The sequence below is a fragment of the Dendronephthya gigantea genome, unplaced genomic scaffold (genome assembly GCF_004324835.1).
Source record: "Dendronephthya gigantea isolate DGI-Jeju-01 unplaced genomic scaffold, DenGig_1.0 000133F, whole genome shotgun sequence".
Classification (NCBI taxonomy): Eukaryota; Metazoa; Cnidaria; class Anthozoa; order Malacalcyonacea; family Nephtheidae; genus Dendronephthya; species Dendronephthya gigantea.
The window spans coordinates 387,085-622,401 of NW_021163143.1; the positions used below are offsets into that span (position 1 = coordinate 387,085).

Consider the following 235,317-nt stretch of genomic DNA (forward strand, 5'->3'; position numbering starts at 1 on the left):
CATTTGAACACATAAAATCATACTTTGATAAATTTCAAAATTTCAGCCAAATTGGCAACGGGGGAGCAAAGGAAAAATCCTAACTTTCGTCAAATATTTGAATTTCCCAAATTCGGTTAAAAATACGTCGAACTGTTTCAGAATTTCATTCTTTCATAAAAACAATACATTTGAACACATAAAATCATACTTTGATAAAACACAAAATTTCAACAAAATCGGTAACGGGGGACCAAAGGAAAAATCCTAACTTTCGTGAATTTTTTGAAATTTCAAAATTGGGGTGAAAATACTTCGAGATGCTTCAGAATTGATTAGAATTGCATTCTTTCATGAACACAATACATTTGAACACAAAAATCATACTTTGATAAATTTCAAAATTTCAACCAAATTGGCAACGGGGGACCAAAGGAAAAATCTAACTTTCGTCAAATATTTGAAATTCTAAAATTCGGTTGAAAATACGTGGAACTGTTGAGAATTTCATTCTTTCATAAAAACAAATCATTTGAACACATAAAATCATACTTTGATAAATTTTAAAATTTCAGCCAAATTGGCAACGGGGGAGCAAAGGAAAAATCCTATCTTTCGTCAAATATTTGAATTTCCCAAATTCGGTTAAAAATACGTCGAACTGTTTCAGAATTTCATTCTTTCATAAAAACAATACATTTGAACACATAAAATCATACTTTGATAAAATACAAAATTTCAACCAAATTGGCAACGGGGGACCAAAGGAAAAATCTAACTTTCGTCAAATATTTGAAATTCTAAAATTCGGTTGAAAATACGTGGAACTGTTTGAGAATTTCATTCTTTCATAAAAACAAATCATTTGAACACATAAAATCATACTTTGATAAATTTTAAAATTTCAGCCAAATTGGCAACGGGGGAGCAAAGGAAAAATCCTATCTTTCGTCAAATATTTGAATTTCCCAAATTCGGTTAAAAATACGTCGAACTGTTTCAGAATTTCATTCTTTCATAAAAACAATACATTTGAACACATAAAATCATATTTTGATAAAATGCAAAATTTCAACCAAATTGGCAACGGGGGACCAAAGGAAAAATCCTAACTTTCGTCAAATATTTGAGATTCCAAAATTTAGTTAAAAATACGTCAAAATGATTCAGAATTTCATTCTTTCATCAAAACAATACATCTGAACACATAAAATCATACTTTGATAGAATACAAAATTTCAACAAAACTGGCAACGGGGGAGCAAAGGAAAAATTGTAATTTTCGTCAATTTTTTGAAGGTTCAAAATTCAGTTGAAAATACTTCGAAATGCTTCAGAATTTCATTCTTTCATCAAAACAGTACATTTCAACACATAAAATCATACTTTGATGAAATACAAAATTTCAACCAAATTGGCAACGGGGGACCAAAGGAAAAATCCTCACTTTCGTCAATTTTTTGAAGGTTCAAAATTCAGTTGAAAATACTTCGAAATTCTTCAGAATTGATTAGAATTGCATTCTTTCATGAACACAATACATTTGAACACATAAAATCATACTTTGATGAAATACAAAATTTCAGCCAAATTGGCAACGGGGGACCAAAGGAAAAATCCTCACTTTCGTCAATTTTTTGAAGGTTCAAAATTGAATTGAAAATACTTCGAAATGCTTCAGAATTGATTAGAATTGCATTCTTTCTTGAACACAATACATTTGAACACATAAAATCATACTTTGATAAATTTCAAAATTTCATCCAAATTGGCAACGGGGGAGCAAAGGAAAAATCCTAAGTTTCGTCAAATATTTGAATTTCCGAAATTCGGTTAAAAATACGTCGAACTGCTTCAGAATTTCATTCTTTCATGAAAACAATACATTTGAACACATAAAATCATACTTTGATAAAATACAAATTTGCAGCCAAATTGGCAACGGGGGACCAAAGGAAAAATTTTAATTTTCGTGAAATTTTTGAAATTTCAAAATTGGGTTGAAAATGCTTTGAAATGCTTCAAAAATAAGTATTGATTATTAATTGCATTCTTTCATAAACACAATACATTTGAACACATAAAATAGTACTTTGATAAATTTTAATATTTTAGGCAAATCGTCAACGGGAGGACAAGGAAAAATCCTAATTTTTGTCAATTTTTTTAAATCTCGTTGGTTCATAGGGCGATTTATTTTTCAACGATATAAAAAAAGACAAAAAATATTTCACATGAAAAATATTTTGACACAAGAAAAGAAATTGGACAGGAAAAAAAATTGGACACAAGAATATATATTCTTCAGCTTCCCCACTCTCTCAAGCTTTCGCGTGACGTTGTGCAGTCGTCTGAATCTTGTTTTCTGGCAGAGGCATACAGTCACTTTTCCAAGGCAACTCTGTCTCGTAGAATCCATCATCATTCTGTTGAAGTTGCTTCTTAAATTCTTCGTGCTGGAACGAGGTCACCTTGTCCATGTCAGCAACGCCAAAACATCATCTCTGCATCATCTTGAATTTCAATAGCGGTATCACGTCTTTAATTTTCATCAACTAACACTATTCACTTCGTGAATTGCTTCGCCCCCTTCTTTTTCTTCCAAGTTTCGAATCGACGAAAAATATGCATTTCAATTTGTTCAGAGAAAGCAGTGTACCGGGAATTTAACCCAGTAACCGTGTGTACAGTCAGGTTCCATTAACTTGTATGTTTTGCAATTTAAGGCATTTATCATACGAGAAATTGTACAACACTTAACTATACATTCAGTATATTATAGGGCAAACGTCTGATTTTTTAAAGAGACGGATTCAAAGATATGTTTAAAATGATATTAGGCTTCCATAAAGAAAGGAATTGTCATTTGTCATTAATGGAAAACCAACCATAAACGCGGTCCCGAACACACGGACACTGTTTTTGATTACGAGGGAAACCAGAGATCCTGGAGGAAAACCCTCACCGAACGCCGGAAATAAATACGATACACAGGTTTTTTAGTATTTTATTAACATAATATCATGTATTACAAAGCGTGTGTTTTACATGTTTTACAAAGTGTGTTTGTTTTTATAGCTATTGAAATCAAGACACAAGGAAACAAATAATTTTTCTCCTTTTATTACAACTTTATCGTTCAATCATGTGTTACAAAGCTTGTTTGTTTTTATCTATTGAAATCAAGAGACAGGGAAACGGTTAATTTTTCTCCTACTTTTATTACTACTTCATCGTTCATGTGCTACAAAACGTGTTTGTTCTCTTTACAGTAATACAAATAGATTCAGAATATGTCTACGTCTTACATAATGCTTGGTTTTTTATAATATGTAGCTTGCATGTGTATGTATTTTATTATTAGATCTATTTGAATGCATTTATATTGCACCATTGTCGTGTATATATTTTATTCTATTGTATTGTATTTGTCTTGTATTTGAATGCATGTACTGTATGAAAATGATCGTTCATTCTGTTCTATATGTATGCAAGTGTAGAGTTCACTCTTCTCTATTCTTTTCATTTATATATGTATTTTATTCAATTCATATTCTATTTGCATGCATCTATACGTAAGGGGCACATGCTCGTGTAGATTTTGTTCTATTGTATCGATATCTGGGTGAATTTTGAAAGCCCTATTCGTTCATAAACCAAAATTATTCCGTTGACAAATCATGGGCAGTGTTCCTAAGAGTTTTTTTAATAATTGTTAGTTCATGAAATTTACAACTTCGGTGCATAGACTTAATTTTAAAGCCGAAAGCAAGCTGCCCTTACAGAAACAGCACAAAGTAAAAATTTTTTCCTGTGAAAAATTTGACTGAACACTTTCAGAGCCAAGGCGTATAGCCTAAGCAAGCTCCCCCTTTTAGAAATGGCACCGAGTTGCTACTTTTTTTCTGTGGAAAATGGACTTAGCATGCACTTCCAGAGCAAAGGCGTATAGCCAAAGCAAGCAGCCCTTACAGAAGAGCATCGAGCACAATTTCTTTTTGTGAAAAATTTACTGAACTTTTTCAGAGCCAAGGCATAAAGCCAAAGCAAGCTGTCCTTACAGAAACAGCAATGAAAAAAACACTGCAAGGTTATTAGATATCCCAAGATACCTGCTAACACTTCGAACCAATCAGCAAGGTCAAACAGCACAGACAAAAAGTGGCGCCTTTCTTTTCATAAGCACTGATCGACGATGCTAAATGATTGGAAGTCTCACAGAGACCTTAGAAAAATAATAAAATTGCAATGCCACTGCCCATGTTCGTCTCTTGATTTGTTTTTAATTAATGTAGGAATAATGTATATATCGCTACGAGATAACATGACAACCCCCATGCACAGCCTTCCCCTATTTCCCAAGTAAATTTAAATTCACTGAGAGCATGTTTTATTTTTCATGTATATACGTTTTTTATGAAGTGTGCGTTAATTATATTGTTATATATAGGTTGATGTATTTATGATTTGTAGTAAGGTAGTGTATGTAACAAGAGACAAGAGAAATAGAACCTAGAAGCCTTATTAATTGGATTATGTTTGCCATTATAAAGGCCATATGGTTTTCATGATTTAATTTGTATTAGTGTTTTGCTCATGTGTTTCAAATTATTATGTAATCAGCTATATATATACATTAGTATTAAATTATTCCATTATTACAAAATATAGTAAACCATGCAAGATAATAGTATATTTACAATTCATAATTTTATACAATCTATATATATTTCCGAAAGCCGCATGTGGCCTGGTAAAGACTATTTCAACAGGACAAGACAAGAGAGAGGGAGAAATGGGAACAAGAAAGAACCTACGGGATTATGTTTGCCTTATATGAGGCTATAGTGTGCATGTGTATATGTACAAAACAGTGTTTGTTTTATATTATTACAACCTACATTCGGAGCCGCAAATTTCTTAAGAATAACAGTTCCGAGAGATGGAACAGAGTAAGAACCTATGGGATTATGTTTGCCATATGAGGCTATAGTGTGTGTATATGTACAAAACAGTGTTTGTTTTATATTATTACAACCTACATTCGGAGCCGCAAATTTCTTAAGAATAACAGTTCCGAGAGATGGAACAGAGTAAGAACCTATGGGATTATGTTTGCCATTTGAGGCGGTGATTTATGCTCGTGTGCATGGCTTTTTAAACCATTTCGTGTATGAAAATTCATGTTTTCGACATATGTAACCGGCCCTAGTTTGAACATGCAACTTATCAACCTAAACCTTAGCGCGTAGCCCTAAGCGCAGCAAGCAGCCCTTAAGCGCAAAACCGGATCCTATAACCGAATTTTTCAAAAATTTACTCCCATTCAAATTTATTTACACATGCATCATGCATTAGCTATGTTCCTGGTGGCCAGGACCTAGGTAACTGACAAGCGTTATAGTTTAAAGAACATCGCGCCACTTAAGACGAACAATGAACTTCTGTTTTGCAGAAGGATTGTTCGTAGAACATTTTTCGTGCGAAATAACATTTTAACCCTAGCATGCACATTTTTTGACCACCAGGCTACTCTAACCTTTAACGATGTCGGGGGAACATCGCTGATATACGCTGCTGTTCGACGTTGTATCGTTTTGGCGTCGTTTTGGCGCCGTTTTAGCGTCGTTTTGGCGTCGTTTTGGCGTAGTTTGGGTCTTTAAAATTTGGCGTCGTTTTCCGTGTTGGTTATAGTTTAACCCAGCCGTGATTTATTATAATCAACCTGAAATAAGATTTAGGATAAAAAATAAGCATATAGTAGAAGAGTTTAAGTTTTGTATAATTTTTCCGTTCAATATAACGCATTATGCATGCAGGAAGCTGAATTTTTCTCTAACTTGGGACCGTATAATTTGGGGAGCCCAGCGTGACGATAAGAATAATTAATCGTATTAATACAGTAATTTTGTTAACTTTTGGAATACGTTAGAAAACGTTGTATACTTTACTATTACTCGATTATTACTTTCTTTATTCTTAAAGCAGACTTTGTAAATAAAATCATTACATCGCTTTGTTGTTGTGTATGGAATATAAACGACGTCAATAAAATGCCTGTAGGATTTCAATTATTTCTACTCTCGCCTATTATGAATTTTCTACTATTGTATATTCAGCCGTCATGGTTCCCGTCCTAAATCAGCTTAAGCTCCCCATTGTTCGCTCTATCAAAAATATTTAATCGCTTGACACTTACATTTTATTATGAACAGGTTTATCTTCGTTTCATATGGTTTTAACTCGCTAAATCTCCACCTGAAATAAAACAAAGGTAATGCTTGTTATAGACGGTGATTCAAAGAAGTTCGCTTCAATAAAACGAGCTCAAAATATTAGAGGAAAACTTTCGTTTAAGTGCACGATCGAATCAGGTGAAAGAGGACACAAAGCACGAAGCCTGCGGATCAAGCGTTTCAATTTCTCATCCTCTTGTGAATCTACGAGACACAAAATAGATATACACTTATAGTTTACCTGTTCATTTCAGCAGCAAGCTGAGAAAGAGCAGCTTTGGACTTGCTGTCTCCTTAAACGCGAGTAGAATTCAGTTCTTAGGAAATTCAGTCAACCGTAATTTTCTCAGGTGCCGTATTTGTACAGTACATTTCGTCTTTAGTTTAGCTTTAGCTCTAAAACTCTACCTGAAAAGGATAGAAGGGAACGTTAGTTTTTAAGGGCTTTAGAACTCCATCCAAAGGGATTTGAAATTAAAGCGCGAGATGGTTAGCTGCTAGGGTGCAGCTGATTGCTTGATCTAAACCCTGCATGATTAATTCGCATACGATTTACTTTATACCTTTGTCATTTCACCAATAAGCTCCGAGAAATAGCTAGTCGTGCTCTCTCTTCAAAGGCGAGTTATCTTGAGCAGTTTCGGCCACAATTTATCCGTCTCTTGTTCACGAGCTTGATCGTCAAACTTGGCCTTAAGTCATCAGAGCTCTGTGAGCTGTGAATAAAAAACAACGTTAGTGTTATAAGCGACGAGTCAAACACGTGTCTTTCAGGGCAATTATATTCAACCAGGATCTCACTCAAGATCCCTCGATTGAGCAAGCAGATAATCGTAAAGGGATATTACCTGTTCTTACAACAACGACAGAGCAGCAAAGATACTAAAATTTTCTTCTGCAAACGAGAACAGGATCTTAGTCAAGGACATTTGTCTCAGTAGAAATGTTAGTCGAAATTTTAAGCCGTAAATATAACTCATCTTTATGCTTCGAAGTTTAGGGCCAAAATGACGCCTCAAATTTTGAAGACTACATGAAATATTTCATTTTCCCGGCTCCTCGTGTTGGAAAATAAAGCTATGCTATTGGCTGAACACACCCGACCTGACAGTCCAACAATTATCCTGATTGGTTAATCTTATATTTTAAATAATATGATTAATAGGCCTTTCTCATTGTAAAAAAAGTTTTTTTATTATTTCTCTGAGCCGGGAAAGAATATCGTTCTAGTTACGCCCTTGAACAAAAATTTAGCGATGATATGAAAATCAACCAATATTCATACTCGACTCACAATGCTTTATTGGTTATGCAGGGGGCGGACCTCGCCATGTCTTACTGACATAGGTTTTGGCAACCCTGCAACTGACAAGCTGAGAAGAAAGGCGGCCTCTAGACCATTTTTTATATTATATTGTCTGTGCAAATATTTAATGCTAAACTAAATAATTAAATATTGTAAATTAAATATTGTAAAATCGAGATCCAATCATCCAAAATATGCGTGCAAGACGAAGTATCGCTCAAAGTGAAAATAAAGTCCAAACTCCAAAAGGGCAACTATTCAGATCTGTGTCGGTACGAAAAGCTACGAAAATCATGGTTTTATTTTTCAAACGAATAATGGCTTTTACCTTCATGTATTCTATCGGAATATTTTATGGTTGTATGGTGTTTTGTCGTTTGATATGGAGCATTATTCGAGAGGGTACCGTAGTTGTTAAGTCGGTACCGATAGAGCAGGGTAATAACGTCGTCTCAATTTTTGTTGTCACTAGTTAGGCAATATCAGTGAAATTACTGAAATATTGACTATATTTATCCATAAATTACCTAAGCACGTATCCGCAAATATCATACAGTAACCGCAAATACTCCTCGTTTTAGCCCCAAATGTACAGCCAATACTTATTAACTGAACTACAACAACTGAAATCATATATGAGAGCCTCCATATTTTTGTATAGCTGCACTAGATATGCAGCAGTTGTTTCGATTTTTAGGCAAGATATACATAAAACCGAAATTTTAACTGTATATCAACCAGAAGCTATTTAGCAACCTTTTTTACAACTGGTAGAAATTTCAAGACCTTAGCTAAAACTAAAAGGGAAATATTTATATAATAAAGTAAAAACTACCTTTTGTGCAATTGAGCAAATATTTACAGCTAGACTATTGCTATCAGTTTTTTAGTAATTAAATATTTTCCTGTTGGCTAAAGCATTGATGATTCCATATTAAATAGAGTCTTTGGTTGATATCTCTTCATGTATAGCACAAGGTTCATTCTTACTTATTTCTGCCTAAATTCCCCCAAACCTGACAGCCATTGTCACCAATTTCTCCTTTTTATTTTTTTGGTAAGTATCCTGCCTGTGGAAGACAGTAAGGAGTGTATATCAGTACTACCTGGGTGAATTTCCATCTTAAGCTTGAATTTCCAATGAAGCTTCTGTATATATAGATTATATGCATATATGGATAATTGATCTTGCATATTACTGATCATGTGTGATGAAGGATATCATGTGATGATTACATGAGTCATAAGACATTGGATTAAAAACTGTCATCCGCCTCTCTGATTATCATATAGTGACAACATTATTTTGAAATTACATTGCTATATATGTGTAAATCTAGTCAAATGTATAAAGATGACAGTATAAGGTGATAGTACTTGAAATGTGACTGCCACTCCACTGCCACTCTATTTGACAAATAAAAGAAAAAGGTGCAAAGGATTGAAAACATCTAAAAGCCTAAACTTGCCTACCAATAGACCTTTTGCAATACTAGACTAATTTTTTATTTGGGCAAGAAAAACTACAAAATTTGCTTGCAGAATGTTGAAAACTAAGAAAAATGTAGCCTTGCAAAATTTGCAAATTTCTATACTTTAATTAACCACCAGGTACAAAAACGCGATCAGATCGCGATTTTAGAAGAACTCAGTTCTGGGCCCCCTGTGGAATAATTCGTTGATACGAATTTTTCGTAATCTTGTAATCTGAAGGTTGTCTAGGAAAGGACTAGCTTTTCATTTCCCAATCCAAATTCGTCTAGATTTGGATAATTTGTCCCCACTGTGTCTGTGAGCAAATCACATAAGAAATGGACTGAAATACTGTTGAAATATTCTCACTGTTGTTAACTAAAAATACTTAATTTAGCACCAACCTGTCTTGAAGACAAAAACCTTGGTATTCACAACTATGTTACAACAAAATCCAAAATCACATTTCACTACGTTGCTAATGGCGATGTTGGTCAACCGTTGATGTTGTTTCTTCATGGATTTCCTGAGGTGAAATTCTCAGTTTAATACATACCGGAATTTTGAATGTACTTCCATAGCCATAAGTATTTCTTGAGTCAGTTAAATTTGTAGAAATAATTCAACAATTACAAATAGTAACTCGTAACAATGTTTTCGAATCAAATTGTAAATTATAATTGTTCGTAATTATTTACAACAAAAGTCAAAATACCGAGAAATATACTTTTATAATTAAAGATTGAATTTTCTAGTTTTGGTATTCGTGGCGCTATCAGTTGAAAGAATTTTGTAAAGATTATCGTGCTGTTGCGGTTGACTTGAGGTAAATCTGAAATTGCCTTACTCCAAACACGTCTTCATCCCACTGTACGATTTCACTTTCATCATTATTTTCCTTATAATTTTTCGATAGGAAATTCTCGCAGCATTGCCAAATAGCGTTTGTTAATTGAAGCCGTTTTAATTGTTGTATTCGTATGTAATTAACTTAATGAGTTATGAACTTCATTAGATAAAATTCTTGTTGTTACCCGCACTTGCAGGGGATATGGATTCAGCGACAAACCAGAAAAAACATCTCTTTATAAAATAAACTATCTCGCCGAGGACGTAAAAGAAATAGTGAGTGGCCATGGACTATAATAAGTGCATGGGCGGTAACACCCAGATAATCTTCAAAACCGCGTATGAACTAGCCTTTATATATATCATAACCAATTGCCATATTGTTCATTAGCTTTAAAGCAAGAATATATGGATATGTTCCCCTCCTTTCAAGTGTCGTGCATCAACGCCACTGGCACTGGCTGAGTGATGCATGCACACTGCACAGGGGCACAATGTAACGCTTACTCTATATAATTATATAGGTTGAAGCACTTGGTTATACTTCATGTACTCTTGTTGGACATGATTGGGGCGGATTAATATCCTGGTACCGTGAACATATATATGCTGCCATTTTCACCTTAAAAGCAAAACATGACTTTTGATTTCGTGTTCTGTCTGTGAAAACTAAATCTTGTTAAGAGTCGTTGTGTAAAATTTTGTCACTTAGGTCTGTGGCCCATCGTTTTCCAGAAATTGTGGATAAACTTGTGATTCTCAATTGCCCCCATCCAAAGTAATTTGTGACACTTCAGATCGAGATATTGTCTGTTTTTTTTTAAATTTAATCATTCAATTCAATTATAAACAATTTTGTGCGGTTAATGTTTCTGTATTTTTTCCCCAGAATATTTATGAACTTCCTCTTGTCAAGCTGGAAACAATTTTTGATGTGCTGGGTATATTCTTAACCATTGAATTAACTAGTTATCGGATATATTACTTGCCAACTTGGTAGAACTGTTTTGAATTTACTGAAGACTATGATATAATCCTAATTTACAACATGATAAAAAATTATTTCGACTTTTTCTAGTTTAAATATGAATTATATAGACTGCTTAATTAATTTATATTCATTTGTGGTAAACATTAAGCTTGTTGTAATTCTTGATGTTTTATTTTTTGTTTAGTACATTTTCCTGTATCAACTTCCATATTTACCGGAATTATTTATATCCTTAAAAAAATTCAGAATCATAAGGGCGGTATTTCGTGGAAAGTACGCCGTAAGTCATTAAAAAATATCCTAAATAAATAAAAAAACTCTGCATGCATGTAACAGTGAACATATATTTAGCTATGCTGTCATAAAATACTTGAAATAAGTTTCAATGCAGACAGAGCAGTCTTACAAACACCTTTGCCTTTGGTGATGTCAACTTTACAAAAGAATTTTAATCTCGTGATAGCAACGTGAAACACGTCGCGAAAATGGCGGATAAATTGCGTTTTTATTCGCAGTTTATTCGTCATTTTCACGTTGTCTGTGACGTTGCTGTGTTCTCATTTTAAGTCTGTCTAAATTCCATACTTTACAGGGTGTGCGAAATACGACCAACATAAGCGACCTGGACATTGAAGCTTTCAAATTTGCAATATCGCAGCCTGGCGCGCTCACTGCTGCTTTAAATTACTACAGAAATGTTGTTACAATGTATATTGATAATGATTGGCTAAAAGATGGCCAACCACGTGTTACGGCGCCAACACTAATTGTATGGGTAAGGTATACTAAGTATAGCCACAAATGCAATGTTGGTCGTGATCACTAACCATAGTTTTAAGTCATTCCATATACTGATATAACTGTTATTTAGGTCTCTTCTTTGGGTAAAGTAGTTGACTTGGCTTTTTTAGGGGGATCAAGATGCATTTCTCTTAAAGAAATCTTTAGACTTCATCCCAGAATGTGTTGAGAATTCCACAATCAGGTGTGAAATTGTTTTTATAACGTTTTAACTCGATGTTTAGACGTGCATGGCGTTACGTAGCGTATATTGGAAACTTATGTGGCAGTCTGCTTACAGAGATTTCATGCGGTATGGTCGAGATGAACTGATATTGCTTGATCTTGTGCATGATCATTACTAGGATGCAGTGCAAGACATTCTTTATATTCTTATAACGTATTTCTCCTGATTACTCCTGCATGGATTTGAAAGTTTCCCTGTCAAAATCAGGAGGCAAAAATGCGGTGTGTAATTCACAAATGTTCGCTGTTTAGGTTTGTTGGTGGCGCAAGTCATTGGGTTCAGCAGGATGAACCTCAGATTGTCAATGATTTCATCCGAGAATTTCTGGAATCATCGTGAAGTATGAAATAAGACAATAAATATACAAGGGGATAATCGCATTCTGAACTGGCAAAAGATGTGTGATCAATGACAATTTTACAATAAAAACAAATTAGCGATCTAATTAAATTATATGCGATTCGAATATTGACGTTTGTGGTTTCGTTATGACAAATCCCCCTCCGGATCACAGTGCTTCATAAAAATCATGTTCAGTGACACTTCTTCGATTTATGAACCCAGGAGTCAGGACTGGGTATTAGCATCAAACAAGCAAATATAATTCGCAATTTTTATTGAACTTATACACTACCCGTGCTGCAATATTTCACGATTGGTGCAATATATAATAATTATCAACTAGACACTCGTTTCCCGTGCATGACAATCTGCTAACGTGCGTGCCTCATATACCAGTCCCTCAATCTTCATCATCATCATCATCAGCGGCATTCTTCACAATATTACAAATATATGTGAGTTCTTGAACCAAGGTTTCATAACGATATGCAACTCTTGTGTCCGGAACATTACTTTTGGCTATGTCATTACCAGCCAAGCCGTCTTTATCGTAATCTTTCCCAAGCCAGTGGCGTTTGTGCTAGAAAGGTTTATTATATATTCAAAACTCGTTAGCGCAAAAACTGTCTCTCTGTATTAAACTATGGAAACTATATCTTACTCATATTTTGACAAGGAGAAAAACCGCATCTGGTCTTTGGGCAAATCAAAGTATAACTACCTCATCCTCAAAACCACACATCAAGACACTGTTCTTGGCTACTTCAGATATATCTGTTCCGGTTAGTTTGAAAACTTGTGCTGCAATACTGTATTCCTCAATCAGCGGTTGCTGTAAGAAAAATAATCGAGCATGGCATTCAATATTATGCCAGTCTTAAAATTTAACTGCATAACTCACCCACCTGGGTATAGTGAAATATCAATGGGTCATCAGTAGACAATGTGACATTCAATCCTTTTGCAAAAAATTCTGGGAATGGATTTTGATTGTAGTTAAGGAACAAGGCATTGTTGCTAGTGGCGACATGGCAACAGCAATTTGAGTCAGATAGTACAAGTACTGCAGTGCTGGCGACTACAAGAAATAATATAAGATGAGTTTGCGTTAGCATGATTTCTTCATGGTTCCTCTTGAGGGGGAGGGGGGTATACGGGCTTGTTATAGATGTGGACATAGGTGGATAGCGGTGGATAGCATTCATGATCAATGGACTCGTTGGGAAGATGGACTTATTGAGAGGAATTATTGGTGAGGGGGTGACACTGACTGAGAGGGTTACATTCGTTTTTTTCAGTTCTTTACTTCTCATCCATGTAATCACCAACCTTGCGCAACATGAGCCCATGAGAAATATTCTGAGTCAACATAAATCCTGCAACCAAATGTTTGGGTGAACCTGCCTCACCACAATGAGGACGTAAAACAAATGTATTCATTCCACGCTCTCTGTTGGAAAAAAACTTAATATTATAACATGGTAAATTTCTGCACGCGACAACAGTTGTGGAATGGCATATTGAACTAAATAATATTTAAAAACAAAACTTAAAACCGATTAAAACAATTAAACAATTGAAAGCAACATTTAAATTGTTGCTTTCCAAATTCTGTAATTCCATACCTTCTCAAATGGTTAAGAGTCATGATGTTACAATACATGTAATAAATGTAATAAGCATATGTTGGTCTTTCCTCTTGAGTCCAGTTTGATGGTGTTTCACTGTCTTCATTGAATGGAGTCAATTCCGGAATACTCTCATCATCGACTGAGTCAAAGCCAATCACCTTGGTGAATGTAAGAGAGAGAAAGGGAGAGAAAAATATTCTCAATATTCGTCGAGGAATTGATAAATTGTCCAGTACTGATTCTCTATTACCTGGGTCATAAACTTGGCCATCTCAGGATGAGATTTCGGATTAATAGTTGCTTCAAACATTGGTCCAAAAAGAAACTGCAACATTTCTGCAAAGCTCTTGTAGTTGCCTTTTTTACGATAGATGTCACTATATTCGCGACACAAAAGGATTTAGATAAAAAACTAAAAAGAGAAGTAGCATACTAGACCTGACACCGACCTAAAAGTTCCGACTCATATGTGGTAGCTAATTCATCGGAGACGTCTTGTATAAGGATAGAAATATTTTGTCTGTGGGGATAGGTACGCGAAACCTCGCAAGTGATTACGCCCAACTTTTGTTAGTGATATACATGTAAATAAAACTATGCTTTAATTGGAGATTGAAAGATCTGCCTAACAAAGGACAAATAACTACTGGCAAAGACTTACAAAAGCCTTGGAACTTGAATCATCCAACGAACATTGGGCGACTGAATGTTGTATTGCAAGGCCCAATGTGCTAGTCGTTGCCACTCGTCTGGATATTTTCCATGAACAGAAATTCTCAATTCACTGTTGACATATTTATTTTTTTCATGAAGATCCATGACACCTTTTATCTGTTCAGCCAAATATTGACCTTCCATGTAATTACTTTTCTTCAAGAAAAGTTTTCGAAGAGCGCCTTGACCTGAAAAATTCGAGTGAAGACCCGTCCATGAATGCTACAATACCTTCCTTTCTTTTGTTTCAACTCTATATGCTGTTTATATTCAAGCATTATTAATCTTAAGAAGAGAACCATGTGCAATGTCCAGTAATATATTACAATCACGGTGTGGGAGGATTAATAGAAACAATGGTGGTTAGGTAGAAGTATAATTAAATTCGATTGTTTTTTTTTATTATAATTATACATTTGTTGTTTTTTTTTTATTACATACCAGCTGGATTGTACTTTTTGTTGAAATTGTCAAAACGATTGAACGTTTCTTCGCCCTGAATAAACACAACAAATATTTATCCAGCTATGATAAAACTTTTATGTCTGACCATCAGTACTAGGGGTTGTAATTTGAATGGTTTTTTTACATACCGCATGGACATCCAAACTATCCACGCTCAATTGTTGAGGATTGAGGCCGAGACTGTCAAAAAACTAAAAGCAAACAAGTATATATAACTTCACTTTAATTACGTACGGTTCACATTAAGTCCTTCGTAAATAGGATTGTTAAAAGATTGTAATGCCAAGATACGTTCAACAAGTGGATATTTCGTGCACTATAATAAGGCTATTCTTTACAAAGAAATTTGTGTTTATGAAGATAATATCACTTTAACTTAATAAGTCTTTATATCATCAAACCTCAAGTAAAGTCAACTTCTTTCCATCTTTCTCAGCTACTATATCATCAGGATTTGTTTTGGCCTTGCGTCTCATGAACTTCAGCAGCGAGAATTGGCTCATGCAGGCAGTTGCATGGATATGCGTGTCAACCTAAAAATATTAGATATATCAGTACACATTTAACCTCGGATTTGAAGAGTGAGTCTGTTACAAGCACGGAATAATATTTCATCAGCTGTTTCAAATGATGTGTGTGTGAGTTACAGAACATGCATGCCTCGTTATCATTATGCATCGGTTGAAGCATAACTGAGAAGAAAAATTGTGGTTGAAAAAAGTATTTACGTCAAAAAACATGCCTTCCGAACGTTGTAGTAATCTCGTTTTGGCACTGCTTTGATTTCGGCCAATTCTTTCTTACTGTTCATGAGACAATGAAGATTGAATTTTCCTTCCAAATATTCTAACTGACGTGTGGCAAACGATCGACTAAAAAGAAAGTTGTCAGAGGGTATATCGTTACAGTGCACAAAAGTCCTCACTATATACAATTAACGCAATATGCTCGTCCTAATATTAGGACATACAGTAAAGGAGCTACCTTTAACGGAAAGATAACTCAACGAGTGATTACTTACACAGGCCCATTTGCACATGTTGCAAGTAGAAGATAATAATCACTGAGAAACTCGTCCCGTGATGGTGCAATCTGTCCTTTAGGTGTACCATCTTTCTTAAAGAAAACACTGTCAGGTTTTAACGGTGTACCAGCAGTGATACAGAATACACCATCTTGGTTTTCAAACTTGTAGTCAATGGCATCTGGCAGCTCAATTTGATCGTAAAAATTTTCCACTTTTTTCTGCTTGCGCATTTCACCTATTATAGAATTATTATTCATTAACAATCCAATTATTAGTGGCCACGTATATTACGATCAACCCTACATGTTTTAAAGACAGGTTCCCATTTAATCGTTACGATTGCCTCGGTCATTAAGATCGCTGAAAAGACTTTACGAGGGACCCTAGCGATTAAATTGCAATACCGAATTAGTTGGAGATCGCAGCGACGGTGGATGTAAGAGAAGAATTGCTACCTCAGCAATCGTAACTTCCCCAGCGCTGTGCGACTTGATTTGTAATCGGGAACACTATACACATACGGTATATTTTTTGCCACAAACCTTTATGACGATCAGCTTTGACTCCGCGATCCTTTAGGATTATATCAACATTAAACTCTTCGTCAATTTCATTCAATGCTTTCAAAGTTGTTTGACAGGCTTCTTGCAGGCTCATCGTCATATACTTCTCACGAACAAACATTGCTTCAGCTAACAACCTCGCTGCTTCCTTCATTTCATCTGGTATTGCATCCTAAACATTATTCGTTATAGACGTTGTTAGCTAAAACAAAGTTTTCCTTTGTCCAAGTGTTTGGTCCCAAGATTTCAAAACGTTTCCATATAAATTATTGACCGTCATAATAATAGCATTCCTAAATCCCTTCCTTATTTTCCTCCGTATAAATGGCGTGTAGGTATGTGTAGTTGGCACTTTTACACGAGTAAAAATATTACATCTTGTAACAGGTCTGCAAGCAAGGTGTTGACAAGTTGAAAACAACTTGTTAACAAGTTATAACAAACTTGTCGAATAAACAGCCAGGTCAAACATGTTTTAACAATATTGCTACAATCTTGTGTTGTAGTAGTAACAGCTGTATCAATCTTGTCAAATCAATCTTCTAACATCATGTCTGATAATACCATCGGACGTGCATATAACAACTTTTTTGGAGACTGGTTACAAAGTTTTCGCTGCCTAATTATATATAGTATATATACAGGTCACTGAGTGGGGTACGTTATATGATAGACACTGCTTCAAGTGTACTTGTAACAGACAGTATAATATAATATGGCCTCAAGCAATTCTTCAAGCAGTCCTAATAGGGGAGTCAGGAAATTGGCGAGAAATTGATCCTTTTTCACACATATTCATACATAATTAAGAAGTATCAGGCTATCCGAATGTTCCCTCTATAATTTTCAAATCCAAATTAGCATTAGTTGGCTAAACAGCCAACCCACATGCATGCATGCAGTTGCGTTTCTTTCCGATTCATTCAATTAAATCTTTCAACACACTTCGTATACAATATACAAACTTCAGCATGGAATAATGATAGATAATCTGGACTTTTGACTTTTGAGGGACACCCTGACCTAGTGAATAGAAATTACTTTTCTTGCCATTTCAACCCACTTGCGAGATAAAAAAAGCCAGCAGACTGTAATTTGCTTATCACTACTGCATTCAAGATGAATTTCTGGTCGAAACAAAAGACTGACGGAATTTATCATGCGGCAGTTAAAATTTAGAATACTCTAAAAGATAAGTTTCGAATAAAATGTATGCTTTGATCGGCTTACTGATCATCATAATACCAACAACAATATTCCTATATATACATGTGGCTGCATGATATTACTAGTAGCAAAGTCTGTTTGTTTGTGAGCATACATGCTTAAGTAAAAAAAGAAGAAGCACAAAGCAAACATGTCATATGAAATATATTAGATCAGGAATAACGGTTTTTAACACCGTAACGGGACGCAAATTTTCAGTTCTTCAGATACAGATAAGACGTTTCTCTCGCGGTAGCCACTGCCTGCTTGCATAACAAAATGCCAAAGGTGAACCTCATTATCAGGCTGAGGTAAAAGTTCTGTCATTTATAAAAGGTAAACTTGAGCTTTATAGCCTTTATTTATCGGCAAAATTTGAGGCTGGAGGACCTGTTAACGCGATATAATTCGGGTACAGAAATTTTATGTCTTTATAGCTACGTTGTGAGATAGTTAGGAAACCATGGTGGCATAATTTTATACGTTTTTTTTTAATAAAAACAATATCGCGCATGGAGTGATGGGTCTAATACTGAAGCAAAATTAGAAACCGTGACAAGTGATGTGATTTGCATTTTGCAAATTTTCTGATATGGAATCATGATATGGAAATTCTAAGAGGGAAAAAATTTTCCTTTTATTGTTTTACAGTTGCTCATCTAGGCAAATTGCCGTGTGAACTGCATGTAAACGCAAATTAGAACTCAAACTTCGTTTTAACGCCTTTGAGTTACAAAGTTTGAGGACAAAAGGCTGATTATTTAAGCAGTCATTTATTTTTAATCTCACATAAATTACCTCATATGGCTATGCAAAAATGTATGCAGCATTGTAACATGATAATTGAAATATGGTTTTAACTATTTATGGCCGGACTTACATTCGCTGCTTCCCCGCCTTTTACCACCACTCGTCTGTACTTTGGTAACTCTTCCTCGATCGGGAAAATCGGTTCCCAGTCTAATGCACGTTTTGCAGCCAGTTTGGTCTCCTGTTTAACTTGATTATGTTCGGCTGAAATCTCAGCTTTCTTTTGATCGTTGCTAGCTATGGGTTTACCCGACTGTCGCAACTGAGATTTCTTGTCATTAAAAGCTTGGAGAGCTTTACCATTTGCCTTTTGCATAGCAAGGAACTTTGCTCTCAGTCGTCTTTTCCTTGCTAGCATCGCTTGCGGATCCTTAGCTAACCTTGGCATCGTCAGACCTGAATTCGGCTAAACAAATTAAGCTTTGTTGTAATATTTATTTGTACATCTGTACATGAACGCTGAACCAAATCATGTTTTGCAAAGTTAAAGGCAAAAGCCGAAGACATCACCTGCTACCTAATTTAAGTAACAGCGTGCACTGCATTAAGACTTTGGTTTACAACTGTCTTCTCTTCGTCAACCCGGGCGAGAATGAGGTTAAAATATCTTAATTAAGCTCACAATAAACAAACCAAGTTATGACTGACAAATAACTCATACTACTATATCTTCAGTGGTGCAGGCAGGGTAGTACTATAACGTAGATATAGCTTACCGGTTAAAGTAAAAAAAAATTCCTCTGTCGGCGTTCTTTATGACAGCGTGACCGATTCAAAATGCCTGCACTGGTTTTACCGGTTGAGTTTAGATACCGCACTTGACCGCACTTGTAATGACCAACATATGCAAATGAGGTCAAAGAAACGAGTCATGTTACTATCAATAACAATTCCGGTCAGAGACAATTAACCAATGAAATCACAAAGTTGAACAAGGGAAATAACGGAAATTTCAATCGTGATAAAAGAGCCACGCGGTCTTTTGGTTTTAACAATCATCATTCATTTTCGTCATCATCATCATGCAGTGTTCATGCAGTGTTTATGAGAGCTCACTGTGCCATTATATCTAACCAAACCACCGCTCTTTTCCTCACTTTACCTCACTGTGTGTGTCATATCTAATCCACGCTCTTTTGCTATACATCTAACCAAAAATCTTCCACTAACAGTCTGTTTCATACGTATAACGTATAGAAATCATCAGCCGGCCGGTATTCGTAAACAAATAAGATATGACTGAAGAAAAATTATTGACAGAAGCACATACATCTGAGTCACAGTGAAATCAAACAGCATCAGAATGCAAGAATTTTTACAGATATGCACTTCGAGACATAATATCTATACTGCTTGGGTTGACATGCATGAACGGTATAAAGAACAGAATAAATATTTTGAGCATACCATGCAGGCATAATATCACCCCAACTAAAATTAAAAAAGTATCTTTAATTACAATTTCAATGCGATGCATGGATAATACGAAGATTATCTCAACTTTACCCATCATTGCTATACAGAAAAAAGCATTTGATATAATTTTAATATAATATTTATGTTGGTATACGATCCTTAAGGTACTCCAGCAAAGCAACGGTTCCCTTGTTCAAAACTGCTGGTCTTGGATTTCTGAAAATGTTTCCTTCCAACTGCAAAGACCTAACAACAAGAAACAATTCCGATAAATTACAATAATTAAAGTGATGAGATTCTTTAGCAATCATTTAAATTAAGCCAATTTGCAACTATGGCTGGTTGTCTTTTCCGGTGATCTTGCGAAAAAAGTTTTGCATTCTTACAATAAAACTATATGTCAATGTCCCTGGTGCTTAGTTTTGATAACTTATCAAATCTGTTTGGGCAGTCACATTTACTTCAAGATTTTCTGCATAGTATTTTACTAAAAGGAACATCATATTGTTAAGAAAGGAACGTCATAATAAAGAAAGCACGACCTTAGAGAACTGGCATTTCCTAACTCAGGAGGAACGCTGGAGATGCTATTGTTCGACAAATCTAAACTTGACAATAACTTCAGTTTCAAGAGACCACCAACGTCAATTGTAGTAATCTAGTAGAAAGTATTAAGAATATCATAATGTTAAAATACTTTATAAAGCCACTTTTAGAAATGCAATTTTTACTGGAATTATAAATTAGTTTTAGATTTATTTCACATCCTTGCTTACAAGTGCTTGACCCGTCATCTTCAATAGCTATTTAAATGTTAGAACGTTTCTTGTGTTTTCATCGACAACATCCTTTACCTGGTTATTTGAAGCAAGAATGACTTCAAGTTTCGGCAAAGAATACAAGACATCTGGAACGCTTGTAAACCTAATTATTAAAGAAGGAAACTATACATTGATTGTAGAAATCAACACAAAATCATACAATCCACTATCCTACTTCAGTTTTGAACAGGTACTGTAAAAGACTGGATGTCGAAAGTTCGTAAATTAGATCAAGTTAATCCAGAGAATGTCAATAAACTTCAAACTTCTACCTGTTGTGAGATATAATAATTTCTCTCAATCCAGTTAATAATTTGAATTCATCAGGAAGCGATGAGATCATATTATTTCTTTAAAATGAAAATAAATATTTATTTATAGTATTTGCTTGTCGAGATAGGCTATGTGTTTTGAGGAAATTTTCTTGTCGAATTTGAACTTTAGTTACCGAATATCGAGGTCAGTTAAACGCGACAGAAGACAAAACTCTGGAGGAATTTTGGTAAGGCGGTTTGATCCAAGGTTGACGCTTGTCAAGGTTTCTTCAAACGTGCACAGTCTGTAAGAAAGAACGATATTCCTTAACACAGTTTTCTCAACTGCATATAAATTTCAATTTTACATGATAACGAAAAATATACAATTTCATGATCCCTGACATCTTCCGAGACATCATCAATTTGCGCATGGGCAAGCCGGCGAGGTACCGACGGGAATCAACGAACGTCATCGTAATGCCGTGCATATTACGACGTGCATCTTATTTTTATGCATGATAATGATAGACCACACAATGACACATTCTACTTACTTCAGTGGTATTTCTTCCAGCAAATTTTTACTAAAGTCAACATTTGTTACACCAGACTCGTTTGCAACTTCCCATATTTCATCGGGAATAGAAACAGCTTTCTTTTGACTGAAAATGAAACAAAAGTTTCATGTCAACAAAATAACATGTTTCATACTCTATAAGGGAAAAGTCTCTTGATGGAATAGAAATAAATTTCACTCGCTTGCTCCACATGTAATACAGTATATAAAAACGTTATTATCACTGCTATCCCCAATATCAATACCAGTAATTTTAAGGCACGTTTCATCTGCAGTACCTGTATCCAAGTTTTTTGTGCGTAGTGAGCAGATGGGTGGTAGCAGCAGCAGGAGTGGCTTGCTCCGAAGATCCATTCTGTGTATGTTCTTGCTGATTCTCATCCGCTAAAAATTTTACACGTATTTTAAAGAAGTGCAAAAGCGATAGATAATATTCATCCAATATTAGTTGAAATATCAATTATATTTAATTTGGAAAGTGACAGTGTCTAACTCGCCTGGTATTTTATTCTTCAAGTGTTTTAACAATGCCGCAGTTCCTTTCTATATTGGGAGAATGAGAGAAAGAAATATACATAATCCCGGAGTATATTGAACTTGAAGTACGTTTTATTGATTTTCTCAACCCAAAAGAATGAACAACCCTAGACTTAAAACTAATAAATTAAACTGACACTCTTACCATTATAATATCTCGTCGGATACTTCGTAAAGGATTTCCTTCCAGTATAACTGATTTCAATTTCTCCATGTTACCCATACGATATGGAAGTCTTTGTCACGACATAAGATCAACAATGAAAATTTAGTTTTTTGAAAATCGAGTTAAAAGGGATGTAAATATACTCACTCAGAAAGATTATTGTTAGATAAGTCAAGTCTTTCGAGAACTACCATAGTTGTGATATCATTTGGTAAACTTGAAAAGAAAGTGGCAAGAGTATAACGTATCAAAAAACGCCCAAATCAATTGCAATGCAAATGCCTTACATCATGCGCGGTTAGTTCACTTAAGTTACTTAAATAAAAAGTCTGAAAGAGTGTGAAAAACATAGTTTTATTAATGCACATCTATAGGCATAGAGAAGGAAAGACTACCATTAATATATTCTTATTTCAATGGGTGTCAACTATTATTTCATACTAACCGACTTATCTGATTATCTCGAAGATCCAAAATCATCACAGATGATAAACATGAAATTTCGTCAGAATTTATGTTAGAAATATGGTTGTAACCAACATACAGTTCCTATATTAATCACAAGAAGATTGTAAATCTTGAAGCGAAATATAAATAAGGGGTAATTTTTAACGTATATTATTCCCCTCCTGACCTAGCTGCCAGATACTAGCTGTACCTCAACTGGCTCAAGTGATACAATTACAGGAAGCTATAAATATGACAGCTAGCCAGGGAAGAAAGGACAGCTTTAATTCTTTGAAATAGACTATTTCAAATTTTTGTAGGGGAGAGCTTTGAGCAAATACATGTATGCGGTGTCTTTCAAATCGACATTTACGTCAGCTGTGCACAATCTAAGTTTAAATTCACCTTAATTCCAGTGCAGGATCTCAAAGTAGGAACGCTGGTTAAATGATTGTAACGACAATCAAGTCTTTCTAATTTGCTCAGTTCACCAATATCTGAGATAAATATGTACACTTATCAGTTCAAAATTAGCCAACATTGTTAACAGGGATTTAATGTTCAAGAAACGTACAATAAAACATGCTGCACATGGGACTAAATGTGGATAGCAAAGCAGTGGTGCATGTATAGTGTATGCTGAGCACTGCATGTACTACTCTACAATACTACTGTTCGACTGCAGGTTTATTTCACAATGTCATCAATTAATTACCTCCTGGTAAAACTTCTAACTTATTGTTTGAAAAATTCAAATCACATAGAGCTAAAAAATAAATTAAGGATTGAATTAAGCCACATTTTTTCACATGAAATCTTCATACAAGCTGGAAGACGAATTTTACAATTAAATATAAAAGCAGGTAGTCAATAAAAAGCAGGTAGTTATGCATATTTGAACAATATTCCACTTAAGCTAAACTGTGGAATCATGATCATGCAATTCCGAAATATTATAATATATTGGTTTGTTATTACACCTGACATTCCTGCAAATCCTGCTGAAAATTTTCGTAACGAGTTTTGAGATGCATTCAGTTTTCGTAAACTTGTCAGATATCCCAATGATGATGGCAAAGTTTCCAGTGAATTGTTTGAAACATCCTATTTGAAATAAAGAAAATAAAGAATGACATGAGTTTTCTATGTGCTAGTGTCTTGCATGAAAGACATGAAAATACTAGAACTGTTGGTTAAATGCTATATTTATGAGTTGATCAACATAGATATATTTTGTTGCAGGGATGTAATTATATTTAACATAATATAATGCCACTGTATTTGAAAAAAATTACCAGCTCTTCCAGCTTATCCATTTGTCCAATGTTGTCCACAAGTTCCTTGAGTTGATTGTGTTGTATTAAAAGTGACACCAGTGCATTGAGATTACAAATTTCACATGGAAGACATTCAAGTTTGTTGTAACTGGAAAACAAAAATGCATTACACTGAATTGAATTGTGAAAAGCTTTAAAAAAATCTTTATTATACAAATAACATGCAATATATTTAGTACCTCAAGTTGAGTTTTTTCAGGTTTTTTAGCTCTCCAATTGCTTCTGGTAAACTTGATATCTCATTATCATGAAGCTTTAATTAAATATTAAAAAAATCTTATTGCCATTTACAGTTAATGCTGCAGCAAATATTTTATGTCAAGATTGCTTCCTAGCTGGTTTATTACAGCCATGCATAGTCATTGCAGATAGTTACATACTTGAATCAAATACAAAATATGCAGGCAATATTTGGGGTCTTGGGGATAACTACAATGTGCTGTACCACAAAAAGCTACATCAACTGGCTTAAACAGAATAAATATGGTAAATATTGTTTATCCCACATTTACACAGGTGTAAGATAATATTGAAAAGCATCACAACTTCTAGCTGACTCAAATGTAGGAAATACTGTATATCAACTCACATCAAGTACAACCAAAGCAGGCAAGAGTTGAATGTCAGGAGAAATGATGGTGATTTGATTCGAAGCAAGAATCAATTTATTTAGCTCTGTTTGATCCCACCATTTCTCGTCAGAATCCAGTGATGCATTTCTTTCTTCTTCAGGAATCTCTTGGTTGATTTTCCATACCTTATCTGGAACTGTTTTCAATTCTCGGTTCGATAGATTTAGTTGTCCAGATTTTCGAGCCTGTTTGAGAATTGCATCAGGAACAACCCCTTTGGCTTTGGCGCTGTTTTCATTTTGCCCAAATGTCTTTGCAGCAAATTTTTTTCGCCCGTACATCTTTAATTTCAATACTTGACGTAGAACTTCATGGCAGGCTACGACTATGCAAAAAACAAAAGCCAATACACGATGAGATCCAGAAAGAAAAACAAATAAAAGAATTGTCTGGATATTGTCATAAATTATGCATTTCAAAAAATAAATTGCCAAATCAGCATATTTACTTGCAAGTAAAAGGCATACATCAAAAGGAGATTTACAAACGATTTATACAGATTTATTTATCAAATAGAATTTTAGTTTTGGAATTCGCCTGCACTTACTTTCACAAGTTATTTTTCCGAAAAAAATGATTTTTATTTTAAGGATATTATAAACCAGATTTACATCGATGTTTATTTTAGTCAATTTGAGTTATGTGATTTACTAAAATTGTATGACACAACAAAAAATATGGCGGGCATCAAAGGTAGGAAGGACGCATACAATAGCTGATATTTCACAGTTGTAAATGTTGTAAAAATGAATTCACATATATATCTTATAGAAGCTATAGTTGTTAATGAAATGTTGTTTTCTTTTGTGCATATTTTTATGGAAATGAAACGAATGCATTCCTGTGATTTATCCCATTTTTAGCGTGAGTATTGCAGCTCTATGTTAAAGTACAGAGCGACTTCCTTACTAAAACTGCCACGTAAAACGTCATTTTTCACCCCGAAACACCCACCCCTTGTTGGAAACGTCAAGTGCGTTGTTCCATACTTCATGTTTGTATAATTATTATGTAGTAGCTGTATACGTTTTATAATTTAGTGCAGATATATATATTATAGCTGTTTTTGTTCGAAAACGTACCTTATATTTTCTACAATATAAACTTTAAAATGTGACAGAATGACCAATTGCTAAAAAATCACCCACCAACTCTAAACATGTCAAAGTGATATTCTATACAGCAATTTGAGTGTGGATGTCACCAATTATTACCATGGCTCAAACCGCTCCATAATTACAGTACTTCAGTACTTGTTTATTTTATACAAGCAGACATTTAGTTTCACTCAGGTTGGCACATGATTAAAATGACAACATAATGTTTTTTAAATGCAGATATATATTCACTCAGTTTTGAAGGCCTTTAGTGTAGTCCAAGATATACTAAAATCATTTATTCTAGCATGTGGCAGAAACTAGCTGGGACAGATCCAATTGGATGAGTTGTTTGTTAAACTTTGCTGCAGAAATAGGTTTTAATTGTTCATTAATTGTTTGGTTAATAATGATATCCAAAAAAAGACCCTTGTTTTAAAGAATAATACCATTAGATGTGGTATCTAGTATCTACTGGAAGCTAAGACCCTGCATTCATTCCCATTTAAGGTCAGGTATCTCACCTTATTTAAATGAACATGCTAAATTCACCTGAAATCTCAATGGAAAATTGACATAGCTTACTATCAGCAATCATGACTTAAATTTTGCACAAATAATAAAGTTGATGTTGGAAATCACTCATGGATTAGATTTATTTATTCATTTTGATTTTTAATTTTATTTATGTAAATGGTTAGTTTAGAAATGAAAGGATTGTAGAATATTACAAATTTTGGACCAAACGTTAAAAAAATTACTCCTCCGGCAGGAATCGAACCCACATCTTAAATTTGCAAATCCAGAACATTACTCTAACCACTAACCTGTGACATATTGCTTGTAGCAGTTTACCCGCATTTTAATAATAATTTTTGCGCTAGTGTGGGTTTTTAATGTTATTATTACAATTCATTCTGACTGAATTACATACAGATGATTTGTTAGGAGGCGTGATTAGAGTTTAAGAAATCTTAATTTTTCTTTTAGCGCTACGACAAGATACAGTAACTATCATGTATATATATATATTATAACACAAATGATTATTAAGAAATATATGCGCTGTATGTTCTTGTTATATCCATGAGCACTTTACTTCTCGCTTTTCCTCATAAGTTTTTGCGGGGTTTCTGACCGATTTTGATAATCGAAAGACGAAACCGAGCTTCAAGACAATCTAGCACTATTCCTTGTTCCTATGCAAGTGGCGACTAGCTTCGGTTAAAAATCCTCACAATTTAAACGAGAACAAAATAATTTTGTTCAATCCGTGCAAACATACATTACTGCCTCGCGGAATACCAGCTTCATGCACACAGAAACAGAGCACTTTATCATCTAATCAAAGCCCTCCTGACCATCTGTCCGCCCCCTCCTGACATTATCCCTAATTACTTTGCGTGCTCTGTTATCAATCATTTATGTTAGCATCGCATTTTCTTCATTTTAATTTACTCTTTGTTAATTTTAGGATAATATTGCTTTCATTTACTGGGACAATTGGTATTTTGCTGGTTGTTCTTGGCTGTGCGTTGCCACAGTATGGGTAAGAAACTTCATTATCTAAAAATTGTACATCCTGATATAAAACCGCTGTTTGATCGTAGTTTTTATTTTGCAGAATATGGTGGCCATTTTTTGTTTGTAAGTATTCATATGCTTGAGCCAAATTTTTATATGAACCTGTTCGTAGTTCGATCGTCACAGGTCATCAAAGTATCTTTAAATATCGTTCCTGCTACATCGTCATACGTTTATATTTAAATAGAAACGCATTTAATACATCCGGAGACAAAACACTTCGTACCTAAAATGGGGACATAACTATACATCTGGGGCCGGTTGTATGAAAGCCGGATAGCGCTATCCACCGGATAGTGATTTTTTCAACCCTTCTAAAAATGCTTGAATAGCTATAAAATTTCAGCTTTGTAGCCAACTTTTGTTAAAGAGGATCCTCAATTTAGGAAAACTAAGATTTAATCAAAGTTATACCCAACAATGGGCGATTTTAAAGCGATTGAAAAATCACTATCCGGTGGATAGCGCTATCCGGCTTTCATACAACCGGCCCCTGTATTCTATTTCATCCAGCGATTGCATATATGAAATTTTAACTCTGCGACCTTAAAAAAGTAGTAACAGCTTTTTCGCCGGTGAATAAAGATCGATTAAAAATTGTTCAATAGCTGAATGGTAGTTGCAATAATTTAACACTTATTTATTAATTATTATGTTTTCAATCTAGTGTTGTTTTATCTCCTTGCTCCGGTACCAACAATCATTGCTAACAGATTAAGTGAATCATATGGCATTTCTTCAGGGACATCAAAGTGAGCTGCATTCATTTGTTTTTGTTATTGTTGGGTTTTTTTGTTTTAAAGGTGGCTATGGCTTGGAGGTCGACGGCAAAAACCTGTTTTAGTCGTAACATCCAGAGTTAAACTTCCTGAACATTACACAACCTACTAAGATAGCTTAAGATATCATACTTTTAGTTCTCTATTTTAAAACGTTTATGCCTTGTCTTAGATTTTTAAAGGCCAACGTAGATTTTAATCGCCGATACTGTACAAAAACTTTAAGGAAAAAATGGAGTTCTATAACACACGATGCAGAGCAAAGACACTTCTCTGTTCTTCTGCATGTAATATCTTTCCTCTGTTCCTTTGTTCAAAGTAAACTTCGTTGTCTAACTACGCTTTGTACTCATAATTTTAGTTTATGCAAAGAAATTTCACTTTTTCTTACTTCCGGAATTGTTCTCTCAGCTTTTGGTAAGTTAGAGGTTTTCTTACCCAAATGTTTACGAAAATCAATGAAGATTACATATGTCGTAAAATAACCAGAAAATTCTAATATTAACTTATAGGCTTACCAGTCGTTCTTGCCAGAAGCGGAGTGGTTAGTAGCTACATCTTGTTATGTTTATACATCCCATCCAACCATCACTAAATTTGATTTCAAAAGATAAAATACTGATCGATACGTACGTAGTTCCTGGTGCGAGCCCATGGGAAGCCTGAAGCATTCATCAACCATGTGAGATATAGGCATACTATTTATTCTCGTCGTTATTTTTTAGATCGAATATGGCGCAATGGCGTTAGTATTCAGTGGCAATGTGATGATGTTTTGTTCAATACTGGCGTATTTCATTGTTTTTGAATCCGAAGATGACTTTGGATTCTAATGAAGGAGCGAGGGTTCTTCGAGAGAAAACGTTTCTTGAAAACAAGAACGATTATATTATTTTATATTGTATATAACTAAAGTTTACATAATTAAGTTTTTGAATCCTAGTGTTAACATCACGACTATATACGCGAATCCTGTCAGATACTTGATATGTCACACAATGTTGCTGCTAATCTTACATAAGAGACACTATTGGCATCCAATGAGACACTATTGAACAGTTATCTGCCAGTGCTACAAAAAATGCGTTGACGTTCCCATTTTTGTGATCCTGACGAGTGGGTTATCGTGTGCGTGAAGTATTTCTTCATGTAGTTGAATTGTCGCTGGATCAATCCATTCAAAATTTCATTTAGAAAGAATAATATAGACCGGCGTCATTATGGGGATATCATTTCGATGACTTATTTATTGAATTTTGGCAATGAACTCTACGATGAAATAACCCTTTAATTAGGTAATGCAATTTAATATCATAAATGAATCATAACATTCTATGTCAAGTCAAAATATTGGTTAACTTACTGATACTAACTATAATCTATTTCAAAATCTTATTTATAATTATTGCATTACGATGTATTAGAAATGTTGCACATTAAAAAAAGTTTGTCGTACTTAGAAAAACGAGAAATGTATAATAATATGTATCATATATGGACGGTTTAAAAAAAACGGTTTTATTTCAAGCATTTCAGGATACCAAAAAATCCACAATGCACTATATCGATACACCAAACTATTTCAGCTTTCATTTTTTCAGCACTAAAAAATACACAGTGTTAAATCTCGTGTATCTCATTTTATTTGAAAATTTGAATGAAAAAAATTTGGTATATCGACTATCAAGAACGTATTTGTAGCTAACACGTTGTTATAGCAAGACAAACTACATTGAATTTCCAACCAAAATTATCAGTTCATTACATTCTACAACTACACATACTAATTTAAAAATTCAATCAATTACTTAAGTGTTGCATAATCTATAAAACTGATTAACGTTTCTACAAAATGTGAAAAATTAACGTGAAAAATTTGCAATAACCTTTCTTTTTGGTCTTCTTCTGATGCCAAGACCAGTTTCACGAATTTCTTGATTTAATCTTGCGCTGGAGTGTTCTTTTAGTTCCTAAATATTTGCATGAACATTTTAGAAAATAGCACCTCTCTCACTTAGTTTAATAGTTTTGCCTCAACTATTAAAACTACTGAACTATCTTTAGACGTTATCTTTACCACAAAGCTCTTGATTGAAAAATAAAAAATGCCAGAATTTCATTGGATTTACCTGATCAAGATGTTTTATTATAGCGTAGATATTCTCCAGTCTCAACTCTCCAGGAATAACATCAGGACTGGGAGCTTCTTCTGGTGACCACAACGAAGGCTCCATCAAGCAGGAACGCAATGGCGTGTGCGATTCTGGAAGAAATTTTTCTGCTGAGAGATAACGGAATACGAAACGACGCAACGCTGTGAGGAATAATTTGAGTTTCAATGATCCATTTCTGTGATCCACCAAACTGTTTAGAATTGTTTTAGTATCTTCTGACAATTCCTCTCTGAACTGTTTTGGCAGTCCTTGGATTGCGCCATCAGCAAGCAGATCTTCCAATGCTTCATAGAGAGCAGCAATATGGGTCAGTTGGATGGAAGCTTTTGGTTCTGGTAGCAGATCAACTGGGAATGGACTAGGAAGTTCTGTTTTCCATAAATTTGCCAGTTCTACCAGTGTCTTCTTTTTCATATCCTTGTCAAAATCTGACCCCAAACTTAATAGAAAAATAATCGTCTCAATATGCTGAAGAAGAGTCCGGGCATCTTCTTTTCTTCGCTGCTTCAAACTATGCAGTCCTTGGTGAAACTCTTGTGGCAATGACTGGGTTTGAGGACATATTTCACGAATTTTCATAAGAACTTTGGCACTAGCATGGAAAAGTTCTTTGGAGAATATGAACGTTATCTTTGATTCCGCCAGGTGACACTTTCCAAATACAATTTTTTTCGCTAGTTCTTCTTCGATTTTTTCAAAATCATAATCGATATCTTCTCCAAAGCCATAGTTTGGATTTTGCGAATACTTGAGTAAATCATTTGACCAATCGAATTTGATGATTTCCTTGTCCTTAGCTTCTTGAAGAGGTTTGCATACAACGCCACAACAGGTTTCATTCCTTTCAAGAAAACTAAGAGCAGGATGTCGTGAAGATATTGATATAAGAATCATTTCGTCTAGAATGTAGTTCTGGATTGATTGAAGAATCTTGATTGCCGTTCGTAGATAGATATTTAAGTCACCCTCTGTCAGACAGTAGCCTATGTAGCTGTCTTCCGTTAAATATGGCATTTCTTCCTGGTCACGATCAACATTCTGATTAACAAACTCCCGCATTTTGTTCCATGAACCTTTGAAGTCGTTAAATGTTTCTCTGAGTTCAGTCCGCTCATCGTTACTTCTCGCTTCTCGCGTTATATGACCATCGATAAAATCAATGATGGATTTGGATTCAGCGTCCTTTCTACTAATGCGGTGTGTCAGCGCTGACGAGACCAATCGACTCCACCTCAGAAGCGGGAACAAGCAAGAGAGGTAAGGCAGTTCATCAAACTTCGAAAGAAAAACCGCTAGGACACCATGTTGCTCTTGAAAATCGTAGGATTCGAAGAGGTTCAGAAATATAGATCGTAATTCTTCAAATGATGGTTGTTTTGTTATGCGAAATAACCTTTTCAATTCTTCATTTTGCTGCTTAGGATTAGACGGATATTCATCGAGTTCCTCGATTTGGTTTTCTATCAAAGAAGGGTTTTTACTGTCATCTTTATATTTCATTCTGATTTCTTTAAGGAATCGCGAAGAACCGATCGCACTACGAAGCACATCTTCTGCAAAATTTCTAAATTTGTTTTCCCACATCAGACATTCTCCGCGTGTACAGAAAATACCATCACCGGGAGTCTTCCCTCGGATAAGTTCCGTACATTCCTCCACAACAAGATGCATGGCGTCAACTGCAGTGCGACTATCACAGGAAAGGATCGTCTGTAAGCATCGTAGATCGTCTTTGACACGATTGAAGCAGAAATCTGCTGAATCTTCACATGTTGCTTCTGAGGTGGATCCTTGTTCATTTGTTGGTAATAAAGGAAACACGTCTTCACTGGATGAAATTCCGGTTGCTATTCCAGCATAAAAACACGCATAAACGATCATATCCAATGCACGATACACAGAAGCACTCATATTAGCCGTGCATTCTTCCCATTCTTTCGACTTCGTCTCCAGATTGTAAATTTTGGCTGGCTCGGATGATAAAGTTGCTTCACTCAAAGTCTCTGTCCCGCAATTTGGGCAACTTTTTCCCCCTTGATGTTTTGAGAATTTCATTCTCATGTCGCAAGAACAGTTTACAGGGGAAGAGTCGTTGTGCAACACAAGTTGATGGAACACTCGGCGCATTCTACCGTTTCGATGTGCAAGAATCCAAGTATGATGACATTTCTGCGGGTTGGACAAATACTGGAAAAGTGGAGAGATCTCGTCCTCAATACGACTTGCTGCGACACATGAAACATGAAGTATCAACAGGGCTGTCTCAATTTCATTTGTGGATGATTCAAGAGAAATTTGTAAACCATGATGACTGAACTTTTTACTACCAATTATGCTCAAAAGAAGTTCCTTCATTACAGACGGAAGATCTTTCGCATTTTTCCTAAACCAATCAACCAATCGTTCTTCTTTGTCACTGAGATTACCAACAGCTTTTCTCACGAAAAACTCATTTATCAGGATTCCCAACAACGCTAAACGATGGTTTGCGGATTTCTCACATTTTTTCATGACCTTCGACATTTCATCTTCATTTTTTTGAGCTAGTTGCGAGAATGCACATTTCACTTCTTCATATTCCTCTAGTCGGTAAACTGAGACAAGTTCGACCTTGTTGACGATCTTGCATTGCTCCATTTGATTCCTAATCACAGGGAGATTAACACTTTCTAAACACAACTTGCGAAGATCAAACATCGTCATATTGTCACGGTAAAGTTGTTTGAGGAAGAATATTTGAAGAGATGATCTTCTTGCCCCACCGCTTGCTAGGAGAGAGTTCATCTCATTCATAACGTGAGAATATGGGGTTTCCCTAGTCAAGATGGAAGGATATTTTGATAACATCGAGTAAAATGCTCGAAGAAATGCGACGGATGAAAGAAGGACTAGGCCAATGTTATCATCGCCACCGGTCACAAAGTTTGTGGCAGAACGAAAACACCTTAGTAGCTTGCTGTCGGACTTGCTGTCGGAACTTGCTAACTGTTTAATGTTGAAATACTTATCAAAGTTCTGAATGAAGTGTATTAAATCGCATATCATGACTGCTGGATAAGAATCATGGTGTATTTGCCCAACTGCAAAAAGTTCCTTGAAAACTTCGTCGATATCTTTCAGGTTTGATTGGTCCTCTTCTATTCCTTGATCAAGAACAATGTCAATGAATATGCCTGGTGAAAGATATTCTTCCGAGAACAACAATCGATAGATGACTGGTGTCATAACCAATACTTCTTCGCCATGAAGTGACAAGACATGTTCCATTATTGCACGGGCCGACTCGGTTTCGGCATTTGTTTCGGGGAAACGACTGTAAAATTGAGCTAAGAATGTTTGTAATAAATCATGACTCCTCTGTTCACCTCTTAACTGGTTCTCCACAGGCTCGATTAACCTTTCCGTGATGATCTGAAGTGAATTATCAGCATCAAGATATCCTGGTTTAAGATCCTTCGCGATTTCGTTCAAAATGTAAAGATAATCCTCGCAGTCTCTGTTTGTCTTCACAACAATTTTCGCGTAGTCAATACATAAACGTAGAAAATGATATGCCGGGGTTGCATTGCTAACCTTTAAAGCTAACGGCAGCAAAGACGAAGAATTTCGTATCCATGACTCCAGTCCATCCTTCTCTTTCACTGTCTTTTCTGAAGGAAACATTTCTTCACAAGCCAAGGTCACCAACATGTCCTCAAAACAGTTTTCTTCTCCTCCATCATTACTCACCCTTTCACCGTCTTCATCATCGTCATTATCATTATCTTCAACATTTTCATTTTCAGATTTATCATCATCATCATCATCATCATCATCATCATCATCATCATCATCATCATCATCATCATCATCATCATCATCATCATCATCATCATCATCATCATCATCATCATCATCATCATCATCATCATCATCATCATCATCATCATCATCATCATCATCGTCGCTCTCGCTGGAACTAGACACACTATCACGTTCTTCATTATCACTTGAGTCATCGTCATCGAATCTTTCGTCAATAGTCGCGTTTCCTATGAAAGGTAACATATCTTTGTTTTTTAAGAAGAAGTGTTTTGTTAATTTCGCCAGGTTTTTCGATTGCACAAACCCATTAAAACAAGCCACTAGCTCAAGAAGATTATTTATTTTGTCTTTTGATGTCCAAACAAATAAATAAAGTAGGGCATAAAATTGAAGCGGATCTTTGGCCTCCATCGGTAACCACTGTTTAGTGAATGACAGAAAGGCACACACGGAGTAAGATATACATTGTTGACTACCAATTTTGCTGATGAAATCTGCTGTGGCAATTTGAAGTACATCAGCCATATATGAGCTCAAATGGCATTCTGGGATACTTTGTACACACAGATTTTTAAGGATCCGTGAAAATTCCCGCAGTTTCTCCAACCGTGCAGTCTCGCGAAGGTTACCGTCGTCATCGAAATTCATTTCGTTTTCCATTGCTCGTGTATACTCTTTTATAAGCAGACTTCGTGCAGCATCTGCACTCCGGAAAACTACTTGACTGAAAGGCACTCTGAGATCAAGGCGAATTCCGCCAAGAATAAACGCGTCAGCTTCGGCATACCCTGGAATATCGGTTATTGAGAAAATTGCACTATTCTTGAAACGAGAACACCATATATCCTCGTATTCATTTACTTCTTCTTCCGGTAAAAACATGTGAGGTGGCCAAGCGTTCTCTCTTTCCAAAAAATAAACTATCTTTGCTAGTGGTTGACGAATTAAAAAGGAAAGATATTGCACGATTGCCGAGGAAACGGTGGAGGAATTGAGAAGAAGTTCAGTATCACAAGCAACTTTAATTGGCCATATCTCTCCTTCCTCTCCAAACGCATCATCATTGATTAGACTAACATTTTTTACTACGAGGTTTTGAATAACTGATGTGACTTTCACAGATCCAAAAAGTTTTTTTGCAATTTGTAAAATGCTGTCTTCATTTCTTTGATTTTGGGTGTACTTTATGCAATTAAAGCACCACAGAATGGACTCTTCAGCAAATCCTTGAAATGACAATTCAGACGACGAGAGAAGACTGCCGATACTTTCATTTCGTATTTCGTTCACCGCAATCGACGGGACTTCAAGACCATCAAGGAAAACTTGTTTCCATTCATTGAGAAAATTAAACTGCCAACGCATCGTATTTTCCCTCACCGCCCGACGTACATGAACAATGATGCAGACGTGTTTTTTACCTCTCGTCGAATTCGACTCTTGATACTCCTTCGCATAGAATTTCCTTTTATCTTCGATGATTGAACGAGCAAGTACCATGTGTTTACCATCGAACTCTGGTTTACACTGAAGAAGCAGCATATCTTTGTCAGAAGAGAAAAAACTTTGAATCCTGTCTTCAAATTGCTTTTCCGATTTGTATGCTCCAAGTCGTTCTAACTGACACTTCATTGTTGTGTCCCTAAGGCATTTGGCAATGTCTGTATGAACAGTGGCGTATGTCATTACTATAGTTTTGGAGCCAACTTTCCCACCGGTCAGGTACGAAAACTCTTCATTTTCTACAACATGCGCAATAAATGACGCCAGTCCGTTGTGTAATGGCTTCTCAAAATATTCTTTAGTAAGCATATTCACTTCTCGCGGGTCTTCTTTTACACGTTCGCATTTCTGGGTGCGTAGCACTCCATCGGGTGTTGCAATCCACATAAGATCATCTTTACATTTCTTTACAATCTCTTCGTTTGATTCGTCTGTATCGTTGCTATGTAAGAGAACGAGTGATGGAAGTGTGTCTTCGTGAAAACCCATGAACATATCAGATTTTTTAAATTGCTCGTCTAAATCTTCAACACATGACATTTGTTCAACCCATGATTCTAACTCTTCAATAATTTCTTTTTGGTTTTCATTTAGCACGTCAGAGAAACGAAGTAACTGCTTTTCAAATCTGTTGAGGAATGGCGGATCAGAGTAATCGACTTTGTCATGGTCAACAAGAACAATGCAGCGAAATCCGTCGTTAACATAACACATTGGGTTGCTGTTGGCGCCAAGAGCCACTCGACAGTTCTTTCGTCCACCAACCACAGAATAATTCTGATTTAACATATCATACAGACTTCCATAGATACATTCAAGATCACGCAATATCAGGATACACTCGCGCTCCATACAAAGAATGATACGACTTAACATTCTGTAATTGTAGTCATCTGACATATCTTCCTCAAAACGACTTCCAAAGATCGTAATGGTCTCCTTTTCCGACTGTGAAAAGTTCTGCTTGAGTATGCTAACAGCTGAATCTCCATTTGTTATGAGCATCAAATGTCGAGCTTTTAGGTCGTCTAGATTTGCTTGAATAAGTGCAGTGACTGGGATTCTGACGTATTCCTCGCTTGTTGAAAACTTATCAATAAAGATCTCTTGTACTTTGCTGGATTCTGCTGGAATTCCCCCAAAGTTTCTTTGTAAAGCGATGGCAATTCGACTTATTTCCATATAGCTGCCAACACGAAGACTTTTAACAAGAGAATAATAGTCGCGAAGGCCATGGAAATTGGCGTGTCCTTGTTCAGATTGGTACTCATGATAGCCTTTTGCGAGAGAATTGAAGACTTCTCTGGGAATATCATCGACTTGTGATTTGGCATCAGCTTGATAAAGGGATATTGCTGTCTCTTCAAGATCCTTAACTGTGGGTTCTGGTCGTGACAAATGAATTGCTCTGTTCATTTTAGCGGCATCCAACGCCCAATTTGAAATACCAACAACTGCAACGTCTGGTAATTCGCCTTTTCCTGGTTCTAAAATACTGTGCAGAACTTTGAGAGGATTGTTTGGAGAATTCTCCGCCAAACCAACTTCATCAAGAAGAACAACCGGCAACACACTCGTGTCTTTGTTGTGATGCTTGTAATTTGATGCTTTTTCAAAAATTTGGTTTATTCCTTCGGACGTGGAAGATTCCGAGCCTTGATACGAAATGACGTAGAGATGCGGTAAGGTTTTAAAAAATTGATCTCCAGAATCTTTGCCTCGAAGACTACTTCTTATGAGTTGGATTGCCAATGATTTACTGCAACCTGGCTTTCCTACCACGAAAACTGGTATACGGTTAAGAATGGATACTAGCATGACAAAAACATTCTCTCGTAGAGCAGCGTTTCTTGCTGTTCCTGGAGGGAGTTCCATTCGATCAAGATAATCTTCTTGTTCCATGCGGATAATCGCTGAAAATTCATCTTCATTTGCAACCGATGGAAATCCTTGCGTCATTTTCTTTATGTATTCCTCACGCAGTTCTTCAGTTTGTAATCTTGATAAATAGCAATGTGCCAAAGCGAGAACAATACTTTTGATTTCAGGTTTTCCATTGTATCTTTTTGTCAGGTCTTTATATTTCTTAAGATGCACAGGAACTGACCTTGTATCATTCGGTCTTTCATTCATCACTTTTGCTCGTTCTTCAAACGTCTTCATAAACCATTCAACCAGAACAATGCATCGGCGAACATCACGCAAACTCACACAGAAAGGGTTATTTTCAGATTTGCGTATGAAATCTTGAGACTGGGCGAGAAGGTCAACTAGGACACGTTGGCAAACAGGAGGAAGCTTTTGTACCATTCTTTCGATGTATTTTTTCTCATCTTGGGGTGTCAAAGAACCATAGTCCCAAACATAATCCACCATGGCTTCTGGCAATTGATGTACTCGATAGACAAGCTCAGAATATTCGTCAGTTATTCTTGCCTTCAAGACCTGCGGTGGTTGCATTCTCTTCTGGACGCAACTTGTAAGGATTACATGCCGCTAACAGAACAAGCTTCTTAGATAATGGTTGACCTTGCAAAGTATGGTGACACATGATTTCATTTATCATTCCAAGGTGATGGCAAGTATTAATTTCGTCAAGAAAAACCCATCTTTGTCCCTTGGCTGTTCGGGCATCATTGTTTTGCTCTTCAACAAATTTCTTGATTTCATCTTCAGTACGTCCAGCGTGGATGTTATATATTTTGAACGGAATTTCACAGGTTTCTGCTAAGTATTCCACCAAACTCGTCTTTCCACATCCAGTTTCTCCCATGATTATAATAGGAACATTAGCTCTCACTCGGAGTATTATCAAGATCATCTTCAACATGTTATCTGGCGTTAGCGCGTAACCAGAGAACTGTCTTCCTGCAATTTCTTCACGTTCTTCATTTCTTCGATTAGTACGCGCAATTCTTTCCAGCCTTCCGTGCAATTCTTCATGGCTCATCTTCTGAAAGTCATCCAGCTCTTTGCTTCTACCTTTCACTATTTGGCTTTTCAGTAATTCGGAAACGCTTGGCGGTACACGATCTTTGTGTCGATAAAATGCAGCTATCGTCTGTGAATCTTCACCGTGAAACACAATTAGTAAATGATTGCTCTGTTCCCATTGTATCATCCCTTCTACTCTTTGGACCATGCATTGGGCTGACGTTTCTTTGGTTTGTGTAAATGCTTCATGTTTATTACTTAAGCTACAAGTTTTCAACGAACGGGCGGCGAAATCTTCTGACACCTCAAGCAATGCAGTCAGCAGATTTCTGCGTACACCGAAAGCTTTTTCCTCAAGCATGAGCTTCAAGTTCTCAACCTCAAAGAATGCACTTCTAGAGAACTTCCGTAACTGGTTAGCTAGTATTCCGAGAAATGTGTTTAATGCCGTGAATGTAGTATCTTCATTGGTCGAATAGTACTTGGACAATAACTCACGACATCTATTAGTTGGAAGAGGTTTCACTACTTTCCTCCCAGAGAAGCGAATATCTAGTCTTTCAAGTTGGCCTTGTTCCAAAACATGCAAATAATGGCAAACTACTTGAACATCACTGGTTATTTTTCTGCTGACTCTTAGGTCATCATAATTTTTCCAATAAAGCTCCTTGCTCGTGAAACACTTTGCGACTGCTAATGATTCGCGCAAACGATCATTTAATGAATTAGCGACTTCAATATACACATCAAAATTACGAAGACTATATCGCTGGGTTCCACACGAGACCATCCCTGTGACAATTAACTGGAACAAAAATGTGTCCAATAAAATTGGATCATCGACTTCTCCAATATCAAAATGAAGACACTGAAAATCCTTGAGATCAAGTTGTTGTAAGCGTCGGATAGTCTTGCTTTGGTCTAGCTGGCCACTAATGGGAAATGTGACAACATTCATTCCTTTCTCGAGTACTTCCTCCCGAATGAATTCTGTTTTACCAAGTCCTGGTAATGTTGATGTTACAAACTTTACATTTGGCCACGAAGATCTCAAACGTTGAGAAATTTCCGAATATGTCATACCAGAGATTGAATGCTGAAACTTTGAAAATTCCTGAACTATGTGATGGTAGTCTCCACCTCTGCAAATGATTGCGAGTTGATAGTCCAGGTCTTCAGTGTTCTGCTTCTTAATATAGTCAATCAACTCAAACTGAATTTCATTTGTAAGAAGCTCGACATTTGCCAAACAAAACAAACTTTCCCGTGGTAAATATGTGGTTTGATAAAAACATCTTTGGAGAAAAATCTGTATTTCTTCCCAAGTTGTGTGGGGACCACAAAAGATAACTTGATACGGCTCTGGATATCCATTTGTTGTATTTTCATACAAGGTCATCATGACATTAACTGTAAGAGGACTTTCTTCGTCTAGGACTGCAACATAAAGTTCACCTTTTTTTACGGATGCTTTACATTCCACTGGCTGGAAAGATGGAAATACATCGTCTAAAATATTTCGCAATACAGGACGCGTGTCTGCAAAAATTTCATTCAATCCATCGCCAACGATAGCAAAAGTCTGATCTGGAGTTTCCTGATGCGAGCTCAGAGGAGTTGCTAAACGGATATATTTATATTCGTGTAATCGTTGTTCATTAATGGTTGGATCAACAAAATGGATCAATGTGAGAACGCTCTCAAAATTGACTTGGGTTGGTGTCGAGTTTGTCAAAAAGTTATATAAAATACACAGTTGGTCGGACCAGTAATAATTAAGAAAGTAATAATTTTGGCGAGCTTCGTGTAGACTTTTTTCCCAGGCCTCCAATTCTTCATGAAGGGCATTAGCTAATTCTTGAAGATCTTTTGAATGCTTTTTAGAGCGCCACTTTCGCGTTTTCTGGTAATCGAGGCAACCTGACGTCTGCAGATCGATAATTGTTTCTTCGATATCTGACAAAAAATTAACTTGGTCAATGAATTCTGTATACTTAATATCAGACTCGGGTGTACTATCAGCGCTGAAGGTGAACTCCTGTGGAGTTTTGTCTGAACTTATAATAAGATGTGCACGACTGCGAAGATCATGAAGTTCTGACATGGACTTTTTTGTTAAGCTATTACCATCTTTCTCGTAACTCATGGTGATTTGACAAATACCATTTTCATCAAGCGAAATATCAAAAACTCCTTTATCAAGACAGTTCACGATTATCTCTTTTGTCAATTCCTCGCGATTCGCAAGGTTTTGGTACAATCGATTCAGACTATGCACGTTTCTACTGCACTGACGAATCTTTATCGACATATCTTTTTCGCCTTTGCACCCACGCACAACTTGATCTAGAATTTGCTGAGTTGAAGACCCCCTTTGACACAGTTTAATTACTGGTGCAAGATAACTGTGAACTTGAATAAGCATCGACACTAAGGACTCCTTAACAAGGTCTTCAGAGTGTTCTTCAACAGCATCGATAAGTACACGTATGTCCTCATCAACGATTTCATTCAAAAATTTCATCAACTCATTTGATTGACCTAACTCAACAATGACATCGTCAACGTTATCCTTGTACGGGGAAATCATATCATCGACAATGGCCATCGGTTCATGAAGATCTCTTAGAAATATTGCCTTGTCATACTTGAACTGTTCCGCGAAATATGTCAGAGTAAAACCAAACGTATTGCCAGGTTTTAAGATTTCAAAGGTCTTGAGTAAACGCACAAGATCGTCAACTTGCTTCCAAATACGTTGATATTTCATGTAATCTTCTATGTAAGCTTTTACCTTTGGGGGAAATGAGAACATTTCGAAATATTTTTTTAACATTTCCAACTCTTTCGCCAGATTTTCTGTTTTTCTCGCATCGTTCGGATCACCTAGCAACGCTTGCATTGTTTCAAGAGTTTGTAGGTCGGGATCTCGAAGAATCCGCTTCCATTCTGCTTCAAATCTTGGAATACCCACAGTTGAAAGAAAATTGAAAAGCAAATACAATTTAGTTTTCTCCCCTTTACCATCATTTAAAACTGCGAGATCCTTCTCGCAATTATTCTCCTTTAGGCAAACGAGGACGACGTTTCTGAAGGTAAATGATTGCATTACAAGATGAAGATCACATGACAGCTGTAACAGAGAAAGGTGAGGTTTCCAGTACTCGTCATTCAGCATGTTTACCTTGATCTTACTTAGGCTTTTTTGAGTTTTGTCCCTTACATTAAACTCATGTGTAATTTGATCGGAGTGGTAGCCGAGCTTTTTCGCAAACTCAATGGCGGATTCCAACAACAAAATATTTTTGCGTGCATTTTGCTCAGTTTCATCCAGTTTGGTTATCATATTGAAATAGTTTCCGACCTTCATTGGATTGTCGGAACCATCGAGACTGGCGAGAAGGAACGACAGTGCATTTTGGCGATTCTTCACATGAACCAAAAAACCTATTGAAACGTCTCCTTTTGTAATGCAACTTTCCAAATCTTGCCACAGTTTCTTTCCTGCTCGAAATTTAGCGTGATTCTTAATAGTATCTACATAACAAAATAGATTATTTATCAAATAATATGGTACGTATTTATACAAATTGTGCATGAGGTGACTATTCCATGATAGCGTTATAGAGTTATACACATGTTACGGATGTCTTCCTTTTTGCATGACGAGCTGATGAAAAACAATGAATAGAAATTATAGTATTTATTGTGTACGATAAAGAGCGTGCAGTGCATTTGTTGGGTGTAGTTATAACTTATAATATGTTTTATATAGATTTGAACATTTCTGCTTTGGCTACCCAAAATGTTCTAATGAAAAAAACTAATGATTTACATTTAATTTTTTGGCGAGAGATTTCTTATGAAAGGAAGAAAACTGTACAACATACATTAACCAAAAGACGCTTTGCAAGATCACCTGACCACTTTTTAGACTGTTTTTAACAATTTTTGTATTTCCTTATTACAAGCATTTTCGCCAAATTTCGTGTCGACATAACCGACTATTCCTTGCCTTCAGTATTTTGTACCGCTGACGTAGCGCGTTATTAAAACACTGTTATGAGCTTAACGTATAGTTCTCTTGAGGGTTCTGAAGGGGGAGTCCACACATTTATAAATCACAAAGAGATACGAGGTGTCGCAATTTTTTGACGACAATCCACCCATAATCTCAGATCAAATGTTATATTGTAGGAATTGAACTTGTTTAGACTTATAGCTACATTATAGCTAAATTTTGGACCACATTAAATAAGATGGATCTCACGTTTTACTCTCACAAGCCACGTGCAAAGACACAAAACATCGTTTTTCAACGCCTGCATGAAAAAAATTTTTAACTTTGACAAATAAGTGTGGAAATATAAGCCACTATTTGAGAGCTTATTTCCACACTTATTTGCCAAAATGAAAAATTCTTTTTCATGCACGTGCTGGAGAGTGAAGAAGGATGTTTTGCATCTTTGCACGTGGCTCGTAAGAGTAAAACTTGAAATCCATCTCATTTAATGTGGTTCTAGATTTAAAACGCTAATGTTGTGACGAAAGAGTGTATATAATAACATTTTGGAGTTAAAATGAGTTGTAACACTTGTAACACAATTACCTAACACGCAAATAAACGTTATAAACGCAGGCATTATAGATATTGAGTATATTCTAGTTCCTGCAGCTACTTCAAAGCATATTTATCCAGTTTAAATCCTCTGAAAAAATCCCAAATACCTTGAGCTCTCAACAACGTACTCCAAATTTCACACCATCGGAACATCCTGGAAAAAATTTCTTCGGCATCAGGCTCACTCCTTGAGTCAGGAATTGGTAAATTAGCCAACACACAAAAAAATATGCGTGGGGAATAGCTATATTGCAAGAAAGGGACAAAAAGTTTTTTTAGAAAGTCAAAAGTTGCGGTACATATCAATTAAGAAATAGAAAACATTTTCCGCGTTTCTATACAGTTTTAGTATACACCCGACTATCGTCTATTACAAATCCTACATTCTGATTGGCTACTCAACCATTGTCTATTCGTGATGGTGCACGCTTGGGAAAAATTTCGCTCGCGCGACCGTATAAAATTGAATTATTTTTCCGTGTAAATGCGGTGTATCGATTATTTTCTCGAAATTAATGTACCTAGGTACAGGGTGCATACTAAAACAATTAGACAACTCGCCTTCGTTGTCTATGAGCGAATAGTCAACTCAGGCTTCGCCTTCGTTGACTATTCGCTCATAGACAACTCGGACTCGTTGTCTAATTGTTAAATAGAAACACGCTTCTCGACCAATCAGCACGCGCGTACTATAAATGTTATATTATAAATACTGAGGTGAACTACGCACGTAGAACTATGCTATTGAGAACGCTATTTCTCAAAAAAACTTTTAACATTTTGTTAAGAAAATTAAAAGCCTCCTTTCAAAATACTAAAAATTGTCTTACCTGGAGTGAGAAAACTGACTTAGCAGCCTTTGGTCGTTAACAACGGACAAGCATTTACGAATTACATCCTCGACAAGACGAATACAGCTTTCACGAACGTCAAATTGCCGAATTTTTTCAAGGTCTTTTAATCCGTTAAATATAACCTCGGTTTGAACGCTTTCAAACAGCCATTTACGAGTAGATAGCAGCAATTTTTCACGAAGATTTTTGTTACAAAGTTTGCATGATATAAATATTCCTGTAGTCTCAAATGCCTTCATGACATCAATTTTCTTTCCGTCACTGACACATGCACTTCTTCTAATCCATGCTTCACAAACTTTTACTTTCATGGTTGTCGGCACTTGTGACCACTGCCAATTAAATTCGTCATCATTCAAAAGATTCAACAATAGTTCCTGGTGTGGCAATGACTCTGACGTGGACAATTTGTTTAAGATTGTTAGAATTTGATCTTGCTTCAATTTTGATGAAATTTGTATATTTAGAAAGTTTTGCAAGTCAACGTTGGTTGGATTCTTGACAGTTTGCAAAAATTTCAAAAGATATTCGTGAATATCACACGACATGTGAACGCGAAGGCTTTTTGGGAGATTATACAGCCGGTGGAGTATCTCACTGATGTTAACATTTTCTTCGCTACTAGTAAGGATATTGTCCTCGTAATACTTAGCACAGAACTTATATTGATTTGCCGGCTGATAAAAAAAGCGTTGAATTCCTTTACTTGCGAATACTTTAAAAAGGGTATCTTCGTCAGGACAATGCTTTAGAATTCGTGTCAGCAGCGGTTGGTAATGGGGCTTGTCTTCTTCTGGAGCCTTCTTGATGTTCAGCATCTCGTGTGATAGCAACACGTCGAACAATTGCATGTAGTCATCCTGTTGGTAATCAGGTGATGGTATATCCATATCTTTAATATCTTTTATTCCATATAATGGAAGAAGATTTGCAGCAAAACCCAACCATCCAGAGGAAGTACTGTTTTCGATCAAGACTGGGGCAATTGCCTTCAAATGATCGGTGCATTTTGGAGAAATGAATAATTTCATTCTAAGAGACGTTACGAGACACCGAAGTAGACTGTCACAGGCCCGTGTGGTGGTTTCATTCTTTGGCAATTCAAAATGCTTTACGCGGGAGGAGGTGGTGATGGCAAGATTACCTGAGACCGCAGAAAGATACAGTCCTTGTTGCTCTGTTAGAGATGTTTCGATCGATTTTTCAATAATCCATTGAATACATCGTTCAACTTGTTTCTCATTTAGTGATGAAAATCCCAATTTTTCAATTCGTGCCAGCAGCGAAGAAACATTCATGCCTTCAGATATCGAAGTCAAAGCTTCGTGTGGCTTTAGTAAAAAAATTTCCAGAGTGGGCTCCTTTGAGACATTTTCAGCCTAGTTTAATAAAAAAGGCGAGTGCTCAGTTCAATTAAACTTAATCTAAGGATTATTATCTAATTACAAACGTGATCATAAAAAATTGTGGCCATTCATCCGTGAGGCGATCTCGGATTATTAATGGAACGAGTCGTTTTATCAAAGCGTCAGGTAAAGAAATACGTAATTATAAAAAAGATGATGAATTTAAAAGCACGGAATCGGGAAAATTAGGGGGGAATACTGAAAGGCAAGCTTCTGGAGACGCTATCATGGAACGGCCGCATTGTGAAATACTAGTGTACGTGAGCTTTTAGATCAATCACGTATGACAGGCGGTGACTCCAGTTCTTATGAAATCTCTGATACACAAGTGTAGAAACTAAATCATTACTTTTTGTAATTTGTCACCACTGGATACCGGAGATGATTCTGCACCGCTACTGCTTGTTTCTTTTCCCTCCAGCTCCTTAGCATCATTTGATCTTGATTGTCCTGTTTGAGGTGATAACTGATTGCTGCTTGAAATAGAGTTCTCGAAATCTGTGGTTTTTGACTGGCTGTCAGTTCTGCTTGACTCATGCGAATCCTTTGAAAGGTCTTTTGACTTCTTAGCGTTCTCTTTCTTTAATTTCCGCTTTTCTTTCTGACTTAAAGATTTCTCACTTTTAGCTGCAGTTGAATTATCATCTTCAGCGCGAGAAGACTGGCCAACATCAACATCTTCCTTATGATCGCCCTTCTTTTCTTTCTCCTTTGCTTTCTTTTTCTTCTCAGGTTTCTTTTTCGCTTGATTTTTCTTTCCCTTTGATTTAGGTTTTCCGCCACCTTTAGGCTTGCCCATCGTAATTTGACCTAAAACATAACATGAAATATGACTCTCGAATCTGATTTGCCGAGACGAAAATGTCCCCTTTAACAAGTTTTATTATTGACTGGCACATGAGCTTCGCTGTTGAGTGACTGACGAGAGAAAACTGTGAAATTACAAGTATGGATTTTTATGGAAGGACGGGAGACTACCTTCAACGACGCACGCACAACATCTGATTCAGCAATCAAGGATACGAAATGGCCTGTTGACTTTTTGAAGTGAAACTATATCAAGCATTTATAAAGCATCTAAGCGGCTACCATTTCCATTCAGTGCAAGATGTCGCGCGATCGATTTTTAATTTTGCGATCGCTTTTAAATCGATCGCGACATCTTGCACTGATTGGAAATCCGCCTTTGGTCCGTAATTGGTCAAACAAGCAAAGGACAGACGACTTTAGCGCACACGACGCGATTTTTGTCGTACGATTTTTTGGTGATCATCGACGGTGAAAACAATGAATTTCTAAAGAAATGAATAATTATAACATAAAATTTGCATAGCATGACTAAATCGTCAGGCTTGCTACGCCACTGGGTTCATGCAGTACTGCATGCATTCCAAATTGTGGGATTCCTTTTATCTTCAAGCAAGGAAAATGGAATCCTATAGAGAAATAGACTATTTTATTGAGCGTAATCATGGCTGATGCGTGAAAACTCTTCTCCAGTCGTCGGGTGCATATTCAGGAGGTTGCATGTTTATTCCTATCTTCATGTTTACATACCGTGAAAACAATCACTTTGAAGGAGAATCTGTCGGTCTTATAGCAGCGGCTATACACGGGCAATTTTCATCGGCGATTTTGTCTTTCTAGCGTATGTTATTGTGTGAATTATATACGCAGTTGTATAAGCTGGGCGAAGTAAAGTAACATACTCTGGTAAATTTACTTAATAGCATACACCAAGAGAAGAAAATCGACGTCAAAAATCGCCCACAAAACAACACGAATCTGGACCGCCCTCCACCAAAAAGCTTGAACACTATATAATATTATGCAATTGAATTTATAATAGCTATAAGTATATATACTTTAATTGAAAAATGTATCATTTGATTAAAACGTATTTTGCCGGAGATTTTAAGCTGAAATAAAATATTCCGCGCGTTACTTGGTTGAAGGCCGAAGTTTGAGATCATTCAGGCAGGGCGACATAGTTTCGCTTTTCAAAACTACCAATTTGAAGTGGAGTACAATTAGGTTGTTCTGCTATATTTCTCAATATAGCATGAAAATTAAAACCAGCAAGTACTAACTACGCTATTAGGTTTGACTGTCGTCAGGTTGGCGTAATAATATTTATGAAATAATAATGCTCTCTTTGCTTCTTCCGGCCTAGCTCCTCCCTTCAAACTGAAACTGCGATTATCATTTCGAAACCTAAAAACTAGTGAAACGTTGGCTCTGTATACTGCAGGATCGACGTACGTACAGTGAAATATGAATAATGAAATATAAAAAAATCCCTATGACAACACCCGCATAATAAAATATAACAAAAAAGCAATCCAATATAACTCTGATACAATGCTCTGCTTGTAAACTGACGATTGTAATCAACACCAACGACAATAATACAAATCGGGTTTCGATATTCAAAAAGTGTTACCTTATTACTGTATAATGTTCCCCCAATGAAGTTTAATCACATTTTGTCCATACTTTTGTTCAACTTTGATAAAAGTATAACCGTCCCGCTGGAAAAACGTAATAAATGTTGGTTTCACAATTGGCTTCTTTATATATACCTGTATTTGCCTATAGCAACATGCGTAAACACTTCCAGGAATAACAATACACGCTTCCCAGAAATGAAGTAGTTCTAGTCTAGTTTCGTTATCAAATTACATATTCAGACGATACAGCGTATGTCTGTATCATAGATCTATTATATCTATGGTCTATATTGTGTATTTTTATCCTGTTTTTACCTTCTCATTGGAACTAGCAGTGTATCAAATCTCCATACATTTATAAACGTCATAATTAGACCAAACTGGTAAATTGTTTGTTATGCATGCAGGTCTCTACTTCCGTTGAAGTATACTTCGATTTATGCGTTTGCCCAGAGAGGGCAAGTTTAGTTGCAATAACTAAATAAATCAAATACGATTTTAGTATTCATCCTAAAGGTCGATTTAAAGACGAAATCATGAAATGTCATAGCTGCCAAGACGATAAACTTTCAAAAGAATTTCCATTTTATCCCCTGACTGAGGATTGTGATCATCCATTACTTCACTGCCTCGATGTAAGTATACAAGAATACTTTTACATTGCACGTAATATAATGTGTTGTAAACTTTACATATACAAAAATGTATAGCTGGGATTATTTTGTGTTGTACAGCCTGTTATTACTTTGCAATATAGTATTATCTAACGCAATTCTTTACTTGACTTAATTTGTTTGTCTTCATCCAAATAAATAATATGCCGATTGCCGCATATTGCATTTGTGAACATAAAATATAAAACTCAAACTTGTTTCAGTATAAAAATACACAGACACAATACGTTTACAGAGAGTTTAACTGTATGGACTATGGTAGAGTTTAAGCTTATGTATTTTGAGTTTAACATACCAGTACACGTTTGTAGTGATAAAGGCGTCTTGTAAACATTAAAGGGACCCGTTAAGCTTATTGGACGGCAACACGACGACGACGCGGCTGAAATTCTCCTTTATTAAATGCTATGGAAAAGTGGTTGTTGTATATTATTAATTGTACTGATTTAGTGAGATATAGTTCAAGGACAATTCTATAGAGCCTAATTCGAGGTAGGGCTCGGCGGCTCGCTGGGTCCTGAAAGGCAACCGTTCTAGGCAAGACATAAAAAACGACGTGTTCGCGTTATAAACAAAACGAAGACGACGTCTAAAACCATCATGGGTCTTTAATTATTCATTGCTTTTCAATTGTATTGATAGCCGTCGTCGTCGCGTTCGCGTCCTACATGCTTGCCTAAATCGAAAAAAGTCGCCGAGATTTCAACTACATGGCGAAGAGAATTGTATCGCAGTCGAAATTGCCAAGCATGTATTACGCATGTGCAGTAGGAATTGCCGTCGAAAATTTTCGTTCCGCTCGAACTTTTTCGCCTAGTGGAAAACCACCTTAAAGGTCCCTATTGTTAAAAGAGAGACAATTACAGAATCACGGATATGCCATGCATGCATTAAACTTTATTTTGTTTTTGCACCCCATGCAAGACATTTTGCCAGCTACAGTGAGCCCAAAATTGCATATGTAAGTTCGTCAGCTAGCATACATGTTGTCATGCAGTTTAGACATAGGTCATAGCTAAATGCATGCAATTATCCCCTCATATGACATATTTCAGTTAAGACTTATAAGACTTTGTTTTTGGCAAAATGGCAAATGGAATTTATGCCGGGAGTAAAGGTCTGTAAAATGAGATATAGATGATGATTTGGGTTTTGCTACACCATTTTTTCTGGCTCCAGGCATGCTTGAGCGTAAGTGCAAACGATCTTTTCTCAGCGTTTCACCGGGTCTCCAAAGTCTGTTTGACTTGTTCTATCGATACTCATATATTTATAAGCAAAATTTCAACAGTGAAGAAAATAAATCAGTTAAATTAAGCTTTTTTGACTACATGTCACCATATATACTTCACGTCCCTTATCTAACTCTCACGACATTTCAAGTGTGCCACAGAGTCTGTGAAGAAACGCAACAAATGCTCCCAGTGTGAGACTCCGGTGAGAGAAGACAATGAGATATATCAGGAGTATTTAGAAACACTGGATTTCCTCTTCCCTCCTGAAGTGGAGAGTGAGGACGATGGTTACCACCAGGCACAATGTACAGCTGCTGTGTCTGGAAATATTTACGTGACAACCATCTCTGGTGAGTCAGCAACTCTCTCGTATACTCCCCACAGAAAGATCCTGGACATTAAGAGAGAAGTGGAAAGCCAGCTGAAAACGCCTCCGGAAAAACAACGTTTACTTTACCAAAACAAAGAGTTGAAGGTACTGTTGTTGAAGAAGGTAGAAATGTTTGGGGAAAATTCTAGACACTATTTCGCAAAATTGGCACCAAAACTACGAACACTCATTAGAGGCCCATGTCTACAGTGTTTTTTTTTAGGTTAACTAAGTTTTAAAACAGAGTGTATGAAACTATGAATAAGTTTCACAAATGTGTATTTTTAGGTGAGAAACGAGGATCGTAAAATGCTTACGCTGCGAGACCACAAAGTTCCACCAGAAAGCAAATTGCACCTCATTATTGTTCTATGTGCAGTTCCAGACGATCTTGAAAATGCTGTTTTTGATTTCTTCTGGGGATTGCCTCACGGACGCAACAAGGATTACTTAGATGTCTCCGTTCTGGTTTACAGCGACTGGAGAAATCTTGGCGTCATCAATTACTTTAATCGTCATCTCGACTACTGTCCAGGCGTCGAACACTCAGGTCCTGCAAAAATGTATTATTACAAGCGGGAAGGTCGTCATCAAGTCCAGTTAAACCTCAAGTCTGTTCCACATAATGTTAATAAATTAGTGTTTACACTAAGTGCTTGGGCTTCGGCCAATGTTTCATCATATCCCTACTACAGGCTCAATTTTTATGATGTCAACTCTCCTGACCAACAATTGTGTGACGACGAGGTTGACGTCCATCTCAAAGATTATAAGACCATTATCATGTGTTGTTTGTCGAAAAATAACGGCAGATGGGAGGTAATAGACATGAAGGTGGGTTGCAGCGGGTTTACAAGAAATTATGGTCCCATAAAGCGGGAAATAGAAACATTGATAAAAGACAATTTGTTTTAATTGCTGAAAGAGACAAATTGTGATAATTAATTCATATATTCTAAATAAAAAGGAAATGTAACTAACAGCACAAAGTCAGAGATTCAACGTACAATTTCTTATTAGCTGAGAATTCTGTAATAGATTTATCAGACTGGCAACATGAGGTAAAAACGATAACGAAGTCATTAGAATATTACATATGGACTTATTGCATGTAAGGTCCTTAGAATCGTGAATTTTTCTATTGCATAATATTTTTGATACATATACGATACATACTATAGCATGCATGGTTATAGATTGATCAATTTTTAAACATCCAGAAATAATGTACCGATTTTAAATAAGTAATATCTCCATGAATTTCCTTAAAAAGCAAATCTATATATATGTAACTAATGAAAGTTGTTTCATTTCGATCACTTTACTCGATAAGAAGCTAGATAAAAAACTACATAGAAGTTCCTTTTGTGGATATGGTTAACTGATAAATCCGCGATTTATCAGCTTTTGAATGTCTTCTCGAAGTGGACAGTAAGTCTTGTGGAAAGACCTGGTGTTTCCTTCTGCACCATGCTTGAGACTTAGGACAGTCCATTTATCTCCTTTTCTTGTTAAATAACACATAACTATGGACTCATTGTGCAGCGCAGTGTCCATATTATCGCTGCATAGTTCCACGTCGGGATTGTTAACATCATAAAAACGAAGTCGGCGAAAACGATATTTCCCGATATTAGATGAACGCCAAGCGCTTAAGGTAAATACAAGTTTATCAATGTGTCGAGGAACTGATTTTAAATCGATATCAACCCTGTGATGCCCCTCTCGTTTTTCGTAGTCCATATCAGCCGGACCAGAATGTATCACGCCAGGGCATTCCGATATTGAAGTATTACTATAGTATATTGTTTCAACGAAAGATCGTCCGGTATAAACAAAAACTGCAACATCCAGATAGTCTTTCCTCGTACCACTTGGCAAACCCCAACAAAAATCAAAAACAAGCTTTTCCAGATCATCAGGAACATCACATAGTTTAATGATGAGCTGGAGAGTAGCGTTAGGTGGTATGTTGAAATCTTCTAGTGTCAATTCCTTATTATTCTCATCTTTCATCTGAAATAGTATAGAAGATGCGAATCATTTTAGAATCTAAAATTAAGCCATTCTCTACATGGAATTCGTATTGGTCAGGTTTTTGAGGTTTCTATATATAATTTAACAATTAGACTAAAAAAAACATTTTGCCGTCGTAGTACGAACAAAATAAGTCACAAGCGCAAATGACGATTTTTGTTTTGATGAGAAGTTCATAAAGAGCGTTTGGTTGTTTGGATATAGCGACTAGAGACTAAAAATACGATATATGAGTGGGTATAGAGAGAGCATTTAATTAGATCCTTAGAATTTCAAAGATAAATACCATAGCAAAAATACCTTCAACTCTTTCTCCTGATAAAGCAGGCGTTGTCTCTCTGGGGGAGTTTTCAATTCTCTCTCGACTTCTTCTTTGACAACACGAATCGTCTTTCGTCGTTGATATTTCAGAATTGCATGTTCCCCAGACAAGGTGATCACCTTTATCTCTCCTTCTGCAATATCCATTTCCACAATGGAATTATTATCTTCGTCTTCTTCTTCATTTGGAAACAAGAAATTCATCGTCTTCAGATATTGTTGATATCGTTTATTATTTTCATCCACAAAACTGTCGCACTGCGAACATTTGTTGGAGTTTTTGACGGATGAAATTGAACACTAAAACAAAATGAAAATGAGTCAATGTATACCTGGGCTTGCTTTGCTTATAAAAAGCACTGAACACCTGATAATTTTACGTTTTTTATTTGTTTGGAGAAAAATGTTAATGGGGATCCAAAATTCCGAGATGTCGATTAACTAAGTTCGAGTTCACGATTAAAAGTGCACGATTGATCTTGAGAATAAAAATTTTCTCAAATTGTCCAACTCATGAATCCGCGAGTTTGCAAGTGTTATATATAAATTTAGCCCAACTGCAAAACATAACAGACCCAAATTTCGAAGTCTCACATTGTCACATTGAGGAGGCAGGGACGTGGAAAATTTGTTTATAAGAATACTCTATATGTTGATCATTAATCTGAGTTTGAGAAATTAAAAGCGCTAGCTCTCCTTTACATGCACATGCATATATCCTGAGAAAAAGTGAAAACATTCGCGCAGTTCCGTAGGAACCCGTTTCTTATAGACTTTCAATAACAAGAAAAACTTTGTCTAATAACGAAAGAGATTTCTGCATTTATATGCGCCAAGTTTTCAATTGTGCAGTGAAAAGTAGTCCCAACTTTAATACCTTGTCCTTTATAGAGGGGTGTAGTCTAATACAATACTCGACGATTACAGCATACGCCGCTTCAGTTGTCGTCTCAACAACTCCAACAAGCAGAGCGGTCAAAAAAATTATATGAATATATAGCTTTAACATCCGATGAAGAAACTCATAAAAGAGAAATTGCCCCGAATTGTCTTGCTCTGTTTTAGTCTATACAGGAAATGCAACACATGCAGGGGTGGACCGATTAATGCAAATACCTCCATTCAAAATTTTTGGAATGAATTTATCGAGAATAAATCCGGCTGTCTTAAGAAAAATAGCTAGCAAATTTGAAGTTGACTTTGCAGCATCTATTTTATAAAACATCGCGATCTTGCTAAGCTTTCCCAGTTTCTTTCCTGTGGCAACGTCAAAATTGTTCATAATATATTTGGCATGAGAAAGCTTAGTGCATACAGCATCGACATATTAATGATAATTCCACTTTCCTGACTTTAACTAAACCTTGCTAACTAAAGGTTATAACATAACCGAATACAAAATTAAAGATACTGTAAAATATAAGTCTAGGTGGTAAGTTATTTGATAAAATTGGCCACTGAAAGTGAAATACTCACATCAAGGCAATGAAGTAATGCGTGATTACAATCATCAGTCAGACTATAAAACGGAAACTCTTTGGAAAGCTTGTCTTCTTTGCACAGATGACATTTCATGATTTTCAGCTTGTTTCAAGTCAGATTTGTCCAGAGATGTACACCAATTCACAATAAATGAAGTTAAGCTTCGGCTTCAACAATGCAACTACAGTTCATTACACAATCCAATCAATTCTAATTCTAGAAAGATCGTATAAAGTTCCAAGTAATTCAACGGAAGTGTCGTACAGACTTAGCGTCGCGAATGATGCTGTATTACGAAAAAAAGATTCCGCTTCAACTTGCCCGCAAAACGTTTGAAATAAAATTATGTACTTATGTTCGCTAACCTAAGTTTCAGTGTCGTGATTTTTTCTTCTGTTTCTTTCGCTAAAATGAATAACTTCTATTATGAAGATTGAAGCACAACAGCTTACAGATGGTGTCGGCTATATATAGGGCAGGTAATTGTATATATGCAAATATCACTATACATGCAGGGAGGGACAATTGATATGCATATAAATTATTCAGTAAGATTTTATTTCAGTGGGATTTCCTCCAAGGTTAAAATTACAACAATACATCCATGCAGCGACAATTATTTAAGGTATCACGGTAAATGACAGTGGATTGGCATGCACCGAACCTGGCAAAACGAAAGTTACTCATATAATAGTGGCCTGAGTGGGGACTTTATACCGGAATTTGGCGGCTGGTAATATGATACGTTATTCACATTGCAAACAACGCCCTACAAGTAGATAGAGTCTTCAGTTAAACTGGTAATGGTTTTGGTTGGAATGTGGCGTCATTAACAAAGAAATCAGTTGAAAAGGTATGTCTTTTCGTATGGAAACTCATGTTATGCATCATCATGTTATATATAATTATAAACTATATATATATATAATTATTGTAAACCCAGCTTATTTTCAATTTAGCCTGCTTCTTACTTTATTCCTAACAGAACATTTATGGCACGTTTTAATAAAGACAAGAGCGAGTTCGTAGCTATGTGAAACAAATCAAACAACTGTATGCTTTACTTCCATTTATTTTACCTTTTCCACGTCAAGTGTACACAACCATCTGCATGCATAGTTTCGCAATTGTCTGCCAAATTACGAAAATATCTTTGCTACTCAAATAATAGGAGACGCGCTTCGGCTATTCATAACATACTTGTTTGAGTGCTTGTTTAAGTCACTATATAAAATAACCTACACACATAATACTTTATTTAAACACGCTAGCCTCATGAGCATTGCTGTTTTTCATGAGGGTTTAGTACGTTTATCGAAATTATATACGAACTAATTAACATATATATTATATAACTGAGCATCAAATGTGGTATAACAACTGCCTAAATGTTTTGTCTATTTAGGCAGTTGTTATACTACATTTGATGCTCAGTTGTTTGAAGACACTGCCACGCTGCTCTTTGGTTATATATATAATAATATATATGTATACTTTCTAAATTAGGCTCGCTCTTTGAAGTGAATTCTAGGAAGACTAATTCCAAGTAATTTAACGGAAGTGGTTCTTGTTAGAAACCATAACGCACTCAATTTTGTGGGTAGCGTATAGGTAGCGCGGTCAAACACCGCGGTTAAGAAGTTTTAAACTATAAAACAGAACATGGATTGTGAGTTTAGAAATGTTCAAGACCATTCTAGTTATGACTACAAGATTGCTTAGCATTTTCCTGTACGTCAAGCCAAATACAAAAATGCCTGCACGCGAGAGATTGAAATAATACATCACGTCCTGAAAAGATTTTCTTTATAATGAAAAATATTTTCCTACAATTTCCATATATGTATGACCAACGGAATTAGTATTTAGTGATTCAGTATTTGCTTGCTTATATTGAGAAGTGTTTTATTTGTATATATCAACAGGGCTAAAAATCATGGGGAAAAATAAGAAAGGTAAAAAAAAGAAAAACAGAGGAAAAAATAAGCATAATGGTAAAATGTCATCCCAAAAAGAGACTCACGAAACAGACAGGGGGAGAAAACGGCTGTTATCGTTTGAAGAAGTTGCTCCAAAGCGTCAAAAATGCACAGCGGATAAACAGCAGTTTCATGAGGGAAACGTGGGTCAGGCGTCAAATACAGAAACATCTCACATGCATATTCCTCCTGAAGTGATTTTGAATGAAAAGCAGCGACCAAGTGAAAGGCAATATCCCTTCCAAGTGAAAGGAAATATCCAACAGGTACTTAAATTCAAAAATATTTTCAAAACTTGCATAAACTGCATGGAAAGGGCGGCGCAGTAAATATATGCATTCAAGGTGATGGGCCTACCATGCATGCACAATAGGGTACAGTTGTTAAATTTATTTGTGTTTGAAGCTGAATTTGATGACCACTGTGAATAATATGGACACTAAAATGTTGTGAAATCCTGTTTATATAACATTGCAGCAACCTAAGCATTTTTAAGATAAGTGTATTTTTAAGCATGTATATAATATCATATACCACAATAATACCCTATATGTTACGCTGTTGGCCTATATATTTACTAATGAAATACGTTTAACATAATATAATATATTAAATATAACTGGACCAAAAATTTGAAGATATTTATTATTAGCATAATAAAATGAATTGGTTAGTTATTTGCATATGCCAACTAAACAGCGCTGTAGAAACTAAAAAAGGCCAGAAAGGTAAACGAAAATACTGGCAAAAGTACAAAATAAGACCGGCAGGATTGTGTTTTGACAAGAATCTCTAATGCCTGCATTGACGATTATGTCTCAAGGAATCTCGAAAAAGCACTTTTTATATGCTAAATTAGTAAATAAGAAATAATAATGCGAAATGTTGCTCGTACAATTAGGACATGCAACCAAAATGATTTCAAAAATGTGCCAAACCAGGAAAATGTTGAGCGAGAGCGAAGAACAGCGAAACAAATTATAGAAATGCGTAATTTAACTTCGAGTTTGCATGTACGTTACCATCAAGCGTTTTCGTATTTGCAGGATTCCCATGCATGCGTATATTTGGAATTAGCGTTCAAGTTATACAGATTGAGTAAGGCCAATAGATACAGTATATTTCAAATAAAAAATATCGCATGCAGCCATGTTAAAACTTAATTACAGTCAACTTCACCGACAGATTCGTTCAGTCTGTCAATTAAATCCACATTTTGTCGTACCTAAAGGGCAAAGGCCATGTTACACGGTGCAATTTTTCTTGCAACTTGCAATGCAATTCTACTTTTAAGAGATGTAAATTAGTGAAGAGTCTTCAAAAGGTAAGAGTAAAAAAAGGGCATGGAGTATATAATAAAGATAAAAATTCGGTAGTTGCCAAATCTACATCTCTCAAAAGAAGAATTGCATTGCAAGTTGCAAGAAAAATTGCACCGTGTATAACCGGGCCTTAAGTCAGTGGGAGTTTTAAGATGCCCATTTTTAAATTATACTTTTCATCATCTAGTATACTACGAACGAACATGGTATTGGAGTTCATGGAATTTTCCCTTTACTGAAATTTTGGTTTTCGACCCAAAATATGAATGGAGACATCAATCATGCTCTTCGGCAAATACCAAAACTTACATTGGATGCTCAACAGTTCGACACACTTCTTCAATGGGTTATCGATTGCACGAATCTCGATCATTTACATCCTATGCAAGGATTGTATTTATGTTATGTATTAGGTCATTTAATGCCCCCTTATGGATTACAAATACCTCAATCGGAACAAGTAAAATGCGCTTTCGACAAGTTACTCGGATGCCTAGCAGAGTGTGCAAAATATAACTGTTTTAACATGTCGTTTTCGTTCTGTCAACCATTAGAACAGCTGTCTCGTATTCTTGTAGAAAACTGCAGTTACCCTGGATGGCTTACTTTGGTTGTATATTTTTACCCCTATTACCGCGATACGAAACGGCTTTTACAATTTCAAATGGCTCACTTAAACTATGAGCTGAGTCATTACAATTATTTACTCTCTTTATTACTACCTAATATTGAAAAGGTCAATTGGAAAAGTCAATTAACTCTTCGAGAATTACTAAAAATGGTGCTTCAGTCAGCTCCAGAAGGACATGATCTGTTTAGGTTGTGTGAAGATAAGAATATGAAGAAATGTTTTTTCACTGAGAAAGAAAGGCTAAAATTTTTTGCCGACTGTTACTTGGAGCGCCTGCAAAGCAATGAAAATAACTCTACAATAGGAGAAGTATTGAAGAAGCTTCTGATTATACCTGCGAAAATCCGCAATTTAAAATGGGGATCATTGTATGAATATCTTCGGAGGTTTGCGAAATCTGATGCGCACCTTACAGATGAAGATATTGCAGATTTTCAGCAATTAACATTACATCTGCCCAAGGAACAATCCCATGATATTCTTATGTTTCTGTCAAAGTCGTCCTCCCCTCGCCGTCAGAACATGGTGTTAGAGTTTCTAAAGAGCCCGAAATTTGAATCCAAGTGGAAATCTCTCCCTTTAAAGAAAGTGGCGATTGGAAAGTCATGGTTGATAAGAAAGTTGGAAACTGCAGCTGATGAAAAGAATCATGGGATAGCCGGAAATATGGTGTTAACGGCCCATTGCCTTTTTAAAGACTTTATTTCATGCCTACCTGTTCGCGAGAACAAAACTATGTTCAGCGAACTTGGAAAAACTGTTCGCAATTGGTTGCTTGAAAATGTAGATTACGCGCTTATCATTAAAGAATCAGGAGAAATCAGTAACGTCGATCTTCCGTCGGATGTTAGAAGTAATTTGTTCAAACTTGTGGACGAAGTACTGCGTCAAAATTTCAATCTGGTGAATACGAAAGAAACAATGAATAACTTTTACAATTCAAGGTAGAGTAAAAAGAAACAACGCTTAATTGTTCATAAAGCTTTAAGTTCAATCTGAAAGTACTAGAAAAAATTCACATGCAGCTATAGCTACATATGTATAGTTACTTTTCAACATCAAGCTGAATATTCCAATCATTTTTTTATATTTCCAATATACAGTACTTGATCAAAAGTTTTTACAGCCCCCAAAAAAATGTTCATATCTACTTTAAAACAAAAGCAATTTGTAAGACAATTTTACATGTTACAGAGCGAGTTTTTTCGCACTGTTCACCAGTTACTGTAATTTACTATTTTAAACCGTTACATTTTTAACCAAACAAGTGCCATTTGCCACTTTTTTTAGTTTAATTGGGAGGATATTTGTGAGAGTATCGATGTTTTAGGAAGAATAAATAGTACTGTATTTCAACAGTAGATATGATCGAAATAATAAAAAACCAATTAAATGTTAAAAAACACATTAATTTTTTTTACAGTTTTCGCAGTCAACTTTTCAAATGTGTGTTGGATTCATTGGAAATCCCCAATTATGAAAAGAAGCAGTATTCGCCGACCGAGAAAAATTTTTTGACCATGCTACAATATTGTGAAATATGGATTGCATTGTTTCGTACAGAGAGTAAGTGTCTGAGCTACACATATATGCACATATGCATGCATGTGCGCATTAGCGCATATATATTCATTTATTTTGAGTAAAGCTATTGGCCTGGTTTGTTGAAACATATGGTATAGTTAGGTAAAACTATACAGGGTGTATAAAGTGAACAATTATAAAATAGTCCTATAGTTTAAAATCAATGAGCTAAATTTAAGAACCTTTTGGTAAACATGGGTACTTTTAATACCATCTGCATGTTTATATACTCTAACACTAAATATTTTCACATCGAATCAAATCAACTGCTATAGAAGGGGGAGGGGGGTCCGGTAATAAACACTACCCTATGTGTGGCGAAGAAGCAAACTCGGGAAAGGTTTTATCAACTGATAAGGTCCCTCAAAATTTGGTATCCGTCAAGTCTTTGGTGTAAACTTTTTTACACTCTGTAATTTGTATATACAGTGGTAAATATGTATGTAGGGATCCGAATATTCAAATCAACTGTCATCTTGACACCTGATAAACTATAGATTACACAAAACAGCTTATCAGAGTATTTCAAAGCACCCTGAAAGATATTAGTCTTAGGAAGCAATTGTCTATTGTCTTTCCTTTTTTTATTTTCTTTTCTTTTTCGGTGCATTTTGAATACTCATTTTTAATACGTTTTTGTTCTAGCAGAATGAAGGGTAAGGAAGGGAATGAATGATATTTAAAATATCCATTAAAAGTTTTGCTCCTATATATTATATCTTTGTCTACATGGCAATAATTGAAAAAGAACTATAGCTGTCTGTGAAGCATAATCTTTTGTATTTGCCCTAAATGATAAGAGAAAAGCTTTTGTCTAGAAACCTTTATACTTATAATTGCTACGAGTCGCACTGTAACTTCTATAGTGAATACCTGCCACTTTTGTAGGAGACTTTGAACGGGAGTCAAAATTCCGAAATGGGAAAAGAATCTGGCAAAATCTTGCGAGTTGTTTGGAAAAAGAAGAAATATCCGTAGAATTTTTAAGCCTCGTGGCGAAGTATGAGAATGAACTATCCTTGCTTTTGGCTTACGCGGTCCAGAGAACACCTCAAGAAAATATAGATTCCAGACAACAGCATAATCTCACCATGATAAAAAATCTAGTCGAGAAGGAAAGAGTTGTCCGCGAAAAATTATCGTGCTTGGAATCGGCAATAAAATTTGCAAAAGCGATAAACTCAGTTCAATTCCCACAAATATTAAATGAAAAAAGAGAGCACCTGAAAACTAAAATACTTAAAGATTTAAACGATGACTTCTGGGGACCACTTCTACCGCTATTGGAGCTATCCTCCAAACTCGAACCTGTAATGGACAGTGTGTCATTCAGGAACATTGCTGAAGACTGTGTTAAAAACATTTCCACTTACTCCTCCGACGATGACGATACCAAGGCGTTATATTTATTATTCACGTTGCTTACAACTGAAACTATCCAACAGTTCAAAGAGAAATGGAAAAAGTTGAGCGATGATCCTGAGTCGCAAACGTTCGAAACAATGAAGATTTTAGAAGGTATACGAGATGAGGAGGACTTAAAGAAGGAACTATCAATTTTGGAAAAGAATTTAAGCCCCCAATTAATTCCGGATAATTTAAGGCAGTATATGTTGGATTATGTTAAATACGAAAGTGTTCAGAAAGATGTCTGTGTCACGTTTAAAGCATTGGATACCTTTAAACTTCGTAAGCCGAACAATAATTTGGTCGCTACGTTAACGAAATTCGAAGAAGAATTTAAACCTGATAGCTCAATTTGCTTACAACAACTACACGAGCCAATGGCTGATGTTCAGGGAATCATTGGCGAGTATCTAAACGAGAATGATTATGATGTTATTGACGTGTTAGGACAATCCAGTGAATTGATTGAATTTCTTAAAGAAATCATCCACGTGGACATCCGCATACTAATTGATGCTGTTGAGGAACATTCTGATCAATTTGTATCGGAGTCGTTGGTTTCAGAACTTATTCATGTGCACGGATTTCTGGCTCCTGTCATTGAAGTGTGCCAGAATAATGCTTCAGGTGATCAACTACCTCAACACGTTTTGCAGGAAATAAAGAATCAATGCGAAGATAACGAAAACATGGCAGTAAAAATTCACCAATGTAATGCACATGTGCATAGCCTTCAGCAGTTATATCATAGTGTAGCAAACCGCGGGGAAGTCACAAGAGAGATAATCACTCATTGTTTAACTAAAGGGTACGCCTGCATTTCTCTTGAGGAAGAAGGCGTTTGCAAGATTGAAATAAAGTACAAGAAAAAAGATGAATCAGAAGCTAGTTACATTCTGTCAGATCTACGTGATCTCCGCAGCCGTGCCCATCTTATCGTTAGCCCTGACCGTTCATGGAAACATTCATCAGAAAACGACGAAAGTATGGAACAACGTGTTAACTTTGTTGACTTCATTGACCAGGTCAATATTTTGTGTGACATCGAAGAGTTGATTCTGAAATTGCTATCGTCTGGATATATCAAGTACCAGACCATGAATAAAGTCACGCTAACAGGTGTAGAGGAGCTCCAAGAAAAGAAAAAAGAACTACAAGACGAATTGTGTGATTGGGAGAAAAGCTTAGACGATGCTCGCCGGCAACATCATTTTCTTAACTATTACTGGTCTGACCAACTGTGCGTGCTATATAACTTCTTAACAAATCGGAACCGAAGTGAAGTTGATTTTGAAAACCTCCTCACATTGATCCGTTTTGTTGATTCAAATATTGAAGAACAATATTTACGAGATTATGGAGAGAAACAGTCAGAAAATCATTCGAAAAATCAACAAAATAATTCTGAATGTAATCCAGATGAAATTATTTTGATAATTGGAAACGCATTGGATGAAATTTTTGCAAAAACTCGTCCCACAGAAAGAGCGATTTTGAAAGACCAAACATCTTGTTTTGAGCATCAGCAAAACTCAGAAGTCCAACCTGGTGAACTTTATGTTGTCGCTTTGAAGAAGAATAGTACGGCACCCACCATCAACGTCGTGCTTTCCTTGTATGAAAATACACTAAATACTTACCCTGAACTTAATCAAATTATTTTTTGTGATGCAAACAAGCAGTGGAGAGAAATCAAATTATTTTTGCGAAGATGTTTTGCTAGAAACAAACCTTTTCAGAACAAAACTCTATTTTGTCTTGCAAATGTTGAACTACTAGAAAACGAAGTTCAGTTCAATTTGATAGAATTCATTAAAGCCGAACGAAAAAATAACCCAAATTATCTTTTGGCGATTATCTGCCGGGGAGGAGATGACCATCACATCATTGAGGAGTTCTCACAGTTCTCTCATCGCATTCCTGGAATGTCAAATCCTGAAATTTCTCAACGTTTCAGATCTTCATGGCCAGATGTGAAGTTCGTGACGTCAACATTACCAGGACTTGGTAAAACAGAATTCATTCGGGAGGAAGCGCTCGAGAAAGAAATGAATGTTGTCACATTTCCCATTAGTGGCCAATTTGACCAAAGCAAGATTATTCGACGCTTAAAACAGATTCATCTCAGAAATTTCCAATGTCTTCATTTTGATATTGGAGAAGTCGATGATCCAATTTTGTTGGACACATTTTTGTTCCAGTTAATTGTCACAGGGATGGTCTCGTGTGGAACCCAGTTATACAGTCTTCGCAACACTCATGTGTATATTGAAGTCGCTAATTCATTAAATGATCGGCTCTGCGAATCCTTGGTAATCTCTCAGTCTTTTACTTGCAAGGAATTAAAATGGGATGACTATAAGAACTTGAAAGTAAGTAAAAAAACAACAAGCGACATTCAGGTAGTTTGCCAGTATCTGGATGTTTTTGACAGAAATCGACTTGAATCCACAGATGTTCGCTTCAAAGGACAACAAAGAGTTGAATCACTTCCAGCTAACAGGTGTCACGAGTTACTTCGCAAGTACTACTTGACTAGTTCTGAAACAACATTTACCGCCCTAAACACTTTTTTGGGGTTACTCGCCAATCAACTTAGAAATTTTTCAAAAAGCTCCTTTTTCATGACTCATAATATAAAGTACATGGTAGAACAGAAACAAAAGGGCGTTCGAAGAAATCTATTTGAAGCATTGCTTGAAGTGTCGAAGAACTTCGCCGCGCGTGCTTTGAATACTTGCAGCGCAAGATACCACCTGCTTGAAGCAGATACTCAGTCCAACACAATCGCCGAACATATGATCGGAAGAGTAGAGGAAATGATTCACTGGGAACAAAATAACCATCTTCTGATAGTATTTCATGGCAACAATTCTCAGGCAATAACAGCGTTTTACAGGAAAAAGGAAGATGTCCCACCAAAAGTTTCAGACCTGCTGAAAAACCAAATAGTTAAGGAAGCCAATAAAGAACTTGAAGATTTTGAATTGATGAATCAGCAACAACTGCAGGAAAAATTGGAGAAAATCGTTCGCACAGAATCGCGTGGAGCAGAAGAAGGTTCTACTCTGGAAAATGAATCTTCTGGTTACGCGCTAACGCCAGATAACATGTTGAAGATGATCTTGATAATACTCCGAATGAGAGCTAATGTTCCTATTATAATCATGGGAGAAACTGGATGTGGCAAAACGAGCTTGATAAAGTATTTGGCAAACATTTGCGAAATACCTTTCTTCGCATTTAATATTCATGCAGGACGAAGTGAGGAAGAAATTAAGGAATTCGTTAAAGAACGGGATAAAGCTGCCAATGAGAACCCTAATCAGAATTTTTGGGTGTTTCTTGATGAAATTAACACATGTGGTCATCTTGGACTAATAAATGGGATTCTGTGTCATCATTTAATGGGTGGTCAACCATTAGCTACCAATTTAGTGTTCATTGCAGCATGTAATCCGTACAAAAGACGAACTGAAGATCACATACTTACCGCAGGTTTGGAGATGAATAATATGAAGGACGAATATTCCAAACTCGTGTATCGTGTTCATCCACTGCCAGAAGCCATGGTGGATTATGTTTGGGACTATGGTTCCTTGACACCTCACGATGAAAAAGAATACATCAAAAGAATGATACAATCGCTCCCTGGTAAATATCTGGACGTTTTAGCAGAGCTTATCGCCGAATCACAAAGGTTCATCCGCGAATCTGAAGATAATCCCTACTGCGTAAGTTTACGTGATGTTCGTCGGTATGTTCTTCTAGTGGAATGGTTTATAAATATGATAGAAGACCGGGGGCGTTTTTCAAGGAGAGATGGCGATAGATATCAGGAACATCTTAGGAAGTATCGTGACGTGGCACAACAGTTTGATACCGAACCAGTTTTGAAAAGTATCATCCTTGCATTAGCTCATTGTTATCTATCACGACTCGAGACTGACGAATTAAGGAGGCGCTATCAAGAACGTGTGACTCAAGTATTTGCAACAATGGCAAACGTAAGCGTTGAGGAATTTTCAGCAATCATTCGAATGGAACAAGAAGATTACCTTGATCGAATGGAACTTCCTTCAGGAACAGCAAGAAATGCTGCTCTACGAGAGAATGTTTTTGTCATGCTAGTATCCATTCTTAACCGTATACCTGTTTTCGTGGTGGGAAAGCCCGGTTGCAGTAAATCATTGGCAATCCAACTCATAAGAAGTAGTCTTCGAGGCAAAGATTCCAGAGACCCATTCTTTAAGACCCTACCTCAGCTCTACGTCGTTTCTTATCAAGGTTCAGAATCTTCCACGTCTGAAGGAATAACGAAAATTTTTGAAAAAGCATCAAATTACAAAAAGCACAACAAAGAAGCGAATGTGTTGCCGGTTGTTCTTCTTGATGAAGTTGGTTTGGCAGAAAATTCTCCAAACAATCCTCTCAAAGTTCTGCACAGTATTTTAGAACCAGGAAAAGGCGAATTACCAGAAGTTGCAGTTGTTGGTATTTCAAATTGGGCGTTGGATGCCGCTAAAATGAACAGAGCCATACACTTGTCACGACCAGAACCCACAGTTAAGGATCTTGAAGAGACAGCAATATCCCTTTATCAAGCTCAACGAAATTCCACAGAAAAAATGAATACTTCTTCGAGCAGTGTGATGAATTGTCTCGCCAAATCTTATCATGAATACCTGTCCCAACAAGGACACGCGAATTTCCATGGCCTTCGTGACTACTACTCTCTTATCAAAAGTCTTGGTCCTAACAGCTGTGATGATATGGATAAAATTCATCTGGCCTTACACCGGAATTTCGGAGGCATCCCGGCTGAATCCAGCAAAGTGCAGCAAATATTTGTCGATAAGATAAAGTTCCACGTGCCCACAAGCAGGGAATACGTCAGAATTCCGGTCACTGCACTTATTCAAGAGAATCTTGACGACCTAAAAGCTCGCCATTTGATGCTCATAACAAACGGAGATTCAGCTATTGGCATACTCAAGCAGAATCTCTCACAGTCAGCAAAGGAAACCATCACAATTTTTGGAAGTCGTTTTGAGGAAGATGTGTCAGATGACTACAATTACAGAATGTTAAGTCGCATCATCCTTTACATGGAGCGTGATTGTATCCTGATATTGCGTGATCTTGAATGTATCTATGGAAGTCTGTATGATATGTTAAATCAGAATTATTCTGTGGTTGGGAAGAGAAAGAACTGTCGAGTGGCTCTTGGCGCCAACAGCAACCCAATGTGTTATGTTAACGACGGATTTCGCTGCATTGTTCTTGTTGATCAGGACAAAGTCGATTACTCTGATCCGCCATTCCTCAACAGATTTGAAAAGCAGTTACTTCGTTTCTCTGACGTGCTGAATGAAAACCAAAAAGAAATTATTGAAGAGTTAGAATCATGGGTTGAACAAATGTCATGTGTTGAAGATTTAGACGAGCAATTTAAAAAATCTGATATGTTCATGGGTTTTCACGAAGACACACTTCCATCACTCGTTCTGTTACATAGCAACGATACAGACGAATCAAACGAAGAGATTGTAAAGAAATGTAAAGATGATCTTATGTGGATTGCAACACCCGATGGAGTGCTACGCACCCAGAAATGCGAACATGTAAAAGAAAACCCGCGAGAAGTGAATATGCTTACTAAAGAATATTTTGAGAAGCCATTACACAACGGCCTGGCGTCATTTATTGCGCACGTTGTAGAAGATGAAGAGTTTTCGTACCTGACCGGAGAAGACGTTGGCTCCAAAACTATAGTAATGACATACGCCACTGTTCATACGGACATTGCCAATTGTCTTGACGACACAAAAATGAAGTATCAGTTGGAACGACTTGGAGCATACAGTGCACAGAAGCAACTCGAGGACCGGGTTGAAAACTTCTTCTCTTCCGATAAAGAATTGCTAGTTTTTCAATGTAAACCGGAGCTTGATGGCGAACACATGCTTCTTGCACGATCAATCATTGAAGAAAAACGAAGATCTTACGCGAAAACCTACCAAAATTCCCATCTAGCGAAACAGAAAAAACACATTTGCATTCTTGTGCATCTTCGCCGAGGAACAACAGGTTTAAGCGCCACATGGTGGCAATTTAATTATCTCTGCAGCTGGAAACAGGCTTTCCTTGATGTTATCGAACAGCCGTTAGTTGCCATGAATGAATTTCGCTCCGAATCTATCGAAAAGCTCCTTACTGAATCAAGTTGGTCCTTTAAGAAATTTTCAAGTGACTCCAAGTGTTTACTTTGGTGTTTCAATTGTATAAAGTATATAAAAGAACAGAGACCTTTGGACATAATTTTAAAAATGGCTAAGGATCTTTTCGAGTCTACACAAGTGTTCAACGCTATCCAAAGCATTGTTATAAGGTATGTTAACGAGCAAGAGAATTATGAATCGGTGGCAGTTAAGGTCGCCTGTACAAAAGAAATCTTAATCAACTCGTCCACCTTTTCATCCGCAATCGAACATTATCTCTGCCGTTTGGTTCGTAATCCACTAGCCAAGATAATCTACTTCTTGGAACGAGAGAATGCCTGGCCAACTCGCATTTCCGATGAGAAAGCTCCTGCCGAGTACAACGATGTTTGGTGCGACTTGATTTCAAGAGATACTATTTTTGACATTTTCAAAATTCCTGATCCACTAGGAACCGAGTCATATATCATCGATGGCGTCCGTCTTGAGCTTAGCGTGCCTTTTAGTCAAGTAATTGTTCGGAAAGTGAATGCTGCAAAAGAACAAGTCTTAGAAACGTATGACTTGTACACGGACGAAGACGAGGAACACAATCTGGAATCGCAAGACAAACAAATGAAACACTACATAGATATTGTGACAAATATTGCTCCAGATATTCTAGACCTTCCTGGATGGTGTCTTAATTCGTATTCAGAAGACTTTATTGATATAACCTTAGCATCCTTCAGTGACAACATGAAACGTAGGGAGAGAGTACAGATAGGTAATAAGGCATTGTCGTCTTTCGCCAGCGACTATGGTTTGTCCACAGAGAATCCTCTCTATTCTTGCATTCAATCTCATTTGCTAATGTGGAATTTTAAACATCAAATAATTGATCAAATTCGAATGATTAATTTGTGTAAGCCGTTTGTGGAAGAAACTGTCGTGGAGAATGTAATCAAGCAATTTGTAGAGAAATCTCAAAGGGAGGTGAACTCAAGGCCCATAGAGACTGGCAGCGTTTCGCCTAATTTAACGAGGGATGACGAAGCAATTTCGATAGAAAGAACCGACATGGAAACAAACGTGGAATGCGAAAGGTCGGAAAATGCCACACCAAATTTAAAACGAAAGAATGAACAATCGCAATATTCGGAACACCTCTATCAAAAAAAAATGGCAAAAAGAAGAAAGCATGGAATGGAGACGGAGTTTAAAATGATCGAAAGCGAGTCATCTATTTTAAAGAATAGCGCTGATAAACCTGATGATTCAGAGACTGACGCAAAGGGAACAGAATATCGGGAAAGCGAAAGTGAAAGCAGTGACAGTGAATCGAGTAACGAAGAAAGCAACAGTAGCACTAGTGAAAGCGAACACGATGGTAGCGAAGACGTGCATACTTCAAACGCCGATTTGGAGACAAGTTCAATGTCCGAATGTTTTGAGGATGTTCTCGTAACTAAATTTTGTGAAGAAATGTTTCCTTCTGAAGTGCTCATTAATCGCGACGGGCTGGAATCGTGGATACGAAATTCTTCCCTGTTGTTGTCTTTGGCGTTTAACGTGAGCAACCAGGCCCCGGCATTCCATTTCCTGCGCCTATGCGTTGATTACGCAAAAATGGTACAAAAAACCAGAATACCTACGGACTATCTATACAAACTGGATGAAATTGCGAAGGAGCTCAAACCCGAATATCTAGACAAAGATGGATCGCTTCAGAATTTCAAAAAAAAGTTAGTTGATCCTTTAACAAGTGAATTAGACCCTGCAGAGGAACGATATGTTTTGATGCAAAAATTCTTGGCTAAGTTTCATAACCGTTTCTTAGATACATATAAAGATGCTCAATCGGCAATACCAATCGTTGAGAATGTATTTTCCCTGGACCGGGAAGATTTGGTCTTGCTGATGAAACCGGTGATGTACAGTTTATTTTATGCTTGCCAAACGAAATCAAGTGGGATATTTTTCGATATGATCATCGATCAAAGTGTTATGGACAATTGCCCGATTCTTAACGCTATTGATAAAATCTTTAAAGAGTGTTTTTCAAAAGGTTTTATTCATCATGATTCTTATCCAGCTGTTTTGATCTGTGACGTGGTCGTTTCCATCCTAGAGTTTGACGAACGCTGTAATATACAGACACTTACAACTCCCGAATGTGAATTGCTCAAGTGTCTTCGCTGCGCTACAAATGTCCTAAATGGAGGAGAAAATTATGTCGGTTTGGTCCTTCTCACATCGGTCGCGTTTCTACGCGTTTTCTATACAAAGTTATCAAGACACATTTACGAAAGAAAGAAAGACATTTCTTTTGAGGAAGAATTTATAATAATGGAAAAACCTACAATCATGGAAGAGATTAACTCCCTTTTAGCGCTCAACAATGCCAGAAGTTCATCATTACAAATCTTTTTTCTGAAACAACTTTATAAAACCGGTATGACCCTGTTTGACCTCCACCAGTTTTTTTCTGAAAGCGAAACATTTCCTGCAGTTACCAGCCAAATTAAGCAATGCAAGGTCGTTCACAAGGCCGAACTTGTCTCAGTTCAAAGATTACAGGAATATAGAGAAGTAGAAGCGGCATACGTGCAACTTGAACAAAGAAATAAAAGCGACATGCTTAACATGTTGTTAAAATGTCGGAATTCGGCAAAAAATCGACTAGCTGTGATGGGATTCCTGATTAACACGTTTTATATCAAAAAAGCTGTTACCAACCTCAGCCACAAGGAAGAGCAATTAGCGCATTGGTTTTCCGTAGTAATCGAGGAATATCCGGTTATGAAGCAACTCCTGCTGAGAATAATTGGTCGAGAAAAATTCAGCCATCCTGGCCTACAGATTTCTCCTGAATCATCTGCACATGACATTGAGACCGCGTTGTTAATACTTCATATCACATGTGTTGTAGCAAGTCGTGTTCATGGCGAAATGTCCCCGCTATTCCAATACTTGATCAAACCTAAAGAATGTCATAATACCTGGCTTCTCGTGGACAAAAAAAGAAAGCAACGAGTGTTTGATGAATTTGCATTTTACAATGCATCAAGACCGATCACGTGTTCATGCCACATGCGCATAAAGTTTAAAGAAAATGGAATGCAAAACATTTGTCCATACTGCGGGACAGAGACCTCGACACAGGCAAATTCATCCGAGCAAGCCAAGATTTACAATCTGGAGACGAAGTCGAAAGAATGGGAAGAATGCACGGCTAATATGAGTGCTTCTGTGTATCGTGCATTGGATATGATCGTTTATGCGTGTTTTTATGCTGGAATAGCAACCGGAATTTCATCCAGTGAAGACGTGTTTCCTTTATTACCAACAAATGAACAAGGATCCACCTCAGCATCAACATGTAAAGATTCAGCAGATTTCTGCTTCAATCGTGTCAAAGACGATCTACGATGCTTACAGACGATCCTTTCCTGTGATAGTCGCACTGCAGTTGACGTCATGCATCTTGTTGTCGAGGAATGTACGGAACTTATTCGAGGGAAGACTCCCGGTGATGGTATTTTTTTAACAGAACAACAATGTGCAGTATGGGAAAAGAAATTTGCAACTACAGCTAAAGATGTTTTGTCTAACGCGCTCAGATCTTCAAGACTGAAGTTCGATGAAAGTAATGAACAGCGTGTATTGATCCAGGAACTTGATAAATATCCGTCTGACCATCAGAAACATGACAGGGAATTAAAGAGATTATTTCGCCTAACAAAAAAACCATCTTTCAACGAATTGCGATCGACATTCATTGACTCTTCCAGAGAGTTCCAAGAGCAACATAAGGTTCTGGCATTACTGTTTTCACAGTTTGACGAGCTACCATATCTTGCACACTTATTTCCACTCTTGAGGTGGAGTCGGTTAATTTCATCAATGTTAACACATCGTATTAGTCGGAAAGAAGCAGAATTAAAGACGGTCGACGATCTTATCCATGGTAGAATACCTGGTCACGAGAAGGTTGAAAACGAAGAAGCACTAAAAAAATATTTGGATGAATTTCTTATCGCTTGGGAAGGTATGCGCGATTTTGTCGACCAAGAGCTACCAAATGGCACTGACCCCATGCCATCATTAACTCAACACAGTTGTTTCCTAGGCTATTGCCTGACAGAAGGTGACTTTAGTATCTATCTACAAACAGCAATCAAGATCCTTCAATCAATCCAGAACAACATTTTAGACGAAATGATTCTCATATCAACGCGTACTCGACATCCTGCTCTGCATTTTCTTGAATTGGACGAAAATTGTTGCGCAATTATGTCCGTCGCTCTGCAAGAAGTAAAGAAGAAAGATATCATCAACTTCAATTGGCCTGACGAATTCCTTATCTTTACACATAAACTAGAGTATGGACAAGGTGAAAAAATCGATTATGACTTTGAACGAATAGAATTAGAATTGGCGAATGAAATTGCATTCGGAAAGAGCTACCTCACAGAATCTCCAAACACATTCATATTTTCAAAGGAACTTTTCCACTCTAGTGCCAAAATGCTAACAAAAATTCGAGAATTGTGCCCCAAAACAGAGCCGTTGCCAGAAGAGATTTGCCTGGGGCTACACAGTTTAAAAGAACGCAGAATACAAGATGCTCAAAATCTTCTTCAGCATATAGAAGGTGTCATATTTGTACTAAATACCCAGTCAATTTTAATACAAGATATGAAACTGATTGAATTTGCCGATAAATGGAAATCAAAGCTTCCTAGTGAATTCCCCGTTCATCTGCTGCCGGACCCCATCATAAAACTGGCCCATATTCCTGCCCTTTATGAGGCTTTGGAAGATATACTTGTTGACGGAACAATCAAAGGACTGCCAAGAAAATTCCGCGCAGAACTTACAGAGGAAACCAAGAAAAGTCTAAATAGTTTAGTGGATCACAGAAATGGATCATTGAAACTCAAATTATTCCTCACAGCGTTGCGTCGTTTCGTATTCCGTTATCTCTCAGCAGAAAAATTCCTTCCAGAATCGCACACGCCATTGCGTTCCTGCTTGATGGAGCCTTCGTTGTGGTCACCAGAAGAAGCTCCCAGTCCTGATGTTATTCCAGAAAAGATGGCATTGGGGGATATTTATGCTATAATAACACATCTTGAACCGGTATGTTCTCATTTGCACGATCAAAAACGACATTTTCAAAGCCAAAACCAACACCAATATTATACATTTCTATCCAATTAAGATCATGAATAGAAAAGCTTTTCATATTACATGAAGTATTCGGTCCAACATTGTAAATGGTCCGCGTAAAAGCGCAAATAATGCAAATTTAGAGTTGAAAATATGTTTTGTGGTAAACTAATAAGAGGTATATAACAAACGAATGATAAAATAAATAAATAGTTTATCCACTGACAAAAACAATCCAAATGTTTTCGTTTTCAGAAATCCAAAAATTATTCAAGTGTCTCCGCTGGTCGCAGTAGATTTTCGAAGAAACAGAAACGACCTGGTCGTATTGTATCTCGTTCTTAGCAACGTGGGAAATGATTTAATAACAGCGGATCAGAGTAATAAAATACAATAATACAGTTTTTGTTATAGGAGGATATCATACATAATCAATCATATATAGTTTATATCCCAATTACAGTAGTCTAGCTGTGGTTGAGCTAGATGCGGCATTTCAAATTTTCAATACAGTATACTTTCTTGTTACGAGATTGTGTAGTAAAATAGACTAATTGTACAAAAGCTGGATAAGCCCGGATAACGTTATCCACCGGATAAGTTTTTCAATTAATCGCTTCGAAATTGCGATTGTCCGTTGATCGGTATAAGTGCATGCATGTTCCTAAATGAAGGATTCTCTTTAGAGATTGTTATCTCGAAATTTGTAGTCTTACCGCTTTAAGGCATTTCTACATCTGAAACATAACTATCCGGTGTATACCGTATCCATGCAGCCTTTGTACAACCAGTCCCAGTAAGGCAGTATTGTTTAAGATTCAGCAATTTTAAACAATAGTTTGTTATATTATTCAGCAATTAATAGGTAGTTTTTAAATGCGATTCAGTAATTCAATACAATAATTCTTTGTTATTAATTGCATGAGATTCCACATTGAATATACAGTTCCTTGACTTTGCGACGAGTTAAGTAGTTAAATATACTAGTTCCTTAATTGTTATAATATTCAGCATAATCACAATATAGTTTTCAGTTTAAATACAGTAATTATTTGCCTGTTATAAAATGTGATATCCAATAATTTAATACAATATATAGTTAAAACTACCCATATAATGTGTGATGTACCTGTAATGGCTAATGCAAAACCCAAATGATATGTAAAAAGGCGAGTGCAGGGATTGGCGTTATGAAACGCATAAGACCCTTTGTTCGTCCTAGACATACCCTAGAATCTGTTTATAAAGGTTTTGTGCAGCCTTACTTCGATTACTGCTCCCCTCTGTGGGATACTTGTGGTAAGCTGCTCAGAGCCGAGTTGCAAAGATTTCAGTTTCGTGCAGCGAGGGTCTTAACAGATGTAAATTATGATACTTCATCAATCGATCTTCTTAGCAATTTCTTGGGACACACTTATAACTAGACGGTCTAGTGCCAAGTCAGTATTGATGTAAAATATACTTAATGACCACACTGCGCCGGGCTCTTCGGGAGTCTTTCGTGAGACGAGAAATATGTAGATCAAACTAATTATCACTTCCGAAACTATGCAATAGACCAAAGTCTCTGTAGGCCGAATCGAGAATACCTTAAAAAATGTTTCAAATATAGCGGCGCTATGCTTTGGAATCGGCTTCCAAACGAAGCAAAATCAGCTGAGTCGCTTCGTTTGTTTAAATCAATTGTTGTTGGACACTGAAACACATTCTACTTATATCCATATAATCTATCTTTGTGTGAAACTGTCTGTGTGTAATTGTAAAGTTTTACCTACCTACCTCGTGTACTTATAAAACCCCTTATTCGAAGCCCAGGGGAAATAGTTCAGTATGGAGAAATAAATATTTCAATGGGGAAATAAATATGAAATCTAAGCCTCACTATAAGACACTAACAGTAAGAGATGAGGTCTGTCAATTTTCGGTTATTGCGATTAACGATAACATTTCACAACGAAAAGAGAACTTAACAATTAAACAGGGGAAATAAAGGCCAAACTTGTATATTGATTTGTATATTGGTTTTTAAAATCATATTTAAAGACTTTTTCATTGTCAATGACGTAAATGTAATTAGCAACATACTAATAGCTGCTAGTTTGAAAAGTAGGTACAACAAGACATAGTCAGGTCACCAAGCCGCACTTCATTAGAATCACATGCAGAGCTAGTAGTCTGCAGCGCAAACTCTGTATACTAGAGAGTATACATACAGTAGGGGGCAAAAGTTTGAGTCCAGTCGTTGTGGAATTCCAGTGTTAAAGACATGCGTGCTAGTGTTTCAGTACTGTAAACCATATTAATTTCACATGTGTTGTGCAGCATGTATTTTTCAGTTTACCTATTTACTTTTTTCTAGTTCACTTATCGGTAAGGTTTTCTGTAGAAAATTAATATATGCTGCTAAAACAATGAAATACAGTCACTGCATCCCTTCGTATACCCTCTATGCCCTTTGTAAATGCGCTGGATGCTAAAGAGTTATAGGTGTAAGTTCGATTCATGCAGTCTTTAGTAAAGGCTTTTCAAAAATATCTTATATAACTAATATATTTTTGAATCAGAATAAATATGGTCAGGATGAAGCATGTTCGCATGCATATTCAATTAAAGAGGCTTCTTAGATTGCATATATCTGCATGGTTCGAACATTTTGTGTTGACACTAAGTGAAGCGACTTTCAAGCAAATGTTTACGGTTTGGTATTCCAGCAATGTAGGATGTAGTTAACTTTCTTGGAGAATGACGTGTGTAGGTTTTCGATTGACTAATGGCTTACGTAGGGAACTTCTGACAAATTACTGGCCGTATTGAAAACATAATAAGTTTATTTTAGGTTCCCATTGCAGGTTTTCTCCTTCGACAAAATTTCATCTGTTTCGCCATCTTTTTGGGAATAAAATACTTTTTCCCATAAAACACAAACCTCCAACCAAATCTCCAACCAAAATATTCAGTTCATTACATTCTACAACTACACATACTAATTTAAAAATTCAATCAATTACTTAAGTGTTGCATAATCTATAAAATGATTAACGTTTCTATAAAATGATCAACGTGAAAACTTTGCAATAACCCTTCTTTTTGGTCTTCTTCTGATGCCAAGACCAGTTTCACGACTTTCTTGATTTAGTCTTGCGCTGGAGTGTTCTTTTAGTTCCTAAATATTTGCATGAACATTTTAGAAAATAGCACCTCTCTCACTTGTAAAATGGTTTTGCCTCAACTATTAAAACTAGTGAACTATTTTGAGACGTTATCTTTACCACAAAGCTCTTGATTGAAAAATAAAAAGTGTGAGAATTTCATTGGACTTACCTGATCAAGATGTTTCATTATAGCGTAGATATTCTCCAGTCTCAACTCTCCAGGAATAACATCAGCACTGGGAGCTTCTTCTGGTGACCACAACGAAGGCTCCATCAAGCAGGAACGCAATGGCGTGTGCGATTCTGGAAGAAATTTTTCTGCTGAAAGATAACGGAATACGAAACGACGCAACGCTTTGAGGAATAATTTGAGTTTTAAAGATTTGTTTCTGTTATCAACCAAACTATTCAGAATCTTTTCAGTATCCTTGGTCAATTTCACGTTGTATTGCCTGGGTAGACCTTCGATTGCGCCATCAGCGAGCAGATCTTCCAATGCTTCATAGAGAGCAGCAATATGGGTCAGTTGGATGGAAGCTTTTGGTTCCGGTAGCAAATCAATTGGGAATGGACTAGGAAGCTTTGTCTCCCACATTTCGACAAATTTCACCAGTGTTATCTTTTTGATATCATCAGCAGGAATTGATTCAATATTTAGTAGATAAATGACAATCTCGATATGTTGAAGAAGAGTCCGTGCATCTTGCTTTCTGCTTTCTTTCAGGCTATTCAATCCTTGGCAAATTTCTTCTGGTAGTGACTGACTTTGCGGACAAAATTCACGAATTTTCGTTAAAACTTTAGCACTGGAATGGAAAAGTTCCTTGGCGAATATAAAAGTGTTCACAGATTCTGTAAGATGGCATTTTCCTGCCACAATCTCAATCACTAGTTCCTCTTCAATTTTATCAAAATCATAATCAGTATCTTCACCTAAGCCATAGTTCGGATCTTGTACATACTTGAGGAATTCATCTGACCAATTAAACTTGATGATATCTTTTTCTTTTGCTTCTTGAAGAGAGACGGACGTAATTGCGTTACGGTTTTTGTTCTTTTTGAGCAAACGAAGCCGAGCAGCATGTCTAGTACGTGCTGATGCAAGAGTTATCTCATCTAAAATGTTGTTCTGGATTGATTGAAGGATCTTGATTGCTGTTTGTAGATAGATACTAAAGTCACCTTCTGTCAGGCAGTAGCCTATGTAGCTTTCCTCCGTTAAATATGGCATCTCTTCCTGGTCAGGATCAATATTCTGATTAACAAATTCTCGCACTTTGTTCCAAGCCACTTTGAAGTCGTTGAATATTTCTCTAAGTTCAGTTCCCTCATCGTTACTTTCCTCCTGCCGCAAGAGACGACCATCGATAAAATCATATATGACTTTAGATTGCGCTTCCTTTCTGCTGATTCGGTTCGTCAGTTTTGAAGAGACCAAACGACTCCATCTTATGAGTGGATATAAACAAGCAAGATATGGCAGCTCGTGAAACTTCGAAAGCAATACTGCCAAGACTCTGTGCTCTTGGAAATCGTTGAAACGGTTAAGATATATAGATCGCAATTCCGTAAATGATGGTTGTTTGGTTACACGAAATAACCTTTTCAATTCTTCATTTTGTTGCTCGTGATCAGACGGATATTCATCGAGTTCCATGATTTGTTTTTCTATCAAAGAACGTTTTTCCCCTTCGAAATCCATTCTAGTTTCTTTAAGTTGTCTTGCAGATCCAAGGGCTTTTGGCAGAATTTCTTCAGCTACATTTGTAAATCTGTTTTCCCACTCTATGCATTCTCTACGCGTGCCAAAATTACCATCACTGGAAGTCTTCCCTCGAATAAGCTCCGTACATTCCTCGACAACAAGATGCATGACGTCAACTGCAGTGCGACTATCACAGGAAAGGATCGTCTGTAAGCATCGCAGATCGTCTTTGACACGATTGAAGCAGAAATCTGCTGAATCTTTACATGTCGCTCTTGAGGGGGATCCTTGTTTATTTGCTGGTAATAAAGGAAGCACGTCTTCACTGGATGAAATTCCGGTTGCTATTCCAGCATAAAAACACGCATAAACGATCATATCCAATGCACGATACACAGAAGCACTCATATTAACCGTGCATTCTTCCCATTCTTTCGACTCTGTGGATTCGTTGCATAACGTAAATTGTTGGAACACACGACGTTTTCTATCTTCACCTTGCGCGAGAACATGACAATTCTTTGGGTTGGAAAAATATTGGACCAGTGGAGAATTCTCACCCTCGTCATGACTCGCTACAACACATGAAACATGAAGTATTAACAACGCTATATCAATTTCATAAGTCGAAGATTCAAGCGAAATCTGTAAGCCCTGGTGTCTGAAACTTTTGTGACCAACTATTCTGACAAGAAGTTCCTTCATTACAGACGGAAGATCTTTGGAATTTTTCCTAAACCAATTTGCCAAGTGTTCTTCTTTGTCACTGAGATTACCAACAGCTTTTTTGACGAAAAACTCATTTATCAGGATTCCCAATAACGCTAAGCGATGGTTTGCGGATTTCTCACATTTTTTCATGACATTGGACATTTCTTCTTCGTTTTTCTGAGTTAGTAGAGAAAATGCAGCTTTCACTTCTTCATATTCGTCTAGTCGGAAAACTGAGACAAGTTCGACCTTGTTGACGATCTTGCATTGCTCCATTTGATTCCTAATCACAGGGAGATTAACACTTTCAAAACACAACTTGCGAAGATCAAACATCGTCATATTGTCACGGTAAAGTTGTTTGAGGAAGAATATTTGAAGAGATGATCTTCTTGCCCCACCGCCTGCTAGGAGAGAGTTTATCTCATTCATAACGTGAGAATATGGAGTTTCCCCTGTCAAGATGGATCGATTTTTTGATAACATCGAGTAAAATGCTCGAAGAAATGCGACGGATGAAAGAAGGACTAGGCCAATGTTATCATCACTACCGGTCACAAAGTTTGTGGCAGAACGAAAACACCTTAGTAGCTTGCTGTCGGAACTTGCTAACTGTTTAATGTTGAAATACTTATCAAAGTTCTGAATGAAGTGTATTAAATCGCATATCATGACTGCTGGATAAGAATCATGGTGAATTTGCCCAACTGCAAAGCGTTCCTTGAAAACCTCGTCGATATCTTTTAGATTTGATTGCTTCTCTCCTACCTTCTGATCAAGAATGATATCAATAAAAATACCCGATGAACGGTCTTCCTCAGCGAACAACAATCGATAGATAACTGATGTCATAATCAATACTTCTTCGCCACGCAGTGACAAGACATGTTCAATTATTGCACGGGCTGACTTTGTTTCTGCATTTGCTTCTGGAAAACGATTGTAAAACTGAGCTAGGAATATTTGTAATATAGCATGATTTTCTTCTTCGCCCATCAAATAATTCTCAACAGGATCAATAACCTTTTCCTTTATTTTCTGGAATGAACTTTCATCGTCAAGATATTCTGGTTCAAGTTCCCTGCCTATTGTGTTTAGAACGTATAGATAATCCTCGCACTTTCCACTTTCCTGAACAACCATCTCGGCGTAGTCAACACATAAACGTAGAAAATGGTATGCCGGAGGAGTTTCGTTGCTGACTTTTGATGCCAACGAAAGTAAATGCGAAGAATTTTCTATCCATAAATCCAGTCCACCGTTCTTTTCCACCGTCCTTTTTGAAGGGAACAGTTTTTCACAAATTTCGGTCACCAAAATATCTTCAAAGCAGTCTTCTTCCTCTTCATCATCATCATCTTCTTCATCTTCGCTATCATCACTATCACTGGAGTCGCTATCATCGCTATCACTGGAGTCACTGTCACTGGAGTCATAATCGTTGCTTTCTCTGTCTTTATATTCTCTTCCTGAAGACTTGGTCTTAGTTCTTAAGACATCAAACCTTTCATCAATTGGGTCTGTCTCAGAAAAGGGTAAAACATGATGGTTTTCTAAAAAGAATTCTCTTGTCATTTTCTCTAAGTATTTAGGTTGCATGAGTTCTTGGCAGCATGAGTCTACTAGTTCGAGAAGACAGTTTATTTCATCACTTGAGGTCCATGCAAACAAGTGGAGTAAAGCATAAAATTGATGTGGATCGTTGTCTTCAATTGGTAACCACTGTTTAGCGAATGATAAAAAGGCACACATGCAGAATGATATGCATTGTTGACTATTAATCTTGCTGTAGAAATCTGCAGATAATAATTCAAATACGTCAGCCATGTACGAGCTCATACAATTTTTTGAAACCACGTGTATGCATGGTGCCAACTTTCTAAGAATCTTGGAATATTGACGAAGATGTTCCAACCGCGCATCTGCTTTCAATCTATCACTGTCGTCGAAATTTGATTCATTTCTCATTGCTTTGGCATATTCTTTCATAATCGGACCTCTGGCGGAGTCGGCATCGTGGAAGATCACTTGACTGAATGGTACTCTCAGATTTAGATGTACTCCATCAACAAAATATGTTTCGGCCCCGTGCGATTCTGGGATTTCGACGATGTTAAGAATTGTGCTATTTAGTAATAAATCACACCAGATGTCTTCGTAGTCGATGGTGTCTTCATGAGTTGAGAGGACGTGAGGTGGCCAAGCATTTTCTCTTTCCAGGAAGTAAACTATCTTAGCTAGTGGTTGACGAATTAAAAAGGAAAGATATTGTTCCATTGCCGAGGAAACGGTGGAGGAATTGAGAAGAAGTTCAATATCGCAAGCAACTTTTACCTGCCATGTCTCCTCAAACGTATCATCATCAATCGAGTCGACATTTCGCAGAACAAGCTTCTGAATAGCTGTGGTGACTTTCTCAGACGCAAAGAGGTTCTTTGCAATTTTCAGGATAGTTTCACGTCGCCTCTCGCTTTGGGAGTACTTTATGCAGTTAAAACACCACAGGATGCACTTTGCAGCAAATCCCTGAAATGACCAAACTGACGAGGAGAAGAGATTTTCGATACTTTCATTTCGCATTTCGCTCACTCCAATCGATGGGACGTCAAGAGCATCAAGAAAGACTTGCTTCCAGCCGCTGAGAAAATTGAATTGCCAGCCTGTTGTTTCTTCTCTCACTACCCGACGTACATGAACAATGATACAAACATGTTTCCTTCGTTTCATTGAATTCGATTCTTGATACTCCTCCACGTAAGATTTTCTTTTATCTTCGATAATTGATCGAGCAAGTAGCATGTGTTTATCATCCAACTCCGGTTTACATTGAAAAACAAGCAAATCTTTATCTGAGGAGAAGAAATTATGAATTCTATCTTCCAACTGCTTCTCTGACTTATAAGAACCAAGTCTTTCAAGCTGATACGTTGCAATGGTAGGATCAAGATATTTAGATATGTCGGAATGAACAGTGGCGTACGTCATTACAACAGTTTTTGATCCAAATTCACTTTCTCTAGTATATGTTAACTGTTGGTCGCGCACAACACACTCAATAAACGATGACAGTCCATGATGAATTGGCTTCTCAAAGTAATCTTCAACCAGCATTTTTAATTCTTGTGGATTTTCCTGCATGAATTCGCATTTTTGTGCCCTTAGAACTCCATCAGTCGTTGCAATCCACATCAAATCATCTTTGCACTTCTTTAAAATCACTCCACAGTCATCTGTATCTTTGCTATGTAACAGAACGAGTGATGGAAGTGTGTCTTCGTGAAAACCCATGAACATATCAGATTTTTTAAATTGCTCGTCTAAATCTTCAACACATGACATTTGTTCAACCCATGATTCTAACTCTTCAATAATTTCTTGTTGGTCTTCATTTAGCACGTCAGAGAAACGAAGTAACTGCTTTTCAAATCTGTTGAGGAATGGCGGATCAGAAAAATCGACTTTGTCATGGTCAACAAGAACAATGCAGCGAAATCCGTCGTTAACATAACACATTGGGTTGCTGTTGGCGCCAAGAGCCACTCGACAGTTCTTTCTCTTCCCAACCACAGAGTAATTCTGATTTAACATATCATACAGACTTCCATAGATACATTCAAGATCACGCAATATCAGGATACACTCGCGCTCCATACAAAGAATAATGCGACTTAACATTCTGTAATTGTAGTCATCTGACATATCTTCCTCAAAACGACTGCCGAAGATCGTGATGGTTTCCTTTTCCGACTGTGAAAAGTTCTGCTTGAGTATGCCAATAGCTGAATCTCCATTTGTTATGAGCATCAAATGGCGAGCTTTTAGGTCGTCAAGATTCTCTTGAATAAGTGTAGCGACTGGAATTCTAACATATTTCTCACCTACAAGAAATTTATCCATGAAGATCTCTTGAATTTTGCTTGATTCGACTGGAATGCCTCCAAAATTTCGTTGTAAAGCTATGTTAATTTTATAATCATCAAAAGTGCCATTGCGAAGGCTTTTAACAAGAGAATAATAATCACGAAGACCATGGAAATTGCGGTGTCCTTGTTCAGACTGGTACTCATGATAAGCATCAGCGATGTTAGCTAACACGTTTCTGGTGGTTGCATCCACTTGTCGTTCACCGTCCGCATGATAAAGAGAGATTGCTGTCTCTTCAAGATCCTTAACTGTGGGTTCTGGTCGTGACAAATGAATTGCTCTGTTCATTTTAGCGGCATCCAACGCCCAATTTGAAATACCAACAACTGCAACTTGTGGTAATTCGCCTTTCCCTGGTTCTAAAATACTGTGCAGAACTTTGAGAGGATTGTTTGAAGAATTCTCTGCCAAGCCAACTTCATCGAGAAGAACAACCGGCAACACATTCGCGTCTTGATTTTTGTAATTTGATGCTTTTTCAAAAATTTCTTCTATTCCTTCGGATGTGGAAGATTCAGAACCTTGATAAGAAACAACGTAGAGATGCGGAAGCGTTTTGAAAAATGGATCTATCGAATCCTCACCGCGAAGATTGCTTTTGATTAGTTGAATTGCCAATGATTTACTGCAACCTGGCTTTCCCACCACGAAAACAGGTATACGGTTAAGAATGGATACTAGCATGACAAAAACATTCTCCCGTAGAGCAGCGTTTCTTGCTGTTCCTGGAGGGAGTTCCATTCGATCAAGGTAATCTTCTTGTTCCATGCGGATAATCGCTGAAAATTCATCTTCATTTGCAACTAATGGAAATTGTTGCGCCATTTTCTTTATGTATTCCTCACGCAGTTCTTCAGTTTGTAATCTTGATAAATAGCAATGTGCCAAAGCGAGAACAATGCTTTTGAATTCAGGTTTTCCATTGTATCTTTTTGTGTCAGGTCTTTATATTTCTTAAGATGCACAGGAACTGACCTTGTTTCATTCGGTCTCCCATTCATCACTTTTGCTCGTTTTCCAATCGTCTTCATAAACCATTCAACCAGAACAATGCATCGGCGAACATCACGCAAACTCACACAAAAATGGTTCCTCTCAGCTTCGCGAATGAAAGCTTGAGACTCGGCGAGAAGGTCGACTAAAACACGTTGGCAATCAGAAGGAAGCTTTTGTACCATTCTTTCGATGTATTTTTTCTCATCTTGGGGTGTCAAAGAACCATAGTCCCAAACATAATCCACCATGGCTTCTGGTAATTGATGTACTCGATAGACAAGCTCAGAATATTCGTCAGTTACATTCTTGCCTTCAAGACCTGCGGTGGTTGCATTCTCTTCTGGACGCAACTTGTAAGGATTACATGCCGCTAACAGAACAAGCTTCTTAGATAATGGTTGACCTTGCAAGGTATGGTGACACATGATTTCATTTATCATTCCAAGGTGATGGCAAGTATTAATTTCGTCAAGAAAAACCCATCTTTGTCCCTTGGCTTTTCGGGCTTCATTGTTTTGCTCTTCAACAAAATTCTTGATTTCATCTTCAGAACGTCCAGCGTGGATGTTATATATTTTGAACGGAATTTCACAGGTTTCTGCTAAGTATTCCACCAAACTCGTCTTTCCACATCCAGTTTCTCCCATGATTATAATAGGAACATTAGCTCTCACTCGGAGTATTATCAAGATCATCTTCAACATGTTATCTGGCGTTAGCGCGTAACCAGAGAACTGTCTTCCTGTGGTTTCTTCACGTTCTTCATTTCTTGGATTAGTGCGTGCAATTCTTTCCAGCCTTCCGTGCATTCTTCATGGCTCATTTTCTGAAAGTCATCCAGCTCTTTGCTTCTACCTTTCACTATTTGGCTTTTCAGTAATTCGGAAACGCTTAGCGGCACACGATTTTTGTCTCGATAAAATGCAGCTATCGTCTGTGAATCTTCACCGTGAAACACAATTAGTAAATGATTGCTCTCTTCCCAACGTATCATTCCTTCTACTCTTTGGACCATGCGCTGGGCTGATGTTTCCATGGTTTGTGTAAGTGCTTCGTATTGATGACTTGAGCTACAAGTTTTCAACGAACGAGTTGCGAAATCTTTCGAGACCTCAAGCAATGCAGTCAGCAAATTTCTCCGTACATCGAAAGCTTTTTCCTCAAGCATGAGCTTCAAGTTCTCAACCTCAAAGAATGCACTTCTAGAGAACTTTCGTAACTGGTTAGCCAGTAGTCCCAGGAAGGTATTTAGGGCAGTAAATGTAGTATCTGCATTTGTCGAATAATATTTTCGTAGTAAATCACGGCATCTGTTGCCTGAAAGCGGTTGAAGTTTTTTCTCACCTGTAGCGGTGAAATGGATATCTTCATTTTCAAGCTGGCCTCGCTCCAAAGCATTCAGATACTGGCAAACTACCTGAATGTCACTGTTTATTTTACTGCTGACTTCCAAGTCATCGTAGTTTCGCCACTCTACTTCAAAGTTGGTAAAACACTTTGCTACAACTAAGGAGTTACGTAGTCGATCATTTAATGAGTTAGCGACTTCAATATAAACATGTGTGTTTTGAAGACTATATCGCTGGGTTCCAAACGAAGCCATTCCTGTGACAATTAACTGGAACAAAAATGTGTCCAACAAAATTGGATCATCGACTTCTCCAATATCAAAATGAAGACACTGGAAATCCTTGAGATCAAGTTGTTGTAAGCGTCCGATAATCTTGCTTTGGTCTAGCTGGCCACTAATGGGAAATGTGACAACATTCATTCTTTTCTCAAGCCCTTCCTCCCGAATGAATTCGGTTTTACCAAGTCCTGGTAATGTTGATGTTACAAACTTTATATCTGGCCACGAAGATCTGAAACGTTGAGAAATTTCCGAATACGTCATACCAGAGATTGAATGCTGAAACTTTGAAAATTCCTGAACTATGGGATGGTAGTCTCCACCTCTGCAAATGATCGCGAGTTGATAGTCCAGGTCTTCAGTGTTCTGCTTCTTAATATAGTCAATCAACTCAAACTGAATTTCATTTGTAAGAAGCTCGACATTTGCCAAACAAAACAAACTTTCCCGTGGTAAATATGTGGTTTGATAAAAGCATCTTTGGAGGAAAATCTGTATTTCTTCCCAAGTGGTGTGAGGACCACAAAAGATAACTTGATACGGCTCTGGATATCCATTTGTTGTATTTTCATACAAGGTCATCATGACATTGACAGTAAGAGGACTTTCTTCGTCTAAGACTGCGACATAAAGTTCACCTTTTGTAACGGATGCTTTAAATTTCACTGGCTGGAAAGTAGGAAATACATCGTCTAAAATATTTCGCAATACAGGACGCGTGTCTGCAAAAATTTCATTCAATCCATCGCCAACGATAGCAAAAATCTGATCTGGAGTTTTCTGATGCGAGCTTGGAGGAGGTGCTAAATGGACATTTTTATATTCGCGTAATCGTTGTTCATTAACGGTCGGATCAACAAAATGGATCAATGTGAGAACGCTCTCAAAATTGATTTTGGTTGGTGTCGAATTTATCAAAAAGTTATATAAAATACACAGTTGGTCAGACCAGTAATAATTAAGAAAGTAATACTTCTTGCGAGCCTCGCGTAGACTTTTTTCCCAGGCCTCCAACTCTTCATGAAGGGCATTAGCTAATTCTTGAAGGTCTTCCGTCTCTTTTATTTCTTCCCAATCCTGGGCATATTGATACACGATGCTTCCGGATATACGCAAATTAAGAATCGTTTGCTCAATCTCTGACAGAATATTAACTTGTTCAATAAAATCTGCGTAATTGATCTCTTGTTTGGGTTCTTCGCCATTGTGTGTTGCTGTTTCAGGTTTTTTGACAGCACTTAAAATTAGATGTGCACGACTTCGAAGATCATGGAGTTCTGACATGGATTTCTCAGTTAAATTATTTCTATCTTTCTCGTATTTCATGGTGATTTGACAAATACCATTTTCATCAAGCGAAATATCAAAAACTCCCTTGCTGAGACAATTCATGATTATCTCTTTCGTCATTTCTTCACGATTGGCAACGTTCTTGTATAAGCTTTTCAAGCTGTGCACGTATACACTACACTGACGTATCTTTACAGACAACATTGGCTGTTTTTCTAGTTCGTTGACTAGAGTCATTAATACCCCATGGTCCGAGGCAGTATCACATATTTTTAAAACAGGAGCAAGGGAGCTGTGTATTTGGATAAGATCTGAAACCAACGAAGCGGAGACTGACTGATCGGAATGTTCCTCAACGGCGTCAATGAGAATGCGAATGTCTTCATCCACGATTTCATTTAAAAACTTAATCAATTCATGAGACTGAATCAACTGCACAACGACTTCATCGTTCTTTTTTAAATCATAGCGAGAAATGAGATTTTCTACCACGGACAATGGGTCATGCAAATCACTTACGACAATTTTCTCATCAGTTGGAAAATCGTCCATAAACGATGTTAAGATTGGCACCAGAACATTCTGTGCAGAATCAATAATTCCAAATGATTCAAGTAGAGCAATAATGTGTTCGACTTCAGCCATGATTCGCGAAAATTTCAGAGAATCTTCTATGTAATTCTTCACTTGTTGTGGAAGTTGCTGGCCAAAGTATTTTTCCAAGTGCGAAAATTCATCGATCATCGTATTGCTGTCAATATCGCCTAATAGAACTTTTAGTCCTCTGACAGTTTGCATATCTGGGTTGTGTAAGACCTGGTACCACTCAGCTTCAAATTGACTAATCCCATCAGTAGCAAGAGCTTCAAACAGAATAATAAGTTGGTCTATGTCAATTTTCGTGACTTCAAATGTGACACACTCCAGAGGATCATTTTCTTGTACGTAGATCTTAGAAATATTTATAAATGAAGCTGACTGCATCAAAAGATAAAGGGAAGCTAGTCGTTTTAACAAAGGCATGTGTGGTCCCCAAAACTCCTCATTCAGTTCTTTCATTTTCATGGTACGAAGGTCATTTTTTCTCTTGATAATTTCAGTTGGTATTACACCACATCCAGACAATACTTTGCCAGCAAACTTGAAAGCAGCTTCTAAAAGATCCAACTTGTTACGGACATCTTCCTCAATGCTAACAAGTTCGTTTATTTTGGAAATACATCTGTGTCGCAAATTTTCGTGATCCTCTCCTTTTGGACTGTGTAGCCCGGCAAAAATGTGTGATATTTCATTCTGATACTTTTTAATCTCGGGTAAAAGAGTGACTGAGACTTCTTCTTTCATTATAAAAATCTCCATATCCTTCCAAATTCCTGCTCCGGTTTTAAATGTGTTATGCTCGGCAATGCTTTCTAAAATGTGATGCAATAAAGTAAACTTGTAAAATGTAAAATAATATTTCGATGAAGACTGGTTATCATTCCGATTTTTCACAAGCACTATTGTAACAGCTGTAAGAAGTACAGTTACGGAATGAAAGTTTTAATATTTATTAAGAAAAAATGAATATTAAAACTTTGTCCTCTTGTATTTGTGATTTCACTATACTGCACTCATGACTGCACTTCTAAAAACACGACAGAAACTCACGCATGCATGTACGTAGATGTACAGGGCGCTACTACGCAGCCTACCATAGAAATCGTGTAACTTATAAAAAATCACTTACCGGCTTCGGCGTCTACTAACATCATCCAAACATCACAGAATTTCAGCATTTCTGTGAAAACTTTCTCCTTGTTGTGTTCTTGTTTCGGAATTTTTAATTCATTTAAAACACAATTCATCAAATGGGTTTGGCATCTAAAGTGTATGAAATATATTTAGCGAGTACGATAAACGGATAAACCACAAAAAATTCAAACAAATCATGACTGCAAAAGATTGTTTCTGTAAATATCAGTCGAGCTTCCACAATCTTGGAAATTCATTACAATTTTTTTCCAAGCAGTTTTCTTAAATGTTTTCCCAAGCGAATTTCTATGCATCGTATTTTAAGATCCGTAAATGTACGTCCATGATTCAAGGTTTTAAATCATTCTTTTCAACTAACGATTGATTAACGATAAATTCTCCTCCTTATATATCCTAATATATGGAACTACCAAACCACCAGAGCCTATATAAAGACATCAGTTTCCTGCTCGATCGGAATTGACTCAAAGTTCACAATATAATTTCACGAATTCACCGCGAATCTACCTAATTTTTGACATAAACAAACTTACGATGGATGAAATATGCCACCCTCCCTGTGCACTAAACTCAAGTCACTTCAAATTACGAATATGACATAATTGATATAACAATAGTATCAATTTTAACAAAATTATATTAACTAATGTATCTTAGAAATACAGGAAAAGAACGGTTGTAAGACATATCGTTACAATATAACCTATATAGCTGCTATACCGGTTGGGAAGGTTAATATTAAAAGCTCACCTTGAAGTACCAAACTGATTTAGCACTTTTTTATCCCCCAGAAGACTTGGATTTGCTTGCAACTTTCCTTCTAGAAGCAAAAGTAAACATTCCTGAACTTGGTGCGAATGATTTTCAAATTCTTCGAATTCCTCAATAATAGGACTGACGTCTTCACTTCGTCGTTGGAGCAAATGTAAAACATTTTTGCACAATTCTTGGATAAGCCTAGGATTTGAAGAAACGGAGGTGCAGGATATTAATATGTCAACTGCCTCAAACGTTGTTTTGATTCCTCCACAGTTTTTCCCACTGAAGTTCGAATTCTCCACCCAAGAGGTGCAAATCTTGACTTTTTCATTTAACGATATCTTCTCCCATTTTTTTTCAAATTTTTTGTCGCTTAATAGTTGAAAAATCATATTATGACGAGTCTCTGATCGCGATTTCAATAAATTTCGAAGAAGGTATAAAACGTTTTCATCTGTAAAGTTGTGTGAAACTAGACGACAAATAACTTCCATATCATCTGATGATAGTTCAGGAACAGTGTTAATAAACTGTTGTACATTCCCGTATATCACTCCTGACATCTTGTTACGAACGTCTTCGGGTATTTTAATTAAACTTTGAAGTTTATCACCCAAGTCTCCAGTCGAACTACCCAGATTATCAAGGTAAAACGTAATAAAAAAATTTTCCCGTTCATACCGTGATGGAAAGAAACGGTACAAATCTGTATTCTGGAACATTTGAAATAGGACGTCATCGCTGGGTGCACACTGCAATATACGTCTTAGGAATGGCTGGAATAACTCCTTCAGGTCGTGAGGGTACACTTTTTTGACACTAGGCACACCAAACACAGTCAAAGAAAGAAACTTATAAAAGTCTACATCGGTATATTCGCCTGGTTGCATATTAACATATAAAATATTCTTCATTCCAAAGTAAAAATGAAAATATGCGGCGAGCGTAAGCCACCCAGGCTTACTAGAACTTTGGACCAATGTAAAAGCGCATCTCCACAGCCAATGCAAGCAGTTGTCAGGGATCACAAAACCTTTTTTAGCGCAAGTTGCAAGATTGTCGAGCAATTTATCACATGCTTGTTTCGTCTTTATATTTTGTGGTAAAAGTGAAAAGTTAGTTTGCTGTTGTGAAATAATGTAGCCTAAAACAGCACACAGGAATAGTAGCTGTCCTTTTTCCACAGAAAAAGTTTGCTCTATGACCCACTGAAAGCTCTTCTCGATTGCTGTTGGACTCAAGGATTTAACATTAACCCTGGACTGCAATTCGGAAACAACAATACCAATCGTTCCGTGTTTGGCTCTTTTCAGTAAAATACTTAAGTGAGACAAAAGAAGCTCTAAATCTTTGTCATTCTCGTTGAAATTTTCCTTGGAATTAGTCTAGTGAGAAAAAATAGATAAAATTTTAGGAACATATCCATTTCAAACAAATATAAATTTACAGAGGTAAATAGAAGTATAAATATATCTGATAAAGGATAATAACATCAGATACATTGTAGACTGGAAAATAGTAGCTCGTTCCACTCCATATTCAATTATTGGAAAAAGTGTAATTTATGGATAACGGAAAATAATTCATTATTTACCAACCGGAAACTTGTACCGAAACAAAAAAACGAACTTGCTAGATCATGCAGGCATGCTAATTGGTTTTTAATTAAATCTTGTGCGGTCATGGATACCGAACGGTATATAGGACTTTAATCTGATCATACACCTAAAGAGAAAGGACGTGCGAAAGACCTCTCAAAACAGAACTGTAGTGTTTTCAAGATCTGTAATGAACAATCTTATGTTTTAACCTCCTATCCATTTATATTTATATATATTATATGCCGTTTGGTTTACGAAATACTAGAGAGTAATCAATTAATTTAGATCCTATACGGACGAAACAGGCTGTAATGGTGTAAATGTTATGTTTCATCCGTGAAGAAATTCTATACGGATGAAATAAACCATATCACATATGAATATACTTCTCACAATAATTGTTACAAAAAATTTGCCTATTCTTTGTACGTATAGCTATCTAAAGTACTCATTGCGCATAATTCACCTTTTCATGATCTTTAGTCTGGGCCTGCAAGCTATTTGCCGATTGGTTGAGACCAAATTGCTCTTCACTAGATACAGCAACAGCACCTTCTATCGTTTGATTTTCTTGGTGATTGCTTGTTTGCAGACTGGAAGTGGTTGAATGGTCTTGTCCGATAGTTTCAGTTTCAGTACGTTCGGACGTCCCTGGATATTTTTCATTTTTTTGCAGTTCATCATCCCAATCTTCCTTCTTTGCTTGCTCGCTTGTCTCATTCTCTTTCCTTTCCTCGTTTTCATTATAAGCACTCCCTGCATTGTCGTGCTTTTTCTTCCTATTCTTCTTCTTACCTTTTTTACCCATCATACACCGTACCTAAAAAAATCATGAATACCAATCATGAAACATGGGTTTCACGATATTCTCTATTTGGAGAATGTTTTTGTTCAACAAAACCAGTTATCAATGGATAGCAAAGATAATTACTGTTCAACAAAACTAGAGGTGACTCGGTTAAATTTCATTCAAAATTAGTTTAATTAATCGAATCAAAGATAATATTTTTTTGCATGAAGTTGAACTCCGACAATCATAATCATAACGACGGTCAGTCCGTTGTCAGATTCTGTAAAACGAGTTAAACGCATCAGTCTTCGTTGAGAAAGAAAGTATGAGACATGATCACGAGTCATTTTAACACCGAACAAAGAGCATTCTCAATCAGGTGCGTAGACAAAGGGAAGCAGGAGTCGGCGTGCAGTTGCCCTCAAAATTTGTATCTTTTATAGCATATTAACTATAAATGTTATTGGCACTCAATGTCTGCCTGCCCCTCTGGCAAAAAAATCGCCCTAAGGCCACGAAAACGTTTTATTATAAAACAAATAGTTTGCTTCTGGCGAGCGTTTAACAGAGAGCCAGAAACAACAGGCAATATTTGTGTCTTCCCAACGCGATGGAATAGTGTGATCTCTACAGGCAATTCTCATTTTAAAGTAGATTTGGCCATTTCTCATTGTTCCGATTTTTCAATAAATCACTTCAAGTGCTCAGTCGAATTTACGATGTACGACATGCAGCATGTCATTGCCAATTTGTTTCTTTTGAGATGCTTTTGAGTCACCAATGCATTCATGACGTCATATAGAAAGAAGACTATCAATCAACCATGGTAATTTACTTCCTTTAAAATACTCGGAAATCGCATCTCTTCACTCTCCTCCGCAGAGGCTTTTTGGGTAATCTAACAATAATTGAGAATTATATAATACAATTGAGAATTATATGATATAATTCGTAGTAGCGGGCGGACGGGAGGGAGCTAATAATAGTAGCGGTGAGTGGCGGGCGGACGGGAGGGAGTCGGGCGGTTGCGGGTTGAAAAATGAAATTTGAGAAGCCTCTGCCATATAATGTTTCCAATATGGCGTCAAATTACATATCATATTATAATTACGTATCATCTCATGAATATTTTTCAAAATAAATATGGATGAGACTATAAATCAAACAAAGAATGTTTTGTCGTTGACTACCAGACCATTTCAAGAAGCGAATGTTTCCGGTAAAGTAATCTGTTCTAAATGTTATGAAAATACGAAAGAAATAAAATTTTATTTAGAAGATGCAGGTTTAATTCAACATTTTCGGGTGAAACATCGACATATGGCCCTTGACGAAAGACTTGTTAAAGAATGTAGGTTGCTATTTCAAGACTTGCATGGGCAGGAAACTTTCAGTGTATTGCAAAAACTAGCCAAGATTCGCGGCGAAGCAGTAAGTTAATGTTTATCTCTTTATACTTTTGTAATTTTGTCAATTTTAATTTTTATGAGCAGTAAAAGCACAAAACCACAACTGCACAAACTGATCTTTGCGCACACAATAGGCAAAATATAAATATCTATTAAAATATTTATATTCAGAATGTGAACTGTTGCAGTTTGCAAAAGTACGAGGAGTTTTCGGTGGAACACATTACTGAAAATTTGGCTAACAAGATGACTACTCTTAAAGTTATGGCAAGCACGAGACGGGAGGCAGCAAAATATGGCTTATATTTGAAACACAGTGGCATTCTAAAACATCTTAGCGGGAATCCTTGTCATGTTCGAGTTAAAATATCTTCTAGTGTAACTGATCACCTTGGCCAATGTTTTAAACTTTGGGATGCATGTGCAAAAATTTATGCTGAATGTTTTGTTTCCCCTAAGAGGGTAAGTTACCGTTTTTAAAATTTGCAACATACATTAATACTTGCCAGGGTTCCTGTAGCATGTGGATATTTAAGTTTAGTCTTTTTAATTGAATACTCGTTGGCGTTGCTTTAAATTGTGCAGGCATTTAAAATTTCAAATAATTTAAAAAATTGTATAAAGTAGTATTTCTTGTTTGTATCTATTGCAGTTTATGTTATTGCCAAGACATCAAACACCTGTGCCAGACAAGTGCTTGCAAATGCAAATTTCTCGAGAATGTAAGACACCTTTGCAGTTTCTCCAAACAGTTTTTGGACATCAAGAATTCAGACCAGGCCAAGGTGAAGCTATTGAGTTTATATTGTCTGGAGAAGATACAGTTGTAATTATTCCAACAGGTGGTGGTAAAACAGTTATATATACTCTTCCTTGTCTAATGACACCTGGCTTGGCATTTGTAGTATCACCTCTTATTATGTTAATGAGTGACCAAGTTGCAAGACTACAACAATGTGGAATCAACACATGCTATTACAACACAATGCTAACTGATAATGAAAGACAGAATATATTACATAATCTGAAACAGCCAGATTGTCAATATCAGTTTTTGTTCATTAGCCCAGAAGCTATTGTAACTGAACAATTGAAACATTGCTTGAGTCAGATTAGTCATGAGAACAGATTGAGTTTTTTCATCATAGATGAAGCACATTGTATTAGCACATGGGGTAAGGAATTTCGCCCAGCCTACCAGCAGACTGTCAAATTACCTAAAAAAAAGCAAGCAGTTTAAGGCAGGGTTTGCAATATACAGTACATAACAATAGAATAATTTATGAAATAATTACCAGATGTTAACAAAGGACTTCCAGATTGCATATTCATGATCTTTGAAGGTGGCTCATTTTGTCTTTTTGAATCTGGTGTCAAATCATGCTTCCCAGCTACAGGTACTAGTTGCCGTTGTTTCACCTTCTTTGGAGTACTTGTCAATACAGCACTCTGTATTGGCATGGGCAAACAGCCAAGGTCTTCATCACCAGCCTTCTCAGCAGACATAGGAAAACAAGCAAGGTCTTTACCATCATCTCTCTCAAGTGGCATTGGCAAACAACCAAGATCTTCATCATTATCTGATTTATGACAAATTTCAGGATAATCAATTATGGATAATAATTTGTAGTTTACAGATTTATACAATGAACTGCCAGTATAGTGTAAACCACTTGCATTCAGTGGTGTAAACAGAAAAACAAAACAAAATATACGATAAAATATATAAATACAGTAGCCTGTAGCTGACGACGATTTTAATATATGCAAGCCAATGCAAAATTAACATAACTACATATGTAAATACTTTCACTTCTGAAACTTGCCAAAATATCAAGGCAATCGAATGATATTAATTAATCTTGCATCAATATTAATATAAACTTGAGTAAATTATAACATTTTATGCATTTGTTAAAATTAAACTAATATATTATACTTACCATCTAGACTCATATTATGAAAAGAGCGCTCAATTTCTTCTATATCGCTATCGAACTCAGCCATTATAATATCGATTGTACCAGTAAACCGCCAAAACCAAAGAACCGCATTTCACACCAAAGAACCGCACGTTATATGGCAGAGGCTTCCCTTCTTTTTTTCCCCAACCCGCAACCGCCCGACTCCCTCCCGTCCGCCCGCCACTCACCGCTACTATTATTAGCTCCCTCCCGTCCGCCCGCTACTACGAATTATATCATATAATTCTCAATTGTATTATATAATTCTCAATTATTGTTAGATTACCCAAAAAGCCTCTGCGGAGGAGAGTGGCATCTCTTCCAAGAATCAGCCACGCCGTTCTGTTTCACATATTCCCATGCACGCCCAAATTTCATTGTTTATTTTAGATCAAATCAAGCAAGTGAAATTATGATGATACACGGTTGCTTTCCAATCTCGTTTTATTTCTACACTAATAGTAATAAACGTATTCTGGCGCACCGCATTTTCGTACTCTGATGTACTTCTTAAAAAATCATTAAAAATGTCTGAATACTGAATAAGTCTGATATTATAATCAGCCAAAGTCTGTATATACAGACTGTACTTTGCAGTATGTATAAAGCGTTATATAAATTTATAATTATTGCAAAAAATATCAAATCATTTATTGTATTAAAAAGTTGAGCGATGAATAGTGCAGAATATGAAAGGAATAACATGTAAAACAACAAGGTTACGAGGAAATCTTTACACCGACTGATTTAAGTTATAATATTCTTGTGTGTTTGCATGGTGACAGACTGACAGTCGATAAGTAATTTAGCTTGTAGGTACGCCACGTAAGTATTTAATACTGCAAAGCTTTCATCAGTGCAATTGCTGAAGGCCCGGGTTAACGGACCGAAAGCTTTGCATGCAGTATTAAATACTTACCTGGTGTAGCTACAAGCTAAATTACTTATTGATTCAAGTTAATTAGTTAAAATAAAAAATATATATTCCAATTAGCAAAACTAAAACAACACAGTGCAGTGTTGCAACCATTGTAAGCACCGTGGTACTTACATCGATCTTCAGTATTACTCTATCAATATAACAAAATCATTCATAAACACACCTCTACGGGAACGTCTCCTATTCAGTGCGGCGTTGTAGATTCTTAGATCAACGTCAATTTTTCCAAATATGCAGCATTGCTACATGTAACATATCCGAACTGATAAAATCAACAACATTCTGCTCCTAAAACGTTGATCATAAAAAAGTTGGTATAAAAGAATGTGACTAATGTCGTATTTGACAACCTTTTATAGCTACCTGACGCTATCGTATTCCAGGAAACACCCACGCTTCCAAGAATCAAGAAGCATCAACTTTCATTATTCATTTACTTTACGACGTCTACTGTGTTGAACGCTCTGCCAAAAGAACACAAAATCAAGTTCGTAGTTTCTGTAGAGATGATCTTACGAGAATTGTACGAATATTCTGTACACGCTAGCCTGTAGCTTCATGGACGCTTTTAAATTTTAATGATGAAAGAACCGGAAAAACATTGCACAGCTTGTCATGGTGATTATGCGCATAAATGTTTTTCTGCACATTTTTTATTGTTCTATTTAGCTCCACTTCCGTTGGAATACTTGGAAATTATCTGCTGTCTTCCTGGTATTTGTCTGTTGTTATAATAGCAATAGCTGAACAAGAAGCGTTTGTGTCGCGGGTATACTGTCAATCTTGCGCAAAAACGAACACCTGAATTGCTGAGAGGACGAAATCATGAAATGCCATCTCTGTAAAGAAAGTAAACTTTCAAAAGAATTTCCATTCTACCCTTTGACAAAGAATTGTGATCATCCATTACTTCACTGCCTTGATGTAAGTTCTGAAGTGTTTGTAATTGCAACTGAATTCTTCGACTAGATTATAAATATCACTGGTATATTTACGTACTCATGGATATATTCCTCGTTTAGTGATTTAAGATCTTTACTCATTTGTGTACGCTGTTATGGCTGTTGGTTTGGAAACCGCGATCGACGACCAGGGGCAGGGCTAGAAGCTTCATTGGCGGCGGAGAAAGGGGGGGAAGGGCGTGTTGAGCATATCCATATATTTGTCGACTATACGTTTTATATTTCGCTTGGATGTCATCAGAGTTTTGGTTTTGAGTTTTCAAAAAGAAGTTTATAATCGTGTTTCCATCAGACCCGAGTAATTATGGACGGTTTTATTTTTCACGTTACAGAAAATTGCAATAAGATTCCCCAACGCCAGAAACAAAATCTGTTAATTTTTTCAGCCCATTTCAATACTTATGCTTAAAATGATGTAGATTTATTGAAGTGTATATTTTTAAGTGATAACTGGATATCTTTCGGCTATAGTTTTGCCCGATGTCATTAATTCTTCACGAATAATCAATAATCAAATATGAATATTGATCGGATGTGATCTTTTATAAATCATGCTTTTACTTTTTCCGGGTTCCCTTGTCATAATGGTATATGCATAGTTTTCTAACAAACATGCATTCAATTTAAAATCTAATGCAAAGTCTCTTCTTGTTTCATGTAAGTGTGCAACAGAATCTGTGAAGAATCATCACAAATGTTCCCAGTGCGAGACTCCGGTGGGAGAAGACAATGAGATATATCAGGAGTATTTAGAAACACTGGATTTCCTCTTCCCTCCTGAAGAAGTAAAAACAGAACGCCTGCCCAACACCGCTGTTTCCGGTCAATTTTACGTGAAAACCATGTCTGGTGAGTCTGTGACCCTCTCGTACAACCCTTTCAAGAGAATTCACGACATCAAGAAGGAAGTCGAACGCCAGCTTAAAACGCCGCCTGAAAAACAACGTTTACTTTACCAGAACAAGGAGCTAAAGGTATTTTCTAATAACCACTTTATTTATATATATATATATATATATATATATATATATATATATATATATATATATTATATATATATATATATAGCAGAATTTCTAAACGTGGTAAATAATGTTAGAGCGAACTATAAACGGTAAATAACATATATTTAATATTGTAGGTAAGAAATAAAGATCGTGATTTGATGACATTAAGAGATCACAATGTTCTACCAAACAGCACAGTGCATCTTATCATTGTCCTGTATGCTGTGTCAGATGAACTGGACAAAGTTGTTTTTGATTTTTGCTGGGGATTACCAAGTTCGCGATCGTATGACTACTTGGATGTTTCAGTGTTTATCTACAGTGGTAGATCCAATCTTGGTCACATTTGGTACCGAAGAACCTCTCTATTAACCTGTCCTGGTGTTGTACACTCCGGCCCAGCAGGGATGGTTCACCTTTCCCGAGAAGGTCGACAAAAAGTCACAGTCAATTTAAAGTCTCTTCCACATCATGTTGATAAACTAGTGTTTACACTAAGTGCTTGGGCTGCACCCACAATCTCAGAATATCCCTACTACAGACTCAACTTTTATGATGTCAACTTTCCTAACAAGCAATTGTGCAGTGAACGGGTTGACGTCCATACGCAATACCACAAATCAATTATTATGTGTTGTTTGTCAAAGAAGAACGAAAAGTGGGATGTTTTAGAAGTAAAGAAAGGTTCTGATGGATTTACAAGAAACTATTACCCCTTGGAACGAAAAATTGAAACACTCATTAATGATGGATACCTTTGAACTGCATGTTGAGAAGTATTCAGGTTTTTGTAGTTAAGACTGTTTATTATACGCAGAATTACGTCATGTTAAAAAGAACCCATGGAAAGAACCTACAGATCAACTAAACAACTGTAATTGTTGCATACTGTATATGTCTTTTAATTTGTAGTACTATAGGTTTAGGTAGTCTATCTGCACCAAATAAATATTGGTTCACAATTGGCTTCTTTATATATATGTTCCAATCTAACCAGGGAGCAGCGTGGCAGCGTCTTCAAACAACTTAGCATCAAATGTGGTATAACAACTGCCTAAAATAGACAATATATATATGTATACCTGTTTTTGCCTAGCAACATGCGTAACACTTCCAGCAATAACAATACACGCTTCCCAGAAATGAAGTGGCTCTAGTTTCGTTAAAAAATTACATACAGGTGATACAGTATGCAGCGTATGTCTATATGTGATCTATTATATCTATGGTCTATATAGTGTATTTTTATCCTGTTTTTACATTCTGATTAGAACTAGCAGTGCATGTATCAAATCTCCATATCTAAACGTCATAAGTGAAACCAAACTGGCGAATTGTTTGTTCTACACAACAGGACTCTACTTCCGTTGATGTATAATACTTCGATCGGTTTATACGTTTGGGGTCTCTGGGCAACTTTAGCAGTTGCAATAACAAAATAAGTCAAATGCGATTTTAGTATTGATCCTAAAGTCCGATTTAGAGACGAAATCATGAAATGTCATGGCTGCCAAGAGGATAAACTTTCAAAAGAATTTCCATTTTATCCCCTGACTGAGGATTGTGATCATCCAATACTTCACTGCCTTGATGTAAGTATATACAAGTCTACTTTTACATTGCACGTAATGTTTTGTAAACTTTACATACATAAAAATGTATAGCTGGGATTATTCTGTGTTGTTATAGGAGCCTGGTTGTATTACTTGCAATATAGTATTCTATCAAACGCAAGTCTTTACTGACTTTGTTTGTCTTCATGCAAATAAATAATACGCCGTATATTGCATGTGTGAATCTAAAATACAAAACTCAAACTTATATCAGTGTAAAATACACAGACACAATTTCTTATATACAATAATATTAGAGAGAATTTAAATGCACGGTAGAGTTTAAGCTCATATACAGAGCGTAATATGATTGTAATATACACGTCTGTAGGAGTGTAATGGCGTCTTGTATAAATATGAATACATCAATACAATGTCAATGTCTAGAGGAGACAATTATGCATGGAATCACACGGATACTCATCATGCATATCTGATATCACCATGCATTAAACTTCCTTTCCATTGTGAGATGGAAAGGAAATTCAATGCATGGAGATATGGAGATTTTGAAGACTGCAACTATATCATCTATATACCCTTCCAGACATTTCTTTTCATAAGTGACTATAAGTTAAGAATACAGATAATGAAAATGAACGAAGTCACAAACCAATTAATCGCAGGATCCAGCACAGGTTCAACCTCACTTTTGCGCTTTCATCCTGTTTGATCGAAGGCACTAATAAATGAGTTAAATTAAGTTTTTTTTACATATATACCTCATACACGTCCCTTATCTAACGTTAACTCTCTTCCTCTCTCTCTTCAAGTGTGCCACAGAGTCTGTGAAGAAGAACAACAAATGCTCCCAGTGCGAGACTCCGGTGAGAGAAGACAATGAGATATATCAGGAGTATTTAGAAACACTGGATTTCCTCTTCCCAACTATAAAGGAGAGTGAGGACGATGGTTACCACCAGGCACAATGCACAGCTGCTGTGTCTGGAAATATTTACGTGACAACCATCTCTGGTGAGTCAGCAACTCTCTCGTATAATCCCCACAGAAAGATCCTGGACATTAAGAGAGAAGTGGAAAGTCAGCTGAAAACACCTCCGGAAAAACAACGTTTACTTTACCAAAACAAAGAGTTGAAGGTACTGATGTTGAAGAAGGTAGAAATGTTAAAGGAAAATTCAAGAGACTATTTTGCAAAATTGCACGAAAATTTGCACCAAAATAAAATTATTAACGTTGCCAATCGGCTTACCACGAACATCCATTAGAGGCCCATGACCACAGTGTCTTTCTTTGTTTTTTTGGTTTCTAGGTTTTAAAACATTGTTTCACAAATGTGTATTTTTAGGTGAGAGATGAGGATCGTAAAATGCTTACGCTGCGAGACCACAAAGTTCCACCAGAAAGCAAATTGCACCTCATTATTGTTTTATGTGCAGTTCCAGACGAGCTTGAAAATGCTGTTTTTGATTTCTTCTGGGGATTGCCTCATGGGAGCAACAAGGATTACTTAGATGTCTCAGTTCTGGTTTACAGTGGCAGAGAGAATTTGGGTGTCATCAACTATCGATATCGTTATCTCGACTCCTGCCCAGGCGTCAAACACTCAGGTCCTGCAAAAATGAATCATCACAAACGGGAAGGTCGTCAACATGTCCAGTTAAACCTCAAGTCTGTTCCACATAATGTTAATAAATTAGTGTTTACCCTAAGTGCTTGGGCTTCAGCCAATGTTTCATCATATCCCTACTACAGGCTCAATTTTTATGATGTCAACTTTCCTGACCAACAATTGTGTAACGACGAGGTTGACGTCCATCTCAAAGATTATAGGTCCATTATCATGTGTTGTTTGTCGAAAAATAACGGCAAATGGGAGGTAATAGACATGAAGGTCGGTTGCCGCGGCCGCGGGTTTACAAGAAATTATGGTCCTATAAAGCGGGAAATAGGAACATTGATAAAAGACAATTTATTTTAATTGCTGAAAGAGGCGAATTCATATATTCTAAACAAAAGAGAAAATGTAACTAGCATGCAGCACATCAAATCAGAGATAATTGTTCATTGTATATACAATAGATTCTGTGATAGATTTATCGGACGGACGACAATAATGTAAACGCCTAGGCTCTGCTGAGGTGATTCGTATAATTTAATAATTTTCCCCAAAAAATGCTGGAAATCAAATCATAGGGATTCAAAAACACAGAGAAGCCATACAACTCCCCATCTTTAAATTACCAATTTCCAATTAGTACCAATTGCATCATGTCCTGCCACTGATGTGTGTGTGCGTGTCTAAAATCAACCACTCCAGCTATGTATGCGGATGATACTCAAATCTTTTTTTCATCCTCTTTTGATGCAAATGAACTTATTATAAAGATGTAGCTGGCTTAAAAAAACAGGTTGCAGATGCATCCATCTAAATGTAAAATGGTGTTTATTGGTTCCCCATATAACATTAATAATTTGATGTGTGATGTACCCGTTATATGGCTAATGCAAAACCCAAATGATATGTAAAAAGGCGAGTGCAGGGATTGGCGTTATGAAACGCATCAGACCCTTTGTTCCTAGACATACCCTAGAATCTGTTTATAAAAGTCTTGTGCAGCCTTACTTCGATTACTGCTCCCCTCTGTGGGATACTTGTGGTAAGCTGCTCAGAGACAAGTTGCAAAGATTTCAGTTTCGTGCAGCGAGGGTCTTAACAGATGCAAATTATGATACTTCATCAATCGAACTTCTTAGCAAACTTTCTTGGGACACACTTGAAAATAGACGGTCTGGTGCCAAGTCAGTATTGATGTACAAGATACTTAATGACCACACTGCGCCGGGCTCTTCGGGGATCTTTCGTGAGACGAGAAATAGATCAAACTAATTATCACCTTCGAAACTCTGCAATAGACCAAAGTCTCCGTAGGCCAAATCGAGAATACCTTTAAAAATGTTTCAAATATAGCGGCGCTATGCTTTGGAATCGGCTCCCAAACGAAGCAAAATCAGCTGAGTCGCTTTGTTTGTTTAAATCAGTTGTTGTTGGAGACTGAAACACATCCTACTTATATCCATATAATCTATCTTTGTGTGAAACTGTCTGTGTGTAATTGTAAAGTTTAACCTCATGTACCCCTTATTCGAAGCCCGGGGAAATAGTTCAGTATGGAGAAATAAATATTTCAATGGGGAAATAAATATGAAATCTAAGCCTCACTAAGACACTAACAGTAAGAGATGAGGTCTGTCAATTTTCGGTTATTGCGATTAACGATAACATTTCACAACGAAAAGAGAACTTAACAATTAAACAGGGGAAATAAAGGCCAAACTTAAGTTAATTTGCATGTATATTGATTTGTATATTGCTTTTTAAAATCATATTTAAAGACTTTTTCATTGTCAATGACGTAAATGTAATTAGCAACATACTAATAGCTGCTAGTTAAAAAAGTAGGTACAACAAGACATACAGGTCACCAAGCCGCACTTCATTAAAATCACATGCAGAGCTAGTAGTCTGCAGCGCAAACTCTGTATATTAGAGAGTATACATACAGTAGGGGGCAAAAGTTTGAGTTCAGTCGTTGTAGAATTCCAGTATTAAATCCTGGCAGCGTATTCGAGTTAAGACATGCGTGCTAGTGTTTCAGCACTGTAAACCATATTAATTGCACACTGTTTTGGTCCTAATGATCTAAATTTAAAACAAAATAAAGTTCTCATTCCTTTATGGTGCACAAGGACAAATAGTTGCATTAAGTATTGAAGGATTCTTTCCTCGTAAGATCGCAGAAAAAGTGAGAATTTCAAAAGGTGGTATGCAACTATGCTTGGAGAGGTTCGAAGAAACTAAATCCTACTCAAGCAAACTTTTAGTTGCTTCGGTCATATTGGGTTTGGCAATGTTCAAAGATATAATAGGATCCTAATTAAAGAAAAGTATCATCTAATTCTTCAAGGACATGGAATTTCATCTGGTTATTTCAAAGATGATCGTGCATCTAACTACATGATAATCACCCTAAGCACATGCACATCTTCTATGTGCCAGAAATCTTTTAGAAGCAAACTCGTTCTGGTGATCTCGTTCTCATGGCTTTCCATCTCAAATTCCAGATCTAAAACTTATGGAACACTTGTAGGACCGTTCTAACCGGAAAAGGGCGAGGCACAGACCCACCAGCCAGGATGACTTGAGGCAAGTGGTCATGCAACGAATGCTGGCAAGGCATTGAACGTGCGACATTAAAAAACCTATGGAATCTATGCCAGCAAGAATAAAGGCAGTTTCAAGAGCAAAAAAGAGGGATACTAAGCATTGAAATGTATAACATCTCATAGTTGTTGTGCAGATGTATTTTTCAGTTAACTTAATTACCGTTTTTTCTAGTTCACTTATCGGTACGGTTTTCTGTAGAAAATCAATATATGCTATTAAAACAATGAAATACAGTCACTGGACTTAAACTTTTGCCTCCTACTGTATACGGGATGAATAAAAAAGTACCCTCTATGCCCTTTGTAAATGCGCTGGATGCTAAAGAGTTACAGGTGTAAGTTCGATTCAGTCTTTAGCAAATGCTTTTCAAAAATATCTTATATAATATTGAATATAGTCACATAAAGAACAAATTAACACGCAAGTTAATGAAACTGTTAACATGTATGCATGTTATTCCTTGCACGCTCATGAAAACTTTGCTAAATGCATCATACTTTATTTAGCACCTCAATACACTACAGCTGTGAAGCAAACCATTTTGTAGCTTTGAAGGAAAGGGAATTATAACAAACAAACATAATTTAATTTATTGAATGATAGGGAATAACTAATATATTTTTGAATCAGAATAAATATAGTCAGGATGAAGCATGTTCGCATGAGGCTTCTTAGATTGCTTATATCTGCATGGTTCGAACATTTTGTGTTGACACTAAGTGAAGCGACTTTTTACGGTTTGGTATCCCAGCAGTGTAGGATGTAGTTAACTTTCTTGGAGAATGACGTGTGTATGTTTTCGATTGACTAATGGCTTACATATAGCCTATCTGTTTCGCCCAATAAAACACAAACGTTTAATGTCAGGGGTGGATCTAGCACTAGTGCACTAATTTGCATGACAGAAGAAAACTGCTAAGAATAACCACTTTGTTTTGTAATGCAAGTTAGTGCACAAGTGCTGGATCCACCCCTGTTTAATATACCTTCAATTAATGGGGCCACAGGTTGCTCTGTGAGAAGATTGTTCACAATCTCACCCTCCCCATCAATTAAGCATCAATACTGGTTTGGGATATTAGTTTAGCCAGCTTTTCACACAGGCTTTTCAATCGCCTTTTCGCCCGGGCGTCGTACCGCCTGATTTACCCCTCTTTAGCGTTATGGCGGAAAGAAGACCTGGGGAAATAGCTTTAGTCGCGAAAAAAACAATGTTTAACAACATGAAGTACAATGGCCGGAAAGGAAGAATTATAAATATCATAAGTATAATGAGAAAATAAAATAACTTTTATATTTCCCCTGCTTGAGGGGCGGAAAGAAGACCAGGGGAAATAGCTTTAGTCACGAAAACAAACAATGTTCAACAACAGGGGAAGTACAAAGGCCGGAAAGGAGGGATTATAATTATAATAAGTAATGAGAAAATAACAGAAATCATAAATTTCCCCTGCTTGAGGCGTGATGATTAGTTGCTTATAAAAAAGCTCAGAAGATTTCTGCTTTGTCATTTCTGGTTGGCTTCAGCAAGATACAAGTCATACAACTGGCAAACTTGCAAGACACCTCAAGCTTTCTCAAGCAAAAAATTACCATTTCAGGTAGGAAGTACATCAATTTCACTTTTCCAACAGCCTTTAATGACAATCTAGACCGAAAATATTTAAAAAGCCCCATGCACCTAAAAACGAACTTTTAAATATAGCTGCACAATCTCAGCAGTTATACTTGAACAGTGCTAACACTGCGCTAGTGAATTACCTTCTACGGTAATAGCAGCAATAGCAGGATCCTAGTTATCGGACGATCGGATTGTATTTTCATAGATTGCGCGTCATATACGTCAGATTTAATCCAGGTGAGCACTATATAAACGCTCGTACAACAATTACATATAAGATATATACCAAAGCTGTACATAGAAGAAAGAAATATATATGTTCCAAAATTTAACTGGTGTGGGACTGATTCATATCACGACGATGGTGCAAGCCTGAAGTACTCAATTGCAAGTTTTGTTCAATTGAGCTAATTGCAAATGGTCCCAATTTTACGGGTAACGTTACACCTTGTTAGAGATGTCAATTAAGTGCCTGAAAAGCTATAGAATGAAATACCTGGGTCCGGTTGTTTGGCTATGTTTATATGATTTTACGAAATTGTCGCACACTTTGAGATATTGTAGTGAAAATTACCCAAAGTTTGCTAGCAGTTTGGCCAATCAAAACGTCTCTAGTGACCATTTTATTTCTGCATATTTCGTAGTACGTGAACACCACGACCACGATGAAAGTGATGCTGGCATTTTTGTTGCTACTTGTTCATGCAATGAGCATTATGGCTGGGACAAACTTTGATGGTGAATGGACAATTCAATGCCCAGCAGGTATGTAATTCACTGACGTTTTATAGCTTTTCGCTTTGTTTAATGAGAAAATTAGTAGCTTTATCCGAATACATATTTCGTCTGTTTGGAAAAAGAGCTGTGACGGCCCAGTTAACAATCAGACTATGACTTCTTATCAATATATAGGTCAATCAATTTATCACGTCAGCAGTGTCCATAGCAACCATCATGAAGATCGGTCGTGGACTTTCACCTGCAGAGCTAACTCAAAAATTACGAATAATTGCCAATGGTCAGGGTTTGTGAATTCGTATGATCACGAAATAATATACCAATGTCCAAGTGGACTCATCTCAGGTAACATATACCCAGAAGATCAATAATTGTCGTAGTTTAAATGTGGTCTAAATATACAATTCGTGCTGCAGATCGCAATAAAAAACTGGATGCAAACGACTGTGGGATAAGGTTTATACTTATAGTTCTGAAAGGATGGCCTTCGTTTAATTAGTAACTTACACCAAAAACATCCTCAATTAATCAATTATGAGGTTATATACTTTTGCCTTAGCAGTATTTTAAGGCCGGATTTTTTTATATATCAGGTGTACATTCTCGACACAGTAATCATCACGAAGACAGACAATTTAATTACAAATGTTGTCGTACAACAAGTAATGCTTTACGTCATTGTTCCTGGACTGGCTACGTCAATAACTGGGATGCCTATATGAATTATCATGCGCCATGGAACAAATTTCTTGTTGGGATGAATAGCCATCACAACAATGGAAAAGAGTAAGTTTGCAATATGTACCCTCATGTCCTCTCATAAGCCTTGATTTTCTTTTTCTATAAAGCATCTGCTGATACAGTCTCTCATAGACTTAGTGCCTACAGAATTAGCCTTTCTCACGAGTCACGATGACGAATGTGCTGCCATTTTTGGGGTACTTTTTTCTTAAATTGTGAGCGCAAGATCTTGTCAGGGCGGCTGTCTTTAATTTTAGGCGAAATTTATTGTTCAAATGGTCTATGGACTCTTAAAAAATGCTTCTTACATTGCTTTATCATTGTTTAAACGCATTTAGGAAAATTGAAAGTACCCCCAAAACGGCGGATATTAGTTATCGTGAGAAAGACTAATTGACAACACGTGCCACTCCTGATAGTGGCATGAGTGAGCGACGAATCCGTCTCTTAAACCTTTGAATGATCCCCATTGATCAAGTACCTTTTGCATTTTACTAGGGACAGAATATGGAGATTCCTCGTCTGTGGAATAGCCTAATTGATTTTTGTTACACGGGACATTGAAGACATTCCAATATTTCATGTAGTAGCTATAAACCTCGGTGTTAGATGCAATAAATAGCATTATAAAGACATAAAACTCTCTATTTCATTTCGTAGTCGTAGAATTTGCAGTCTCAGTCTCGATAACAAACCACGGCGATTAGATTACCTTCTTTATACAACGCTTCAATTATTATGCATGTTCATATATATTTATCCTGTGACGAACACTGTTGCAACGGATTTGGACGCCCTAAAAATTGACGGATTTTGACTTCCCTCGCGGAATTTACTGACCTCCCTTGCGAGTTATCATTTTATCCTGTTGTGTATTAATATTGTATCAGGGCGTTTGGGATCATCTTTAATATCATCCAATTTATTTAAAAAGCAGTTAGGAGAGCATTAGATAAAAAATCCTGTCAGTTAATTCAAGAATCCACAAAGTCTAGCTACTCATATCATCATATGATTCTCTATATATGCAATATCAATATCGCTGCTTGCTTCTATCGGAAAGTGCACATAAAACTTTCACTTGTAATTTACATGGATAACGTTTGTCTTGCCTGCCAAAATCTTTCCACGTTTACATTAACCGAAGGCTATTTGCTTCACGAGTTCTTAATAGCGCATGAGCAATATCATGTATTCACGTATTTAAGACGAAGAGATGTTATTTTGTTTGTTGTGGCATCGTAGCTTTAGCTCATAAGCATTGCCATTGGCGAAGCAATGGCTGATGAGACGACAGGGTCAAGAGTCTGCACAAATAGTATAAGTGAGCTACACAACAGAGAGCCAGAGCTAGGGAAATAACGTCAGCGTCCGAGAAAAACCCTTAACCACCGAAAAGTGTGTTGTAACACTATTGAAATGTATTGACTATTGTAACAGCCCCTGTGAGTACAATGCTCTATCTATCTTCTCATGTTTCAAATGTGTGCAATATGATAAAGATACGTGATGTTTCTTGACATTTAATGCATATGCATGCACTAGCATTGTTCAGTGAGTGCAGAGAAAAAACTTAATTGACATCCTAAACTCGAATCCACGATATAAAATAGACAAGATTAAATGTATTTCTGAACGGAATCAAGTGTAGTAATATACTAAATATAATATAACCTACCATACCTTTTTAATACATCCATTTCAACAGAGATTTTCTTGCATGGTGTGATTTACTACCAGCTCTGAAATCATGGTTCAACGATACAGCAAACCTAGATCCTAAAAAGTTGAGAGGAAAATCATGTTTAAAATTCTTAAATATAATGCAAAGAAAGTGAAACTGAACTGTAAACGCCAAATCATTGAAAAGATAGAAGAGAAAGTTATTGCTGCCAGATTTTCCACGAAAGTGAAAAGGCTGGTTTCTACTTTGAAGAGACCCCAGATTGGATCGGGCGGAATATATTAAATTTCAGATCTTTGTTCACATTATCCACATTCCACATCGACATTCTTCGCCTTAGGCATTATAGAGTCGTTATGTTTCTGTTTGTGGTAATGTCGCTTGTATATATAAAACAAAATGATTAAAAGCATGAACTTTATTAAGATTAAACGAGAAATACAACAAACGATACAAAATAGTATAGTATTCGGAATAATAAAACAACATGTCTATTATACTATACTAACAACACATTCACAACTTTGAACAAAAAATTCATCCCGCACTATATCAAAGAAAGCATTGCAAACTAAAACTACACTCTACAGTGTTATTATATATCGTTATTGTACTGTACGTACTTCTGAATAGAATGCTCATCACAGAACTGAACTCTGTTTACAAGCACAGCAACGCAACAGGTTACAGAACCACAGAAATCTACACACATGAAAATTTTATTACAGTGGACGCAAAAAAACTGTGGTGGTATTTGGCTTACGGTAGAAGATATTCCACGGATTTGAAACAAAATTGAACTGCATGAGAACATTGTGATATGGATATAATAAAGCTATGCCTATGCATGATAAACTAATGATGGCAAAATAACTATCAATTTATTAAATATGATCACATGCATGTGACTGCATGTAAATGCTTCTGTACGTAGTTCTGTAGCCCATGTGAAGTACTGTACGTAAACAGTTAACTATTAATTGTGCTTTGACCACTGACCTTTACTAAACAGCTACTAAACCTATTCTAGTACAGGTCAGTGGTTTTGACTATATACAAGACTGAAAATCTATTTTCTTCATTGAATAACTGCAGTTAGCTTACCTACAGACTACAGTTGTACGTATATACACACAACTATTTTTTACTATCAGAAAACTATTATGTATTTGCTTGCTAACCCAACTTTTTTTCTAATCCATTGTCATCATTGTCTAGCTGCCTAAACAGTGTGTTGTATCCTATCCACATTGCTAACATCCTTCATCTAAATAGAGTTCATACAATAATCATGTCATTCTAACTACATATCTCCAAGTTTACTTTATACCAACTAAAATCAGACTTGCAAATTGATTTTTAGACATCTGCCAAACGTAAGTAGCTACAAGACTCAAATATTTTTGCCAAAACATTGTCCAAATTACCTTAATGCTATTTATTAGTACATAGAATTCACATTTTATAACAGGTGCCAGTGAAACAATTTATATAAGCATGGTAATAAAAATTTAAGTGGTAACTACAAGGAAATATGAGTGGGTGCTTCATTGTGGAATTCATTAAAATTAGAAAGGGTCATACTAAGTGTATTGTGATGTTATCTCTACCTGGTATCTCGATCATAATGTAGAAAAACCTTTTACCTTTTCAATATGGTTTGTAGTTATGATTGGAACCAGCTGTACTTCCAGTTGATGTATTCCTTGTTGGACCATATCCAGATGAGGATTGGTAATTATATACCCCAAGCTGATTTTTGTTATCCCCACCAGCATTATAACCAGCTATAAAATGCTGCTGGTACATTTCCTTGATTCATACCAAACATTGCATTTGTGAGATTACCATACGCAGACATATCTCCTGTACCACTTACAGGCTGTTGCTGGTTGTAGGTTGATGAAGGTTGATGTAGGTTCTGAGTCCTAGCCTGCTGTTGATTATACATTGATGAATTCTGAGCACCATGACTTGCGCCAACAGCACTATCACCACCAGGTACGTTACCAGTATTAACAATTTCATTGGGATAATCACCAGCAGTGTTATTTGATGACAAATTACCAGTACCATGATTATTACCACTCATTCCACTCACTGGATTCATTGCCATATTTCCCATGGTACCACACATGTTTCCCATTTGATTCATTGCCATAGGACCACCCATATTACTCATATTCATACCCATATAACTTGCAAACATGTTCATCATTCCAGCAAAAGCCATTGCATTCATGTTGAATCCATCATAACCACCCACACCTAATGAGTCAGTTAAAGATGTCATTGCTTCAAACATTAGTAAATAATTACAGGTTGTCTCAAAAAGAGATTTCATGTAGTTAAATTGGCCAGCTGAGACACCCTGTTAATTGATTGTGGGCATATATGCCATGGCCTAAAATAAATCGAGATTCTTAAAATGCCAACCAGCTTGCTTCTTAAATTTGCTGAAATTTACATTTTAAACTGAACTTAACATTACATTAAATTGCTAAAGAGATAACTCATTTGACTTTTTTTTTAAATAACTATAACTATTAAGTGGCAAAATCCTAACAAAAGCAATCACCAAATAACAGCTGAAGACAGGTGTTAAAATGACATTAATTTAAATTGCGTTGATTTACCTCTGGCATTATCCCATCCATAGCTACCAGCTGACATACCTCCCTGCATTGTCATTGAATCAAAACCAGACCTAAAGTCATTACTTCTCATATCTTGTGAACCTAAAAGAATCGTAGCAATATTCTTAGATTTGTAGATATTCTTTCCGCAATTGTATGCAGATGGTTTCTTGGATTGTTTTAATAAACTCAATATCTCACTCTTACCCAGAATCAAGTTTTGCATCTTGAAAAATAACCTGGTTATGTATGTACAATCAATTTATATGTTTGTATATTTGCTGTTTCAATATATTAATATCAGGCAGTTGATCATGGGGTTCCATCAAATTTGCTCACATTATGATATTGTCATTCACATTATTGTTGAATATATGGGTTTATAGTTGGCTCACATTATGTGTTGAATAGACACCGCAGAAATTGGTGTTTAAGACGTTTCAACCCGAAAATCTAATCGCTGGTTCACAATTGTGCATTTCTGTATCGCCCTATCAAAGAGAAACCTTTTGAATATCTTAAAAAAGTTCAATTTTTCTTCTGAATACGCATTCTGCAATCTTTTGACAGCTCATCATACACATTTGACCGCTGTGAAATGGCCATTTTGAGGCCTAAAGTATACACAAGGTTATTAATTCAGACGATTCGTTTTTACCGTGAGCAAGCTTCAAATCTTTTGTGCAAGACATATTTTCTTGAATATTTATAAATCTTTTTCCTCACCAAGTTTGAAGTCTAAGTATCGAGAATTGCGGCTAAGCCTATACCAATTTCCGCGGTGTCTGTTGAATATACTGTATTCCATAGCAGCTAGTTTGGCAGCTAGCGATGGCAACCAAGAAACTTTGCACATAGTTTCAAAATAACAGAAAAATAATTCAAACATCAACCTCCAGGATAATATATCTCTTAGGCAAAGCCCTCAGGGTACACTATACCTTCCCTTAGGACTAATATGTACTTTATCAAATTCCACTTGCCCTAAGTCTATATATGTGAGAACTAGCATAACTCCAGATTTATGTCATTCATAGTCTAATAGTTAGGTCATATAAGATCTACAAAGTCAAATTATACTGGGTGTGCAAATACAATCATGGACACAGCCTCTGTGTTCTTGCTCCGTAGATGATTAATTGATACTTACAGAATTCACTGGGTTTGTTTCACCTGGATTTGCAGTTGAAAAAACACCCAGCAAAGTTGATGACTTCCCAATATTTAAATATCATCACCTGCAGTCATGCACTAGCTTACCAGCATGGTGCAAAATGTACATGCAGGGTGGTCAAAACATAACATAACTACCAACTTACCTTGATAGCCATAATTCCTACTTCTGCGGTCTGCAATTCTTCTTCTCTCCAAGTCATTTCCTTTTTCTTTTATTTCCCGCATTTTTATCCTTGACTCAGCACGACGAACCTCCACTGATTTACCATTGATTTCAAAACATTTCTCAGAACAAACTTCACTACATATGGCTTCGTTATTAAATGTGACAAAACCAAACCCTCGACATTTACCATCTTCTCTGTTTTTCATAACCTCAACATTTTGGACTTCTCCAAATCCTTTTTCGATACAGAATTTGGTGAAAAATTGTCTAACATCCTCCTCCGTTGTATTGTTCAACAATCCACCTACAAACACTCGGGGACTTTCATTACTTTTCTCATCTTCTTGTTCTAACACTTTCTCTCTTGCAACCGCCCGTTTTGGGTCAATTTTTTTTCCATCGAGGATGTGTGATTCAACACTTAATACAGTGTCAACTGATTCAATATTTTCATAGGTAACAAATCCAAAGCCTCGTGGCTTTCTACTGAATGAATGTCGCATCACAACAACATCAACCAACTTACCCCAACGAGAAAAGTACTCTTGAAGACTTTCTTCCGTAGTTTCCATGTCTAAACCACCAATAAATATTTTTCGATCTTGCTCAATAGACATATTTTTATTATTTAAAAACACATGTACTGTCCTGAAATATACTGCTTTTAAAACTTTATTATGAAATGGCGGCATAGCCCATGAAGCTTTTCGACCTTATGTCAATTTTCCCATACAAGGGGAACGGGAACGTTGACAAGGGGTAAGGGATATGAACCTACCATTGTGAACCTCTGTGGGGCTGGAGCGTATCCCCTCTCTTTGGCCTGATCACTGACCTACACTACAATATAGTATAGGTCAGTGGGCCTGACTGAAGCAAGGAAAGTGTCGTGACAAAGAAAAAAAGTTAGTCTGGAGACTGGAGGAAATCGATTGCCAGGACATGTTATATTCTCATTTCAATAGTTTAAAGTCATCTCACACATTGGTGAATCTCGCCACTCGGCAGACACTAACTGGGATCATGTAAAAAGCGCCCTTCCAAGTTCCGGAAGTCCTTCCACCAAGTCCTTCAGAGTTCAGACAAAAATTTAGTGAGCTCAGTTAAATTCACATTACTAAAAAGAAAACTTTCGTTTATCCGCACGGTTCCGCGACAGTCTCTTGTTGGTAATAAAAAAAATGTCAGAGGTTAGGTAACTTAGGTTAGGCAACTGTGGGTAAGGTTAGGTTAGGTTACTTTATTTAATGCTAGCCCAATTAACAGAAAACTCACTTTGGGAATGGGGGCGTCGTTGCATCAAAACGTAACTGTTATTTTTACTAAAAGCCCTACGGAGAGAAACCCTACGTTAGTTTGCCAACTCAGATAATTTTCTCTGGTTCGCAGACTAGAGATACTACGCTGACGACAAGTCAACTCTATTGCGACAGGCATACTTTGCGCATGTGCAGAAATGTGTTGTTTGTGCACCACAAGTATATTCGCAAGAATGAAAATATATATTGTTACTAGACGCGTGGACGTACGAATTTTCGCCCTCACACAATACTGCATAGTTATCTAGTTAGTTATTTTAGGATAGTGCAAAGTATTGTGAGTTTTTGGAAGTCCAACCAGCGCCTTTTGCATTGGTTGGACGATTCATTAAAATTTGTAAATTGTAATAATGTTTGTGTAAATATACTGTGATATAAACTATAAAGTACCAAGAATACCATACCTATTCGTTGCTACAAATAATACGTCCTTGTAATAACACACGGATACAGACGGACAGGTGTGCTGACGGACGGACGGATAATGACGTAGACGGACGGACGACTTACCTTGTTACAAAATTTGTTTGGAAAGACATATCCTAGACATATCCGCGTTTGATCCAGTCAGGCAAGACGCGAATATAGTATAAATTATATGCGCTAGCCAGTTTCTTAAGAGATTTATTTACAGGTTTATAAGTTCATATAAAAAGAGAAATGCATTCTTATCAAATAACGTTGCCTAGATGACTATTAGTATTATCAGTTCTATAGCGAGAAAAAAATTTTCCACTGTCATTTGATCAACTGCAGCCGGCCATAATTCAGGGTGTTCCAGCGAGTTAGGATGAAACCCAGATATAGAGACAGACGGATGGCGATGAACGAACAGGCGGATATTGCGATCACAATATGCATCTTGAAGTCGTATTGGTGAATCAACAGTCACCAGGGATCTGCTTCGATACTTCTCCATGAAGCACAAGTTCCTAAATAAACAAGAAAGGTATCTCATACCGTGAATGTTTAGAATTGAGAACCAGGATTTCAACAAACGTATGCATCCCATGAACAGCGTATTTTGCATATCTTTCAATAGTTTCACGATTGCTTCCTTTCCGCATAGATAAAATAACGATTGCATGTAGCAAAAACAGAGTACTTGGAAAATATCATCCAGTAAATTTGCATTGGCATCAGATAACGGTGGAAAATTGTTTACATGCATGGGTATGCAAAGAGGCTTGCTGTTTAAGCTGATAATAATCATTTATAACAGAGTCATTTGATAAGAATTCATTTCTCTTTTTATGAGGCTGTAAATAAAAATTGAATATCACGTAAGAAACTAGCACATGTATTTTATACAATATCAGCATCTCACAGGATTGGATAAAATGCGAATATGTCTTTTGAAACCTGTTTGCAAAAAAAATGAAGTCATCTGCCCGTCATTATCCGTATTGGCGTTTTGCTCTAACCTGTGCCCTTATACTTTTCCCATAGGCGCGGGATAAGAGATTAACATATTTTACATTCCAGTTTAAAATTGGCTACACATTTAGTCTGGCAGGTATAAATTTTATAGATGTTGAAATTTGATCCAGACATTTCCTATATTAGATATATTTAAAATATCCTGAAGTTTGTGTACTTAAATCATTACTGAATAAACATTTCCGAAGACGGGATTCTATGACATTTATAAATGCAAGTCAAATGAAAACAAGTTAAAAGCAGAAGCTCAATTTATCTTTTCATATCAGAAAAGGGAAAAAGGTTCCCTAACGAAACGGACGCGTGATAAATTCAGACGAACTCTTCCTTCTCTCTACAGCGGGGGAGGGCAAATATTTTAAGATTGAAGACGCTGCATTTTGTCTGATAATGTCTGTGGTCACAAATAATAAGACATGAAACAGACTATGCTTCAGGGTATTTGAAAAATCCATCCGAAGCATCGATTCAGACAAGAAAGTATATATCAACTGAGGTATCTCAACAGTCGCGTTTAATCCATCCTGCTTCCGTCTAACTCGTCCAGTATTAACTTTCATGTTTCAACAATTCAAAGGTGAGAGTGAGTTTTTGTTGTAATCTATATTTATTAGTTCCCAGTACTGCATGAAAACTGTTATCAATGTCAATGATTGCTATATATCATATTGTGTTTACCGTCACGTTTTTCCCAATAAAGGAAATAGTCCCCAAATTTGTGTTTCATTTCTTATATGTTCTACGTTAGTATTACTAATTTTACTTTGGTAGCGGGAATATATATATATATTGTTAAACCTTACATCTGATATATACTGACATAGCTCTACACTATATAAAGACATACAGAAGTGCGTGACTCGTGAGTTTTAAAAACTGTTGATCATGAAACTCAGCATGAGCTTGTTCTGTTTATATGAAATTCAATCTTCTATATATTAGAATGAACGACTGAATGTTTATATCCGTACGGAATGTTGACTTTAAAACGAAGTCGCAATTTGTAAACTGAAAAAGGAAATAACGCATACATTCCACCGAAATTATCATGCAACTCTTAATAGGCTTACGGCCTAAACATTGTCACATATTCGAGACAAATAGTGTACTTCTGATTGAAACAATTAAAGCATTATTTACTTTCTGTCAAATCGTGTATCTGATCATTAACCAGCGTCAACGAAAATACATACTAACAAGGTTTATCAATAATTCCACTAAGATAACTTACGTTGAAGTTTATCGCAGATTGAGTGCATGAATGTGAATTAACAGTTCAATCAACTATATGTCTATAATTGTTAACTATTTTTTTAAAGCCAGGTTCCATTACGGGGGTTCTATTTTGACAGTTTAATTTCTAAGTAAACTTTAGATTCTTATTTATTACCCTAGTTTAAGATCTTGTGATAAAAGTGGAATGTTTGTAGCTACGCTACGTTTGTAGCTGTGACTATCAGCAAAGTTCAGATTGAGAATTTTATGTTCCACGTTTTGCAGTTTGGAACATAGACTCCTCTTCTCAGAATGGCGCATATAATGATATTTGATATTCTACATATTGTACAACAGTTAAATACAGTTTATTTTCCTGATTTCGGTTACATTTCTATCTTTATTTATAGCTCTCTTTCGTTACCCACCAGGCATACTTTTACTTTAGTCAGTAGTCACTATATCAGTATATAATCGCGGTAACAATGAGATGAAAATGTTCGTATTCATGGTAGAAAGGTCAATCTCCTTCAAGCAGAAGTTATCGTTCTCCTTCAGATTTCGTCCTATACTATTGAAGACGGGAAAATGATAGCAAATATATTCTTGCCCGCTCAGTCGAGCAACTTTAAGTGGTTAATATTAAACAGAAAGTTCTTAATATAAGGGTGCATGCATGTCCTAGGGGCATCAGGCATGTATTAAACATTATATACCAACTGATTGAACAACGAGACAAAAAGCACAGCTGTAGTGGCAAACAGTAGACCATCAATATACCAGCTAAGTTGATGGAAATTGGAATTCAAAAAAATTCAGGAAAATTTTATACTTCATATAAGTAGATATAAGACCCGACCTCTCATAGCAAGCGGCTCTGGCGGCATTGTTTGTCTTTACTCTTCGCAACTGAATGATAATCCCATTTTCAGATTCAACAACCGACATAAGACACATAACTTTGGATTTTTTGGCTGTGTTTCAAACAGCTGAATTTCGACTAAAGTGCATTTTATTTATTTGAAAAACAATCTAGAGAGAGCTGTCTGAGGAGAAGATTCTTTACCAAACCTATAATGCTCTCGGCAAAAATGATCAGCGCCAGTGGATGAACTAATACATACAAATTAAAAACTATATAAATTATATATTTTCATAACTCACTTTATCTTTACGTGCGACATAAATCATTTTAAATATATTATCATTAATATACTTGAAGTGAATAGGGCAGTAAAAAGTAACTGGATATTGTGTTTGGCAAGTATTCGATTGTTTAAAGGAAGTGCTGCGTTTTTTATTGTATACGGAAAAAGAAAACAAATAACGCATTAAAAAGTCATCCCCCAATACAAATAATACTACAATATCCTATGCACGTCACATTCATCCACCCTATTTATTATGTGACTAAGTCCACCTGTATATGGTGCTGCCGATTATCTCAAAACGTAGCGAATGATTTGCCTTCTCTGTGAGGTATTCTTGTTGTTAAGATTAATGGATTTTACACAGAGCTTACATTAAAATGAAGTTACAGGTCAAACTTCAAAGGATATTCCACGAGAGTGAATAATTAGTACAATAATTCAAATATCAGTATATATATAATCATATACCTCCGTCTTTGGAAATAATTTGGAAAGAGTACATTGATGACCAATATACATGTATTTTTCTTTATAAAAACACCGCAGCGTTATCGGTGAAGAGGATATAATCGAAATAGAAAACAATGTTCGATATATTCTTCTACCATTCTAGGACGTTTATGATATGAAATGGCGGCAGACAGAGAAAGTTTATTATTGGAAGAAACAAAACAACAGAAGCGATCAAATCGTCTGTCCGTGCAAATTCCCGCTCCGGGTGAAAGTCGTGTATCACTCAGCAGTCCTGTCAAGACCAGACGAACAGACACCAAGACAATCAACCGAAGATCAACATGGTTTGGTAAAGCTTTCGATGCCGTTGGAAATAATGGCGTGATCGATAAACTGTTGTTTATTAAGGCAACCCATGACATTGAGGTAAAATATATACCGTGATTATTGAAGGAAATTTGAAGTGAGAACGACGTTTTTGGGTAAAGGGCCTCTACGACTTCGGAGATTAGCAGAATCATGTCCAGAAATCTTAAAAAATTCTACTCCATTACTATAATTTGCATATATTGATAGCTATAAGGTTTCTTTAGAAGTATATTATACCTATGTTTTCAATCGTAAATCTGAAAGTAAATTAGGTGGCTTGCAAGTTGTTCAAATCGCAACATATAGTGATACAAGAATCACGATGTTAACACTATTCCGGATATTTTTATATATCTGTATAAAGATATGTTTTTACTTTATTTTCCAGTATAACACTATAAAGAAAATACTGCACATCGATGATTGAAAAACAAGATAGGCGGCAGTCTATTCTAGACCAGAAGTATACACATATTACCTTGATAAATTTTGTTTTGCATCCAGCGAGTTAGGCCAGTTAAAAACGACCTACATTGTTAACAGATTTCGCGATTCCGTCATCGCTTAAACAATTAATATTTACTGTCGAGGCCATTTCTTTCAATTGATATGTAAATTAGGAAATAAAGTTAGTATAGAATGAATTAAGCCGTGATTTTTGGCCACGGGGGTCGGATGAAAAAACGTGCATGATAAAAAGTAAACCAAACAAACACTAAAGACAAAGTTTGCAAGCAATATTTCACATTATAATTTCACCCATGCAGGGCCAGTAAGAGAAACATAAAAGTAATTAGTATGGTTGTAGATAAGAATATATGTGAAAAATGGGATTTTTGCTGATGATAGACATGAACAGATAAGAATTAATGGTGCCAAGTATAGAGAATTAGGCGTAATTCCTTTCTTTTAAGGCTATCGTTGCCACTTTGAATGAATACAAAGCTCGAATTTTTATTATCTTTAAAATCGTTGCTACCAGTGTGGTAATGTCTGGCATCAGGCTGTTTTCCTTCAATGTCTGAGCTAAACGATAACGCACAACTTTCATTGGAAGTTACCAGAAGAAAGGAGATGCTAATTTAAGCTGCAAGCATTATCATCGGTGATAGATCATCCTTCAAATTACTCATCTACTTCTTCTAGTAAATTACTTCAAATCATTTCATTCAGATCTTCTGTGTATATTCAATATCCTTCAAATATCACACGGAGCATATTTATTGCTGTGAATTATAATTCATGCAGGAGATATTTGCAATACTGACATCATTACTTCTAAAAAGCGTTTTTGAGTGGGATATATTTAGAGCTTGTTTAGACCATATGTTTGAACAAATTAGGCTCTTACAATGTGACAAAAGAAACTCGCTATCTTGTGCAGCAGGAATGTTGTATTTCGCCGAATGCTGCGAACCCCACGAACCTTGTGATTCATTGCCATTGGAAAGCACGGACACAAATGTTAACCACAGTACAACAAACTCAGATGCATTCTAAGTTTGTTTACTTTTAAAGCACTGTAGTATAATTTCAAGCACCCAAATACACATAAATAACTATTCCGTGTATCTTTTCAGGATTTCGTCCAGAACTTGTTCGAACTTTTCGACACACAGAATCGTGGTTATATAAGTATCCAGGAATTAATCGGAGGCCTTCGACTGCTCATGGTGTAAGATGAATTTACTGCGCATAGAATATCTTTACTTAACTTAACTTAGATCACGTAGATCACGTATTAACCCAAGGTTTATTGACTCGTTACTCGTATTTTGTTAGCTAATTTGATCAACCAAGATAAACCATGTCAATGAAAGTCTTTCCTCACATATGTCCTGTAAAAGTATTTGCTAAACCAAACGCTCTCAGTTCACAAAATATAACACCATTTTTAACCAAATTTTACTTTCATTGTATGGAAAAAATATACCTATATAACAGCCTCCCTCCCTGATTGGACAAAATTGGTGATTTTGTTGGACAATTTGTACTCGAGAACGTCGAGAGTCGGGAAACTTTCAATTAAATATTCATAGCAATTCCTTTCGATACGTCTAGACACTTTCGTTTGAAATCGCGGCAAATCGCGATTGCAAGAGTCTGCCTGAATTTCAAAACATTTCCAGGGACGCATTACCGAAACCTCTAATAGGCTTTCATCTCATGACCAATATGTTCTAATGTTATTCGTCGAAAACAGCAGGTCTCTTCTTAAGCATTCTCCAATAATACAAATGTATATTGCATTCGTCTACTGGAAAAAACATGAAATCACTGAAATGATTTATTTTTTCAGAGAGAGCGGAAAGGCCAGCGGGGAGAAGACACTGCAGTGGTTTACGAATTACTTCAAAAAGAATTATTGTTGCGAAACATGTGAGATACGATTTAGAGATTTCAAACAAGCATTTGAGAACAAAACGGTACGATTGTGGTTCGAGATATTCTGAAACACAAAAATAATATTTATTTTAGCAACTCTTGAGGAAGTGAAAAGTGCAGTCTTGCATAAGATGTTTGCACAAACATTGATGACCCCACTGAGCGTGGCATCCAGATCAATTACTAATTGTCTAATGATTCACTTCATTCAGAAGTAACAGATGCCTTGCCCCTAAAATTATACATCCTCAAATTTACTGTCTCTTTAGTTCACAGAGAAATTATTTGGTCTTCTCGATCGTAACTCTGACGGAGTTATCGATATCAATGAATTTATTGGAAGTCTTGATAGATTAGAATGGTAAGACACCGTATAAATTTTATTTACTGCTTTGGTGGTACGAATAGTAAAGTAACATACGCTTCTGAGGGAAATGTTTTCTAGAACGGACCGTCGGAAAAGATTGCATGACGGGCCGCTAAGTTTATTGAAGTCAACAGACGGTCCTTTATCATAATGACGTCAAGCGCGAAATGTCCGATGTTACAAGAATTTTGATTGGCTCCGCATAACTAACGAACTAATTAAACTGATTTCAACTATATCTGTTTTAAGCGCAACCACCGATATCAAATGGTTTGAATGGATAGAGGAACATTTCAACGTTGCTTCTTTGAAAGGCAGGAAGATTACTTTTGAACAATTTAAAGAAACTTTGCAACTCGAACAGGTACAAGTGGCCATCATTGAACTAAAACGAATTGTGTGAATGCATGAGGAATATACCGGCAGAAATTTGATCTCCTTCAAATATATACTATATGTAGCATGGTGGGGATTTCGTATTATCAATAAACTCTAAGACAACACCCAGTTTGTATACTTGGCGTCGGACTATATCAACGTAGCTAATGTTTCAAATTCTTCTGTGTCCAGGTGTTTTTCGCTGAAAGATTTTTCACGATATTCGACAAAAATGGAGACGGGAAGATCGACATGAAAGAGTTGATTGAAGGATTGGAACTCTTAAGAAATGGAACAGTCACGGATAAACTTACCTTTCTTTTTCGTGTCTACGACATTGACGGTATAAATTATATTTACTCTGACGGGTATCTCGAATCGAAATCTAGGCGAACACAAAAATTATCTGATGTGGATAGAATTATAATCTTTCCTCTAGGAAATGGTTATTTAAATCGTGAGGAAATGAAAACCATACTTCTTTCTGGCCTTGAAGAGAGCAAACTAAGATTGAATGATCAGCAAGTGGATGAACTCATGGAAGTATTTTTTGAAGAAGTACAGTCAGAACGTGCTGGGGTTATTGATTTGGAGGAATTCAAAAACTTTCTTTCAAAATATCCAGCATTGGCTGAGAATTTATCTGTCAGGTACGTGTCATATTATAGGGTTTCAAAAAAGGTACATTCCAGTTACATTCCAGTTACATTCCAAGATGACTAGTGGGTAATATAGCAGCTTCTTCAAAGAAGTTACCACAAAATGTGATTCAACTGCCTAACATTTGGAGACAGGAAGTTTCAATCTACAGACTTTTCGGCTCAGTTTAGTAAGACAGCCGAGATAGGCGAGACAGCCAGGCAGGTATAGTAATGTTGACTGAGATCCATTTGCTATTTCATTTTAAATGTAGTGTTGGCCACTTGCTTCAACCTCCTACACCAAAGATAAAGAAGCCAATATCTCGTTTCATCCCCAAACGTCTACGTTGGAATTATATTCATCAAAACCCATCAAAAGTAACAGCTGTAGCTGTCTACTCTTTCCTGAATGTTGCATTGTTTATTTGGGTTGGTTTTCAAAGAAGAAACGAAAGTTTTTGGATAATCATTGCTCGAACATTTGGGATGTGTTTGAACTTTAATAGCGTGTTTGTTTTAGTCCTAATGTTAAAGAGCTCTCTTACGTGGCTACGTTCAACTTGGATCGGCAAATACCTTCCTATAGATCAACATATTCAGTATCATAAAGGAGTTGCTGTGATTATTTTCATTTTCTCAATTCTTCATTGTGCTGGACATCTTGGAAGATACGGTTAGTCATCAAATTGTAGAACTGGATAGGCTTACAATAATCCGGGATTTATATACTGAGCTATTCCATTCATCGCGATCATTTAATATCCAATGTTTTGTATTTTTAGTGAACATGGCTCAGAGCAGCGGCAACTCTACGCATTTCGAAGTTTGGGAATATTTATTTACGTTAAAAACTCCTGAAGGTTGGGTTGGAGGTTCAGCAGGAATGACCGGAATTTTACTTTTGATAATTCTTGGAATTATATTTGTACTGTCTCAACCATTTGTTAGAGAGCGAGGATATTTCGAGGTGCGTTAGTTGATTATGTTAAATTTTTTGTCTATTTTGAAAGTCTGCGCGGTATCGTTAGAATAAATATGAAAAAATATTATTAATATAAATGAATTGCAGCCTTGTCATGCATCACGGTTTTCTCTTTTCCATTTTAGTTGTTTTACGTTTTTCATCATTTATACATTCTCTGGTGGACTTTATTGATTCTTCATGCTCCGGACTTTTGGAAATGGTTTATTGGTCCCGCATTTATTTATTTATGCGAAAGAATATGGAGTTTAAGGATCGTTAACAGAGCTCGATACGGAAAGACGTTCATACAAGAAGGAATTACATATCCCTCGAAGGTATTATCTATTCAGTTTTTTGTCTACTCATTCTTCTACATACTATACACAATTCTTCTTCGCGGGCCTCATTCACCGGCCGACGGTATGTCAAAAATTCTGATTCGTACATTGTCACCATGAAGGTTGTAAAAGTTTAAATTGAACACAGTGGCTTTTCAAAGATCATATAAAATATGTATTGACCATGCTTTATACTACCGCTTACAAAGTTCTGCAGTTTTACGTGTTAAGGGGATATCAATAAGGTTTTGTGATTTAGGTGACCCATCTGGTGATCAAAAGACCTCCAAACTTCCACTATAAACCTGGCGACTACGTGTTGGTAAATATTCCCAAGATTGCGAAATATGAATGGCATCCGTTTACGATCAGCAGCCCCCCAGAACAGTCCAGTTATATTTGGCTGCATATTCGTGCAGTGGGAACATGGACCAAGAAATTATTTGATCATTACGAAGAAGAAGAAAAAGAAGAATGCAAGAGATTATCATTAAAACGAACAGCAATCCGAAGACAAAAGACATTCAAAGCTAGAGAAGTTGAAAGGTAAGTTGGAGAAAGGTTGGAGAGGTAGTAAGTCTAATAGTATTAAAGGCTTATGGTACAGCTAAGTGCGTACGCGTGTCACAGATCGCAATACGAAACTGGACCTTTTGTACGATCTAAAATAATATCCTCGTGCATCTTGCGAAACACTGAAACACTCAATCTATCCGTTCAATTAGTCTCTAGCGATTCCGGGTCAAAATTGTTTTAGTTTTTCCAATAACTTGTTCATGAATGCTTGCAAGGTTAACCGCGGTGACTACAACGAGCGGTTACAGCGGTTATTTCAGCAAAGAATAAAACCTAAACACTTCTTTGTTTCTATCGATCTGTGTAGAGATAATGAGCTGTCGATTCGTGAAATGAGAGCCAGAAATATTCGACGTAAAAGACTGGGGGTGATTATCGAGGATGACCCAGAGGATGGCGAATTACGTGAAGTTGTATTTGAAGCAAAAACTGGTTCATTGAGAAGGAGTGTAAGAAAGAAAATAAATAAGAAAGAAGAAGTAGAACTAGTTAACTTTTCCAAAGAAAAAAGGGATTCCGTGACGACTGAAAGCAAGTTGCTGGTGAGAGTTTAGCGACTGCGTAACAATTAGAATATTAATTACAACTTCCTAGTTAGATCAGGTCGGTTCTAATCAAAGCAAATGACAGTCTTTGAACATCGTCAATGAGATTTTTTCTTCTCTTTAGATATATCTGAATGGCCCATACGGAACTCCATCGACAGATTTCTCCGAGGCTGAGCATGCAGTTTTAATCTCATGTGGTATCGGTGTGACGCCATTTGCATCAATTCTGAAAACAATCATGCTAAGATATCAACACGCATCCCATTCTTGTCCCAAATGTTCCTACTCCTGGGTTGGAAATGTTCCGTTCTCTTTGAGGAAATTACAAAAGGTAAATTGGAATTGCTATAACTATGTTGAAGCTGATAGTATAACTGATATATTTGCTGTCTTACCATTTCAAACGGATTTTGTAGCATATTTCGATTATTGCAACTGGATATTTTATTTCATCTGTAAAAAATTTAGGTGGATTTCTTTTGGATCAACCGTGATCAATATTCCTTTGAATGGTTTCTAAGTTTGATGAGAGAGCTCGAAGTGCAACAATCCGAACATGAAGGCGTTTTTAGTGAACATTTTTTAGACATGCACATCTACATGACATCAGCTTTACGAAAACAAGATATGAAAGCGCTTGGCTTACAACTGGCACTTGATTTGCTCCATGAAAAGAAAGAAAGGGATTTAATCACTGGTTTAAGAACGAGAACTAACGCAGGAAGACCAGACTGGGAGGAGGTTTGTTATTATTCAATAAATCATGTTCTGTCACATATAAATATACTAAATTTGTAAAATTTTTCAATCTAGGTTTTCGAGGACTTGAAAGCAATGGATTATGGACACATAACAGTATTCTATTGTGGAAATGCCGCCCTGGGGAAAATACTAAAAAGTCTGTGTCAGAAATATCATTTTGGATTTAAAAAGGAAAACTTTTAAACATTGTATGCATGCATCTCAATTCATAGTTTGGATTATATTGCAAGAATATATTTTGGAGTAATATAGCTAGTTTGATACAAAAAAAAGATCGCAAGAAACTGTATTGGCATAATTTATGACCTGCAGAGTTGAGTGTTTGTATATAATGGCGTGCATCATGCATGCTCAGTCAGTCTTTCTCATTAATTTATCAGAAACGGCTTTCCCTATTGCCTTAACACACAAAATCAAAAATATATACACATATTGAGAGACTCTTCTTTTTTTGACACTTTATGGTGGGTTTAATTATCTTTGAATCAGACAAACAGGAATCTTAAAGCTTGACTCTTTGAAGTAGTTTTTTTAACTAAATTAATCGACAGAAAAACCGCATAAAGTTAAATAGGGAAACGAAAGCGTAGGAAAATCAAAAGTGCTTCAAGATCTCTAGTATTATATTGCTGCGATATTCCCTTCTAGAGAGTCAGTTATGTAAATGGAATGAAATAAAAATAGAAAGATGATTCCAGTAAGAAAACGAGATAGGTCGCGGTATACAACGCACAGTTTCAACCACCCCGCGTCCAGCAAATTGAGTGTAATGCAAGCACGGGGTTTTAATTAGATTGAAAAAATTTAGACATTCCTAGACGCTTTTTTTATGTTGGTGGTTACCAAGTATAGGATTTCTTTACCAGGTCATTTATAGTCAAGTATTTTTCTGGAATAAGATTACAGTTTGTGGGAGTTGACATCACCACCCATGTAGTCTTGGAAATCACGAGATTATCGAAATAACGATTCCTTTTATAAAACCTAATCACCTAATGATTGACGATAAGAGTTGGCTTGACGTTTTTATTATTGTCATTCCTTGCATAGCTCAAATAGAACAAAGACTTGAAGATATTTTTGTCGTTATCTCCATGTGAAGTATCTTTATTAATAAACAATTCCGGCAGACGCGCACTCTCAATGTCAGAATAGACGACGTGATGCTTGCATGTTAAAGCAAGTTGAAAGTTATAGTTTTAAGTACTATAAGATACCTTCGTTAGCGGTTGTATCTCGAAGAAAATACTTGTTTTGAAAGTCAACAAGGTAGGTTTATACGGTTTGTGAAAAAGTGAAACAACAACATCCACCTCAATTACTACATAATTTAATGTTGTTAAACGTTAATTTTGGGGTGGATGTGCGCGACCAAGGTTGCGGAAGCGAAGGATACTTGACCGTAACTACGTAATTCATAGGGGGGGGGCGAGGCTTCAGATTCTCACCCACCTCACTTTGTTGCATGACGGGTCATAAAAACAGGTGCTTTGTCGCTCTGTATTTTCAAACTCTGTGAAAATATTGATTTGCTACGCATAATTAAAAATGCTTCAGCTTATTTTGAAGAAGCATCTAGCGCATTAAGACAGCACATTTTACTACATTTTGGCTGTTAAAACAAAGACAAAGAGAAAAAAGTTGTCATGGCAACAATTGCCATTAGTAGCGAGGCTGCTTCTGAAAAAATGCGTGCACACGTAATTCTTGTGACATTTTCAATGTGCCTTTGTTTTACCTCACCCATCCTGAAAGAGAAAAAGTAAGAAATGAAAAAGTGAAAGATGCATTCACATTCAATCCCTACCCTAACGTCCGTAAATCCACACTTAACAAGTGACACAAATTTTATTTCTTTCTGATCATTGAGAAAGTCAATGCCTCAGTCAACGACAAGAGTAAAACTAAAACATTCAACATCAAAACCCTCAGCCAAGTGAAAATACTGGAATAGTTTCAAGATGACTGAGAGATCCCACTCAATGTGTTTGAGTCACAGACGCTATGGCTTTTAAATACACGAAGACGTAGTTAGGTTTACACGCTGAGTTTTAGTATCAAAAAGAAATATCAAAAGTTTGAAAGAAATAAATTACTTTTATTTCTAAGTGAATTAACGAAGATATCAAGCGGTAGGGTTCGCACCGGATTTCTGGCTGTCTTGGAAGATATTGTTGAAATTCCGGCACGTTTTATTGTGTAAAATCCTGATTACATCAAAAAACAATATCGTTTTGATATTTACACACAAGTACTTCCAAATCTTTACTCTTTGTTCAAACCCACAGAATAGTCAGAATGAAAGATAATAAAGAGCATTGGTAGTATATATAACGTAAGATTGATGTAGAACATTTCATCAAGTGCATTCGATCACTTCGTTTATTAATCAACGTGGCCACGGGTAAAATGTTGTTCAGGGGAATTTTGTGTTTTCTTTTGGTAAATTTGGTATCGTCGAATCTACAAGAAAGGTTGGTTGGAACAAATGATTTAAACCATGAAATATTCGATCAAGAAACAGGTGAAAAAAGTCCTCGATATTTCTCGTGGTACCATCATGTAAATCGACGTTATCAACGCTGTACTGGTGAGTAAAGGAAATGCAGTCAAACTTACTTACTATAGTTAGCACATGCATCCTAGCTTAAAAATTTTGGATTACCTAGGATAACCCAGAGAGAAATGTTTCAAATATGATCATGACTGCATGCTGCATGATACAAACGATTTATTAAAAATACAAGGACTTATTCTCGCTTTGGACCGTTTCTTGAGGCTTGTCATTATATAAAAAAACCTTGTGTTAAAAATGACAAGTGTTTTCTTCTATAGCTATATCTCAAATTCTGAGATTGAAAATTCTAAGTGTATTCATGATGCTGAGAGTTTAAAACTCGATGTACCGGTGCATGCATGTACTATGATACCCGATATTGTCAATACGTACTGTCGGCGTTGTCGCTGCATTACTGTCATTGTCTGTCATTCACCGTCATCCACTGTCATTGACATTGTTAAATCGCAGCATTAATTATATTTTAATCGCTCAAAACTTGTATAAAAGTCCGATTTATAGCAGTAATTTCCGTAGTATTAAATAACGACCGGCGTTTCCTGTCTGCTAAGTCACTATAAAGATTATTTGAAGTCGTTCATTTACTCGCACGCTACAATATACTAAGTTGCAATATACTCATACTGTCTATTGTCACTCCCCACTTCATTAATGCCACGGGAATGATAATTTATTCCGATACCGGCAAATACAACAGCCTGGTAGATACTAGATCTAGAAGAACCGTGGGAAAGAAAAATAATTGGTTACCATAACTTACGATAAGTACACACACATTTAAATATTTCTCTTACATATGATAATCTGAAGTTGAAAGACAAGGATATATGGGGCTAAGGCGTATTTTAAATATAGAATGCAAATTATTGCCACAATCATGCCTAAATGAATGCTCCTTCTTTGATTGTAAAAATATGCAAAATGACAGTTCACTCTAAAGAACTTTTTTGTCCATGTTTCGTCATGATTATGACATTTTCATTAACAGAGAGAACATGACTAATAATTTTTAAAATATTGATAGCACATTTCACAAAAACAAAGATCTAACATACTTCATCTGTAACGCAGCAACTTTAGAGAGTTGTTTTCATCAGCCATCTTTTGCTTTGCTCCTTTTTAAAATTCAATACTCGCTTGAAAGCGGAAACATCTGACTGGGTAACACCTCTTCCCCATGTTGGTTATAGAAAACTGGGTAGTTTACAGTCTCGTGCATGCATTATTATATGTGTTAATTATTCACAATCATTGTTTCTGTTTGGGTTTCAGATGTTGTGTTTCATCAGCATACCTATAATTTTGTTGTTGTGAATGGTAGAACATTTGGCACGATAGGCAAAGTACGAGCTAGTTCAAAATCTGGCAAACCAATCACCTACAAGCTGCTTTCATATCATCCTTATGTGAAGATTGGCAAAAATGATGGTTCGATTGAAATAAACTACAAAAATTCTCCACGATATTCTCCCAACCGAAGTCAAGTGACGACATTTCGAGTTTCTGCAAGTACAGCATTAAAAAACAAGCAATGTAGATCACCTTCCTGTAGATGTCAATCAAACACTTGGGTTCGTATTATTGCGCTGCGTCTTTATTATGGTGACAAAATTATTCAATCACTTCGGAGGAGGTTTTCCTCATTACTGAAAACTAATCGCTTATCACGAAATATCTCACCTGAAAGCCTTTATCAAGTTGTTCGTTGGATATCGCCAAAAGTGAATGCACTTTCCACGAAGATTTCCTCAGCACAAGCAAGATTAGACAATGCATGTGCTAAAGTCGCTTGGGCAATCAAGTCTCATTTCAAAAGTAAGTATTTATGCATGTAGCTAAAATTCTATACAACGTATAACAGCAATATGATGTGATACTTGACCATATTTCCTGTGGTCCTTTCAATCAATGATTCCATCTTGGTTAACAGGGCATAACAGCTTGCACTTCAAGCATAGTTAACTCTATTATTGAGTGAACGTAAGCAATGACGTAGGCAAGATTATAGAGCAAAAGCCCAAGGATGCATATTTGCATACCCAAGTTCATCCGCTCTAAAGAGTTGCACTTGCGACGTGTAAGCCCGTTTTAAAACGTACAGTTGCGAATATCCCGCATTTATTTTATTTTCAGGACGTTTTCCGTCGGTGGTGGTCAGCGCCTCAGTAAAACATTTACTCTCCCCAATGACGATACGAAAATTACTCTTTGTATCCAGATGTCCAAAAAGAAAAATTGATCATACATTTTGCAGAATACATGCAAAATATCGCTCCATAGATGGCACGTGTAACAATATCAAGAGTCCTCATTATGGGTCGTCTTCTAGTGCATTTACCCGGGTGCTTCCTGCAAAATATTACGATCCTGATGGCATGAAAGATCCTCTGGGATCCCCTGATCTACCTAATGCACCTCTTGTTCCCCATCCTCTCGAGGTTACGAAACAGTTTGTCATCATTCAAAGACACTCGTTACCTGGAAAAGAGATTCATTCACACTTTCTTATGCAGTGGGGACAATTTTTGGATCATGATTTCACCCTCGCTCCCGAAAGTGAAGGTGCTGACAAATGTCGTCGGGTAAGGTACGTACCAATGATGAACAAAAAATTTCTTAGCAGCGAAGATTTCAAAATATGTTAAGGTGCGACAAGATCTTTGGAATTATTTCCAGCAAAGTTCCAGGAATTCCTCCTGTTCACCGTGTAATCACGTGATCATATATTCTCTTCATCATGACATCAGGGCGAAGATTACTGACTTATTCATTCTTTGATATTCTCTTCTTTAGTTGCCATCAAAAATCAAAAGCATTTGAACCGCCTTGTTTCCCAATTCTTCCTCATAAGTCGTCCAATTGCCTGCACTTCACGAGGACTGCTGCTGTGTGTGACCCTTATCAGATGAAGTTGGGAAGAAGAGAACAAATGAATGCAAATACAGCTTTCATAGATGGCTCACAAATATATGGGTCAACTTTAAAATTAGCAAATAACTTGAGAGATTTTTCTCGTAAGTACTTAAAAAGTTATTTCTATCTAAGTCATCATCCAAAGTATTAAGGCAGCCGGGATTTAGTCAGACACGCTGAAGTCGGTCTTCATGCATGCATGAGTAGTGTTTTAAGACTTCGGTTCGAGCCGCTATCAAGTACTAGGATATCATTCTAGAGTTATAACGTAGATAGTGTTCGACCATCAGAAATTCGGCTAAAATAGCAGTTAGATTTACCATGACACTGTAAGAACTTGCACTATGCGTGGCCAACCTCTTGTATTAGATTGTGTGACCTTTAACAAAATCATGTTTTTACAACTGTTTTTACAGCCAACAGAGGATTACTAAAAGTACGTCATTCTTCACACGGTGACATGATGCCACTGGATACTTCAGAATTAATGTTTCCGAATGATCTGTGCCGAATGACTGGTGGTTGTTTCTTAGCTGGAGATACCAGATCAAGTGAACAAGTGGCATTGGCTTCAATTCATACATTGTTTGTTAGAGAGCACAACCGTATCGCAAAGAAATTGATTCAAATTAACCCTCATTGGACAGGAGACACTATTTACGAAGAGACAAGAAAGATTGTTGGGGGAATCTTACAAAAGATCACTTTCGAAGATTACCTGCCTGAATTATTTGGTCATAATGCTTTACCGCGATATTCTGGATACAAATACTGGATTAATCCTGGGATTATTAATTCAGTGGCGGCGGCTGCATATAGATTTGGACACAGCACCATTCGACCATCTTTCGATATTCTGGACGAAAATCATCGGAAGGTAGGGGCACCGATACCCCTCAAACACATGTTTTTCAACAACACTTATATCAACAGGCACGGAATTGATCATTTGTTGCTTGGTCTGTGCACGTTTGAAGCAGAAAAGGTCGACCGCAGTTTTTCTGCTGGAATTATGAATCACTTATTTGAGCGTGATCACTCACCGGGACTGAACTTGATTGCTTTGAATATTCAGCGAGGGAGAGATCATGGTCTGCCTGGATACAATGATTTTAGGAGATATTGTGGACTATCCGACGCCCGAACATTCAAAGATACCATAAAAGAAATCTCGCCAGAAAACAGGAAGATTTTTCAGCAACGTTATACAAAGATGATCCAACAATTGCAGATTTGTTTGTGGCAGGAATAGCTGAACGTCCTTTGCCAGGTTCGATACTTGGTCCCACGTTCACTTGTCTTATTAAGGAACAGTTTGCTCGTCTTAGAGATGGAGATCGCTTCTTTTACCGAAGAGGAAAAGTATTTACAAGATCTCAACTTCAAGAAATAAAAAAGAGTTCGTTAAGTCGTGTACTTTGTGATAACCTGAAAGGTGGTAAAAAACTGACTGTACAAAAGAATACGTTCCGTGCAATCAACAATGATGTTCAGCGATTACCTTGCAGCAGTATTCCTAAGATTGACCTCAATCACTGGAAAGGTAAGACAAAACTGATATTCATTGAAAAGCAAGTTTTTAACAATGGAGTCTTGTATAAAATATAATTATATAGATAATAGGATAACACTGCCATTTTCAATTTTTAGAAGTAACCGCCTGATGTTACTGGCCGCACTCAATACAAGATACCATGCATAAAACGACGTCCACCGTAGACAATTATATGCATGTATAGTTATATCAATATAAAATAATTTGTAATCAGTGGTACTTTCCAACAAATTTTCTTCGGTCGTTAAATCTTACCAGTCGTAGGACGGCTCCACTGCTTCGTTTAAGTGAAGTTATTCTTCCAGTATTACTATCATAAATGGAAATGTATTCCTATCAAGCTAGTGTATGGCAACTCGAGTTTCAAAAGCGTTATACTTGGACCGTAACTGAACAAAGAGAAGACACCAACGAAGTTTCGCTTTCAGATAACGAAAACACGCCAACGAAACGTTTTCCCTTTCGTGTTTCGCGAAATTAGGCTACAATACTACCGTTTATAAACACAAGATGAGCGACTACGTCAAAATTTATAAATATTGTTTGATAGCTACAAATTTACAGCCTGTAATTCATGTTATTTTAATGACAACATTAACTGTTTTCATATGTTCACCTTACTGCGTTTTTAACCCATACACCCAGAAGAGAAGTCGTACCTAAAAAAATTTGCCAGAATGAAGCTATATAAAAGTGCTAATTTACTCATTCTCATAAACTCGCGACAGATTCTAGGATCCCGCATACAAGGAATGGTCGCGGGAAGATCTACAGGAACACTTTATATATTTTGTATTATAGAAGCAGCTGTCTCGTCCTGTGTACGTGAAGTACACATGCGTCGTATACATGTAAACAGGCCATTGCTACCAAATGGAAATCTTCATTGCAGGTCTTTTCTAAAACACGCAACTTGCATTTCACAAGATTCCAATATTAAACAATTATTCCCAGTTAGCTGAGTTCAAATCCAGCACCAGATTCAATGGAATATAATAATCTTTGCCGCATTGTCTCCAGGTCAGGATATTCGGGCAACTTGAGTAAGTTCACACACGTGCTTGCTGATGGAAGTCTGTCTTCACTTCCAGCGGTGTGTATCGTGAATGGCGGATAAAGATCCTGGAACGAGCAGATATAAATATTTTAATATGGGACAAATCTTATCCATCCACACGCGTCACACGGTTTACTATAGAATGTAGAATGCATGTGAAAATTATATAGGCAATATTAGAAACATTTGTACACATTTGATGAAATCAAGACTAGACTAAGCCTATGCTGCATGAGTTTTCTTTATCAGGAAAAACAGGATTTACTGAGACAAGGATTTCTGATGAAATTGAAATGTTTTCATTGTAGGTTAAAAAATATAGTATTCTCTAAACGTTTTCGGTTTTGCTGTAATTCATGTTTCTGTTCTTTCATTGACTGTATAATCAGTAAAACTAAAATACTGTAGTTTATATAAACAAGCTTAAAAAGTCAACACATAAAAAATTATAAAAAATCAAACCTGATTTTACATAGACAACATTGCCCAAAATGTACAGCCTTTTTCAAAACAGAGCACACAATATATATTTTTCATCAAATCATCGTGGAAAGAAACGCGCCTAGCTGTGGGGATTGCAGACGGCAAAGCGCGATGCATGTAAAGTCGCGATGTTGCCGCCAATTGAAAGAAACCGACTGGAAATCCGCCATTTTATATTTTATGATTACTTTAAGCACAGTCACTATGCTTTGAGTAATTTGTTTAATAAAATTTTTAGGTCTTTCTGGCAGCCTTTGTATATTTAGTGAGATGGCAAAATTCGTAAAAACCTGTCCATCTTTGAAGCATTATTAGTTTTCTAGTCTACGTGATTCTACTAGTGCGAGTTATAGACGGAATTAATGATAAACGGATTGCATACTAGGTATCCCGCGTATGTAGATCAAGAGTAATCGAACTATGTTGGCCAAAGCTGCCTTAATACTGAAGAATTCCCAAAACAAACCTTAAAGCCAAGAAGAGGAGGTCGTGAACAACTTGTGACAAACTTCAAAAGTTGACGCATTTGATCATCGTTAAACTGTGACACAATTGACCAAAAATATTTCATACAAATGTGGTCCTCGCTAAAACCACCTACAAAGGTTATAAAAGAAGACAATATTTAAAAATTGATTTTTGTTAACGACATTTGATGAGTTGGCGGTATAAATTTGAGCGTACCTGAATATGAAGTATGGCTTTTTAGGTCTTCGATATCTATGGGAACTTGCGCACCAGAGATCAACATCTGAGATAAAAGAGAATATGGAAAGATGTGAAAAATCAGAAAGAACATACCATGAACAAAATGGAATATGAATATGAAAATTGGGGTCAAAAATAAGTTAACCCAACCTAATTTAAATTATCAATTGTAGAATGTTTGTATGACATATGTATAGACTGAAAAGGCAATTATTGTACTAAACAAACAAGTCAGACTCTGTACAGCACAATGTATAGTTTACCTGCAGTTCATTAGGATCAAACATACGAAGCCAAGAGATATCAATCACAGTTGATAGTCCTGATCGAAATGCGTTGCAATGGGGACGAATCTGTTTAAATAAAAGATTATGATGTTCAAAAATACAATTGAACCGCGGCCTGAATGCGTACGACCCGCTGTCTTTCTACACACCTGTCTATTTAATTTGTAGTCAGCCATAAGATGGATGTATTCAATTCTGTTTTGGTTGGTTACAACGATATCTCGACCTCCGGGTTTTAATTCAACCACCTTTCATCGATACATTAAGAATAGGTTACAAAAATCTAGTCAATGTGAGATTACCGCAGTAATACGATCACTAACTTGTTGTATTTTAAAAATAACACGTCAAGAACTGTTCTATACCGTGGATAAAAAATTCACTTTATTTGGGCTTCCATGCAATGCAATATATTTTTCATGCATAAATAGGCAATATATTATTTTTAGCAACTGAGAAGTCCATTACTTCGTGTATTTCTGAACGTTACGTTACCCAGGCTATGTCATTGTAGGATTGCTATTTTACGAACCCTACTATTAAACAGAAACTTAGTTGTACCTCTGAATGGCCCAGGTTGTCATTAATTACAGTAAAATTCAAATCAAGATCCTCAACATCAGGACAATCTTTCAAATACAGTAAATTCCTTAAGAAAAACATCGATGTTTTCTGAAATATCACTTTGCTTTGATGATGACAAGATGATGAATTGGTAGATACTAAAATTATTTCTAACGAACCTGTACATCTCCGGATCCAAAGATTCTAGATGATTTATATCAACATCTGCATTGGTTTGACTTAGTACCTTGCAAAGGAAGAAGCTGGCAAACGGTAATTCAACCAGCATGTTTTCATATATCGCCTGAAATAAATATAAAACAATTACACTTTAAATGCGCTTTATTTATTAATGTGAATCAGCAAAAATGATAGTGAAATGTTAGTTTGAAAAAGTCATCGCTACACATCACTAACAATTTTTAATATTTATACCTTTCCGAGCATCTTTCCAAGGAAATAATAATGCGCGAAAACATTTTGATCAACAAGATGTCCCTTCAAACAGAACAGAATAGAAATGATTTGGTATTAACACACAACTAAATGCCACATATATATTTCACATTCTTGCTAATAAACGTCATTACCTGTGGATTAGGATAAAGTAATTCATTTCTAGTAGACGAGAAAAATCCAATATTTTGATCAAACCCAGCCTTTAGACACTCATTCAAGAACTCTCTAGAATCATGAAAGCGATAAACATATATCAAATACGAACGTAGCATATTCCTTATTAAATCTAGAGTTATTAAAACATGCATTACGATTAGGGTGTGCACTCTATTTAAGCGATCTGAATTAATAATGCCCTGGTCATCTCTTACAAGCAATCCTGTGGTTGGGTTATTTGCAAGTTGTACTGCGCACAGCAGGTATGACGCACAGCTGAAAATGGTTGAAATATGGACAACTGTACCTGAAAAGACCTCCGCCATCAACACCAGCTTCTTCTAACCCTTGTAAGTTGATTAGTTTAACATGAATCCTCTGCTTGAGATCTGAATTAAAATACAAAACGCATTCCCGGTTATTTCAACAGTTGTTTTAGTTTAGAAGCGATACAAATTAAAAGTAGTTGACAAGTGAATGTTCGTACCTTGATCACCTGATAGTTCATCAAAAGCATCTCGATATAATGTCTCTCTTCTTATTCGTACTTCTGGACCCATTAAGAAACCATGCAGATTTCCAGCATGTCTGACCTTATCTTCATTTAGAATTCTTTGAAATAACTGTTTTAAAAGCAAAATAGACTGATCTAAACCAGACATTAGAGGAAACAAAACCAGTGGAAAAATCTCAGCTTTTCGAGAGAATAATCTCTCTACACTGAAAGTTTGTTAACTTGCTTTATAGACATATGTACATGGTACAGTTTTGTTAGCAATAAAAAAAATTTTTAGTTCAATTGTAAGGAAACATAAATGTGTTTTGTTCAAAACCTTTTGTTCATATACTACAATTATCAAACCAAAAATCTAGTCTGTATCAGGATAGTTCTACTCAGTGAATGTTGGAGAGTTTTGACTTTATAAACTCGTAATGACTCAATGGTACCTTGACACGATCGACAAAGGGAACAACAAAAGGAATATGCTCTAAAATGGCGACATGAAGAAAGGTTTTTCCAGGCGTTCCATGTAAGTAGTCTGACGGGTTCACAGTTCCTATACAAAACAAAATATCAATTTTTTTTTCTGATTTAAGATAAAATTTCAAAATAATTGTCCAAACCTTTTTCTTGAAAAAATATTTCCAGATCAATCTGCATATAGAGTGAAATGAAAAAATTAAATTACTGTTCTGAAATGTGGCATACTTCACGTGTGCTCTACAATAATGTTTGTACTTTTGCATCTCAGCTGCACAAAAGACTAAGAACGACTTTAAAGATTAAACGAGATGTCTGAATCTTATTACATACCAACTCAACTTGAAGATCTACTTTTGACGAGAGCCAATGATCAATAGGACAATAATGTAACCTTGTGTCACGTGAATGTAACTGTTTGATCACGCGGGTCATCGCCTTGAGATATTAGAGAAAATATTGGATTACATGCATGTGACTGCATGGAAGAGTCTACCACAAATACAGTTTCCTAGCTACATCATGCACATCTCATCATGCACATCTAATTTGTATACGCGAAACGTATGCCGTAATGCGCACAAAATGTTTTGACACGACAGAGAATGACCCACCTCTAAGACATTATTCCATTTATCTTTACTGTACATCTCATTTTCGCGAAGTGATTCACCGAGGCGAACTTTAGCAATTTTAGATCTGAGATTATAATTAGGTACAGTGGTTGTCCTGATTTCATGGTTCATTATTTCAATAACACCAAGCGTTGTATCGCACAGCATTCTACCCATTTCAGATAGTTGTTCAAAACTAAATGGAATCTTGGCTCCTACACAAGAGAGGTTTTATACAATTACATCTCGGTTTTACGTTGTGTCTCTGATAAACTCATTACTATAATATATTAAAATAGTAAGAGAAATTATAACGTTGCGAGGAATCATAATACACAACCCCATTAACAATGAAGAGAAACCCTGATTTTTGTCTCCACTAAATAGATGATCATATATTGAAAATAGTTCGTGTAATTATTTTTTTGTAGTGCGATAAGCCAACTAGCAATGAAAAAAAAACATGAGAATAATTGCAGGAAACTGACCTGAATCGTGTGAACGAAAATCAATATCGTGCAGTGAAAAGAGAAGATTTCCCAGCAGAAAACAGAAGACAGCCAGGAGTGGAGCTATGCATTCTGCTTCCCAGTTTCTTAGATTGCTACCATGGTTCACCATTTGAAGCAATGATAAACGTTTCCTAACAAAAATACCAGCACAAGAATGAGATATACTGTGAGATCCACAGTATTGAAAGAACGTAGATTATCCTTACGAGACAGAATAGACACCTTTTTTATAGATATGAGGGTACAACGACACATTTGTAAACTATGAAAGTAAGGGCTTTGATATTATTGCCATAGTAACCACACTATACAAAGGACTTTAAGAGAAATCTTAGTAATACCCTACCCAATACTCGATTGTATCGAAACATGATTTATTATGTTCCACAACTTTGTAAAGAAAGTGCGATTAGACGACAGCGTCAATAAAATTCTATACAAAAGTAGAAAGATCACGCATTTACCAACAATATACATAAATTGTAGTACCCTATGTATTCAAACATCATTGGTGTACAGTAGTTACTTGCTATCATAACTAAACCTTCATGTCAAGATCTAAGAAACTTTTGCTATAAATAAAAGAAAATACAAACCTGGATTTATGAATATGACATTTTCGTTCAAAAATCAAACTGTTAACAATAAGAGTAAGCAGCCTGATGCAATCCTCGCTAAACTTTACGTCAGCTTGTGATCTAGATGAGGAAGATTTAAGATATGACAGTGACTTCTCGAGCCTCCTGTACCTAGAGAAGCCAGTTGTTTTAGGTTGTGTTGTCGTACTCCGGCTTTCCGAGCGCCATAGACAAATATTACCTAGCCGTGCAGTGTTATCTTTCCTTTAAAACCGTGCTATTGGGATAAGAAGAACGACTTACTCACCTCGAATCAAACGTGTCTAACAATAACTTTACATGACGTTTCTCGTTCAACATTTCAAAACAATCTTCAATCACCTCATCGTCGTCTTTTTCGTCCAAATCCTGAAAAGAAGGACAATGCATTCATTAATGTTATCTGTTGGTCATCATATTATCAGTGGTTTAACGAAATAAACACCATCATGATTCTTGTCACTTAAGATCCTGATATGAACTAGAAACAAAATACTGCCAGAACCTGTTGCATTTGAGAAGAGGTTGATGCTTCATCATCCGAATCCTCAATTTCTTCTTCTTTTTCGCTTCTTTCCACTGAAACAAGGAGTCGAACAATTAGATTCCGTGACACACTGCATCATATCTTGCACTGCATCATATCTTGCACTGTACGGGAGAGGCACGACTGCACAAAACTCTACTACAGGTGACTCAAACCTAACTCATACTGCATGTTTTTTAATTTTGAAGCAGTTGAAAGGAAATAACCTGAACTTAACAAATAGGATTATTATAATCGAGAGCCGACGACGCTAATTTAAAAGTAAGAATACCTTTAGGAGGGAGTTTTCGTAACAGTTTCAAAATCGTTTCCAGATAAAGTGGAATGTCTGATGTTTCTACAGTTTCTACAACAAAATAAAGCTTTTATTAAACATCCAGTAACACGGAACTCTTTCAACTGAATACCTTTACTCTCATGCACTGTACCTATGTTTGATTGAGCTAACTTCAAAATGCAGTAGAGTAGGGAAACACTGGACGTAAATTGAGTATTTTGTAAGCATTGGAGAAGATCTTTGAATGGAAAATCTCCCTGATCCTGAAGTTTTGGTAGCAGATAATTCTTCACTTGATTTGATAGTTTTGGAACAAAGACCGCCTCCGCAAATGAAGATAAGAGCTTGAATCTAGAACGAAAAATGCACGTTTTGTTCACACAATAACAGACTTCAAGACAGTGACGTGGTTTCCACTGATGGTACATATTTCTGAAACGTCAAATAACAGTTCTTAACCTCTGGTATTCCTGGGATGAAGTACATAATTGTCGTAGTGGTTTCGTGAGGAGATCAACAAGGCTGTCAGCTAAAGGAGTAGATGAGCCATACTCTATGGATGATGGCACACGTTCCTCCAAAACGTAGCGTAAATGGCTGAAATAATCTAAGGTTAAATAAAATCAGTTTGCTTAATAGTAAAATAAATATTATAACTATGAGATGCAAGCACTAGAAACATGTATGCACTAGAAAAGAATATGATTTGTACAAGTTTTTACCATTCTCAGCCAAACACAAGAAAATTGTGGTTGCATATTCTTCATTATAGATGCCTCGGCTCATCTCAGAATACCATGCTGGTGATGTAAAAGACTCCAGAATACGTAACGGAATTGCAAAAGATCCCTTTTTTGTTTTAATCGGTTCCCTTAAAATGCTGAAAAAATCAATAAAATGTTCTTGTAACCAAGGTCATAAGGTAACTTACACTCACAACTAGTAACTGCATTCACTGAGCCTTGATTTCAAAATGATCCTCACTGGAATCTGTCAGACCTCTAGGAATTGTACTGTAACCTACAACCTGCATATGACTGCACATTGGATTACAGAACAAAATAATAAATTATAAGTACATTACCTGGAACAAAGGCATAAAAATTTCTTAATCTGAAAGGTCCAACGTCTGTGATCATTAATTTTTATCCTTTTGTTATTCTTCAGTAAAAACTGGGATGTGCTTATCTACATTAAAATATAACATTCAAATTAATTCATAAAATGGTTGATATGGACTTTCTATAGGCAATGTGCCTAAAGTATCTCTTGTAATAAAATATAAGTTGTAAATTCAATGTCAGCTACAATTCTGTCAATATTTTTAACAAATTACTGAGCTTTTATGAGGCAACATGTTTGCAGGTATTACTGCACTAGTGCACTTATTACCAGTCGTTCTGTATCTTGATGTCTGGAGTAGAAATAAAGTAAGCAGCTAAGCAGCAAATGAATATTGTCAATGTGTGGGTGTTCGCTTCCTTCAAGTTGTGCCAAAATCTCATCAAACTCTTTTCTTCGGGCATCACACTAAGGAATAAATAGTTTTATAAGAAATAGTTCTATAAGAAATAGTTTTTCATTATGATGACTATTCAAGAATAATAAACTCTTTGGACGTACATCACTCAATAAAGTTCAATATTTTTGCAAATCCTAGCTGAGAAATAGTAACAATAAAAAAATAATCAGTTGGCAAATCAATTCTCTTACCTCTTGTTTTCGAATCCAATTTCCTCGAAAAAATGCTTGAATTTTCAACGCACTATAATTCCGTCTTCTATTTTCCTAAAACGACAGATTGGGTCCCATCAGTTTGAAAAAAATATCTAGTTTGAAGCAACAAAGTTGTGTTTCACAGCTCAATTACTAAAAAAATTATATTTAGATTCTTTATTATACCTCGCGTCTTTCCCTTTCAGTTTGATTTCTATGAATCAAAGATGATCTTTTCTCCTATAAGATTAATTCCTTGGTCACTATTAATTAATGATTGAATGTTTAACAGCAGCAGGCAGATTGATAACCCAAGTATCTGGTTATATTCTGTTACGACCAGCCTATTAAAAGTGCATGTGAACATGCTAGTTTGTACAGTATATGTGAATTTTGTTGGATAATATACACTGTTCAGACTTTTGTCTCAATCTGTTTAGTTCATATTCATGTAAACTAAATTAGTTTGTATATCATCTCATGGCAACAAATTATCTGGTATCCTGCCTGATAATAATTTATAATAACATATGGCTTGATATAGGATTGTACCATTTTACAACTTGCACATTGTATACAACAAACACTGGAAAATTACCTCAGTCAGCTCAGACTTTTTTAAACAGTTTGAAATTCTAAACTATATCGCATTTCCTCTCAGAAGCAGCAACCTCAATCGCATTTTATTTTCAAATTCTTCCTCTCTCCAGAATAATTCTTCTGTACGTTTTCTATTTGACTATTTCCTACCTTTTTACTGGCTCCGCGAAGAGAAACCTTGGGTTTTGATTTATATTCCCCACCAAACATATTTTCATACTTTGTCTTAATATGCTAACCATGTGCACTAACAACTTGAAATGAAACTCGAGTGACTAAAATAAGGAACACAAACAATGTGAAACATGACTTGCAAATTTTTATTCTTAATTTTGATTTTGACAAATAAAGAAATTAAGAAAATGTTATGAAACGATCCGCAATACTTCACGTAAGGCATAGTATAATGTTCACATTGTTACAAAATATAATAAATAAGATCTCTGTTGATTTCAAAGGTAAATATTCCTAAGAACGATTTAATTAAGAACGATTTACACGCAGAAACGAAAGGCAATATTTTTATGTGAAAGTGCACATCGAGCTAGAACTAGCTGGCTTTCCTGCCCTTGTGTCTTGTGACTGCCTTACCACCTGTCTTTGTCAATCATGAAGATGCTAATTAAATGACATGCCTTTTTTGAAACAATTCGTCCATTTCGTCTTTTTTACTGGCTAATTAGTTGAAGATACACTGTCACAAAATTTCTGTTATCGTTCATTCAAAAAACCTGACTGTGTCCCTGCTATATCAGCTTTTTGTCCTTGCAACCCAGGCCATGTACTACCTTTCTTAACATCAAAATCTCAGGCGTTACAACTTAGTCGTCTTAAAACTATACAATCTCTCGCTTTCCAATATTTATTCCCCTTTCTGCCTCAAACAGCCTATTTTACCCGCTCCTAAATGAATCCTGGTAAAAAAGACAACAGATAAATGATAGATATTTTATATATTATTAAACTTCATTATACATAAATTTTTAAATAGATTGATCTGCCGTGACATAAAAGAACAAAATGTAAACATTTTTAGATTTTCATTAATTGATGAGGTGTTGTGGAATTATATACTTCAATATGACTGTAGATCATCAGAGCAATATCTTTTCGATTATGTTCCATCGCAATCGAAAAAGAAGTACTACCATCCTAAAGAGTAAAGTGAATATGTTTCATTCAGTTTTACCGAGAAAACACAACTATTATTTAAATTAAACAACACGGGTTTAGATAAATTCTGACTTACATGATCAGCAATACTTGCATCACAACCATCAACTTCTAACAATTTCTTCACAACTTTAGCATAACCGTGCTCACATGCGCACATTAGCGCTGTGGAACCATCCTTTCAAACATGTGAGATAGGTATATTTGAAATTCATCCTTATCTTAAGCTATAGTGTGTGCAGCGAAACAACGAGGATTGGGGGGGGGAGGGTTCATGTGATGACTATCAACTTTTTAGTGACTCTGAATATGACCAACAATTCAAATTTACCTGTCCCCTAAACGATAAACTATATAGGATTTTATTCCTTTCGATTTAACCTGATTAGTTGTGGACTTGAGGTCTAGCGATAAAGCGATTCTAAGGCCCAGGAATGTGGTTAACATTGAGCGAGGGGCGTGGCTATGCACTCACACTTTCCATACTCACCAAGTCTGCTGTGTTTATCGTCTTCGTTGCCCCACATTGGAGAAGGAGATCGACGGTCTCCACGTTCCCCATGCCAGCGGCTAACATCAGAGCTGTTTGACCAGTCTAATACGCGGAAGAAACAAAGAAATTTGTATCCAGCTAATTTTGTGGTTTGCTTCAGTGAATTTTATGATATGGTGCCCTTTTTCTGCAAGCTTTATCAGCCTCTTGACGTCACACGTACATGCTATACCACTGTTAAACCCATACGTTAAATATTTTGGAACTGAATAGCTAAATAATTTTCTAGGCAAAATTAGCCCAGTGGGTTAATAGAAAGATTAATTAATTAGAATCGTAACAGAGTTGATTTATTACGTACACTTTGAGCGACGCAATTAAGGTTTCCCTTTTCAAACAATCGCTTTAAGACCACCTTATCTTTGGAGTTGACAGCTTCCTTCAGTGAAGCTAGCATCACTGCAGAATAGCCGGCCTGCGGGAACAGACTGTCAGTGTAGCATTGTAGCAAAGTGCAAGTGTTTTTAGTGATTGTACGAATTTGATATTATCACAATAGAGAACAGGCTTTTTCAAGCTATACGTACCTTGTTTGTGATAATCACATTGCATTGGTTTGTCTTTAGTAACTCATTCACACAATCAAAATTTCCGTATGTTACAACGTAATGCAACGCTGTGTTTCCCTAAATCAAATATATACGTATTGGGACGTTTCTTAATGTGTACTTGTATCGTTTTCCTCGCTAATTACTTGGCTAATTTTTTAGCAAGTCAGATTCAGAAGAAAAAAGATTAATCTAAACTCTAAAGCGTATATTAGATCCGACAAATGCCTCCACGAGTGCCTCAAGGACCTGATATCACCTTTTAATACAATATCTACCAGGCCGACAAACTGAAGCCAAGAATATAAACAATCGACACACTATATACAAACACGCTACAAAACGTACATGTTCATCTTGGGAGTTTATTATACCATCCAAAAGATAAGGCAAATGCTGTTGAAAAACTCTAATAAGATCCGTCAGAGACTCGTTGTCAAGTCTTTCATCTGTCACACAAGTAAACCAATAATCTTCAATGTTCTTTATGCAAAGCAACTGTACATGGAATATGAAATAAAATCAATTTTTTGTTCACTTCAAACATGCACCTATGAATCAGTAGTAATAATATTCGATCTATTATTGAATGAATTGGAATGAAAGACTTACTAAATTCTCTTCGTCTAAGTTTTCGGTATTGCTTTGAAAATGTCTTTGAAGAAGTTTGCACGTGAAAAGAATGTCCTCCCGAGTACTAAATTAAATTAAAACTAAATTATAAATGTCTTGGCACTTGTTTCGAACTCTATAGACTGCGAGATAAATCGATTTCTGTGTATGATATAGTGATAATGATAATGTAATTATGTGAATGGTGATTAAATTCATATATAAATTAACAAATTGATAGAGAAGTGGAGAAAACATCTCCTGCATATACTTTCAAGTAAGGAATTTCAACGATGTTGAAACTGAGTATAAAGAAATTCTTGCACATAGATTTTTCAGTTCAATTGTTAAATACCTTTTTTGACCAGCTTTACACGATCTTTCGCTTGTGAAATCCAGGATGAGTTCATCAGATTCAACTCTTTCATATTCATCACTGAACATTCTTTGTATTGGAGACACATTTTCATTGAGTCCTGTCGTCAATTTCTCCTCCAAATTTGGCGTTTGTGGTGGTGAGAGCGGCTGTAACGATACATCCGTAAGAATCGATGTTTCGAGATCAGTCTGAACTGTATCTAAAACGCTGCCATTGCCAACACCAACCGTCCGTGTTTGCAGTGAAAAACACCTCTCACAATAACTATCAGTCAAGCAACATTCACCTACACCCACTGAGCTGGTCCTAGGTACAACATCTCCATCTACATCTACATCTCCAACTGCTTTGTCAGACATTTTTGGGGAACAGTTTACACCTAGAGATCGAGAAATTTTTAGGACACAATTTTGACAAGAAACATCCGTAATGCTTTGATCACCGCAGCCCACTGAACGGCTGGTTATACTTGTCTCTACAGCAACAGAAGATAAGGACTTGGATGTATGATACTCAAGAAGTAGCTGTCCTTCCACGTCGACCCAAGGTGACGTCTCTACAGCAATGCTTGAATTATTGGATTGCAGTATTTCATCTTCACATAAAGATTTCGGTGAATTACATTTGGAGCATTCACAATTTTCAGAATCATCAATCGAAGACATACCAACACCCACTGACACTAAATCAACATCCTCCTGTGCAGTTTGAATGCCAATAGAATGTTGTTTCTTGTTAGATCTATTTTCTAGAGAGCTACATTGCGTAGCAACTGAAATAACGGTCGGGCAAGCAATGACACCAATACTGTCAGTGATAATCTCCACTCCAAAGCTTTTATCGCATGTGGATACGGTATTTTGGACACTTGTATTTGTATAGCTAGGAATTTCTCTATCTTCTCCCGCACAAGAATCTTTCAAGCAATAGTTCATTTCCCAATCCAATAGATCTTGTTTCAAAAGGTGATGGACCAGAAGAAGAGTCTTTAGTCCGTCACATCAGTTTTAATCATTATGCCTGAGTTATCACGAGTGTTTATTCAGTGGAAACATCATTCGTTGACACTGTTTGCTTGCACTGAGGTGCTTTCATATTTGAAGTTTTTGTTTGAGTGCAGCGATCTGAAAAACTTTTAATATCATCATCTTGGATAGTCCTTGATTTACCACGACGTCCCTCGACAGTCCGAGGTACTTCGCTACAGTAACCAACGGCAGCACCTAAAGAATGTCCAAGCAATTTCGACTGAATTTCGTTGCATTTCTCACAGAGTATATCATGAATGGTATCGTCACCAACGCCAATATTTCTTGTTTTTCTATCCTGAGAACCACCAATCAAATCATCAATAGAAGATGATCGACTAGTATTACTACTCATTGTGCTACTTCGAGAGCGTGATTTTTCAAATTAAGTCTATTTTCCAACTGAGCCAAGTTGTCTCTTCTCCTCTTGCAGAGTAGATATTTTCACTTGCAATAAAGGGATTTGCTTGGCTTCTTCTTCAAGTTTTCTTACTTTTTCTAAACTAGATCGCATCTGATCTCGAATTTTTGAAAGCACGGCTTTAGTTTCGGGTGGAACGTTCGAGTCCCAGAATGATGACGTGGATTTAATGCTTTCTTTAGAATCATCCGCCGTAGGTCTTGCAACCAAAGAATCAAAACTTCCTCTCGGACATGTTAAACAAGAAAAATCCTGACTGGGACTTCGCGGTGACTCCATAACGCCATCTTGAGAACTGCGATCACTGCTGGTCTCAAAACCTGTATCTTCAGAGCATGTGCTTTTGTACGGACTTGCAAGTTTGGAGTTAAAACGTCTCCTGAAGTACCTGAGGAACTGCTAAGCCTCTTCTTTTCAGTTATTTGAAATGTCTCCGCATCAAAATCAAAGTATGTCTCCACGCCAGCCATTGCCAGTGTTCAACCTAAGAAACGAAATATTTCACGCATCGCTCAATATCTCTCAAAAATTCATTCAAGGAATCGACTAGAAGACGATAGACATGCAGAAAATCATATTGTAACAATATGTTGAGTTTATGACTTGGTGCATGGCGTGATTAGTTTGGTTCACTCGAAAAATATTAGGGCACTTTATCTGGTTATTGTGGAAATTATTGTAGATGGAAACTGCACAGCAGTCACCAGACTTCGTGAAAAATTTGTTTGTCAAAAACCCCATCAGGCATGTGGACAACTCATTACTTGAATAATGGGGGTGGTCGATAAGGTTTTACGGAAGTAAAGGTTGATGTTCTGTGAGTTTGGGATGTTTTTATAGGTAGGTTACTAATTTCCCAGTGACTTGGCCCCTTGAAGTTTTTTCACATGCGGTGTTAATAATATTAGAAGTTGGCAGTCCCCACGGATGTACATCAAGCATACAATAAGTGAAACCACGGAAGACAAGCGAAACCGCATGCTCGCATATTGACCATATACTATGCTGTCTAGGAAACAAATAATGGTTTTGATAATGAGATATGGTCGTATGATGTAGCTACAGCTGTAGTTTTTCTTTGCGTTGACAAATATTGACCGCAAAACAATATTCTATAAAATGCTGCACTAGTGACTAGAATAATGGCATATTCATGATACTGAAGTGCCATGGTAACAAAAATCCTGCGAATTATAATAGGATTCAGGAATAACAAAATTTGGACGAAGGTGACAGACTAAAGTGACAGATGAGGTTCATAAATAATTCCGATTGTTGATATAACCATTCGTATTAAATCAGAAAGCCCCGTTTACACTACACAAGGCGAACTCATCTTCAAAGCTTTTTATGTCCTGTTCACGTATACGTTTGGCCTTTGACTGCACATACTTGAATTGATCAGTGGTTAACTGCAATCATTATAAACGGATAACTAATTTCCTGTTTCCTTTGGCTGTCTATATATATAGCTATAAAGTATAGATAGTTTAAATCTTATAAACACGAACCTTTGTAGCTAATTTCAAATTAAACTTCGACCTAATGTGACGAATAATTGTCCGGTCCTGGTAAATCAATTTTATAACTACTGCGCAACTTCACCAAGTCAAGACATGTCTATTACCTGGTCGTGATATATCTATAAGTTGTAAAATAGATTTTATTTCCCGCGTTAAAGCATATCAGTATAGTGCAACACTGCAAGTTAATCGAATAAGAGAAGTTTACTTACTGTTAAAAGGTTTAGAAACGTATCGTGATTGTGGCTATAACAATGTACCATGTGAATGTGCATGAGTATAGTTGGTCTCATGTTTCATCTAATGCCTGGTCGGGGAAAATCGAAAAGTCTTCATCCGTCATTTCATATACCAAATATTAGACAAATAACAAACTTTCAAAATCTGAAATCTTCGTGTATAAAAACCATAACAATATGCACTTATTTTACATTCTCTATGGCGACCGTGTAGTAATTACATGAGCAAGGATTATCTTCTCTGTATGACTGTTTATCTACTTAGTACTTTAATACATTATCTCTGATATGTTCATAGCAGTTTACAGTCAATTAGTTTGAAATGATAAAACGCATGAGCGCTTTGGATTCTTTGATAAAACGTATTTCAATAATGCACATATATATACAAACGTGTTTACCTTTCTGTTTTATATACTTGAATGAAGCTCTGAAGGGTCTGAACATCATCGGCACATTAATTAAAAAGGGAGGAAAACATTCTGAATGACTACAGCACGTCGTCACGCAGATGTTTTTTACCTGAATGACCTGAATGAATAACGATATATAAACACTTGAACCTTTTTTTAAACTTAGTTTTAACAAAAGATGTCAAGCTATTTTACCAGCATCTTTTCACCTCGACTATAGTGAAGCGTGACAAATGAGTCAAAGCAGGAAACACAAGCTTACAAGATTCACAAGTTTCACAAGACGTCTGCTCATGAAATCGTTGCTAGACATGTCCTTTCATGCTTATCATGACGGCGTCAATACAAATGTGCTGATAATGTTCACCCTAGTTTTGAATACGTCAAGATCACCAAGAGGTGTTCATTCATAGCAAAAACAAGGTTCATGTAAGTATATGTGTATGTAGCGAGAAATCTCATCATTATAAACAGAGCAGCTGTAAAGCAGTAAGATAACGCAAATATATGACAATTCTACTTACAGATAGGAAAGAAACTGATAATGCATGTAGTTTGATCCACTAGAGAACTGCAAGGAACCAAGTCAGTTGTTTCATTGTTGATTGTTTCTGTGGAATCATTAGTTAACCAAGTGACATACGAGCCTGCGAACAGCTGTTAGGCTTTACAGAAGCTATTTATATCGGGTTTTATCAAGGGATTAAGGTCATATGGTTGAAATGTGGTTTCCATGAAAGAATGCATACAAAATAACTCATTAGTGTTCGAGTTTTCTCGAATCATCTAAATAACGAAGTTCTAGTTATATTGATATTCTGTCAAACTGTCATTCATTTGAAAAGTGGTTTCGATGAAAAATGCATGAAAATGGAACGCTCTGGTGTAGATTTTTGCTCGAAACGTCGAGGTTATCTTTACGATTTAATTATCATGTGGTTTATACATGTTATCAACATAACGTTTCAGGTGATGATAAATCTTACAAGACGTCATCGTTTTCAAGCTTTCTTTCATTATTAAAATTTATAATAACACCACCTCTCTATTATGACGTAAAAAGGATAAGTGTTTGTTCTTTCAAAGATTTAAACATTTCCTTTACGCACACGTATAAAAACGCTTCAGGGGCGCTTCGAATGGGAAGCGCTTAGCATCCTTAAATGTCAGTACTCATACTAGTCCGGCCTTTCGTATCCGAAAACGTAATAATATCATTCATAAAATATTTCGTCCAATAAGGTGTTTGTTAGTAAAATTAATTCTGATTCAATTTCTAATGTAGGACATGATAAACTCAGTTAACATAATGCAATAATCATTTTGATAAATTAATCATAAATTATACGAACACATGATCCTACGGTAGTCGAGTTGATCTTGATACATCTTTTGGAATACTTGATATTTTTTCTCATAAAACCTGGAATAACAGGGGCACTCCGAATAAGTTTTAAGAACTAATGATCACAAAATGTGAGATTAGCTTCCGATTATGTATATGTTTTCAGATAAATTTCATTTACCTTTTTGTACTAGAATTCGGATGAAGAACATTACCAGCCGAGCTCATGCAGGCCATTGCATCCTGAAGTAAACAACTTATGTTATAAATGGATGAAGAAATGTACACGATCAATAATATGATATTTTTATTCCATGTTACAGAAATTAGCGTACCTTCATTGTTTTAAAATCACCAGCAGCATACGCTGCCAAAATCGCAGAACCCACCAACACCGAATCTGTTTCACGTGGTAAAACGAGTGGAAGACCTTTAAGACATAACAAATCGCATATGACATATAAAATAAGCGAGTTTACTATACAGCTGACATCATTTTGATCATTAATATCCTTATTACTCGTAAAATGTGTAAGAAAAATGTAAAGTAATTAATGTTCACTGCATGTTCGTTCACCTGTGACGTCAGCATGACATTGAACAAACAAAGAATTCTTGGAAAGTCCACCACAAATAAATATTGCTTTGATATTATGCCCACATGAATTTAAACGTTCTATAATTTGCCTCGTTCCACACTGGAAAAAACGTAGTGTAAAAGTTAGCCATGATTTGACATCGTAAAGGCTCGTATCACTGATAATTACAGTTTACACAAACTGCAAACAAGAGCACACAGGTGTTTAGCGACAGTAATTTCTATCAGGCCTCTATCCACTGACTACTATCGCAAGGAAAATCTTCGTAAACGCATGAAAAGTGCTTAAAAATTAAATTTCTAAATCGAATTAAAACAAACTGAAATTTATCTTTAACAGTTGCAATGTAATACGTACAGACAAAGCTTGTATTGTAGCCAAGTATAAAACTGCTAAACTTTTGAGATCATTTGTTAAAGTTAGCCCTGTCACCTAACAAAAGAAAAAAGTTCATTTTAGCATTTATATTAGCATAGCATAGAAATCTCATAGTGCACTGTTATTCCGATAAAAACTCAAGTTCCCCGGGAACAAGCTGTGAAATTGTGGGAGTTATATATTAAGGTTCCTCTTATCAAACTACGGGATCAAATGTCTTGACTTTGAAGTTCATGTTTACCGCGTCAAACAGTCGACTCGAATCATCCTTAATGCGGTTACTACACCTCAGCCTCTGCTAATGACGCTATACATACCATTCCTTTCAATGTCGGATCTGCAATTGGTGATCTGTTACCATGAAAGTCAGGATAGACGTGATAGTCATTAGTTAACAAAGCATAATGTTCCTGGTCCTGCGCAGATTCTTCCAGAATACTATATAACTTTTCGTACATCGTACACGCGCTTGAATATTTTGAGAAAAATAGCAATTTCAATTTATTATCACAATATCGACTCGGGGATCACCTCTCCATTATGACCACGATTCTTTTCAAAATGTCTCGAAAGAATTTTTTTATGAAGCTCGGTTTACATAGAAAAACGTTCCGTGACAGGAATTTCCCAGTAAAACTGGAGAATGTGCGAGAAATGTGTCATAGAAGATCACGCAATATCATAAGATTGGACCTGGTTAATATTACTATCTGGATGATAATTTCCTAATTACTTAAAAATATCTTAGACTTATCTAGGATCAAAACAATTTGTTTACAAAAACAAAGTCAAATCAGTTTACCTTTGTTTTGCTTTTTCTACAAGTTCGGTCCACGCAGGATGTGTTTCAAGAATATGATCGATCTGCATGTAACAACTAATGATGAGGATTGGCTGCTTAGTTGGGGAATAACGTTGCTCAAATGAGTACAAATGTCCTCATATTGTGTTTTTGTTTTTATCATCGCCCTGTCAAATACTACAGAATTTCCAAATAAATGAAAATTTACACCGCCTCTCTCGAACCCCCTAACTTCACAACGAATGTTTAGCCAAATCACGCCCTGATGCTTTCAGTAAAAACTTCACAAGTACATGTATGCAGGGATATACCAGCCTTCTAGAACAGTACTTACCACTTTCCCAGTTGCACTTTGACCACCTTCGTTTAACCATAAATCTGGCACCATAGCTGAATAATATGGTCCCCATACTCCGTCTACAAACAAAGGTCGCTCGTCTATCTATAAATAGAAATAAAACCTATTCGGACGAGTTATGATGTTTAACACAACCTGGGTGCATGAGATTGTGATAAAAAAGATGAACTGCTGTGATAGAACAAATGCGTGATTTGTTAATCTGTTTTCAATATGTCAGCTAGGGACAGAGTCAAGTTTCTACCGTCGAGATGATTTCTACCTGTCGAAACAAGACTTTGTTATAAGGTTGAAACCTAACATACATACTGCCATATGACAACTAGAAGTTCCAGAAATAATTGCTAATCTTGACGTGAGTGATTCGCATGACAGTTCATCCTTGACAGCTGCACCAATTACCCCTAAAATATCAAGCACTAAATGTTAGGTATACCTACCAGAAAAAGCCACCTAGCTTGGTAATAAGCCTATAAAACATGTGGAATAATGACATTTTCTCTATATAACAACAAGGATTGCAGGCTCTGATTATGAGATTGTGAATATAATTATTATTGAAATATAATTGTACCCAGTCCACCAGCGTGAGCATCGATTAACGAAGTAGCCACAGGTAACCCAGTTGGTAGATCGAGATCTTGAGAAGCTTGTACTGATAGTCCATGAGCAAGGGGTTTACCTGGCATAGAGACAGAATTGCCACCTATAACGACAAAAATTACAAAACAAAATAAATAAAGAAGCATGAAGCATTGAAGTCTTAACTCTTTTGTTTAACCTTTTACCTAATATTTTAAAATCATCTTCAACAAATTCCGATAGGCCTATACCACTCCAAAATGAAGGGATCCAACCTGAATTACCTGAAAGGTCATGTAGATGATTAGAAATTTAGAATTGGGTGTCTATGCATGGAAATCACAAGCAAGAACAGAATTGTTTACCATTGATCTGTTGTGAAGAATGCCCCATGTAGTTAAACTTGCAGACCAAAGAGCATAAAGATCTAGAAGAGAAGCAACAAAACAAATATGCCAGTCATTCTGAGTGTAAATATTGTTTCTACAAAGTGAATTTAAATATTTTGATGCATTGTACATGACCAAAAGATTTACAACCATGACATATAAAAACCATGTTTACCATATAAATGCACTGAACATAAGCAATGATTTGGAGATGTTTGTTCAATATGTAATACTACCAATATAACAAATATTACATTTACCTAGTATAGGAACCAGTAGCTTTGAAAGACAAAAATTCTGGTAGGTCAAAGAAGACAGAAATATCCTTCCATCTTTCTTCTTCTAAGTTTTTCTTACACCATAAAATTTTTGGTGCTTGCATCTCTGGAGAAATTTTGCCTCCAACAAATTTAAGTACATCATGTCCTGTGGTATTGATAATCTCAGCTTCTTTCACAGCTCGGTGATCAAGCCATAAAATAATATTTCTATTGGTTGCCTTGTTGGGTGTAATTGACACAGGATTGCCATGTTTGTCAAGAGCCACTAATGAACATGTTGCATCAAATCCGATACCACGAATGTTGCCTTTATTAACCTTGCTGCATGCTTTCTATTTAAAAAATAATCATTTATTTCTGTTGATAATGTCCAAAAAGCGTGCATCATTGAAAAAGCTTGCTGGTTTATTGCGATCATGATTGGTTAATCTGATAGACTTATTGCATTTGATTAGTTCATGTTCTCTCAATGGTTTATATGGTCTGAAAGGTCTCTTAATATGGTTTATATTTTTACAACCTGGTTACAAGGTTAGGTTTGGTTACAATCATTGACAGTAAGAATATCAGTCACTGTTGTGGAACCAAAACATCATGGGTTGTTAATACTAATCATATGATCAATGGTTACTGTTTTATGGTACCACATTATGACAGCTACTAGTCTGTTACTAGTGATAATAGACACTTCCCGAATTTGCTTGAGTGCACACAAAACAATAGCTTGGAAACGAGGCAGGCAATGAAATCTATTGTTTATGGGCTGGTTTTCATTGCCCCAGAGCAAATTCGGGAAGTGTCTATAGTCACGCCAATTAATGTCTAATGACCATCGATGTCAATTTTAATCCGTTTGACTCGCAGTACATGTTCGTTTATTGATTTTGATGTTGCATACCCTTACTGCAGAACATAAACATTTCCAAATATTTTCAGATGATTGTTCGTACAACTCAGGCGAGGGTTGCCAAATGCTAATATCTTCTGAGGAATATTCAATAATGCGTCCTTCTCTATCAACTACCGCAGTCCGAACACTGCTTGTGCCAACGTCGACGGCAATATATAAATACGCGCCAGAATCAATGTCGGTATTATTACCCGCCATATAAATTGGTTGCATTATTGGAAATATTATTGCATTGTAATGTATTGTAACTGGATTCAATGGATTGTAAACATATTTTTAATTGCTTTTTCTTTTTGCTAATTATCCTTTATTATCCATTCTTACCAATGCTTGTTACCCTCTCTTCCCACTGAGTCTCTTCCACGTAAATTTACCTCTCTTCCAGGTAAAGTTACTCATTTCCGCGTATTGACAAATTCTGCTCATTTTAGCATTTTTCTGGTTGTAGGTCAGGTGGTAGTAGGAACAAGGTTGCAAATTATACTGAATCTAGACTATCTAGTCTGCGGGATTCATTATTTAACTGCTTATTTTTAATTTGTAACTCTTAAAATCTGCTGTCGTTTCTTTGGACGCTCATGACCATGGGGGTAAGTTTAGTTGATATAGAAAGTATCTATTCCATTATTTCCATAATATGTATAAACACGTTTTGAAACTTGTATCATTTTAACGATGAATTTTGATAGAACAGTAAGAACACCTAATGAATTTAGAAGTTTGGTGTTTGACTGTATAATGTTTCTCCATGCTGTCGTTATGAGGTTTTCATAATTCATACGCATTATTCAATAGAGGCGTCCTGAAAATGCTGAGCACTTTTATGAAAAACTTCTAACTTCCGGTAATCGACTTGGGCAACTCATGTGACTTTCTATAACCGGGTATTTATGGTTCTTATGAAAGAGATCTTTCTCGCGTGTTATAGCGCCTTCTGTAAATCTAACCAGTACTAAAAGCCCCGACTAATTGCATTGTGAAAGGTTCTTTCATTCCTTTCTGGCTTTCGTTTGGCTGATTTGAATGTTTGCTTTATTATATATATCTGACAGGAGGACAAGTAGATTTGACCACAACGCTACCTTTGAGGAAACATGCATAAACCAATCAAATGCAATAACTCAGATTAACCAATCTAGCGCAATAGAGTGGTAGTATGGGGCCTTGGGGGTGATGAGGTCAGGGTTTATTAGGGTCCTCGTGAAGATGATACTTCCTGTTAAAGGGTTTTTAGTCTACTCCAGCTTTTCCCTGCCTCCATGAAGTACATGGCGTTCACAGTGAGACATGTGACTAGGCGCTTGGTTGCACCGCTCATTTTCAAATAATACGACAACGGCCGAACACGGCAGCGCTTTGAACAGACGTGTCTTATCATTTACTTACGAACTGTGTGTGATCAAATATAACATCTCAGGATAAGCACAGTAAGAATGGCTGACAACTTTGATTATAATGTCATGGGAAAGGTACTGTATCAACATATTGTATATATCTAAAAATTGAAGTAAACTATTTGTGTGACCGTCACTAAATGAATAAACTTAATTAAATACTTTCATACTGAAATTATACTAGTACAAGCTGACGCTGTAGGAAAGACGCTTTCATCTTCCTAGAAGCCGGCAACATAAAATATATATGTTTCAGCTAGAGATGATGATGCAGAATTATCATTTAATATTACCTACCTCGGTGGGTAAATATGTCTCCGCCTCGATTATGCATTAAGAGTTCACTTCAGCTAATATATAAAGAAGTGAATGCAAGGACTTCTAAAGATTGAAAGTGTGGGTTTATTTGCCGAAACGTACATGGCATGGTATTCTGTAGTATACTGTCATATAGTATACTACACATGGTACTGACATTTCTGGGGGTTTTCGTCAAAACACAGTTCTCGGCATATCACAATAGTCAACAAGCATCAGGGTTCGCTTCAGTTACCGTATTTGCATACGTACATATCACAATGAAAGGATCTTAGTACTTAGTAAGATGTTATTAACATACGACATTTCCGCCTGTTTGACTATATTTCTATATCGTATATGCACATAGTATGCGCACAGTTAATCTTGATGTACAACACATTTTTAACGACTGTGTGCGTATATTCTTATACCTTGATGGCTCGACAAGTCGCGTATGTTAAATAATAGTCTGTACGTAGGACATGTCATAAGAGACAAGATACTGAGGCTATTCCGCATCCAGTACTGACACTGTCACTGGTCATGGTGGCAAATGCTGGTTTCGAAATCGGAGCCGTTGCCAGACTACTTAATTAATTGGTGGGGGGTAGCCTGCAGTGCAGACGCTTCGAAATACAAAGGAACACAGAAGCGTCTTCACCGCGGGCTAGGGGGGGGCTGTATTTTTATATATTTATTATGTTTATACATGCATATTGAGGTACAAAAGAAATCAGTCGGGCAAAAGACGAATGTATGAATATACATTCCCCCCCCCGACATCGAAATGAACCCATATCAAAGCGAGCATGATTGGTTTAATTAACATGATCCGCTAAATGAAAAACTTCTGAGGATAGAGATACCGTAAAACAACTTAATCGATGTCGTGTCCGTGAATTCGGTGCAAACAAGGTCGAACATTAAAAGTCTTAAAGTCTGGTTCACACGAAGAAAATTTCTCTGACATTTTTTAGACAAGTGGCAATCGCAAATGTCCTCTCAGAAATGTTTTGGTCGTCGTATTATTTGCTCTGTTGATTGTGGTGGTAATTTCCATCGCTCTAACATACGCCTTAAAATTGCAATGCGATGATGATGAAAACGAGCACACATCTCAAACAAATAACCCCTTATCGTTCCTCCTGTTCTCTGATATCCACCTTGATCCATGGTACAAAGCTATGGCTGGAGACAAGTACTGTAGGAATACGAGTATACAAAGCGCTTACAATGCTTCGTATGGAAGACCGGGTTGTGATTCACCTTTGAAGTTACTTAATGAAGTATTGAATGGCATGAAGAGTGTTCGAGCCAAAAATTTAACAAAAATGGACTTTGTTATGCTATCAGGTAGGTGTCTTAACATTCAAATGGACGTTTTCAATCCTGTTCTCCCATAATCTAGGATAGTGAAAAGTTCGAAACTATCTCATATAGGCTAATACACTAGCTTGTATGTCGCTCTAAATATAAAAGTAGGGCAATTTTTGCAAATATGTTGCTTCAGGTGACACGTGTGCTCATGGAATCACAACAAACAGGAGAGAAAACGCGCTTGGGATTATGAATATAACATCACAAGCAGTCAAATTAGCATTCCCGGACATTCCTTATTTTCCAAGTATTGGTAACAATGATCTTCCAGGACATTATGTAATGCCTACTGAAAATGATACGTGGTATTCTGATCTCCTGAAAATCTGGAAAGACGGCATATTGTGTACAAACTGTACAAGGTCGTATCCAACGACGTCTTTGGATGAACTGCAAAAGACATTTTTATATGGAGGGTATTACAAGGTGTCGATTGCAGGTTTGTAAAATACAAAACTCTGCCGTGTGCATGTTTTTTTTCTTCTATTTTGTTTATTCGTGACATATACCATAACGTCTTTCCATAATTTTTGTCATGTCGATATATTTAGATGGGAGCATGACATTACTTGTCCTGAACTCCATGTATTGGACTAAAAGTACCTGGATTTCAGCTGATTATTTCCAGGAGAGAGCAAACAAACAAATAGCATGGTTAAAAGAACAGTTGGAATTAGCGAATTCGACGGGGAAAAAAGTTATTATCACGAGCCATATACCCCCTGGGTACGTTATTAGCTTTATCATGCAGTTAAACAGTGTTTTGTCATAGAAAATAATGTAATACCAAAGAGCTTTAATGTGGAAGACGAATATTGATTATAAATTGATCGATAGTTTTCGAATTGCGTTACCCATGTTGGCGTTAAAACGACGTTTACTTAAATTAAATTTGCGAGGTAGCGAATGGCTTCAAAATGTAGCCACAAAGTCTTCATGCTTGTGCCATGAACTGCTTTGTAATCATCTGTAATTTGTCCATTAGGATTGATACCTTCGCCGAAAAGACTCTGTGGTTAAGTAATTTTACTGAATTATACATGGATCTCGTTGCAAAAAAGTTTAGTGAACTTGTGGCAGGTTCGTAATAAAGAGATATAATGTAATGAAATCCCGTTAACTTATAGTTGCCAAGTTTTTATGTGAGGTAGCATTTTTAAAGTAGCATTTTTAAAGTAGCGTAAAATTATGCGTCAAAAAGATCACGTTGTCTCATGTTAATATACTTTCATTTTTAGGTCAAATCTATGCCCATTTCCACAAAGACAGTTTCCGTTTTCTCCAAGCAGACAAGAAAAACGATTCATTGTCATCGTACATTCTGCTGATGCCGTCTGTATCTGTTGTGTATAAAAATAATCCTAATTTCCGCATCGTTCATCTGGACCCAGACCGTCAAGCAATCACTGATTACGAACAATTTTACATGAATCTTGTTATTATAACAGGTGAGATTATACTATGCTTGAGATTTGTTACAACACTTAAAAGATAACGAGCTCAACGTGCATGATTTTCCAAAAATTTACGATACCTGAAATAATGATTATATCAGATCTCGGGAGACAAGCCGCGCAAAAAAGACCCTGGGTGCGAGGTTGGACAAGCCGTAGCACAATGTTGACTTGTAGAGTCCGGGGAGCCATTCATTGAGTGATTGACGCCTATACTGACAGAACTATATATAGCGTAGCGTAGATTTCTTAAAAATTGTACAAATTCACCAGTTGTCCATGACCAGTTCAGTGTAGTATTCGTGAAGGCAATCAGAAGAGATTGAGTGTGTATATAAAACATGAAAATCCAACTGGAGAATTCTTTTTTATATACCGTTATTTTTGCAGAATTCAACAACCCGGTATGGCAACTAGACTACAAATTTTCAACACGATATCCACCAACTGGCGATGATGACAAAGTTATCAATGGCAAAAGAATAAAGCATCTTAGTGATAATCTTATCAGCCAAACAAACGATAGTTTCTTCAATGGTTTTATCAGTTCACGACAAGTTCGCTATCAACCTGATTCTTTTTCCCGATTCAAATATTATTGCGCGGTGAGATATTACAGTCAGAAAGATTATGATGCGTGCAACACGAAGTATCCAGTAAAGGGCGGATAATAGTGCCATGTTTTTTGAATTAGTTACTTTGATTTAATAAATGCACCCTAGCTCTCAACAACTCTCAACAACTGAATACATTTTGTCGCTTTCGTATTTATATCATGCGTGCATTCCTCCTAGCTAGCAACATTAGGAAGTTGATTTATTTCACAGCCAACTCGATATAGACAAGGATAAGCGATAAGCCTATCTGTTTGTATAGCTCATCTGCGATGCATGAAAAACTGAGAAATATCTCATGCGATAGAAAAGATAACTTGTGATGGATAAAGTGTACTTCGACAGGCCGGATTACCATTCTTATGACGGCCGGCATATTTACTGCATGTCGACGATATAAATAAAACTAAGAGTTGGTTGCTTATTTCAAGCTTAAATTAGGCCAGTGCGTTGAGCCAGGGTTGAGCTAGCTGCTGCGTACGTTCATATATAATGTAGTGACTTCTTCTTTATTTGTACACGATTGTTTATCTGTTTCACTTTAATATCGTACGTAGCTATAACGTATTATTATTTAACACAATAAACGATATGATTTTAAACAATGAGAGATTTATTATGTCCAACACCTCATGCAGCCCCTCATTATAAGTAAGAAATTTTAAAATAAATTGCAGTGGGAAAGATGTGACATCCCATGCGAGTGTAGGCCGAAGACCTCAGCCTCGGAGGTTGGGTGGGTTCAATTTCTCCCTGGTTTAGTCTTGAATATGGTAATTATTATACGAATCTCTGTTTTGAAGGGAAGATTTCGCCAAATTATTTTGAAGAACCTTTTAAATTACCTCAAATTTTCGACAAACGACTGTTGCATATGTTCAACAGGTGGCTGTATTTTTTTCCCATTTTATCTTTGTTTAAAACATGACGGCCCTAGGTGAAATTATATTGAATAAATCACAGGAACAGCCCTTGTGGCCGAAGAGTTACCGTAACAAAAAAGAGTAACTGTAATAAGGAGTTGAAAGGAAATGCTGCGACAATGTAATTCGTGCACTGACTAAAGTCCAGTTGCTGATTTCTTGGTATTTATACTTTGGTACGTACAATTAATTGTCGAGATGTCGATATATTTGATCATTTTACCTGAATGATCTTGCAATTATTATCCGTCGTAGTAATTTTTTTTTGAAAGTGAGATATTTTTTTCTTCTAAATTACAAGTTGTTATTTCACTAGGTTAATTAAACTTACAATCGTCTCTCGCTGTGACGAAACTTAAACTGTAACATTTGCGAATTCCGCGTTGTCGTTAGTCGAAAAATTATACCGCAGTAAAAATTTCAAATTCAAAGTAAAGAATATTTTACAATTCATATCTGGCAATTACTTTAAATATGTAGATATATCCAAATGTGAACTTTAAATTTTATTTATTTTGGCTAAATACGCAACTGAACGGGAACCTGCTCCATGCATGAACAGGTCATATATAGTAGTTGTGATTAGTTGGTGATTAGTTGTGATTAGTTGTGACTAGATGTGATTAGTTGTGACTAGCTATGATTAGTTGTGACTAGTTGTGCATGTGAACTGAGACATTGGGGCCGAAGCCCAAACTCTGCATTAATGATTGGTTTATATTTTTATGCAGATATTTGATAAATGATTTTCAACGCTGGACTCCTAATTATCTTAACTCTATCAGAGTATGGAAAGAGTTTGAAAAGTTACGAACAAGACACCAGTAAAGTACATTTCACTTCAAATGCAAACAAGTCTGAAACATTCCTATTGTTCACTGATGTTCACTTAGATTTAATGTATAAGAAGACTGGAGATAAAAGTCAATTCTGTAGAAATAAAAACACTAAAAGTTCTAACAAGGCAGATTATGGTAGCCTTGGCAAGATTGGATGTGATGCGCCATTGAATTTGCTTCGAAGTGTACTGTCCGCTATGAAACAAAAAACAAAAAGTCCAGAGTTCATTTTGATGCCAGGTAAAAGATTTTACATGAAGCTAGGAAGAAGAATATATATTAAATATTTAGAAGACTAGGTAAGAAAAGGAATAACTGCCAGGCACTGTGCTTTCTTCTAAGAATACAATTTCTATGCAGGCGATGCTACTCCTCATCATTTGGGAAGAAAGGACAGAAGAAAGCAGGTTTTGAAAATCATAAAGAAGTTATCGAGTGAAGTGAACTCAGTATTTCCCGATATTCCTTATTTTCCAGTCATTGGTAATAATGATATACCAGGTGACTATATAATGCCTGGCGAGAAGGATACATGGTATTCTGATGTACTGAATATCTGGAAAGACGGCATATTGTGTACAAACTGTAACATGAAATATCAGACGACATCTTTGGATCAACTACGAAAGACATTCTCTTATGGAGGGTATTACAAGGTGTCCACATCAGGTTTGTCGTTTCGTATATGCAGTTTTAGCAAGAACAGGTGAAATTTTCCCATTTCATTTATAGCCATAAAAGTTTTCGCTATATCTATTCTATATATACTTCTCAACACTACAGGTTTCTACTATAGGAGAAAATTTTGCATCAATCTTCATTGATTTTTTTTTTGGCATTTTTGACAGATGGAAAGATGAACTTGCTGGTTCTAAACACAATGTACTGGACAAAAAGTGCTTGGAAACCAAAGAATTACTTTGTAAACAGGGCAAATACACAGATGAAGTGGTTAGAAGGGCAGTTAAATATTGCTAGGAAAACAAAAAAGAAAGTTATTATAAGCAGCCATATTTCTCTCGGGTATGTGAAGTTTAAAGATATCCTTGTCTAACGTGTTTGAAAAACAGAATTTATGATAAGTTTTAGTCTGCTAGCTTATTCAAAATAACGCTTAAAATTTATAAATTGTGCATACGTGTTTTCAAGAACGATTAACATAATAGCAATTCTTAGCATAATCGCTGTCAAAGGTACCCGCATGTACGCGCTACGTGCCTATTTTTATAATTTAGGATGGATATCTATGTTCATATATCCACTTGGATGAGCAATTTCACTGATCTATATATCAACCTGGTTGTGAATGAATTTAACGACGTTGTTGCAGGTGAGGGAATCAATCAAGAATATAAGCTGGCTATATTTCCTCCTGGATTCGTATAAAATAGGTTCGCCTGCACAATATTTAGAAATTTGTTTCTTTTTCAGGGCAAATCTTCTCTCACTTTCACCGCGATAGTTTCCGTCTGCTCAGCGATAAGAAGAAAGATTCTTCGCATCGGAAATTCTCTTATGTTCTACTAATGCCATCTGTTTCACCTTCATACAGAAATTACCCGGCATTTCGTGTTGTTAATCTTGACCCGTCTCTCCAGGCAATTACGGATTACGAACAATACTACTTGAATATAGGTACAGGTTCTGACACTATCCCATTGCCATGTCAAATGACATTTCCCATTTTTCACGTCGAATACAATGTTCCATTCCATGCGCTGCCCATGTATTTTTCTACCAAAGACATACTTCGATATTAACTTAATTCTTCTTAATTCCCTCTTTAGACATTAAAAATCCAGTATGGCAACTAGACTACAAATTTTCAACACGATATCCACCAACTGGCGATGATGACAAAGTCATCAATGGCAAAAGAATAAAGCACCTTAGTGATAATCTTATCAGCGAAAGAGACTATAGTTTCTTCAATAGTTTTATCAGTTCACGACAAGTTCGTCATAAACCTGATTCTTATTCTCGATCTCTTTTTTATTGTGCAATTACTTGCATAAGAAAAAAAGAATTTGACGCATGCCGGAAAAAATATCCAGAAGATAACTTTGATAAATAAAAAAATAGTGAAAACCTTTTGAAATGGTTCGATAAGATCCAATCATGCATACAGTAAGATCTCTCAAAATCGTCAATTTAATTGGAGAAAGAGAACAATTAAGTCTTTAGGATATAATTTCTATTTCTGTAACGTGACCAATAGCGATATTAGTGAAATGAGGGCTGGAGCCATTTAATTTTAATTTTAATTTTATAAGCTTTGTCACAATATAAATTTACAAGTAAAACACTATTAATTTATAACATTATTAGAGCTATCCTTGCAGACTTCAATTTTACAGTCAAAAAACTATTAAACATATTAGAATAGACATGGATCTGTGAAAGTCCTCACTGCAAGATAGCTCCAATTATACTATTTCTAATAATACAACATTGAACAATTTACAACAATTGTGACAGGGTATTCACAACAGCTTTTGGCCAATTACTGTGATCCCATTATACTACAATAATTTATATATTATATTATAATAATAACATTATTTCTTTTAAAACATCTTTATTAAAAACAGCATGCAAGAGGTTTAGTGAGATCGCGAGTCTGATTGCACTTTAAACAAATTGTTTTCCATGAACGAGGATCATTTATGTTATAGTTACATTCTAGAGCAGAGAAGTAGTAATCAAGTAGATATTTTTTAAAGGTATATAACGAGTTCAGATTATTGGTTATGTGTTTTGGTAGACTATTCCAGATCCTTGTTGATCTGATAGAATATGATCGTTGATATGTTGCTGTATAGCATTTCTTGATATGGAATTGGGTGGAGTTTTGTTGAACGGATCTTGTTGTTCTCAATTTCATAGGTTGTGTAGGAAGGACTGCGCTCGAGAGATTTATTAGACCACAATTTACTTTAAATAATAACATCATATCTAAATACTCGTGCCAATAACTGATAGGAAGAAATTTCAATTGCTTCAGACGTTGTTCGTAGCTGGCTTCACAAAGAAATGGCAGACGAAGGATATATTTTGATGCACGTCTCTGTATTCGTTCTAATCGGGATATGAGCTCGACAGACTGTGGTGACCAAATTTGCGTTGCATAACCGATTTGTGATCTAACGAGAGTTAAGTACAGAGTACGACGCGCTGATTGATTGCTAATATTCCGTGTAGATCGTTTCAAAAATCCAAGTGATTTATTTGCCTTTGAACATTGTTCCAAGACTTGTTTTCGCCAAGTCAAGTTGTTGGAAATCCATACACCTAAATCAAGTTCATGTTCTGAGTTTTCTAGGGTTTTGTTTTTTAGAGTGTAGGAATGATTGACTATCTTGCGCTTCCTGGTAATACGTAGAGTCTTACACTTTGATGTGTTTAGTTTAAGACCAGAATTCGAGGAACTAGTTTCAAAGTTTGACAGATCATCCTGCAACGCTGTAGCATCATCAAGGCAGTTGATTTCTTTAAATATCTTGGTGTCATCAGCATAAGTTGCGATAGAAGAACTCACGATACTGTTAGGTAGATCATTTTCATACAATAGGAAGAGTAGTGGACCGAGTATTGAGCCCTGAGGTACTCCTGATGTTACTGGTGTAGGAGATGATGTTGCACCAAGAATGGTCGTTTGTTGTCTGCGATCTTGTAAGTATGAGCCAAACCATCTGAGGATGTTACCATTGAACCCGAAATCACGAAGACAAAGGAGAAGACGTTTGTGGCTCACCTTATCGAAGGCTTTTGACATGTCCAGGTATAAGACATCAATTTGTTTACCACGATCCAACAAGTTACCAATTTTGTCAAATACTTCGATTAACTGGGTGGCGCAATTTCTTCCTGGCATGAAGCCATGTTGACAATGATTAATCTGGCTAAACACATGTTCTTTGATGCAGTCAAACAAACAGCGTTCCAATACTTTAGATATTAACGAAAGTAGAGATATTGGTCTGTAATTTTCAACATATTCCTTATCTCCCTTCTTAAAAACAGGAACGACATTGGCCAGTTTCCAATCTCGCGGTACTACTCCAGTGCGCAGTGACTTGTTGAATAGATCACAAAGCGACGGCGCTATTTGGTACGCTGTTTCTGTAAGTAAACGTGCAGGAATACCATCTGGTCCATGCGCTTTATTGTTGTCAAGAGTTTTTAAGACTGAAGCAATATGAACTGGTGTTAACGTGATGTTCTCCAACAAGGTGTTGTTCGTCGAGTTGTCACGAACTGCTTCGATTGAACAGGAATCGTTGACTGTGTTTGGTTGATCACTGGTGAAGATTGAGGTGAAGTAGGAATTAAAGGCAGATGCGATGGCCTCTGGGGATTCTGCGGATGATCTTGTAACTTCACTTTCAGCTATTGACACCTTCTCGGGTACATTGCTAACGTTTGATTTTAGTTTGAAGAGAGACCAGAAGCGCTTCGGATTATTCATGCGGTCTGAGCAGATAGAATTTATGTACCTTGAGCGGCTATCACGCAACATTTTCTTTATGGTAGTTCTAAGTTCCTTGATTTTTGCTTTTAGGGCTTCTTTAGTGGTTTTAGATTTTGCCAGCTTACGTCGTAGAGAACTTTTCTTTTTAATGTTATGAAGTATCGCGCTGCTCATCCACGGCACATAATTCCGGCCACGTATCTTTGCAGATGGGATGTAGTGTGATACCGTGGTAAGAAAAGTATTTAGGTGATATTATTGTCCTCATAATTATATTTAACTAGGATACCCACATCACCTATAAAGTGTTTTTCAGTGGGGTCCTGCATGATACAATCATATTACTAATATAATGATTTAAACGTAACTTCTATCATATACATGTTTTACGTTTTCTAATAATCATATATAGACAGACATACACATGCATTGAAAAGGACAACGACATAGACAAACAACAACATATTTAGACATGTAATTAACAATAGCATATATCATTATCATGCCCCATAAGGTGACTTTCACACTAGATTTAACAAAATATTAAAACGTCTGCTAGTATATATGACGTATACGAGTCTTCAATCGCTCGTATCGTCGTAATATCAATTTTTCAATTTCCTATAGCAATTCCTTTCCGGTTACAGTTAGCAGTTCCGGTTACAGTTATTGTCCAATAGCCTTAGAAGCTTCACCTACAATAGCCTTAAAAGCTGCACCTGCAATAACTCCGCCAGAACCCGCCAGTATACTTACCCCTTTATCTACAATGAAGATTGAAACATTTTTGAAAACGTCCCAGGACTTGTTTACAGCACTTTGAAACCACATCCGCCAACTTTCCTCAGTTACACTGAGTTTTATCGACCCTGCAACCACCTGAACAACGATTTTGTTTTTCCGAGCACCAGACCAGAATTTCAAAGAGAAATGTTCGGCATAAACTGTTATTTCCATGTTCTTACGAGACCCTTCATTTGCTTCTGTGACAGTATGACGCGTCATTTGCATGGCATGTCTGCAATCCTTGCAACGATCCTCGCAATGATCGACGTAGCCATTTACCAGCTGCCAGCTGGTGTGTTAGGGCTGGTTTACCCTCGATTTCAAGTGTCTAGAAACATAAAATAACGACAGACCTATGAAATGCGAAAATTAGTTGATATATAGCAAGATATATAGAATCGGCAAAGCGTTTGATTAATCTTGTGTTGCTTGCATGGGATCTTTATTGCCTTTCAAGTAGCGGTGGATAGCGCTATCCAGCCTTCGTACAACCGGCCCCAGTTTCCTAATGTAATATATAAGCTATGAAGTTGCCAACAAAAACATTTCATAAATTACCTGTGGCTTACTAGCCATTTGAGAGCATAAAAATTGGATCAAACACGCAAGTTGACGAAGAGACGTATGTCGATATAAAACAATACATGTCACAGAAGGGAAAGTACCTAAAGCGCTCAGCAGGGGATAACTGCGTTAGTTTTGTTTTTATTTCTATTTTTATCATAGCGTAACAGTAATACTTTCTCATCATACATTTTAAAGCTTTATTTTAAAGATTTTCCACTATTTAATTTTATTTTTCTAAGAGATCAAAAATATAGCTATCAGTTGGGAATTGCCGGCAGATGGGAAATTTCCACAATCTACATGACAATGAATGTAGATTCACTAGACTACAGGGTGAGTCAAAAAAAAACTGACACCTTTGAAATTCAAATTAGCCGCATAGCGGCTGTAATGTGACAGAAGTTGCCTAAAATATTTCATGGGTATACGAAGCATATCATATTAATCAACCTTAAACATAAAGTTTGTTCCCATTGGGAGTTAAAATGCATTCTAAGCTCTGTAAATACAAAAGAACAGTTTTATCAAATCGTTTTTGTTGATTGTACATGGGAATTGTCATATTCCAGCCATAAGTTCGCAGCTAATTTGAATTTCAAAGGTGTCAGTTTTTTTTTACTCACCCTGTAGATGATGCAAATGAGTCGCCAAAGACAAAGGCATAAGAAGACGAAAGTTTGCAAATTTAGTAGTAATTATTTACAAAATTTGTCCGCGGTTAGGAATACAGCATTGTATTGTCAAAATGTTTAACAAGGGTGCTCTTTGATTTACATCCTTGCAGACCGAAAGTGCCTTTTAAACTGGCTTACGAATAGTCATAAAAAGGTGCAGTGAAACCAGTATATATAATTGCTGACATGCAGGTAAAATCAGCCACCGCAGCTCCGCATAGTCAGAGAATTTTAACAAGGGGCCTGATGTATATACTCTAGGTTGATAATACATTTTAGCATCTTGAAAACGAAGCAAAAAATGTTTGTCGTATAAGTTAATTTACCCAGTATTAATTCAAAAATTTAGCGTCAAATGTGGTATAACAACTGCTCAAAATGGACAAAACACTTCTCGACGTTCCGACCTGCATGAGGGCCTTCGTATTCACAATTAGCATTGGTATGACCTGTGGTATGAGTAGTTTGTCAGTCTGTGGCACCGCTGACCAGCCACTTGAAAGGCTGGGTATATCGCTTGCCTTGCTGGCCCTTGCTGCTGTAATATGATATTCTGAAGAATTAAATAGTTTATCATTGATGTGGGATAAATATCTACAGTATATATTTCTGAAACCTTTATAGTTACAATAAAATTACAGTATTTATAATACACGCCACCGCTGTTTTCAGTATTTTATGCCAATACCGTTTATGCCGTAGTTTTAAAAATATTATTCTAAATAAATACTTGAATGATATTACTGCATTATAGCTAATAGTAATAAACTAGAATATTATAGGCTTGGTTATATCGACCAGGAGACGGTTGTATAAAAAGGTAGTTAACGTTTAACTATTCTAGTTAGTGGCAGAATTGGCCAATCAGAATCGTGTATTTTCTAGTTAACTACGATATAAGTAAAGAGTTTTATACAACCGCCCCAGGTTCAAAAATCTGATCCCAATTATACCCAGAAAGGTGCATCTCATTTTTTGAATGGCAATTCGGAGTTCCGGCATGAATTTTAAATGGCAGTCTGCTGTTCACAACAAGTCATGATTGGGAATAATTTCAAAGCGATTTTCTTGTTTTTGATCTCAGGCTTAACTATAGCTTCACATAGTCGTAGCAAAATGAATGATTGAGAGAGATGAACAATGTGACTTGCATATTTTACACGTTATTCATCAGCTGCCATTTCATCCAGGCAGCCATAGGAACAGCTATGATTTAGACGTGAATTAGCCAGTCTAAAGTTGGCCTTTTGAGGAAAAAAGCCACAAAAATATGCAGGATGTAGCAAATTAGGAAACAGAGACACCTGACTGGATGATAGCATATACTTTAGCTATGTACTTTTCATACGTTTTATAAGTTATTTGTAGGTTTTGTATCATGCACCAAGCATCTCAACCAATACGTTTAAATTGATTCATTTGTATAACAACATAATAAATGCTAATACATCCAGTTATTCAGTGGCGGTCAAAACTGCTTAAATGGCGTTATAAATCTTGGCTTCTAGGATTCTGAAATGTAGTAATAATCACAACTATAAGCAGTTGTTTTTGACCGACATTGTAAATGTTTTAACTCAATGGGAAAGCCTTATTATAATGCAATTGTGTGCAAAGAATTAACGCTCGATCTCGTAACACTCGGAGTTTGCATGATAGTGAGGCAGTTCTCAACTTGAGAACATCAACGATGTTTTTCAAAATGGATAACATCTCCTTTGGATGATATTAATATCAACGCATTATGTGTACAGACTTCTTGATGTAGATTTCTAAACTTGTGCTGGACCGGGGACTATAAAAATAAGTCACATAGTGAAGCCTATATATAGGCAACTGCATAAATATATTCTACTGCATGCTTTCCTTATATTTTATAATAAATTTTGGGATGACGTGATCTAAACTTTTACTTACATTTCTGCCCTGATGTGGGCGATAATTCTGTACCGTTTGCGTCAGTCACTTTTACGACGTATTTGCTGTTTACATATGTCGTACTTTTTGGTTTGGAAAAATCTACAAAAGTTTGATTTTTTAAAGGAAAACTGTATCTTCATAATAGAAAGTGTGCTAGTTTTAAAATTGTACGCCTAAATTTAGCCGTTAGAGTCTATAGTGACGAACTAAATATAAAAGAATAGGGGCTATAGTATTCTGATAAAACATTATTATTATTATTATTATTATTATAGGAATAAAGGCATATTGCTTTTGTTCATTCAAATGGCTTCGGTGCTGTTCTGTAGAGCTCGACGACACAATAGGGGACACTGAAGTTCATTAGAACTTCATTGCAGTTCATACGCACCTGATAACACAATACGTGGTGTAATTGTGGTATTAGATATACATTGTTCAGATTCTTCAACCTTTATTTCCTTTTCCTCAGGTTCCTCGTGATTTTCTTCGACCATGTTTGCTTCTTCATTTAAATATTCATGCTCAGATGTGACTGAACTACGCGAGTTTTTTGACGTTTTTAAACCCTGTTCATGTAAGCTGTTCGCTTTTATTGATTTATCTCGTTGTTCTGACCATTCTTTGATCTCATAAAGACAATCTTCACATGTATCTTCAGAAATCTCAAAAAATTCTTCACTGTTTTCACGCGATAAATTTGGCAAACAATATTCTTCAAAAACACCTCCTGTTGTGTCCTGGAAACATACAGACGAGCATCATCATTAATCAAAGTTTTACCCTTTGTCCTAGCTGACAGTTGGACCCTCGTGTTTATTTCAGGTTGGCTAGTACGCATCTGTAACGAATTATTTGAGGACAAGTACCTCATCCTGGTAATCCAGTCTTCCACTGTTATTTTTTGAGCCATGTTTCACCGTAAGAATATTATCAGGAATGTTGTCCTGATAAAAAAAGTACAGTTATCGAAATATGGTTATCTTTGCTTCTACAATATAAAACCTGAATATTTTGTTCAAGTTCTAGAACCTGAACAGCAGTGGTGGGTAAAAAGTAAAATGCAGACGGAGATATTTATGCAATTCGCTCGTGTGCGACGAAAAATTCCTGAGAGAGGAAAAGGCACGCTTTTTCCTCGATGAGAGTGGTGTGCTCCTATAGGATTAAATGTTCAACATTACTCCCTTTCGAATTATGCGTCGCTAAATAAGCAGTTGAGATGTAAAAAGTCTGTCTCAAAAATGAACTCCCTTCTTCTACCACCAGGACCTGATGTTGGATCGTTATACCATCGTCATCTGACGCCAAACCTTTTTGCCCGCAACCATGCAACGCCCTCTTAAAAGGCCGGCGAAGGAGGTAATATCTGACAGATTCGCAAATATGAGTTAACAGAATAACTCACCATATTTTCATCACTATCATGATAAATAGAACTCATTCCACGTGGTCTCACACTAGTGCCATGGCCATCGCGTTTGATTTCCATCAACCGTCGGTCAATACATGGTGTCAATGAATGCGTTGAACTATTCATTCGTTTTAGCGTGTTTTCTGCAACTATAATAGATTGAATTGTTCAGTTCATTTTAATTGCAATGGATTGCATCTTACTATAAAGGTCATAAATGGAATACCGCCATCAGTCGCCTCACCTGTTGGACAACTTTCAGATTTGCTGTCTTGAAGTTTCATTGGGGCAACGGACCAAAGCTGAAAAGTGAACGTCATCATATAGCTACGTACATTCATATATTTGTTTATGTTTTTGCATTACTAGTTAGTTGAATCATGACGTGTTCTGAATGTCCCTCTATAACCTATGGATGTAACATAGAAACCAAAGATTGACGTGAAGTCAGGCAAAGATAACGTACCCAACTATTGAATGTGCTTGGTCGTTGTCCTCTATTACCATTGCCAGTGGAATGACTTGGAGATCTCGATTCAATGTTAGTTACTGCACAAAATACTTGATAATATTGTTGTCGAATCTGTAACAGGTTATGATATACATCAGGTCAACTATTCAGGCATGGTTATTAATATTTTCAACCCTGAAATAGCTGAAGAATCATCTCATTTCGATAGATAAAAACCATGCACGTATTTATTTTTTAAACAGAAAATTCAATCTAAAAAAATTGATCAACTTATTTGTGAACAAACACTTGTCACGCCTAGTCATACATTGTTTACTTTACCTTTTCATCCAGGAGACAATGAAAAACGAATATAAATAACCCCTAAATTAAAAGTGAATGTTAAAACGACGAAAAACTAAATATACCAGTTATGAAATTACTAGCTACATTACTAGCTGAAATTACTAGCTACGCTCTGTACAGAATTGTAAAACAATCGAACTCACCTGAAGAACGTTACAAATGTTAAATATATATGCAATAACTACAGATTCGTTATTCAGATAAAACACTCCAAACACCCACGTGATACCAAGTAAACAGGTAACTATAGCGGCCCCTTTGGCCCAGTATCTGCAAACAAGGAATTTATATTTTAAGAAATAAGTATGGCAAGTTGTTTGGCACGTCATTATGTGATGGAGAAACAAAATATCTATTTTAAGGGTAACTGTATGTAAAAAGAAAATATACAACCAACCTAATTTTCCCCATCATATTTTTCTCTGTTTTATTGCAACTCTGTCGTCGTCCCATGACGCGGAATGTGCAGCAAAGAAAGAAAATATTCACCTGGAACGAATTATCACTTGTAAATAATATTTCTTTCACCCATTAGCAGGCTGATCGCCCAAAGCTCGGCTCAAAAAAACCAACATCATCACTCAACAACATTTTATTACCTACGCGCATTTACTTGAAGTTATCTCATGATTTATAGAAATAAAAATTTACAACTAATGTATCTATAAAATCTATTTTGATAAAACCTACCAGTATAATGCCCAGAGCAGGACCGACAAAACCCCATATCATATGATGACTCATTGACAACCAACAACTGTAAAAAATAATTCTATTATCTTCTATATTGGGATCCTGGCACAGATTACGACTCAGTTGTATGAAAAAGCAGGAAGCTGTGCTAAGTTTTGAAGCATGGCTGAATTTTATGGCACATTCAATGTTATTTTTATTCTACCCAGAACGTCCTGCCTTAAAAATAGAAGTATCAATGTTTTTAGAACTTTTTTCAAAATATATCTAGTCAGGTGCAGGGAGAAAATAAACACGACTAAAGCATGTCCTACCATTTGTCATGAAGGTAATACTCATGTCCCACAACCAAGGCAATGCAAACAATAGCAGCTGGTGTACCTAAAGTAATACGTTTAAATTTTCAGTCTTCCAAAAAAATCAAACTATCAAATCTATAGGTCTTACGACTGTGTAGTCTACAGTCTATAATACATATGCATGATCTGGGGCGTAGGAAGCAGGTATGGGGGACTGGAGGTCTAGAATACTTGCCTGGTGAAAAGGACGTTGTTGACTCGAATTACTGTACATAGTGTTCAAATAATTTATGTCTTTGATGCTAAAGACACATAGGAACCAGGATCATAGCTCTAGATCATTAAAATCCCCCCCCCCCGTTTTCTACGCCCCTGCGCAAGATGGAATTGTTCGATAAAGAAAAATTAGAATTACCCCAACATATGATCATGAACATCCTTTTATCTTTATTGGCGCTCTTTCGTTGAAACACTTTAACCAAGACAAGATACAATATAACACCTTCTGCTGCCATCCAATGAAATGCAACAAGAAGCAGATAATGTAACGCCACTGCTACAGCGTAACACGTCCTCTGCAAAAACAAACAAACAAACATTATTTCATCTAATTGTTCAGTCTTAAATAATACTATTCGACAAGGGAAGCTAAAACATTACCGTTGGATAAAGATTTGCTAGATTTACTAAACATGCATTTGTACACATATTCACCTCATGATTCGTCTTTTCAATTCCCCATAAAAACAACGCTTCTCCAAGAGCCAAAGATAATATTAAATTTGCATGAATACTTGTTCGAACTTTTTTCAAATATCTAAGAATGTGTGATATTGTATAAGCAGATGATTTATGATGTCTATTCTTGGAGAATATTTCTCGGAATTAATTACGTATTGGGTCATGCACATCCAACGTTTTAAAATTTTTGGGAAAGTCATTTTCTTCTGATATACTACAACGATAGTTCTTTTTTCAGTTCATTGCTACAGCGAGCGGCAAGAAATATATTCAAATTGGAGATCTCTGCATAAGATTTTCTAAATAAATGATCGATTATCGATTCTAATTGTTTTCTGATTATATTCTGTGATATAGCTACAATACTTACGTTGGTCTGTACCCTTGATCGCACAATTTAAAACACTGCGAACCAGATTTATAACCACAAGGTCGCCTAAACAAATTGATAAAAACAGATTCTCCAAATCCTGAACACAGGTTTGCTGTAAAAAAGCCTACTTGGAATGAAGTCTTTTATGCAAGCAACGTAATGACCTATATTATTTTAAAAGTATTTCTGCAGGGATTTTTCGAAAGCTTATAACATTAATGATTTACTCACGGCAGAAAAACAAATGTGATAAATGCCAGGCCAAGAGCCACAAGGGAAATACACAAACCAACACGAGTGATCCAACTTAATATTAACTCCTCTGAATCCTGAAATAGAATGATATAAACAAGTTTTACGGGAGACTAAGTACAGATTTTACCGACTTCCACAGTCCACACTAATCAAAAATGAGATCTCTTTGGAGGTCGACTAACTAACATATATAGCTTTTGCTTGGTAAGGTTTTCACACGCACGGTCAAAAAATAGCGAGTTATGAAAACGTGCTTTCTTTCATCAAAGCTGGCGTCCCTATAGAGCGATGGTGATTAATAAACTTGACTTACCGACATTTCTACAGGTTGTATTTGCATGAGAACTGAGAAGCTCGTCATGTGATAGCAATGACACACAGTAAAGTTTCCAGTTACATTAAACACTTGGCAACCAGTCGTTGACCAAGAACCAGGATTCCTCAAAAACAAAACAAATAAAAATCACCAAAAATTGCTCAAGAGAATTGAAGTAGCTAGCACGCACAATCATTGTCACATTCTTGCACGAATACAACTATCAACATACAAGTATATCAGTACACAAGTATATAAATTTTAGGACTGCATGAGTAATTAAAATAATGACTAAAATAATGATCGAGGGTCAACGAATAAGAATCAATGAATAAACGTTAAATTAACAATCTACAATCCACATGAAACTATATACTGGGCGCCACATACTGTCAATATTACAGAACTAACTCGACATATGCATACCTGGAAGTATTGAAGAATACACATTTGTGCTTGTCAAATTGTCCATCCTTAAAGAAAGTAAAAAAAAGAATTACATAAACATCATTACCAAATTCATCAAAAAACCTGTAAAAATAAACGTTCACCAACCTTTTCGTTTTTTAATATAAACTCCAAAGGCTTTCGAAATGGTGTGGATACAGGCGGACTTGTAGAGATGGAAAGAACTGCGGTATTGACAAAATCCTTATCACTATAGAAAGTTATTAAAAAGGATTAACTAGTATTCCTGTCTTTTCTTTAACAAGTCAAAAAACACGATAAAAATCTCACTGTAATTGCTGATTTCCAGCCGACAGAACGTCTTCAATTGTGTTGTACAAGATGACTGCTGCAGTTTGGTCTATTGTTAACGAAAATGTAGGAATAAATGGCTGCATTTATAAACGTATGAGCAGATTTCTGTCACAGAGGTAAATCAATAAAAGAACACTGATCCAGGGATGATCCAGGGATGAACCAGAGATGATCCAAATGTTAAACCATCCCATGCAGGAAGAATGTACCTTCAATATCCATCCCTTCCTCTTGCTCTGGGAATTTAATACTATCCATTTCACTCATGTGTTTATCGGAAGACGTCGTATTGGTGTTCCGTTTAAAATGTGATATTTTTCCATACCGAATACCTGAAGTTGAAACGAAGAAATACGATGATAAGCGTGCAGTTCAAACATTTTGTTAACCTTCATTTATGCTTTCTTCCATCTTGTTTATAATTTTAATTGAATAGAACCCTGAATTTCTCCAGTTCCTACAAATCTTTTTTTACTGTCTCCTTCGCTACTGCGGTGCAAGATGTGAAGATTAACAAATTCAGCCAGAAAATGGATTTTTTTTCGAAATAAACATCGGACGTATTTTGATCGCTACTCTCGTTTTGATTCAGTCGAGTCCCCGGTTGAACAGCGCTCACGTATCTGAGTGTTGTTAATCATTCAAAATACTTACCGATATGTTCACTTTGAATAGAAGAAAAATTTACAATCTTGGCCGATTTCAAAACAGCGTTATCTAGACCATCAATTATTCTGACACTATATTCACTTCTTTGCTCCTGCAAAAAGATATAAAGTTTCGATTGTAAACAATAAAAGATCTTGTGCAAGATTTTATCATCTTGTTGGTGAGGGAAATCTGAACTCGAAGTTCTTAGTAACATTAATATATTAAATCAAGTCGAACTGCAGGTTACATATATGACAGAAAAATACTTCTTAAAACTAACCTTGGGTATGTCATCCCAAACTTTCAATGATTTTGGTGAAATAATTTTTTCTGTGATATTCACTAGGTTCTAAATAGAAGATATAGGAATAGGAGTAACCAGAGGAATGAGAGCTGTGACATAATTTTAGTTTAGCATATTATATAACACCATGAATCTTACCGTTAGCAAACTCTCGGTAATTTCTTGATTAGTCAATTCTTCATTCAGTTCATTTTGCTGACTCTTATTATACAACTGATCAATGACGTTTACAGTCTTTATAATATCTCCTCCATATAAACCTCTAGCACCATTCTTGTCGAGAAGATTCAGGAAAAAATCCCCAACCACTGTTGAGTTCAGTGTTTGGTCGGCGAGCTATATCAAAAGAAAAATTGATTGCACGTGTGGTTTCAAAACTTGAAAAGTCTCAAAAAAACACTTCAGTAAACAGAGAGGAACAACGAATAAAGTTTAATTAAAGCCATGCAATCGAAATATGGCTCAATAAAACGGCAGACAGCTATACTCAGGAGTGAGCTACGATTCCATTTCACGCAGCATCAAGTACCCAATTCTTATAATCATAACGTAAATTTCCTTCATGACATCCTGGATCTCGTTATTACAAATGCATTCAACGTAAAAAATAAATTTCATATCGTACTTTGTCATCTACTGCGGACATCCAAGAAGAAACACAATTACTCAAGTTGGGATCTGACCAGTATGGCGTGCTAGCATTTCCTTTTAGGCATTCTCGTGTCGTGATGCCTGAAATTACAACATACATGTTAAATCAGGAAAGGTTTATTGATATTTTATACTATCAGATCGATATACTATTGCTGCACGTATATAGGATTCAATGGGTTTTATAGAGCTATTCCAGGCTTATATGTGCGTTGCTCTAGTCGCGAGCAAACACTACACATGCATGCGACTGAGTTTTCGTTGCCACTGAAAGTAGGATGAACCATTCATTCTAGAAAACCAACATTACTGTTAATATATTTTATACCTATTGTTCCATTAGGGCAAAGATTTTTGTCTGTTTGTCCACGATAAGTTCGTTTCCATGTGACATTTCTTGTTTTCTCCTCAGGACAAAAATCTGTTTCTGTCACTTCTGATGGCAGCGCTGATATGCAAATAATATAAATATTTTCATACGAGAATTAACCCTGCCTAATATGCTTGCTGCGTGCGTGATCGTGACGTCAAATAAGAAAAAGTTAAGCATGGTTTACGACATACATGAACACTGTTTTTATACCTTTACAGCGAATCCCGTCCCCAGCGAAACCGGGCAGACAAGAGCAGAAATAAGAGCCCGCGGAGTTGACGCACTGCGCATGTTCACCACAGGGTGTACCATCCATTATACATTCGTTTGTATCTAAATGTCAGAATGTAAAATTGATTGATTAGGTATATAAACTAATTTCTTGAAACTCTTACTGCCGAGATCATTATTTTATTCATTGTTTACAAACCTTTAGTTTGTATAGTGAATTGCTGTGAAGGACGACCGTAACCTGCCCCAGATAATACTTGAACCGTCACGTAATACTTTGAGAATTGCGTCAGATTACTAAGCTCGAGTTGAAGACTTTCAGTTGTTTCAATATGAAGGATATTAAAGGCATTATATAAAGTAACTTTATAGCCAATGACATCATCTTTTCCATGCATGCTTTTCGGAGGACTCCATGTTATTCTAGCACTGGAATCCTTAACCTCTGGCGCAAGAATAAGTTCAGGCGGTGGCGGCTCTGAAAATCAACGAAAAGCAAGTTTACTGAGATTTTACGCTTATTACTTTTTGACTCACAGATATCCGTAGGAGTATCAGGGAGTCATTGCTAACGGTCTCGCATCCTTTAGTGCCATTAACTCGCGCTTAGTATTAAAAACTTGTTTATCTGGTTAGTCTTCTAGCCAACAATTAATCGGCTATTCGTGTATCCGTGAGTCGTCTCATTGAGACCTTTGATTTGTAACTAAAACCAATATCAAGAAATTGTGGCAAGATTGAATTTGGTGATAACTTGATATATCTCTCTAAAATATTTGGTGTACAACACTGTAAAGTTTATTTTATGAAAGTCAAAATTCATGTTTCGAAAGTTTGTGTATCAACAAGTGGCCAGCAAAATATTCCTCGTTACGTGAAGGATATAATACTTACTACTACGGGCGGTATGAAAGTCAACAACTGAACTAGGAATGCTTTCATATCCATTTTGCATATTGTGAGCAACAACCCAGAATGAATAATTCATGTTTGGTTCTGATTTATTAATCAAGTATTTCAATCCGCAATCCCAGCAAAATACTTTCTTCACGTTATTTTCCAGTCCTAAGAGTTGATGGCGCACTCTGCCATACTCCACTTGAGATTTGTTCCAGGAGATAAGAATTCCTTCTAATAATAAACTGACCCTCAGTCCTGCTGGGGTTGTTGGTACTGGAGCAAGAAAAAATGACATCCAATTAGGCAGCGAAATTGATGTTAAATAATTTAAATAATTTCCAAACATACTTGAAAAACACTTGCAAAATATATCAAATATACAAACTAAGATTACCCACCATACAATCCAGTATCGATGATTACTTCGCCAGTTGGAGCACTTTCATAACCTTTATGAACGTTGTACGCTACGGCCCAAAATCCATATTGAGTATTTCTGGCGACATTTTTCATTAAATACTGCAGATTACATTCATCGCAAAGAAGCTGTTGATGTCCATTTACACGACCAAATAATTTATACTCTACTTGCCCTCTTGGAACTTTGGATGTTTCCCAGCTAACATGGATTCCATTTTGTGTAAACGTAGCGGTTAGATTGCGCGGTGAACTTGGCGCTAAATAAGGAAAAACAAAATGTTGTATAGACTACAGACCTTCATTTTTGCTAATTAGTCTCATATTAAAGCAAATCAGTGACGGATCTAGGGGTAGTCAGGATAAATTACACAGCTAAATTTTAAATTTAAAACACCTTAATAACAACGGTATTGGTTATGGACTTCAAAATAATATTTTTAAATAAAAATCTACCAATGAGATTGCGATTTTCAGCTGTAGTGATTCATTCTGACTACCCTAGATCCGCCACTGAAGCAAATATAAGTAATTTGTTATCAAATTTTAACTCGAAATAGACCCTACTTACTGAATGAAGGCGTAGTAATCGTGACATTATTAGATGGTGGACTCATATACCCATTCTTTATATTCCTTGCAATCACCCAGAATGTATACTCTGTATATTGTTCAACGTACTCCAATCTGTATGATTCGCCACAGGCACTACATATTGTTTTCTCGTTGCCGTTCACTAGGGCAAACAATGTATAATCTACTAATCCATTTAATTCTTTTGGTTGTCGCCATTTTATCACCAATATTTCTCCTTTTTGCTTTACTCTCAAATATCTTGGCTCCATGGGAACTATAAAGAAAGAAAGATATAATCAATACTGAATAGTTCACTCTGATTTTGCATCATTCAAAAAAACAATGCTTTGTCTTATTATTTATATGAACTTTAATTACATGAACGAACTTTTGACAAACAGTTATACAAAGCTATCACTCGTAGCAACCATTCGTAATCATCATGCACGGTTTCATATACAATGTGAAATGAGATTGTTTTGATTGAAGGTTTTCCAAATAGACTTACGTCCTTCCGCGGTTTTTTCTCGAAGAGTGACTGCTTGGCCAATGCCATGTTCATTCCTACACGCAAGTGTAATGATATATTCTGTAAAAGGTTCAAGCTGTTCCAAGTACGCTGAGGCTACATTTCCTCTGAATGTGGTGGACCATTTCTCCGGGATTCTGAAGTCATCTTTGCGATAAGAAATCTGCACGATAGGGAAAATATGAAATTATTTAACATGCAACAAAATATATGCATGCACACCAGGTTTTAATGCAAAAATATTTCATGGCATAAACGGTGGACGAACACGCAGCTGCATGATGATCATAGACAAGTGTGAGATTATAAAACATATTTATTTCAAGTATATGATAGAACTAACCTTATACCCTTGAACTGGACCATCTATTTTTTCCCATTCTAGCAAAAAATACCTCGCAGCTTTTTCTCTTACTGCGAAATTCTTTGGTTTTCCTGGAACTGAATTTAGGAAAGTTTTGATTTTAGTAAGGTTGCATGCTTTTCAATGAACTGGACTGATAAAATTCTCCGTCTCGTAAAAATTTACACCAAGTAAACACTTCTATACTGCATATATCGTACGAGTTATTATACATGGTTGCAAATCTGCAATGGAGTCCAAACATTATTTACCAACAATTTTTATATTACCGTTAAGTTTAGTATTGCACGTAACTCTGGATGACTTTGAGACAACCATTTTTGATGTATTCTTTTTACTAACGAACATTCTGCGCTGAACTTCAACAATGTACTCTGAATTTTGAACTGGAAAGAAAGAGTGAATTAAAACCGAGCTCGTTTATAATTAATTAAAGCAAGCTAGCACAAAACAGCCACACTATAACGTCCTATATGCTAATTTATAAGAAGATGTGATTTTACAGTCATATGTATGTCGATCATAACTGTTTCTATATAGCTACAGTACGATGGCAGCTCACTTAGACTGTACACCAGTACCACCACAACATGATGACAACGCCGCATACATCACACCATGGCATGCATGGTGAAAATGATGATTTACTATATAGCGATTTGTTTCTTACAACTCACCTAGATGATGAATACTAAAATTAAGAGCTTTTGAAATATATTTTCCTCTTCCATCCACTCCGTTTCTCCACCAAGTAATCCGAAAATCTCTTTCTATCTTGTACGTTTGATATCTATCATCGATGAGAACGTTTAAAGATGTTCCGTTTGTTTTGCATTCTTCAATCTTCGGGCGATCTGAAGTATATAGCATGATTAGACTGGAAAAAATTCCTCTAAGAAGAATCTCTAGTAAAACATGCTTGCCTTACCTAAGGTGTTTCTGTAAACTTGATTCATGAGATTTTTAGACAGTTCATAATGCCATATCACAATATCGTCGTAATCAGCTTTCAGCGTCGTTCCGTAAACTGTGGGTGGTGACAATACCACTGCACACTTTTTATACCTTTGTTTAAATACTCGACCTGGAGCTATCTTAGCTCTTGTTTCTTCACTCATCAATACACTATCTTTAAACATTCGCAATCCATTTTGATTTGACCACGTGATTGTTAAATATAACCAGTTCCCAGGTTTGGTGGGGAAATCACATTGCCACTTGCGTTGTTTCATAAAAACAATTGCTGAAATATGGCGTTCGTCTGTCCCATTTACTGCTCGAGTGGTTTGAAAAATCATTAACCCAGTATCATTTGTGTCACTACCAAGCAGTATTTTTGTCTCATTATCATAAATTGGTAATTTTACCCAAAATGCAACGCTAAATCCGTTCTTTGTACAAAGGTGAATATCACATAAACATTCCTCAAGAAATTTTCCTAATCGCACCCAACCATTGGTAAAAAGTGATAAATATCCTCTGTTCTCTCCAGTGACAATCCCTCTCGTTCCTTTCCATTTTCCATCACGAGAATATCTCACATCTCTTATCTGAGTTTCATAGTCGAGTGGCCAGTAATGACTTGCACCGCGGTAAAACCCGCCTAAATAACAGAAATTTCATGTCATTAGCGTACTGGATCTCTTTAGGGCTGCATTTCCCTTTAAATAAATTGAGTGAAATGTCATTTTGGAACCTCTAATATAGACTCACATACTATCCACGTGTATACCCCCCCCCTTCCACCCACGACAACACTGTATACCCCCCTTTCCACCCACGACAACACTATATACCCTCTCTTGTAAATTTTAATTTCATTAAAGGGAGATTAAGCCATCCACTTTCGTAACGTAGAAGAAAAACGTTACATATTTGCGCTTTTTGCCACTTTTGTTCCCGACAACCTTTTCACAATCAGTTATCTACCTACAACACGCATCATGTCGAAAAAATAACAAAATATATGACCTGGGTTGGTCAAGCAAGATTATTCTAAGTTTATTTGAATGACAGAAACACAGATTGCACTCATTGCGTAGATACTTCAACATATTATACTTTATCAGTCGAACGGAAGATGTGTTTTTTACACAAGAATTAAACAGTAATCTAGAAATATTTCTCAATCAGTGCCAAGAAAAGGGATATTTAATTATTTGCATGCAATTTTCAAATCAGGTAAAGTGTAGACCGAACTGAAAAGTAAATTTTGATTTTTCGACACTTTTTTTTCTCGTAAAAACTTATTATTCTGAAAGATTATGGTGAATCACCGTGTGTTTAAAAATGAACAGTTGGACAAGTGTTATCTTGTCAATATGATGCAAGTGCATGTATTTCGTATAGTTCATGTGATATTGTTTCTTCACTACTTCATTAAAAACAGGGTCAGACAATGTTGTACGGTTCTAGACTTTGTTCATCAAGTTGTTGTGAATCACAACACTGCATGCTATATATTTCGACTAAATTTTGTGTGGCGTGGCATAAAATTGTTTCATCCTATTTTATATTTAGGACAATTATCGTCAGTTGACGGAAATATCGATAGGAACACTTCACTATTGGATAGAGGAGCTCTGTAATTCAAGCCGTGCAGTTTTCACAGTTTGATTTTTTAAAGTAATGCGTTTTGGCAAAATGTGAGACTTAACTCCATCAAAAATACTTGAATTATTTCCTGAAACCTGTACATCGGAAACGCATGTCAGACAAGATTTACTTTCTGCTGTAGTTAAAACAGCAAAACAATTACGCATTTTGAGTATTAAAAGTGTTTCCTATAGCATTCTAAGAATGTGCATCATAATCAATATATATCTCTGCTGGAAGAAAGGTAAATTAAATTTTCATTACAACGAGTTCATTACAACGAGGCTAGCATTAATTTCGCTATTTTATTTGATTATGACGACAGCAAAGATAAGAATGTAAAGTAGTTGATGCAATGCCAAAATTGTTTCGAAATCTTGCGGATAAGAAGACGATTTCTCGTAGGCTACAGACAGCGCAACGCATGTGGTCGTTTCTAATCAATTAAAATTTAATTAGTTGGCAATTCGACACAGAATTTACTTGACCTTTCTCGATATATCTTGCGTGCTATAGCATTGTAACAAAGTGTTTATAGTGGTAAGTTTTCGTCATTTCTAATAGGATTTCGGAACTAAATCGACTTACCCCAATTGACCCAAAGCCAGGAAATTCATATAAATTTCTAACCTTAGTCTTAGATAATTCTGAAAGTTGCGACCCTATATGGTACTGTGTGAAAATAATTCAGCAGGACGAGTAGCGGATTTATATACTGTTAGTCAAATAAACGATAACAGCTCACATTTGGATACATCAACATTTTTAATGCTTCCATTCCGTTGTTAAAAATTTAGTTTCAGAAATTCAGATCCAATATAGCATCGTTATTCATTCATGCAGGCACTATGATTCAGTTTGCATTTAAAATTGTGCGCAGTTTATTTTGGCTAAGTGGATCCGCCACTGAACAGGCGTCTAATATACGCGTGATAGGAGGAGGAAGGGTATTTTAAAGAGAGAAATACTTATAATCAGGAAAAATTGTTGTTGCCACATTCCTATTGATTAGATTTCGATGCAAGTAAAGTTTCATGTCGCTTGCTTTCATTATCAAACAATTCTCATAAAGCATTCATTCCCATAAAAAAACGTTATATTCTTAATCATGTTTAATTTTAGTCCGCTTTATTTTTCATTATAATGATTATTCAGAGGTTATCTATATGCAATCAATACAACCATTTTTATTTGTCAAAGAACGAGCCAAAATAAATACATGACGCTTGAATTATGTCAATAAAGTCGACATGAGTCACGCGAAGGACAACGTCTTAACGCTTAGTAAGTCAGAGATGCACAACAATCCGCATGTACTTCTTAATTTTAGCCGACAAATCACAATTTAACCAGCGCTGCATAACATGCATGCAGTGATATAATTACTCTGTAATAAACGTCACATGCAGGACAGCTCGTGGTGGGTATATATAAAAAGTGAAACGCTACAACACTGTCTTTAGAGAAATCAGCAGGGTCTATCTAAATGTTTAGGATTTATAAGTCTCGCACTCGCAGGCAACAGAAAAGAAGGATGCTAGCGCTAGAAAGAACGGGCTCGATTTTTCCGTTGCATGTATGCATGCAAAGGTTGAGTGGTTGACTGCCAAAAAGACTAGAGTCTATTATGAGCAGGGGAGGAGCCTGTCATCTTGCATTAATTCTAGTAGTTTATATAAAAAATGCAAATCTTTGAGATTAGTTAAGATTGTCCCCTTGCATGCACCTGTAGGACTCAAGTTACGCGATAGTCAATCACGCAAAAATCAAACAACACGCAAAGCACTGTTTTTATATAGGGGGATATATAAAGCCCAGTTTGAAATAAAATAATATTTTTGTGCATTATTATCCATTCTTCTAAATTTTGTTCATTGAAAACAACTAATATATTTTCAAGTTTGATTTGATGATAATGAGAGATTTCAAAAATAAACAAACTTTTCTTTTTGGGTTGTTTACATAACCGAAAGTCAAGGATTTGAGCTCTTCCTTATCTTCCATATATGTTAGTAATTTCATCTGGCAAGAAAGAGTTTACTAGCTATCTTAAATAGCTGAAGATAACTCAGATTGATGTCGTAAGGATTAATTTAAATACCAATAAAACCAAAGTAAATTGCAAGGTTTTGAGGTGGTACATTCGTCGACTTTTAAATGCAGTTTCACAGCATGATGCTATATGTCTGATTGTGTAAGAAATGAAAACTTTTAACGGTTGCACGACGCAGTAAAATACCAGCAAAATGTTTATAGTTTAATCGCAGCTTGAAATTCAAGAGATGAAATTCAAACATGCATGATATTAAATGACATATTCAATTATCACGCGCCGCACACACACATATATACACCAGAAAAATTGTAAAACAAACAATTTTGACGTTGCTATATCGTTCGTAGATACAAATACGACTCGATAAAGACGAAAACTCTCTCTTTTTGCGCATTTAGCAAATGACGCGTTCGTTGTAGCGCTGAGGACCGTAGTGGTCGCGTTATGTACACGACGAATTAAGAGTGTTTACATGCGACAGTTCGACTTCATCCAAATCAGTCAGTTTATTAAAGGAATAGAGGATAACATTATGTTTCAATACTAGTAAAGTGTCCTACGATTTGACAAACGAGACAAAATGGTGATATATACGGTGGGTATACTAACCTTTGTTTAAATATTTGGTATCAGTTTTTGACACATGACCTACAACAAAGTGCAAAATATCGTGTTAGTGTCTTGAAAACATTCAAACTGTATTTTGATAAATTCTACAATCTAAGAACTTTTTGTATACTTAAATATAGTGAGAATATTCACTACAACATGGTTCACACTATGACTCCAATAACCATGAGTATATAATCAGTGTTAACGGCCAATAAATAACAGTTATATACTATATACAACATGTCGAATCGTCGATTATATTATAAAGCACCTAATAGACAAAAATATGTACATAAGTTACAGACAAAGGTGGCAAATGTACATCTTAAAACAGATTTTTACAGCAAAAGACGGCAGCTGTAGATCAAAATTTCTCAACTTGAATCCGCAAATTTGATCACGTCATTTTTCGATATTTTCTCAATTATTAACAAGCATTAATAAAGGTTTGATATTTCTACCTCGGTGTAAAAGCACGTCCTCATCAGCCAGTGTTGTACAACACAATTTGAAACTAATCGCCGCAATGTAAAGAACGAAAATATTTCTTCCCAAATCCATTGGTTTAAGTTCAGGCGTCTTTCATACTAACCCAGCCAATCGTTATGTTATTAGGGTTATTAAACGGAATTTTTGTGAACGCACGTTATTTAACAACGATTAACGCAACAATGTCTTATCTTTGCGCTGGTTTGCGGTGCTATTGTGAATGATGCGGTGAAAAAGTTCAACCGGATGTTGCAACAAAAACCGGATGCAGGAGTCACACCGCGTTTAATCCCTGGGTATAATCGCTGTTTACCTTGAACGTGGGCGCAGTAGGTTTTGCGAGGCCGAAACCGTGCCCAAATAAAAAATAGGAAACAATTCTTTCAATTTTAGTAAAATGACTAGACATTTAGAACAACCCTCATAAAGTATTCGTCGAAATATTCACTTTTCTCTCATGCAGCTCACAATTTTTTTCAGTGAATTAGAACAACTTTCCAACAGTGTGTGCAAACATAGCCGCTCTGACGTCACATGAGAGTGCAGATATAACATGCCCGATTCCGTAGGAATCGTGATACGACAACGAACCCACTTTTCTCCTCTTTTCCTTACGAGTATACTTGGACAATCTCGTTTCCAGTGTGGTACCCGGAGCGCTTCTCACGTGACATTGTAAAAAGTTAAGGCACCTGGGAACGAAGCTGTCTTATTTCCTGTCCTTGATCCAGTTTCATACAAGATGCTCGTGTCAATTGATATCATAGAATGATGGAAAGTAATTCTATTTGGGCTTGTATTAAAATAATATCTCTTCTATAAGTAATGAGGAAACGTAAGTTTCTCCAGCCGGAAAGTCGTCGCGTCATGAATTGGCAAGCAATTTCTCACTACACAATGAAAATCTCGCTGAACCCACTGCCAAAAATACACAAAAAAGATCACTAAACGACCTTTGTCAGGAGTGTGCACTTCTCATTCGGACGAACGCATTAAAAATAATAAATAGATAATGAGGCATTTCATGTTACTACCCAAGAACTACACGAGAGGTCAGTTTCACACAAGGCTGATGAACTATCCAGACTGAGGAACTATCAAGACAAAACATTATCTGGTATATTTGAAAATTTGAAGAAGCTGCCACGCCGCTACCTGCAGTTATCTTTGATCGTATCTCATATTTTGCAATGCTGTTACTTTAAATACCATATCAGTTGATTTATAGTTCTCCTTTCAATTACCAAGATTGCAGATGCATTCATCATCAAATCAATAGATTTTTTATACACTTCACTGCCGAAAGCTAAGCTGTTAAAAATCTTAAAGGAGAGTGCCTTTTCCGTCGCATTTGCCCAAAGTTTTCCGAGTTTGTAAGCATATACCAGAACTTTCTATGGCCATGGAATTGTGCGGCAATTAATATAGCAATATATCCACAGATGGCCCCAGCATTTTAAAATAGCCAATTGTAGATTGCAAGGTATTTGTTATTTCATCAGGTAGGCTGGTAAAACTGATCATTAGAATACTGATCAAAACAATTGCCATGTTGAAATATTTTGCTTGCATGGTCTATAAGGAGAGGGGGAGACGGGGGATGGATTAGACCAAACTTATTATCTACATTTACGTTATCCATTAACTGCATATCAGTTGATTAAAGCCACAAGTGCATTAAGTGTCTGGAGCTCATTAAAATCGTTAGATAAGCGAAAAGCAACATGGCGAGTTTTTAAAACAGCTTAAATTACCTTTCAATATTACTTTATAAATCTGAGGTTAAAAAAACTTTTATAAAGCAGGCGCAGTAATTAAAACATGTCAGTGTCGTCACAAATTCATGTTTTTAATTACATCTGTTTTATTTATATATCTTTTCACATATGCATGAATGATTTATTCACTAGATAAGAATCGTACGTTTGCCATATTTGATTGCCATGCACTAACTAATGCTATATAGGCTGTTTGCACATGCACAGAGGTGTCTTTTTAGAGGTGTTTTTTTAGACGGTATGAAGTAATAATAGAAGTTATTTATCAGAGGATTAATCTCAAAAAAAAGTTTACAAACGCCTAATGAATGCAGGATAAGAATGATGAAAAATCGTAGAGGCATCAGCAAGTGTGGTAGTAAATCCTCGCCGTTTGTGAGATACTTGTTGTTTCAAATCAAGTTGTTAGTGGAGGATGATACGTTACGTTTTTTATGCCATCTGTGTGCTAAAATTACTAACCAAAAAAAGTATCAACAATAGAATATGTATATTTGCCTTAGTGCTTCATTATCTGGCATCCCCTCTAAAAACAACATTATCAGAGGAATAAGCTGATATAGATTTTAAATTAAATAAAGTTTATGAAGAACATTCTTGAACCAAAACTTATTTTGTCAAGAATTATTTTTTGCATTAAAACTCAACATCAACTGCTCTGTCACATGCAAGTTTAAGAGACTCAGATGATTAAATATTCATAGAGTGCCATCGTCGACACTTCACAGATAAAAAGATTACAGCTGTTCATCAGTATTAGGATTATAATATTAATATTTACGCAATTTCGACCCCGTTTCAACGTAGTCCGAGAGAAATGTAACTTTATTGTAGGGGCGTCTTGTCGTTTTGTACTTCAGATGTTTTTAATCATGCAAATATCTATTTGCAACTTGGTATATACGAGTCCCCAGTCCCCCAGTTACAACTAACTCTTAGGACACGAGAGATGAAAACGTCCAAACCAGTTACAAGTTGCCGTTCACAATGAATTGTGTAAAGAAGGCCTTCCGACATAAACCTAAGTATTCCTGCCTGCAACATCCTCTTTATATATTCTCATGCAGTAATATTCTCGAAATACAGAGTACATGCATGCATGGAGGCCCTAAGAATACTTCGTGCAGTCAATGTGAAAATGTCATGCATATTTCAAAAGTAATAATAGGTAATCTAAAGTCAGCAATCTGTAATCTATAGTCCTTATGGATGTGCCATACTGACGTGCTAGAGTGCTGAGTCGTAATTATGATAATCATAGAAGAGAACAGTCATGGTCAATGACCGTCATTTTCTTTACGTATGAATTTTCCTATGGCATTTTGCCATATCGGCTTCATCGGAACTTTGATCTACCCTTCCATTGTTTTTGGTACTAGAGCTAAAAGAACTACCATTCTCCAAAGTTCACCCGGAAAATGTGAATATGCATGTTCCAAATCATATACGTACTTTTCTCTTTACAAAATACTCGATCGATTCACCAGGTTTTCGAAGTAAACTTATGAAACCCGTACATGCTATGTTTAGCTGTAAAAATCAAAAGTTCTAGTCCTAAACAAAATCATCGTATATGCATGTAAACATGTAAACACGAGGAGAATGTGTATGGAATATGGATACCTGCAGATTAAATTATTCCCATTCGGTGTTGAAAACTAAGTGCTTGGTATTGTGGGAAAACAAAAAAGAGGAAATTGCTAAGAAATTAAGAAAATTGCAAAGTAACTTCAGTTTAAATATTTGTGTTGGAAAATATAACGATGATGGGTGTCTTGTAATATTGTTTCATGACCTTCATGAGGGGAATCAATCATAGACATTGCTTCTTATAACTAACTGTTCTTGTGAAAATCACTAAAGTTGACAAAATCACAATAAAATCACGCCTTTAAAACATTGAGTAACTGATGAAAAATCACATAGGAATTAAAAGAAAATATATAAATCCCGCCTCTTAGTTATTTGATGTATATGTTGGCTAGAACCTGCACTTCAAGTATTTTTCTTCAACTACTCCGATGACATCAGTAATGAGTTTCACCGCGCCACGGAAAAAGACAACTTGTTCGCTAATAGTGGCCTACGGGCAATTACAGCACGCGATCTTGTATAAATGACTGAATAAGCTTAACAGAATGCTGATATAGCTAAGTTTGTTAATGCTGGCTGCCCATCATTAGTAGAATGTCAAGAATAATCCTAGCTTACCCCTTTCAGAAAGCCAACAACTTGCGCTTGCAAAGAATCCAATGATTATAACCAATGATCTCATTTTAATAAAATTCTTGAACAGTCATCTGCCACACAGATGAACGTCTTTTAGTAACACAAACGGTACATTCTTTGGTTGTAAGTAATCACTGAAGTATGCCAAGGATAGCAACGTAAAACCATGGATGACGTTTATTCTCCACTTAGTTGAAATAGATAACATATATCAATTCGGTAACTCATGGCATCAGGCACGCTCAACGCGGCAACAATGTTTTTAATTTATGATATGACTGAATATTCTGGAGAATCAGACCTATAGGTCCTGTTTACACCTTCAGATAGTTATCTGGACAGCTGTTCAGTCGGGTATTGCAGTCACGTTAGAATAGCTCCATGACAGACATGAATGATTGAGTCAAAGATGGAACGATGAACGACTTATAATAAGCATGCAATTATTAATATATTGTCGTAACTGTCAGGGGTTTCGGGTTATCTCTGCCCAGCGAGAGGTTGTATATATGCTAAGAGGATGGGCGCCCAACAATGCAAATAATAGAAAAGTTTAATTCATTTCCAATCCGCCCTCTGTTGATCAAAGGTTACTCCAGTCCAGCTGTAATCATCCCATATATGCTTCGTCTTTATGGTAATATATGTCAAATATACACAAGTTGAAATAATCGATCACAAGCAACTGTTTTTTATCTTTATCCACATAAAATATGAGTCAGTATTGTTCTTAAATCCACAAGAGTAGAATCTTTACAATGAAACAAAGTGACCCATGCACCAAGAAACAATTAAACCTGTCTTTGAAGAAGTCACACCGCGCGAAAGTACACGAATCGCCTGACGATGACCCAAGTCGTTCTACTGGAATACTTGGAATGGATACACGTCAAACAGCTCGAGCTATTTTATCAGTTTTCTTTAGTGACAGAAGGCACAGATTACTTAAACGCCTGACACTTCAAGATTTATCACTATATTAACAACAGCTGCAAAAGAGCAAGAAATTTAATCCTGCATGGCTACACATTAAGAATGCGAAGCTTTTAGTTTGTATATAACACGGAAAATGTAAACATGAACTCATGAAGCAGTAATGATGTCTGTATTAAAACATTATCTCATATAGTTCTCAGTCTTCAAAGTTTAAACCTTTCTTTAATCCTACAATACATTGTGATGATAACAGAAACATGTGCTGATGTTGACAGCTAAACAAACAGTATATAACCTCATAAGTATACTGCAAGAGTTTATTCAATGTATTTAGCGAGCGTATCGTTAGCCAACCTTAAATCATTTTATCATTTTATTTTTCAATCACTTTATTTGTCAAATCCATCATATGCACTATTGAGTGCATGCATAAGCTTCCGTCATAAAAATTTAAATCACGCATATATAGAAAGGCAAAGCAATTAACATGCATTTCCTTCAATTAAAAATCAAAATTTCAAACCTAATTCATATGAAATTCAAACATGTTTTATGTTTGAAAACCTTCCAAATAATAACCCAGGTCAGGGTCAGTATGGAGAAAATGGCAAGCTGTCTATCGATATTCAAAGATTAGTTGTTTATCAAAATATCCAATCTTGCATGTTTCATTAGTGATTTAAAGAAAAGCTAACGGACAGCAAATCCAACGATCAGCTGCCTTCATTTTCTTTCCTCGGCGGGATCTACCTCCCAATATATTCTAACGCTCACATGCGTTGCTCCTCTTTGCTTTACACAGCAAGTAACGTCAAAACTAATTTCAAATGCTTTTGGAAAGTGATGAAGTTAAAGTGAAGTAATCTGCTATAACATAAACACAGCATGAGGAAATGTTCCAACTATTAACCCAATGAATAAAAACAGTGTTTTTATATTTTAATTAATATTTAAAATTGCTCAACAATTAAGGCACACATAGTCTTGCCTTCATATAGCATGCAATCTATGCAGCAAGCATTTCTTTCAAAGCATTATACTCAACTAGTCAACTTTTATACTAATCCGAAAAGAACCTGGGCCTGGGGGTTAGCAAAGCTCTGGCCGAATTAAAAGAATTAAAAACCGTATCACTTTTTTGAGAACACTGCATGCATGCATGTAATTTGTGTACTCATCCTTCAAATATAACCACGTACATGCAGACTACAGTTATTAGAATGCACATGGTTCAATCGAAGGCTGGAAAAATGATATTGTCAAACATAGATAATGATATGGGTTGACGTGTAATGTGGCCTGGTATTTTAGTTCGGTGCAACAAACAATACAAATACAAAAACATATAAAGTAGAATCCTGAGTATACTCACAACTGCCGGTGTATCACACTCAAAACAAATGAAATTGCCGCTAATTTTCTCGTGTTTTATGGTCGATGCTGTTAATCTCAATGTTCCAACAATCTCCGGACAAATTACGTTTTTGGACACTCGGCTCCAGCGCTGTGGGTGGATGAAAAGTTCCACGGAAACACAGACTAGATCTGTTGCTAGATTTCTCGTATAAACGAACACTGGTGAACTATGGCATATGGCATATGGCTGTTATGTTCTCCTGGACACAACAAGCGTTGCACATACAATATCCCTTGAGTATATTTCCCAAAAGCAAAAGCATCATTTTAAGCCAAAATTTGTAAATGAGACAACAATTCCTACTTCCTAGTATTATTCGTCTTAAGAATCTGAAACAGACGTCGAACTTTCCACTTGCTGAACCTAATGTTAATGCATGCTATGCTAATGATAACATGTCTTTGTTTGTCGACATATGAAACGGGCCTTCGGGGCTGTTGACAAGAGACCAATCACCCGAGATTCAAGAAAGAGTAGGATAATTTTGAAGTTTGAACAATGGAATGAATGGATGCTAGTTTTTATTTATCATAATTGGACATATTTTACGCCCATATAATTGTGTTATATTTCTTATATCTCTACCGGCATTTGAAAACCTGGCTAAACACTGCAATTTAGCCGGAAACAAATTTAGGTATAGTCCAATTTCTGGTGCAGTTAAAAGGATATCTCGGTATATTTATTTGACAATGCACAGTTTTAAACTGACCCAATTTTTGCAATGATAACAGACTTGCACTAGGAAATCTAGTTATGGTTGAAGATAAAACATTCAAAATCAAACTGATTAAAATTCCAACCACTGAGTTATAAAATAATTCCTGGAAGACATGCTCCCATTGCATGCTTCTCACATTTCAATAACTTTGTCCGCCATGATTTTGCTTCACTTTTTTAGGGGCAAGCAAGTCCTTCAAGAACTTAGTCTATTATAGGAATCAGTTCTGGACACAATGAGTTTAGGTGTGCATGAGTGAACTTTAGCATGCAGGTATATATATAAGTTTATCGCAACTAATAAATACGTACGGACGTATAAAAACAAATACGCATATTTACCCAATTGTGCTGGTGTAGTGATCACAACGACATCATTACAAGTACTTCTCGTTGTTTTGTAATGCTGGTCCACAACGCTCACACACACTTCATATCTCATATTTCCTTCGAGACCGTCCACTATAGCATTTGATATTGATCCAGTGATATTCTTCTGTTGTTGTATCGTTGACGATCCCTTTTTTAAATGAATAGAATATCCTATCCCGCCCGGATGTTTTATTGGTCCCTTCCACGCGAGGTATATTGCTGTTGATGATATCGGTCTTGCTTCAGTAAGTGTTACTTGTTTAAGATACTCTCTTTCTGAATCAACACCTTTAACAATATAAACAGAGAATTGAACAAGGAAAAGATTGGAACTTAACATCGAGAATGAAAACAACTTCTGGCTTGCGCGGTTGAAGGATTGAAATCCGATTTACATAATCAAACAATTCCCATCAGTTCAGTCGTAACTGCTACTATCACGTCGTGGGATGTCTCGGCCAATACCGCCTTAACAATCTCTCAACTACTGTACATTTAAATTCCATTTCTTTAGCAAACTATGGTTAAATTAAAAACCTGATTGACACAACAGACCAGGAATGTTGGTGAATATATTTTTTGAGACTGTTTGCGAACAATGCACCAAAATAAAGAGATTGATCCAGACTTGAACCAGATCTATTTATGATACGTACGCCTACTCGTATATAACATTAATAACATTGACTATCCCACAAGGTCGAGATCCACCAGTATTCATGTAATATTTCAAGGTCTGTCCGAAAAAGGGTTGATTTTTAAATTGCATCAGTCGATGAAAATGGCACAAAAATGCGTCTGTTTTTCTATATGTCAAGAATTCAAAAATATTGATCGATTTGAAAATGGATTTGATTGGAATACTTGCATAGAAACGGCCAGTATCTTGTAAAGCGCATTGAAGGTGTAATTTAATCTTACTGGGTTATAAAGTATATAAACGTTGCCAGCCAGCTAGCCGCCTGGAATTCAGCCAAGAGCTGGGAAATCCCAATAACGGAATAAGCCCCTCTTAGCTGCATTCCAACCAAGACAGTGGTGTGGAATAGATAAAAACTTTATACTATGGTATGATTAATAAAAACTTTATACTATGATATGAGAATCTTGCTTTACGCAGTTGTACGCTGTGGTTTTTGTCTCCGAGTGAGAGACGACTGTTTTAACTCTTGTCGTTGCTGTTGTCATAGTTACTGTCGATACTGCTACAATTGCCATTCTTGTTGCTGCGCGTAATTGCATTTTCAATTATCAAATAGGATTACACTGAAGGCTCTTTTAGGGAAGTGGCAATTAAGTGAATTTCAATCAAATAACAGTGAGTCTAATCATGCCAGGGGTTTCGTAATAATAGAGTGAATCAAATATCTGACAAAAATCACAAAATACTTCAGAACTGTCCTGTTATACTCATGTAGGCTGTAGAGAGTGTAAGAGGACATAGTCGACTTAAGACATATAATTAGTTCAGATATTCCACTGTTTCCACAAATCATCTACAACTGGTCAAAATCTATTGGGGGTAAAAAATCGCAAAAAATGCAATCTCAAGTTATTAATCTCAAGTTTTGCAGAGCGGTCTCTTGAGAATATCAGCAAACGGAAGAAGAATCTAACTAACCTTAGCCTTAGGACACAGACGTGATGAAAATCTGTACCTATTTCTATATCTTCTCCAGTTAGTCTTACTTACGTCACTGACTTTGTTTACCAAGTAAAACTGGATTCAAAATATTAGTGAGTGTTTTTACTCACGTCCGCGTGCTTCCCGAGGCAGCTTAGCATGGGAATTTGCGTCAGAAGACGCTGACGTAAAAAGGCTAATGAGAATTAGGAAGTTTCGTAGATAAAAGAGCTTATAAATAGTTGAAAAATCTGCGTGTTGCTTCAGTATAACAAGGTGTTTTTTACCCAAGGATAATCCTACACTAACGAGATAAAGGCTAGATTAATATTGTCATTGGAAACGCCAAGATGGAGATCGACGAACCTAGTTTCCAGGAGTAAGTGTGGTATTCCTATTCCAGGAGTAAGTCTTCGACCCAGCCGACCAGCGGTAAATGCCACCTAAAAGCTATTTGAAGGTCATATTATTTGGTCATATTATTTGGTGATACGGAAACTCGACCGGCGCCTTCTCGCGATTCGCTGAGGCTTTGACTGGCTTCAAAGGTTTATTCAAATTTAGATCTGTGATTTCTTTTGCCATGCTGCATTGGGGGTTTATCGAGAAGTTCGTTGCAGTTTTCTTGTAACATTTAAATATTAGCTGAATTAAACGTGTTCAGATTTCTCCTCTTATTCTCAAGACCACATCGAGGACCTTTAAAGGTATTAAAAGCCCGAGTCTAGACTAGTTGACGATGTCAACAAACAACAAACAAGTGCAGTTGTAGCCTGAAACCATCTATAGCAGAAGATTTATTTCCTGTTAGTGCAGTTGCTAACTGGCAACGAAATCACAACAGCATTCTTGTGAGGTTGTCTGCCGGCTAAGCCTCGTTCAAAATAAGATAACACCGGCCATAACTGTTGACCTCATGGGAAAACAATGTTCGGTATTGTCGGATCAAATTTTGTTGACAGTTGTCAGTGCACATTTTGGGCGCTGGGCTTTTTCTTCATCCCGAGCATTTCTGAGCTTAGGTGTTGCAGAATATCAAATTCTATAAACAAGGTGCGTGGTTATTGTGAATCAATAGAGCACCTGTCACCTGAACTTGGCTATCGCCTGCGCTCTCCCAAGCACGTGGTATATATAGTAAATATCCCGGCGCACATTCATGATTGATTCAGTATTTTTTTACAGCTTAAAACTTAGAACTGGCGCCGACACTTTTTTTTATCTACGACTGCATTATGAATGCGGGTTCTTTCAGGGATATCACTTGATGACAGCCCTCAATCAAAACGTCTGAACGTTTGAAAAAAAAAATAATTCAACTCATCAGGCTTTAATTGAGAAGTTCCTCAACTATGTGCCCGTGGCAAATTTTGATAGAATTGAACGACCTTTGGCTGCATGACACAGAGAAAATAAAATTTTAACTGAATAAAAAAATTGAGAAGAAATAAAAACATAGTCATAGTCATAGTGTAAAACTGATCTTGCATTTGATTGCTAGATTGAAACTCAATTAACAAGGATAATCATAGATCATCTGTTTATAATACTACATAGAGAAATAATGGTTCAATCTAGTTCATCATCCTTTGCAAGCTATAGGACTTGTATTTACGAAAGACCTTTGACAGACGACATTTTTACTGGTAATCTTGAGGAATACTAAAATAACTTATTATATTTCGTAATGTGATTATATTTTGTAATGTGAGAATTTTTGCTAATTCTTGTTTTTGTTTTTCTTCACATTCTATTCTATTGTAATTTTATTTCTGATGTATTACATAATTTCATTAAATAATTAGGTAAAACAAAATAGTTTAAGCAGATTTTCCTGAAGCAACCTATGGGGGCGTCAAACTACTTTTTAACTACCCATTTAAATTGTAGTTAAATACAAAACCCTTGTTTTTGATTGGTTGAATTGTGTAAGTATAGACCTAAACATCCAGGTGTGAATGTAATCATTTGAATTTTAAAGTTACATCTTTGAAACAGTTTAAAGACGGCTATAAACCAATATCTAGTTGGTCAGAACAATAATAAAATTGGTTTAATTGAACTATTTTAGCAATTTTAATCCGCAAAGTATGAGCTTCGCTAATATAGTAATAATCCTGACCATGATCATGTCCAAGTGCAACCTAAGACAATATTGACTTTTTGAATTTATACAACACACATGTAACATATATTTGTCAGACTACGATAGGTCTGTGTGTTAAATGTTCTTATGGAATCTGCACATGTCGTATTGGAATAGCGTTTTGCCTATATCCAATTTCCGCTCTTAATTCCGCTTTTTAATTTGTCACTGTCTCTAAATATTCCGATGTTTTTAATTCTATCTTCGTGTGTAGTGTCTACAGCAGCATAGATCGTTCTGTGTTTTTAGAGAAAATACCAAAACAGCATCGCTAATATTAAATGTTTGTTTTGACTGTTTGTGATAACTATGTGTTGTTTCAACATGGCCATGTAACAGTTGTGGCTGAGAGCCTGAGAGGAGACCGGAGATCCCCTGCTGTTCATGAGAACACAGATTATGACGGTATAGACTCGTGAAAAATACTCCTGAATTCCAAAGACGATACTGATCGTGCATCATTGAAGAACATGAACAGAAAAAACAGCAATTAGACTTATAATGAATAGTAAAGCGATTAGAGAAAAAAATCGTCTAGTCATCATTGCCCGAATGTTTGTGATCTTGGTTAGCGAATTATAATATTTAATTAAACACCTTTTTCCAGCAAATTTACTGAGAACGCATTCAAATTTTTCAAATACTTCAACTTAAAACGCCAGAATTTGGACACTTCTATTATGAGTGTTTAGTGTTTTGCATACATATTTGTTAACCCGAGCAAATTTGACCCTTGGGTTATCCTTACTTTTCTGCATGCTCACCATTGTGGTTATCAATTACCTTTAATTAGAAAATTTAATAAAATAAACTGTTTTACAAGATCTTTGTGTTTTATTACATTTAATTTTGAACTTGTATAGATGCTATCTATAGCTTTGCCTTGGGAATAAGGTATACTGCATGCATGATTGTGTATAATACGGCAAAGTCAAAGAGATAGAGGGTATAATTAAACTTTGAGTGAACTGTATAAAGACAATTGACTCGTGGAATAATTATAAGTAATTTGCGAAGTTGTTATATCGCCTATAAAAGCAAGTCATCGTCTACACAAATGTGATAATATATTATCATGAATTCATCTCTCCAACAGAGTTTAGCCTCCATGCCATCTACTGCGGCAGCAAAGGAGGTCTTGATCCGACAGAAAGATAAAAAAATCTGTTTTCTATATTTCGTAATACGAGTATTTTCTGCAATTAATATATATTTGTAGATTGGTTAACTTATAAAATATTTAGCTTCCCACTAAGATACTCTCAGCTATACTGGGCGTAAATTAATGAGATGAGCAACAGTCATAAAACAAGCGCAATTAAAACGAGTGACCAGTTGTTGAGATGAAGCACTGTGGACAAATGATCAAAATATTTCAAATCGTCATAATTAAACATAAGATCAAAAAGCACATTGCGCAAAAGTCAAATGACGCAAGATACACATGTACCTTGACATTGTACAAAGTGTTCCCTAGTGGAAGTATGTAACGATCTAAAGGAGGTTTAGCTTGTCGTCTAAACTCTTACGTCTCATCTCCCCTACAGTGGAGATAAATTACACCAGACTGCAGATTGTGTTACAACTCACCAGTTTGCCTTGAACAGAAAATAAGGAGAATGGCGCAAAATATTCGCATCTTTGTAATTACGCTTTGAGCAAATACCAACATTGACTTTCCGTTGATCTTCCTTGTGAGTAAATTACTACACGACCATTAAGAAGATTTGTCACTTGACACTATAGCACCGCCAACACACGCGCCACAATCCCGCTAAATTAGGTTTAGTTTCCTTTCGACTTTCCTTTCGACATTCCAGTGTTTTATGATATAACGTAATGTGATACAAGTTATAAGAGAAAGAAACAGCCCTGTATTATAGAAGCCAACGGGCCTATTTTGACTCTTCCTCTTCGTCGAGCGCCGTGTCCAATTTTAGGAATGCCTAAATGATATTATAGGTATTTGTCACTAATTGTGTGATATTTCTCACTTCTTTGTTCCAGCACAATAGGAGGGGAGGGATCAATTCGACATGAATACAAGGGGCACTTTGATTTTTATTGGTTCAACAGTTAATCACCTACAAACCTCATATTGTTTACCGGGTCGGCTACCTTGGCTCTCTGTGGGCCTGTGGTTATTGGTTGACAACGCAAAGCAATGTCAACAATGATTGTGAACGTCAAGAGAACCATTTCATCTTTCTAGCTGAATAGATGCACAGTTGTTGCTTACTGCCATGAAAGGTCGCTTATAGCTTTATGTGGGAAAGCACCAAAATAATGTCTTAATGTAGCTAAATTACGCACAACACGAATCTATAAACACATGGCTGTAGGGCCTACGTAATCTATATAATTAAAAAAAACTACAGGGCTACGGGGTCCGGGGATGAAGTTTAACTGATATTTCTTTGATAACCTCTTGATAATACATGCCTATTTTATTGTGGTTTTAATGTTTAATGTCATGAAATTTTGCCTCGCCAACTAGAGACACACAGCCTGGAAAAAACTTACTTTTGTGGTGTATGTTCGGTCTGACTCTCTGTTTATAAACAGCTTATAAGGTCAAGTTAACAGATGGTTAGAATTTGATAATGGTGATCCTAAAAGCGATACAGTACACTGAGATTAAATACGTGGAACACTTTGCAGAAATAGTTCATTCCTGTGCCACATTCCAGACACAAACATGATAAAGTCATAAAACATCTGAATTTTATGTCATATATAGTTTGAGCCAGATGACGTAACAGCCCCATACTGAATGGAACCGTAAAAAACGTAACAACATATTTGCTTTGTTCAGTAAATTCATAAATTTCTCATTCACTCGAGAGCGAGCGTGGAATAATTCCACTGGCTCTGTTTGCTCATATATTTTCACAATTATCCATCCACCTGCTAACGTATCTTTCATTGCACGATCACATGCAACCAAGCACTATCAATATATAACATACGTGATGTTGGTTTACTATTTGCACTTTCCAAATATAGAATTCAAATTGGAAATCAAAACATATGACAAAAAGTTTATTAATTTATTTTGAATCAAATAATTAAAATTTCATCCAAACGTCATTTACGAATATATAACATTAGCCCCGCTTACACTACATTCAATTCATCGGCGTGCCCATTTCATCCGTACTCGGCCTTTTTTTGGTAGCCTGAGCACCAATAATATTGGGCACGGGTACCCATTTTAGCCGTGCCAATAAATTGCCTGTAGTCAAACAGGGCTATTATATAAGGTTATATACAATCTCTATACGTATACATTATATTCAATAAATAATTACCTCCTTTATAGTAAAGTGGTCTGTATTAACTGCTCTATTATCTGCTCTATTAACTGCTCTACTACCATAGTTAGTTTTTCAAATATATTCCCAGAGAAGTAAACTTTTATATTCTCCCAATTCTAGGTACCAGGGCCATGCCTTCACTTATCGCGTGTTGTCTAACGCCCTGAGTGTTTACAAATTATTCTTTATCGGCTGAGGTATTATATATCATTAAATATTTAAAGCATTGACGCCTTTGATTAAATTAATATTCTTAATTTCTGTCTCTAGTCAATTTTAAGCTCAGTTAATTAAATACCGTGTAGCATCACCTGTTGTAAGGTAAAATCCAACTTTATCACGCCAACCACGCCTATAAAAGGCACCTTTTCTGTGATTTTTCAACACAAAAAAGTTTAATGCCTCAAACCTTCTACCCAATGAATTTTTTTTACCGCAAGTCAACTTTTATTAAAAAAATTTTTGCAATTGTATGGAAAAACCACTTGAAAACTACAGTCTGCTAGTACGAATAACAAAGTTTCGGATCAGTATTAAATTCAGTAAGAATTTTTATAACTACACGGCGTTAAAATGAATAAAAGGTTATGGGTGTGATGGCATTTCAAAGTTGGATCGATTACCTTCACTTTACACACTACAGTTCACAGAGTAGTATATATTTCACATTTTACACATTCTAGTTCAACTTAGTCTGGCATGCATACAACTATAAGCAAGTTGAGCAGATTTGATAAATGTCATTATTTAAACGGAGACAGCTAGGAGCAATCTCATTTCTAATAAGTCGCAACTTTCGGTCATCAGCCAGCTGAAGACAAAGAAATTTAGACTCATGAGTTGACATATATATCTGCGAATAACTGCGCGTTTTTTGTTTCAAAAAACACACATCTTGCTCTTGAATTAAAAGACATCGTATATACTTATATCTTCCCGCGTATTAAATCTAATTTAATTCTTTAACTTAATACAATACACATTTCAGACATGCACATTTCAAACTTCATGAATTCTTCATGTACGGAAACATTAAAATGTTGGAATTTGAATTTTAGCTCATTATCTATTGTTTTTAATGTTCCCGTTGTAAACTTGAAAAATATTTAGCACGTTTTCACGCCGGTCCAAGATCTGTTTTCAACAGTGGCGTAGCCAGCCTGACGATTTCGTCCCGCTATGTAAATTTCGAGGTATTATAATTATTCATGTCTTTTGAAATTTATTGTTTTCACAGTCAGTGAACACTAAAATATTAGCATAGCGGGACAAATCGACAGGCTGGCTACGCTGCTGGTTTTCAACAACCTGTTTCGAAACCAAACGCAGGAATCGCAACCAAAAAATACAAGCCGAAGCCAAAGGCTCTTTATACACAGTAAGAATAGTAAAAGATAAATAACTGTCGAAACATTGTTAGAGGAATAACTAAACCGTTGTCTCTTTCTCACAAATCTCGATTGCACGAATCTCAGTCGGTGATTCGATTGGATCATTCGGCAGCATAACTTCCTCTTTCTGATGAGCAACTCTCATAAATGAAGGACAAAACGTAGCAAGAAGTACAGGCAAAAACAACAAACCATGAAGAAGGCCAAGAACCACAATACCAAACAAAATACGGAAGAATATATGGAAGAGCTCTGATTCTGAAAACGCTATCACCACTATTCCAAGAAATGTACTTACACCTAAAAAGAGATGAATAAAATGAGAAACTATAACAAAAGAACAGGGATTTTACATTATACATAACGTGGTATATTATATATACTTCTATCTGTGCTTCCACTTACCTCCCATTAATACACTGATACCAACTGTACTCAGGGAACGAACGATACGTTGGTCGTTTCCAGGAACGTCAGATACAACAAAAGCGTGGGCCACGTGAGCGCTATAATCCACACTGTAACCAATAGCCATTACCAGACCAATCATTGATATACCATTCAGAGAAACATCCCATATATACATTAATCCAAATAATTCTATAACTAGACTGGCAAAACTTAAAAACACAAATAGGATAACAATTGGGTGAACCAGATACACACTGCTAACACCAAGTATTGCTATTGCAGCAATAAGAAGGTTGCGGACAGTTTCTTTAGCGGTCAGCGCGTACTGTTCATAACTTATAAATTGTTTCGCGATAGGAAAGCTCGGGAGAGGAGATTTTTCATCAATGTCCTCACGTAGAGTCAACATTGCATCTCGTAGTTTTAATGAATCTGTCGTACTGATAGTATAGACGATCATTCGAGACGCAATAATTTTCGTGTTTTTTTCGTTAAACACGATATCCTGTTTATACATTTGTCCTGCTTTTGAATTAACAAACATTTTAACAGAATTGTAGAAATCAGGTCCAGTGAGATTTCTTTGATTTCCGGTTGCCCAGCGTTTAAAAACTGGCAACCAAAATATACTTGCATTGACCAAATAGAAGTCATTTGAAAAGGCAATTTTTTCAAGATTCATAAGTTTTTGCTGCGTCTTTGAATCGCTGTACTCAACGTGTTCACCAATGACGACAAGATTGACTTGAACGGACTGATCGTAGTATTTCTCAGTCGTTCTGATGAAATTTTTAAAATAAGAGCCTTCTTTGGCTACGACGTGTTGATCAAATCGCTGGTCAATATGAAACGTGCCGTACATTCCAAGAGCAAACAAGGTTAGAGCCATCATGATCACTATCTGTTTAATTGGCGTCTTCACGATGAAACTTGCCCATCTTTTCATTATGTTTGTGCTTGAAAAGTGAGGTAAACGATGGAACTTCAAATATTCCGATGCTTTGGATAGGCTACCGCTATATTGGCACAGCAGAACGTCAATCTTTCCAGCTTTAATTCTATCAGCATCAAACTTTGAGGCTGCGACGAAGAAAGTAATAATAAACAGGTAGGCGAACGCGATGCAGAGTGAGGCATAGATGCAGAAAATACGTATCGCTGGAAACGATGTTAATGTACTAACTGCGAACGCTACCACGTTTGTCACGGACGTCATAGTCACGGTTGGGCCAGTTTGAGATAGAGCATGCGCGATACGTTGAGTGACAGGCCAATCAAGAGGTACACGGTCAAGTTCATGAATAATTAAGAACATATTATCAAGACCAATCCCAAGCACCAGAAAAGGCAAGACACCAACCATACTGATAAATGGTAATTGCAACCACATACCAAAACCTAGACCAGCTGCTATGCCATAAACAACAGCAAGCACTCCAAATAGAGAAAGCAATGAATGACTTCGAGCACTTTCCCGGATATTACCAGAAACAATACAAGCAAAGGAAATCATGAGAATAAAAGTTACTGATACAAGACGAATATCTGATCCAGTACTTTCACCAATAGCATCATCAACACTTCGAGTACTGGCGTACGACATATCCACATGCTTCATTTTATTTTTCAACCCAGCAAGTTCATCAAGAATGCGTTTCTCCAAAGTCAAAACTTTATCAAGTGTAGTCTCGTCTTGCGGATTTCGCAAAAAGTAACGCATCATCAATGATCCAGAATATTTCAGTTCAGGTTGGAGCGTTTTTCCAAAGATTGCAGGTAGATTTAAATAAAATGCTCTTCCGTTACTGGCTAAACGATCCACATTATAGTAAGCTAACGAAAGATGTGCCGGAACATTATTTAAACTACCATTACCATACCAAGTCACAATATCCAACGGATTCACCATTACACAATCGGAAATACTCTCAGCTGTCTCCTTTGATAACGTCGTACAGTATTTTATGAAATCTTTCTGTCTTGTAATGGCTTTATGGATTTCCAAAGCTTCTTGAAAACACTCCTTGGTAAGAACACCAGACGACCTGTTGGAAATGTCCGGATATTTTGGAGTTAAGATAACAATCTCTTCTCTATAATCCAAATTGAAATATTTATCAGCAACTTTGAGATCGCTGATAGCGCGGCATCCTTCAGGAACGTACAATTCCTCCCATCTATTTGCAAACTTGAATTGTGTAAACCCACACGCGAGAACAGCAAGTAGGACATGTAGGGCTATGAATGTCGTCCATGTTCTCCGGCAAATAAATTCCCCTAACACACGGAATTTGGCACTGATCACTTTTAGGTAGTAGCTGCAGAAATACAACCAGACCTCATAAGGATTATAAGGTTCTCCACGAAAGGTAAGGCTGTAAATGAAAGAAAGAAAGTAAAAGGTTAGATAACAGAAAAACGTTGTTTTCTTCATTTATAAGCACAAACGTTCATTTTTTTTTGCCACCCACTCTAAACACCCACTGGTAAAAGGTGGGAAGTTTAACCAATTAGATGGCAAAAAAGCTCATAATAAGTCCGCATATATTATAAATGCATAAAGTGTGAAAAGCAAAATACTGTGAATATACAAGATATGACAGCACCGGGCCGAGTGACAGCTAAATACATTTTCCCCACTGTTTGGAATCTTAGGATAGAACCTGGGGGAAAATTTGACATGCATGACTTAGATTTGGATGTACACGGGAGAGCAGATTGTATGCGAGATTATATGCGAGATAGTTTTTATTTAAGACAAACATGTTCCCATGCAGTGTATTGACGATTTTTCACAACATCGTCTTATCAAACGGTTCACTAAGTGCCCATAGGAAACTTCTCGACGTTTTCACCGAAGGAGGGCCTTCGTCGTTTAGAAATCCTTTTCGTAAGTCTTGTATTATGTCGCCATTCAAGTGACTTATCTCTTACTTTTAATGCGTGTAAGCTGTCTGTCTTCCGGGAGACATGCTCAAAGAAGATTACGAGACGGCTTGATACATGTTACTGTATGTGAACTTGAAAATATAAAACTGAATCATTCGACAAACATAACAGCCAACAATAAGATCTGACAAAACACTCGATAAAAATAACTTGATAACTCCTAATTAATAAACATGCAGACAATTTTCTGTAGGATGTTTATATATGTAATATAGTGATATAAAATGTTTTGTTGTAGGCTTGTAGCGGAAGGAGCGCAAGAAATTGAACTAACGTGCAGCTGCTGATATCTTCTGTACAAGTGTGACACAATACATGCATGTGGTTCGCAACAAGAATAATTTTAAATGTTAAGTGGCAGAACAAACATTGGCTATTTATTGCTACATGGCTTATTCTCTTGCATTCCTATATTACAGCTGAGAGAAGCATATATAGGAAAAATATACTATCATATTTTTATATGAAGTATTTGGAGGAAGGCCACCACGCATCACACTTTATTCTTGTTTTAACTCCTATCGTCATGCAATACGTTGTCACTAAAAATAAAATTTCTCAGCGTCGTATATTCCGCGTCCGCGTATATGTTATTTTCCTATTGCTTTTGACAAAAAAAGCAAAATCATAAAAAACGTTTATATGAGATTATTAATTTTATGCGTATAGGCTATAGCTATACAAGTTTGGTACGAAATAGAGAAACGAAACAGCAATTTCAAAACAAAAGCCAATTATATATAGCATCACACAACGTAGACAACAAAAACTGAGACAGAAGAACAAGTCAATATGAGATGATGACAGCCGGTGCATGATTATAGGAATGATAATACCTTGGTTTCCTTGGCATGATGAGGGAAATTTCTTAGCAGCCAAATATGTCAGAGATTGCCAGTAAATATAACACATATATGTTATTCAAACAAAACAAGCAATAGTTTTGATCTAAACAATCTTTCTTAACTGCGTTCTTTTTGGCAAGCCAATCACGTTGATTCGTTGTGCTTTGGTAAACCACAAGTTTTCTTGTACCCGCAGCTTCACCGTGTCAACATTGCTTCAATAACAAGTCTATACGATGCCAAAATACCTTCTCATGCTTTACACGCGGTCTCAATCTGAATAACAGACTTGTCACTTGCTTTGTCGATTTTCTATTTCATTTTTGTTCAGTTGTATTGACATACCGGTATATAAAATGTGCCTATCGTTTGCCGCTACATCAGTTTATATGAAGCAAACGGTCCAGAATTTAGCCATTCATATTAATTTGCACATATGATACAAGACTTGTCATTAAAGTTCCGTTAGCCGTTCATTGTTATTCTGACTGAATTCATGTTAAACGCTTAAACGTATTAAAGCTATATTTGTTTAATTATGAATATATGGAAACAGTCTTTTCCGGCTTTCAGGCCAACGCATATATGCAAATCTCAAACTTAGAGTTAATATATGTTTTGATGAATTCCCTCACAAACAACAGCCCAAAGAGAGCTATAGTACGTAGAAATAATAAAAACTGCTTATTCTATATTGCTGGGATACGCGGAAGCAGCTGCTTCGACTCAGCTCATGCCCTCATGGAGAACAGAACAATAAGAGTTAATATAAGACTCTGTTGTTTCGGAACCTTTGATGTTCTCGCGCATGTCAGTTACATCAATGACATTTTGTGGTCAATATAAACACGCTGAGATGGCTGGCTGTTTCGTCTTTTCACTGTCATATATTGCATATTTTTGCATAAAAACGAGGACTTGCAGGTTACATGGTTGAGTGTCTCCCTCCTAGTCCACTCTTCAATGACTTTATTCTATTTTATGGAGCATTGTCTTAGTTTGTAGGCACGTGAAGAAAAATTTTCTAGATGTCGAACTCATTAAATAGCTGCATATTCTAACTCTTATAACTATGAAAAATTAACCGTTTTAAGCCTAGTCGCGGTTTTGAAGTTATTTTATTTATACACGACAAGATATATACCGTTTAATAATATATTTCATCATCACGTTTTATCCATACAAATTAAAGAGAAGTTATAACTAACATAGTAACTATAGTTTTTACACCATTGTTCAAGATAGCATTGTGTAAAAAACTAAAATTATGTGATTGTTTAAATTTTTCGTGCTAACAATTATCAATTAGCAGGATGTACATGAATATAAGTATAGGCTGTATAGCTACAGCCGGAATATACGATAACAAGTTATCTAAAATGTATTCATAATTGAAGTAAAGATCCGTGTTTTCAAAACCATTTTCATCATATTTTAAACGTTGACAGCTTTCCTTGTCTGTGTGAACAGATGCCATGAGACGATGAAAATCTAGCGTAACACAAAATCTTGTTACAATATTACTACAAACACGTGGAGATATGAATATACAAACACGTTTAAACCAATCAGAACAATGCCGCCACCATGTGTGACGTGCATCAGTAAAATACATGTTTGTCTTTAGAATAAAGCAAGGAAATGCATGAAGCCGAGCAGGCCTGGTAACAAAAAGCTCGTTCCTGTAAGGTTCATAAAATAAAACGCTAAAAAGGTCGAAATAACCCCGTGCTCTTACTGGGTATTGCAACATAATTTACCACTCAAGTCGGAGTATTCTACCATGGTTTGTTGTTGAGTTTAATTTAAATAATTATAAACTCAGCTTATCATCGTTCACTTATTATCCAACAATCGGTCTAGGAACGCATTGAAAACCAAAAGTGCATTGAAACAAGTTGTGAATTTGCAGAAATTTACAGGAATGAAAAACCCCGAGTTTAAGAGCGTTAAAATGGCTGAAGAGGGCAAAATTATACTTGTTGTAAAACTCTCATCTGAATCATATGCACGAGTTTCCAGGACGCCTTCCACAGTCTGGACTCTCGAGCCAGTTACTGGTCAGAAGCAGACGTATTAGGCTTTTTTGGGAATTAAATTCACACTGCGCGATATACCTATCGCAGTCTATATGCTGTTTAGGAAATCGGAGCTAACTGAAGATCAAAATCTTTTAAACCATTTGTGATCGAAATTTGGAAAATAGCCGCAACATATCTTATTGAATTAAAAGATTGTTCTGGGATTTGTTCAAATTTGCTTGCAGAATTTGTTGAAAATAAAAACGAGTTACGCAGTGCAATCCACTCAGAGAAGGTTGTCTACCCTGCAGCTGGTTCACTTTTCCATGTTTTTAAGTTTTTATGTTCGCAGGTCTGCATGTATGGGCGACTCTAAAATGAAGACTTGATGACTTGCACGTTCGTGACAATAAAGTGTTTGAATATTGAGTAATAACATGCTCTTATAGCTATTGCATTTGCAATATAACTTGTTCGTCTTAGTAACCAGCCCATTTTCACAATCAATACCCAACAGAGCGTTTGTATCAACAAAAACAGCAAGCAAGCTGACAGAGTGAAGACGAGCACAGTTGAAAGAAAGTATTATAAACAAGACTATAGTAATGTGAACAATTGTCATTGTTGATAAATGAATTTATCTTTAAAAAGGGCTTCTGGAACTTATATTTGTTTTTCGTGTTTCCTATTTTTATAGCAATATTCCACTTAATTTACGCACTCAAAATTCGAGTTTGGATCACGCTAGAGGCAATTAAATTTATTGTTGTCGTATAGAGCAGTGCAAACCAGTTGATTTCACTAAATTCAGTACCGGTGAGATTATCACCTCAAAAACCTGCCGAATTTTTCCAGCCTCAATACAGGCCTTGTAACTGCATGATAATCCTCCAACTCCACCGCCCTTATGAATGACAAACGTCTCCGCTGAACCAGAAAATTACCACTAATCTAACTCAACTACGACAACGTGCATAAATATGCCCCGTGCATGCAGAGACAACTTAAAAACACAACGTGAAACATTAATGACAATGTCATATACTCAAGATATAAATTTATTGCCTAAATTGACCTTTCGTGTCAATAAAATGTATTTGAATGAAAATATAGTGCTTTCACTGTACTAGTTCTCTTTGTGGTAAAGCAGGTTCATGCTTTGTGATTCTAGATTGAGAGTTCTTTCTATATAAATGGTTTAACGTAACAAACATTACATACATGCAGGGTTACACAAGAGCATGATAACAGGTAATCCTCTACGACTGCGGAAGAAGGGCAATATTGTCCTTGGCCACCTGAATAATCTCGTTACATAAAAAACAGTTCTTAATTTTTAAATTTAACCTCTTGATATAAATCAGAAATCTTTACCGACTTAGTAAATCTTCTATGTTGCGTAAATCAATCTTTTCTGTCATATTTGAAAAATATAATACTTATTTAACTGCAGACTCTATATATTGCCCAAATGAAATATAGCTATCATTATGCAACATTAGAACACATACAAATGTAAGTATTTCACATGTTGATGATAAATAAAGTAAAATATAGTTAATTAAATCTATATCTGTTATCACCAGACAAAGTGTATATACTCACCTGACTAGATTCACCACAGATAACTCTCAGTTTTCTCACAGCTCTATAGGATATATCCGTTAAAAATTCTGCTGGAATGAAATATCCCTTTGTTTTGAGGGTCGAGACTGTCTGAAATCTTTGTTTCTACCGTGAAATATTGGCTTTGGCCTGTGTTGATTAAATGTGACGACAAACGTTTCATTAATATTCAACAAACAAACTTAGTCCCACCAACCCGCTGCAGACGTAAGGATCGTAAATATTTTTTGTGTAGACTTTATAAACCAGATATCTCACTCCTGCCGCGTTAATAACTTCGGGAAATCTTCAAAAGACGGCATGTCGAAAAGATGAATGGCTACATGTCGATAAATTACTAGTTTTGCCTGGGGAATGAAATACTGATACAAATTTGACTATGGTTTGACCACGTAGTGTGATCGTACTGTGCTCTAACAGAATTTGATACGTCAGGGCAAGTCAAAGCCGCCTGTATTGAGAAATAGTACATACCCATGATTAGAATAATAGACTTTGAACTTCATTACGCAGATAAAATTATCAAATATATAATATACACTAATATTCATAAGATATATATAACAAGATTACAAGAAAACTTATTATGTAATATCTTAAAAAATATTATATCCCTTATTAACTGCATGGTTTGTTCGCTATTAGTCTGGTAAATCTATTGCATAAAATCTGGACGATGTAATAATGTTGAGAGTCTCTTCAGCATGTATATACTTCTTATATTGTACCGGAGTACTTGACGATGTACAAATTCGAAAGCCGGAATTTTTTCAAACCTAATTTATTTTCTATGTATTGAAGACTTTCCACATTATCGAGACTGCTTTTTCAGTCAGACTAAGATCACTTCTAAGAAAAACTAAAATTACTACAGAAGAAAAGCGATATATATTCTTTCCTTTTTGATAAAAAATTGAGAAATTTTTCACATCGAAGAGATGAAACATTAGGTTGCGTCTCGTAAAACTAAGCATATCTAAGTTCCTGGATCAGCGTAAAGTTTGTACGGCAAAGATACAAGACAAATATTATTCTTCAGCAAAGAATTGTACAACAAAGATACAGGACAAATATTATTCTTCATTCATGGGAGAATCTCCGTGATTTATGGTTTATATAATTGCAACCTCGCAAGCCAGGATTTCTACCTACACGCTCTACTGAAAGTCTCATTCAGGAAATGTCCACTAATATTTACGAAATGATGCACGTAAACAGCAAATTCATCGTAGAACGACGTCTGAATCGTACCTTCTCTTGCCACAGCTCATTCTCCACACCACGCAACTTTTAAGCAAAATGAATGCCATTTGAATTAAACAATTGTAATAACCTAAACATAGAATTAAATATTACCACAAGACTCTCCATCCCTCAAGAGCTCTCCAATTTTACATGTTGCAGAGGCTGAGCACGTCATAGTATATCTAATACATACCCCAAGAAATCATCTAAATCCATCGTTCTTGCTCTTCGTTTATCGTAATCGTTGTCTGTTAAAATTTTCTGAATTTTTGGTTTAATATCAAAATTATCCTCCAGGAACTATAACATAACAAGATTACAGATTATTTTTTCAAAAATAAAAAATCGGACTTTATACTATAACAAAATTTAGCTCCAAGACACTTACTATTTCGTTCAGTGAACAATGAATTCTGTAGTTTTTCTCTATCAACTCTAATACAGCTTTTGAACTATATAAAAGACACTCAATTTAATATAATGGTGCATGAAAGAGTCGTTCTGAATCAGTCATTCGGTCATTCCAGCTTTAGATACATACTGTACAAGCAATATAAAAATGCTTTGGGGTAAAACATGATTGATGCACCAACCTGAAACAAGAAGCTAAAGTTTTGTTTTTTCTGACAAAAGCTATTCTGACAAGACCATCCCATTCCTATAGAAGTTTATAAAAGTAGACTATAAAATAAGGAGAAATCCAGCACAGTATAGTGTAGTGTATGCATGGAATCCTGTAATCAGGATGTGGTAAGCTGGTAATTAAGTTAATTAAGAAATACAACTGGCTGCATGGTGAAGCATGTGAATCACAGCTTGTACTAACCTGAAAATTGATTGGTGGAGGTGGATTCTTCGGTTCAATTCTGACAACACTTGATTCAACTTTTGGTGGTGGTCGAAAATTATTTTTACCCACCTGAAAATAACATAGAGAAAGATCACGAGAATGAAATTATTTTAATCATGGGAGTAAGAAATGGTCCAATAGCCAGCCCTAACTTCTAAATGCTTTTTCTCTTAAGCCTTGAATGACTCCATAATGTTGAGCTACTTAAATTTTATGTTAAACCCAGACTTCCTGTTTAATGTCATTGGGAAGATCTAACACATAACCACCATATTCTATAGTCGGCATGCAAGTTTGTATGGAATGGTGTTGAGGTGCACAAGGGTCTATGGTACTGCATGAACATTGTAAATTGTAATTTACTGAACTGCACCTTCATTAAATGATCAACTCTTGCTAGTAATTGAGTATTTATGGACAGTCTGCAATATAATTTATCTCCAGGTTTGGCAACTAATCTCTGAGCAAATTCTCTTTGAAACATCAGAACAGCACACCTGAAATTAAATAATATATTCATATGACATGCAATATCACTTGCAACACTTATAAATCCTGTCATCAATGTCTCAGTTGTACCTGAAAAATGGTCTGTGAAGTAGAAGCTTAAAGACAAATGGGGATGAAATCTAAAAAATAATAAATATTTTCATATATGAAACAAACTACAGTATTTTCTACTACATACATAGTACATATATCAACTATTAAGGATTATATAAATGGGATAAAACTGGAGGTATAATTAGAAACACCATACGTACTTGATAAGGAAGATTAGCAACACAGACATCAAAATATGGCAGTTCTGCTTTCAACACATCTCCAACTATCACCTGCAGTTTTGAAGCATATGGCCTGAAAGAATAAGGGAAAGTTTAGAACAGATATTTTTCATGGAAATCCTATGGAAACTACTTACATTCCCTGCACTCTTTTCTTTAACTCAGCAACCAATCTCGGATCAACCTCGCAAGCAATTACCTATAGTAGAAACATCAGGCATATACTTATTGAAAAGATACGAAAAACATAAGGAACACTCTACACTGTAGTGATGATAGCGGTCTTTGAGTAAAGAAGGACTTCTAATCATACAAGATTAGTATAGCATTATTTTATCAGCAGATACACAAAATTGGGACGATTTCCAACCTTTTTAACCTTTTCCAACAGTTTCACTGTCATATTTCCTGTACCAGGACCTATTTCAAGAACTGTATCTGTTGATCTCAACCCTGCCTAAGAAAGAAATCATGTGTACAATAGTTAGTGTGGTGTTTATATGAATTCTTAATACCTAATAATTTAATCATGATCCACTAGAGGTCAATTATCATCCACAAGACTTGAATCATGATCTCCATTACACGAAGGGTTAAATCATGCACACCACAAACTATGCTTGGACCATAAAATTACTATGTATTAACTTCAGAATTTACCTTTTCCACCAAACTGTTCACAACAAGGGGATTTTTCAAAATATGCTGACCGAGATCAGTCTTGAATTGAATTCCTAAAAATATTTAATATCATTTAGAATACCATATATTTAGAATACCATATATTTAGAATACAATATATTTAGAATACCATCCTGTAAGGAATATACCACTGAATACCACTGAATATGGACTAATGGACAAAAATTCTGTTTTATATTGTGGCTAACCGCTAATGGGTTAAGTACAGATACAAACCTTGGCTTGTAACTTGTCCATGTTGCCTGGATTTCTTTTTTATTCTCTCTTTAGGCATTATTAGCACTTTTCTATTAATTCTAGCCAAGTATTAAAGCTTCGTTCCTTGCCAACAGCCCAACACTTGGATAGTCTTGAAAAGTCCACTATAGTGTAAATAGCACGACGTAGCAGGACATAAGAGATGCGAAACCGAAGATGAAACTTGATGAACTTGTGTGCCCCACACACCACAGTTGCTTAGTTTTATCTTCCCTTGTTGTCTTTTTTTCGTTTCACATGGTCATCTAGTTTCTTTTCAGTATAAATAGTACACAAATTTATTCTACGTTGTGGCCATATACAGTTTTAGTTAATTAGTTCACACTGCATTATAGCACATTATAGCGAGTGAATTGCGGGCTCATGTCGGTCGTATAGTGACTACAGTCATTGAAGAACAAGGTGTACCGTGTATGTAATTAGGAATGCCTGGGTGAAGGTAGACTGTAGTGGCAGTAGTGTAACTGGTAGACACCAGTGGTAGACATATGTTAGGATGGTGGAAGAGATTGGTAGAGAGCTGGAATAATTACCGTTATCGTTTTGTTCCATGGATCATGGTTAATATGAAGAACAGGTTTGTATGATCACGTCTGTTACAACTAATCTAACTTCCTCCACAACTGATCATTCACTGTTAACAAAATTGTTTGTTAGTAAGTTTGCAAAGAGATGATATATGTTTCTACGACTATGAGTATGACTCTTTTGCCCTATTGATCTAGAACGTTTAACTCCGGCCGGCTGTCTTGCAGTTAGAGTCTTGTTCTTAGGTGCATGCTATATAGTACTTGATCGTCAATGTCTTGATATTGAACTCTTCTGGTGGCCTCTTCCTAAAATTGTTTCGATGGATCGCAAATGCGGAGCCAAAACTTTCGAACTATTGCCTGGCAGTATTGCAGTATTGGCATTGCACCGTTGGTTTACAGATCATGCAAGATTTATAGAGTTCGTGGAGGTGATGTATTCTTTTAGCAGGCGAACATTTTATGGTATCTAGGACATTTTATTAACTGCTCAAAACATGCAAGCATATATCAGCCATATCTCGCAAGCCAGAACTTGATAATCAGTGGTAAAAAGTTTTTGCCCGACCACTAGATGAAATACATCGCTACAAGGAGTTTTCAGTTCGAGGCGGTCATTTTAAATATAAGCATTTGTTTATTTTGATAATTTAAGGCACGTTAGAAAAGTTCTCGGATCATCCAATGATAATGTCATTCCTGAAACAGTAGTTCTCAGAACCTTTGAAAAGTATTTTAACGAACTTGAAAAACATGTCACGAACAAGACGATCTCGTGTGAGAAAATAATGACGAATGCGCTCGGCTTTTCAATAACTCGTTCATCAAGCAAAGTTTCAGGAACCGGAGTTGTTGTGTCAAATGGCAGAGTTAAAAAAGGAAGTCTTGTTTCTATTTATCCAGGTATTAATTTTGATAACACTTTTTCAATCCGGTAACAATTGGAACAACATTTTCCAACCATATAAAATCAAGTATACAGCACAATATTTCGAGATACTCACTGAGCTTAGGCTTATCATTTATAAAACCACGGCAGGCAATTGTTCACAAAAGTGTTGATTCAATATTCACCTCATACTTAGTGGTATTTCTTCAATTTTTGTTATATTCTAGGGACCGTTTATCAATCCTATGAACCAATATTCTTCCAGTCCCTAGCGAATTCATTTATATTCAGATGCATCGATGGCATACTCATTGATGGTAAAGATACGGGTTTATCCAGGATAATTTACAGGTGAGAGGGAAAGCCAACCTCGTTCCCAGGGCCTTTTACCCCAACTCAGAATCAAGGTTAAAGGCCCTGGGAACGAGGCGGAAAGCTACCCAAGATATCACTGAATATAGGATCCTTTTAAAAATACATATGGTATTTGAATGTCATCCTGCATGCCTGGATCTCGTTGTTTCTGATGATCATAATTATGAAATGCTAAACTTTCATTTGTTTTATTAGATCATGTTGTCAAAGGGATTTGGTTGGCGAGAAGTTTACATGTGATATGTCTTGGCTTACACCTAATCCTCACAACCTTTTAGCGATTGGACAATATGTGAATAATGCCACACGTGAATTCGCTGCGAACGTATCCTACCAAGAATTGAATATACCAAGCAGTTTTCCCCTGCAGTATTTGAAATATATTCCGAACGTAAACTACAATTTCAGAACATACAAATCTGAAGTAATTCATGTAAGAATCGTTGTTTTAGTTGCTTTGAGAGATATAGAACAAGGTGAAGAGTTGTTTTCTTCATACTTTACTGTTGTTTGCTAAAGAGATATGCATTTATACATTACCAATTGACGATAAGTGATACCTAAAAACAAAACAATGTTACATTTCCTGTTCAACCTTATTCTCAGGATCTTTCTCAGCTGAGATTTATTACATGTGAATGGTGATCCTCTCATATTCTTTAATTAATTTTGTTCCGGGAGATGGAAAATTGACATTATTAATTTGCATTTGTGGTTAGGCGAATTTCACTAACAATAACACAAAGCTGCATGGGTTTTCATCAAGTATCGCAGATATATTTAGCTATAGACATGTACTAAAGTAACTAAATTAAAAGATTTCAGTATTTTTATGATATAAAATGTACTAAAACTATATCAAACTAGATCAAACAATTACAATAAAAGATAGGAAAGGAATTTTAGGTACTATTAGTGCCTTATTAGAGCAAAAAACAATAAATATCCATCCACTATAAAATTTGTTCGTATTCTATACTGATAAACTAGTTTGGAAAAGTGAATGCATTTAGCTGCTAAATTTTAGCACTCAAGATGCGGAGACTGCCTTAAAAATCGCGTACGATGAAATAAGATAATGAACTGCGTGCATGGTTTGGTTAAAACGACAACGGGTTACAGTTTCACAGAAAAACCATTTCAAAGTTAATGAAAACCATTTAAACAGCAAGCCCCGATGTAGGCAAGGTGTTAGACAACGAACGCAACGGAATTTCGGTCTACTTTGTCGCTGTCTCTATTGCAGAGTAACAGACCAGTAACCAGCAAGGACGAATATCTCCTTACGAAACACCGTACATATTTGTTTGTTGGGAAAACAAACTGTATTACGACAAAGTCTAAAGGATAAAAAGCTTGTCTTAAATGAGGACCCGAAGGAGATATTTATGCACAAAATCGTAGATATTCACTTAAGAATACCAAGCAACGAAATAAACTCGTTATTCTGTTCTAAGGTGGGCATTGAAGGTTTCTCTGGGCTTTGATCACCACTCGACTGTTTTTTCTCCTGAGGACGTTGTTTATCGTGAAAGGTCAGTTTAAAAGGTTGAGGTTGAAAGTGACCAACTTCATACGCAACAACAGTAGCATGGTCAAGTTTACCAGGAATAGATCTTTTCTTTTTATCAAATTCTTCTCTCTTGCAATTTCGATTTTGTTCCAAGAAAGTTCTTCTTTTTAGCGTGTTTTGTACAACGAAGTTCATGAGTTTACCACAAAGTTCTTTCGCAGAACTCTCCTCGCCACAAGGACTTTCTGATTGGATTACCTAAAAATAAAATATATACTGAATTACATGCAATATGAAGGTTGTTATGCCCTGTAATGCGCAATTAAAGATCGCGCACGCCTAAAGCCCTTTTTCCACTAGGCGAATTTATTCGCGCGACGCGAAGCGATATTTGAAATCCGGTGATGTGATTGGTTTGCGAAAAAATTCGCCGCGAAAAGAAATCGCTGCCTACTTTTTATCTGTTCACGAATCAATTCGCCTAGTGGAAAACGGGCTTAATGCTGTTTCACTTCACTTAAATTTATTTTCTTCATAGTTTCGTATTGCAAATTCGTTTTCCTTACAGGTTTAGGGCCAATCATGTTAACATCGGCACATTCCTCGAAAGAATAATAATACTGTCTAGGGTGCATTTGTCTTATCACTGTGAAAACCTCTCACAAACCTTTTTCATAAATGTGCAAGATGAACTCATATCATCGTCCGTAGTTTCCTTGTCGACTTCTGCTGTAACCATATCTGCGTCAGTTGGCTTCTCTTGTTTATCACCTTGATCCAATAACGACTCTTGTGATTTTGACGGCTTCACAGGAGTTAGTAGTTGATCTAAATCACCTGGAGAAGTAATCTTTAACACTTGCGGATCAAAATTGTCAGAAATCCCATCACTAGTCAAGAACACGATATCACCTTCGTCCACAAATGTAAATGAACAAGTTAAATTACTGAGGTCTGGATCATCACCAACCAGTGGTCCTATACAACCACCCGCTTGTTTCATATCTCTTTCCCCAGGGCTGTGAGAACCTACAGTCACTTCTTGTACGTAACCATCCTTTCTGTACACAAATGCAAGACTATCACCAACATTCACCACACACAATCCATAGCAGTTAATGCCTTGTATTTTACATATGACAGCCGCACAGAGTGTTGTTACAGTTCCTTTGGAATCCACTATACACTCGTGTGCATATTTGAACGAATTTAACATAATATCCATAATTTCTTGTGTTGTGCTTGCCTTATGAAGTTGTTTACTCAGATATTCTATACAACCCTTCACGGCCGTTCTTGCAACTAGAAATGAGTTCACACCCCAGCCACAACCATCAGCAACAGCAAGAAATGCATTATTTTCTCTTGCTACAACTGCAAAGGCATCAGCATTTGGTTCTCCAACAGGTTTATTTGTCTCAGGATCCGTATCGTACAAGCTTTCCGATAGGCCAAACGCTTTATGATGGTGTTTCCTCCAATCTTGGACACCAGCTATAGGATTAGAACTCACTGGTTGTGAACCGTGGAAATAGTTATAATAATGTGTTTGTTCCACATCTAGACATCGTACTCCACCATCAGGTCCAGTATCTGCAGCCAGAACTTCGGTTGTCATGGGAACAATGGCACGACATGGCAGGTTGACGCTGGATCGTTCGGAAATGATATGTCTTTTCCATTGAAGCTGTTCTCTATATAAAAAAATGTAATCGTTTGAGGAAAAGTTTTCATGTATAAACATAACAATGAGTTCAGAGAAACTGTTGGTTGCATGATGAAAAAAAAACGTCGACGTTTCGGGGAAAAGAGTATTTGTCTGGACGTTAGCAGAATGTGGGTCGTGAAAAATACATAACATTACCTCTTATAATTATAGTAAAATAAAACTAATCACTTGATATTACAAAGACATTTAGAAGCAGGCCATGATTTCTACGTATCACTTCGGAAACTGACTTTCTCATGCACCAGCACCACTGGGCACTTTCACTATCTTGCAATTTTTGCTACAATTTACCAGATACGAAGGAGTGAATTAGTTATGTCTTATGAATCAAGAAACGAACGTATATACGCCTTTTAAGAAAGTCCACTCGTTTACGTCGAAAGTAGTGAAGTGTTTGTACGCACGATATCTGGAAATTCTCATGCAGTTTTCCTATGGCTGCATGTGGTGTAAAACAAATTTTGTCGATCGCCTTTCTTCAACCGTGTTCTTAACTTTAAAGAATTGTTGTTATTCATTCATAATCAGGCACGACGATGCATATACATGCAGCTAGGGTTGTCTCGTAGAGAGAAGCCTCCATGCATCTTCGCTTGAATGCACCTTTGCCGAGGCGGTTCAGCCAAAGCAAGCAACTCTTATATCAACATCATTTTCATGCAAATGTTTTCTCGATTTAATGATAGATAACATAATGTATTTCACACAGAGTGTTGCTGACTCATGTCATGAGGCTCATAGTAAAACTAAAGATGACGATTTACAAGAAAAATATCGGCATTTCCACACGTTTAGTCTGTCCTCATCATGATTATGAATTACGAGTGAATGCCAAACATAGAGCTAAATATAGTGAAATACTATCAATTGTGAAATTACAAATACAACGTCGAGTTGACATCTTATCGCAACTGACATCAAACACTTCGACTCATAGTTTAATAAATGGCTATGGATTCATTGAATACATGGTTTTTAAAAGCGCAGACTATGTGATTGAACTCTACACACGGATAGTAATATTCGCACTTTATAAACTCACACTAGTTCACTACAAAATATGACCGGCCATGACAGTCTTGACCAAAATCCTACCTTTCATCTTGCTGTACACCAAATAATGCGTCCACCTCTGAGTTTACTATAGGTATCTCATTATCACACATCGCTATACCTCTCGTAAACTACACAACTTATAGCTTAGAACAGTACAAATATCTAGCAAAGATTATGAAACCTGTCGTGGGCTTGTAATCTTATACATGCAGCTTATAGCTCAGGTCAGGCGGAAGTGTTTTAAGCCAATACGTTTGAGCTCAAGCATGTCGCGTTTTGACATCTCAATTATTTCAATTTTTAAAACGCTGCAGTCAGTGGATTTACCAGGGTTTTCACAATTCATAGCTGTCTCCCTGATAAAGAGATCGTGTGTATAGTTTAGACATCTCTCTCTCTCTCTCTCTTCATAGTCGGGTTCTTCATAAGGATAAGGGTTACTGTATGGTAACACGCAGCTGCAAGCCGAAGGGGTTTTTATGCAAGACGCACTCCTAAATCACATGAAGTGACATCCAAGGCGAAAGCAAGTCGTATACATGTATGAATATGAAGTTAAAGGGGTGGAGGTTTTGAGCTTTATTTTGAAATTGGACCCGAGACGTGCCCCAGTGCTCCATGTGATCTCACACCTTTGTTAAACACACAAACATTACTTCTACAACAGAAGACGTGCATATTATATCTATGGAATTTAATTTCACTTCACATAGAATTTAATAAATAAATGTGAATATGAATATATAATTTGTATATTGATTTTATTTTTCCTATATTATATTTCAAATGTCATGACATTCCATATAGCGTTTCAAAAAATAATCTGAATTTGGACGACCATAGCAGGTCGACGTGCTTAAATAAAATTCACAAAAAATACCAAAACCCTTCGTCGTTTACCTTATCTAGCAGAAAAACTGGATGAGAAAATATGACTAGTATTGTAGCGACTCTGTCAGCAGCCCTCTGAGACTACGACCTTTTTCAAACTGAGAACAGATACTCATTAACTGCAGAAAGTTCGGCACATAACCAAGTTTATATCATATCATTATATTTGATTAAAAACTCTCAATCTTGCATGGTGCACTCATTAATTAAGATGACTGCAAATCTCAAGTAATTAAATTCGCTATTATATTATAAATTTACCATTGCAGTCATATAAAATACAACTTATCTTTCAGACACGTTAAAAAATACAATAAAATTGAGAAAACTGTACTGAAAAGTGTAGGCTATAGATATAAATGTCTTATACTATTCCTGCTTAACAAATAAATTCCAAAATATTTGCAGAAACGAAATGTGGTGGTGTAAGACCGCCGTGGCGTAAGATTTGTATTTAAGTTAGAAATACCTCGTATAGGATCAAGTACTGTGCATGATGCGGTGCAAACATAGATTGTTTGCATTCAACGTTCAAAATAAATGTTGATGAAAACCAGTATTGACAAGAGGCGAGGAATTCACAGGAAATTAATCACGAGGTAGGGTAAATTGCAGCTTAACAACACAGCCGTGAAAATATGAAGCCGTACTGATAACTAGAAGATACCCAGGGGCCAGGCATACATACGTGCACTTCAAACAATGAAAAGACATAATTAAATAATATAATAATATATATCAGTTATGGTAAAATCGAAATTCCCCGCTGTTAGCAGCTTCGTGTTTTCTATATTCTTGTAATTATATACCATGGCATGACTATACATGTCGGCCTGTCTTTCGACATAATCGATTGGGAAGGTATAAAAGCCAGTTTTAAGCCAATGTTTGATACAGTATCTGATACTCACTAGCTATTGTCAGTCTGAAGCATACCTGCTGAAAACCTTACAGAATAACATTGTTCCATTACAGTGACTTTTGTTCCGTTCATTTCTTCATCTATTATCTATATAGTTTACGCTAGACGTTTACAGCTAGTGTTTGCTGCTTTGAATCATGTGTTAAGCGGTGAAGATCCATAACGGCATAAAAGAACGTTTATACAAAATGAAATGTCCTTCATTTCATATCGAACTGCTTATAACAAACGACATATATTTGCATATTATATTGTACATATGCAAATCTACGAGGAATATAAGTTATACATAACTATCGCTTGTCGTTGTAAAAAACTATAGTTTATATCTAATGCCCTAATATAAAGGCAAAATTATGACGTTAAATTTTGTGGTCAAATAGGGTATCACTAAGTAGCCACGCACTGACTACTCTGTACGTGACTGTAAACGTTTCAAGTTTGGTTGCCATTTCAGTAGTTGTCGTGAATATGTCAACCTGGTTGATGTCTTTAGACATGATTGCCATGTGTTTTTTGTGTATTTAGGATTCTCTGAACATAGACTTATCACTTATTAGTTATTCCCGACAAATTCACTATGTATAAATACTAGTTATACTACGCACATTTAGAAGAGACGAAGTGCCATAGAGTGAGAAACAAGGAAAGGTGTGATGCATGCATGACCCTTGGATAATCAGGATGGAATAACTATGATAGTTCTAATTATCGTTTTTTGTTAAACATAAAGCAGTAATTACAATAATTCTACTTTTCTTGGAATAAATTTCGGAGAATTTCTCCGGCACATCCATGTTAAAATTCTGCGGCGAACGTGCAGAAATTGCGAAATCGATATCGTCCAAGGTTGATGTCATAGTGAGCAGCAAAGGTCATATGAGAACTGATATCTAGGTCTTGTTTGAAAATATATTCTTATCAATATAACAACGTACTGCTGCACGGTAATATGATTGTGTACCATTTATTCATTATGGACAAACGATGAAACTATAAGATTAGCTGAATATTTCGGACAAGGGTAGATGCAGTAGAAATAAATACCTCAAAACAGAGATGAAATTATCGATATTTTTTTTCTCTTGAATATCACTTGGATCATTTTCATAAAACCCTGAGTCATAAGAAGAATCATCATAATGGGTACTTTTGCTTTTCTTATCTTCGTCTTTGCATCCACCAGCTCTTCTTAAACCATGGAATAAACATGATATATTGCCCATTAGACTTTCCTTGCTTTTGTTGTTAGCTTTCAAAGCTTTAACATTTGACTTTGATCGTGTCACCCTTAAAGTGATAGTATTCAAATACAACATTTTAATATGGAAATTCTATTTTCTACTTCAGTTAGAGACTTGTAGTGTGCAATGAAGCTCGAATAAGCTTACCAATAGATCTTGTAGTGCCTCATGTTGCGTAAACAAGCTAAGACGTGCAGCGGAAATTCCGCATTCACGAGTTTTACCGCAAAATATATACGACGCAAAGCGACTGACGTACTACGGAACCCTGGTGAGTAATGCATGTGATTTATGATGTTGTTGACAGTCTTTTTCCCAATTTTTTTCCTACTCTGGATTTCAAGTTTTGCAGATTGTCGCCTGCAGGATAATGTTATGAAGTAAAATGACTAGGGGGGGGGGTTATCATTTTATGAGAGAATTCTACTCAGCCTAGCTCTTCTATGTTAAACACATGTTTAACTTTTGTTTTGAAACACGCACGACTGACATGAGGAAAAGCACGTAGTTGCTTGAAGCAATGTCAAGGTAGTGGCGGTAGCGCTCAATAATACGTCTTTAAGATGTGGTGCTCATTTCGTCATCGCAGTCGATCAGAATTTCTAAATCGGGATCCAGTGTTGCACAATTTATTTCCACCGATCCCCAGGTAATAAAAGTGATATTAATCATATTATCGTGTTTTTTTTCTCGTTTTCCCCTTCTCCTGAACGAGTTAGTATTTTACATATATATTATAGATTTGTATATTCTAAATTTCCAACGAACTTCGGCAAAACAGTGAACATCCACAAGTGTATCTACCAATGTTAAGCTAAAAATATTGCATAATAGCAAATACGCGTGATGGTTAGTTTGCCTACTCAAATTACTAAATACAACAACTTTGATTAAGAATAAATATTAAATTTACATTCCCTACATTTCTCTGTTTCATATATAGCACTATATACAGTAAAATCCAGTGGACAACGCGTGCAGGTTAAACACTGAAATGTTTTCTTGAGCCATACGTAAATCAAATTTAGTACAATACATTCTCAGGGTCTCCATGGAGCAACGCCTTTTAAGGCAGAAAACATATTACCAGAGTAATCAAAATTATGTTCTGAAGTGCTCTTTGTAGTTTTTCTCGCATTTTGATCAACATTTAACGAGTGTTTTTTCTTCTCCTGAGGACGTTGTTTATCGTGAAATGTCAGTTTAAAAGGTTGAGGTTGAAAGTGACCAACTTCAAACGCAACAACAGTAGCATGGTCAAGTTTACCAGGAATAGATTTTTTCTTTTTATTAAATTCTTCTCTCTTGCAATTTCGATTTTGTTCCAAGAAAGTTCTTCTTTTTAGCGTGTTTTGTACAACAAAGTTCATGAGTTTAGCACAAAGTTCTTTCGCAGAGCTCTCCTCACCACAAGGACTTTCTGATTGGATCACCTAAAAATAAAATATATGTATGGTATAATAATATATAGAAAAAATTTTAGTAGTCAATTTTCATTGAGACTCGCATGGAGAACATTTTAAAAATAACGGGGTTTTTTCATAACGGTTTCGCACACGCTCAGGAAAATAAAAACCCCTTAAAATATACCTCCTTCATAATTGTACAAGACATATTTTTCGCCAAAGCAGTAGTTGCAATTTCTCTGCCAACTGGCGCTGAATAACTTCTTCTTCGTTGCGTAACCACACGAGCGTCAGTTGGCTTCTCTTCTTTATCACCTTGATCCAATAACGACTCTTGTGATTTTGACGGCTTCACAGGAGTTAGTAGATGATCTAAATCACCTGGAGAAGTAATCTTTAACACTTGCGGATCAAAATTGTCAGAAATCCCATCACTAGTCAAGAACACGATATCACCTTCGTCCACAAATGTAAATGAACAAGTTAAATTACCGAGGTCTGGATCATCACCAACCAGTGGTCCTATACAACCACCCGCTTGTTTCATATCTCTTTCCCCAGGGCTGTGAGAACCTACAGTCACCTCTTGTACGTAACCATCCTTTCTGTACACAAATGCAAGACTATCACCAACATTTACCACACACAATCCATAGCAGTTAATGCCTTGTATTTTACATATGACAGCCGCACAGAGTGTTGTTACAGTTCCTTTGGAATCCACTATACACTCGTGTGCATATTTGAACGAATTTAACATAATATCCATAATTTCTTGTGTTGTGCTTGCCTTATGAAGTTGTTTACTCAGATATTCTATACAACCCTTCACGGCCGTTCTTGCAGCTAGAAATGATTTCACACCCCAGCCACAACCATCAGCAACAGCAAGAAATGCATTATTTTCTCTTGCTACAACTGCAAAGGCATCAGCATTTGGTTCTCCAACAGGTTTATTTGTCTCAGGATCTGTATCGTACAAGCTTTGCGATAGGCCAAACGCTTTATGATGACGTTTTCTCCAATCTTGGACACCAGCTATAGGATTAAGCTCACTGGTTGTGAACCGTGGAAATAGTTATAATAATGTGTTTGTTCCACATCTAGACATCGTACTCCCCATCAGGTCCAGTATCTGCAGCCAGAACTTCGGTTTGTCATGGGAACAATGACGTGCATGGCAGGTTGACGCTGGATCGTTCGGAAATGATATGTCTTTTCCATTGAAGCTGATCTCTATAAAAAAAGGTTGTGGTTCGTTAAACAAAAAGCCGGCGGGCCACCTCAGATCTTTTAATAGTTTTTTACTTGAATAGCAAACATGTTAGCGTTGTAATTTAGGCGTCGGGCAAAGATTCGGATACAACTGTCAACTGATATTTATAGTTCATGGAAATTAGTGACTATCTCAATGCTTTTTCCACGGTTAATCGTTTAATTTGTCACCTTTCCCTTTGAGGAGGACCCTGTTGCCCTGTGTGTCCAATGTACCCTCTTACAATGTTTGTTTTCATTAACATTAACAATGTACCCTCTTACAATGTTCGTTTTTCATTTGGGGATGTACCAATCTGGACCAGTTGTAAAAGAATAGTTAACTTTTAACTGTAGTTAAGGACAGAATTGGCCAATTAGGTTCGTGTATTTCTGAGTGAACTGGGATTTAACTATGCAAAATTTAGTTAAAGCGTTTTATACAACCGGCCCAGAGCCCTTATATAGGGCACTCATCAATCTATATAAGCGCCCTGGTACCAATTATACCCGCAGACGCCTGCACGCCTGCACTTGCCCACGCAAATCGTGCCATATTGCCTGCCATATGCCTGCCATATTGCTTCCTTTATACCGAGACGTCAATTGGAATAACGGAATTTATGATACGCCTTCAAGTTTCCAGTAAATACTGTTTAAAATCAGTATATTTCAGGAGTTTAAATTAGTGTATTCTATCTGTGTCACTATCCTATGCGTTCTCATCGCCGTGAAATGTTTTCGGTTTACACCTGCGTTATGTTCATCAAAGGGATCAGCCGGTTTTTCACCGCATATGATAGCATATTTACCCTATAAAGCCTATAGCCTTTAATAATGCCTGTGCGGAGTCTGCGGACTGTAGAAGCAATGCTGTCTTCTTGACGAACGTTGAGGATGTTTGTACGTGTATTTAGTGACAATGTTCCCTCTACAAACCCCTTAAAGACCCTTCACCAAAAAAATATTACTTCTTTAGAGCAAAATGTCCCATCAAATCAGCCGATAAACGGCACTTTAGGGGATATAATGAGCGGTGAAGATGATGATTACATCATATTCGAGTTTTATTATACTAAAGCATACCTGTTAAAAAGCCTAAACAATAACATTGTCTCGTTAGAGCGACTTGATTCCTTGTATGCTGGCAATAATGAAATTTTCGAGCTGTATCGTCACCAACAATTTCTCAGAGTCATAAATTAATTCGAAGACTTGACGTTTAAGAGCTGTAACTTGGTCTTTGTATCTGAAGCACGCTGTCCCTCATTTGCATAAGAAGTATCAATATATGCAAATCATATTTAGACAAAGTCAATGTTTTAGTTACAATCACGAAAGTTTTTTTTTATCCTGATGATAAAGCACGAGAGTTGAATCTATGAGAGAGCTAGGACTAGGAGAGAGACTACAAAATACAAATAACCCCAACCTTCTTGTCTGAAATAAACATTTACCCCTAGTCTTAGACTACTGCAGGCCATGATGTCATTTAAATTTTCGGATATTAGTCATCGTGAATAATTTGCATTTTCATATATGCATGCACTAAAGCTCAGTGACTAAAGCGGTGGCGATTAGAATTAATTTCTTTCACGCGATGTACACGCACCGCCATAACACGCGAGGAGTTTTATTAATCAATCAGCCAAGGTCTTTGCTATCCTAAGTGTAAGAGTTGGTCTGTTGGTGTTTGATCTCATTAGTTTGAAGATGAATACGTAGATAACGTACTACATTAACTAGGCTTGCTTAAGCTAGAATCTTGAACATGAATCTTGAAGATGGCCCTCTTTGAACTTCTTGGTAGTGAGATGTATAGTTGGATTTAAACCAGTTCTTCGTATTTGTACGAGAACTGAACAACTGTATTATTCATTACCATGTTTACCATAAAAACGCACTCACGTTAGGATGCGAATACGATCCATCGAAAATAATGACTCGTCATAGTCAGTGTTTTCCTACAAACGTCAAGCACGTCATTGGGTTGACTGTCCGACCACCATTTGTTGTGGCTGACGTCATTCCCTGATCTCTCTTGACCGTGTCTTGACTGACATCGTGGCTGACGTCACTCCCTGACTCCTATCTATTTGCAGTTAAATCACGCAGTATTGCTTTAGTCCTTTGAAAACGATTTAACTACCAATTCCGAGGTGATTTTCCATGGAAAAGTCAGATGTGTCTAAGATTGAAATTTTTCTCAGTCGACCAGACTCTATTGCCCGTTCAGACTAAAACAAGATTCTACGCCCACGATTTTTAGAATGCTATTTGTAACATAATCCTGCAATAGACTATTCTACTGAAACGTGGTTTATTAACGCACTATATCTCAGTAGGTATATGGATATGATCAATTTATTGCGTTGCGAACAGTATAAAATAGCTGACTTAACAGAATGCGCGGAGATTCACAGGATAATGATATAGTTGGTTAGTTTTAGGACTAATTATAAAATGATGCAGTCATACGTACAGTTATAAAATGTTCCGAATTTCTGTATTATAGGAGTTGATTTTCTCAAAAATGATTCAAGCCCCCTCAGGTCCATCATATTTCTTCATATATCAAAACTAGCAAGAGTTCTATTTAATTTCGAAATAAATATACCTTAAAGCAGAGATGAAATTATTGATGAGACCATTTTTCTCCTGAAATCACTTGGATCTTGTTCAAAAAAACCTGATTCAGAAGATTTATCAGCAGTGGAACTTCTGCTCTTTCGATCTTCGTTTTTGTATCCGGCAGCTCTTCTTAAACCAAGGAATAAACACGAAATATTGCCCATTTGACTTCTTTCGCTTCTACCAACCCTTATAACATGTGATGACTTTGATGAACTTGTAACCCTTGATGCCAAAAAGAACAATGTTCATTCGAGTGTGCAATGGAGACAATAACTAATGAACAGTGAACAGTGAACGTGCATACTGAATCACCGACTGTGCTTACCAATGTATTCTGTGATTCATGTTCCGTAAACAAGCTTAACGAGCGGAAATTCCTGATATTGTTTTCTTCCAAAACTTGGCAACCCTGTGGTTTGCGTTGTATATGATATCTTGTGTGGGTAGTTAACCTTGGAGCTTTGTCAAAATTCCTCAAGCCACAGTGATTTTAATACAATTCAGTACTGACTGAAAATCCTTCTTTTAATGATACAATCAGGTACACAATTACGGTAAACTAAGATTAAAACGATGTAAACAATGACCAGTTACAGCTCATTGCATAAACGACGAACATCTTCAGTCGACGAGCGGTCTCCGGTCAAGCACGATTTTTGTTCCGCAACCGGATGATCACTGACCCCTTTGCCCTGAACTCACGTAGAATCTTTCATTGGTTAATTTGCAAATTACACGAAATTTGATTTCTCTGCTTGACTGCGATAGTTTCAGCATGATGTTTGAATGGTGGTCAGAATACTTTCACTTCCAGTTGTTTGGAAAAATAATACTGTGTAATTTGTGTTCTTTTCATTGGATAAATGTAAATTCCTAATATGTGACTGTGTCACTGTGTTGATATATTGTGTCTTCAATAAACACAGCATGATTCCATAAAATGTAAAGTATCATCTTCCTTACACGTGATGACGCTGCGTGATACTGACTCACGTCTCAGGAATGTTCAACAATAGACCTATTCGAAAAAGAGCAAGAGACCTGGAGCGAGTTACACAAAAACGAGGCTAGTCAGGTTTTCTTCTGCCAAAATAAGTCAAAAATTGTTTGTTCATTTCTGGATTTTGATTGAAGGAAACATCGTTTTTGTAGCAGTGAAAGTAAACAGGATTTTGAAATTCCGAAAATGAAAATCTGACTAGCCTCGCTTTCGTGTACCTCGCAACAGGCCTCTCGCTCTTTTTCGAATAGGTCTGATGTCCTAAAGGCGATTTTCCATAACCGTCCGCTTCACCCGCGCGGGCGAAGCGTCTTTTGAAAATCTGCCCATGGGACCATGACGGGTCTGGAAAACAAAGCGCGCTTCGCCCGCGCGGGAGAATCAATGGAGAATCGCCTTAACTCCTAAATAAGCACTGCGGAGCTTTTCTGTATATTAAATAGCTGCATGTATTACTGTGAGGGAGACTGAGAGATATCTGAACAGTCAATTTACGATTATTTTCTCTCATTGCAAAAGAGCTTGAAATTACCAAATCTACTATAGGCAGTGTCATGAAGTCCAAGATGTCGCGTTAAAACATTTATTTATCTTGGTTAAATATTGAAATAATATCTTGCTTTTCCACAGCTAGTACCAGCATCTATTATCGCATATGGCAGGCATATTGTCATATGCAAAATATTTCATAATTTGCATATTTTATTTTTATATTCTGTATCTTAATTCACACTTGTCATGTGAGGCAAACAATAAGAAACTAAATTGACTGTTTTATAAAATGTGTATTTTATTATACAACCATATGCAGAATACAATAAAATAGTGCAAAATACATTATACACTAAATGTAAGTTCTGTTCTTTAAATTTATTGTTTTAAATATATTCCATTCAACTTTTTCACTGGCTTGTACATAACACAAACATTGTTTTCATTCACTGATCAGGTCAGAGATGGATCATCTTCCTGGAAGGAATGTTATAAATATGAATTAGTCACAAAAATTATGAGACCATATGAGAGCCAACATAAAACTTTTCATTTTCATGTTTGTTGTAACATATTCCATCCTAATACCACAGAGCCTTTAAATCAAAGAAAGCAAGAAAATGATTCAAAAGTACCTTTAGGTAGGCCTGAAATATTTTTATAGCAGTCAAATTTTACTTTCCATTTCAAATTTTTCAATTTTGTCCCATCTGATGCACTTGTAGTCATACTAGAACTTGTACCCTGAATCTAACGCTCTTAAATAATACAGTATCTTTGCATGTATCTTTACCTTTGCATGTTTAGCAAATCTTTGTGAAAATATGTGTCTATATGGGGCAACAGGTCTTCTCTAAAAGAAAAGTAAAATAACAGTATTTTATGATAGTTGTTAAAAAACAAACACACAACACAGCAGTGAAGGAAAATTTAACTTATGGTCATGGAAAATAATAACAAGGTGCCGTGTGGTAATACTGTAGCTTCATGACTAGATCACCAGATAATGTTGCTGGGAAATATGCTGAGAATTATGTGATAACAAAGAAGAATCAAATTAGTGCATTACTTCAAGCTGCCATGATAACCAACATATTGGTACACAAGCTGCAAATATCATCCCAAAGCCAATAACTGTATTTCTTCTCCAGTTCCTTGGCTCACACCACCATCCACCAGAAGGAGACCAAACATATTTGGGGTAATCAAAGCGTTTTCCTCCACCCTTAATAAAAAACCCCACGAATATCACTTATAGCACAATATATATCAAGAAGAGGTTAAAAATCTTACCATTTACATACAATATTGTAAAGTTCTTTCTCAAAAAAGCTCGTACAAAACAGCAGTACTGAACCGTCTGTACGTACAAGTTTGTGATCACGCTTTTGTAAAAATACAGCACGATTTACATTCGTAATGCATCGGAAATGTTCGTTTAGTATCGTTTTTGTTTCGTTCTCGAAATTGACAGCATCATTGTTGATCAGCGTTTCAAAATGGCGGAAACAGCGGAGGTAAATTTTTTGAATGGTAGAATTCAATTTTCTCATAATCGAAGACAATTATTTTGTACATTTTTTTACAAAATCTTATAGACATAATTCGGTGATTTATTAAAATAATATATGTTAAAATTGCGCCTATTTTTAAGGCTTTATGTATCTTAACTCGGTTGGTTTGCTAGTTTGTATTCCTTGTATATTGGTATTTTTGTTTTGACCGCTTGCCAGAGGGGAAAATTTTTTCGATCACCTAAATTTATGTTCATATATTTTTTGTTTAGTCATCTAAGGAAGGCAGCGTCGATGGTGAAGGTGAGTAGAATTCTATTTCACAAATACACGGTAATGGCACAATTTTTCGGAGAATGTATAAAATTTCGTGTGTTCTCAATCAAATGGTGTAGTTGCCATGACCCAGCGTGACTTTGAACCGGCAGCGGGACAAGACGTTGACGACGAAGCCACAATCGAAGAAGAAAACACTTGAAGCAGGAGAAGGATTCAATCAAGACGAGCTTGATGATCTACAGAAGGTACGTTTAGAATTTTACTATTCACCTTCCGTGATTGCGTGTAAATATTTTGGAAGAATTAATGGTTCGAAACTATTATGGCGGTCACCACTACACGCACGGAATGTGTGATATCAACGATCTACCATCGGTTTTAAAATGCAAGACATAATTAGCGATGAGATTTCGTGTTTTCTGCAGTAAATCTGCCTTAAGTTTTGCCTGTATGTAACGAAATTTAGATTCATCAGATCAATCTCTTTAAATGGATAACAGTATATAATTTGACAGCTAGTTGATGGACATGCAGGGTAAAGTCACCTACAAAACATGAAATGCTCTCAGTCAATTTCACTCAGAATTTTCTAAAATAAGTTTTTATTTAGAATTTTTAATGGTATAGTCTTACTAGTCTATAAACACCTAAAACTCCAATCTAATTTGAAACTATTTTTTTTTGTGGTCATTTTGTCATTTATTAATATAGAAAGTAAAAAATAACTATTGTTTTTTAATTGTACTCAGAGATGGAATGGGTGGGTACAAGAGTGAGTTGTAACTTGTAAGGGAAATAGTTTTGTTAATTAAAACATGGGGTACAAGGTCTCTTGTGTTTTAACTTAGCAGATTTAAATTGAGGAGAAGAACATCAAAGACATCTTAAAAGCTGTAAAGAGATGGTGTAGCATGTCCATTTACATATGGTACATTGCGCCATTTACTAGCCAATTTCACATCTTCTTTGACATTCCAATCCTTAATCTGAGCCTGTTTATAAACTATTAGGGAAAAGGGAAACTGCATTGATGCATCCCCTAAAATAACTATTATTCCTTTACAATTAACAAGCCTTACCTGTATATTTTCTCTGATAGTGGAATAGTCTAACTAGGGTCATAGTATTCGTGAAGATTATGGTAATATTCTTCATGTTTGTGAGTGTGACATTATTTGCACTTAGTGTTTAGGCGAAAAAAAAAGGTCTAAAACGTTATGGAGAAATGTAAAACAGAAATTATGTAAATGAACAAAGATCCTCTGAAAGAAGCGCTTGATAATAACATGCTAGCCATTGATAGTACCTGAATAAAACAATTGCACCACACTCTAGGCCAGTGAGAGTCATTCCTTTTTTTAATAATACTCAGTACTTGGCTAAGAATTTACTTCCAGGTATAATAATAGTGGTTTAAGTCAGACGGTTGGGGTTACTTTGTTAGTCCAGTGGTTTAGAGTGCTTAAAATCGTTTTCAGTAAAAGGAAAGTTAAAAATTTTGAGGTTGGTACATAAAAGGTTGTTTATGTTGCTGGTAATTCATATGAAACCCTAGTGGAAGTGTATCGCTTATGAACTGGGTGTTTGTATTCTCTTTCCTCTGAGTGTTTTGTTTAAGTAAAGACAGCTTGATTAAGAAAAAGAATAAAGTAAAAAGTTTTTCATTTTTTTTGGTTGTGGTATTGCCTGTGTGTATTGAGTAAATATCTATATCACGTTTTGTTTGCTCTATATGACGATATCACAAACATATATCTGACTCCGTCAGGAGAGATTACTTCCTGGGAACCAGTTAGCCTAGTGGATCAAACTCTGCCAAACATTTACGAAGATTGTAAAATGCGAATAAGGATACACAATCTGTTTCCCCAGCCCGAGGCAAGAGTTGATTTTGAACTTATTTAAAGCTAGTGAAATGTATTAGCATTATCTTTTCCAAATCTCTTCATCACAGTGATCATACGTACAAGTATAATTCAGCATTTTGTTTAAATTTTTACTGCTTCTTATCTGGGAAATGATTGTCGAGTCTGTATGACGTCTGTCAAACCCACCCAAATCGTCAATTGACACATAATTATTAAGATCACTCGCTCATTGCACGCAAATAGTTTCGTATTGTATTTCATATTTGCACAAAGTTCTGTAACCTTGCGTTTTCAATCATATTTGCTTTGCATTTTTTATCTGTATCGAATTGAAGTCAGTAGAGGATGGTACGTTTACAAGATCACTTAGTCCTTGTGATTGGATAAAGCTTCATTTAGTCTGTATTTATCAAATGAGAATGTTATTTTGAATTCAACTATATACGTTTCTTAGGTATTTATAAAGAGAAAAGTATTATGTAATCTTGAAAATGTTATTGAGGCAATGTTGCATTGTAAAGAGCGTTACGAAAGTGGCTGGCGGAAGACTAAAGGTTATTGGGGAGTTATTCTTGAGCAATGCGGGGAGGGTAATACTAAATCAAATAGGAAACAATTGTACATGTCTTGGAAACGAAACGTAAATAATTTTCGAGAAAAGTTCTTTGAAAGAGTGAAATATTATATTGAGAAAAAGGTATGATCTTTCTGTTCGTTTACATAATTCATTTGACCGGCAATTTGTGATAACATCAAGTATTTAACTTCACCAGTTCTTTTGCATGCATGTCTCCTAGACTTGTAGTACGTCAACATTGGCACATATTTTACATAATTCGTGTTTTGCAATACCGCCTTAGCGCATTCTAGTCTTCTGACATCAAATCTGAAGTAAAGTTATTCAATAGAATAGATTAAAAATATTTTGTGATTCTAGAGATTGAAAGATTAATCTCCGTTGACTCTGTATACTATAATCAGACATGAGACATATTGCGCAGTGGTCATTTTTTGAAAATTTGTTTTCTGTACTTTGTGCCATCCCATTTCTTTATACCGCTGCAATGAACGAAGCATTCTGTACAACATTGTCAAAAATTGCGGCATTTGTACGACTGGATTTTGCGCAAATGCCCTGTATACACGATTAAAGGACTGTAATTTTATTCCCGGAGATATATGAGCATGCATTTGTAATTCGAAGCTCTGAGCTTCTAGCTGTTGTACTTGTGCGTCGCAATATTCAGCAATCTGGGTTAGTTTGCAAGATATTTGCTTTCCTAGCACAGTATACCTGACAGTAAAGCACTTGTGATGTACACAAACAATTGGTTGGGTCATCACAAAAGTCTCTTGACATAAGCTACCACCATATTGTGTGATATCATCTGATATAACTTGACGGGTGAAATTACCAAGCATGTTATAGCGTTTTGATTTCGACTTATTGTTAGGCGATTTATTTTCGCCATGATATTTTTTGCCAGCTTTAGTTGCATCACAAAACTGCCAAACTGACAAGGATAAAAACTCAGAGTGTAACTTAATTAGTGCGTGTTTCATCAAGCAAGCTGATCATGGTCGTGAATTCTATTGCTCCAGGCAAATTGCTGTGCGGCTGGCTTATTCACTTTATTCTAATCAGTTTACAAATATAAAACAATAAAACAAGTTTTAATAAAAGTTCAGTATTAAACGTAATGTCATACACATGAAGTTAATCTTTGCTGTTTACAAAATATTCTAAAGAAAATTTAATATTCATAGGATGCTGAAGTACCAATTGAAGATTTATTAGCGCTCTATTACAACTCTGATAATAATCGTAACGAAGAATATGATGGTGGTGATATACCATTAGATGAAATACAACCAGAACCGCTACCACCATTTGAAGACCATAACGAGGACATGCAGCAGAATGGTGTAGATGTATCTCCAAGACAATCTCCCATACCACCCCAAGATTCTCCCCAGTCCCGCTCTGCCTCCCCATCTCAAAGTTCCATTGTCAACCCCCCTGAAAATCAACGGATCACCAGAGGGTGTAAGTAGTTTCCATGTGCATCCTTTCGTTTGGATCATTCTTCTAGATATAACACGTGCTAAATTTGATATCAGGAACAGCAATAATTATCAATTACCGAGGCAAAGATATGCCGTAGCGATCTTACTTTATTCCATAATTCACGTCGACCAACAAATGCTTGATGCATGTATATTGTTACATATTTTAGTAGCGGCAGCCTACCAATATTTTCCCGACTCTGATTCCTCGTCCTCAGATGAAGATTATTCTCCTGCTGAAGACTGGAAGAAGGTACGTCATAATTCTCCTCAGTTTTCGTTTTCCTCAAGTAATCTCAAAAATATGACCGTGTTTTTGAAGCTACGTTATAAACAACACTATTCTAGGAAATTCATATTGGGCCCGAACATCAAGCTGAGGTTCCTGACACGACATGCCCTGATGGCGAAGAAGGTATTGTTTGTTGCTTTGTTGTTCCACATAGACTTTGCGGCATTGCGTTGCATGAAGAATCCTTTTTTGTGCTGTGTGTTGCCTGCTGTGTTTTGTTCATATGCGAACAATTATTTTTGCGTTTTTAGATGAAAACATGAAAGTAAATGTTTATGGAGCCCCAAGGGAATAAATGAAATAAAATGTGAGTAAAAGTTTCCATCATTACTACCGAACCAACGATTC

At 36.3% G+C, this 235,317-nt stretch overlaps 26 protein-coding genes, 2 long non-coding RNA genes and 2 pseudogenes across 36 annotated transcripts; 13 read left to right on the top strand and 17 right to left on the bottom strand.

Moving 5' to 3' along the window:
- The first annotated feature begins 7,784 nt into the window (after window positions 1–7,784).
- Window positions 7,785–12,352, top strand: LOC114536324 (epoxide hydrolase 4-like). The gene is made up of 11 exons (XM_028557680.1): window positions 7,785–7,959; window positions 9,392–9,525; window positions 9,750–9,820; window positions 10,041–10,119; window positions 10,368–10,432; window positions 10,556–10,621; window positions 10,733–10,784; window positions 11,019–11,114; window positions 11,427–11,609; window positions 11,746–11,819; window positions 12,113–12,352. Exons 1-11 carry the CDS (start codon window positions 7,815–7,817, stop codon window positions 12,198–12,200), a joined length of 1,053 nt encoding a protein of 350 aa, XP_028413481.1. The 5' UTR covers window positions 7,785–7,814; the 3' UTR covers window positions 12,201–12,352.
- A 115-nt stretch (window positions 12,353–12,467) lies between these two features.
- Window positions 12,468–19,453, bottom strand: LOC114536325 (annotated as a pseudogene).
- A 639-nt stretch (window positions 19,454–20,092) lies between these two features.
- Window positions 20,093–29,106, bottom strand: LOC114536267 (leucine-rich repeat-containing protein 40-like). The gene is made up of 18 exons (XM_028557596.1): window positions 28,903–29,106; window positions 24,767–25,134; window positions 24,357–24,430; window positions 24,136–24,265; window positions 23,821–23,944; window positions 23,556–23,606; window positions 23,246–23,337; window positions 22,839–22,942; window positions 22,541–22,609; window positions 22,373–22,463; window positions 22,188–22,233; window positions 21,969–22,074; window positions 21,668–21,775; window positions 21,305–21,415; window positions 21,129–21,206; window positions 20,890–20,959; window positions 20,578–20,693; window positions 20,093–20,281 (listed from the first exon to the last, which is right to left on the bottom strand). Exons 1-18 carry the CDS (start codon window positions 28,964–28,966, stop codon window positions 20,176–20,178), a joined length of 1,908 nt encoding a protein of 635 aa, XP_028413397.1. The 5' UTR covers window positions 28,967–29,106; the 3' UTR covers window positions 20,093–20,175.
- A 521-nt stretch (window positions 29,107–29,627) lies between these two features.
- LOC114536266 lies at window positions 29,628–34,247 on the bottom strand. Its single transcript, XM_028557595.1, has 3 exons — window positions 30,399–34,247; window positions 30,156–30,239; window positions 29,628–29,872 (listed from the first exon to the last, which is right to left on the bottom strand). Exons 1-3 carry the CDS (start codon window positions 34,131–34,133, stop codon window positions 29,867–29,869), a joined length of 3,825 nt encoding a protein of 1,274 aa, XP_028413396.1. The 5' UTR covers window positions 34,134–34,247; the 3' UTR covers window positions 29,628–29,866.
- Window positions 34,248–48,313: 14,066 nt separating this feature from the next.
- On the top strand, window positions 48,314–51,227 carry LOC114536329. The gene is made up of 4 exons (XM_028557687.1): window positions 48,314–48,398; window positions 48,518–48,650; window positions 50,073–50,399; window positions 50,583–51,227. Exons 2-4 carry the CDS (start codon window positions 48,552–48,554, stop codon window positions 51,207–51,209), a joined length of 1,053 nt encoding a protein of 350 aa, XP_028413488.1. The 5' UTR covers window positions 48,314–48,398; window positions 48,518–48,551; the 3' UTR covers window positions 51,210–51,227.
- Window positions 51,228–51,648: 421 nt separating this feature from the next.
- On the bottom strand, window positions 51,649–55,271 carry LOC114536328. Of its 3 annotated transcripts, none has more exons than XM_028557685.1 (4): window positions 55,214–55,271; window positions 54,129–54,539; window positions 52,632–52,952; window positions 51,649–52,310 (listed from the first exon to the last, which is right to left on the bottom strand). In XM_028557685.1, the coding sequence occupies exons 2-4, from the start codon at window positions 54,225–54,227 to the stop codon at window positions 51,672–51,674; spliced, it is 1,059 nt and encodes a 352-aa protein (XP_028413486.1). In that variant the 5' UTR covers window positions 54,228–54,539; window positions 55,214–55,271; the 3' UTR covers window positions 51,649–51,671. The 3 variants fall into 3 exon arrangements, with proteins under 3 accessions (XP_028413486.1, XP_028413487.1, XP_028413485.1); XM_028557686.1 differs by lacking the exon at window positions 55,214–55,271 and having other exon boundaries at window positions 54,129–54,350; window positions 54,500–54,593; XM_028557684.1 differs by lacking the exon at window positions 55,214–55,271 and having other exon boundaries at window positions 54,129–54,593.
- Window positions 55,272–56,070: 799 nt separating this feature from the next.
- On the top strand, window positions 56,071–66,885 carry LOC114536278 (E3 ubiquitin-protein ligase rnf213-alpha-like; the record flags this gene model as incomplete). Its single annotated transcript, XM_028557612.1, has 4 exons — window positions 56,071–56,379; window positions 57,623–59,010; window positions 59,490–59,632; window positions 60,539–66,885. Coding segments are annotated over exons 1-4 (8,187 nt in total), but the record flags the coding sequence as incomplete, so codon positions are not given.
- LOC114536260 lies at window positions 66,880–73,537 on the top strand. The gene is made up of 2 exons (XM_028557587.1): window positions 66,880–72,402; window positions 72,688–73,537. The coding sequence occupies exons 1-2, from the start codon at window positions 66,889–66,891 to the stop codon at window positions 72,775–72,777; spliced, it is 5,604 nt and encodes a 1,867-aa protein (XP_028413388.1). The 5' UTR covers window positions 66,880–66,888; the 3' UTR covers window positions 72,778–73,537.
- Window positions 73,538–74,912: 1,375 nt separating this feature from the next.
- LOC114536257 lies at window positions 74,913–83,633 on the bottom strand. Its single transcript, XM_028557582.1, has 2 exons — window positions 75,754–83,633; window positions 74,913–75,595 (listed from the first exon to the last, which is right to left on the bottom strand). The coding sequence occupies exons 1-2, from the start codon at window positions 82,747–82,749 to the stop codon at window positions 75,488–75,490; spliced, it is 7,104 nt and encodes a 2,367-aa protein (XP_028413383.1). The 5' UTR covers window positions 82,750–83,633; the 3' UTR covers window positions 74,913–75,487.
- Window positions 83,634–93,026: 9,393 nt separating this feature from the next.
- On the bottom strand, window positions 93,027–94,420 carry LOC114536295. 2 transcript variants are annotated; one of them, XM_028557629.1, is made up of 3 exons: window positions 94,098–94,420; window positions 93,450–93,734; window positions 93,027–93,371 (listed from the first exon to the last, which is right to left on the bottom strand). In XM_028557629.1, the coding sequence occupies exons 1-3, from the start codon at window positions 94,159–94,161 to the stop codon at window positions 93,349–93,351; spliced, it is 372 nt and encodes a 123-aa protein (XP_028413430.1). In that variant the 5' UTR covers window positions 94,162–94,420; the 3' UTR covers window positions 93,027–93,348. The 2 variants fall into 2 exon arrangements, with proteins under 2 accessions (XP_028413430.1, XP_028413429.1); XM_028557628.1 differs by lacking the exon at window positions 93,027–93,371 and having other exon boundaries at window positions 93,389–93,734.
- A 1,006-nt stretch (window positions 94,421–95,426) lies between these two features.
- LOC114536294 lies at window positions 95,427–98,047 on the top strand. The gene is made up of 3 exons (XM_028557627.1): window positions 95,427–95,982; window positions 96,683–96,994; window positions 97,162–98,047. Exons 1-3 carry the CDS (start codon window positions 95,884–95,886, stop codon window positions 97,786–97,788), a joined length of 1,038 nt encoding a protein of 345 aa, XP_028413428.1. The 5' UTR covers window positions 95,427–95,883; the 3' UTR covers window positions 97,789–98,047.
- Window positions 98,048–98,240: 193 nt separating this feature from the next.
- Window positions 98,241–102,035, top strand: LOC114536292. 2 transcript variants are annotated; one of them, XM_028557625.1, is made up of 3 exons: window positions 98,241–98,619; window positions 99,414–99,758; window positions 99,950–102,035. In XM_028557625.1, the coding sequence occupies exons 1-3, from the start codon at window positions 98,521–98,523 to the stop codon at window positions 100,580–100,582; spliced, it is 1,077 nt and encodes a 358-aa protein (XP_028413426.1). In that variant the 5' UTR covers window positions 98,241–98,520; the 3' UTR covers window positions 100,583–102,035. The 2 variants fall into 2 exon arrangements, with proteins under 2 accessions (XP_028413426.1, XP_028413427.1); XM_028557626.1 differs by having other exon boundaries at window positions 99,414–99,740; window positions 99,950–102,031.
- Window positions 99,574–100,048, bottom strand: LOC114536296. Its single transcript, XR_003688419.1, has 3 exons — window positions 99,979–100,048; window positions 99,854–99,909; window positions 99,574–99,656 (listed from the first exon to the last, which is right to left on the bottom strand). It is a non-coding gene; the product is annotated as an uncharacterized LOC114536296 (long non-coding RNA).
- A 2,264-nt stretch (window positions 102,036–104,299) lies between the features above and the next one.
- On the top strand, window positions 104,300–106,569 carry LOC114536331 (hemagglutinin/amebocyte aggregation factor-like). The gene is made up of 5 exons (XM_028557690.1): window positions 104,300–104,430; window positions 105,095–105,215; window positions 105,363–105,533; window positions 105,782–105,974; window positions 106,428–106,569. The coding sequence occupies exons 2-5, from the start codon at window positions 105,116–105,118 to the stop codon at window positions 106,465–106,467; spliced, it is 504 nt and encodes a 167-aa protein (XP_028413491.1). The 5' UTR covers window positions 104,300–104,430; window positions 105,095–105,115; the 3' UTR covers window positions 106,468–106,569.
- A 413-nt stretch (window positions 106,570–106,982) lies between these two features.
- On the bottom strand, window positions 106,983–112,276 carry LOC114536330 (heterogeneous nuclear ribonucleoprotein A1-like). 2 transcript variants are annotated; one of them, XM_028557689.1, is made up of 4 exons: window positions 111,569–112,276; window positions 110,250–110,351; window positions 109,260–109,881; window positions 106,983–107,708 (listed from the first exon to the last, which is right to left on the bottom strand). In XM_028557689.1, exons 1-3 carry the CDS (start codon window positions 112,206–112,208, stop codon window positions 109,391–109,393), a joined length of 1,233 nt encoding a protein of 410 aa, XP_028413490.1. In that variant the 5' UTR covers window positions 112,209–112,276; the 3' UTR covers window positions 106,983–107,708; window positions 109,260–109,390. The 2 variants fall into 2 exon arrangements, with proteins under 2 accessions (XP_028413490.1, XP_028413489.1); XM_028557688.1 differs by lacking the exon at window positions 106,983–107,708 and adding an exon at window positions 108,544–108,880.
- Window positions 112,277–114,506: 2,230 nt separating this feature from the next.
- Window positions 114,507–124,827, top strand: LOC114536288 (NADPH oxidase 5-like). The gene is made up of 16 exons (XM_028557621.1): window positions 114,507–114,927; window positions 117,330–117,595; window positions 119,119–119,213; window positions 119,838–119,964; window positions 120,193–120,284; window positions 120,540–120,654; window positions 120,861–121,011; window positions 121,108–121,318; window positions 121,582–121,982; window positions 122,092–122,276; window positions 122,417–122,608; window positions 122,871–123,157; window positions 123,495–123,729; window positions 123,857–124,066; window positions 124,204–124,476; window positions 124,549–124,827. Exons 2-16 carry the CDS (start codon window positions 117,347–117,349, stop codon window positions 124,678–124,680), a joined length of 2,955 nt encoding a protein of 984 aa, XP_028413422.1. The 5' UTR covers window positions 114,507–114,927; window positions 117,330–117,346; the 3' UTR covers window positions 124,681–124,827.
- A 911-nt stretch (window positions 124,828–125,738) lies between these two features.
- Window positions 125,739–132,024, top strand: LOC114536279 (lactoperoxidase-like). The gene is made up of 7 exons (XM_028557613.1): window positions 125,739–125,766; window positions 128,348–128,890; window positions 129,209–129,662; window positions 129,869–130,089; window positions 130,405–131,190; window positions 131,235–131,531; window positions 131,885–132,024. Exons 3-7 carry the CDS (start codon window positions 129,262–129,264, stop codon window positions 132,022–132,024), a joined length of 1,845 nt encoding a protein of 614 aa, XP_028413414.1. The 5' UTR covers window positions 125,739–125,766; window positions 128,348–128,890; window positions 129,209–129,261.
- LOC114536287 (ubiquitin-protein ligase E3C-like) lies at window positions 131,655–141,467 on the bottom strand. The gene is made up of 29 exons (XM_028557620.1): window positions 141,273–141,467; window positions 140,709–140,762; window positions 140,520–140,594; window positions 140,199–140,336; window positions 139,891–139,994; window positions 139,529–139,686; window positions 139,266–139,413; window positions 138,958–139,157; window positions 138,801–138,875; window positions 138,488–138,561; window positions 138,251–138,351; window positions 137,962–138,063; window positions 137,712–137,798; window positions 137,342–137,496; window positions 136,854–137,068; window positions 136,573–136,677; window positions 136,383–136,413; window positions 136,206–136,315; window positions 135,745–135,880; window positions 135,565–135,646; window positions 135,233–135,326; window positions 135,078–135,140; window positions 134,822–134,946; window positions 134,640–134,727; window positions 134,228–134,326; window positions 134,055–134,144; window positions 133,768–133,834; window positions 133,550–133,680; window positions 131,655–132,665 (listed from the first exon to the last, which is right to left on the bottom strand). The coding sequence occupies exons 1-29, from the start codon at window positions 141,330–141,332 to the stop codon at window positions 132,498–132,500; spliced, it is 3,135 nt and encodes a 1,044-aa protein (XP_028413421.1). The 5' UTR covers window positions 141,333–141,467; the 3' UTR covers window positions 131,655–132,497.
- A 609-nt stretch (window positions 141,468–142,076) lies between these two features.
- LOC114536280 lies at window positions 142,077–146,306 on the bottom strand. Its single transcript, XM_028557614.1, has 11 exons — window positions 146,225–146,306; window positions 145,819–146,156; window positions 145,441–145,713; window positions 144,364–145,373; window positions 144,009–144,093; window positions 143,745–143,894; window positions 143,376–143,474; window positions 143,150–143,263; window positions 142,786–142,890; window positions 142,372–142,473; window positions 142,077–142,274 (listed from the first exon to the last, which is right to left on the bottom strand). Exons 1-11 carry the CDS (start codon window positions 146,304–146,306, stop codon window positions 142,155–142,157), a joined length of 2,478 nt encoding a protein of 825 aa, XP_028413415.1. The 3' UTR covers window positions 142,077–142,154.
- Window positions 146,201–153,942, bottom strand: LOC114536310 (FGGY carbohydrate kinase domain-containing protein-like). The gene is made up of 15 exons (XM_028557658.1): window positions 153,644–153,942; window positions 152,725–153,077; window positions 152,441–152,502; window positions 152,282–152,359; window positions 152,068–152,199; window positions 151,803–151,897; window positions 151,470–151,577; window positions 151,136–151,197; window positions 150,651–150,801; window positions 150,313–150,387; window positions 149,934–150,054; window positions 149,692–149,786; window positions 149,538–149,599; window positions 149,364–149,434; window positions 146,201–146,320 (listed from the first exon to the last, which is right to left on the bottom strand). Exons 1-15 carry the CDS (start codon window positions 153,866–153,868, stop codon window positions 146,316–146,318), a joined length of 1,695 nt encoding a protein of 564 aa, XP_028413459.1. The 5' UTR covers window positions 153,869–153,942; the 3' UTR covers window positions 146,201–146,315.
- Window positions 153,943–156,381: 2,439 nt separating this feature from the next.
- Window positions 156,382–159,159, top strand: LOC114536281 (sphingomyelinase phosphodiesterase D-like). The gene is made up of 6 exons (XM_028557615.1): window positions 156,382–156,728; window positions 156,832–157,165; window positions 157,278–157,452; window positions 157,712–157,806; window positions 157,965–158,174; window positions 158,571–159,159. Exons 1-6 carry the CDS (start codon window positions 156,534–156,536, stop codon window positions 158,849–158,851), a joined length of 1,290 nt encoding a protein of 429 aa, XP_028413416.1. The 5' UTR covers window positions 156,382–156,533; the 3' UTR covers window positions 158,852–159,159.
- A 1,909-nt stretch (window positions 159,160–161,068) lies between these two features.
- Window positions 161,069–162,630, top strand: LOC114536282 (acid sphingomyelinase-like phosphodiesterase 3a). The gene is made up of 5 exons (XM_028557616.1): window positions 161,069–161,225; window positions 161,405–161,579; window positions 161,792–161,886; window positions 161,988–162,191; window positions 162,344–162,630. The coding sequence occupies exons 1-5, from the start codon at window positions 161,069–161,071 to the stop codon at window positions 162,628–162,630; spliced, it is 918 nt and encodes a 305-aa protein (XP_028413417.1).
- A 6,086-nt stretch (window positions 162,631–168,716) lies between these two features.
- LOC114536284 lies at window positions 168,717–185,607 on the bottom strand. Its single transcript, XM_028557617.1, has 38 exons — window positions 185,365–185,607; window positions 184,901–184,939; window positions 180,569–181,243; window positions 180,318–180,494; window positions 179,892–180,026; window positions 179,620–179,717; window positions 179,256–179,439; window positions 178,743–179,021; window positions 178,153–178,431; window positions 177,749–178,027; window positions 177,054–177,332; window positions 176,834–176,956; window positions 176,579–176,698; window positions 176,225–176,331; window positions 175,738–175,935; window positions 175,576–175,644; window positions 175,299–175,404; window positions 174,854–174,976; window positions 174,621–174,690; window positions 174,438–174,540; window positions 174,309–174,355; window positions 173,880–174,006; window positions 173,543–173,640; window positions 173,309–173,374; window positions 172,912–173,014; window positions 172,613–172,772; window positions 172,213–172,279; window positions 171,896–171,962; window positions 171,603–171,694; window positions 171,349–171,475; window positions 171,182–171,223; window positions 170,855–170,971; window positions 170,633–170,690; window positions 170,383–170,537; window positions 169,844–169,921; window positions 169,366–169,714; window positions 168,972–169,073; window positions 168,717–168,849 (listed from the first exon to the last, which is right to left on the bottom strand). The coding sequence occupies exons 1-38, from the start codon at window positions 185,462–185,464 to the stop codon at window positions 168,827–168,829; spliced, it is 5,421 nt and encodes a 1,806-aa protein (XP_028413418.1). The 5' UTR covers window positions 185,465–185,607; the 3' UTR covers window positions 168,717–168,826.
- A 15,542-nt stretch (window positions 185,608–201,149) lies between these two features.
- LOC114536261 (patched domain-containing protein 3-like) lies at window positions 201,150–205,995 on the bottom strand. The gene is made up of 3 exons (XM_028557588.1): window positions 205,519–205,995; window positions 201,728–204,108; window positions 201,150–201,622 (listed from the first exon to the last, which is right to left on the bottom strand). Exons 1-3 carry the CDS (start codon window positions 205,533–205,535, stop codon window positions 201,360–201,362), a joined length of 2,661 nt encoding a protein of 886 aa, XP_028413389.1. The 5' UTR covers window positions 205,536–205,995; the 3' UTR covers window positions 201,150–201,359.
- A 4,153-nt stretch (window positions 205,996–210,148) lies between these two features.
- Window positions 210,149–213,101, bottom strand: LOC114536263 (probable dimethyladenosine transferase). Its single transcript, XM_028557593.1, has 12 exons — window positions 212,973–213,101; window positions 212,715–212,788; window positions 212,425–212,511; window positions 212,192–212,253; window positions 212,034–212,127; window positions 211,849–211,898; window positions 211,643–211,766; window positions 211,246–211,338; window positions 211,013–211,077; window positions 210,808–210,871; window positions 210,613–210,719; window positions 210,149–210,507 (listed from the first exon to the last, which is right to left on the bottom strand). The coding sequence occupies exons 1-12, from the start codon at window positions 213,028–213,030 to the stop codon at window positions 210,465–210,467; spliced, it is 921 nt and encodes a 306-aa protein (XP_028413394.1). The 5' UTR covers window positions 213,031–213,101; the 3' UTR covers window positions 210,149–210,464.
- A 350-nt stretch (window positions 213,102–213,451) lies between these two features.
- Window positions 213,452–215,506, top strand: LOC114536265 (SET domain-containing protein 9-like). The gene is made up of 4 exons (XM_028557594.1): window positions 213,452–213,591; window positions 214,200–214,447; window positions 214,661–214,784; window positions 215,004–215,506. Exons 1-4 carry the CDS (start codon window positions 213,503–213,505, stop codon window positions 215,323–215,325), a joined length of 783 nt encoding a protein of 260 aa, XP_028413395.1. The 5' UTR covers window positions 213,452–213,502; the 3' UTR covers window positions 215,326–215,506.
- On the bottom strand, window positions 215,500–222,351 carry LOC114536262. Of its 4 annotated transcripts, XM_028557590.1 has the most exons (4): window positions 222,311–222,351; window positions 221,967–222,209; window positions 216,989–218,015; window positions 215,500–216,579 (listed from the first exon to the last, which is right to left on the bottom strand). In XM_028557590.1, exons 1-4 carry the CDS (start codon window positions 222,331–222,333, stop codon window positions 216,217–216,219), a joined length of 1,656 nt encoding a protein of 551 aa, XP_028413391.1. In that variant the 5' UTR covers window positions 222,334–222,351; the 3' UTR covers window positions 215,500–216,216. The 4 variants fall into 4 exon arrangements, with proteins under 4 accessions (XP_028413391.1, XP_028413390.1, XP_028413393.1 ...); XM_028557589.1 differs by lacking the exon at window positions 222,311–222,351 and having other exon boundaries at window positions 221,967–222,253; XM_028557592.1 differs by lacking the exons at window positions 221,967–222,209; window positions 222,311–222,351 and adding an exon at window positions 220,934–221,003.
- A 510-nt stretch (window positions 222,352–222,861) lies between these two features.
- Window positions 222,862–224,692, bottom strand: LOC114536285 (PP2C-like domain-containing protein CG9801). The gene is made up of 3 exons (XM_028557618.1): window positions 224,686–224,692; window positions 223,754–224,607; window positions 222,862–223,596 (listed from the first exon to the last, which is right to left on the bottom strand). The coding sequence occupies exons 1-3, from the start codon at window positions 224,690–224,692 to the stop codon at window positions 223,204–223,206; spliced, it is 1,254 nt and encodes a 417-aa protein (XP_028413419.1). The 3' UTR covers window positions 222,862–223,203.
- A 53-nt stretch (window positions 224,693–224,745) lies between these two features.
- On the bottom strand, window positions 224,746–228,272 carry LOC114536311. The gene is made up of 3 exons (XR_003688420.1): window positions 227,783–228,272; window positions 227,441–227,679; window positions 224,746–224,805 (listed from the first exon to the last, which is right to left on the bottom strand). It is a non-coding gene; the product is annotated as an uncharacterized LOC114536311 (long non-coding RNA).
- Window positions 228,273–230,442: 2,170 nt separating this feature from the next.
- LOC114536286 lies at window positions 230,443–235,092 on the top strand (annotated as a pseudogene).
- Window positions 235,093–235,317: the final 225 nt, after the last annotated feature.

What these genes read in the sequence shown, in the direction of transcription:
- LOC114536324 (XM_028557680.1), top strand. Translation starts at nt 7,815, where the DNA reads ATGGTTTTATTTTTCAAACGAATAATGGCTTTTACCTTCATGTATTCT. An exon ending in TGGGGCGGATTAATATCCTG is followed by an intron (nt 10,433 to 10,555) that starts GTACCGTGAACA and finishes TTTGTCACTTAG; the next exon opens with GTCTGTGGCCCATCGTTTTC. An exon ending in AACAATTTTTGATGTGCTGG is followed by an intron (nt 10,785 to 11,018) that starts GTATATTCTTAA and finishes TTTTTTGTTTAG; the next exon opens with TACATTTTCCTGTATCAACT.
- LOC114536267 (XM_028557596.1), bottom strand. Translation starts at nt 28,966, where the DNA reads ATGCCTATATCTCACATGGTTGATGAATGCTTCAGGCTTCCCATGGGC. An exon ending in CTGAAAAAACTCAACTTGAG is followed by an intron (nt 24,266 to 24,356) that starts GTACTAAATATA and finishes TTTGTTTTCCAG; the next exon opens with TTACAACAAACTTGAATGTC. An exon ending in CGAGATAATCAGATAAGTCG is followed by an intron (nt 22,610 to 22,838) that starts GTTAGTATGAAA and finishes TTTCTTTTCAAG; the next exon opens with TTTACCAAATGATATCACAA.
- LOC114536266 (XM_028557595.1), bottom strand. Translation starts at nt 34,133, where the DNA reads ATGTTGGTGACCTTGGCTTGTGAAGAAATGTTTCCTTCAGAAAAGACA. An exon ending in TAATAAAACATCTTGATCAG is followed by an intron (nt 30,240 to 30,398) that starts GTAAATCCAATG and finishes GCAAATATTTAG; the next exon opens with GAACTAAAAGAACACTCCAG.
- LOC114536329 (XM_028557687.1), top strand. Translation starts at nt 48,552, where the DNA reads ATGAAATGTCATAGCTGCCAAGACGATAAACTTTCAAAAGAATTTCCA. An exon ending in CATTACTTCACTGCCTCGAT is followed by an intron (nt 48,651 to 50,072) that starts GTAAGTATACAA and finishes CGACATTTCAAG; the next exon opens with TGTGCCACAGAGTCTGTGAA. An exon ending in ACCAAAACAAAGAGTTGAAG is followed by an intron (nt 50,400 to 50,582) that starts GTACTGTTGTTG and finishes GTGTATTTTTAG; the next exon opens with GTGAGAAACGAGGATCGTAA.
- LOC114536328 (XM_028557685.1), bottom strand. Translation starts at nt 54,227, where the DNA reads ATGAAATGTCATCTGTGCAAAGAAGACAAGCTTTCCAAAGAGTTTCCG. An exon ending in CATTACTTCATTGCCTTGAT is followed by an intron (nt 52,953 to 54,128) that starts GTGAGTATTTCA and finishes ATTTTGTTTTAG; the next exon opens with TGTTCAATTTCATCCGTCAA. An exon ending in ATCAGGAGAAAGAGTTGAAG is followed by an intron (nt 52,311 to 52,631) that starts GTATTTTTGCTA and finishes ATACTATTTCAG; the next exon opens with ATGAAAGATGAGAATAATAA.
- LOC114536260 (XM_028557587.1), top strand. Translation starts at nt 66,889, where the DNA reads ATGAAGTATCAGTTGGAACGACTTGGAGCATACAGTGCACAGAAGCAA. An exon ending in TAATAACACATCTTGAACCG is followed by an intron (nt 72,403 to 72,687) that starts GTATGTTCTCAT and finishes TTTCGTTTTCAG; the next exon opens with AAATCCAAAAATTATTCAAG.
- LOC114536257 (XM_028557582.1), bottom strand. Translation starts at nt 82,749, where the DNA reads ATGGCGCAACAATTTCCATTAGTTGCAAATGAAGATGAATTTTCAGCG. An exon ending in TAATGAAACATCTTGATCAG is followed by an intron (nt 75,596 to 75,753) that starts GTAAGTCCAATG and finishes GCAAATATTTAG; the next exon opens with GAACTAAAAGAACACTCCAG.
- LOC114536295 (XM_028557628.1), bottom strand. Translation starts at nt 94,161, where the DNA reads ATGGCTGAGTTCGATAGCGATATAGAAGAAATTGAGCGCTCTTTTCAT. An exon ending in TCATAATATGAGTCTAGATG is followed by an intron (nt 93,735 to 94,097) that starts GTAAGTATAATA and finishes GTCATAAATCAG; the next exon opens with ATAATGATGAAGATCTTGGT.
- LOC114536294 (XM_028557627.1), top strand. Translation starts at nt 95,884, where the DNA reads ATGAAATGCCATCTCTGTAAAGAAAGTAAACTTTCAAAAGAATTTCCA. An exon ending in CATTACTTCACTGCCTTGAT is followed by an intron (nt 95,983 to 96,682) that starts GTAAGTTCTGAA and finishes GTTTCATGTAAG; the next exon opens with TGTGCAACAGAATCTGTGAA. An exon ending in ACCAGAACAAGGAGCTAAAG is followed by an intron (nt 96,995 to 97,161) that starts GTATTTTCTAAT and finishes TTAATATTGTAG; the next exon opens with GTAAGAAATAAAGATCGTGA.
- LOC114536292 (XM_028557625.1), top strand. Translation starts at nt 98,521, where the DNA reads ATGAAATGTCATGGCTGCCAAGAGGATAAACTTTCAAAAGAATTTCCA. An exon ending in CAATACTTCACTGCCTTGAT is followed by an intron (nt 98,620 to 99,413) that starts GTAAGTATATAC and finishes TCTCTCTTCAAG; the next exon opens with TGTGCCACAGAGTCTGTGAA. An exon ending in AGGTACTGATGTTGAAGAAG is followed by an intron (nt 99,759 to 99,949) that starts GTAGAAATGTTA and finishes GTGTATTTTTAG; the next exon opens with GTGAGAGATGAGGATCGTAA.
- LOC114536331 (XM_028557690.1), top strand. Translation starts at nt 105,116, where the DNA reads ATGAAAGTGATGCTGGCATTTTTGTTGCTACTTGTTCATGCAATGAGC. An exon ending in GACAATTCAATGCCCAGCAG is followed by an intron (nt 105,216 to 105,362) that starts GTATGTAATTCA and finishes ATCAATATATAG; the next exon opens with GTCAATCAATTTATCACGTC. An exon ending in TCCAAGTGGACTCATCTCAG is followed by an intron (nt 105,534 to 105,781) that starts GTAACATATACC and finishes TTTATATATCAG; the next exon opens with GTGTACATTCTCGACACAGT.
- LOC114536330 (XM_028557689.1), bottom strand. Translation starts at nt 112,208, where the DNA reads ATGTCTATTGAGCAAGATCGAAAAATATTTATTGGTGGTTTAGACATG. An exon ending in TAGGAATTATGGCTATCAAG is followed by an intron (nt 110,352 to 111,568) that starts GTAAGTTGGTAG and finishes CGATTCTTTTAG; the next exon opens with GTTCACAAGATATGAGAAGT. An exon ending in TGGATGGGATAATGCCAGAG is followed by an intron (nt 109,882 to 110,249) that starts GTAAATCAACGC and finishes CTGACTCATTAG; the next exon opens with GTGTGGGTGGTTATGATGGA.
- LOC114536288 (XM_028557621.1), top strand. Translation starts at nt 117,347, where the DNA reads ATGGCGGCAGACAGAGAAAGTTTATTATTGGAAGAAACAAAACAACAG. An exon ending in GGCCTTCGACTGCTCATGGT is followed by an intron (nt 119,214 to 119,837) that starts GTAAGATGAATT and finishes TTATTTTTTCAG; the next exon opens with AGAGAGCGGAAAGGCCAGCG. An exon ending in AAACTTTGCAACTCGAACAG is followed by an intron (nt 120,655 to 120,860) that starts GTACAAGTGGCC and finishes TTCTGTGTCCAG; the next exon opens with GTGTTTTTCGCTGAAAGATT.
- LOC114536279 (XM_028557613.1), top strand. Translation starts at nt 129,262, where the DNA reads ATGACGATACGAAAATTACTCTTTGTATCCAGATGTCCAAAAAGAAAA. An exon ending in TAACTTGAGAGATTTTTCTC is followed by an intron (nt 130,090 to 130,404) that starts GTAAGTACTTAA and finishes CTGTTTTTACAG; the next exon opens with CCAACAGAGGATTACTAAAA. An exon ending in CAGGAAGATTTTTCAGCAAC is followed by an intron (nt 131,191 to 131,234) that starts GTTATACAAAGA and finishes TGTTTGTGGCAG; the next exon opens with GAATAGCTGAACGTCCTTTG.
- LOC114536287 (XM_028557620.1), bottom strand. Translation starts at nt 141,332, where the DNA reads ATGTTTGGTGGGGAATATAAATCAAAACCCAAGGTTTCTCTTCGCGGA. An exon ending in TCATCCCAGGAATACCAGAG is followed by an intron (nt 139,158 to 139,265) that starts GTTAAGAACTGT and finishes TTTTCGTTCTAG; the next exon opens with ATTCAAGCTCTTATCTTCAT. An exon ending in ACTACAAATTAAATAGACAG is followed by an intron (nt 134,145 to 134,227) that starts GTGTGTAGAAAG and finishes TTATTTAAACAG; the next exon opens with ATTCGTCCCCATTGCAACGC.
- LOC114536280 (XM_028557614.1), bottom strand. Translation starts at nt 146,306, where the DNA reads ATGGCTGGCGTGGAGACATACTTTGATTTTGATGCGGAGACATTTCAA. An exon ending in ACTTAGACGAAGAGAATTTA is followed by an intron (nt 143,895 to 144,008) that starts GTAAGTCTTTCA and finishes TTCCATGTACAG; the next exon opens with TTGCTTTGCATAAAGAACAT. An exon ending in TTAATTGCGTCGCTCAAAGT is followed by an intron (nt 142,891 to 143,149) that starts GTACGTAATAAA and finishes TCCGCGTATTAG; the next exon opens with ACTGGTCAAACAGCTCTGAT.
- LOC114536310 (XM_028557658.1), bottom strand. Translation starts at nt 153,868, where the DNA reads ATGCAACCAATTTATATGGCGGGTAATAATACCGACATTGATTCTGGC. An exon ending in AAAGTGCAACTGGGAAAGTG is followed by an intron (nt 151,198 to 151,469) that starts GTAAGTACTGTT and finishes TGTTACATGCAG; the next exon opens with ATCGATCATATTCTTGAAAC. An exon ending in CCGAATTCTAGTACAAAAAG is followed by an intron (nt 149,435 to 149,537) that starts GTAAATGAAATT and finishes CTGTTATTCCAG; the next exon opens with GTTTTATGAGAAAAAATATC.
- LOC114536281 (XM_028557615.1), top strand. Translation starts at nt 156,534, where the DNA reads ATGGCTGGAGACAAGTACTGTAGGAATACGAGTATACAAAGCGCTTAC. An exon ending in GTTTAGTGAACTTGTGGCAG is followed by an intron (nt 157,807 to 157,964) that starts GTTCGTAATAAA and finishes TTTCATTTTTAG; the next exon opens with GTCAAATCTATGCCCATTTC. An exon ending in GAATCTTGTTATTATAACAG is followed by an intron (nt 158,175 to 158,570) that starts GTGAGATTATAC and finishes TTATTTTTGCAG; the next exon opens with AATTCAACAACCCGGTATGG.
- LOC114536282 (XM_028557616.1), top strand. Translation starts at nt 161,069, where the DNA reads ATGCCTGGCGAGAAGGATACATGGTATTCTGATGTACTGAATATCTGG. An exon ending in ATTTAACGACGTTGTTGCAG is followed by an intron (nt 161,887 to 161,987) that starts GTGAGGGAATCA and finishes TTTCTTTTTCAG; the next exon opens with GGCAAATCTTCTCTCACTTT. An exon ending in ACAATACTACTTGAATATAG is followed by an intron (nt 162,192 to 162,343) that starts GTACAGGTTCTG and finishes TTCCCTCTTTAG; the next exon opens with ACATTAAAAATCCAGTATGG.
- LOC114536284 (XM_028557617.1), bottom strand. Translation starts at nt 185,464, where the DNA reads ATGGATTTGGGAAGAAATATTTTCGTTCTTTACATTGCGGCGATTAGT. An exon ending in CATCGATACTGGATTGTATG is followed by an intron (nt 178,028 to 178,152) that starts GTGGGTAATCTT and finishes TTCTTGCTCCAG; the next exon opens with TACCAACAACCCCAGCAGGA. An exon ending in CAAGCACATTCAATAGTTGG is followed by an intron (nt 170,691 to 170,854) that starts GTACGTTATCTT and finishes TTCACTTTTCAG; the next exon opens with CTTTGGTCCGTTGCCCCAAT.
- LOC114536261 (XM_028557588.1), bottom strand. An exon ending in TATCAGTGTATTAATGGGAG is followed by an intron (nt 201,623 to 201,727) that starts GTAAGTGGAAGC and finishes ATCTCTTTTTAG; the next exon opens with GTGTAAGTACATTTCTTGGA.
- LOC114536263 (XM_028557593.1), bottom strand. Translation starts at nt 213,030, where the DNA reads ATGCCTAAAGAGAGAATAAAAAAGAAATCCAGGCAACATGGACAAGTT. An exon ending in ACTTTAGCTTCTTGTTTCAG is followed by an intron (nt 210,872 to 211,012) that starts GTTGGTGCATCA and finishes TCTTTTATATAG; the next exon opens with TTCAAAAGCTGTATTAGAGT. An exon ending in GATTTAGATGATTTCTTGGG is followed by an intron (nt 210,508 to 210,612) that starts GTATGTATTAGA and finishes TTCTATGTTTAG; the next exon opens with GTTATTACAATTGTTTAATT.
- LOC114536265 (XM_028557594.1), top strand. Translation starts at nt 213,503, where the DNA reads ATGTTAGGATGGTGGAAGAGATTGGTAGAGAGCTGGAATAATTACCGT. An exon ending in ATGGTTAATATGAAGAACAG is followed by an intron (nt 213,592 to 214,199) that starts GTTTGTATGATC and finishes TGATAATTTAAG; the next exon opens with GCACGTTAGAAAAGTTCTCG. An exon ending in TTATCCAGGATAATTTACAG is followed by an intron (nt 214,785 to 215,003) that starts GTGAGAGGGAAA and finishes TTGTTTTATTAG; the next exon opens with ATCATGTTGTCAAAGGGATT.
- LOC114536262 (XM_028557589.1), bottom strand. Translation starts at nt 222,238, where the DNA reads ATGTTGTATTTGAATACTATCACTTTAAGGGTGACACGATCAAAGTCA. An exon ending in AATTTCATCTCTGTTTTGAG is followed by an intron (nt 218,016 to 221,966) that starts GTATTTATTTCT and finishes TTTTTTATATAG; the next exon opens with AGAACAGCTTCAATGGAAAA. An exon ending in CTTGCACATTTATGAAAAAG is followed by an intron (nt 216,580 to 216,988) that starts GTTTGTGAGAGG and finishes TTTTATTTTTAG; the next exon opens with GTAATCCAATCAGAAAGTCC.
- LOC114536285 (XM_028557618.1), bottom strand. An exon ending in CTTGTACAATTATGAAGGAG is followed by an intron (nt 223,597 to 223,753) that starts GTATATTTTAAG and finishes TTTTATTTTTAG; the next exon opens with GTGATCCAATCAGAAAGTCC.